This window comes from Nipponia nippon, unplaced genomic scaffold (genome assembly GCF_047370975.1).
Source record: "Nipponia nippon isolate SJK-2023a ecotype South Korea unplaced genomic scaffold, ASM4737097v1 scaffold_21, whole genome shotgun sequence".
NCBI classification, from domain to species: Eukaryota; Metazoa; Chordata; class Aves; order Pelecaniformes; family Threskiornithidae; genus Nipponia; species Nipponia nippon.
Window position 1 is genome coordinate 1,976,426 of NW_028262338.1, and position 281,540 is coordinate 2,257,965.

Consider the following 281,540-nt stretch of genomic DNA (forward strand, 5'->3'; position numbering starts at 1 on the left):
CCTGTGCCATGGATGTGGGGGCATGGTAGATTGGCTGCGAAGCTGTTCTTCAAAGAGACAGCAGCTCTCGCTCTCTCTCTGAGATTTATATAGTTTACCTTTTTCATTTCTTCTCCTGAAGTCTGACATTTAAAAATGTGTAATTGTGTTTATCCCTGGCAAGCTGTGAATGGCTCCCCGGGCTGCCCGTGCCTCCTGCACTGCTGTATAAATTACACTGACAACCCCTTATTACAAAGGGAAAAATAAGTTAATGGAAAAGCAAAGCAGAAATAGATGCATAAAAATCCCAAAGAGCCCAAGTCAGCAGAATTGCTCCCACGTGACAGTCATTGCCAGTATTTAATTAAACAGAGATCGATCGTGTGGGTGAGTGTGAGTTGGTGTGTATGCATGTGCAGGGGAGGAATTGGCACATTTATACTGTATTTATTTTTTTGATAGTAAAGAGTTATTGATATTACACTGAAGGCTACCCTGGCAGGGTGATGAGCAGTGTGGCTCGGGGAGGGAGGGGTACACACAGCCTGCCCCGGGCAGGTTCCCCATCTCTCTGTTCATCTGAGGGAGCCTTTCCTGGCTGGCAGGGAGCTGAAATGCCTGGCTGCCCCTCGGGAAGAGAGCTTGGGTGCTGCAGAAATGCCAGGACCATCAAGGCTGTGTTTCCTCTGCACAGGCAGGGCTCTGTGAACTGCAGCGCAGGCGAAGCTTGAAATCCGCCTGCCCCAAGGCGTGAGCAACAAATCTGCATGGCAGCACTTAGAAATAAAAATCACATTGCCTCCTGGAGCAACCCGTGATGCTTTTGGGAAATGGCACATTTAGATGGAGGCTCAGGGACATGTGTGAAGAGCCATGAGAATAGAGCCACCCAGAGTCACTCAGGCAGGATGGTGAACTGGGTATTTGGAGAGAAACATTGAGCAACACAAGCTGAGATGAGGGACCTGCAAGCCAGGACTCGAGGAGCTTAAGAGAGCTCAGACATCCTGAGGATGCTGCGAACAAATGGGAACTGCAGCAGCAAAGCTGCTCTGGGGCCCCAGGGGTACATGCAGCCCATCACTGCTAATGGCCTCCATGGCATGTTCGAGCTGACCCAGGTGACAAAAGTAGCAGCCACAGAGCTGCATCAGAACTGGGGAGCTCTGAAGGGACCCTGAAACCCTGCAGGACGGCTATAGGGGGAGAGAGGTGGAGGCAGGGGAAAGCTGGCTGGCTTTGCCTAAGCTTCCTAATTCAGATTATAAGGAAACACTGGGATCTCAAAAGCTGCTGGCTATGGGGTTGGAAATTTCCTGTTACTCATGGCTGATTTGGGTCTCTCCTGAAGACCAAGGAGCTATGACAAGGCTCTGCGTCCCTGTGTTTCCCCACTTAGTCATACAAAACATAACCTCTGGGATAAAATGGCAGCCACCAGTCAATATCTGAGCAGGCTGCTGGTGGAAATCAGAAACACATCTTGAAAAAGTGGTATGTTTCAAGCAAAATGACTGGGCAGAGGTGGAAATGCTTGGTTGGAAATGCTCACCTCTGCCAACAGGAGCTGGAAATGTTTCCACCTGGGACACTTGTCCAGGAGCTGCCACTGCTGAGTCCCCACCTACCTCCTCTGACCCTGACAGTCCCCCCATCACTCACATGGGAAGTGGTCCTCAGCCTTTGGGGTTTGGCCAAAATATTGTGTAAAGCATTAAGTGAAGATGTGTAGATTTTAGCATGGGGTCCACAGCCAGATCGATTCAAATTCAACCATCTTGGGAGCAGAGCAAAGTTAACAGCTGCTGGAAATTGCACATGGCTCCTTTCATTTCCACACATTTTTCTTGCCTAATTGGAGCGAGCCGAGCGGTCGGGTAGGAGCTGTGAGAGGCTGGGGAGCTGGACACAAGCTCTCTGTGACTCATTCCTGCGGGAGGGAGGAAGGGAGGGATTGCTTACTCCCTGGGGTACCAGTTGCACTGGTCTGCTCTTACTGGGCCTAGAGTCAGAAGAAGAAACCCCTTATCTCATTGCACCCACACATGTCATTTGGACAACATAGGATAAAAAAAAATACTGATCTTTCTGCTCCCCAGCCCTTTCTCTGGCCATGTGCTCTTGGTGTAGTGCTGCTGCTCTGATTTTTCGTACCTCCCCCTCTGCAGCAGCATCCAGGTTTGACTCCCGTAAATGTTAACCAAGAATTCAATGCAAAGGAAATAAAACCCCCAAACAAAACAAGGGGAATAATTTCTATTTTCGTTCAGTTTTAAGATCAGTCTCATGGCCCTGACATCTTCCAGATAATGACTGAAAATCCCTTCTCCCTGCAGTCTAGACACCAATCAATACTCCACAAGCAATTTCCAGTGCTCAGCTCACTTGTTAAAGACCTAACATTCCCTTTCCTCGAGAAGTGGGTGGCACAGTGAGTCACAGAAAGCTCAGCAGGATGCCGCTTCTACCTGATGCAATGCTGAAGCCAGGCTCAAAATCAGAAATCATCCAGAAAAGCTATTTTCTTAGCCTAGGACTGAATCTCAGTGATAGACTGGAGAGGCCTGAGGAGTCTTGCTGGGCAGCAGGTCTCGGAGGTCCTCATGGTGCCACCCTTCCTGGGCCAACACCAGCAGCATGGACAGGATCACAAGTGTTCGGGAGCCCATCCTGATCTCCAGGGTTTTCAAAATGTGCTTGTGACATGTGTCTATCACAAGTGACCATTCCTGCCCCTTTCAGCAGGGCAATGCTGCTCCATGCAGAGACACATCATGGATATATGCAAGGCTATTAGCAGGGATGGGCTCCAGCAGCATCCATCCATCAACCTGACAGCCCTGCATGAATCCTGGCCCCCTTCCTCACCCCCACACTGCCGCAGTGGATGGAGAACTGTGATAAGGCCCTTTGCAGGAGGAGGCACCAAGCTGCTGCAGGAGCCTAACTCTCCTATCAAGGACAGTGGGTTCATCGGCTGCTTTGGGGGCTTTTCCAGGACCCAGAGCCTGGCCCTGGCAGACGGTGTCACAGCTAGGACGTGGCTGCGGCTGGGAGTTTGTAAAACGCCTGTCTTCCTGCCATAATCAGGCTAACCTTCTTCACAGCAAGGAAGCCCCCAAGGGAGCTCCTCAGACTGACAAAATGCCTTTCTTTTAAAGTTGCTTTGCTTAATTACTCTGGGACATGTTTAAAAATATGATGTGCCATGAGCCTTTGAAGTTCAGAGAGACTTTAGCAGGTGCAGTAATCCCCTTATTCTAATCCTGATGACCAAGATATGTTGGCTGCCCTTTCTCATGGTCTAGCGGGACTCAGGCAGTTTAAAAGCTGGAGTCTTTGTCTGCTTTCCTGAGATGAGACTTTCAGAATTGCACTGGCCTCTCTTCACCTTGGGTGGACCAAACACCTTGCTAATGTGCTTATGCACAGCTGTGACTTATTTATATCTTCCTAAAAACTCGGGTGAGCACCCAGGAGGACAGTGGTTGTGCACTTTGTTCTTCCAGCTGTGCTTGTATCGGGCTGATTTTTCTGAAGGAGGAGAAAGGCTTGATCCATCCCTGCAAGCAGCCGGACCCGCACAGCTGGGAGTGGGTTGGAGGCTGCAGATGAGAGGCAGAGGCACAAGGACCCTCTTGCTCCATAAGTGGTCAGGGAGAGCACTGCAAAAGCTGGGTGTTGCTGCCATCCTTCAGTCAGAGCGAGCAGGGAAAGAATTAATTTCTCTTATGCAACCAACAGGAGCTATTGCCCAAAGCACGGGCCACGTGTAAGACTAATTAATAGCTATGTGCATGAAAGAGCTAAATGGATGTTGCCTTGTTAGAGAGGTCTATGGGCCTGCCTGTCTGAGGGGGGGGAGACAACAGAAATAATCAGAAGCAATCATCAGAAAGCCAAGGGTGGCCAAAGCAACACTTGGCAGCCTTATGTTCAGAGAAGGCAAAGACTGAGATTTTAGGCAGCGTGTTGGCTGGGAAAGAGGCTTGAGAAGTCTGGTGGCATCAGTATCTCCTGCTGCACCAGTACTCATCTCAAGGAAAGTGTCATTTACAACAATGTTTTTGCATATAAAATGAATTCCACCAGAAATACCTGGCTCTCTTGCAAGTTCCCTCCATATTGGAAAGAGCTGCCAAAAGTCAAGTCTGAATATTAGCTAACTACTTCAATCAAATTACATAACTACATGATGTTGAATAAGCTGAGAAATAAAGTCAATTGTAGAGTAACAAATGATGTATTTACTGCAATAGAGGTGCTTGAGCTTTCAAAGCTTACAGAATGTCTTCTCTTTTTTCAAAATTAAATTTCCTTGAAATAAATGTATTCCCATGGAAATTCTTTATTACAACAAAATGCCATTTAAATGCCATTTTCTGGTGGAAATGCTCTGTTGGTATATTATTGACACGGTTCAATTACTGCGCTCACACTTGCAGTAGCAATGTACCAGACAAACAGTACCCAGGGCACATTCCTTTCTTCCTCCAGACAGTCTTTTTTGTCCCCATAGATTCAATGGCTGGACTCCAGGCCAGCCTGAGAGGATTCATGTGGCATGTCTTGACACATCCAGGGTGCAAAAGTCCCTCTCTGGGTAAGCTCTCCAGACTCCTGTACCCTCTTGGGTTCATCCAGAACCATTTGCATGACAAGGTCAGGTCCTCTCCCAGGACTGGCTCTGCCCATGTTGGACCCCATGAAAGATACGAGGGCTCAGCCCAGCCATTACGTGTGCTGAGGCCTGCTTAAGGAGAGGTACCCAGACCTGTTGAGTTTCTTCTCCAGGCATGGGAGTCATTTGTTTGACTCCCATCTCACACTCCTCTGGCAACGGATTTGCATCTTCTGCCTTTGCATTTCAGCCGTGTGATTTCTCATGCTCTGGGGATCCCACATGCCCAGTAAGGTTGTCACCAGACTGGTTTATACCCAGCCTGTCTGGTTTTGTCCCAAAATGCCCTGCACCTGTTGGAATCACAGCCCTTGCACATGCCAGGCTGCCCAATGCTCAGCAGCTTCAAGCTTAAGGCATCTGCTCCTTGTATTGTTTAATCTAGTAAACCTGGATAAACATCATACCTTCTTTGAAAGGGATCACACCAGCTCCCACCCTAACAGGCACCCACCATTTGAAGCCATGCTGTAGCTGTGCAGGCAGAAAACATCTCCAGTATGGTCACTGTCTCCTTAGTATGTGAACTGTTGCATTCGTGGCTAGGAAGAATAGGTGCAGTGGGTGTGAGCAGAAGCTGCCTGTTCCCCATCTCTAGTGTGTGCTCTGTGGAAATGAGGCAGCGTCTTTCCTCTCATTGTCGGGAAGTGGAGTTCAGTAGATGTTCTCAGTGGTACCCAGTGACAGACCAAGAGGCAACAGGAACAAATTGAAACACAGGACATTTTGTCTGAATGTCAGAAGACATTTTTTTACTGTGAGGGTGGTTGAACACTTGGAGTTCACAGGTTGCCCCAAGAGGTTGTGATGTCTTCATCCTTGGACATATTCAAAACCCACCTGGATGTGGTCCTGGGCAACTTGCTCTGGATTACCCTGCTTGTGCAGGGGTTGGACTAGATGATCTGCAGAGGTGCTTTCCAAACTCAGCTATTCTGGCATTTGGGGATTCTGGGCTTCTGAGTCCTCTCTCACAATCCCTTGGGCAAAGTATGGCCCCAGCAAGGTGTCATCTGGGCTGCCCTCACCTGTGGCTGCACTCCTGTCTCCCCAAGCTCCTCTAAGGAGAAAAGATTTTCCCAGCTACCCTGTACTTGAGCAAACACTACCAACCATCTCAGTACCCCATGTACTGAATTGGAGGACATTTGGAGTGAGAACATGGAACTGTTGCCCTGTATCAAATGGGGTAGAATGGGGCTGATCATGCCCTCCCTGCTGAGACCAGGACCCCTGGGTGCAGCAGCGGGATGCTCAGGGGTGTCCCTTCCCCAGTTGTACTCCTCCTAGCTTTGCTGTGGAAGCATCCAGGGAAGTGGAATAACATTATCTTCTTTCCACTCAGATCATTAAAGCAGAGCACCCTGTTTCCTTCCCAAATTAAGCTGATGTACAGTTTGGCAGCTTGGATAATCTCCTAAAATGCTCCTGAGAGGCTGCATGACCCATCCTACCCTTACCTATCAGCAGGGGCTCCCCAGGAATAGAGGCTGTGGTGTTTATCCCCTGCAGCATTTATTCTGGAAATGCAATGCGTGTTCTCCTGCAAACCGCCGCCGCTGCCAAGCTGCCCCAGCCCCTCGAGTGCCATGAGCCCTGCGAGGTGCCAGCCCTTTGCTTCAGCTGCCATTCCTCCCCCCTGCAGAAACCTGCCCAGCCTCCTCTCTGCAAACACATGCTGCAGCCACTGAGACCCGAACCCAGCCCTGCAGCCATCCCTCTGGAGCCAGGGCAGATGCAGAAGGGATTAATTTTACCCACTTCAATAATTTCATTCAAATGGGCAAAACTTTTTTTTAATCTCCATTTGCTGTATTTCACCCTGATTCTCTGCTGCAGTGTCTCTTTTTCTTGGCCACAGCTCGCGTTGGAGAGCAAGGGTCTTGAAGTTTGTTCTCACAAATAAACCAAGTAACCTGTAGACCTACAGCAAATTAAAAGAAGCTATTTAGCTATGCAGATACACTCGGCTCCATTTTTTTGTCAGGTTTGGCAGTTCATTAATAACAGCCCACTGTACAGAGAAAAATATCACACCAAGCAATCAGCAACACATAGCTAGGATCCTCGGGATGTTGGCAGTTTTGCTGAAAGGAAAAGGAAATAAAAAAGGCACACTGGGCCACAGAAATGCAGCCTTCCAGTTACAGGCAGCCAAGCAAGTCACAGCAAACACTATTTGATTCATTTAGCTCTTCCTCTTCTTACGGAATATTTGCAGTCTTCATTTTGATCCACATATATTTGTTGATGAACCAGCTCTGTTAATCATTCATGTCAAACTACTTCAGCCTATGTGTTCTTAGCCCACTGTTTGCTCTGTTGCCTCAAGAACTGGAAATCCAGCTTCGCAGGCTGCGGGTGACTTACAGTTTCCTTTGTATATTCGTGTGCAGAAAAATGGTCTTGAATCATTACTTGAGGGACTGAAATGAAAAGGAGTCAAAGGAAAAGATTATAGCAGAAAGATTACAGTATGAAATGACTGATTTTTATTTAACATATTAACCAATATACTTTTTCAAATATAGGCTCAAGCCTACTTAAGGCAAAGTTCAAGTTAATATTGATATTTGAAGGAAGAAGCACTTTCATATTAATCACCTAACTATTAAATGTCTGTTATGAGACAGAGCTTATGGGCTATGTCTCCAGACACATTTTCAAATGGTTCAGGCTAACTTTGATCCTTCTTAATGACAGAGAGCAATTATATAATGGGTTCAGAAACACTTTTAATGCACAACTTGCATGGGCTTTTTTTTGCAGTGTTGTCAGATAATATCTCAATAACATTTCTGGGAAGCAAAAATGACCATCCTTAGCTCACCCTGCATTTTTGCTTTGCAGTCTCAGATTTGCAGCCTAATTTGCAGCAGGCTAGAGTCTGAACGTGAAATAGCTGAGTGGCAAAAGTGCAAGATGTTGCAATGGTGCAAAACCCTGAGGGCTTCTCCTTCAGCCAGGGATGCACAGAGTTGTCCATCACAGGTGGGGAAGGAGCCGGGGAGCGTTATCCTCCGCAGGGCAGCTGCTGGATGGTCCAGGCCCTCGGCTCACACATTGCCATGGCAACCGCATCTGCTAGGGCAGCAGAGGTGGTAAGAAAAGCCAGCACCAGGCTGGCAGCATGGAAAAGCTTGGCTCACACCAAACCTAGCACAGACTGGGCATGCAGCAGGGCCTGCCACCATGGCCTGCATGGGAAGGGCGACCCAGCAGCCTGGTGTTGGGTGGAGGAAGGTGGATTTCCTCCCAGAGGAGTCTGGGATGGACTGTGCACTTGGGGGTGGCAGTGGCTGTTGGCACATGGAAAGGTTGTCATTGGAGCCAGGGGTAAACAAGAGCAGAACTGCCCATGGGGGAGCCTATGTGTGTGCACACATGCACGTGTGTGTGTGTGTGCATGTACGCATGTGCACGCATGTGCACACATGTGTGTGCATGTATTTGCGTGTGCATGTACGCACGTGCACGCGTATGTGTGTGCATGTGTGCATGTATATGTGTCTGTGTGCATGTGCATGTTTGTATATGTGTGCATTTTCTGTGTGCATATGCATCTGTGTGGGTGCATGTGTGTATATATGCATGCACATACATACATACCTGTGCATGCAGGGGCACAGCTGAGCATGAATCTCTGTTTGTGTGCAGTCCCACACTTCTGTGTGCCCTGCAGGGTGCATGGCTGTACATCTAGATATGTCTGTGGGGAGGTCAGGGGGTGTCGCAGTCATGCCTGTGCTCTGTCTAGCCAGAGGGTGCTCAAGCACATGTGTTTATGTTAAAAAAAAAGGAATAGATATTCTGTTCATTGCCAGTGGGAAAGGCTGCCAATACTGCAAGCATAGCACAGGGCATCATCACAGAGGGACAGGCTCGCACTTGGCTTTTTCACACTTCATTGTTTCTGCATTTTCTAGCTGAACACAGACCTGTGTCTGTGAGTGGGGCAGTTGGTGCCAGTGCCTGCAGGTATATGGAGAAGCCTCACACCCGCAGCCAGGGCATGAAAATGTCCATCCTGGTATGTAAGAGTTGGTGTGCTTTTGAGAAGCCGAAGCACAGAGAGAATGGCAGCATCCCCCACCTGCCCTCCTCAGTTTAGCAGAGCTAAACACATAAAGCTGCTGCTTGCCTGTGGGATATGGCTGGACCAAGCATCATGGGTCTGGGAGACACCTGTGGTCCAAGGTGTGCATCCTGGCTATATCTCATCCCCATACTGGACCAACATGCTGGGATGCATCAGCTCTCCCTGTCCTTGGGTTTCCAAAGGGATGAAACCCAGTGGCAGGGGCTGGGGAAAGCAGTGATGTGAGGGAACCATGGCTGCTGGAGGTACCCCAATGCACATTCAATACCCACCTAACCAAGGCATCTCCCTCCTTCTGCAAGCCCCTTTCTTTCTGTGTCTCTTTGCCCCAACAGCTGCTCTCCAATGACCAGGTCCCCATCATATGAGGCATCCACCCAGGAGGGTCTGTGCTGCGTTTGGCTGCATTCACAAGCTGCAGCTGCCCAGTCACATCCTGCACCCCTGCGCTCCTCGGCATAATTTCAGCTCTGCAGGCAGGATCAGCATAAAGTCTCAGCACCACAAAACAAGTGGGGATGGGTTAAAACAGCATTTTACAGCTCTTGGCCCTGCCTTTCCTCAAGGTGAATGCTGAATGAAGGGAGGTTGTGCAGTGAATAGGTTGGAAACACGGAAAATCACCTCCTGCTGGGTCAGAGAGCACCTAGGAGGTGAAGTACAGCTGCAGGGAGTCCTCCTCTGCTGAGGGTGAGGCTGAACCGCAGTCAGTGGCTAAAGCATCATTAGAGTCGCTGTACATCCAAGCAGCATCCTCTTCCTCTGACAAGGTCTCTCTTCTCCAGCACACAGGGTCACAGAAAGCCTGTGACTATACACGCAGGGATGATGGTTGGGTAGAGGAGTGAGAAAGAGAAAAGCTTCGTGGGCAAAGCTTCTTGTAAGCAGGAAGACAGCAGAGCTTCCCACAGCTGACTGGTGCACTTTATCTGTTTACAGCTACCAGCAAGTGTAGCGGCAAACAGAGTAACATGCAGCTTTCACCTGAAAAATGGTGTAACATATTTGTGCAAATCATCTCTGAGGAAGAGGATATGGGAGCTGGGGATGTGCCTCTGGTCCAGAAGCAGGCACTGAATGCTGGGATGCCCAGCAAAGAGATCTCTCACAGAGGCACACAAATTCTGCATTTACACATGCGCCTGTGTGCATTTCTGCCTTTACAACTGCAGAGGTAAACCTGTCCAGTTAGGGAAACTCATCGTCATGAATTCTGCATGCAGAGCAGGTCCCCGGTGCCAGCTGGGGTTCACGAGAGGGGAAAGAGGAGTGGGGCTGGGTGAGGGGTGTGAAATAGGGGGCTGGAGGCATCAGGAAAGATGCAGAGCAGACCAGAGTGGCAGAAAGGTCCAGCAAAGTCTCTAGCATGGAGTTGTGCCTGTGAGGCAAACCCCAGAGATGTCCCGGGGCTTAATCCTTCTGCAGGTCCCTCAAGCTCTAGTTGGTCCCTAAAAGTACCTCTGTGCAGCAAGCAGCATCTGAGGTGAAACATCTATGGAAAAACACAGGCACGTGGAAAAGCATCTCACCAGGATCATTGTTACTTAGTGGGGACCCCCATGAAGCACCATCTGCCTTGCTCTCCTCCCCAGCAAGAGCACAGGGACAGCCGGTCTCAGAGCACCTCTGTGCACCAGATTTGCGTCCCAGCTAGCTCATGTCTGGCAGTTACATCGTAGAAATGACATAAAACAGGCTGGAAGTACCTTGGGAAGCCACACTATCTAATCTACCCCCTATTCCTGTCCCAGACCTCCAGGTCCACATCTCCTGCTTGGCAAGCAAGGGAGAAGCTGGGCTCGTGGCAGCTCATGGTGAGATGCGATGTACAGTTAGATGCCTGGAAAGCAGGGGAAAGTTTTGTAGAGCTGATCACATGAAGCCCTTCTGTGTCTGTTCTGTTGAGTCCTTCCAAATTTTTCCTCTTTGAAAATAGGAGTGTTTCATTCTGCTCAGTTTTGGTATCTTATTAGTCTCAGGTTTCCTGACCTTGCTGCGTGGCTCATTAGGGAGTGGATAATGAGCTTTCTCTGCCCACTGCTGATAGCAGTTGGTGCAAAATCTTTAACAGATATATTGTTTTTCCAAGTATTTCTCGAGGATTTGGTTTAAATTGGTGTTAACATAACAGAACAGGGAAGATGTTTTAAAGAATTCAAGTACAAATAAAGTCTCTTTGCTAAGCAGGGTTTGTCGACATGGTGTCAGAGACACCCCGCTGCCCCACCAAGGGAGTTTTCAGAGGTGCAAATGGTACATAGGTGGTCAGATCCTGCTGAGAAACATCATGGAAAGCAGTCTCCTGTCCTGAAAATCCACTGGGTGCAGCTAGATCCACTAAAGGTACAAGAATTAAAATCACAGGAGCCCAAACTCCATCCACTCTGAGGCACCTGAACATGCAATCTGGTTTGCAGGAATTTTGAGCAAGGCAGGAGCTCCTAACGTTCCTGTGCAGCCTCTACTCATTTCAAGTGGCCAAATTTTCAGAGTAAAGGGAAAATGATGGCTATTAGACACACTTTTTTTACCTGAAATGCAGCCTTTTATTTAGATAACAAAGAATTTTTTATATTATGGGCACTTTCAAGAGTACCTGCTTGGATTGTGACATCAACACCAGAATCCCAGCATGAAAAATGCAAAATATAAAAGGGAGTATATATGAGTATGAGGTCCTCCGTGTATAATCAGCATGCACCTCAGAGTTCAATTAATTTAAAGCCAGCTCTGACCAATCTGGACCTGACTCAGCTATCCCTCTCAGGACTGTGATAGCACAGCTGGGCTGCCTAGGTCAAGAGCTCTGTGCTCAAATTCCATACGCAGGATAAATAGACATGTAGAAAAAAATACGATGTAGTGTTTGTCAGAGGTGTTCACTTGCTTCACCTGCTGTAATAGCAAACAACGCTTTTGCCAGGTGCAAATTTGCAAGCCCCAGTTTCTGTGATCTCATCTAAAAAAGGGGGGCTTGGGAATGCATTTCAAGCATTTTTGTTTTACAGCTGCTCTGGTTTTGTACCTTGGTCACTTCTCCTTTTGTAAGAAGGATGCGGGAATGCAAAATTAACAAACTCACACACTGCCTTTTGAAAAACAGGAAGATTAGCAGGCCTCTTGAATTTATAAAAATGTTGCACCCTCTGCAGCATTCAGAACAGTGCAAAATGTAGGAAAGCAACATCCATCTTGTGCAACGGCTAACCCACACTCAGAAAGGCACTGGAGAGATGCACGGGCATTTTTGCCAATGCCAATGCCAATGCCAATGTTTCCACTCCGAGGCTGCAGTGTCCCATACCCACAACCCAAATAGCTGGTTGCAGTGTTTGCAGTTCTTCAAGCCCAGCATTACAATGCAGGGAGATCTCTCCACTTGCAAACCCAGATGCTCCCTACAGCAGCTGGCAAGTGGGTACATGAATGTCATTAACTGTCTGAAAGCTTCGGGTGGACATGCCAAGGGTAGACAGAGATACTCTGGGAAGGCCACAAAATGGACAGAGGATGTCTGATGGTATCTCAGCATGTGGTCACTCCTCCAGGCCTCCACTGCGCTGTCAGTGTGGGCAGACATCAGCTTCTGGCACAAGCATCTGTCCACGAAGTCTGAGAGAGTGGAGGAGCAGTAACAGCCCTGTCTGCTGTAACATAAATACAGCTCATGCACGAGTCCTAGGCATGCATCATTCAGACAAGGGGAGCAAGGCATGATTGCTGCAAGGGCCTGGACACAGAGGCATTCAGGAGCACTGGCAGCCATTCATCTGAGCTTGCCAAACTGGCATGGATGTAATCTGAGCAAGACACAAGTGAACTAGGGTAAAGCATGTGACGGCTACAGGCTTAACTTGGTTATACTGAATACAACAGACTTGCCATTTAGTGTGCTTTGCTGAAGGGGTGTGAGGTGGAAACTGTGGAGGCTTTCTGATGGATATCACCAACCTTTGGATCCAAACTCATCAAGCGGTCAATTTGCATCTTAGCCTGAACTTCTCATCTGACTTTTTAAGAGAGGAGGAACCAAACCAGTGAGTAATCCTCACGCCATCAGCCTCTGCCAAGCAGCCTCAGCAGGGCGTGGGGACCAATATATGTTACCTAAACCAAAGGAACTTCTTAGGTCTCACTGCTCCTCATGCTACTTGAAGATGTTCAAGCTTAGAGATCTTAGTGTGTCCAACATTATCAGTTGCATTAATCCATCTTTACAAGATGCTGCATCTTGAAGCGGCCTCCCAGCATTAATGCAGCCCCTTAGGAGGGTCTGGAGAGGGTTGTACATCAATGAAGGAAAAACTGCAGCAGACATTGCCGAGTGCAAGAAGTCCTTGAGCTGCAGGTAGATCATCCAGCCTGGCTGCTGACACCCTCACTCGTGGCCTGTCCCAGGAGGTGTGCTTCCTCCAAAGCTCGCACAGGCGGGGATCAGTTCACTGGCTGCTTTATCGAAGCTGACACCTGTCACCTCTGATGTCCAGCAAGACAGTGCAGAGCCCTGAGCATGACATTGTCATTGGCTCCCAGCTTGGCCTTGGAGCTTGCTCTGCCCATGCACCCCACTGACGGAGCTAGCACCTGCTCCTGTCGTGACCCGAACTGGGACCAGGAGGTGGGTAAAATCTCCCCCAACACTGGGTTTCTAAAGTCATGACTGATTGTTTTCAGAGCGTGGTTTTGTTTTCCAAAGAGAAGGATACGGAGTAATGCTGTTTAGGTACAATCCCAGGAGGGGGCATTCAAGCTTAGCTGGAATCTCCATTTGAAGACCAAGGTGGGACAGAAGGAGGGAAACGCAATTCAGCTGAGTGTCTGCTCCATAGCAAAATACGTGCAGAGGCCTATGCTCATCTACAGAGATCACAGTCATCTGGGCTGTCTCCATAATCGAAGGTGAGATTTAGAGGACTCCAGAGAGCCATTTCACCAGGCTTGCCTTCGACACCTCCAGTGCAGCAGAGGGAAAGTGCTCTGGAAACATCCATCTGTCTCCCTGGGTGGTTATGAGATCCCATACAGCCACAGGGTTAAGTGCTGTATGGTGACAGGCAGGTCACACGAACACCACCTTGAGCAACAGCTTTTCTGCAGCCAGCAGTACCAGCCTCGGGTGGGAGGATGCAAAGTACAACCAGGCGATGGTGCGCTCCTGAGCTCTGGATCCCCTTCCCCATAGGTGGGATGCATCCATCCCACGAGAAGTTGGTTACACTTGGTAAAAACTTTCTGAGCGTTATTTTCCTCCTGTCTGAGCATGGACAGTGCCAAGCACAGCATCGCATAAACCAAACCTGCACCTGCACAGTATACATCTCTGTGAGGAAGCATCCTACCACCTGAAAAGCATTCGAGACATATTATTGTCAGCAACATGGGGGTAGCCCAGCACTAATCATGCCAGGGATGGTGTAGAGGAACCCCTGGGGATGTGCTGGATCCAGAAAACCTCAAGTGATGCTCTCCATCACCAGTGGCAGTGAGGTGTAGGTCCCCCAGGTGAGACCACTGTCCTCATCTCTTAACAGGCACTTCAAGTTCTGAGCTCATGATGTTGCCTTTAGGTAAAAGGCTTTGAGGAGCTGGACGTGCCATTTTGCTCCCATGCTGCTGCTACCTGCAAGGCAAGATTGGAATGGTGTGGACATGGGAGAAAGACCCCAAAGGCTGCACCTGCAGGGACCCTCCTGGGTGGCACTGCTGGAGCAAAGTCCTCTCTGTGCAAGGATGCACTGCCATTCCTCTGACTTGTACCAGGAGTGCTCTGTGTCCCACGTGAAAGGTGAGAGAGCATTTAAGCCACTTTTAAAGCTGTGCAAAACCTTAAACCCTTAGTGTCACATAAGGACTTAAATGCCTTAAGACTGTAGCATGTCATAAGACAGAGTTAAAGCAACATAAGCCTCCTTTAGCCTCTGTGGTCCTTGAAGGGCAGTCTTATGGCATCCCAAGGGCTCCTATTTTAAAGGCCCCACAAAAACAGGCTTTCAGAGAGTTGTCCCTTCTGCTGGGCTACTCTGAAGGCTCCCATTTGACCTTGGCTGTATCAGACTGTGTGCATGCAGGAGGTCTCTTCTTCCTTCACCAAGTTTCGATGCCTCATTAAGACAAAGGGCCAGGACTTCTGGAGCTTGTCAAACTGAGCTGGTTTTCCCCCTTTGCTTGCTTGTGGGTTTGAAGAAGCAAGTCCTGGTGCATCTGGTGTGTCTGGGAGAGGAAGAGGATGCTGCAAGATAAAGCAAGAGCATTCTTCAACTGGCTCAGACACAGCAGTCCAAGTGAAGAGGCAGGAACACGCATCTGAGCAGCAATGTGCAAGGTCAGAAAGAAACGCCTGCGAAGCAGGCAGATGAGCATGCCCTATGCAAACACACATACCCTGATCCATAGGGCTTATCACAGGCTATAAAGACACATTTTGTGGAAAACCATGTTAAGATACTGGCTGTACATCACTGCTTTAAGCCCCTACAGCAACTTAAACTGGCTATAATGTTAAGCCTTTAGAGTATTTTAAACTGCTTAGATTGCTCAAAAGACCAGCTTAATCTTAAACTGCAGTGCAGCTGCTTAAACAGTTTAAGCTGATCTAAAAGCTTGCAGGAACAGAGAGTGCTTGAACTGGGCTTAGCCCTGTTTGTTGACTGAAGCATGGTGCTGGCCCTGTCACGCCCAATGTGACACTGGGGCTGAGATGTAAGCTGTTTTCCTAAATAGACCTTGCAGAGTCTGGGGGAGAAAAAAGACCTTCTGCTATCCCTTCCCAGCACCAGGCACAGCTCCAGGTGTGCTCATCCTTCCCCTTAGCACCACAAGTGGCATCAACTCCGCAGGGAGGGGAAGGTCTCCAGGCACGATGTCCTCAGCTAGGGAGGGCACCGGTGCTGCACAGCACGATGCGAATTGTCACCTTTTTTTTTTTTTTGTCAGACACTGTTACTTTGCAGTCAGAGTTTTGCAGGGAAAGGTACTCACTAGTTGGATTATTAATGGTGCTTTCTTGCACAGCTCAGCAGGAGTGAATGTTGGTTATCATCTTTCTCTAAGTAATTGCTGGAATCTCCAGCTATGGGGACAGAGGACAATGCTCCCTGAGCAGGATGAAGCCACATTTAAATTGACACCTTGTTCACCATTGAGTCAGCCCAGTCCTGTGAATCTCTCCCCCAACAGGGCTATTTTTTCCCGTTCCCACAGAGAAAGACCAGGTTTTTTTTCATTAAACTTTGTTTTTCCAATTTCTTTGTTTTTTTTTTCTTTTTTAACACCCATGAATGCAGCTAAGGACTTGTGAAATATGTGCATTGGCTTGGGAAAAAGGGGTAATTCTCCAACGTGCCTGAAGTCTGGCTGGAAAGCCTGCCCAGGTATAAGAAACAGGTAAATGTGGTGTCCAAAGTACAAATTATGTTGGGCTCAGCAGAAGCATTGCCTAGTGGATGAACTCACTTGATAAGAGACATGTTGGTGATGATTTTGGTCTGCCATGTGAAATTCTCAGTTTTCATATCATCATGATATTCAGAAAAAAAGAAACACAGCATTACCTGCCCAGTTGTACCACGCACCCATGGAAAACTGTGGAAACCTTGTGTTGTAATTTTTGCCCTCTGGAATATTTAACATTCATATTCATGTATGTGAATGTTGATAGTAGAGACTGTACAACTTGCAAAGGAATTTGCACCTTTTTCTCCATGTGCAACTTTTACAACATGCAAGTGCACCATTTATAACCATTTTGGCATATTTATCACTCGGGGAGTATAAACTGAATTTGCCTGTTATTTTGTTTTCCTAATACCAAGACCCGTGCAGTCCTGTTCCTCCTGCTGGTGCTATCTAACCGGCATGAGTGGTCTTCTAGTGTTTTTTGTGGTGAGATATATATATATATAACTAGCTATAATCTGCTCAGCAGCACCATAGTATGGTGCTTGCACATCACGTGTTAACACACACACACGGAGGGGCCATCACAATTCTCTGACAAGGCAAAGGTTGTGAAATGCTGCAGGGCTCTAGGAACGCGTCCCATTGTCTGTGTACTTACCCAGCTCTTGCAATGGGCTGGAAGTCTAGGCCTGTCTGTGGTAACATCTGAAGCTATTTCATAGGGTCTTGTTGAGATATGAATATCTAAAAATAGGACTCACGATCTGTGGAGCGGCCTGAAGGTACTAGAGAAAAGGCCATGAGTGTCCCCAGTCCTGCTGACAAGCTCACCATAGATTAGATATCAACGCGGCATCCTCCTGCCCTCCTGGCAGAATTCAGTGCTCACGTCAAACACCTCTGTTTGCATAGAGGGAGGTCATGCCCTGTAGGAAACGCCTTCCTCCCCTTGCTTTCCTACCTGCCGAGACACCAGCTGCCAGACCCTGAGCCGAGCACCGGAGCCCCAATGCTCAGCATGGCCAGATCCTTCCCCTGCGTGTCCTCTGGGAGCTCTCCCTTGTGTGCTGGGAGCATCTGGGACTCATGAACTTGCTAGTTGGCTTTCTCACTCAGGAATCATTATCATTTATTGGTAGGATGCCTTTTGCAAGCCTCAGGGCACTATTGCAGCCTTTCAGGCTGTGCACATATGAATTCAGTTCACCCGTCACAGAGAAGCAGTTGCTGCATGCAGAGATGTTACAAAACTGTCTTGGCCAGGAAGCAAAAAGCAGTTTCTCAGTGTGTGCGTAGCAACTGCAGCAAAATTACTGGCTTGCCAGCCTGAACAACGTGTGTAGGAACAACACACGTTCCCGGGGCTGGGAGCAGGGCTCTTGGGAAACACACCCAGCTCCTCTCTGCACAGGGTGCACCATGTGGAGCATTATTCCAACAGCATTATTCCAACCTCATTGACCCCATCCCCAACTCCTGGACACTGCCACTCCAGCCCACCCACACTCATCTTGTGCATTTACCCCCAGGACAGCCACACCAGTCCTATCCCACACTCACCACACAACCCAAGTATCCCTAATGGAGCATCTCCACCAGCTTTGTCAGCCTTCTTTCTACCCTCAACTACTGCCATGGGCAGAATGAGAGAAACTCATTTTATAATCCAAATTCCTCAGATCTCTACCTCAAGACAAGGACTGTGGGCTGTGGTGCGTTTTGAGCAGGTTTTCTAGGCAGTTTGTGGCCCCTGTATTAAGGCAGCATGGTCTCCATTTTTGATGGCTGGAGCAGAAATGCAGCAGCCCTCCTTCTCAGCTTGCCTTGAGTTCTCCTACAAGAAGCTATTGCAGTAGTCAGTGACCAGAAATGGAGTGACTCAGAGAAATGCACATTTCCAATAAATGAGCAATGAAACAAGCTTGAGGACAAAGAGAAGCTGCCAACTCTTTCTAATAGGTTGCTCCAAAGTTCAGATTCGTCCTCGGGACTGAAATTTTAAGGTCATTTCTGCCCATTGAAAGCTCCAGGGTGGAGGTGCCAAAGCACCTTGAGGCTTCAGAGATACCTGATGGAGGCATTTGGACAGATTGCAATGCTGTCCTCATGGCACCGAGGTGGGCCATGTGGAGATGGAGATGACACCCCCAGGTCGGCATGGGGCGACAAGGACATGGACATGACCTGGAGGTAAGTCAATACAAAAGGCTGAGGAAAGATGTTCTCCTAAACACCATCAAGTTGGCTTCGTGTAACTGGTTTAGCTAGCACTTTAGGAAGAGTTTCCTTGAAGAGACGGGGACAGTAGCATGTTTATATTTATTGCAGCCAACACACACTTCTCTCACCCCTGAGAAATGTGTGCCTACCCTGCCACCAGCATGTCCTCTCCCAGAGCCCCAGCTCCTGTGTCTGAGCAGCACAGAGACAATGTCCTCCCCTAACTGGGTTATAGGAGATTGGATTAGCAATTTGTGAGTTAGTAAAAGTCTAAGAATGGAAGATAAAACAAAGTGTGACAGGCTAAGCAGCCCTTGTCACCGGGGATTGATCACAGCGCTAATAGCCAGCGACAGCCGCACATTAATAACACAATAACCCAGCTTTGGATATTGGCACTATCACAACCCTTTAACCTGGTAATAACTCATTGGGAAAATGCTAACAGTGTCATAGCTACATGTCTCTGCTGCTTACATCCCCCTCTACCTGCCAGCCCAGCAGAGGCAGCAGGACCACCACAGGGTCATAGGCTCTGCCATGCATGCAGGTGTCAGGTCCTGTCTGCAGCCCCATGGTGCCCCATGCCTGGTCGTGCACACGGCACCAGGGTGCCCTCTGGGGCTGTGGGCATAGTTGTGTTGGGCAGGGAGAGGAGCTGGGCAGGCAGGGACAGGAGATGTGCAGGGGCGAACGCGTAGTGGTGACACACAGCAGGGGACAGGGAAGAGCTGGGCTGTGGGGTGCTGGTGGAGTCAGGGGAGGTGGGACTGAGCTCAAGCTCAGAGTGGTCAGCAGGGGCATCCAAGAGAACTTGACAGCAAGTAATTTGGGGATTTTTTTTTTCAAATATTCTGGATTTTAGTGACATGAACCATTCCCAATTTGCCTAGGAAGCCTTCTGCTGTTACTTCTGGCTGTGGTGGGAGAAGAGACACTGTGGAAGTTACAAAAAAATCAGGGTTGTTTAGAAAACGGGAAATTAAATTAGAGATACAGCTTTTTGAAAAATGTAGATCAAAATTTGGGGGAAAAAAAGTAAACCCTGTCTTAAGGGAGACAGCATCGCCTTGTTTACAAAGGCTTTTCTGAACACTTGCTCAGTGTCACGGAGCATGGAGGGGGAGGAGAGATGGAAAAATATCACTGCTGTTTCTCCACCCCCAAGCACGAGCAGCAAGAGGCATTTCCCTACCTCCACTGGAGCCCAGGCTCCACTTTGGCACCCACCCAGCAGTTGCATCTCTTGGCTGCGCTGGTTGGAGTAACACTGAGAGCAACCTATTTAAGGGATTCAAAGGTCAGCAAATCCTAAGTGCCAGCTGCAGGAGAGTGGGGCTGCGGCACCAGCAAGACATCCGCAGAGGAGCCCTTCCCCTCCCAGCAGGGACCAGCTTATTGTCACTGCATGTGCTCAAAACCCAAGACATCCCCAGCCCAGGTGGGGGATGCATCCAGGGCTGGGTCTACCAACATCTCTGCAGCAGCAAGAGCCCCAGTCCAGCTGGAGTTAGACCTGTGAAGTCCTGTTGCCACCCCAATTCAGCCAGGTCAGCGACCTGGGATTGCTTATGGCTGATTGCACCCATAAGCTGTGTAGCACATCCTCTATGTCATCCTTTCCAGTAGACCCTACTGTCCTCATTTTTGCTTCAGACAATCCCGGGAGTGTCCGTGTGTGCCAGTGCAGCCTAGACGTGGAGGAGGAGATGTGAAGGATGTCGGGTCCTGTACCATAGTGCAAGGACCTGTGTCTCCCCTGTTTCCCGGGGGGCTGCCTGTGCTCCCTGCAGCCCATCATTCCTGCCAGCAGCAAGACAGATTAACCCACTCGTTCTGTGTCAAGCAGTGCAACTTAAGGGCAGAGAACCCCCCAGCTGTTATAAAATGCATTAGTTATCAGCATGGCATGCTCTGCTCCTCCTCCCCATTGATGGCTGAGGTTTCTGCTCAAACCCTCCTTTGGAGTTGTGACCACTTGTCACCCAGAGCATCAAGTCACTACCAACCAGCAAGAAGGCTATGGGAGGCAGAGCAAAACTGGGGGCTACCTGCAGATACAACAGCACGGCTGTGCCCCAGGGGAGTGCAAACCCCTCCTAACCACGGCTTCCTTCAGCAGGCCAGGAGAAAGGTGACTTTCCTTCCTTCCCAGTGGGCTCCTGCCCACATGGTGCCACTTCCCATCTCTTTGGGGCAGAAGGCAGACCTAAAAAGGAAAAAAAAAAAGGTGGAAATGCAATCTAGCTTTGAAGAATCCCCTGACTAATTAGTTTTGGAGGCCAGGCTGGCTGAGATCAGCCAGCCTTGCTGCAATTACTCTGACAAGAAAGGACTCCTTTGAGACTTGCTGCCAAATGGGGGCATTTACCCCTGCTGCCCAGCTAAGGGAGTGAGGACCAGAGAAGCAGTGGGGAGAGAAGACATCACAATGCTCCTGTGCTGTCTAGCTGCTTTTTTTCTCCAAAGGTGCCCAAATGAGGGGGTTTGCTGCAGTGTAGCTCTGATGCATGCAAGGGACGTGCATCAATAGTGAAAAAGGGAGGGTTCAGCTTGTTTGGCTTAATTAGAATAATGAAGCTGTGAGCCTAATAGGAGGAGGTTGGGAGTGCTGAGGCTGTAATTGGCAGAGATTGGGAAGCGTGAGGCTGTCGGCGGGCAGCCATATGGAAGCAGCAAAGTGAGTGTAGTGAGTGACAGCCCGAACCTGTGGCGCTCTCATTAATTCCAACAGCAGAGCTGTGATTGATGTGTCAGCTCCCTGCTGCTCCGCGATTCAGGAGGCTGATTCCACCTCACTTCTGCCACTACTGCTGCAGCCTGGGCTGGGGAAGGGAAACACAGAGAGGGTAAGAAAGGAGGAAAACACACAAAGGAGGAAAAGAGCAAGAGAGGAGAAACAGGAGAAAGGCTGTGGGGCAAGAGAGATGGATGGATGGATGGATGGATGGATGGATGGATGGATGGATGGATGTTATGACCTAGGCATTGGTATCTGCGAAGCCTGGTTAGTCCCAAAGACAGGCTTCAATTCAGGTTTTCAACCCAGATTCAGGTTTGCGACCCAGGAGTCATTCTGTGTTGGAGTCAGGAGTGTTTCATAGCCCCCAGGACCCGTACAGCTCTGTTCCACCTTGTGCTCTTGAAGGTTTTGTCAGGCTGCAGGCAAATTGGCAAGGGCCAGGCTACCAGCCTTGGCCCCTCTGCCTGCACAGCAGGATGAGCTGCTTGGTCCTCACATGCTCGTCTTCCTGCTGAGAGGCAGCCCACTCCCACCAGTGCCTGACACACGGGCACCCTGTGGGCATGGAGCAGCAGCACGCCAGTGCTCTGACATTGCCAGCATACCCAGTCCTAGGCTGAGACTGCAAAGCTGGTGTGTCTGAGGTGTGGGTATCTATAGACCCACAAAGAGTTTGCTGGGTAGAGTCCTAAATTTGAGGCAGGAGAGACTCACCGACTCACCCACCATAAGGAGGACAAGAGCAGCCCTTACAAAATGCATGCTGAGAAGCGATATGCTGCTCAGACCCCCTTTCTTTTATTACCCTAAAGCTTCTGTCATGATCCTGGCAGAGTTACGGTATTGCCAGCCCTCAGTGTGTAACCAGCTAACCAGATTTAGCTACTTAATCTTTCTGCAGTGCTTCCACCTTCGCTTCAGCTCCAATCATATTGGAATGGGGCCAGCCTGTGTAGGACGCAAACCTGAGGCTTTGCACTGGCAGCAGCTCCCTTGTGCCATTACGAAGTGGATAACGGGCAGCGTCTGTCTGTGCATCCCATGTGCCATGCTCCCCGAGACAGCTCGTCCAGATGAATGTTCAGGGAGGAGGGGAGAGCCTGTCCCTGGGGAGGAGCAGGTCTGCTCAGGGAAAGACATTTGCAGGATACAGCCTGTGGCAGGATGCTGTGAGAGAGGGGCGCATGGCTGGAAAGAGTTTAGATCAGACCAGAGTCACGTTTCTGGTCTGCGAACACCAGGCATAGGGAAGGGACTGGGCAGTGTTAGCTGGAGCAATTACCCATCTATGGGCAGGGGGTGGTTATATGCAAACCCTATTTAATTTCTATTCTGTCTGGCCCAGTCATTTTGAATCTCTTTCATTGAAACAGCTAATTATTGTAGTTCTCCAAAAGCCACGTTTAGTAGTTTAAATGTCCTTTTACCTCTCTTTAGGGAAGGGAAAATGTCTGGGCAGATCCACCTCAGTGCTGTGACTAAATGGGTGTCTTGGCATGGCATCTAAGCTGTTTTCCCTCATGGAGCAAGTCATGGCTGTGGGAGATTGTGGGACAGAGGGCCAGGAGAGTCCTGTCTGTGTCACCATGATCTGATGTTTCATCTGGCATTGCCTGCCTGCACAAATCAAGACTTCTCATCCCTGCCTCTGAGGAAAGCAGCTACCCATGAAGGGGAACGGGGGATAAACTGCCAAGATGATAACTCATTTGGGTAAGGCTATCAAGGCTCATTTGCTTTGCCCTGTTGCCTTCGTGAAGGAGCATGCAAAATGAAGTATTAGTGTGTGGAGAACAAAACTTCAGCTTTACCCTCTCCATACATTCCCGTAGTCCTAGCTGAGGAGAAGCTGAGGTGATACCTCACTCCAGGGCTGGCTCCTATGTGCTACAAAGCTAATGGGGAAAAATGGGTTGCCTTTTTCTCTGGGCAACTCCATTGAAAGCACACAGCCACTCCACTAATTTGAAGAAGCAAGAAAAGCAAGATGGAAAAGGAAAATTGCTTTTGATTGCAGAGATCCAGCCGTGGAGTTCCTCTACCACGTAAAGAAGTAACAGTCAGGGTAGCCAGAAGCTTTGTATCCAGTACAGTCATTTTTTTTCTAGTAGGTATTCACTTGTATGATGAAGACCATTAGGTAAAGTGTCTCAGAATAACTTTCATTTGCAGACTACATGGTGAGGAGGTGGTTTCTCAGCAACTGGTACCTCCTACACAGTGACTGCGACTGTTCCTGGAGTAGGATGAGGCTTTTGCTCATGATGATGCTGAGATGTGCTTCATGCAGCTCTGTTCCAGTCTGGATGGCTTCCTCAATGTCTCTGCCATATCTAGACATGCAGAAGTCCAAATGGCAGGGGCCACATTTGAACTGAAGGAAAGGTCTTCCGCCTGCTCCCTCTGCACAGAAAAGATGCCAGGCTGTCCCTGCTTTCCTAATGCAGTGGCTGTGGGGGAGCCACAAAACCTCAGTGAGGCAGTAAGCTGCTCTGTGAGTTTGGGTCAAGCAAGCTGTTCTGCAATCAGTTTGTTCTTCAACGAGTGCATTTCCTAACAGCCAGCTACCACTTCACCTCCAAGCTGGGAAAAACAGACTGTCACAAGCTGTTCTCACACCTGCTCTCACAACCATGCCTGTTCATTTGCTGTCAGGGGCAGAACTGACCCTGTTACTCTTGGACTGATCATCAGTGCAAAAGATGTGCAATGTCTGATCCTACCTCGGATGACTCCTGCAGGGGCTGGCATCTGAGCTAGACCATCAGCCTGCAGCTGGCTCTGCTCTCGCCTGCAAGAGGCCAGTCTGTCCTATAACCTTTGCATGTATATTGCTTGCTCCCAGATCATTTGGCCCAGAAAGCAGCACGCAGGCTTGGCCGATACCAGTGCAGAGCCAGGCAGGCCTTCAGATCCCCGCTGGGAGCTCCAGGTCAGTGACGCAGGCGTCACTGGTGTCCTCAGACCAAGCGGAAGCATGGCGTGCATCCCAGATCTGAGCAGTTTCAGCAGAAAGCAGCACTGATACTGGACAGAAGCTTTGCTTTGGTAGAGCAGTGAAGAAATTAATTAGAAGTATGTGCCAACAACCAAACACAGCAACTCTGTCAGATTTTCCCACACATTTCCCTCCCTACAGGTATTTCCAGGGGGCTGAAATGCAGAATTAAGCTGGCTGAGAGTCTGTGATGCCATTTCCAAGGCTCTGTCCCTACAGCTCTGCTTACAGTCAACCTGTCTTCTAGCTACCATAGTTGAGCAGATGAGATGAGTGCCGATGCTTAGGTCTCTGGAGCTTCACAGGTCCTGCATGGGTGGCAGGCAACAGAAGGCAGCATTTGTTGAGTAGTCAAGAGAAGAGAAATAACTGCATGATGGCCTGTGATTTGTTCTCTGTGTCCATCTCAGCGTTTCCAAAGCTCATGAGCAAGCAGCAGACTGATGAGGAGCAGGCATGTACATGAAGAGGTGGCTGGTTTGTGTTGGCCAAGGCGCAGCCGGCTCATTGACTGCAGCAACCCTTACATGGCTGGGATGCTCTGAGCTCCCTCTGTGGTCAGTCTGGGGCTGAAGAGGACTTAAGGATTCATGCGCAGGGTCTAAAGAGCGCATCATTCATTGTGGCCAACATAAGAATAATGAGATAGAAAACTATGAAGGTGGCCCCAGCATCCCACATGCTGACTCAGTAACAAGCCCCACATTCCTGGTGATGTCTCCCATGTGGTTGCAGGCTCGGTGTGCGCTAAGGGTGGCCAGATAATGTGGCCAAGCTAGGACCCCTCTGCTCGGTGCTAGGGATGTGCAGCTGGGAGGCAGCAGGTCCTCAAAACCATTGCTACAGCTGCTAAGTGCCAGCGCTGAGCCAAGCTGGGGATCTGGCTGTAAGGGAGCTCTTACTTCACCCTTTTCCATCAGTGCCTTGCAGTGAAATGGGGCAGAGAAGCAGCACCTGTACAGCAGCTGTGTCTCAGCTGGGAGCTGTGATCTGCAACAAGCAAAATGGAGCAGCTTCCTAAACTGCTGCTCACTGGTAGGAGTCCAGATTAATTCATTGCTCCTGTCCCCATGCATCCATGCAGGGGGAACAGAGGCTGAATGCCAGCACACTTCCCCTGGCAATCCATCACCCTTGCTCCTGCTCCAAAGCATTCTGTGCCAGAGTTGTCACTGAGCTGCAAGCACTGCACAGTAGCAGACAGTACACACACCCTGCAGACACATAAATGCAGGGGACAGCCAGAGAAAGCAGCACCTGAGACAATTCAGCCCGCACAGGTTTTGGATACCAGGCACTGGAACACGTGTTAGCATTGCTGAAGCATCCAGGGATCCTATCCTGGCTCTGGCCCATGGTGCCAGAAAGCTGCAGATTCATGGGAACTGCCACCCAGTTGTAACCTGTATCCATTGGGGGACGCAGAGCACATGCCAGCCTTGCTGACCAGGGACTTTCCAGGCACCTCCAGTGGCTTTAGCTTACATCAAGGTTTTGCCATGGTTAGTTTCCCCATTTTAAGTTACAGACACAAAGGTACTGGCCTGATCTCCCCGGTCACTATTTTGCCTGGATCGTTTTCAGCAGTATTTGTAAGAACCACCATGTGTCCTCTTGGCAGAACTCCCCAGAAAAAACACAGAGCAAATCCCTGCAGAGGCATCCTGGCAGGTTGCATGGCTGCGTGCACTGCCTGGCGAAGGGCACCAGGCACAGAGGAGTTCCTTATTCCTCTTGGTTGACCCTTCTTCCAGGTACTAACTGGGTATTGTATTCTTTGCAAGGACACCTTTCGCTGCCGAAATGCCTAGATGTTGCCAGCTGATCAAAGAGACCTGGAGAGGGACCACATTTCTTTTCCTACCTGAAGAGTACTGGCACGGTGAGGTCATTTTCCATGTTGGCTCAACTGGCACTGTGCTATTGAACATTGCTTCTCTTTCTCTCCGCCATTTATTCACAACATGGTGTAGTTTTTTCTGCTTTGAGGGCTTCCACACCCAGATGTTCAGAGATAATGGTGCCTTTGCTGTAGCATCGCCGAGACACACTGAGAAAAGCTCTGAGGAGGCTCTCCCTGGGGTCCAGGGCTGGTCACGTAGCTTAGATGAGAGCTGCCATGGTGGGCTATGACAAGAAATCTCCATCCTACTTGTAAACCCAAGCATGATTATGGGCTACCATCACCACCTCACTGGGCCCTTCCCAGCATTTCCTCCAGGCACGGCATCCCACAGTGCTGTGATCATCTCTTCTGCAGACACAGACTTTAAAGTTTTCCTCTCCTCAGTCTGGGGTTTTATCAACCTCACCTCACTGTGCTGAATAACTTTCTGCTCCGTGCGTCGTGCTGCCTGCTCGGCTGGCCCTGTTTGGTGAATAGATTAATGCCAAGGTGAATTTGGGTATAGGGACATGTACCTCTGCCAGGAGTTGCTGGACGACCACACTTGGGCTTAATGATTTTCATAATTCAGAATTGGAACTGTTTTGACTGCAAACAAGCCGTGTGATGTGGATCTGCTTCTTAATCACATCAGACTCCTCAGGTTTCCAGCGTGAATACTCATAAGTTCAAAATTCATGTCTGAAACACATGCTGCTGCATCTTTGTGTAGAAAACATTCCTGTTGGCAAGCTCTGCAGGAGTGCTTATAAAGAACAAATATCAAAGTGTGACAACCGCGGCTGATTACAAATAGCAGGAACATTTGCAGAGCACTGCTCTGCAGAGCTGGCCCTGCACAAGAGGCTTCTCCGTCTGCCATCGAAGCGGAGCCCAGGTGCTCCCCAGGGACAGGCCGACTCTCGGCATTGCTACCCACGAGCTACAGAGCTGCTCTGACTCACTAAAGCCATGAAAAATAACATAAAAGGTGTAAGCAGGGTGGCATAAATGGACCAGGGAGAAATACGCAACAGAAAATTAATTCTGAAAGCAGAAGCATTATTAGTGGGAAAGCAGAAGAATTCAGTTCCTGCTGTAGCCTGCACAAAGGCAGAATGATGGACATGCAGAAGTTATTCTTGTGCTGCCTTTTTAAAGCTGGAACGAGGAACAGGTTAAGCAACCTTTTCATGTCAGTGCCGCAGAACATGCTGTCCCACTCCAGGACTGCAAATCTCACTTCAAAATACCAGAACATGTTCCTACAACAAAACAAAACACCTTATTGTGATTTTTCCAGACACATTTGCATGCTAACTTTTAATATCTTTGCAAAGTATGTTGCCTTGGGTATTCTGTTTGCATCCACATCAGTATATCTGTGATGAACTTGGCCTTCCTTGCATCAGATTACATGATGGTCTGTGGGTTTTATGGGAATCATGAGGCAATCCAGGGAATTTCTTCCTGGATGTTACCAATAAAGTGGTGATCCAGTAATAGCACCACAGCCTGCTAGCAGTTAGTGTTCTCAGATATTAAATAAATGTTCATGGACAATTTTCAGGGTACGTATTGTACCATCTGTCACAGCAGCACTGGTAGGTTTTAATTATGGTTTATACTCTGTCTTCAAGCACCTGGATTCATTTTTTCATACTATCTATTATTCATTATGATCTGCTAAACAGTGCCTTACTTCTGTTTTCTGCTATTCCCTTTTGACAGCTGGGCCAGCAATATAAATTGGAAGGTGTCAAAGGTGTGCAATATGTGAGGACATTTTTTGCTCAGGCACTTTCTATTGTGGGGGCCAATTCCATGACCATTTCCAGATTAATCTTTGGAATAATTTTCCTAGGGACTTACTTGGATAAATGATTTGCAGAGAGAAAATGGATCACAGCAGCTTCCCAAAGAGGAAGGAGAGCTTGATGTAGAAGAAACTTAGCCCAGCTCCAGTAATCCTACACGCAGCTAGTCAGCCCCCGCTAGTAACAAAGCTACTTGCTTTCTGTCTCCCTACAACCTGGATATTTCAGACCGATTTGCTCTTGTCAACTCAGCCATGAGACAGCTAGTGGTGGAGGTTTGCAGCTCTGTTATTAAAGTTACTGCCTGTGGGTTGTGAGCATCGAGGGATGGCTCTGAAATAATCACTAAGTTACAGTGAATAATGTCTTCAAGCCGCACTAAAGCCATTGATGCAGCAAAGCTGTGCTCGGTGGAGTAGCTGTAATGCTGCTACAGAAAATATGGCAGGGGTATGGCAGAGGTCAGAGAGGACCTGTTGTTTTCACACTGGGGCCAGGTGGGACAGCGTTGCCTTCCAGTGCCTTCTCCAGCAACGAAGTGCAGCTCTGAATTTTAGTAGACCGTGTCCACCACCCTCCATGGGTCACAGAACGAAGGTGTGGTCTCACAATGTCCACAGAAAATTCAAATATATATTTAGCATGGGATAAAACAGACACTCAGCCAATTTGACCAATAAGAAAGTGTCCATGAAACAATAAGGGCATAGACCCAAAAGAGGTGGGGAAAACCCAGGCTGCCAGATATACTTGCATCCATGATACGGCACTTTCAATGAGTAATCACTTGCCAATACATATGGTGTTTTTGTAGATGTGAAATGTCATGGAACATAACGTACTGATATGTTTAAAAATAAATTGCTGGGATAGCTTAAAAAAAAAATGACTGAAGTGAAGGGACTTATGGTGCATTTTGCTGTGGATTAATTTTGTCATTTGATTTGGGTAAAGCTTGATTCAGGTGTCAAACTAAGTATTCACTTAAGAAACTGGTTTTTTTTCACTTGCTCTCTGAAGAGTACTGGGGAACGAGGTCAGTTTCTCAATTAATTTATGCAAATTGCTGTTTTCTTCTACTCCATTTAAATGTTAGTGATACCTGTCTTATCTCCTTATAGCTAACTGAACAGCAAAAAACATGTAACCACACACAGGACTTTACGAAAGTCACAAGCAGGTAAGATGAAACTCTTAAAATCGGCCCAGAACAGGTACAAAGTGATCATAATAATTATGTATGTGTGCACGCACACACTTTTTTAAGCACTGATCAAAGCACAAGCTACCAAAGTCCCAAACCCATATTCTGTTGTTCAGCATCAGGAGGTGTTATCTAAAGGCACTGAGACAGCGTACATCTGCAGCCTGGGCTCCCACCGCAGACCTTGCTCTGTGCATGGAGCAGAGATACCCAGAGGCTGTTTGCAGGAGCCTCGAGCATCAGGCATGAGCTCCTGGCTGATTATCACACTGACCCCATGCTTGGCAAATCCACCCCCACATCCCCTTTCTTGGTTTCCCCGATATTTGTCCCACCTCTTCCTCCCACAGCTGTATGATTGCCCGAAATCTAGAGCTTGCCTTCCAAGTGCACCTTTGCAGTGTGATTTCTCTGTCTGTATAGCTGTGCTACAAACTGAAAAATTAATACAGAACAAGGAGCTATAAGATGCCATCCAGCCTCTGGGAACAGCTGTTGAGAGTGGGGTGTAGAGAAGGGCAGGGAGCTGTGGGAATGGGCAGGATGGCACTACTGGGTTTCCAGCCTGCACCTGGCAGTGGTGCTGTGATCACTGAAATAATAGTGCAAATAGTGCAAATTCCTGCCCCACAGGGAGTGGGGTTAGGGCAATGGGCTAGGACAAGACTACAGGGTCCAGTTATTGCAATGGGAATGATGTACCCCACAGCCTGTCTCACCTTCTGGTTATTCCTTCTCCCATCCCCTACCTATGGGTTATTTGTGGAGGAAGGAAGTCTTCAAGATACCCAAAAAATCATGCCTCCATTCATTTTGCTATTAAAACACTCCAGGTAGCATTTGTTGGGTGTTTTTTTCCTGAAAGTAATTTCACGTGCTTTTGATTAAGGCACAAGCAAGACAACGAAGCTAGAACAGCAGGAAAAAATCCCAGTGAAGGGAAGGGAGTTGAGGCGATGTCAGTGCAGCTGCACAGAGCAACCGTCCTGGTCTGAATGCCAATTTTGGAGGCTTCCTAATGATTTCATCACCCACAGACAGGACAACCTGGACCGGCTGCAAGCTACATAGAGCTGGGTCCATGCAGATGTCCTAGGAAAATCTGCCTGTTTACTGGTGGAAGATACCATGGAACTGGTCAGCAAATGGCAAATGATTATTTTCAAGAATTTTAGAGGGTAATTTGTCACAATTTCCTTTGAATCTTTTGTTTCTTTTGTGAGAAAATAAAAAGTTACAGCTTTCATTTTTCAAAAAAAGAATATTGGGAAAAAAATTACAGGGTTCTGGAAGAAACCATGTACAGATTTTAAAACTGAGTTCTAGGCTGCTTATTTGTTTTGTATGGTTTTTTGAAGAAAACTTGTTTTGTGCAAAACTAAAAAGCCTCCAGCATTATTTCTAAGAGGTCTTCATGTTTTGTTCCCTTCTTTTTTATTTTTTTAAGAGAACTATTTGAAAATTTGGCCAAGGTGAAAAAAAAAAATAATCACAGAAGCCCTGTCTGTCATAAAAGTTACTTTTACTGGCAAAATCAAACCCAGATATGATGACAGCAACATACCCTTGGCTGTGCAGAAGGGAAGCAGCCTCAGCCCAGTGGGAGAGCTGAAGGTAGGGACTGGAGGCTGGCCCATTACCACTTCTATGGCACAGCAGGTTTCCTACATCTCTGTTGCTTTTTGATGAGCGGCGTAAATAGCAGAGCCACTTTTTCCTATGAAAATGTTCTGTGTTTTTGCAGGTTGCTCTCCTGCCTCCCCCAGCCTACCCCCCCAGGGCTCTTCTCTTGAATCCATCACATCCTTCCCCTGCTTTCCCCTGAAGTTCAGCCTGGCTGTATTTCTCTCAAACCACCCTGTGCGGAGCTGAATGTGGGTGTATGGGTGAGCTTGCCTGCCTGCCTCCTTCCACATTGCGCCCACAGAGCATAAATAAAAGCGTCCACTCAGTTATGGGTGCTCTGGGCTGCAGAGGGATGTGCATGCTGGTGGCATGAGGATGAGGAGAAGTGGACATGGGCCACGGATGCAGCTAAGGAAAGGTGTCCTTACCACTGTTTGTTCCCAGCCTGTGATGGGTGCTCACAGGCAGATAAATGTCAGTGTCCCCACTGTGAGCTGGTGGTCTGGGCTCTCCTGATGGTTGGCGGTGGTCCAGGGCTGCACACAAGTGCTTTCACAAGTGGATCTGGAGCTGTTGGATACGCCTTAGGGCACCTCCCGATCTCCAGCAACAGCTTCAGGAGGCATGGTCTCTTGTTTGTCTGCCTCCATGCAAACATCACAGGTGGCAGGGTTTTTTTTATCATTTTTACCCACCATTCCGGTAATGCCAGTCTGCAAAGTCAGGTGACAGCCTACCTGAAAGCAGATGTGTGCGGGCCAACCCTGCAGCAGGGCTCAGAGGCTGCCAGCACACCCAGACACCTACAGCTGGGCTGCACAGTGCAGGTGGCATAGTCCTGAACAGTATCCTGGCCCCTGCTGCTGGCTGCCTGAGCATTGCTCATCTGCTCCAGAGCAAAGTCAAACGGGTCTGCTTAAAATAACTCCCAGCACTGTCACTGAGCCACTCGCAGATGCCTCTCCTGTGAGATGCGTCGAAGGGCTAAGCACATGCGGGTACCTCAAGCACGGAGGCAAATTTGGTGTTCGAGCAAAGTGTGAGACTGTGGGAAGCGTCTGGACCCGTTGAGGCTCCACTGTGACTGGCGGCGAACCGCTACGTGCCAGCCTGGCAGCCAGCTGCCACCGTCCTTATGGCTCTGCCTACATGCATCCCCTCTGCAATGATTTCTAAATGTGCAATATCAACATTGCAGTAGCACAGGATTTTTGCATGTAATTATCCTAAGGTTTATTTGAATAAAAAGATGGTGGGGGGGAGGTAGAGCCCATCTAAATCTTGCAGATCATGCAAAGTCTAGCAGCTCTGCTAGCAGAGCTTGGAAATGCCGATAGACAGTTAAGAGCACAGACACACAGCCATATCTGTATTTGCTTTGAAGCGTGCTGCTAAAACATGTTGCCATTGAGATTCGTAAGCCCCACATTTTAAAATATTCATTGCCACAGCCCAGATTCTCTCCCTAGGAGCAGAATCCAGGCAGAGATGAGAATCTATCTGGCATCCCCTTGTGGCTTTGCTTCTCCCTGCCGCAATGGGAGAACAAGTCGTAAAACCAAAAGACACCCCAGATCTTCGTGGATCATAGCCAGACCTCATGGCAGAGAAGAGAGTGTCCTCCAATAGTTATCACTTTGATATAACATCTGGAATAAAGAACAATGAGGAATCCATAATAAGGGATCCTTAAGGAATACCCAGGCTCCTATTAAGAGCAATAGCCAGGCAGTGTGGGTAGACTCCTTTAGTGACACCCTCAGAGTCACCTGGGTACTTTTAGAGACGGCCAAGCCAGATGTGCTGTGTCCAGGGACAGGATGGACGTACAGGCACAACCCTCCAGCACAGACCATCAGACGCTCTCTTCCTGCAGTTGGGTGGCTTGCTCCAATCCACTGTGTGCTCTGCTTGCCTTTCCGGATCTCGCTCACTGTCTCCACTTGCTGCTGCTACCCAGAGAAGTCATGAGTGGCTTTAAGTAAGAAAAATACATGCACTCTCATGACCTACAACAGTACTCACCAAGTTTTATTCTCCCTAAGATTTCCCTAAGGTCTTGGTCACAAAGACCTCATTTTGGAGGTACCCAAGGTGTAGGGTGTGACCCCAAGGTGACCACAGGTGCTTCAAAATTACTTTGTTTGGGGACAGGGGTCCTGTTCCAAAGAGTCCAGGCACTTTGCTCTATGTACAGGGACCAATTCGGCAGCAGCCCCATGAAAAGGCTGAGATTAGGAGGTACCCCAGGGGTTCAAACTGCATTTACAAATTATAAAGTGCAGATGTTCTTCCCACACACAGTTGTCCCAGCAATCTGCAGACCAAACCGTAATTTTTGTGGGTCAAATTTTGTTAAGGAAGGCTGGGTGTTTCTAAGACATTTAACATTTGTCTCTGGTTATTGTCCTGGTGATTTACATAATGGATTAGTACAGATTAGCTCAGTGTTCGGAGAGTCACTGGGTTGCTTTGCATGCACCATAGGCAAAGTATTCAGGCTGTAAATGGGATGATCTAATAACAAGCATAATTGCTGTTTTATAGACTATAAGTACTGCCATGTCAGTAGCTCGTCTTACTCTACAGTGAGGCCATTGTATAAATATAAATCCCCCAGTCACCGAATAGCTCTTCAGAGGCTCCTCCGTGCAGCAGCTACAGCGAGTGTCCTCGCACTGACTTAAATGCACATGGGAAACTGAACACCTGTATTACGAGCCACCAGCAGCAAACTAATTGATCCAATCCTTTTAAAGCTGCTAGGCTGAGCATCAGAACATACACGGTTCCCTCGGTGCAACCATTTCTGCTTCCCCAAGTCCCAGAGTGATGCTGTGGGGGAAACTGAGGCAGAAGCACAGGATGGCCCTTTGGAAGCAGAGCATGGGGTACATGGTGGGTTTTACTTATCATACCCCATTCCTAGTGCTTTTCTCTCCAGTTCACTGGGGGTAAATTCAAGGTCCAACAACTAATTTATCTCAGGTGTTTTGCACCACTCGGGAGAAAGCCAGCCCCATACTGTTAATACTACAAAGCTTTTTAGAAAAGGAGAGGCTGGGAATTGCAACAGCACTTTTGAATCATTCATAATTTTGCACAGGGGCAACTTCTGTAGGTGTCTTGTTTCCTGTGTGTTTGTAATGTTTTAGGACTAAAAATAGCAAGGAATTGCTGTTCAAAATGTAAGTGAGGAATGAGAGTTGCAAAAACTTGAGAGTAAAACCGTAGTGGAGAACATCAGAGCTTTCCCACAGCTGCAACTACAAACCCAATTAATCCTGGGTTAGGCAGAATGAAAACGTGCAGCTGGAGAGATTCGCAGTGAATGCTGTGGAACAGATTTAACTTTCCACCCAAGCAATATGCAGATAGTGATGAGAAATTTTTTGGAAAATTAGTTTGAGCTCATTTGTGACCACAAACACCGAAAAGCTGTGATCCTAACCACATGGCCACCTGAGCACCTGTGTTGCATCCCTGTGGCTTAACCTCTGCATTTCTCGGCAGAAAAGTGATGCTTTAGGGCATTGGAGCTGCACTCCTGCTCCTGCCATGTGCTTCCCATGTGAGGCTGCCCCCATCAATTGGACCAAAATACTGAAGTGGTTTTAAACAGCTACTGTGGTTCTTGGATCCCCTTTTGCAGGTGGGCTTTGGTCTCCTTGCTGGGGCTGCCTGGGCTCATTCAGCAGTGACAGCCATGGGGCTGTGCAGCTGGGCTTGGGGATGGGACCCAAGGCTGCATGGGGAGCACGGCCGTTGCATGCATGGAAGAACCGAAGCTTCAGGAAATCACAAGCAAGGCAGTCTGGAGAGCTGGAAGTGGGGCAGACCCTTGTGGTGGCATGGGAACAGGGCACGGGGCTGACAATTCTGCTCTAAGGATGCTTTCAAATATCTACAAGCAAGGCAGAGGATGGTCGACAGCATTTTGGGGCCACAGACAGGGCATCTGCAGGGGAGCATCAGCATGTCCCCATGTGACCCTGCTCAGGGTCCTGAGACAAACTGAGGTGGTTTGGGGAGGCAAACTTATTGCTGACCCAGTGCCTATCACTGATGTCCCTGTGCCTACCATCCCCACTCACCAGGAAGGGGCACATGGCTTGAAGCCAGCTCCAGCCCATCGCTGTCTTCAAAGTTCATTTTGCTGGTTGCTCTGTGCTGGGCTGAGCCACACAGATGAGCCCCCTGCCTCCACCAGTGCTGGTCTGGCTGGATCAGAATGACCAATTCATCCAACCGACTGGTAGAGCCATTGACCTAAAGCGAAGGGCACCCTCTGGCCCCCTTGGTGCTGGGATAAGCTCAGCTTTCTTTACAACAGGTCACTGCCTATATTCTTCCCTGCGCTTCCCAAGCGCACTGCCGTGCTCATCTCCTCCAAGCCCTCCTCCATTGTAGGGGTCTGCTTAAACTCATTGCTTAATGATTTCCATGCTGAGCTCTCCTCTGAGCCGAGGGGATGAGAAGAATTCACGTCCTGGAAGTTTCAGCCTCTTATTTCGGAATTAATTTTGCAAGCTCCTCCTTGGACCGAGCTCTCTGCGGGCTCAGGCATAACAGGGCCAGTGAGAGGGGAAAGTCATGTTGCTGGTTAAATCTCCAAAGCAAAAATAATCCATTTTAATGAAGGTTCACAATCTGCAATGAATGTGAAACAATGTTGTCAGCTAAGCTGTTGCATTATTCACTTTTATTTGTACGAGGTCCTTCCATTAATATTTGACTACAAGAGAATGCAATTAAAAATTTTCTACTTGAATAAACCTCTCACCACTGTGTTAGTTAAAGGATAAAAACCTTTTATGTTGCTGTAGAAGAGAATTTAGCACACTGGCTCTGTGCACGTGGGTCACACTCTAACTCTTAGCTTCCCACGCCCTGTATTTTGTTCTCTACTCCTGTTTCTTCACAGTGTCTTCCCTTCAGCCCTCACCCCGTATCGGCTCCTCTGTGCTTCCCTTCTCCCCCTCCCTGTCCTTTTGAGTATCCCAAAGCAATCGTTTCCTTCTAAGCACAGCCAAAACAAGCAGGGATGTGGGGGGTTTTGTGCAGGCAGGTGGGAAGCATCTGCATTCCGCAATTCCCAGTAATTTCACAAAAATAACGGTAAGGCTGTCTCAGACTAAGACAGAGCCCCATTTTGCCAGAAGAAAGTGGGACTTTGCATTCGTGTGCATGGGTGTTTGCTGGCAGGGAAAGATGATTTATTATTTAAATTTTTGCATGCATGGATGGGCACTGAATTAGTGGTAATCTCCCAGGGAGGGAGGAAAAAACCTTCTAGGATCCTGGAAGACAGTTCAGAGAAGACATGCAGTCAGCTCGCAGACTAGTCACAAAAGGGAAGATGTTAGGAACAAGGGAAAGAAGGATGATATGCAAAGCATGGGGTTACCTATATAAGCATCACATACTATTCCCCTTTCCAGAGCATCCCAGAATAAAGGGCATTTGGTGAAAATAAACAGAGTTTAGGTGGGCACAGAAGTGAATACAGTTGGTTTGTAGAGCACGATATGACAAGGCACCGATGAAGAAATAGGTCTGTGTGTGTACAGACCGGTTGCAGAGAAGAGGGAAAACCATGTGTTTTGAGAAGAGCTGAAGCAGGAGGACTGAAGTATTGTTCTTCTGAAAATACTTTCCTGCCTCCCAGGCTAATTCAGGGATCTGTGATGTACAATGAGGAGCCAAACATTTTATCCTGTTCTAATTAATCTCCTGGAGTCTCTGACACTACTTGCCTATGACTGTAGCTGTTGGGAGAAGCGGCTGATGGCAAAAGGAAAGCTCACCCATGGTTTAGGAGACTGAAAGCCGGAACTGGATGGGATAGAAAAAGTAAGCATGTGTGCATATGTAGAAGAGGAGCCTTTGGCCTTAGACAACTTAGGCGAGTAGAGGTTTGGAGCCAGCGCTTTTAAAGTAGAAGTTTGGGGGCAAAGAGGACCAACCTCAGGGGCAGGCAGATGGCAAGGTACAGGTGACCATTGCGTGGGGTCAGATGTAGAAGAGGCACTAGGACCAGGTCAATAACAGTACTTTGGTAAATGGCTCTTAGGGGAAAAGGACCCCCAGGAGAGTTTTCACCACCCCAGGGATCTCCACTAAGCAGAGGAGCAAACAGAGCCAATTATGGGAGACAGATGCTCTGGTTCAGCAGGTCCAGGTCCAGCATCCTGTAGATCATCATTGGTTTTTTGGAAGAAGATCTGCCAGGGCACACAGTGGACAGCCAGCTGTTCTCAGAGGTGGTGTGTAACCACATCACATGCCAAAACCTCACTGGTCCCTTCGGGAAATTTGTACACTGACCGTTAAACACGACCCAGGAACATGGTAACATTTGTAGATCTACATCTGCCTCCTTTCAGGACCAAGCAGGCACCTTACTGCTGCACATCAAAATCCATGCCATGGTGTAAGAAGCTACCAGCGCTGTCCTCCTCTTCCTATGATGAACATTTTCCCATTTCTGAGACAAACACAGCTCCACAGCTAGAACTCCTTCACAGAGCAACTGAGATCTGTTGCTGAGGCTGGAGCAGCTCGTGTATGTGGGGCAGAGGGACACAACAAACAACCAGTAGCAATTGCAATTGGTAATTAGGGAGTATTCTGCTCTTCCACTCTCTCCTGATCTCAGAGGTGGGCTCTTTCCTGGCCATTGGTGGACAAGGTGGCAGTGAGGTCCAGAGCTCACAGAGAAGCCGCTGGCAACATCTGCAGACTCTTCCAAGATGCTCCAGCTGTACACCTGGAGATCTCACATCCCGCAGCTGCTACTGCAAGTAGGGGAATTAGCTCATCTAATGCTAAGCAATCTGTCCATCGAATATTAAGCACCACCTAAAGCAGGTCCTCAGAGTCTCAGATTGCACAACCATATAGAGAGGAATCTTTGGACCTTAAATGCTCTATGCTTCAACTCTTCACTGATAAAATGAGGATTAAGAAGCCCATACATCTCAGAGAGTGTTGTGAAAAATCAGTCCATTAGTTTGTGTCCCATTAATGTTATCTAGGCCAAGGAGATGAATAATTCTGTCCCCAGAAGAAGATTTGTATAGCGAGCAGCATATAAGACAAGGGACCATACCAAACAATAAAGCTAAAGCAAGATATTGAGAAATGGTTCGTTAAGTGTATGCCATTCATCCCAGCACAGGGTCAGGCTGTGTCTTACAGAAGCAGTACGTGTTTATAAGCAGAGGCTGCGGTACGGTGCATGCACACAGGGGCTGCGTTAAAGCTTTGCAAAACACCTTAATTGGGATGTGTCCCACCTTGCTGGTGATCGATTTGCAACCTACGTATTGCTGTGGGTTTTTTAAATGCTGTGTTTTTCTGTGTAATAACTTCAAGAGCTCTAATCCTTGTTAAGCGACAGCCGTTCACCAGGGAGCACAGGAACAAGCTCGTGGGGACCAGCCATCCTTGTTGGATATGAGCTGTTTCTGGAATAGCTGAGGCAGTGCAGAGCCACAGTGGGGGCGAGCACAGCTGCATACCAATCCCACCAAAGCAATTTGCTTCCAGTGTTCAGAGATCTCACCATTATCACCCACCTTTGTCCTCTGAAGCAGGGTTAGTGTAACTCCTTCTTAGCAAGGCTGTGTCTAGAGGCCACTTAAATGTCAGAGCTCATGAAGAATGAATGAGCTTGGAGCTGTATCCCTCCTCAAACACACAAATCTCTGCTTGAGTAAGGGTGGATGCTGCCAGATGACTGCAAGGGGTTCTGCCCTTGACCCCTGTGGACCCAAACATGTCCCTCTCAGGCACCCAGGCAGCTCATCACTGTAGTGGTCCTCTAGCCATTGTAAGCAGCTAAGCTCCTAACAAGGCATTGAGGTCCTTGAGAAGGGAACCTTTTGAGAATCCAAGTGGGTGACAGGAGCATCTACTGTATGGCCAGCGCTTGCTTTCCAACACAAATGCAGAGCAGGAGGGGGATTTGAAAGAGGACAAGTTCGTTCAGTGAAGGGGACACATTTTCTGATGCTTCTGGCTCCTAAGGGAGCTTGGTTGCTTTGCATGGCTCTTTGTATGCTCCCATCAGTAAAACCAGATACCAACAAAATCCATGGCATCAAGACTTGTTTATAGAGGTGAAATGCTTAGATTTCTTCTTCTTTGTCCTGAATTAGTCTGTAGTCAAGAAGGATTTTGGTTAAAATATCCCATTTTCTTTCCTTTCCCCCCTCAGGTCTGGAAAAAGCTGGGGTAAATGTAGTCTTCAACAGCTGGGCTTATATACTGAGCCACAGCCAGATTTCAAATCCTCTGCAGAACATGTAAACTCTTTGGGCTTCCAGCCGTAGCTACTGGAGCTTTTCTTCAAGCAGAGGTAGTCGAAGTGCAATCTCTGGGTGTCCAGGAGGTACAAGGCATTGTGGAAAGATATCTCCACCCAAGCTGTTCAAGTGATGTACCCAGATATGCTGAGGGCTCCACAAATGAGCAAACAACATACCACCCACGTTTTAATCTATTAGTTTTAAAAATGCACCAATTGCTGCACCAATCAGCCTTTGAATTTGGAGTGTTGTATACAATAAATGTAACCTGAAATATCTGTTTCTGACAATCTCCAAGATACTGATGGACAAGACTTCTGATGTTATAAAGAAATATTTTCATTTTATTCAGAATACCTCTACTAGTTACTAGCTTGCCCTTTTAGCAGAGACTGATGTGGAAAAATCTGTGCAGAGAGGCAGCCTGAAAAAATTAAAAGGAAATGGAAAAGGCAGTGGCTGAACAGGAGCTGGCAACTAATCTTATCTTCAGTGAGTCCCTCTTCTAACAGGTACAGAGCTGCCTAGGAAGGATTAAGGGTGCTAAAATATGATGTTTATTGACTGATCAAGGAGTACTGCACTGGCTGTTCAGGAAGATTTATTCTCCATCTGTGCTTGTTTTTATTCTACCGGCATGCCTGATAAATATCAACTCTTTTAAACAAAAGCATCTCCATTTGTAAATGTGTTAGCAAACCTTTGGCTTTTCCCAATGATTTTACCTCAAACCTCCCCGCCTGGAGGCCCACGTGTTTATCCCCAGGACTTGCCAGGATTTCTCAGACTGGGGGGGCTAGAGGTCCCTTGGGTTTGCTCCTCTGCTTGCTGCCTGATAAAAAACCTAAAGATCTCTTTTTGTTCAGCGCATGCACTTCCAGATGCACACACAGGTGACTACCAATAATCCAGGGAATTTTAGAAAGTAATTACTAAGTGAAAGGTCCATATTACACAAGCACACCAAAGGCTCAGAAACCTTTGCTATGCAACTAGAAAAGAAAAATAAATAAATAAAAAAAAAATCACCAAATCCCAGGGCCCTGTGAGGCAGTAAGTAAAGTTTGGCGACTTCCAAATGCATAACCCGTTGTTACAAGCTGTTCCATGTGGCTCCCCAGAGGGCTGGTCCATAAAGGATAACAACCTTTGCCTGCTGGGAGCTATTAGCTTAAATGGTAGCGGGCTGCTGCAGCATTTAAGCCTGATTATAATAGTGTCATTGGATTTGTATGCGCTGGGATCCATGCAGATGGATTTCACAAAAATTCGAAGAAATTACATCCAGGAAAGGGAGTTAAAGGGATGTCTCTATGCGTGGCAAGCTCTGGATGACTAAAATTGCAAACAGAGGATCGCCAGGAAAAAAAAAAGAAAAGCCCAAATAAGTTAAATGAGCTTCAGCATTGTGATGGGGAAGTTAGGAGCAGAAACATTTTCCAGGCTCTGGAATCTGCTGGAATGGGCAGATATACTAATGATCAAAATGCCTACATCTCTCTTCTTCATTTTTGCATTAAATTCATATTATTTTATTAAGACAGCCTATGGGTACCTGCACACTCATTAGGTATGCAAGCACATTAAATCATTCGCTGTGTTACACATGGCGTTGCACAAAATTTGGCAGGTATCGTAATGCTCCATGCAGGTGTTATCTGTAGATTAGCATTTCTCCCTTCCCATCATTTCTAGGGATTCAGAGGACGGACTTCAAGCCACGAAATCTCATCATATCAGATGGCAAAACCTGAATTACCACATCCTGGAACCAAGCTGGTAATTTATACCTGGCTAAAGAAAAACATCGACCTTGCACAATTCATTTGTCTGCCTTTGACTTTCAGATGTCAGGGCATTTATACACTGCAATCAACTCACCTCTCAATGTCCCCGTTGAGAACGTAAAGGACTATGCTTTTGCAGCATCTCCTGCTCAAGGCTTTTTTGTTTCTGTTTTCTTTTTGGGTCACACACTGAACTATTTAGTGAATCTTTTTGGCAGTTTTCTCATCTGTGGAGCTGCCCCAGCTTGCCAGCGAGCCATCCTAGAACTGTTGAGGTGTGGCCGATGAAGCTGGGCTTCCCCCAGCCATCATGGATGTGGCAGGTGATGCCACAGACGGTCACCTCAGCAAACCCAAAAGTGCGAGGCATGGTGCAGCTGGGAGGCAATGAGCTTTCCAGCAGCTTCTTTGTTTACAGAGCCATTTATAAGCTTCCACTTAATTAAAATAATCACTAATAAGCCTGGCATCTTAGCAGAAGCAGCCTGCATTCTTCCTGCAGTCACAGAGGATCACCTGCTCCCAGTTTGTAAAGCCATTTCCTTGGCTCAGTCATGATTTACCAGGGATGTTGGAATGAAGGAAACGACAAGCAAGAGGCATGACTTCAGACTGCCTGATACCAGCCTGAAACAACCTGTTCATTTTCAGAGCCAAGCTTCAGCATCCCCATCACATGTCCATCCTTGCAAAGAGCTGACTGAAGCAAGTACAGAGGGGCACGGTACCCACAACCTGTGTGGACCCATGCCCACGCATGAGCGGGTAGCCCTCTAATTTCACCTCCACTAACAGGGCAGCAATCCTTGACTCTACAGCTTTGGCCAGGGTCACCTACCCAGCCTCAATAGGTTTAACCCTTCATTTCTCTCCAAACCTCCACCGCTTGGACATACAGTACCTCATTGCCCAATAATCCTTTTTTAACATTTTGCAAAATCTTTCCCTCCTTCTTGAGGCTTAAGGAGAACAAAAAAATGCACATTCCCTATTTAGAAACATTCTTGTGATGTTTATTGGAACGAGCTGAAAGAGCTGAGGTTTGAAAATTAGTATCTGGCAAGGAAACAGTGTCCTCAGGGGCCAAAGAACAAGCCGCACTGGGAGGAAAGTGATGGGACCAGCCTTTAAAGGCTGGAAAATTGCAAACCGAGTGTGCTCAGCAGTATTTTCCTTTATGCAGTTCTTTTATTCTTAAGATGAAAATTGCTTGGGACAAAAACATCGGCCTGATACCTGGGACAGTCTGCTCCTTACTTTCCTTTATCCTGAGAAAATATGTGGTTCTTTCTTTGAAGAGAAGAAATGTTCAGCAAGAAGCAAATGCCAACGTGACCATTTTTAATGCAAATTCTCCGAGATCTCTCCCCGCTTCTCTAATACTGCATAGGAAATCTGTGACAGTGCCTTGGCAGGGCTGTCAGTCTGCGCCGCCTCTGCACCTCCGGGAGACGAACAGGGGCCTGTGGTGATTTTACATGATGAGAAACTGCCTTGTTCATTTTCCAGCCTCTGATCCCACCTCAATGCGATAGCAAAGGCCTCTTCCACCCCCTCTGGGACTTGCCGTGCAGCCACTCAGAAGTTTTAATGAGTGGACAAAGACAATGCTGGCGGTATCAGTGTGAGGATGCTCCTGTGGGCAGGGGTGACCACAGTGCCTCTTGCACAGGTTGGGGCAGGCACAGAGGCATGTTCTGCACTGCCAATCCCAGCCTCAGGCAGCATACACAGAGTTAAACCTTTGCTGGTATTCCCGGGAGGCTCGTGCTTTAGCTGCTGCTCTGCTCATGGCTCTGGGGGGATGAGGCTGTGACTTTCCCAGCAGTTCTTCCCACACTCGCCCTCCATCGGGACCAAGCGTTGCTCCGCGGAGCATCGCACCAACCCGCGACCCTGTGCACGGGGCCCAGGCTGCCGCTGCTCACCGCCCCCGCAGACGGGGAGGCCGGCAGTTCCCACAGCCCACGCTGGGGAGGAGGAGGCGCAGCCCACCAAACGTAGCCCCTGGGAGCCACAAATCACGACAGCCCCCTGCTGCCACTGTCCGCTGGCTCCAGCACGGGTGTGCGTCCCGATTGCAGATGCTGTGCTAGCAGCCATACCCCTGAGCCAGCCCCGCAGCTCTCTCAGGGTGTCTGCGGGTTTAGACGCATGCAGAGCACATGCTTTCCAGTGAGAGTGTCCACATTCTTATTCAATATACCCTCTAGCACCCATCCTCCCCAAAACAGTCCCATGCTGATGGAACTCTGCCCACCCACTTTATTATCGTCTCGACACCAGCATGCACAGCATTGCACACTGATGCACACAAGTGCGCACACCTATAGGGGGATCAGTGTCTCTGGCTGATTGCTCCTCTGGCAAATGAATCATGCCCTGATTAACATTCCTCTGTCCATAAACACACAACATCAGTCTCAGTTCTGACCTGTGCATCACCCGTACTGCCACACGCACCATAGTGCAGTCCATCTGTGCAGGTGAGGGAGGAGCATGGGAGCTCATGCACCATCATTTGGGGGTCCAGACTAGTTTCTGCAAGCCCTTCTCCACACTTGCGCCCTCATGCTAACTGGGGGTGACTCCTCTACCCGAGAAATGTCCATCCTGACTACAGCTGCAGAGGGATACTGGGTGTAATGATTCAGTAAGTGATGATTCATAGTTACCAAGTGCTTTAGTAGTATTAACTATTTCATATTTATTAATTAGCCCCATCTGGTCAGCATGCGACTGAGCATATAGAATGCATGCAGGAAAGGTCATTTCCACCCATATACCTTGTTCTGCCTGTGCAGACAACGCTCACAAAGCAGGAAAGCACTAGGTTGGAGGGAAAAGAGCCTGTGAATAGTGTCCACTGGTCAACCCAACCAGGAGAGAGCCCTTCCTGCAAGATGAGGTGACTCCATTGCAGACCAGGAACACCCAAGCCAATTTTTCCACCTGAGATGCACAAGAGGTGTGAGATAAGATGGGAGGAGAGCCCCAGCGACCTCTCTCAGTCACCAGGATGCCCAAGCCAATGGGAAGTCAATGGAAACCCGCTGGAAGACAGCAGCAGGCAGGGAGCTGCCAAGCTGTAATCCAGTGTGCTTGGCTATTTAATGCTGCTTATTGCAGCCCTCAATTCTTCCTCTGCTTGCAAGACAAATGTGATCACTGCTCCGTATGCTTCACTAGCCTTCCCCAGCAACATTCAATTCACCACTGAGTTTTGCTGGGGGGCAGGATAAGATTGTGCAGATATAATAACTCCATTCATCACCACCGAGCAGGGGTGGGCAAACAGCGCTTTGTAAATGACTCAGGAAGTTTGGCAGCTCAGATCCCACCAATCTCCCTGACAGGCAATACCAGCACGCCCTCAAGCTCTGAAGCAGCACAGCTGGAGGAGTCAGACCCACTGCTACCATGCCGGCAGGGACCCTGCCACTCCACGGTGCACCAACCTTGATGTGCATGGGAGCTGATGGAGGGGAAGCTCTCACCACCTGGCCTCTCCCAGTGAAAACACTCAGAGCAGTGGGAGCACTAAGTCGGGGGATGCTGGTACCCCAGTAGTGGTATCCTAGCCATGAGTGATGGTCTAAGGCCGGCTGCTGCGGACAGTGTACCTGCAGCTCCCAGGGGGAACCCATCTGCAGCTTCCCATAGGTTTTGGGAGTTTTGTGCTTGGACCCCACCAGGTTCCTGTGTCCCGCTATGGATGTGTTACCCATGAGGAACCTAAGTATCAAAGGCTTTTGGTGCTTTCCCAGCACTCTCACACACATATGCACGCACAAACACACATGCACACAGACGTACACACACAAACTTACCACATATGCGCACACACAGCCTGGTGCTGCTGGCCAATGCATCCCCTCCTGTTCTATCCTGCCTTAAAGAAATAGCTGCCACTAGCCAAAATATAAAAGAAAATAATGGGTATTTTTAAAATAAAATGTGCAGACATACATGGCATCTCCAGCTGCATCCCATACTGCCTCCTCATTGTCTCAACACCTGGGAAATGCAATCCTGCTGCTGACATGCGGCTTTGATTCAGAAGCTGTATTAGCCCTAATTCCCTGTACCGATATCCTCTGCTGATCCAGGATCTGTGGGCAAGGAAGCCTGAGCCAATACTGGTAATTTCCATGGCCATCCTACAACTTCTGTTGCACCCCACACTGGAAATTGCTTTGCAAGCTGGAGTCATGGGAAAGTGCTCCCCATGTGCTGGGCTCACATGGTCTACAGAGAAATCACTGCAGGGACATGGCTCAGTGACCTCCTGGGCAAGCTGGCTGTTAAACACCTATGGGCTGGGGAGATTGTCCATTGTCAACTAAATTTTTGGCCTACATCTGTTTTTAGGGTTTTGGGTTGGGTTTTTTTTCCACATTTTTAATTACTAAGTTTGTACAGAAGGAGCCCTTTGAAAACCAACAGTTCAGTGAGGGCTTGCTACTGTTTGGGCTTTTCATTAGAAGGCTAATATCTGTTAAAGAAAATCCAAGGGGCTGACTTTTTCTTTCTTGACACAAAACAGCCTTTCCAGAGCTTAATAGAAATTTGAGTAAGGCGCTTGCTGCCAAGGATGCAAAAAAATTGATTCAGTGTGTTCAAGTTCATACATTATTTTTTGCAAAATATTTTCGAGGGTGAAATTTCCTGTGTTTGTTTTTAGCAGAGTTTGCAGCAATGTGTTAAGATGCTTCTCAGCAGAAAGGTGATTACCAATGTTCATTTTCAGGATTAGAAAAAGACCAGGTTCTTATGACTATTTTCATTTCACAAATAATTAGAAAACTGTTGCAGCTTCCTACACAAATACCATATTGTGAGTATCTCTCTACAAAATACGTAGCACACCTAGTCTTGTTTAAAGTGAGCAGAAATAAATAAATAAATAAGTGACACAAATAATTATCAAAATGCCTTCGAGCAGTACATATTCTGACAGAGTAATGAAGTCAGGTACGCATTGTACTCTGTCAAACCAAACAACTCACTTTTAGTATTCCTCCAGTGCTTTCTTCCAAGTAAGCACTATATTCACTTATGTATTACTATATAGACATTATATTTACTTATATATTTCCTCTGCTTTTCATATTTCAAGGAAATGGCATTACAGGTACATTACATCAGGGGATGGAGAAGCATTATCCAGAACATGCAAATCAACCTGTGATTGGATCTGCTCTGTGATGCCTGTTCCTGTCATACTGGGAGCACACGGTGAGGCTCTCCTGCCCAAGCATGGTCCTTTTGTCTGAGCAACTCAGGCATGCAGCTGGGCATAGCCATGCTAGGGACAGCCTCGGTGTTTGGGTCAGCTTCCCTATGTTAACATATTAGAAGATTCACACAGTGAGTAGAGAGGAGAGATTTTGAGGCACAGGAAGAGGAACTGGCAAGTTCTTCTTACAGACCACTGAGAAGTCAGTTTATTATTGTTGCTATTCTTCTTCTCTGTACTGGAATGGGAAGGAATTACTCACAAAGAGAGTAAAATAGAATGAGAGGTGCCATGGTCCTTCCGAGTTAGATCTTCCATGCCAGAAAGTGCTGGAAGTCCTCACCCTTCTGCTCGGTGATGGGTTGGGGGTGCAAATGGCTTGGACAAAGGTTCAGGGAAGAGACGTCATGAGCTGGAGCTAGAGAGGGAACAGCACAGTAAAGAGTGGAGCAGCATGGGGACACAACACATGTAGCTGTGGCTAGTCTGGACTGGGAGGAATAGCTCAACAGCAGGCAGGGCAGGAGATGAGCTCTAGGAAATCCACACAGAAAATGGCAGTGGCCACAGGACATGTGCAGAAACACCACGTGACATCATGTCCATAAGCAATGAACAACTGGGAAAGCCACGTAAAAACCCACATCCTGTGAGCACCCATGGAAAATAGCAATACACAACAGGATACAAGGGTCGTTAGACTCAAGGACTTTTGGCAGGGCAGCTTCATTTTTAAGAAAACTTTAAATTTTTGTTGCTACATGGAGTGTACTATGTGCATTTATTGTTTGAAATAGATGAACACTTTCCCAGGGGCTGTGGTCTCTCCTGAGCAGACTGACAGATGTTGGGAATATCATTCTCATCCCTGCACCTTTGAGTCCTGGAGCAACCTGAGAGCAGAGTCCAGATCAGCTAAGGAGAAGTGAGCTGGGACCACCGTGGGGACAAAAGTAAGGACCTGAAGATGGCATGATACCCAGGACCAACCTGGGGTTGACTCCATTCAGTCTTTGCGATTATTTTTCCTCTCTTCTCTTCCAGGTGCAACTTCACTGGAGGTGTGGATGGATCATGAACTATGGGGAAGGAGACAGAGCAGCCTGGTAAATACCTAAATGTGGAGGTCTGGGCCACCAGTGTGGCCCTCTGAGCAACAAGGAGCAAGACCAGGCTTCTAAAAATTACAGAAATGAAAACAGCCGTATACTGGAAAACAATCTTGTCTCTCTGATGGAAAGGATGCAAATCTCAGGCTGCAATGACGTTTTATGCCAATGTCCTAATGAAGCACAAGAAAAGACACATTTCTGACTATGGCTGTAAAAGAGACATTTGCATAATGTTTGTCTGCAGATTGGGGTGTTACGCTATGATGGCTTTAGAGGAAGGACAGGCTGTCCTCTTGAAAGTGTCACTGAAAAATGTGCTTCCCTCAGAGACTAAGGGACAGCATTTGTATTCCTCGTTCAGTGGGAAATAAGCAGACCAGAGGCTGCTTAGTGAGATGTTCACCAGGTCACCATGTGCCTTGGGACAGCAGCGAGGGTGCAGAAAGGTGCCCACCACCTTCCCAAGCACATCCCAGTCTGGAAGGAGCTGGGACCACTGTGCCAGTCAGGTCCCAGGAGAAGTGGGAGCAGTCAGGGGGCACACGGTGACAAGCACAGCTGAAAACAGGAGCCATCAGCCCCAGGAAGGTACACTGGGGACAAGTAGTCCCGATGTCTTCCACAATGAAATGTGTATTTCTTAATGAGCCTGGGTGTAGGGCAGGAAAGTTATTTGTCAGCCAGATATTGGTAGGCAGAGAGGCAGGCATGAGATGTCAGGAAAAGATGAGGGCAGCTGAAAAGGTTGCACAGGTCACCAAGGTGGATGATCACCCTTACAATGACAATGTTGGTTTTGTGGGAAATGCTCTTCTGATCAAATATTACTTAATAAAACTGGATAGAAGCATCCAGCATTTATGTGCTTGATTGAGGAGTGTAACAGAAAGAGAGCTAATTACTTATTGCAACCTGAGGCTTAAAAAAAAGTCAGAAAGTTGATATTTGAATCCTGCTTTCACTGGCCTGGCTGCTCTGACAGAGCATGGAAAAAACCGTGGCGATACTAACAAACCCATCCTTCTCTGTGCTCGGGAAAGGGGACATGTCCATCCCTGAGCTCAGTGAAACTAGACCCATACCCAGCTCCCACTTCTACCTGCTAAACCTGCAGGAGGGCTCATATTTACATAACTTGAGCTTCCTCATAGATTCTAGCAACAGAAATATAGGAGCTGATAGCAGACACCAAAATGGACTTTTTCTTTTAATTTTTTGAAGACTTCTATACTTGGAAGTCTTCTGTGGACCTGTTACTCTCTGCTCTTTAGATGATTTATTAATTACAGGCAGAGTTACGGCAGAACTGCAGTTTCCTCAGTCCTGGTGATTTGTGTGAGACTGGAAAAAACTTCGCCTGTTGCAGGAATAAACCCCATGTGCATAGCCAAAAAAGGAAATGTCCTTAAAAGACTACACACACACAGACACACACACAAACGCACACAAATATCTATTCACATATATATATAGCTTTTGGTGATGTGTCTCATGCTTCAGGACTGAATCTATTTTTATGCTTTCATAAATGACCATGGAAGAGCATTTCAAACAAATCTCGAAGAATAACATCCTTTTGTTCACAGGCAGAGATACACACAGAATGGACTTGGCTGAAAATTAAAATAAGACTTTGAAACAAGGAGAAAGAAGAAAGTTACCTGAATAACTACAGACTTAGAGCTTCTCATCTTGCTGTCACGGCATGAGATATTTCTCTAGTTTGTAGAAAGAGCTCTGGATTCCCATCTTAGGAAGGACGCAAAGAACAATATAAAATCACCTTCAAATTCTGAATGAAAAGAGGCATTTGATACTGTTTTGGAAGTAGCTAAATGCTGTGAACGCTTATAGAGATATGTTAATTACAGCGTACCTGCTTCTGGCTGCATGGAAGCTCAGCCATGGATATTTTAGTGCATTCAGGGAGAGAGAGAGAGCAGACACACCAAAAACCGAATCAGTAGGTGGACTCTCTTGCTCTTTCTTAAACTTAAAGAGTGCCAGACTTGGAGGAAAAAGCTGATATTGTTTCTCACTGACCAAATCAGACAGTAGATACCAGCTTTATTTCCCCAAAAGCAGAGCAGGTACACTGCGATATGAACATAGCGGCAGGCATTGTGTTCAGGACAAATATTTAGGATGCTCATGGTGTGACATGAACATCAAACAGGCTGATGGAAGAAAAAGGTCAGGTTAGATAATTTTTTTGGTGGTTGTCTTGAATAATTAATCACCAGTGCAGTCTGTACCCCATGATACGCCTTGACTGCTATGTGTCGGGTGCAGGCTGGGCGCTGAGCTGCGCAGACTGCAAGTTGGGAAATGCTGGGGCTAATACAGCCTCTGCACATCGCTGTGCTCAGTACCCGCTGCTTCAGCTTCCTCTGAAGAAATCACTCTAGATAATGCATCTTTATTTGTTTTGGAGGAATTAAATTTAAATTCCCAAAGAAATTCAATGAAACTACATAATAGACAGCACAAAGCCCATGAGCCCAAGCTCCGCATGCCTTCAGACCAGAACAAAATACATCCTTTCAAAACTCAGGTATTACAAACTGGGAGAAAGTTTTTGTGAGAAAGACACCTGGACTAGAGCCAGGTCTTGAAACAACCAGGAGGCAGCCTGACCTGTTGTTCCTAAATAAGGATTTAGAAAATATAGTTTCTAACCAAGAAAGCTGCGAGACCCAGAACATTCGTATGTGAGACCCAAAGTTAGGATCTGAAATTCCTTTTCAAGAACATCAGCAGGAGGAGGACCAAATAAAAACTGTCACTGTTATTTTTCTTGTTGTCATTATATGGTTACAAGCGAAAGCAGAATGGGCCTTTCAGCATCAGAGGATATAATACAATCCGTAGGTGTTGTAGGAAGAAAGAGAAAAGAATAAGTAGAAGGGGAGGCAGGGAAGACGAGTGGAGAGTTATGTAAAACTGCAAAGTCGAAGCCATTTTGGGCAATACGGTTATTAGGAAAGTGAAAAATCATGAAGGCTGGGTTTGAATTGTTGTACTTGGTGGCATCCATGTGGTCCACTTGGTAACATGGAGAGAACCTCCCCGTGGGGCTGTCCTGGAGTGGGCATCCTCACAGAGCCTGGCCAGGCACTATGAGTGGGTTGGGTTGAATTTCTGATTTCCAGCAGGGTATGACGAAGAGGATGGGAGCCCCTGTCAGGTGCCTTCAGCCTGTCCGAGCTCCAGGAGCTTCAGAGCAACTGGATCTAGCCTAGGGTTTCCAATGCAGCAACAAAGCCAAGGGGAAAGCTGAGGGCTCCCTTCCCTCCAGGGGAAAATTTCTTGAACGCAGAGGTGCTAACGCAATCCATGCTGCCAGCAAATGCTGCTGCCCCTGCGGTGCTCCTCAGCAGGGATGTCTGCTCCAGTGACACCGGACAAAGGGATGAGCATTGTCAGAGCCCCCACAGCAAATGATGCATCTTGTCAGTCAGGCAGGACAGGGTCGTGGCTGCTCACCTATGCAGCCGGCGTTCCTCATTAGGGCAGCAGCAGAGATAAAAGCCAGAGTAAAGCCACAAAAGTGCAGAGCGTGGCTGAGCCGCGGGGCAGAAGGGAAAAGCACTGCACAAGAAATTGATTCCATTAAAAAGTAATCTCGAATTTAATAAAAGTTATGATTTGATTATAGCTGTAGAACCAGAGGGTAGGGAAGGGAGTGTGGAGAGAGAGATGGGGGGGAGGCACCGGGGAGGGGGAGAGCAGCTCTCAGGTCTGGACGAGCCTCCAGCACGGCTCTCACAGCCCGCCTGGGCACACAGCCTGCCTGACCTTTCCCCAAGCATCTCTGCTCCTGCCCCCGTCCCCCTCCGACCGGCAGCACGGCTCCATGTGCTGAGCTTCTCTGTCCTCACTGCGGGACTCAGGCATGGGAGGGTGAAGCAGCTGGGCAGGATGGAGAGCATCACGGGGGAGCGCATCCAAATTAAGTGAGCATTTATGAAATCAATGCCTCAAATTCTTGGATGAATCCAGAGAAGCCCTTATCCACCCCAGAAGATGCTCTTGCTTTTCTGAAGCCTGCTGGCACAGCTTCTCTGTGCAAACCCACCTGCTCTACTCTGACCTGGCTTCTCCAGCAAGGCAGCAGAAGCCCTTGCCTTCCCCTACAGATGAGTTCTACCTCTTGTCTGTGTGTTGGGACTGCCATAGGGGCAGGCTGACTCGGTGGCTTGGGGCAGGACAGATACCACAGGCATCTGCCCACACCAGGATCAGCAGAAGCTGAGCTGAACCAGGTGGCTGCTGGTAGATCCCAAATGCCGCGGGGAGCTGATGAAGCTGATAGCTTGTGTGCCCTCAGCTCTGACACATCTGCAGCCTTTAAAAGCTGTCCTTGCCAGTAAGAATTGCTTGGTCTAGGAGTATCCCTTTCCTGAGGCTCCAGTGGAGAGACAACCCCTGGTCACAGTGTGTCCTCTCCTGGTAAGCTGAAGCCACCTTTGGGGGCACGGTTGGGAGGGATGTGTCAGGATAACACCAGCAAAAGGCTGATGTGTGGTATGGGGATAGGTGGCTACCAGCCAGATGTTGATGCAGACCCCACATTGCCACGGGGGACACAAGTGGTTCCCCTCATTTTTGCTGGGGGAGGAATGGGCATGGCCTAGGGAGAAGAGGGGGACCAGGGTGGAGAGATGCTGAATTGCTTTTTCATGACAACATTAGTGCTGAGCAGAACTGGTAGTGAAGGAAAACATAGAGGAACTTGCTTGTTCCCAGACAGGTTTTTCTTGCATGTTCAATTAGATACTGAAGACCCATGATTCTGCTGTGCAAAATAAATAAATAAATAGAAATTGTTTTGGGTGTTAGAGTAACGCAAAAGCCCAACCCTTGTCCTGTCAAAAAGGAATAACTTGGTCTGTGAGTCAATGACTACACTGAAATCACTGGCTGCCCCCTCTCCAATTTCTCTGTTTATATTGATAAGGTTGGCAGCTGGATGGCTGCCAGTGTCTTGACAGTAAATGTATATGAATGATATATGTACATACATAATACTGTTACATGTTATACGTAAAGATGTTTCTTTAAGTGTAGGTGACAGGCAGTGACTGTTAGTGCAGGCATATATGCATGCACATATATAAAGAAGGGAAGAGAGAATAATTAATATAACACCAATTATCTGGGTTTTACCTTTTAAACAGAGCTATCACATTATTTGAAAGTCTGTGGTTAGAGAAGTAAAGAACAAAAGAAGAAAATAAAAATGTGTTAGGACTAAAAGAAATCTGATATTAGGAATTAAAAGGAATCTATTGCTGGTGTAAGGCCCACTACTGAGTGGGCATGATAAAATTGATGGTAGTGTTACTGAAAAGTCAAATATGTTCCAAAAATATTTCTGCTTGGTAATTAAAAAAAAAACAGGACAGCATATTGCAAGTTTACAGAGCTAATGAGATATTTTTCATTCTAAACTGTAACTGTGGTGGTTATTAAATTGTATTATTGAGTCAAATGCATTTAAATTAGAGATGCTGTGCAGTGGGTTTCCAAGTGTTTTGGAGAAACTCCTGGGGAACTTGTGGCTTAATAATATGTACTGAATAATGTGAAATACTGAGAGAGCTTCAGAGGATGGGGAGAAGGGAACACTGGGCCAAAACAAAGAACAGAACCAGATTGCTAAAGTTATTTTGCTGAACACTGATCCTACATAAAATAGCAGGATAGCTGGTAAAAGATATAGCTAATAATTAACTGAGAATATAACTTTATTATAATAGCATATTATGGCCACTCAGCAGGCTTTTCTGAGTGTTCCTGGTAAATGATTGTAAATCAGTAAGGATAACCACTGGAGTGATTTTCTTCGGTACCTGTCTCAATCGTGTGCGGTGTTGCATAGCTGGTGAAACAGGAGGATGGAGGACTGCATGGGGCCACTGTGAGCTCAGGCAACTCTGAAATAGAAATTAAATCCAGGGGTTCAGAGGAACGTCCTGGAGCTTCAAAAGCCACAGATAATCCTCCAACATACTTTAATGTGCTTAACTCCAAGTCTAAAATACCAAATACAACAAAAAGCAATGTGTCAGAGGTAGAAAGCAGGAGAGACTGTGAATGTCATCAGTGTTGTGGGCTCCTGCAGCAACAGGGTATTTGCCCAATAAAAATGGCCAGGTGGCCTTTGATAGTGTAATGCCATCTTACAGAAGAAGGTGAAAAATGTAAAGGCAACCCTATGATCCTTGACTTAAGGAAAAACCTCCTTCTTGATTCCAAACCTGGTGATCAGGTTAATCTTGGCCATGGGAGCAAGATGCGTCTTCCCCTGCCAAATCCACCTTTACCTGTGGCTGCTTGCTGATGCTACAGAAGGGAAAACAAACCCCAAACCCAAGTTACACATCAAGTGGCAGAAATTGTAATTCTTCCTGATCCCCCGGACCACAGGATTATATATAGCCTAAGCATGGCATACTAAATAAATCTCTTTGTATCCCCTGTTTAGAGACACCAAGAAACTGTACACCCAACACCTCACAATGCAAGTGGCAATTTCTCACCATCTCCTGTCTGGAGGAGGAGGAGGGCTGGTGTAGGCTGTGCAGAGTTGTCTGGGATGAGGTGGCATAGGTTTGGGTGCTGCCTGTCCTGCAGAAGTGCTGGGCAGATGGGAGCAACCACTGAAGGGGAGCCTGGGGCAGCTCACACTGGTGGGAGCCATGCTGATGTCTGGGAGCCCCCAACTGCAGTCACAGTGTTCTTAGAGGGAGGCAGGATGACTCAGCTGGTGCCATGGCTGGTTTTACCAAGAAACCAGAGAGAGGGACTTGAAAAGCTTATTGCTGTGTTTTGAGAGAGGAGCAGCTGGTTGCTGCCTGTTCATCATCCCATTTTCTTTTCCTTCTTGATCTTCAGCACAGCGCTGCTCTGCAAAGCTGTCTGACTCACTCTGAGTGGGAAAGTGAAGCTCACTGTGAACCCAGGCAGTTTAATTTTCAGATTTTGATCAGGACTCATTTTGTCAGGAAGGCTAGAAGCCGAACCTGGCCCGTGGGGGCAAACTGGGGGTGATAGCTGATGGGCATGTGCCCTTCTCCCAAGACTTCCACACACTGAACCAGCTGTGCTGCAGGCTGCAAGAGTCATCAGGAATGCTGTTAAAGCAACACAGCTCCTTTTTAAATTGTGGGATTGTGGAGTTTTGGCATCATGTCAACTATTCTTTGTGTTTTTTTTTTTTAAATTTGTTGTTTTTCTCAGATAGTTGGTGCGCGAGTGTTCTCAGTTATGTGAAATGGGTTCTTACAAGGCTTTTAAGTAAATACTTGTCTGGATGGATTTGCACTTTATTCTTCTGCTTGTAGCTGAGCCATTGAAGCTGTAAACTATGGTCACAAAAAAAATGTTTGATTCTGTGATTTTGTTTTTATCTGTGAAGAGGATGTCTGGTCTAGAGTTGAACATGGCACTCTTTACATTAAGTGACAGCCCATAAAAACTATGAATCCTGCCATTACTTGAGCCCTGGCAGCATGAGAGTGCTGAGAGATGAGCAGGACAGCAAGGTCTCAGCTCACGTATGTGGCTGATCCAGCAACTGAGCTCCACATTCCTGGTGCTCAAAATGAGGTTTGGTTATGTCTAAGCAAGACCCAAGATTATCCTCAGAAAATCAAAGGACTTTTTCTAGAGAAGAAGCAGTTCATCCCCAGCAGGATAGCTCTGCCTCAACGTCTCCAGAGAGGCACAGGAATCTCAGGTTTCACCCCCAAGCGCTGCACTTGATGATCAACAATCCCAGATTTTGCTAATACTTGGTCAGCTGAGGCTCCTGACAGAGGCACATGTGTTTACTAGGGAGAATTTTCATGAACTTGCATGAAAATGCACATCATCCTTATTTCAGCAGCCTTTGTGCAAAGATGAAGCTACCCTGGTCCTCAGTACAAGCAATATGCTTGCACCCATGTGCTAATGCAATGCTTTTTTCTGTGCAGTGTAGCAACTCTGAGCCCAGGAGAGAGCTTTTTAGTCAAAAACTGATCTGTCTTTGGGCTGTGCTGCAGTGCCCTTGTTGGGGGTGTTGAGTTTTTCTTCCTATTTTGCAGTACCTTTCGAGTCCTAGGGAAATGCAATGTTTTCTCAGGCACTGATTTTGCTACTGAAGCAAAATCCTTGCTGTCACTCACTTATGTGTCATGCTGTCACAACACTTCTTTGGACCCGACTTTTTTATTCATTATTGATCATGGGAAATTGTTTCGAAAAGTGGGATGTAATTTATTTATTAGCAAGTCTTCCAGTGGAATGTGATTTGTGCTGAAGTCCTTTTCCCTGAATTGTGCTTTGGCAAATATGATAAGACTCTGGAAGTAGGACAGCTTTGATGCTGCAGAGTCACTCTTAACATCCCAAATACACTTTTGTAAATGTGGCTCTACCCTCCCTTCTGTGCTTCATTTCTGCTGGTGCCAGAGGCTCCCATCTCTTCCTTTTAAAATCTAAGCTGTCTCCCTCTGCCATTGGTGGCAACAGGTAGGGCCTGAAGCGTATTAGACCCACTCATATCATACCACATCAATATTATTACCCTTGATAAACTCATAGGAAGAATTTTAGGCAGAATAAACTTTTTTTATGGAAGGAAGTGAGCAAATGAAATTATATATGTATAGTAAAGGCTATTTGCTATCCAATAAATAGATTTTTTTTTTTTTTAAGTACCGAGTCTGATATGTTATTCTGTTTGTCAGAACTATCCCTGATTTTAGGATTCAAAATATTTTTGTATTTCAGTATGTCCATCTTCCCCATGAAGTGAGGGTCAGTGGGTTAAGGGGAAAAATGGGATTTGAGTACTCCCAGTCAACTAATATTCTCTGATATCCACTGCTCTAAGAGCATCCACAAGAGCCTGTTCCAGCTGCAGAGACATTATGAGCTCCAAAGATAATCTGTGTGGAAGGGGGAAACCTCCTAAAACTGGTGTTATAATCTGTAACAGTAGAAAAGCTTTCTTAGTCTAGCTTTGATCATGTATTTTTACATAGGGGGATGCCATCTCTTTCATTTCCTCTGCTCTCCCTCTCTTATCATAGAATCATAGAATCATAGAATCGTCAAGGTTGGAAAAGACTCTTAAGATCATTGAGTCCAACCGTTAACCTATCACTGCCAAGTCCATCTATACCATGTCTTCAAGCACCGTATCTATCTGTTCTTTAAATACCTCCAGGGATGGAGACTCAACCCCTGCCCTGGGCGACCTGTTCCAATGCTTGACCACCCTTTCAGTGAAGAAGTTTTTCCTAATATCTAACCTAAACCTCCCCTGGCGCAGCTTGAGGCCATTTCCTCTCGTTCTATCACTCGTTACTTAGGAGAAGAGACCGACCCCCACCTTGCTCCAACCTCCTTTCAGGCAGTTGTAGAGAGCCATAAGGTCTCCCCTCAGCCTCCTCTTCTCCAGGCTAAACAACCCCAGTTCCCTCAGCCGCTCCTCTTAAGACTTGTGCTCTAGACCCTTCACCAACTTCGTTGCCCTCCTCTGGACATGCTCCAGCACCTCTGGACACCTCCAGCACCCTTCTTGTAGTGAGGGGCCCAAAACTGAACACAGGACTCGAGGTGCGGCCTCACCAGTGCCAAGTACAGGGGCACTATCACCTCCCTGGTCCTGCTGGCCACACTATTCTTGATACAGGCCAGGATGCCATTGGCCCTCTTGGCCACCTGAGCACACTGCTGGCTCATGTTCAGGCAGCTGTCAACCAACACCCCCAGGTCTTTTTCCACCAGACAGCTCTCCAGCCACTCCTCCCCCAGCCTGATTTTTTTATGATTTACTTTTTTTACCCATAAAATTCTGAAATGTCCTCTTGCAATTCTGCTACTGTTGTACCCAGGATTTTAGTGGGAACATTTGAAAAATAAATACTAGCCAAGGAGCACATTCATTTTTATTACAGCTATTCTCTCTGCATATGCAATGGTGAATTAACTCTACTTCTGCAAGTCTCTTGATTTTTATGTATCAGTGGAGAGAAGCTAAGGCCATAAAGCTTGCTTGGTCCTGTAGACATATGTGTTCTTAAATATGTAAAGATACCCCAGTGGGTATCTCCCCCAGTAGAGTCTGTACTGTTCCTCTATTTTTTGTGCAATTCTATCTTAGTGCATGTATTGCTAGTGATTTCCATTTTGTTTAATTCTCTTTAAAAGCTGAAAATATCTCCAAATCTGTTTCTCTTCCTATTTCTGAGACTGCCTGTTATTGTTGCAGAGTTATAGCATGACACTGCCTGATTATAGGCAATTTTCTACTGCAAACATGTTATCATTATTCCGTCAATATATTTATTGCTTCAAAACCTCTGGGGCAGTAGTTGCTTTGCTCCAGCGAGCACTAGAGATAGCAGATACTTGCTAGTCTTAAAGCTTTGAAATAGGTGCCTGGTCCATATTACACTGGGGCATTTTGGCAAAACCTGTGTCTGCCTAAGAAACATTTTCCCTTCCTTGGGCTTTTCGACCTGATCCTAATGTATCCCTGGGTTTATAGTGGCGCGATGCTTGTGGATGTACAGGCTTGAGCTCAGTGCCTTGTTTATTGAGTTACTTTTATGGTAGCTTATATCCTTCTGTCTTAATCTCATTTTATGTCTTTTTTCCTCTCCCAGTCTTTATAGTGGTAACTGTCTCTGATATTTAAATGCCCACATATATGATCAGTAGATCTTAAGAGTAATATTTTTATCTCATCCATTTAGTAAATGCTGGGTATGGCTTCCTTTACAAGTAAATCTGGATGATGTGATGCTCACATTGCATGGTCTTTTCTTCAGTGGTCACAATAGTAATAAATAGGTTTATTGCTATTGTCAGAGACATATGTTTTAAGGCCAGCAGGGCCTTTATGATTATTTGGTTGGAGATTATGGATTGCTCAGAGCAGAATTCAAAGCACTGAGTCAAACTTAATAATGTGGAGGGGAGTATGCGTGATCTGAATACATCACTTGGGAAGACACAGCCCTTATGTAGGTGTCACCCGAGTGTGGCGTGCAAGCATGCGCTTGGCATTAGTTTTGTGAGCAGCCATCTCCCATCTCAAAGGCCACAGCGCTTTCCTAAACCAGGTGTCCCAGACTGACGGTGATGATCTTCCATGCACTCAGAGTTTTCTTTGCACCATGAAAAAGCTGCACATTATTTACAGTTTGTACTCTTGCAGCAGCTAGACCTTGGAACGACAGTGTCTGTCAGCAAGCTGGCTAAAGTCTCTTAATAAGTATCACATAAATCACTGCATCCTTATGGTCCTGAAGACTTTCTGTTTTTTTGAAGGAACCACTGGTCCTAGAGAGGCCATCTCAAAATGGCTTGTCTCCCCCAGAAAAGCACATTCCTCAAGGGGTCTTTAGAGCCATTCTGCTGCACTTAGGCCCCACTGAGTTGTGTGGCTGATTATGATGCTCTGCAAAGAGTTGTTTCACAACTATGATTTTCCAATTACTTAAATCACCTGGAACTGAAAACTAAACCAGAGTTCCCTGTTATTTCTTTTTTTCTGTTTGTTTTGAGTGGAGCTTTTAGTCCCATTTTGTTTCCTCCAGAGAGCACTTGTCTAATTTCTAGTCTAGCCATCTGGGTGGAGATGTGAAGTCCCACCCACACTTCCATTGCAGGTGGTCTTCAATTTAAATTTAGGACATCTAACTGCAGGTATCTACATGAAAGCTAGGTGTCTGAACTGTTGTTAAAATGGCCACAGCAAGATTCACAGGGCACACAGACACATTAGGAAGCTAAATTTCAGTGCCTTAATTAACCTCCAGCTCAAACACACCCTTCCTATGTGGGCTGCATTCCTCCTGCTGAAACCAAGCGAAAGAAGGATGCTTTCCTTGGCTCCTGTCAGATCAACTCTTTTGGGAGGTCACAGCTGGAGGATTAGTAGAGTGCCCAAAGGCACTACTATATACACAGCCACAGCAAACAGGAGCACCTCTGCCCACCCCAAGCTGCCTGGCCACAAGCTGATGTTACAGACCCTGAGTTTCCCAGAGCTTTCAGGTGGATCTTCCCAGACCTCCACCTTATTGCTAGGGCCCAAAGAAGACCCAACCTAAACATTAGACAGAAAATACACTGAAAGTGATTCAAAGTAAGCTGATCAGACAGAACATTTAAAAGGCTTATCTATAGCTCTTCCCCTGCTCAGGATGTCTTTGCAGGCAGATCCTTGCTTCCAGACTTGGTTTAGGCAAGTGATTCACTGATTTCAGGGTTGCAGCAAACTCTGCACAGCCACTTCTCATTCCAGGAGATCTTCCCTTTCCACCTTCTCCTAGGCCTGGCTCTTTGATCCTGTCCCTCACCATGGGCTCTCTGACATTGCCTGGGTTGCAGGTTCCCAGCTCTACCAGCCCACCTTGATACCACTCATCCTGTCCTCTCCAGCACCTTCTGCCTGGAGCAGGCTCAGCAGCAATTTGCCATCCCTCCATGGTATTCCACCTGATCCAAACTTCTTTCAGGAAGAGGAGACAGCTGTGAATGTGTCTTCCCCACCAAAGATGCTTCATACAGGTCCTGGTGATTGATAGCAGAGAGTAGGTGGGTGTGCAGTTGGGTAAATTCCCATGACAACTATAAATTGTCTTTAGCAGATAGGGGCACAAGACTGGATACATAGCAGTTCAGATCTTTTTGAGAAAGGGAGCTTAATTATCTGAAGAATTTCATAATTACCAGCCCTTTTATAGTATACACTCATAAAAGGCAGCTGGAACTTGGAATTACATATCCAGAGCAGTTCACCATATTGTTGCTTCTGTGAGAACAATATGTTATAAACCACATACCAGTTAAGTTGTTTTAATTAACCAATTATCTATTCAAAGTTTCTTGTAGCTCTCTTTATCTCTCTTCTTTAGCTACAGTACAATATGTAAATTAGAGTAAATGAAAGCACTTTATTAGACAAAATAGAATTAACAAAGAAAATAAGAAGTTACAGCGAACAAACCACAGGCCACCTGATCACGCTTGCAACATGTAAAATGATAATTTTAACTCTAGCTGTTAAAACAGATGAAGCATAATGAATTAAATCAGTTAATCCAAGTCATCCTACAGCTGCATTACCAAAGTAAGCTGTATCTGCAATCTGCTGGTGGGGCAGATGACTTCTGGAAGAGTGCAGAGCCCTCACCAGCACCATATGGGCTTATTGTTGTCTGCAGGAGATCATCTGTGCCTGCACGCCCTGTCCCCCATCATACTTGCATTGGAAGTGGGACCAGGACTGATGGGACTCTGGGCTGTGCAGCCAGCTTGTATCAAAGTGCTCTGAAAACCATGGTTTCTCCCCAGTGGGACCTAATCTGCAAGTCTTGCAAAACACAGATAAGAGAACACTCCATACAAAACCCAGCAGCTGCTGTGTGCTCTCAAACCACAGCTGGAGAATCCCCCCATCTCTTTCCTCCACACTTTCTGAAATAACCCTGTTATCAGAGCACTCATTTGGGGCACAGGGCAAATCCCATCCTTGCTTGAAGGCACAAACACATCCTCTACCTCCAGGCAGTTTGTTATTCCCTGGATGAGCTATTTAGCAGCAGCCTTGCAAGCAGTGCTTAATAAAGCACCTAAAATCAGGATGGACAGACATAGGGTTGCCTCTCTCCAGGGCTTTCCTCCTCGCTTGGGGTCCTTGTGGGATAACCCTTCAGGGGCCAGGACCTCTTGGCCACGTCATGGTGGTTCAGCTTTTTCACACCATGACTGTTGCGTCGAGACAGGTAGCGGCTTTCTGTGAAAGCAGGGTTTTGCCACCGAGAACATGTGTGCTGAGCAGGCAACAACTGTTAACAGATAAAACCAGGCAAACTGAGGATATGATTGCTGCCAGGCTTCATGTTTGCAGGTTGTTCTTCGCATCAGCATTGCTCCTGCACAGCAGCAGCTCCTCTCCTTGTAAATCAAGGAGAGCATTAAAAACTGAAGTCCCTTGCAAGGCTTTAACTAAGGTACATGCTTTCAGAGAAGTATTTGGACAAAAAGAGTCATTTTGTCACTTGGGTAAACAAGACACAACTATCAGGCTCGGTTTGGGGCTTATCAATTGGAACCAGCATGAAAGTGAGTTCTCCAGCTCCGGCTCGCAGTTGCAATGACTGGTTTCTCAAGATAAACTAAGAGTGCATTCAAGTACTTTTCTCTCAAAGTGATATGAAAGTCACATTGTTGTTACTCCACATCTTATGAGCTGGTTCCCTAAATAGGATTTCAGAGAAACAAAGTTAATGGGATGCTCGTCTTGGATGCGATTTGAGGCATTACCAGATGGATTGATGGCTACTACCCCTCACTGCTCCCCCCTCCCTCAGCTTTCATCAGGATGCTTTGTGCTCCAGGGAGAGGAGCATTGAATAAAACACATGTTCTTTATTCAGTCTCTTATGGACAATACCTGTTGTGTTCCTCGTCTTGGCAAAGCTGGCACTTGCTAATCAGAAAGTGATCAGATCTATGGGTAAAAATTAGGAGATGCCTACCTGGAGCATGTCTTCTCTTGGCATGTCCCAGGAAGGGAACAAAGCATATTCTGTATTTTGGCTGCTCCCTCTTTCTGGGAATATAAAAGGAGATGCATCCTGCCAGTTTGGGTAAGACAGCTCCAGCCATCTCTGACCTCTGATTAATCATACAGCTACAAGTTATACTGGCATGTCTGTTAATTGAGGCACCGACCAATAATGATTTGTGCAAGGTGCAGACTCAATGACCTGCTCACTGGCAGGCCATTCCAAGCCGTCCTCAGACATCGATACTGGCTGGAGATCTCCATTTGAAAGCTGTAACAAGGTCCCCCGACGATTCTTGCCCTGCTCGTGAGGATGTCGCTGACGGCAGGGAGCCAGGAGCTGTGTCTGCCCCGTTGCCCCTTTGGCCTGCCTCACCCACCTGTTAGACCCAAAATGTCATTACGGGTGAAATGGGAACACCTCTTCTGTGGAGCTACGAATTTATTGTTAGTCTAGTTACAGTCTTAACACTCTAAGCAAAATATAACAAACAGTTATTATTCCAGTTACAATAATACTAATGCTCCAAATTAATATGGAAAAGCATCATTAATAACACAGTCATAAAACCCCTGCTGGTATCCATTTCAGGTTATGCTCACCCTTCTGCTGTTCCTAAGCCTGGTGGTACTGGTACTCCTGGAGCAGAAACTGCGTCTGGGTGTCAAATGGATCAATGGCATCTCAAGCCCTTCATCAAGATGAGCTCAGGGTGGCTGCAAGGGCACCTTCCCCGGGATGCTTGGTGTTACCTTTAAACCTTCTCTTAATGCAGCCTGCTTTCCTGTCACTGCTGAAGTTTGCAAGTTGCACAAAAGCTCCCCAGCCTCAGTTAATGTAAAGGGTTGTTTGTTATGCAGTTACCACTGAGGTTTGTTGCATCCTCATGTAGCATTTGCAGAGCTAAGCTGAAACAAGTTAGGCAATAGCCACTGATCAATGGTGATTGCAGCCAAAATGAGCTAAAACCAGCTCATGGGCCAAGGCAAGCCCAGCAAGTCCCATCACCTTGCTCTTCAAGTGCAAAGCCAGCAGACATTCCTAGGCCCTGCATAGTTAAAATCACATTGCAAAAGACTGCATTTGGCCATTTCAGTAGCGACAGTATTAGTGATATTTAATGGAAAACTCAATGCAGTGAACAAGCCCTTTTACTGCTTCATGAATATCCAATGCTACTTTGGATATTGTTCCTTATGTTAATAATATTATATTATAATGTTAATTTTAGTTCAGTTTAATATTATATTGTTTATATTTAATAGGTTATATATATTAGAGAAATTAATATAAACATTTTATCTTCCTGCACTTTTATGAGTTATCAAATATTAGAGCCAGGTAGCTTTTAAAAGATATTTTTTCTATCAAAATGCTGTTTTGTCAAAAACGAAGCTTTAAACTGGAGTAGGGCTCTTTAGATGCTATAAGGAAAGCCATGATGACGGCTTTTCATTTCAAAATAACTTTTTTTACAATGACTTTTTATTTATGGACAACTGTAGCACAAAGATTTTTAATACTGAAATTGTATCAGATTGATTTGTTGCAGACAGTTTAATCCAGTCCCTGTTCTAGCTTTTAAATGTGATAGGTACTGAGATTTTAAAGGTGCAAGAACAGTATGGGAACTGGCTTTTGTCTGAAGTTCTTCTGCCTTTGGGCCTTAAGTTTCCAGCATTAGCAGATGTTCCTTGGGGACCAAGCTCAATTGATATGCAATAATTGTGAAATCTGAAAGGGCTCCCTTATGTCTCTACTCTTCCACTCCTGCTTTAAATGGCTGCAAGAGAGTTTAGCTATGGTTATGCACTGCACAGAAATTTTCATGGACTCCCTGATTTTAGTGCTAGAAAGGCCCATTAAATCACATAGTTTGATGTTCTTCAGACTAAGGGTTGCTATCTGCTTGGGATTACAAAAACTTTCAAAAAGCCTGAGAAGCGTTACAGAAGGCAGTGTTAGCAGCTATTTCAAAGCAGAGGAGCGAGAGCTTGTTTTAATAATATATTGCAAGTGTTCACACTACCCAAGCATCTGCTAACTGCCCTCAATTTTAGGTAAAAAATAATGGACTTCTTCCAGGCAGAAGTGCATGTTTATAACTGCAGGCAATAATTAGAGGTTGGTGATTCGATGTACTGCAAAAGGAATAGGAAAGGGAAAAAAAAAAAAAGAAAAAAACACCACAACAAACTGTGGGGAAAAAGACCTGAAAACTACCCAAGTACTTGTTCTAGGATAAATTTAACCTTCCTGAAATTTATCCAGGCTGAGCTTTTCCAACCTCTAAAGAGACACCATAGGGCTGTCTTAAGCGAGTATCTGTTCTCCATGACTCACCTCACCCTGGTCCCACCACATGCTCCTGCATCCAGGAAGGATCTGCAGGATGAGCAAGCCTGTTGGGCAGCAGCTCACCTTGCGATGACATTGCCCTGGTCTCTTTGCCAGCTGAAAGAGGTGCGTGCACCCAGGGATCTGCACCCAACCCCTCTCTGCCCCCTGCTTTAGAAAGAGCTGGGTCATGTCCCCAGCGCCTTTGGCTTCGTCTCCATCAAGTATGACAGGAGTGCAGGAGACTCCTCTGACGGAGACTCCAACATCTTGTTGGGTGAATCTCTATCTCCATATTTTCTCACATGCAGCACTCAGTCCCCAGGTATACAATTGATACAGACCGCTCTCGGGCTGTTCTTGTGTGCCAGACACTTTAATCCTTCCCTTGTGTACTACAAGAACATGTTCACAAGTTTCATACAAACTTTTAATAGCTGATCCAAACAGGCTGGAAGCAAGGTTTCTGAACAAGCAGCAGGGCTTGACCAGCACTATTAAATAGTGATTTTATCCATGTTCACACAGGTCTTGGATGAGGGACTGGAGAGTACATAGCATAAAACAGATTTTTTTTTTTTCTTTTTACAGGAGCTTTAGATTAAATAAGGTTTTGGTAGCTGGGAGCATAAATTAGCTAGGAGTCAGTGAGAGACAGCAGAGAGGATTAGTGGGCAGTTTTAGCAATAATGTACAGCAGGTTGGAGGTGAGAATTGCTACCCAATTAGTTGGGGGGACCTAGGCTCAAAGGGAGCAGAGCTGATGCTAGGGTTGGGGAAGGACTAATCTAAAGATGATCTCTTTTCTACACGAGCAATGGTGGTCACCATCTGTTTTGCATATCATGGTGTGATGGTAACATCCACCACTCTAGTCTGCAACTGGAAATTCCCTTTTTCTTTACTTTTTTCCAGCTATGTGGAGCAGTCTCGCAAAATATTGCTTGGTAAATTTGCGAAGAAATCCAGGAGAGAACATTAATTCTGTAATTCTCTTCTTCATCAGATCACTGCCCTTTAAGTATGCTCATAAACTCATTTTGCTCTTGCATTTCTTTGCAATATCTACAGAGCAAGGCACTTACGCAAAACTATTTCTTCTTCCTGTGCACTTCTCCATTGCACTGTTATCATTTGCCCATTAAAAAAGTGTTTGTCCCCCATTTCTCTTTGTATTTCACCTGCACACTTTGAAGGGATTTCTTCAGTCCTCCCTTTACTTAAGAATATTCTTGTTTGGGGAGCACAGTTTTCACTAATCCTGCAGATGTGCAGACCCTTTGCAGTACCTATCACTTTTCTGTTGCTGCCCTTCCTTGACCTGGCTAGTCAGACCAGACAAGTCACTCTAGGTTGTCTATTAACTACTCTAACTCATTTTGGGCTGATTAAATGCAACTATAAACAGCTGTCTCCCTGCTGCACAGTTTTTCTCAAGGAAAGTGTGCTTTTCCCAAACAGTGTTTTTGCTTTGACTGTAACATTGTGACAACACAGTGACATTTTCTAAGGAACATGAAGATATGCTACAGACCTCCCTGATGCCTCTAGGTTTGCTTGTGGCCTTGTGCAAAGGGACCTACTTATTTGGTGTTGTAGCTCTTTTTTTTAAGCACTAAAATACACCTGACAAGATGCAGAGTGTGCCTGTATGGACAGCTAATTTGAGCTTTATAGTGCCTAACAATTGCTTACTGAGTGCTAGCAGGGTGATTCAGTGTGTTGAAGCTGGGTGATGATGACTAACCCAGAAAGCCACTGTGTCTACTGCAGCACTGACCCTGCTCACCGTTTTAATCAGAACTGCTGCACACAAGGGTTAGACCATACCTTTTATCTTGCTGAGAAGCTATTCACTCTTTGGCAGGTAGATTTCTTTTAGACATAGTGTGTCCAAACAGCTCAGCACAGGCTCAAACCAATGCTGGAGCTGTAGAGAAGAAGGAGCCAGATCATGCTGGTAGCCAGGTAGGTGACACAATGAACTGTGTCCATCAGTATAAATCAACTGAAGAGAAGGTGATAGTGGCATTGCTTCTCTACACCTAGCAACCTTCACATAAAGTCTTCTTCCAATGGCAAACCTTGGTTGACCTGCCTTATGACCTCAACGGATTTTCAGTCCATAATTCCCATAACTCATAATTCTGCAAGGACGTGTCCCCATGCTTTTGGTTTGGGAGTCCTCTGCACAGCACAGGCACAGCCCAAGAATAAAAGTAGCGCTATGGTTTTACCAGTGCCCATGACTTCTGTGTTCATGCTGGTGGACCCTCTGACTCTCATCCCTCTGGTCTGCCTGGGATGCAGTCACAGTTGTGAGAGGACAGCAAGGTCCCCCTGGCAGGGTCTGAACACAGAGACTCTTGGCTGGGTAAATTTCCAGTGCAGCAGTTTTGCAGTTAACAGCTAGGAAACTTGATTTATCAAGGGTGTTGGGGAGGTGCCAGTTCATTTGGGCATCCAAGACCAGTATGACCAAAGAGTGGTGTGGCCCCTTGCCCTGATCGCCCTTTGCCTTCAGCAGAGGATCTGCCCTTTCTGAAGCAGGGATGGGAGGGCAGAAAGTCCAGGTGATAGTTAGAGAGCAATGAGGTTTGTAGGTAGCATCACAGCTCCACGGCCATGCCTTGATATCAAACCATTAGTTTTTTTACCTCTCTTAGCCCTTCAGCTGGGGCTGCAGGAGGCCCCCTCGAACCTTTCCGTACCTGGGTATTAATGTGGGATTCCCAAAGCTCAAGCAAGTTTCAGCTCCTGGGGCATGATGGGCATGACACCAGCCTCTTTCTTTCCGTGGCACTTATCTCTGCAGGCTGCCCTGATGAGCTAGAGGACGGAAGCTATTTTAGGTGGTGAAAGGCTGGCTTGACACATTCCTGCAGAGAGCCTCCCCCAGCGCCCATTGAACTCGGGCGAGCTGTCGGAGAGAAGCCCACTAATTAGCCAAGATCCTCGTGCTGCAGCTGGGAGCGGAAAGGGTGTCTCTGTGCAGCTCTGTACACAGCAATGACAGCTTCGGCTTTGCTATTCTGTCCTGGCTTGTTTTTATTGAAACTTTGTGTAGATGTGGAAAAAGCACAATTAGAGGCTGTTATGTGATTGATTTCTGGGCGCAGGGGCCTTTCCTCCTTGCCTGGAAGGTCTGGCAGGTATTATTTAAAGAGCTAATGAATGTTAATGGGCACATTATTTGCAAATCTTGAAGTGGAATATTAGATCAGGGCTCCTGTGTGTCATGGTAATCAGCTTTCCCTCGCTCGCTCTGGCTCGGGGGGGGAAACACCCTGCAGTTGCTTTGTTGTACGCTTTTCAGATTAATATCCTTTTTCCAATCCAGCAGCTTTTCTCTGGGTGTTTTAGTCAAAGAAGCAGATGGCTCACATGCTGGTATTTGATGCCTGACCAAAGGGATTGTCCTGCTCAAAACCACCTCGCCGGGAGCATGGAGCAAGTTTCCTGCTTTGTCTTCTCCTGAGGGGGCAAAAAAAAATGCTTGGAAGGAGGCAGGGATGGGCTGGCTTGCCCACACCATGGCAGCACGCCTGTGATGAAGGCCAAGGGCAGGGACAGGCAGGCAGCATCTCTTCTGCTCAGTGCCTGGCACAGCCCATATGAACCCTCCTCTGGACGGGGACTGGCTGGGGGAACCCCGAGGTCCGGCCATGGGAGCAACTCACATGGTGTGCGTCTTGCTGGGCTCCCTGCTGCTGCTCCAAGCTGCCTTTCCTCCAGTGCTTCACAAGTTTATCTCGTGTCTGCCACCACTGCCCACCACCCCAGTGCTTCCCCCACAGCTCCATCCCTTACCCTCAACGCCCTCCACTATGTCCACATCCATCCAGAGCCGTCTGCCAGCCGGTGTGGGGGCCAGTCCAGACCTCTATCCAGCCCACATCCTCCTGGGTAGTGAGCTGCTGCTGAATGCCACAGGTAAGGCTTGAATCTTCCCCACTGTGCTTTCAACGAGAACACAAATAAAGGTTCATCTTCTGATTTTCACACAACTCCTAGAAATGTGTTGATTTGGGTACCTCTGCCCCTTTCAGCTGTGGCTTTGACTGCCCCGTCAGCTCAAAATGCCTGGCAGACCACTGAATAGCACACACATTGTTTCCTTTAGGAAGCCAAACTAAAAGAAAGGAAGAAATCACAGGTGACTTTCCAAATGCCTTTGCTGAAACCTTTCCTAAACATTGGGTGAAGAAATGAAACTGCTGCACAGTGGAAAGTACTCCTTTGCCATGCATCAGGAGGTGCCCAGGGGAGGGTGTTGCTCCGTAGTGTCCAAAGCGAGCCGCAAAAGCAGTGAGTTGTGAGGTTGGACAACCTCTGGGTGACACAAAATTGTGATTTAGGTGTTATACTTGCTGAGTGTTGCTGCACATGTAGAGGACCAAGCGAGATGAGCAGCACCAGGGAGCTGTGCTGTGGGAGATGGTTGCTGCCCCAGGTGCAATGCAAGTGAATGATGGGGGAAGGCAGGCAGTATGCTGCCACAATAAATCACCAGATTAATGATGAAGGAAGATACATAACCTAGCTATATATTTCCAGTATCCTTCTTGGTGAATCAGGAGGGTTTCTGCCTAAGAAGGGGAAGAGTTTTCTACTCTGTAGCGTACTTTCTCTGTTGCCTCCAGACTTCTCAGCATCTACCACCCATTCTCCTTAGCTCATCGGTGCCAACCTACTTTGTATTAACAGCAATTCAAATGTTAACAGCTGCTGTCCATGTTAATCAAAAAGAAGCTTAATACAAATATATGATTACTGTATGAGCATTGTATAAATGATACTTGGTTATGTCTTAAGCTAAAATAACAATATACACTTTTATCCAATCCTGATACGTTTATAAATATATTTAAATGGATATAAATATTTATAAATAGTTTCTGTAATCTTCTGTAATTAGGCTTTAAGCTCTGTGACAGACAGCATCTGTTTGATCTGCGTGCGCTCCCGGCATGTGTGTGTGTCAGGTTTCTCTAATAAAAGTGTTGGAGTCAGGCAGATACCTCTGAAGGAAGCCAGCATACCTTGCTCCTTCCCTTAGGAGAAGGCAGCCCAGACCTGGACCAGCTTCCTGGGTGCAGGAGGAGGAGTCGGTGAGGAAAAGCCAAGCAGGGAGCTGGGAGTCTGCAGCCCGTGCCCAGAGGCTGTGGAGGGGAGCAGGGGGTGCTGGAAGGACAAACAGCCCAGCAGGGCTCAGTGGGGCTGATGCCATGGCTGCTGCAGCTCTGCGAGTTATTTTCAGCTAGAAGCAGGTCTGGGAGGAAGGACCAGCCAGCAAGGATGTGGTGGGTAGGGAAGCTGTTCATAAACCCTTTTTTATTTCTATTCATAACTCTTTTTATTTCTACTCTGACTTGTTCGCTTTGAGCTGTCTTCATTTCAGAAGAAAAGAAAGGAACCTAATATATAGTCAAACAAAACTGCATCTTTTGGGGATGCTCTGTACACAGAGGAAATTGGGTAGATGCTTCTCAGGGCTATAGGCACCTGCTCACTCCTTGGGACCAACTGATGAGCACGGTGGCAGCAGGGCAGGACAATCCATGGCCACACAATGCCACCAGGAGTTCCCACAGGTACCTCCCCTGCACTCAGGTCCCAAAGCATCTCCTGGGACAGAGCTGGATGCCTGTCTGAACAGCTCCGCGCTTGTCCTTTTACAGCTCAGGACAGGCTGATATTGCTCAGATGGCTCCTCGCTATTCAGGCAATACCATATAGTAGCACAAAGCAAGCAGAGGAGAATGCTTAGACATAAGGATCACACAGGGGCTCCGGTACAACAGAGGGCATCTGCTTCTTGGTGCCAAGGTGGCTTGATGGGTGTGTTCAGTGAGAGAAACAGAAGTAGGCACTGCAAAAGTTTTACTGGGCACATCCTTTTTTTGCTGGAGAACCTTCTTTGAGGATGATGAAACAGGCCACACTCAGGAGATGCTACTAAATGCTCCCATGCTCGGTGAGCACAAGCGAGATGGGGAGGAGAGGGAGAGGCAAGGTTTGCCCAGTCCAGTTCAGATGGGTGTCCTGGAGGGTCCTCACATGCAAGGCTTTGATCCCTGGAACTGGGAGGCTGCGCTGGAGAGATGTCCCCAGGTACCACTCTGTGTTCCCCACTACGCACATCGCTTTGGAGACGGTGGATGTGCCTCCTGCCCTTGGCCTGTTTGTCCAACCAGTCCAGCTATGTAACTACTTCTGGTGCATGAGAAGAGCATGTTTTGCCCATAGTCTCAGGGAAAAAATTCTTTCTGGGGAGATGGAGGGACGTTTGCTGTCATCCAGGCTGAGGAAGAGGACATGGAGGAGGATGGGGAGGTCTGTACATGTGGGATGGAGGCAAGTGCTGGGAATAGGAGGAAAAGGTAAAGTGGGGCAGATCAGAACAAAGCCAGACCAAAGCAGGAGCCTGAGGCTGTGTAGGAGTGGGAGACTCATCCAGCAGAGCTGCACTGGCTGTGGCCAAGACACTGGGGTGGGAGGAAAACCCTTAGGAATAGGGACTGACCGAACTCTGGCACTCCATTTTCAGTCCTGCTCTCGAGCAGGGGCACTATGATGCTCTGTGATAGATGATTGTCTTTTCCAATTTGCGTGTTTAAAAATGAAGGAGAACAGACTGAAAAAAAATCAAATTGCAAACCAAAAAGTTGCAGAATGATCTTTGCTTTGCAGCTTTGACTTGGGCCCTGGCTGTGTGTCTTTAATCTTTCAGAAGTCTTTAATCAGAAGAAAATCTGGCTTATCCCTAAAGCCCAGGGTCTGAGCCTGTGCAGTGCAAACAGTATCCTCCGGAGCCTCCGGGAGGAGATTGCACAGAGACAAGCAAACACGCGGCTGTCGCTGTACAACGAGACAAGCACGTCACTGCACAGCAACAACCAGGTACGCCGTCCAACGGGAGCCGCGCTTGGCGGCATTTAAGGCTCTGGATGCAGAAGAAGAGAAGTGATGCTCAAGGCATGAACGGGGAAGAAATGAAACTGCGATAGCTGTGAATGAATAAGCAGGCTGTGTATTTTAAAAGGGAAAATTGAAAAGCCTGGGAAATGTTGTCCACTCTCACCTGGAGGGAAACTTGCTGGTTCTTGTTGAGCCTGGATTTATTTAGGGGTGATGTTGAGGATTTGCACAGGTTTGTTTTTTTTAGAGATGGGGCAGTGTGGCTTGCTACCAGTTTGCTAAGAGATCACACAAAACAAGTATAAAACATAAGAAACCAGCGGAGCCTGTGCAGCCGCTCTGCTCCCTGTGATGCTGGCTGCACTGCTCCTGCGATATAAGCAGAGTCAACCCCGCCAGTGCTGCCTCTCAGTTTAAAGATAAGTGTATCTACTTCAGACCTTGCCGGGACAATTTTTTTTGGCATGAACAAGGCTTTCCCCACTGTCTTAATGGAAAGCAGACTTGCTTTACAAATGTTTTCAGGCAGAGCTAGCCAGGGTAGACAGCGGATCCTGCCGGCTGTCCTCGGCGAAGCGCCTGCTGCCTGCGCCACCCAGTTTCTGTTGCTGGGTTTCCCTTTCCTCCTCTCCTCCCTTGTTGAATGTTCCTGGCAGTTTTTAGCTGTGATAAAAAGCTCAGAGGAAATTACGAGACCTGGAAATAATTCCGCTTTCAGCCTAAAAATGGGAGAGGGAAAGGTACTTAGATTTTCACAACCTTCCCTCCTGTTGTCACATGCTCCTCGCTCCTCTGTGGCAGGTGGGATGTGAGGGGCCATAGCTGCCTTTGCAGACAATATTTCTGGTCACGGAGTATGACGGCAAGTTGCAATACAAGAAGAAACCTGAAAAACACTTACCATCCTTCACAAAGTTGCATTTTGGTTTTTTGTAAATAATCCCTTAAAATGGCAGCCCTGGTTTTAATTTTGTGAACTGAGAAGTGGGAAGGAGGGGTCTCTTTTTTAATTTAGAAAATGTCAAAAACATATCTGGATGATTTTAAATTACTTTTTCTACTCAGGCACAACCTGAGGCTTTTAATTGCTTTTTAACGTTGTCTCACTTATCTGGAACAATACTTAGTTCAACAAAATATCCAAAGGCAGTCTGGTGAGAGGGTCCAGCCCACTAACAGGCTCAGGCTCTGGAGCTGCCCAGCATGGTGCAGTGGGATGAGGCCTTGGAGCCAGCTCCCAGCAAAAGCTATAGGCTGGGATGCATTGCTCCTCTGCGGTGCTTGGCCACAGCCCCAGCTCACACGGGTGATGTGGGAGACCCGGGAGGACACATCACCGCTCAGCCAGTCAGGGGCTGCAGGAGAGGAGCAGCATGCAGGTGTCTGAACAAGTTCAGGTTGCCACAATAGAGGTCCCAGCCCAAGACCCACAGAGAGACCTGGGCCACCATCAGGACAACTTCACAGACATTCTAAAGAGAGGTGAGACCACCTCAAAGCATTTAGGTGTCCCATAGCTGCTGTTTCAGGAGAGGTTGGGGTAGTGCCTGGTCCTCCCAAACTCCCTCTGCTGCCTACTGCTACCCTCTGTGTGATGGGATGCTGTCTACAGGAGAGAGCTCTGCAGGGTTCCTCCATGGGAGCTGCTCTTGGGTCCGTGCCTATGCACCTGGGCTCATTTCCAACAGCTCAGCTCACCATTGGGGTTTTTCTGGCTACCAGGATCACCAGGGCTGGCAGCAGGAACCATGTCTGCCCCCGACACCGCCCTCCTGCACCTGCATCCCCTCCTGTTTTCCCACCTTCCCACCCTGATTCCCCGCTTCTGTTTTCTGTGCAGGAAACACAGTCCAAAGGCAAAGGTGTGCAGGCATCCATCGATTTCCATGCTGCCCTTTGCAGCGCTGCTGTCTGGAAAGCTGGTGTGTAATTGAACAAGAGGCTGGCACTTGTACCGATGGGAAGCTTCATTGCACCGTTAATATCAGCAGGGGGCTTGGTACCAGCCGAAGGTGGAGGGAAAGCACCAGATGGTTTAACTAGCTCCCTGCCACCTTCCCCCAGCTCCCATCCTGCTGGAAACTAGGGGAGGGAGAGATTCCTCTTGGAAATGCCCGGGGGAGAGCCAGGAAAACAGGCAGGTCTGAACACACTTGGGTTTTTTTGCACACTGGATGTGCCAGGAGGAGAGGGACCAATGTGTGTCTGCCCCCAAGAACTCCCAGGCTATGCAAGGATCAGTAAGAAGGGACAGAGGTGATGGTCAGGAGAACCTTCACACCTAGGCGACCAGCATGAGATGGGAGGAGGGATGGTGGGACAGGACCAGGGCGGCTGGGTACTCAACTGTGGGGATGCAGAGACAGGAGGATTTGGAAAGAAAGTGACGGGGTCAGCTTGATGGGCATGGGAGATACTGTCTGAATCTTGCCCAGGTATATGCCTTGGGGAGAAAGCTGTCCAGGACGCAGCCAGGCACATGTCCTACCATTTGGGATCAGACAGAAGGGCCAGATAACTGAGCCATGGTCCAGGACACACTGTGGGAGAGGTCTTCAACACGTGCCAACTGGGGTGTTCCCCAGTTCTGAGGGCTGGGCCATGTCTTCAGGAGTTGAAGTGAAACACTACAAATGTTGAAGTAGCCATCTTCTTTAGGAAGAGCTGTGAGGTTTTGGGGCGGGTTGGCAGCCCTCTTTTAAACTTTGTAATTAGTAATATAATCTTTCCATTGCTAGAGTGAAACATGTTATTTTGTATTGTTTTCTCATATAGATTTATTTGACATCACATGTGAATCCAGGTAAAGCTGTAGGATCATGGACGTGCCCATCTTTAGGAGCAACAGTTCCAACTGAAGTGGGCAACTCTCCCAGACTTTTATTTTGGGAAAGGGATATCCTGGATGTCCCTTTCACCCAGCTTAGAAGGTCAGTGCGGGACACTACTGAGGTTTTATCCCAGCCCATGGGTTTTCATGGATAAACCATGGCTTTATCCCAGGCCATGGGTTTTCATGGGACAGGATGACCTTCATGGTGCCCACAGACCCCGAACCATGAGTGTGTTGGCATAACAGGCACATCAGACTGGGACAGAAAGCGCATGCACCAGTGGGGCAAGTGGAGGAGTGGGCTGGATATTAATTAGTGGAGAATAAGACAATGAACAATAAATGTTAGAAAATAATAGACCCCCTGTGGATTTAAATTCAATGCCAATGCAAAAGGTTGAGGCTACATCATCACCCACCAGACCACATGACTCTTAGCCATAATAGCCATCAGGAAGATGGGGGGGCCAAGGGGATGGAAACCAGCCCAATACTGGGGGGACTTCAAATACTCCCATAGAGAAATGGATAGATGTCTGGAGAAAACATAGAAGATAACTCCTTCTCAGGACAGCTAGGAGAAGCAATGCTAGATTTAATCCTGAGCAGGCCACAGGGCTAATTTAAAATGTTGTTATAAAAGTGTCTGCAAGGTACTTAAACTCAGTAACACTGTAGGAATTTAAAAATAAAACTGAAAAAGTTCATTTTGAATCATTTCAAAATTGCTATCCACATAAAAGTGGAGAGGCTTGTTAAAAAGAAATCAAAAGCAGCCGCCAAAAGGGTAAAATTTTTCCAGGGGACATAGATGTTGTTTACAGATCTTCTATTAGATGATGAGAGCAAATCTATACAATTATCAAAGAGACTTTAAAAGGGAAAAAAATTAGCTGTTCGCATTAAAGAACCGACTAAAGGAGTCTGTCAGAGGTAAAACAGTATCCTTCAAAAAGCAGAAGTCATGTTCAAATGAGGAAAACAAAAAAAAGAGTGGAGACGACAAATTAAGCATAAAACTATGACAAAGAAGATGAACCCTTTTTTTTTATAAGCAGCTTTCTAAGGTGTAAAAATCTAATAATAGATTTTTTTCTCAAACCCCTCAGCAACTCTGGAGCCCACCAGGGCTCTCCCCACCATGGGGGACCTATCCTGAAACCAGCCATCATTGGAAGAGGTTGGGGAGCAAACTGCGGAAATTAAGAGTATCAAAAGGAGCAGATAGCATTCACCCCAGAGCCAGAAGGATGTCTCATATAAAACAGACATTTAGCAGTGGTGCTCAAGGGACTGTTTAAAATAACTGTGGTACCAAAGGCGCTGAAGGTGGTAAATGCAATGACATTTACAAGGATCCCAGCAGCAATCCAGGAGACTGTAGAGCAGCCGATCCCTCTGCTGGGTGAACAGTCAGAAAAATATAACGAAGATATCAGTAGGCACAAGATTAAATGTGAAATAATGAGGAAGAGATGGTGCAGGTTTTGTAGAAGGAAGTTCTGCACCATAAGCCCTTGGAAAGCCAGTGAGCTTGCAGAGCAGGAGGTGCATTCGGCAAAAGCTTTGTAAAATGGTCTTCATTGGAGGCTCTTAAAGAAATTAAACCACTGTAGTGTAAAAGAGAAAGTCCTCCTCTGTCTAATAACTGCATAAGAGTATGAAACACAAATTAGGAATAAATTAGCAGATTTTGCAGTGGAATAAAGCTGCCAAAAGAGGCACCCAGGGGCCTGCGGTGGAGTGTCATCTCCAGATCAGGAAATGACCTGGAGAAGGAAAGGAAAACTGGGGGTGAAGTTGTTGACAATATTTCAATATTCAGAGTTGATGGTGAAAAGCTATGTCACAATCTCTCAATACTGAGCAACTGGACATTAAAACAAGAGTGAAATTCAGCAGCAAGATGTGCAAAATCATATGCACAGGTGAAACAGTCCATTTGTACTTGAACCCATCATGAGCCTTAAATGAGCTATTATTGCTCAGGAAAGATAACTTAGTCCTTGGAAACCCACGTTGCAGGTAGTGTTACAAAAACATCGCTTCAGTGATCTGTGATAGCCTAAAAAGTAAATTGAGTGTGGAAATTTTTAGGGGAAAAGTGTTAAACAAAACAGAAGAGATCAATTTGTCATTGCACAGATCAATAATTCACCTGCTGCTTAAATACTGTTTGCAAATCTGTTCCCTCCACTGGAAAAAAAAAAAAAAAGACAGAAAAAAACCCCTAGAAACTAGAAAAGATGCAGAGAGAAGTAGGAAAGGGTTGGGGAACGGCTCTGCAGGTGGAGAGATTACACAAACTGAGACTCTTCATCCTGGAAGAAGTGTAAGTAAGTGATGGGCTGTGCGGTGAGAAGCAGCACAGGAGAGATTATTCAGGGTTCCCCACAGCACAGAACATAGGGGTATCAAACTATGGATCAGGACATTCGAAACAGGCAAGAAGAAAATGTTTTCTTCATATTCTGCATAACTAAACTTCTTCCCCACAGGGTGCTGTTGTAAGGTTTGCATAGGCTGCAGAATAGCTGAATGACTTAAGGGAGACCATCTGCTGGGAGATGCAGCAAGGTGGTTTGGGCCCCATTGGCCTTACAACACTTTGCCAGGGAGATGGTTTGCTTTTCTTAATTTTATTTCCGGTTTTTAAGTTTCGTGTAGGAATCCATCAGGAAACTCCTGAAATGGGTGACCTGGGCCAAACTCTAATTTGAGGTCAGGGGAGGATGAGCAGGGTGTCCATGCACATGTTTCTGCATATCTAGTCCAGACTGGAAACTGAGAGTCTGCCTTTAATACAGGACATGGGATTTCAGGTTGAAACATAGGGTCTTCCTTATTGTAGGGGACATCCAGCCGCTTTTTTAAGGGGATTCCCCATCGTACATCATGCTTACCTTCCATTATTGTAAGGAGAGAATCAGGATGATGGTTTAATTTCCTGCACAGCCTTTGAGGAAGGTGATTTTCAAAATTCATCTCACGCTCCAGGAAAGCTCCAGTCGTACGAGCAGACGAGCATCGGTGTAACTGCACCCACGAAGGAAGGCAGCATCTCTGGGATGAGGGCCACGCAACGGCTTCCCATCTGATCCTTTGTGGAGCTGTGCTTGGTGCCAGCTGAAGGCTGGCAGGTCATCAAACACAGGCAGGAAAAAGAAAACAACAAGGCACAGCTTCAAAGCACATTTCTAAAATGAAGCAGGACTCAAAGCACATTTCCACTGCAGCACTGGGGAAAAAAAAATATATATTTTGCTTACAGACTGCAGTTCTGCCACGTTCAGGTTTAAACCATCAGCCACAGAGCAACGGTGCATAACAGCAGCAGTGTAATTTTTCATTCTACTGTCCTGAAAATGGTTAAACCATCGTTTGTTCAAGGTTAAACAACCCAACAAAAGTTACTCTTGTGCTGAGTAGAAATAGGCAGATTTTCTGCATGAAAAGTGAAATACATAAAGTTTTGAATATTTCACATTTGAATGGAAATTCTTGCACTGCCCGAGCCCTGCTGATGATGTGCTTGTAATGGGGAATCAACGCCGACAGGGCTGGGGAGCGTGCACCCAGCACAGAGGCTGCCTGCCTGCGCCTGAATGAGAAAATAATTTATTTTCTCAATCGAAATTTATTTCATGAAAAGTCATTATTCTAAAATCAATGTAAACAAATCAAATCGCAAACGAGAGCAGCCCTCCAGCACAGGGAGCGGCCTTGGTGCATGCTGCAGCCGGCAATGGGGAAGATGGGCTGCTGGCATGGCAGAGCAGATGTCGACCGTGGCAGCTGGGCTTACATAGCACCAGGGCAAAGTTTCTGGTGTGTCATTCTCGTCTGTGGGACATTAAGAAATGCACACTCTAATTTTACCCTCCTCTTCTCCTGCACACCCCACAGCATTTCAGCCATGGTCTGCTGCATGGGATGCTCTGGGCAGGGAAATGCGGGGTCAACTTGTTCTGCATCCACCTCTGCAGGATAACATATATACAGATTTATGAATTTAAAACCACTGTAGATCATGCTCTAGGAAACTAAGGTGATTTTTGGTGCTGATACCAGACCAGGGTGCACAGCAGCTCCTGCTGATGGGCTCTGCATCTGCAAGAGAGGCCCCAGGGATTAACCATCCCATTTGGACACAGTAACTAGGCAGAAGCCCTTGGCAAAATCTGTTGGCCAATTCTCACACATGCAGCGCTTTTTTATAGCTCTCTCCACTGATTCATTGGAAAAGAGAAATTTTTCAAATTCTTGGAGAAATAAATGCCTTTTGTTTCGGTTCCTTCTTGACAGGCGTATTTATGATGATCACAAAGAAAAGATCACAACAAATCCTGGCAAAAAAAAGGAAGCAAGAACAGCGAGCCGAGTGAGAGATAATAAGTAACAATTCAGGAAAGGGAGGAAGATAATGGTTGTGATTAAAAATCAGATGCTATGAAATAAAGAACAATGGATATGAGAAGTAAAAGTATCCATTAAAAAAAAATCCATATCCAAATGTGTTATGGACAACAAGAAAGCATTTTAAATTATCTGGAACAAAAGAAATTCTAGCAAAATTACGATGTGATAGATCCATTTTTTGATAGGTGCAGTAATGCTGTCAATAATAATGCAGATGATGTAGAAGGGCCCAAAAACCTGCTCTGTGAAACGATGAAGATGACATGTTTCCAGCTCTCAATTCTATTTCAACAGTGACCGCATAGCAGCTACCAAATTGTTAACGGTTTAAAAAATGTTAAGCTGCAACCTTAATTAACTGAAATAATTATTAATTTTTAAAAGCTGTCAATTAATTTTTAAACTCATTTTCATCTGCAAGACCAGCCAACTTGTTTCTAAATTTGTGGAGAAAATCACTAAATATTTAAAAAGAATGACAGAATAAAGCTGGTCTCATGGTGGTACTAAGAAGAGTGAAAAATGGGGCTATGGTGCATCACCAACGCCGGTGACACCGGCTCAGGTGTGCCACTGTCTCCCTAAGGCTCCATACACCCCTACTCCCCTGTATGCTTAGGCTGGGTCTATGCTACAAATTACCCTCCTTTGTTCCCCCCTCAGCATCAAACATATGATATTTTTTTATAAGCTAGGAAAAAAGTGTGTTTCCAAAAGCAGCTTGCAAGCCTGGGGTTTGCCTTTGATGCAGAAGTTTATTGTCCATATTATTCCAGAAGAAGTTTTGAGACATTTTAGTTTGTTGGGTTGCAGCAGGTAGAAGGTGACGTGGAAAGCATGATTTGTGATTTGTGAGATTAAGGGTTATTTTGGACATTCAGGGGTTTGCTCTCAGTTAAACCACCACAACTCAAGCAGAATACCAGCAAAATAGTTGCAGTGTCACTGTGACCCTAACTTTATCAGAAATTTTGAAGCAATACAAGTGAACTGATGTTTAACCAGGGAAATGATGCATTCCACCTCTACTGCAAAACATGAGCAAACGAAAGTGAAAACCAGGTGGTTTGGGTTCCAAAAGAGCATCTGTAAGAAATAACTCCCTCAAGCCTTCCTTGAGCTTGTCCTTCCTTCTAGCCCACCACTTCACTCGCGTGGCCAGGCTGAGGTGGCTTTGCTATAGGAAAGGGATGATAAATTGCTGGCAGGACTTGACTTCGTTAGAACGGCTATTTGGGTGGAAAGCAGCGTTTTGCTGCTGCTGCTCTGTTTCTGCCCAAGCGAGCCCAGACCTTCCCATGACAACTTCCAATGTGACTAGTTGGAGTCAAACTACCAAAAGTAGCACGTTATTGAAGCTTTGTCTATTCTCAGCCTAGCTGGGCAGTGAACTGGCCTGGAAGGGCCCCTGCACCGCTGCAGAAGGAATTAACACCTGCTGGGGTACGCTGGCATCCATACTCTGGAACTCGCAGTTTTTGGCATTGCCAGCTGTCCTGTATTTCAGCAGGGCTTTGCACAGTGGTGTCCTGGCTCGTAACACCAAGCGATGGTGGGAATAGCTGGAGGGACATCAAACATCCCCCAGGGCAAAGCCACCACTGCACGAAGGCACTACAGGGAGCTTTAAGCCAGGAGCACAGTGTGCTCCTCTCCTGCTGCCCACAGGAATTGTGTGAGATTTGGTAATTCAGGTTATACAGAGCCAGCAGGCTCTTGGATACATCTGCACTGAGGTTATAGGTGAGCCCGAGCCCATGCCCAGCCACAAGTTCATCCTGGGTGAGTGATGGAGAGATCGGAGCAGGTGCAGGTGCTGAAGTCAAAGCTTTGGCACGCGCTGCTGGGCTAGGAGAAGATGGGATGGTAACATCCATGCACTGATCTCAAGCAGCCACCAGCACCATTATCAGGTCCCCAGTGTTATAAGGGCACCTCTAAATCAAAGCAGAGGATGCTTCTCAAAGAAAAATGCATCAACAGAAGCATTAGCTGGAAAGTTTCTCTAGGTTTTAGCATCTTCCTTCTGGTCCCTCTCACTTAATATTGAAGACATTCACCATCTTTTGGCAATTCAGTGCTTTCCAAGGCAGTCTGGACATGTGACATCATTCATTTTGATGCAGTACAAACATTAGAGTCTTTTTTCTTTCTTTGCCATAATGGGTTTCATTTTGAATAGAGTTTGCTGAGTTGAAGTATCTTTCATAGCAGGTGAACGCGTTTTCCTGCGCTGAAGCCAGGAGACGGTCTACTTTATCACCTGCACCCTGGGCTGAAGCCCCGAACTCAGACTGCGGCTGCACCGTCTGCTCGCCCCTGTGCATAGGCAGGGCTGAAAGGTCCCTTGTGGCTGGAGGGGATGGATTAGCAACAAGGGACTGCTGCTCTTTAAGCAAACCCGGCTGGGGAGTCGGTGAGATGGGTGTTTGGTAAGGAACCGCACAGCACAGCGCTGCGCATGCTTCACCTCATCCCCAAGAAGCGTACCAGCTGGGACAGGCGCTGATTAAATTGATCTCCCAGGATGATCTCTGGCACCTGTAAGAACTGTTGTTTGTTTTTGCAGCTTCTCCTTGTGACCTATGGCACACACGAAGCTCTGAAGGCAGAGAGGTACATTTGGTGGTGCAGAGTTGGTTCGCAGACCTTTGTGCGAGGCCCCATTCCTCAGCCACCGGTAGTGCAGGGTGTCACATCCCAGCACTTTCCTAGCAGGCACAGGCAAGGCTGTGTCCAGTATCCCTCCAGGTATCAAGCATCCCACTTCCCTGGTCCCCAAGCCGCCCCTAGAGGGAGATGTGCTTGAAATCTTCCCCAAGCTAAAGCCCTATTTCAAACTCTACTCCACTGGTATTTGAAAATAAGTGGACTGAATTGAGATCTCGTCTCCCCACTTCCAGAAGCCCAGGAGAACGGCTCAGAAAACATCAACTTCTCCATTTCCAGCCTGGCCAAGCTTGTAGACAAAAGCCAGAAAACCATAAAAATAAGAAGTTATCTAGCCCCTGCAGCAATGGTTGTTATTCTCCATCACTGGTGCATATCTCAGCCCAATCACACATCCCAGAGACAGGCAAGGCAACACCACTTGGATAACACTGGATGCCTGCCTACGTGCCTAGCACCCTGCTAGCACACAGGGACAGCAGAGCTAACAGTGTTTTCACACCTTGCATGGCTCCAATCCTGCCAGACCAGGGTCAGCCCTGTGACGCTGTGGTCATACCAGGGACGATGCTTTTCCTTGGCACTTGTTGGGCAGGGTAGATGCTCTCCAGCTGGGAAGGGTGAGCCAGGGGGCAGAGGTGCTTCTGGTCATCAACAGAGCCCTTAAAGTCCCACCAGCGGGGCAACACTTTAAAGTTGCAAAGGGTGTAGAAGGACAGGCTCCCCTTGGACAAGCTGAAATATTTATATTGTACTTGCAAGGACCTGGCCTGGCTTGTACGCCTGTTTGCCTAACTGATGATGGCTTGATAGCTGCAGCGGGGAGCTTGTTAACTGAATTCCTAAAGGACTAATTACAGTAGGAATAAGAGAGCTCTCTGTCATCTCACAGGTTTTTCCATGCCTCTGGATTTGAGAGGGCCGCAGGAGCTGGGAGTCATTGGCAAAAGTCAGCTGGAGGAGCTGTGCTGCCCTAGCCTGTGGTGTTGCTGCCCTCCTGCTGGGCACAGAGAGGGGTGATGCCAGGGTCTGGGGATATGGCATCAGCTGTTTCCCTTCTCTGGGCACTGGAGAGGTGCTGGGGACAGCGGGGTGCTAAGGTAAGTGGGAGGGGGTGGGTGCAGCCACATGCACCCCTCCAGCTCTGGGGAATTTCAAATCCCACTACGTGTCTCCTGCAGTGCTGTTAGGTGGTTCCTGGATGGGTTCCTTCAGCTCCTCAGCTAAAACCAGCACAGAAAAAACAAGGCCCTGTTTAGCCCCCCAAGGGCTCTTGCATGCTCAGAGAAAGGGCATCTCTCTGGACTGGGGGGATTAGAGGCTCCCTTCGTGATGGCAGCCTTTGGCACGCCGGCTGCTGTATTGCCGAGCAGTCACACTGAGGCAGGGCTTGACGTGGCTGCACGGTGCTAGATGCATGCGAGGGCCCCTGGAGTGAGACACCTGGGCTGCGCATCTCAGTGGCCATCATCTCCAGGAGAGCAGGCTGTGAGGGATCAGTTGTGCACAGGGGTTTTATGTGGGGGTGACTCACAGGCTGGACGTGGGCGCAAGGAGCCTGTCCCTGTGAATCACTTGGTGCACAGGGTGCTGCTGCAGAGAGTGTTTCCCTCGGCTGTAAGCCCCAGCACTGCTGCTTTCCCAGCCCCTGTCCTCGCACTGCATCCTGCAACCCCCCCCACCAGGCCACAGCAGCAGCGGGGAGCTGAGCCCCAGGGAGGCGACAAGAATTTCCTAGGTTTAAAAATACACATTATGCGTGTACATATATGTGAACACAGTCCTCCTTCCTGCTTTCAGAAGTCAACATTAACTCCAGCTGTGCCAGTGATGCAGTTCACAGCACAGACCTGCAGACATAGATATGTGCTGCCAGAGAAGCAGTGAAGGGGGTGAAGGACTTCCCCAGCCACCAAGGTGGCTGGGGGAAAAAAAGCTTACTGTGCTCCTACATCCTAAACCAGTCTGCTATAATCTAAACTATCCTGGCCCTGCCTGTTTGACAGCTTTACTGACTGACATGCCACGCAGAAAATTATTCCTGGTCATTAAATATTTTTATTGCAGTCAAGGGGTCAGCACTGCTGCTGCAACAAGAGTGCAGAGTGGTTTTTCATGGAGCAAGGAGAAGGCTGGACTGTTTGGTCCTCCATTACAGCTGGAAATTTAGGGTATCCTATGCGCAAAGGATGGGCTGAGCATGGATTTCACCTCCTTCCACCAAAGGCAGTAAGGGCATTGCTAGCCCTCAGGGACAAGAAGGGCTTTGCTGAGCCGTAGTTTGCAGCGGTGGGAGCAGGACCCACGTCTCTGGCAGCCTCAGCCGTGGCCCCGGCCATGTCTGCCCAGGGTCGGCCCCTCTGCTAATTGCCGTATGCTCCTCTCCTGGGAGAGCATATGGCTCCCCGTATGCTACTGCCACGTCCAATCTCATACAGTAGCCCCGTTGCTCTTAAGCAGCAGGTTACAAGGGTCTAAATGCCTTGAAAAGCGAGTTACTGAAAGCTTTGTAAGGGGTATGGCAGTGGTGATTGGCATAACTGTTGGTTCCCCTGCCTTCAAACTTTTGGGAAATGAAAAGTGCACGATACAGCCTAAATTGCCTCCAAGTGTGGTTCCCATTTGCATGACCGTGCTGTTTTTTTAAGTATCCAAATGAGGGACATCTTAGGACGTGGAAGTGGGAAGGGGAACTGCAGCTTCTGCAGCGGCTTTGGATAGACGTCAAGGCAAGATGAGCCATCCCCAGAGGCTCAGATTTTGGCAGAAGGAGACACTGAAGAGTCCAGTGTAACCTGCAGCACCCCACAGACCATGGCTCTGAGGTGCAGGTGTAGCCAGGGAAATTCTGCCTGTCTGTAACTGCTGGCAGCAGCCTGTTTTGTCCTGGGGTAGAGGCAGAAAGAGGTTTATAGACCCAGGAGCTGCAGCTAGGTCTTCTGCCTTGGTGACTCCAGGACACTGAAGGGCAATAAGAGGGACATATCTTAAAAATGTAGGAAACATCTTACTGGGAAACAAAATAAGGTAAAGGTGAATTTACTCTAGCCAAAGATTAACAGAAAAGGGACTGAAGTTAGAGGCAGCTACAGAGAAATAAAAGAAATCAAATTTTTAATGGATTTGCCTGTTCTTCAGGCTGGTTCCAAAAAGCTTGGAGTGATCCAGGTAACAAGGTAATGAGTTGTTGAGATATTTATACTACTTCTGGACAGGACTATGGTCTGGGGTATTAATTTGATTGGGAGAGGTTATGTGTTGCAGATAAGCGTCCATGTTTTTCTTTGTGGTTGTAATCAAACTCAGATATTTTTTCCCCAAAGGGTTCCCATTATTTCTAATGTAGAGTTTGTTCCCTGGGGGTGTCTGCCCCACTTCAAAGGAAAGAAAAGGGCTTTTTCTGGGGGCCAGCAAGGCTGCGTGGGTGTGTGGTTACCCAGGGAGTGGCTGGGGGGTTGCAGGATTGAAGACAAACCTGGAAAAAAGGACCTACCTGCCAGGGGACAATATTTCTATTCTGTCTCATTCTGTATTTTCTGTAATTGAAGAGGTTCAGGTGCTCTAATAAAACCCAGCTCTCAGGTTTTGTGCTTTTCCTTGGGGAAAAGGTGCAGGCAGGCTCTCCTCAAGCCCAGCTCAGGGACCTCGTGGGGGTTTGCTGGCTTGTTATCAATAATAGAAATGATGGTAATGAAACATCTCCGGGAGCTTCAGGTTTCGTTTCTCCTTCAGCCCTCATGTCTCAAAGGTAAACTATTACATTGCCAATATTGAGTGCAGGGTTGTTTGAAAGTATTAAGGCTCCAGTTCATGAGAGGTCATGTTTTATTTGATTTTGGCCAATTGGCAGTTCCCTGTGTTTGCGTCTGCTCCTGGAAGTAAATGTCTTCTCGGTTTCTGTGCCAATGCCAGCAGCGGCCAAACGCTTCCTGGGTGTAGGGGGGGGCACGCGGATTTTTACCACCACTCTGCCCCAAGGCTGGCAAACAGAAGATCCTGAGCCCCCACCTCTGAGGTCTGGCATCGAGCCTTTTCCAGCATCTCTGGCTTCTAGGCTGGAGAACCTGGATCCAAGCCTCAGATGGAGCAAAGCTATTTGAACCGAGCAAGAAAAAAACATTTTGTGTGCAGACCTCTCAGCTCGCAGCAGCAATCTATCCTACCATCACCTTCCACGGTCCCTGGCTGATCTGTGCATGTACAGGGGTCAAAACTCCCGGGCACCTGAAGGAGGGATCGGGGTTAGGAGTTCCCAGCATCGGTGCATGGATGCCTTCCAGCACCCACGATGGTCTTGCTATGCGCGCGGTGCGTGTTTCCTGCCCCGGGAAATGCCGGACTTGTTACAAACCAACTGTCTGTGGGCAGTAAGTCCAACCTGAGCGTGCTGAACACATCAGTTTTTGGGTCCTGGCAGTGATGTCAGTCCTCTGGAAGACACGAAAACCCTACAAGATCTTCCTTCTGTGTCCTTCAGAGTGATAGCAGAGCTAAAAAAGATTGATCAGAAGCTAAGAACAGAAGCAGTTTTGCATTTTCTTCTGAAGAGTTAGGTTTCCAAGCTTCGGTTTTCAGATTTTAAAAAAAAAATATGTATCTGGGGGGAGACAGGCATATTTCATAAACAGTTCGGTATTGTCCAAAACATGACAGCAAGCCTCTATTTAAAATTACCGACACAGACCGCTCCAGAGCAGCCCTGCTGTGCTCCTTCTTTGCAGCACTGCCAACATATAACTGCAAACCCAAACACCTGGACTGGGAACCACCTCTCCATCTCCATTAAGGCTCCTTTCACAGCACAGGTTATTGTCAGGCACTGTTTGCATCTCTTGCTTTCTGACTGATGATTGTTGCTGTCAGCTTGCTCTTATCCCATTTATTATATAGGTTGTTTTATTTGTTTTTATTGCTTCTTTCACCTTTCATCTAATCAAGGTGCATTTTTTTTTGTTGCTTTTTTAATCAGCATGGCTTTTTTGAACACATTTAGGGCATCTTTTTAAATGGTCTTCAACAACTCTAAATTAATCACTTCAGTTATTCCGATAATTTTCCTCCCAGTTCCTAAATGTTTTCAGCAGGGCCCTTCTCTGGCCGCAGTACATGTCCGTATCAGCGCCCAGGCACAGGTCGTATTTGGGCAGAGCAACAAAATCAGGGCACGGTAGATAACTGTTAATAAGGAGTTTTGTTTGGTGATCAGTTCACCCTAATCCATTAGAAAAGGGGCTAAGACAGCAGTATTCTGAAGGCAATGAATACTTTGAGTTGGAAAGTAATCAGGGTATGTTTCTGAAGCTTCGAGGATGTGTGATTAGGGGCCACCCGAGATCCCCCAGGAGCTGTGCCTGGAGCCACGACAGCACAGGGTGTGCTTATCTCCCTCTGGGTAGAGTGAAACCAGCATCAGTCAATCTCCATCGCTCCTTTTAGGGTACAGTATGGGGACAAGAAGGAAAATTCTCCTTTTGAAGAGGTTGCTCAAAAATCCCCAGTCCACGGGCACAGGCTGAGGCGCAGCAAGTTACCATGTGTCGGGTGTTTCACGGGAGATGCTGGGGACTGGTTCCTGCCTCCTGGCAATTTCTTAGAGAGAAAATAAATCTTGAATTACCTTGTTTTCATTTCCAATAAAACTGCACGCTGGCAGTTGCCTTGGAGCTAATAATCTGACACGGTGCTGTGCATCTGTGAATGTTTGTAGCATGAGTGTGCTGGTTCTGTGTTTGAGACTGACAGTGCAGCACTATATTGTTGTTTTCCTACCACTATATTGTGTTCCCAGCACATCATAATAAAAAGAAACATGAAGGTAGGCGATTTATCATAATACAAAAATAAAAGGCATAATAATGTAAATTATGCACATCATTAACCCCAACTGTTGCTCTAAAATGGACACAAATTCTGTAAGAAAATCATCTTTAGGTTGAGCCATGACAATTTTCTCTGAAGGGCTTCCCTATAGGTGCTGTGTCCTCTTCCCTTGAGGTTCGGAGCACTGGCTTGGAGCCCTGTTAATGCACTACCAGCAGAATAAGGTGCCTGTTCCTCCTCGGGGGCTGCATTGTGTTACCCATGCAGCAACCCCAGGCATTCTCCTGCTCCACCAGTAAATCAACAGCAGGTCAGGCAGTGCAGACGGGATTCATCGGGCTATGGTGGATGTGGACTTGTCACCATCAGCTCCTCGCCTGTTTGAGGCAGACGAAGTCAATGGCACAACTCATCTCATCCTGCAGTAGATGTCAGATAAGGGTAGGTGAACTACACACCATCCCAAAGTGCTATGTGTCCCCTCTGGCTGTATAGGAAGCCAAAAATAGCCAGCTCGGATGTCTCACTTTCATGTCTAATGTTGCCAGAGGTGAATCCCATGGCATGCTGCTGTGTTTTCAAGAAATATAAAGGGGGAGGGGGGAGAAATTGGTGTTGAATGCCTCCTTTCCAATTTCTCCTCTTCCTTTCTGCTCACTCTTCAAAGTGGAAAGGGTCAGTTTAAACTCTTCCATCAGATCACCCTCATCAAAGGCAAGTGGGCTGCAGCCTGAGTGGGATTTCCCACCCCCGCCCCCCATCGCCCAGGTTCCTAAAGCTGGTTTAAAGCAACTTAAAACCTTCCTGCGTAAAATTTTCCCTTGCAAAAAATTAGACCTCATGAAAATAAATAATTCCCAGAGGAAATTTCAATTTGATTACAAATATTGACTTGCTTGGGGGAAGTATTTTTTTAAAGAAAAATCCATTTGGAATCAACATTTTCAAATTAAACATGTATGTTCACTCTGTTATAGTACTTAACTTGGAAAAATACCAATTTTGTTTCCACTGGTTGGGGATTTTAGGAGTTTCTTCCATCCATATTTTTCTGCAAAAGCTGCACAAAAGAGATGTCTTAAAATTGGGCAAAGCAGGGAAAAGATTTGTTTTAATTTTAAAGGATTAAAGAAAATGTAATATGAAATGTTGTAAATCATTTTCATGCTTCTAAGAAACCCATAAAAATGCATGAACATGTGTATTAAAGCTGTAGCCCCAGGAGACGCCTGAGTTGCAGAAGCACCAGGCAGAGCAGACATGGTGGGTGCTGTTCCTCTGGCATCGCTCGCATGGTCTCCATCACCCCACTGCTCCTGTTTCCAGCAGGTTGGGAGCGATTTTGCATGGATGTGGCAGCCAGGAGATGTGGGAGATGAGCAGACAGGTGGGAAAAACTTGGTGGTCCACCAACTTAGTAGTGGCACTAAGCTTTGCGTGGGCTCCCCATTATTTCTCGGTTGAACCCATGAGCACGGGGACCCTCAGCATTCAGTTCCCTAAAGGCATCTAGGCCAGTAGATGTTTGTATGGGTCACTGAACTCAGTTTAGGGCTTCACGCCCCACCAGAGTTGTACTTCAGACACCTCTCTGCCCTTCTGGGGTTTGGCCCTGCTGGACAAAGCAAAAACCAACTGCTTAGCACATGTATTTTTGTCTTTTCCCCCCAGATTCTCTCTTTCTCTGCTGAGAGTAATCCTTCTTATCTCGGAAATGCTGAAGTTGAGCTGAAACACTTCAGAAACCTCACACATTTCAGGACATGGGGTACTAAGGTGTGAATGAGTGCTGCTTTTGCCACTTCATGGATTAAAAAAAAGTAAGAAACCAACTTAGCTGCATCCAGTGTAGGTGCTTTTTCAGGGGAGAGAGGCAAATTTTTCTTCGTAGGAGAAGACCCTGGTGAGCTCTCTGTCCTGCTTGGTTTTGGAGGGGAAGGAGTAGGTAGGAAGAAGGAGCTGGAGGAACAGCAGCCTCCTTCTGATGTAGACAAGGTTTCCACGCACTGATATTTGTCCTGCAAGAGGTATTGACGGGGGCCAGCCTTCAGCCAAACATGCCTCTGCCAAAATAAAACAAAGCCATTTATTTTAAAACTAAAAAATGACCATCATAAGTGACCCTGCCTGGAGCTGGGGGCTCTCCTGAAGCCTGAATCAGGGCAAAGAGGGCTTAAGCTCTCCCCAGAGTAGGGGACCGCCCCAGGTCCCCAGCAGCAGCAGCTGCTCCGCTCACTGCTGAAGATGAGCAAGCTCTAGCAGAGATGCTGCATGCTGGAGGCATGCAGGTATCAGCCAGAAATTACTCCAGACAGTGGAAGTGCTTTTTAGGAGCACTCTATTAATAGACACAGATAACAAATCACTGATAACAAATGCAAAAAGCCCTTGGACTAAAGGCCTGTTTGCCCAGGCAATATCCCCACTGAGCGCAGCAGCCATTAGTCGCAGCAGGAGGCACCAGGAGTGGCTCTCTCTGGCAGGAGAGCCACGCTCTTACATTAAAGCAGGAAAACAAATGCTTGAACTGTTTACTATAGCAAAGATGCAATTTCTGCACCTTCCCAGCCATACCCTAGCATGCACGTGAGCAGGCACCGGGCTCCAGTAAGCAATGCTCGAGCCTGTCTTGCACCACGTGTGGCACAGCAAAGCCTGGAGACCTGGGTACAGTCCGCCAGGCCTGGTGTTTGCCCGTCTCTGCGGTGAGTGGTGCAGATGTCCGGTGCTTGCTCCACGATTCCTCAATATTCTCTCAAATAACTGTGTTTCAAATAGGCTATTCCGTGCAGACATGATTAAGCTGTTTAGGACAATGGATATTGCCAATGAGGATAACCTCTCTTAAGGTTAATTAATCATTTGTAAACCGACCTTTGGATGTATGCATTATTCATCAGTACTGCTGAACTAACAGGCCAGATCATTTTCAGCCACGCTTTTTTTTGTCAAATTCTTTAGCTATTCCATAACCAAGGGCAATTGCTGAAGTACAGGGAGGGCAACACCCCTGGGTGCTGTGTCCGTGCGGGATGCTCATGCTTGCCCGTCATTTAGACCACAGCCTGGGTTTAGGCTGGACCACAGCCTGACAGCGGCTTTTCTTCCCCACCTGCATATTTCTTCCTTGAAGCCTGACTGACCTTAAACTATCTTGAAGACTCCTCTCCAGGAGCTTGACATTTAAAAGTGCAGTGACAGAAAATAACTTCTTCTAAAAATATGTGTAACTTATTTACCAGCACAAGGAGAGGGAGAGAAGAATTCAAATGAAGGCATACATATACATCGCCCTGCTCAATTGTGACTTTTCGCTGATGCCGCGTGGTAGCACCACTTTCTTCCCCAGCAAAGCTGCTCCCTGCATTATGGTGGCATGCAAGGCTTTTCCCTCATGTCCAAACCTGGGACCGGCTGAGGAGGAGCAGGGATAAGCAGAGACGAGATCCCCATGTCCCCTCCCAGCCTGCAGGGAGGGCACAGGGCAAGGATCCAGTCTTGGGGGACCCACGGAGCTGATTTAACATCTCGCAGCCACCAAAAGTGGAAGGCAGGAAAAGACAAGCCAGCATTTATTGAGAAAAAACCCCATGGATCATTCTTTGTCAGATTATATAAATGAAGAAGTTAAAAAAAAAAGAGAAAAAGAAATCAAAGACTAAACACTGCACAAATCGGTGAGCTCACTACTCGGGAAACTGCTTATACCTCTATGGGGAAAAGCCTCCTGCACCCCATGTCCTCCCAAGCGAGAGCAGACCCTGCCCAAATGAGCTCTTCACCCCATTCCCCACCCACTACAGCGTAGCCGGGGGGGAGTCTCCTGAACGTGAGGCGTTCATGTATCTTTAATTATTGTTTCAGCCACATAAATCCATGCTGAATTAAAATTCATGATGGTTCTAGGGTACAAGTGCAAACAATTTGTTCAGTAAACTTTGCTCTAATTGGCATTCTGAAAATTTCCTGTTAATCAAGCCCCTTGGGCTCGGTTTACCAGTGTAGTTCTGCCTGCGAATATCAGTGCTTGGAGGGTGCACGCATGTATGCCGATTTCAAGGGTCTTTATACGATATTAACTCATACACCTTGTCCTCACATTAATTTGCAAGTAATTTTTTAACAACCTTCTGTGGCCCTGTCTTTTATCTCACTGCTTCATTACTTGAGGCAAGCAAGCGAGCGGAAGAGCATTTGTAAAACCCGAAACAAAATTGCACTCAGAAATGTCTAGGATCTGAACCGAGGGCGCCTGAAATTCCTCCCTGCAGGAGCCATGTCTCCAGTGGCACTTGACTCCAAGTGGCCACAGGAGAAACAAGAAGACTTTCAGGCCAATGCGGTAAATGTCAGGCACACAAGCGGTGCTGCTGCACAGAGGCTCCAGCCAAATGCACCCAGAAACAGGGCTACAGAGGTGGGTAACACTTTGGTCCTCTTGAGACGAGGATACAGGCATCACCTGAAGAGTCAAGGCATGAGCGGAGCTTGTTTATCATCCCCTCCCCATACACAGGGAGAACATCAGAAACGACTCCATGAGATGCCAGGGTCTGGGGGGATCCTGCTGCAGAGCCCTGCTTCCCATGTACCGTCCAACATGGACCGAATGGCCAATTCTGGGACCAAATGGTCGATTCTGGATCTTTTTCTCCAAGCAACACCCTCTCTGCAGCGATGCCCAGTTGGACCCACTTGGGACCACTGCCAGGAGGACTTTAGGAGCTTTCAGTGATCCCCCCCTTCAGTTTTGCAGCTTTATCAGGCTAGTCCTTAACTTATATCCCAAGAGACTGGGGAATAAGAGAAGCTATGTATAACCTGAGCGTCTCTTCCCATCGGCACAGTAAGACGGAAGAATAGAAATAACAAAATAATGAGCATCTGACAGAGATCAGGGAAGCAGTGGAGAAGTTCTTTTGGATGGAAATACGTGGTAAGGAAACGTATGAGAACTGGCAGTTCCCAGAAGAGACCAAAGATGGTACACAACAGCAAACTGCTCCCCTGTGAAAGCAGATAAGAAGCATAATTAGATGCCATTACGGCGGCAGCAGAGTCTGGAAACTGGAAAGAAATCATATGGAAAGTCGAAACGGGCACGTGCCTGGGGGAAGAATAGAGGAATAATACAGGTTCACAGCGTGAGAGCAGCTAAGTCTGCGCACACAAGGTTTCGGAGGCAACCAGCAAGGGTCTGCAAATAAATTAGATGTAAAATGAGAACAGCAAGATGTGTAGGGGCATACATGCCTGGGGAAGGAGAATGGACTGAGCGTTCAAAGCAGGAATTTGCCCTGTCTCATTTCAGTCTTTATGAAAAGGTTAATTGTGAATGAAACTTAACAAAACAGGCTTTGAAGGGAACTGTGGAAGGGGCCAGCATAAGGAAAGAAGTTTAAAGCCATTTGGATATGTCAAATGTATGCAAAATGAGAGGATCTGATGAAATGCACCCAAGAACTTTGAACCCTTGGTGGTTATCTTCAAAATTTATGAAGGCGTAGATGTCCCTGGAGATGAGAGAAGCACCCCTCTTTAAAGAGGATACTTTAAAAAAAAATTCTAAAAAATTGAATAATCATCTTAATCTCAATTCCCCGAAAGGGGCTGGAAGAAAATCTTAAATGAGCAACTTGTAAGATGTAAAATGATGAATAAAATCAAAGAACATGGGCTTGTCAAGAACCAATCATGTCAACCCAATTTAATTTCCTTCTTTGATAAGGCAACAGGGGTACTTGAGGATGGGGAAGCAGAAAACATGAGTGAGGTCTTCTGCATTTTCCCACCAGACAGCCTCAAACCAGCAGAGAAAACACCCTCTAAAAACAATCAGAGCTTAACTGGCAGAGTAACCACTCCCAAAGAGGAGGGATCAAGGGAGAAGGAGGTTTCTCCAGCCTCCATGATGGCTCTAGAGGAGGGGCTGTCAACCTTCCTCTCCATACAGCCAACGGGCTGCCTTCCTCTAATTTGGCAGTCCACAGCTTTGCCCAAGGACAGCTCCTTGCCCAAGGAAAATGGAGACTAAACCTTCATTATGCTGATTTCTAACATCTTGTGTTGGTTTATCCTTAATTTCCCCATGACATCAGCATTCCCATGCGTATTTAAGGAGAAACATTTTGATGCAGCATTATCCCGTATTAACCTTGAATACTGGCATTGAGCTGAGAAGATGCTTTTGGTGGAGCTTCAGTTACTCCACCCAGTTTGGAAATGGTGCAAATTTGTACAAGCAGCCTATGAAGCTTGCGTGTGAGCATGGAGGCTTTGCCGCTCCGCTGCTGGCCCTCCAGATGGACAGACGGATGGACTGATGGATGGGGACCCTTGCAAGCCCCACTCAAGGGACTTTGTGAGCTGTAAGAATGGCTGCTGGAGGAATGCAGGAACAGAAGCTTTTGATACAGTTTCAAACAATGTGTAATTATCAGGTAGCTGAAAATTAGCCCATCTGTGCCTCGGGAAAAGACAATGAGAAGTTATGTGTTACTAATGGCTGAAAAGCGCTGGCAACACAAAACAGGAAATTTTCAGTAAACTTTTTTCTTAAGGTAATGTAATTACATGGCGTAATCCCCAAATCTCCTGACTTTTTGGTGGTTTCTGATAAAGCTTATGCGGTCTTCATCCTCCTTTCTTTTTCCTCTCCTATTGCAGCAGCACAGTCTTTGGCATTTTGAGCAGTGCCAGCCGTCTGGCTGGGCCACCTAAAGCAGCAGATGCAGGTAACATAAACCGCCTTTACAACAGAATAGCTAACGACATGTATCAGGTTTTTCTAAAGCAGATTGTAAATACCCACCCTGCCTTTGCCACGGCCTCGCTATCTGAATGCAAAGTACCTGAGCTTGTAGTACCATTTTAGACAAAATTTCTGTGTCGGTGGAGTTGTCCGGCCAATCTGGGTCTCTGATCCAGGTCAATGCACACGCAAGCATCAGCGTGGTTCAGATTTAGGACCCCTTTTGTTTTCTCTGCTTTTGGTCTCTTCTGATCCAGCATGCAAAAAATGCCCCCATGCTTTCTTTAAGTGCCTTGAGGATCCAGCGATAAGGTCTTTGGGGGCTGGTGAAGCAATGGAATAGCATAAAACTCATGCAAACAGTCCAGGCAGGGTAAATAGCTCATGATTTTTTTATTCATACTTTTGTCTGTGGAATAACTGGGAGCAAATTGCTTTTTCCTTTCCTAGTCCAAATTATTCAGAAAATTTTTCTGCTGATTTTTGCTATTCTCCCTTTTGAGAGCGTTTGCTCTTGAAGATGGCCTGCTTAGCTCTGAATGGAAAGCAAATGTTGCCTTCACCTTCAGTGAACTTTGAAGCAATTGATTTTTACCAGCATAAAAGAAGAGCTGAGAAGTGACAGTTCGTGGGCTTTGCAGAGGATGAATTTTGCCATTTCACGACTGTCCATGCAGGAGGATGCAGGCGTCCCAGAAGAAAGATGACAGATGCTCTTTCAACTCATCCCCGTTCAGCCACCAGCCCCGTCCTCTTTCACACGTGGGGTCCCTGGACTGCCAGCTTCTCAGCAGCCGCTGTGCAGATGCTTTAAGCAACTCGTAATAGGGAGGACTCCAAGGAAAATTATTCTCACTAGCTTTTGTCTGGTAATCTGAGGTCAAGAAAACAAACTGCTTCCTCTCCGCTCTCTCCAGCGCTGCGGCGAGAAATGCAGCCAAGCTCCGGCACCGACAATAAAGGCAGAGTTGGCACAAACACAGGAGCTTCTTAAATGAGTTTGCCATTAGCCGGAAGGGCTGCAAATTGAAGCGAAGATAAGCCCCTTAGCATTTCCCTTCTTTAATCCAAGCCTCATAAAAGCGGAGATGTGTTCCTATTCAGTGGGCTTTATACAGAGGCAGGTATTTCATTTACCCCCAAAACCCCTGGATCGGATAAATTATTAATGTTATTTATAAAGGCAATTCTGCCATTCAGCAACTTCTTTTGGATCCCTACGCTTAATCTCACTGCTTAGCATAAGATACACTCCAGTTAAAAGGCAAAATCACATTCCCTTACAAGGCCTGCAAAATAACGGAGTGCTGAGGTGCCTGAGAAAGGGTTGTAGTTTAAATTCCACTTTAAAGACTAATACATTTATCAGTGGTAAACACAAGCCCTGACTTGCACTTGCTTGTACCCTCCCTGTGTGCTGGATGGGGCCTCGCTCACACGCATCAAGAGCCTTCAAAGCTACTCAGCAAGAACGATGGAGATGCACAACACGCTACTGCTTACATAGCCTCTGTAAGTCTGTTTGGTTGCTGGGTGGAGCCATGTGGTGAGACAGTAACTCTGTCCTCTCCTATAACATGTCCTACTATGTGTCCTGCTCTGGGACACCCACAGCCATGACTTAGCCTTCTGCAGGCTCTGCCCTATGCCCGCCCCATGGATCAGGGTGTTATCAAAGGCAGACACCACAAGAAATATCCAAGCATCTCATCGAGCAGAGGCGTGGGCTCATGCAGTTGGGTGATGGAGTTAGGATGCTCGGAGTCCCAAAACAGGTCCTCAGAGACCCTGGGAGAGCCGCCATCATGGTGTCATCACAGAGCTTGGCCCCAGCGAAATTAGTGTGGCACGTAACTACAAGGAGCAAGGGAATAAAGACAAGAAGCTGGCCGTCCTGGTGCACAGCCGGCATCGCTGTTTCAGTTGCAACAGTGGAACGTGATGGACCAGTTCCCACGGTGGAGTGCCAGCGCTGACAGGTAAAGCAGCACCGCTTCCATTAGCAGGGATGCAATGGGTATTGTAGGGTTAAATCCCACACTGAGGAAGAGGAGAGCCAGCATCTCCCAAAAAAGATGTGCTCAATCCTCCAGGAGAGGAACAACAGCTCCTTGCTCCCACATTGGGACTACACATGGAATTAACTAAAATGTGTCCCCCCTGCAGCCCACATCCATCCTGGTAGTTGTCGCAGCCCCACGTCCATCCCGGTAGTTGTCGCAGCACAGTCACACGCAGCCATAAACCATCCTCCAAATTTCAGGGCAACGCACATGTTGCATGCTGGGGAATGGCAGCGCATGGGAATTGCAGGGAGATTTGCAAAATTTCTCATGAAACGTTTTCTCCACCTAATACGTATGTTCCCTGAAATCCTGTTTTCAGCATTTTCCTCTCCAAAGGCTGCACGACAAACGGTTTAATTGAGCAGCCAGTGCTGGCTGACGTTTTCTTTCAGCACGACTTGAACCAAGGCAAAGTATTTTTGTTTGCTAAACTCTCTCAACCTTTTCACAGTAGGGTTACGACAACAACGTGTATTTTTCATAGACAGCATCGCCCCTAGGGAAGAAGCACTCGGGAGGTTCAGGATCCGTTTTTTCTCCTGGGCTGGGTGCCGGGGACGAGCAGCGGCTCGCGGGTGGCAGCATGGTTTGCCTTTGATCAGCCACAAGCAGGGAGGGTTCCTGTAGCTGCGCTTGAAGCCGGAGATGTCTAAGCTACAGGCACCACAGAGAAGTGCGCTTTTATGTCAAAACGACTTATAATAAGATTTTAAGTTTGTTCAGGGAGCTGGAATGAAATATTTAAACACAGCATCATAGTAGCATTTTAGTCTCAGGAAAATGCTGAAATGCTATTTGCAAATCAGAAATGTTCTAAAATTTGCTTTGAAATAGCAGCGTCTTTATGCAACTGTTTTGTATTTTCTTTCCAGGAAGAAACAAATAGGAGGGAAAAAGCTGAGATATTGGCCATCTCCTCACAAACGAGACGTCTGCTTTTCAGTCTGTTCTGGTGAGTCTGTTTGGAGCCACCGTTCCCATTTGGAGCAGGGAGAATCAGCTTCAAGAGCAGCCTACGTTGTTGCATCCAGCATTCAAATTACATTATCTTTGTTTCTTACACTGACGATGAGACATTTAGGTTGGAGAACTCCACTGGGCATTAGAGATGCTCTGAAGGGTTTGCATGATTTGAAATAAATGTCATAAAAGAAATAGCAAGTTCTTGTATAAAAGCACAGCTGTCCTACTTTTTTTTTTTCATTGGGGCAGTTTTCACTTTCTTTAGGTACAGTTTATTCATTTGCAGTTCTTAATTTCCCTATGTATATATTATATCTTGTTAAACACAAGAAGTGAGCTTGCTTCAGTCTCTCCTCAAGACTCAGACAGTTTCTTATCCAGCTCCTTGCTGTTCCCAAGCAGTGCACGGCTCCGGACAGGTAGCGCAGAGCCACCCAACCTCTTTGGCACCTGGGTCTGGGTGGCGTTTGGGCCATACTGAAATTCAGTCACTTTAAGTGACCGAATTTTGAGAAGTGAAGTAAACTAGTTTCAATGGGAAAAGCAGGTCTTTAGGCAGTTCTGGCCAAATTTGGCATTTGAAGTTCAAACCACTATTAAGAAAGGGTTATTCTATAATAGTGACCAAAATATACTTGAATCCAGTATCTTAGGAGGATCAAAAAGCCCCAAATCCCAAGATGATGTCTGACTTTAAAAAAATGACCTTCTGGTTTGTATACAGTTTGTCATAGGGTTTTTTAATACAAAATTCAAAGAACTGCAAGGATAAAATGTTGGCAAGCAGCATAAAAAACTGTTTAAAAATAACATATGAAAGTGTCAGAAGAAATGTATATCATTTATCCAAAACACTAAGGATCCAAAATAGCTGATATGATTGAAAAGAGGAGTAGAGTAAGAAAAATCCTTCAGAACTGAAGGCAGGTCTAAACACAGAGTGTAGACAGAAGCATGTCTTGGCCAGTTAAATGTACAATGATAATGTCAGGCTAGGACAAGATTTTAAGGCACAAAAGGCAGATTTGCCAGCAGCCGGCATGGGTAGGACAGACCTGGGAATTTTCTAGTCCCCAAGCTGTAGGGGAAGCTATGGTGATCCTAGGGGTGTCTCTTTGGCTTAAGGTGTCCCATACGTAACCAACATTTAGGAAGCCAGCAGATCTCCAGCCTGCAAACACTGCTCTTCCAAATCCTCCCTGAAATTTGATCCAAATGAGCCAATGAAGATAAAATCAGCCTGTTTTAGCAATGCAATAATCAGAAGCTCACACTGTCTCCAACTGATCCCAATTTCCCCATTAGTTCACCAGCTCGCTGATGTTTCAGGCCGTGCTTTCTTGCTGATGAAGCTCTCAGCCATTTCCAGAACCCAAGCCTGCACCAGCCTCTCTTGCTTCTCTCAGAGCCCACCTGCCCACCTGTATCTCCAAGACAAGTAAATCTTGCTGCGATTTCTTGTGCCCCAAAAGCAGATCCTAATCAATGATGTTCCCACTGTATGGATGGGACAGCACTTAAAATGCAGCTATGCTTGGAAACCTACACACAACTGGTGGCGTGTTAGCCAATGCTTTTGGCCGCGTGCCTTCCTCACTCACCTGCTTCTTGCTGCTACAAACAGGGAGGCAAAACTCCCGCGATCATTGTGCAGGTGATTAGAGGAAATTGCATTGCTGAAGCACTCCGCGGCTGCAGCCGTGCCTCAGCTCTTGACTTGCCTGCTGGTAAGCTGCCAGAGAGAGGGAAGTGTAGGCATAAAATGAATAGCAGAAGAGATTGCAGGTAATTATGTTTCTTAAGCTGTTAACAGGATTGGCCATTTGATAAATGAGAGGATTTGGGAATGTTTTGTCACTGACAAGCCATTGTAAGATCCGAGTGGAAACAGGAGCATTTCTCTTCCGTAGCGTGAACAAGAAGGAAATTCTCTCAGGATGCTTATGCACCGTGAAATTCATCTGAAACCTGGATGCCAGCGCATGGAGGCTAAAGGACAGATATAGGGCTCCTTCTGCTGAAAACAAGAACCAGGTCTCTTACATATGCTATTAATTTGGTTTTGGTGCCACTCCGATGTCCCCAGAAGCTCCTATTCTTTTATGGTGCACCCACCATCCCTGCATATGGTTTTTGGTGCCACCAAGGCCCCCTCAAATCCCTCCATCTGCTTTTCAGTGCTCTGCTTCCCCTCTGGTTCCCTCAACCTCCTGGTTTGCTTTTGTTGTTCCCTGGCTAGCTGGAGAGGCAAAAGGGAAATCAGCATTGCTCTGTTTGTCTTTCTGCTCCAACAGTGCCCCTCAGGGTGGTTTTGGGCACCCCTGGAGCCCCTCTGTTTCTTTTCCAGTGCCCTCAAGGGCCTTGGTGTGCCTTTCAGGGTGCCCCAGAGCTTTCAATCTGCTTTTTGGTGCCCCCTGCCCCTGGAAATCCGTGTGCTTTGGTGCTCACAGGAGGCCTCCGTGTGTTCTGTGGGCCCTCAGGATTATCAGTCCCATCACACAGCAATGAGACAAGGGCAGGACCCACAGTCTCACAGCCATCTGTACAGGGATGGGATGCAGGGACACATCGTTTTCAGCCATTCGCCAATGAGTTGGTCTGAAGCAGAAGGGCAGGATGAGAGCTGGACCTGCTCCAGGGGAGGGAAGGGGAGGGGAACCAGGACTCACCCCAGGGATGGCGCATGAGGCTGCTCTGGTGTGAAGGGTTTTGCTCTGCAGTGAGGGAAGGTGGTGTTGGCAAAGTGAATCGCACAGTTAAAAGTCGTGTTAAAAACCATCTCAGTTGTCAGCACTGCACGGCCAGTGGCTCCGGGCATCTCCTGTGGATGTGGCCCTCTCCGCTGTGACCCCCTGGAGCCTGCATCCTGCCTGGTACAGACCTCGCTTTCACAGCACTGGAGGTCAGAGAAGGTGGTAAGCAAAGAACAAATAAAACTCCCTAAAACTGATCCCTCGTGCTGCCTTCTGGGGCTGCCTCCCCCAGCCAGGGCAGGTTCCTTGCAGGCTTGGAGCCCAAGGCAGCCCCTGGTTGTGTGCAAGAGCAAAGGAGGAAGGGAAGGCTCCCCCAGATCTCCATCACAGCTTTTCACTTCTTTGCTTTACTTGTTTTTTAGCAGCCAAAGCCAGGTTATTTGTATTGTTTTATTATTAGCAGGGAAGGGTTGCTGGGAAGAAGCTGGTGCCCCTCAAATCTCATTTTTCCAGCAGAGCTTGGGCAATGGGCAGAGGAGACGCACTCCTTGCTTCAGTCCTGAGAGCAGTCTGGAGCATGGGCTGGGTGCAGGGCTGGGTGCCCAAGGAAGAGAGGCAGGATGAGGGCAATAAAGCTGTTTTCTTTGTAGCACATCCTGCACTGGGCAAGCGATAGCAAAAATTCATCCAGACAGCCTAGACATGCGCACAGCCCCACTTTCTTCCCAGAGGCAGGATAAGCAGCCCCTCTCCAGTGCCCCTACCTGGGGAAGAAGCTTCTGTGGTCCTGCCTGGCTGGCATTCCCAGCAGGCACTGGCTGCCGGTCCCTGAGGAGGGAGGTAAAGCAGCAGCTGCCTCTTTGGGAGACTTAGGTAGTAGGAAACACAGGTAAGTTCCTGCAGTTTTATAGTTGAGCTCTTCCCAACAGCAAAGTGGTGATTTGGCCTGAACGGGGTATTGGGTAGGAAGAAGAGACATGTTTTGACCTCAGCTACATTAGTTTGTAGCAGCATCCAGCAGGGACACAGCCTTGGTGGTTCTGCCCCAGTGCCAGCTCCCCGAGCAGAGCAGTGTCCTGCCCATGAGTCGTACTGCAATTAGCCTGTTTCTGTACAAACTACAAACATTCCCAAAAATTGCACAGGGATTCCCTTCTGGGAAATAGGTTTGGTCTGTAAATACACTCTGCTCCAGCACTCAGGGGTCTTAAGAACAGCAATCACTGCAGAGACTGGGTTGGTGGCATTTTTATCCTCACACAACTCACTTGGGCTGCAGAGTGAAGTCTCGCAGCCGCCATCGCCCCCTGCCTCAGCCCCTCTGGATGGGTCTTGCTCCACTCTGGCAAATTCTCTGGTGGGGCCTGCTCCCCCCCCCCCCCCCAGCTCTGCACTTACGCCTCATTACCCTGTGAAGGAAATCTTTTTAGAGACTTCTCTTAAAGGCTTCCTTATAAAGGAAGTCTTTTTAGAGACTTCTTTTAAAAAGTAAAAAGATGAGACTTAAGTGCAGAGGTGGGCGAGGCCCAACTGGAGCAGCTGACACTGCCAGACCTCGCTTCCCAGCCTATGTGGGCAGTGTGGGCACAAAAAAGCCACTTGGGTTTTCTGCCCTCACACAGCCCAGTCTGCAGCGATCACTGTTCAACTTCCAATTAAGCTGGGGCACCCTTGTCTTTCCAGGTGCCCTACTATCCTCCCCCTGAATAAACACTTTCTACCATCCATTTAATGGCAACATTTACGAAGCACATTGGAACAAGGACTTCAGCAGCTGGAGCTGTGTTTGCTGGGCCCTTGCTGAAATGGAGTAAAGAGCAAGCTGGGCTGAAGGGAGCACCTGTGAAGGCAGAGAAACAGCCTCTTCTGGCACTTACCCACTGCAAGGAAATAAGAGCTGCTGCAGCAAGACAGCCATGGCTGTTGGCTGCCCCCTTTTAGCTCCACCAGCACAGCAACAAGCTCTTTCTGATGCAGGAGCTGTGGGACAAGCTGAGGATGTGGAGCAGGGCAAGGTCTGCTCCAGAGATCTGTTACCAGGCATTAAGTACACAACGCATTGAATAAACTGAAAGTCACCTTGTCTCAGTTGTGGTTTGCTCCACTTTTTATTTCCAAGAGGAAAACTAACCCAGCGTGATGCCAGCATGCTCGATTCCTGCTCAGCACTTCCGTGGCGCGGCTCCCCAGCAAGGGCTGCAGGGAACTGGCAAACACAGGCCCTTTCCTCCTGTGGCACCTCCTTAAGGGGTAAATGAAGGCAAAATCCAGATCCTGCTCCTTCAGACAGGGTCTCTGGAAAACAAGGTCACTTACTCTTTGCAGCTCAAGCTGAAGTCTAAAATGGTGGCCCCAAGCAGCTGGTGGAGGGCAGACAAGAGGTGAAATAGCAGTTATTCTTAGCAATGAGCACTTAGGAAAACAGAGAAATGGCAGAAAAAGAAACTCCAAATGCTTTTCCTCTACAAACAATAAGACTCAAACCCCTGCTTTCACCCAAGCAGGGGCAGGAGTGCAGATGTGCACACTGGATTCGTGCCCCAGCAGCTCCAGCAGCCCCCAGCCCCAGCCAAGCCCAGGGCTCCACTTCTCCACACACAGCAGGAGCCAGAGCTTCAGCCACAGCAGGGCAAGGCAAAATCTCTCCCAAAGCTCATGCAAAAGCACAGGGCAGCCACCTCAAGTGGGTTGTAGTTCGAGCACAGAGACACTTGTTCTTGCCAGCACATTTAGGAAAGGAAGATGGTTTGCCAACCTGCTCCTGGGGTAGACGGATGAGAAAGACATCCCAAAGGGCTGACCCACAGTGACAGCCTTTGCCATTTATAAAACCCTTGCCAGCCATGGGAACTAGAATGATCAGAAAAAGCTTTTATCTACAACGAAGAGCATCTGACAAGGGAAGGCCAAGCCAGCTGCTACCTTTAGTCCCAGCCAGCCCTACGAGACATGCCCACAGGCAACCCCAGCACCACGAAGACGATCTCAGTCCAGAAGCCAACTACCACTCACTCCAAACAGCCTCAGCTCAGCAGCCTACCCACCTGGAGGGCAGCCCTCCTGCAGCCCTCGCACCCCTGTGAGGGGGGCACCAGGCCCTCTCAAACAGGGGCTGGGACACAAGCTCTGCAGCTCAGATTTAACTGTGCTCCTGCTTGTTTGATACCCATCAGCCTTTCCCAAGGGAAGAGCACAGTCCAGCTCCTGCCTCTGCAGTGCAGCACCCTGTGCTTTCACTGCAGAGCCCTGAAAACAGCCCCCCACCACCAGCTCAGTCACGCGGGCCTTGCAGAAGCGCCTGGGATCACTGTGCCTCTGGCTAGCAGCAAGGGATCCCCTCCAGGTCCCCTGCCTGGACCTTCTGGGCAAAACCAACCCACCAGGAATGGGGTACACAGGCCCCCAAGTCTCCTCGGGGTTTAGCTTTGGTCACTCACCACTTCGGGGCACTTATCTGACATCCCCTCCCATGCCCACATATCGCCATATCATCAGGGCTGTGTTCCTTGCCACTTCTGACGCTTCATTGAGGCAAAACAGCATCATCTCTGCTGAAAGAAAAGCTCCTCACGAGTAAATGAGGACAGAATCAGACCAACATGGCTCTCTCCAACACTCCAGGTCTCAGGTCAGTCTCCTGCCCTGCAAACTCCAACCTAACAAATGCTGTTTGGGAACTGGCTCGCTGCTGGGGAAGAGCCCAAAATCCCAGCAAGCTTCCCAAAACGCCCTGCCTGACAGGGAATAGCATGCACCATGTCCCATCTGATTGCACATCTCTTGTGCCCTGCACAGAGCAGCATGCCCACCATGCACCCTGCCCCACAGACCCATGGGGGATGTGCACAGGAACCCCAAATCATCCCTGCACCAGGATAGGAACAGACACTCACTTTCTCTCTCCTTTTCCTCCAGAAGCCACGCTCAGGGGCTTTTCATGCAAGGGCCAATGGCGGCACATCTCAGCCCTTGCACAGGGATCCCCCCAGCTATTGGCACCCTTGTGCCCACAGGCTCCTTGCTTCCAGCCACCCTCTGTGGGGTCTCCACACACCAGCACAGGGGACGGGGCCTGGGTGCTGCAAGCTCAGCCCCAGCAACCAGGAGCTCTCCCACCCCAGTGCAATGCTGCCCATGGTGGCTCCATTCCTGTCCCCGCTTTGGGGGGCAGAGGCTCCTGGTGCAAGCACTCCTGGTGACACAGACATCTCCCACGTCTGCTCATCCACCCTCCTCTCTCTGCCACGCATCCTTGTGATCCAAAAATGCCCACAGGCCCTAATGGGGAACCAAGCGATCGCACACAGAGGAATGAAAATCCCCACCTCCTGAGTCAAGTTGGAAGAGTAACACACCAGCAATCACTCTGCAGCCTCCCCAAAACCCCAGCACTACAGCCCCTGCACTCTGCACCAGCATGTTTGAAGCATACTCCAGAGACCAGGCACCTCTGCAGCACCTGGAGACAAACTCTGGAGAAAAAGGTGAAGGGGCCAAAGAGCCTCAGCCAGGGAGAGTGTGCCCCACACCACAGCATAGGACGCAAAAGCCCTTGCGGCTGCCCTCCATCCCGGCAGCCCCTGGGAAGAGCCTGTGCTGAGGCCCTGGGAATAGAGAAGCTGCTCCAGCTCCAAGGGTGGACACTTACAATTATTGCAATTTCCAGAGACAGAAAGAAAAGGACCAGCACGGCCACCTGATGCTGTACCTGCTCCGGTGGGGCAGTGGGAACTCACAGTAGGGCATCGATTGATGTGAGAAAATGAGCCAGCCAGCCAGCAAGACGTTGGAGGTGAGACACTGCAATGTTCTCAGTTCACTTTTTACGGAGGAAAAGGCAATACAATAAAACTTGCTTCTAACAACATACAAAAAGAAATACAAGGACTTGAAAGGGTGCAGGACAGACTCACAGACATCTGTGCTAGCCATTAGTCTTTGTTCTTTCCCTTCAGAAGATCGTTCCCAAAAAAAGAAGGAAAAGCACCCCTCAGCTGTAGCTCTTCCACCAGCTCCAGAGGCACGGCAGCACTCAGCCAGCCCGGCTCTTCCCCCAGCAGCCCTGGCACAATCACAGCAACAAACTCTGCTCGAGGACACGGCTGCAGCTTCCAGCCCTCGGCTGCCATCTTTCACCTCCCCTCAACCACAGCACCACTGGCTCGGTCCTGCTGGATAAATCATGCCCTCACTTTCTGCTCTGTCTTTTTTGGTAAAATGGATGTAGCATAAAAAACAGAGCTGAAATTAAAAAACACTCTTTTTCTCCCCTCCAGACCTACCAGCATCTGAGCCAATCTAGTTTGGGACTGGCAACCTTCTGCCCCTTTTAATTATCCTTGTGGTGCTGTTTAAATATGTGAGTTCCCTTGCTCGGGAAGTGGTTAGTTCAAGACTTGTGGTGCGAATGTCTTTCTGTAGAAAGACCTGTAAGTAACCTAATTTTTTTTTTTAATTATTTTTTTTAAGCTGCTGTCCAGGGTAAGCTCCATGTAGCTATCAGAACCAGGCACTAAGATTAAGGAAGGACTGTTTCCAAATGCTCACAAAGAGAAGAGCGAATAATTTAAAGTATTTCTTAAATTTCAGGTGACTTTGAGTGCACCCTGAAGCCTACGGTGTGGCTTTCAGTACTAACCAGAGCCCTCTGTTTGGCTTTCAGTGCCCCCACAGAGGCTTCTGTGTGCATTACGGTTCTCAAAACTTGTCTCTGAATTTTTTTTTAATTTTTCTGCCCAATGGAAAATGCTGTATTCATGCACAGGGAGGCTCTGTAGGTACCTAGACCAACATCTGGAGTGATTCAGCTCTCCTGACCGTATCACAACAGCATCACAGAGAGATGCTTACGGGCACAGCGCAAATAAGCCTAGTCAAAATGCACAACTCTTCCCTCTGTGCTCCCTACTCTGCGTTTTGCATATTCTCACTCCTCCACCATAATAATGTGTGCCCATCTGCAAAAAGTATCTTAAGGCTCCCTTGCTTGCTAACGACCACAACCTTTGCACGACAGATGAACCAGAAAGCGATAAGGAGGTTTTACATGCACGGAAAGCACTGGAAGCAGCAGCAAAGCCTCCCTGCTGGAGGAAGGCTCAGCAAAGGCAGCGTGCCTAGCACACTGTCTCTCTCCCAAACACTAGCCAAGACTGGAAAGGACAGGATGGTCCATGTCTTTGGTACCCCAGCACTTGACAGAATAACCGAGACTTTCTAGTTAATCTAGTGGAAAGAGTTTTGAAACCACTTGAAGTAAGCAACATGAACATGCAGCAAATATAGTCGAAACCTGCTGTCTGTTGAAATGGCTCATTAATACTGCACAGACAAAGCAAATGACTGATGCTTACTGCAGAGTTACCAGTGAACATATCTGTGCTCAGATTATCGAAGCAGTGCAGAATATTTCACCCCATATGGTTTGCCTGAAGAGGCTGTTTCAGATAATGGTTCTCATGTTGTTTCCATGGAATTTCAATATTCCCCAGAAGACACTCGCTGGAGCACTCCAGAGCAACCTTGTGTCATTTGGTGCTGCGTGAACTAGCAGAACGCTGGGTACTTACAATTAAAAGTGGATTACAGAAAAATAATAATGAAGTTCAAATTTGAAAAAAAGGGAACATGAAATGTTTTCACTCGAATCAGGTTAGTAAACTAACTTTTTAATAGAAAGTGTCACTCACGAAATAATTTTATGTACATGGATAAAATTAATCAAAATGACTGGAAGAAAAGCAGCGCAAGATTAAGTATCCACAAAATATGCACCGGAGATCTCTTGGCAGGAAGGATGGAAGGAAAGAACTGGGACTCACGCTCCATCTGCTAATAATGAAAATGAAGAGATACCGTGGTGAGAGTACAAGAGAAAGGTACACTAAGGAAAAGCCCTTCAGATTGGAAGTGCTGTAACTGTAGTTATGAGAAAAGGAGGCCACTGGGCTTTAAGGTACAAAGAATACAAAAACCATCCTACTCAGACAAATCAAAGGGCCATGGACTCTCTCTGCTCACATCTTGTGACCTGTAGTGGGTGCTATGGAAAAACCTTACAGCATAGGATAAATATATATTCTTTTCCTGGATAATTTTCTGGATTGTCAGTTAATAGCCTGCGGTCACTGAAATTTACAGTCCAAAGCAAACACAGGTGAACAGAGGAAGAGGATACAGCACTATGGCAGGGCTTTGTTAGTGCAGGTAGGAGTAGCTGCATGCATGTATCGCTACATGCATGTATTCTGCATGCTTACCGGCCCATATACTCCATCCAGGGATAGCATAGTGGTGTGGGGAGGCTGGCGTGAACAAGAGATAACAGCTTTGATAAAAGAATGAGGATCTCTGACATACAGTGATGAAGCACAAGGTATACGAGAGTCTGGGGAGCATGAATACCTTTTGAAAGAGAAGGCAGATTTGCCACCTGAACTTCAGTGTTCGTGCCATAATCTGTGAGCCCTCTTTTACTGCTTGCCTTACCTCCAGCCCTGCTGATGTTGTATCAGGATTCCTCTCCAGATGGAGGGAGCACAGGTAGCCCTTCCTTGACAGAGCTCTTCCCCAGATACTGCTGCTGAAGAAGACAGTATTCTGGTATCCTCATCCCCTTCTGTGGCCTGGTATCTACAATGAGGTTACTGATAACAGTATGATGTTGCCATCCTTTATAAAGACCTTAAGTAGACGGAGTCTGAACGCACACGCTGTGCTGGTAGTTTCATGTATCTTCTGCCAGATCTGCACAGGAGGCACTGCGTGGTGCTGGGCTCCATTCCACATTCTTAACAGGCAACACACTTGAATGAGCACCGATCTTTCCACCTCTATCCCGTAGACTTTCCCTGGCCCCACCTGTGCCTGTCCAGCTATTTTTGCTTCTCTTCCTACCTTACATCTGTTTACCTTCTAAGTCCTCCCACCTGCCGTGCTTCTGAGGTCTGCCAGCATGTACCAGCTCCTCTGCTGTGCACTGCAGGTAAAATCTTGCTCATGCCTGAAGCCAGGAGTGGTGCTTGTTGTTGGACAAGGTCTCTGTGGAATACATAGCTGAACGCTGGCAAGTCCCAGCTGAACATACATAGACTGACATGGTGAGAGACTCAGGACATGTCACATTTCAAAGGAAAGAAAACATGCACATCTTTCACCGGGGTTATTCCTTTCCTAAATTTCAAGCCCTTAATTCAAATATTAAGAGTCTAGCTTGTCAAAAGTGGACTATATGGCATTGCTATTGGAGTTTTTTATTTTTTTATATATATTCAATATTAAACATATAATACAAAGATATATATGTACGTATTTAAAAAATTGGAAAAATGGTACCTTTTTCCTAATCCTTTTGCCATTTTACCTGACACTTCAAAAATGTGAAAAATATCAGACACAGGCAGACACTCAACATGAAAACTTAAAACAATTGACTCGCGTGGTTCAAGTTTGGTAGTGGTATCAGCAAAGAAAAACAAAGACAGAAATGTCAAACACTACTACTGCGTTTAACTAGTTGTAGATCAATAGCCAGGAAAACTCCTGACCTACATGAACAGAAGCACAAAACAAAGAAAACTCAGAAAAAAATCCATGGCTGACAGAGCTTAGCACAAGGAAGTTGTGTTTGCAAAAGAAATCCTAGCAACAGTATGGGGTCACCGCTCGGTGCAGACAGGAGAATTGTGAAGGATTATGCAGAAAATGCAGAAGTGTTCAAACAGACTTTTATTCGGTATTTGGAAAGAAGGATGATTTGCTTTCATTGCTAGAAGTTGATGAAATACTTTCCAGCCTATTAGTAACTGAGATGTTAGAATCCATCAGCAATGAACATTTTTAAATCAGCAGGCTCAGAAGCTCCAGCATAGTTGGCAGAGAAGCTCTTGGGTCCACTAACATTGAATGTTAATAGCAGCAGATCTGTAAATGCCCAACTTATAAAAATCTATTAAATGACAAGGGAAGCAAAGGGAATCAATGAACCATCAGAGGAAAGAGCAACTCTGGGTCAAAGCAAGGGAGGGGTTTTTTCCATCCCATCTATCGTTAGGATGGTCAAGGGTAACATGGAGTCCAGTTCTCTCAACGAACTGGAGCCACCATCTTTCCCAGGCTCAGTTAACCTGATAGTTCTGAGGTACAGAGCTGTCACTTGGCAGCCACTCAGGCCAAAGTTTTCTTCTTGGTGAGAAAACTTTGACTTCTGGGTTAGCTTGAAACCTTCTGCTGGAGTTAAGAGTCTAATGAAAAAGGACAGAGAGATATGGGCTCAAGCTCTGCTCCCTGTTACTGCCCACATGCAAGGTCAGACAGTTTTCTAACCAGGACGTAGTTTTGCATGAAGCTTTTCCTTAGGTGTGTACTTCTGCCAGTGACTGTGCCCGAGAAGTGGCTGGCTTGTGGCCATGAAATGTCCCAAATGGTCTCAGGGAGTAGCACGCAGAAGGGCAGCGCTGTGATGTGCCTCTCCGAGCCAGGGGCCCTACCTCTCCCAAACCGCACAGGCATCCACGCCTTTGCTGGCTTCAAGTGCCAGCAAGAGACCTACTTTAAGCAAGCTTGACTCCCTCTTCTTTGTAACAAGTTGCAGTTAGAAGTGAAGTGAATTAAACCAGTGTATACTTTGCACCACTGCGTAAGCTAATTCAAAAAACTGAATGGGGCTAGAAAGCATTATCAGGTCCTAGAAGCCATTACAGCTTCAGGATAGTACAAAAATACATTATACATGCTCAGCTGTGCACAAAACTTTGTCTTTGGATTTTACTGATGTTTTTGACCCCCAAAAAAGTGTTGCACTAAACAAGCTAGTGCATATTGGAAGTTGTAATACACTCTGTTTGATCTCCCATTTAATGTAATGAGGCTTCACTGAAAAAAGAAGAGCAAAAAAAAGATTAATCAAAATCCTATGTGAATTTATTTATGGATCACAAAAAACGTTTCTAGAATATCCAAGACATGGTCGAGGGATAAAGTTAGATGAAGTTAGGATTTATCTCGATTACCCAACCTGGCATTAAAATCCTTTCCACTGATCAGCAAACAGAGGGATAAAAAGATTTCAGAGACATTATGTAGGTCTGGAATAATTCCCAGTACGAGTTCCTATAAGAAGAGGAATTGTGGGAGGAATACAAATATTAATCAGAAGAAAAGGTTCTAAATTGGGAAACTGCTCTGGCAATGAGACAAAAGTCTAAGTCATTAGTGTAACAACCTCTAATCCCTATCAGACCAGCCAGTCTCATGACAGAGATGGACGTGAAATGGCTTTCTCCATAAATATTTCATTTTTGATTAATTCTAACATTCTATGTCTGGACGTAACAAATATGTTGTGAAACGTATCATGAAAAAACAGAGACATTTGGCTGAACAATCCAAAACCGTGTAGAAAACTCATTTTCTAGGAAACGGAGAAACAAATTTTAAAGCTGTTTTCTTCTTAACTCAATGCAGAAAATTCCCCAGTGTCCAACTCTTTAAAATAACTTCTCCAAAAAAAAGCAGCCTGTCTAATTAAGTCCAGAACCATGCTACCGTTTTGACCCCAATTTCCATTGGCAACTCCCTGACAGGCACCAAAATACCTTGTTAAATTTTTCCAGGGATAGCAGTTCTGATTTATAAAAAATAAGTAAATATTTTCTAGGTCAGAAAAGGCAAGAAATGCTAGGAACAGTCCTGCGGTCACAGAATTCAAACAGAGCATCAGGCAGTAAGCTCAAAGTCCTGCTATGGTGACAAGTACTCATGTAAAGCAGATCATCCCTATCCAGAGACTGAAGAACATACATATGCATACCAAAGCTCTGAGATTACTCAGAGCACTCTCTTTTTTGCGTGTAATTACATATCTTTTCCTTTCAGAGGCTGTGCCAGTATAAGAAGCTTCTGTGACAGCCCCACGTTTGTGACAGTACAACTGTGTTGGGGCTACATACAAAAGTGGATCAAGGTGGATCCCAGGTAAGAACAGCCCTGCTTTGGGAAAAGTATTTTTTAGGCAGCCCCATTCTCTGTCCCAGGTTCCTTGACAGCCTCATTGTGATCAACAGGGATTGTGGACAGAAGGGGGTGCGAACTGCTTATGTCTCATACTGGCACTGGAAGAAATGCACTTGTAATCGTCGTCTTTGGCTGAGGTAAATAAAGCAGGAATTTCATGTAGGAGCGGGAGGCGGCAGTGTTTTTCTACCAGGCTCATGGTTGTGAGGCTCAGGCCCTCGGGTTGTTTGGAGAGAGGATGGTACTTTCTCAATCAGCAACAGCAAGTCCCACCAGAACTTGCACATTCATACAGTCAGTTTAATTTTGCGCTAATGAATAGTTCCCAAGTTCAAAAAAAAAAAAAAAAAGGAAAAAGAAAAAAAGATCCCCAAAGTACTAACGGATTTTACCATGTTGCAGCTTGGCATGCTGCATACATCCAATATATGCTGCATATATCCAATAAAGGATATAGAAGTTGCCATCAAATTTACCTTCATTTAAAGCTTTCCACTTCTGATGTTATTATGGGCTTCTTATGTAATACTGAAGTGTATTTCAAAGATAACTGCATTAGTTTCCAATTTTGCTTTTAAGTAGTGCTACCAATCTAATTAAATCATCATTCTCTGAGTTTGCACCCTGCAGATGAGCAATACTGCTTGCCAGAGTACTCCGAGTCCTTCTGAGGTCTGTGGAGCCAAATTCATGGCTGCCTAAGCACACAGAAAATACCTGCAACCATTTAAGAGCCAGCTGGAAATATCCTGGGGACAAGCAGTGGAGTAACTCAAAACCGAAACAAATATTTTTCTAAAGTACAAAATGAATGATGAAAATATATCCAAACAAAATGGAAAATGAAAGCAGGATTGAAAGAGGAAAGTTTGGGACCACTATACACAGCTTTATACTAAACTAAACTTACCTACAGTGGTAGCCACATTCAGAATTCAGTTCTGCCCCATATCGGAGAGCCGGAGATGTTCTCCAGCATTACCGTCCACAGCCCTGCATATCTTGTTAGCTACTCCTCTGAGACAATCCATCCAAACTGACCATGTTTGGGTCATTATTGATTGTATTCAGGATCCCATCTGCAACCTCAGTAACGACTGAAACACCGCTGGTCAGTGAAACCCAGGGAGCCTGGACAGAGCGAGATAAGCTGGGCTGAATGTCGTTGTTAGCAATTTCAAAACCCACTACAGCATTGCTCTAGTAAAGACTACACTTAGCAAGTGAATTGTAGTACCTACATTTCAAGCCCCAGGCAGGAGCGTAACCAGCCGCAAGCCCTGGGAACAGCTGTACCGCTAGTGGCTGCTAGGATTTTCTTCGATCAACTCTGAGGTGCTGAAGATCATGAGCTACGAACACTGCTTGTTGTTTCCATGTTCTGGACATTACCTGTGCTAATGGCTATTGTTTTATGGCTGTCATCAGTCCCCCTCATTTCCTAAAATTTCTGCATAGGATTTATTTCCCTCCCTTTCCTTCTCCTTCCCCCAAAGTCTATGTTGGAATATACCACACTTTCTAATCCTGAGATCCCAGTGGTGGTTCTCTCTTCATGGTGTCCCACTGACCACAAAAACAGCTATTGGTGGGATGCACACCAGGTTCTCACTCAGGATCTCTGTTCTGGCCTAGAAATTGCCTTTATTGTCCTACTTAGCTGCCTCAGAGTCCTTCCCATGTACTTCTACCTGGCTTTTGACAGTTGAATGAGCCTTCATAATACTGTTTGGCAGGAAACTGGCTTCCCATCAGCCTTCCAGAAATTCTTAATTCATTTATACTTTTGACCTACACAACAGCCTCTGGCAATAAGTTCTACAATTTAATAATATGTTATATGAGAATGTATGACTTTCTGGTTTAGACCTGATGCCTAATAATTTCATGGAGTATCCTTAACTTCTCCTCTTCTTAAAAATAATAGCCATCCCCTCTTCATTGTTTCCTAGCTAGCTAAGAGATCTCAAGATCTCTGTCTCATGCCTGACTATTTTCTCTGTCCTGATATGAAAAGCATTCTGTCCTCATCCATTTTTTGTGGGTGGAATTCAGATTAAAAAGCTTTGATTTAGTGTTGGAGTTTAGATATCTGCCTCATAGATTGACACTTACAGGTAGAAACCTAAATTTAGGTGTCTAAATCTCTGAGCTAAATAACTCCCACCCATCCTTTTTAGTTCTATTTTATTCTTTATGAGACAGGATGAACAGAACTGCACATATTAATCAATACGTGGGTTTGCCAAACATTGATACAGTGACATAATCACATAATCATGTTTTTCTTTTCCCTTTTTCCTTTCCTAAAAAGTTCTCTCATTCAGTTTGAATTTTTTATTTCTGTGGTCACTGCATCAATGTTTTCATAGAGTTATCCTACAGCAACTCTGTTTCTGAGTGATAATAACATAATGTTCAATCTGTAGTTGAAAAAGTATAATATATATTTGAATATGTATATTCGCAGAGAAACTACTTTGCATTTATTAGCGTTGACTTTCACATGCCATTTCTGACACAGTCACTCACCGCCATGAGAACCATCTGCCTCTCTTCTCAGGGTCAGATTTTACTATCTCAGCTAATTTTGTGTCATCCACAAACCTTGTCACTGCAATATTCACCCCCCTTTCCAAATCATTTATACGGATATTGAAAAGCACAGGTCCTAAATCAAATAGTTGCATGACTAAGCTATAGAGCTCCTTTCACTGTGAAAACTGATCTTTTCTCCCACTTTTTGTGCCATTTTGTCTCCATCTTATTTACTTACAAGAGGACATCTTATTATCTCAGCTTAACTACTTTAAGAGTCTTTGCAGAAAGACTTATTGACATTTGTTTGGAAGTCCATACACACTTTATCAACTAGATCAACCTTACCTACAAGCTTGTTGACATCTTCAAAGAGTTCAAATAGATTTATGAGACATGGTCTCCTTCTGCAAGAACTGTAATGACTTTTTCCAAATAAATCACATTTATGAAATCGTCTACTGGTTCCCTTCTTTATTATTGTAGTTTTTACCCACTTATTCAGTTTGGAAGTGAGATTTACTGATCTGTGGTTTTCCACATTTGTCCTGGAGTCCTTTTTCTCAAGGCTGAAGATACATTTGCCACTTTCCATCCTTCTTGCAGTGTGGTCAACTTAAATGACACTTTTCATGCTACATTTAGCTTTCTCTTAATCTAGTGTTTGAGGTCTTTCAGAACTCTTGATTGAGTATCATCTTATCTTGGTGCTTTCTTACTGTTCGTTTTATTGATTTGTTCCAAAATGTCCTCTGCTGAAACTTCATTTAGGGACAATTCCTCATACTCTCCACTGCTTCACCACTAATGTACCCCTTTCCAGCCTTCCTCTATAATTTCTCCCTATTATTACAGTTTCCTATCCTTCTGCCAAGTTTCTGAGGCATTTATTATGTCAATAACTTCCTTTAAAATCAGACATTCTAGTTCACCTCTTTTAGGTTTCAGAGTTGCAGCATTTGTATAGATATATTTCTGAATTTTTTATTGATCTAGTTGCCCATTTTTCACGGGGCCTGCTTAGCTGGGACTTTAATTGCTGAGACCGTTCTTTGCTATTTCCTTCCTCAATGTTATTGATTTCAGTTCCTTCCATTTTTCTAAATTACAAGAATTTTCTTATTTCTCTTGAAGAGGAGTTGTGATCCTGAACCATGTGCTGTTGCTTATTTGGTGAGTTTCCACAACTGTCAACTATAAAAATACCTCATTGCTTTTGAATGTTAAAACCTTGCAGTCTAGTTTCACATTGATTTATATAGCTTATCTCTCTTGTAAAAATTACCTCACCAACGGCTGAGAATCTGCTTGTCTGGTACTGTGACAATTTATAACACTGTGATTCCACTTTCAAAATTTCTTTCCTACTCATTCCTCTGTTGTCAGTACCCACATCATTCACAACACCAGTTCCCTCTCGCACTAAGTGTAGACACAAAAGTCCAGCAAAGGCCTCAACAGCACTGCAGGAAATGAGATTTCCTCCCATGTTTTAATAATACATTTCATTAACACCTCCCAGTATGAGACTTTCATGATTGCTCACTCATGTTTAACTTTTTATTTTCTCTAATTCCCATCTATTTTCCCGGCATGTGTCAGGCAGTCAGTTATACCTCTTTTTATATTTTGGTATTTGTTTCCTCTTTCATAAATGTGGCACACAGCACTTGTTTCTTTTTGTTTCATACTGTTGATTTCTGGATCACTTTCTCCAGTTTCTCAAGATCATTAGAAGTCTGATCCTGTCCTTCAAAGTGCTTCTTGGTTTATCCACAAATTTTATGAGGGAGTTCTTTGTTAAATCATACAAGTCATTAATTAAAAAACTGAATAGAACTGGGCCCAGGACATATGCCAGCAGGACTCCAGTCAAAATAATCTCCCAGGCTGACAGTGCACCATTGCCACCCACATTACAGTAATATCATGTACCTTCTAAATGATGAACCTCAAGCTATGAGCAACCCATGGCCTGCCAGGACAATGAATTTGGCTGTGGTCTCCCTCGCTCCTTTCTGGATCCAGACTAGGGTCCACAGGGAGGAGGGCTGCCCGCTGGACGGACTATTTTGAGTACACTGCAGGCCATCTTTTCTGGGAGCCCACTTAGTGCCTCTGATGATGGCAGTATGTGGATCTGTCTGCACATATGCAATAAATCTCGTTGCCCCAGGAAGCACTGGCTTTTCTATCCTTGCACAATACAGTTATGCATTAGAGGAAGGGCTGCAACATATGGTCACTCCCTCATACAGAAACAAGGTAAGTGTCTCACCCAGCCAGAAATACTGGGCACACTGATATAGACCATATTTCTTTAGTCTGCTTCTGAGAGAATCATGTGGAACAGTTTCAAAAGCTTTCCTAAAGCAAAATATGTCCCATCTGCTGCCTCCTCTTCATCTACTAGACATTATTTTCTCAAAGAAGGGAATTAGAATAAGATCGCATGATTTATTGTTGGTAAATCTATGTCTTTTTTTTTTTCTTTTTATCTTCTATTTGCTTTAAATTGATCACGTAATATTTTTTCAGACTTACTTCTGGGAAGAGTAGTCTCAAATTTCCCGATTTCTCTTTTTCAAAAAAGTAAACTGTGTTTGCTTTTCTATAGTGCTCAGTGATCTTACCTGCCTTCCAAGTGCTTCCAGGGTAGTCACTAATACTTCAGTAATTGTTTCAGCTACTGTCTTCATTGCCCACATGGCGCTCTCAGCACATACCCAGAGCGGTTTGAGGCCAGAGCTTCTAATCTGGAGGAACAAAGAGAGAACGAATATAAGGCACAAAACCAGTGTAAAAGGGCATGAGGGACTAGGCCAAGTTCAGACTGCTTGCTCTCCTCTCACCTTCGAGGAGGCTCAGCCTCCTCTCACAATGGATAGTTTAGCATAGCATAGCACAGCGTAGTATTAAGATAGCAGGAAGCTGCCTTCCAGCTGAGGAAAAGCAAGCTGACAGCTCCAGGACGGCTATATCTGAAAATACGTTGTCAGTTGAGAACTTTCAGTCTACTATGCTGATGGGAATTTAAATACCAGGGGCATACCAGCAGCCGCGCATATGATTACAGAGATTTGCTGACTTGTAGGCAGAATACGAAGGGGTCTTTTATGAGGCACCTAGGTGGATGCTAGAAAGTGCTGGGAAGGAGCACGAGGTCCTACTGCATGTCACAAATTTTAAAGGGAAATGCAAGCGAAGGATCCTGGAAGGCGAAGTTATACTGCTGGCTAGAAGACTTAGCCCCAGGGTACTGTTGACAGTTTCTCTGACATCCTTCCAGTTCTACAATACAACTCCAATTAGGCAGAGGGGAAGAAGACGCTACCCAGAGGTGATGGTCTCGATCAAAAGTCAAAAGTGAAATCAGACTTTTCACATGGAAAACATATATGATGTATTTAATTAAGTGGGAGCTGGGGGAAATCTATCATCTGCTAAGGCAAACAGATTGTTAAGGGTTGGTAAAATAAAAATACTTTGTGTATCCAGCTAGTTCAGAGAAAAAGCTTAGTACAGAGAGAGGAACAGTTCATAGGTAAAATTTTGTCATATCAAAATGACATTTGACTAAGAAGCTAAACAAAGGTGCCCCCCAAATTAAGAACTATAAATGCATGTAGGTAAAAATGTTTTTTTTTTTTAAATTTTAAAAAAAAGCTAGATTAAGTAAAAAACAGGTAATAAAATCAGACCTTGACACAGTAGAAAATAGTAAACCCCAGTGACAAAACCAACAGTATACCATAGTATGTGGCCATAAACTACAGAAAAGAGAGTATAAGTCATAAAGGCAAAAGAATTTTTCTTATGTCAAAGAAAATGTTTTAAGGAATCTAGTCAGACTAAAATTCTTACTGGAAAAGACTATACACTGAAACTGCCTGGCAGTAAGAATGTAAATATATGAGTAGAGTTATCACATCAGTCACCAGAGAAAGAAGACTGAGTGTTTAATGTTGAGAGGTGAAATACTAAACATGGGGACCTCTATTATTCATAAATAAATCGATATAATGGCACAAAGGAAAAAAAAGGTTAGAGAACCAATTTATAGAAACACAGTATGACTGCTTTTCAGAACTATTAGATCCTGAACATCCAAGGAGAGAAGCTGCTCTCTACTTAATATTATGCAAGGTACAAGAGGAGTAAGTTCAAGAAGATGCAGTCAATGAGCCAACAGAGAATATGGGCTGCTCTTACAGAACAGAAAACTCTATCTTGGAGTGCAACGGTTATGACTTAGGAGGTCTTAATGGGCAAGGAGCTCACCACAAACACTCAAGGTAAAAGTGTGATAAAATGGGAGAAGTGATTAGAAATAAGGAATCCGTTCAACCTCTGGGTACAGCATCATTGGAACCACTAGTATATCTAATTCTGATGTTCACATTTAAAGCGGTTGAAAGATTAGACTGGGGGCAGAAAAGAGCCATAAAAAGTACATGAGAAGAGAAGAACATCTAACCAGCAAACTTAAACAGCTCAATTGTGGGGTGATTCAATAAATACTTTCACAAGGGGAAAATATCAACCAACACTTTTTAATCTAGCAGAGACAGAAGAAAGACTAAGGGCTGAAAAATGAAAGTGATTCAAACCAGAAATGAAACTCACATTTTTTAACAGCAGTGATGATTAAATTTGGGAACAAACTACCACCTGAAGTGATGGATTTTGCAACTCTTGACATCTGGAACCTATGTTCCTGTGAAAAGTTCAAGTTTTGATAAATAAGAATTTTTTTTCCCTGAAAAACAATTTTGTCAGAAAATTCTTAGCCACTATTTGGATTACTTGTCTATTGTAAAGCACCAGAGAAACAGCTTTGTACATTGGAAGTTGGTCAAAATGATAATTAAAAGCAGAATAATGGAATTCCTAGATAAGGAGCACAATATGGTAGGAGCTGTATCACAGTGTCTGTAATGAAAATTTTGCATCACTAATATTTTAGAATTATTTGGACAGGTCTTTATAATAATGATCAAAAGGGAACTGCTTGACATAATCTACTCAAACATTCAAAAGCCTTCTGATGGTCTTCCTGAGGCAGGACCTGTTCCAGAAGAATCCTGCATGGCCAGATATTGTGGATGCTACAGAAAGCCAAAGCAGAGACCAACATGCAAAGACTGCACTAACAGCCAGAACACTGCCTAATATCACAAACAGGTATTTCACTACAAGCTTTGGCTTTTACGTGGAGGTGCTAAGTGGCATTATTCCAAGTACAATTTTTGTAATTGCAATCAAGGCACCAAGAACTCTTGCATAAGTGCTTTTAATACACTACAGGAATGAAATATGACACATAAGGCACTGACAACTTGTACACCATCATTAAGCATACCACGATCATTAACAAATGTGCCAAGGAAGGCTAGTACATCTGTACGTAACTCAAGCAGAGGAGTTGGGCTCCACATTATTTTTTTTTTTAGTAAAATACTTTAGAAGACTCCAGCTTATCCTGAGTCAATAGAATGTGAAGCATCACTGAAAAAAAACATCCTCTTGGGATTTTTCATTGGACTGAGAATTGTGGCACTTCTCAGTAAATGTCAGGCTTATCAGTGTTGTGAGTAAGCATCAGTTAGCTCTCAAACAAGCTGACTCTGTTAATTTTTCTCAGAACTGTATGTAATATTCTCCTGGCAAGGAACAACTCTTTTAGTAGACTGCAGCACAAATTTGTAAAAGAAGCTTGCCTCAGCTCTGATCCAAAACCCAAAAGAGATCTAGAATAGATTAGATGGCTGTAGAAAGATCTGCTTTTTGACTACAAACCCTGGATCACTTGGAGTTAAAAGGATAAAAGAAATATAACTTTCTCCTTTTCAGATCATAGCAGATGCACTAATTGTAAGAAAACGTTCTTCTTAATACTTGTTTACCTACTTCAAATTACATCAGTAGCTTCAAGTATATTTTTGACCTGTGAGCGGTTAATGACATCAACATTTGCAATACATCTTCATCCCTTTATAAAGATCCTTTCTTTATTTTCACCATGTAGCTTTTCTCTTTATATTGCTAGATTAGACCTAGCAGCATCGTGGTGAGATCTTCATTAGCATTCAAACAAAAATTCATTGTTTGCTTGTATAGTGGGGAGATGAGTTCAGCATTCACTGTTCAGTGTTCACCGTTACCATCAGAAGTGTTTACATCCATATCTATGTTTCATTTTCTTTTGACAGAACATAACAAAGCACAAGAAAGGCTGCACTGGGTCAGATCGAAGGTTCCTCTACTGCAGCATCTGGTTTTCAATACAGATGCCTGGGGAAGGAGTTTAAGAACACACCAGGCATGCAGCGATTCTTTCTTGGACTATTATTCTGTTTTCCAACAATATGAGTCTTGGAACTTTTTGAGCCACAATCCTTGGTTTTACTACTTAACACGTTATGCTTTAACTTCTCTCCATTAACTTTTCCTGTTACCCCCGGAGCACAAGTAAACTTTGAGCATCCATAATATCCTATGGCAAGGGATTTTACAGCTTAATTACAAGTTTTGTAAAGAACCATCAACCAGATGAAATTGCTTTCTAGTTGTTGCTTGGGAAGAGACACTAAAGGGGCTTCTCAGTTTGGAGAGAAGGTGGCAAGAGGGATACGAGTGGGACTTATAAAATCATGGTCACAGCAACAATAGGCAGACAGTGAAGGGAGATGGACCACTGGTCTGACCCACTAGAGCATTTCTTATGTTGTTATGACTAGGTCATCTTCGTTGCATCTTCAGGACCCTTTCAAGAGCTCCAACAAATCTGTGAAATGTGGTTTCTCACTAGAAAAAACTTTCCCTAATATGTTGGGTTTTATCCATTTAATCATTTTATTCTTATAATTTCTACTTACTGCTCAGTACAGACTCCAGAGTGACAGTCCACAGTTCTCCGCTTCGCTCCTGGGGACCTTCTCAGGGATTGTTGTCACATTTACCATCTTCCATCCCTCCTGCAGGGAAACTGATATAAGTGACAGGTTACACACTGTAGTAGCTCCATAATTGCATATTTGTTTTCCTCCATAGCTCTTGAGTGATTACCATATGGTCTTAGCAATTTCTGACTCTCCATCTTATCAATTAGTCCTAAAATGCATTTTAATGTCATTTAATTTGAGACAGTTCCTTACATTTGTCCCCATAAGTTTGGCTCTCATGGGAGAATAACCAACCTCAACCATAGTGAGCACCAACACAAAGCTTCAGTTTACTTTTCAACAGCAGTTTTCCTCTCATACAGTAATCCTTTTAGAGACTGGTCATCTGTTGACCAAACCTCTGGAAAAGTACAGGGTTCTGGCAATTTTGAAAATATTTTTACTAGTATTTTTATTATTCCTTTAGTGAGTTTGCACCTCAAAATTTTCCCATGCCTGCCCTACGGATTTAGCTTCACAGTTAATGCCTTTTTTTTTTTTTTTAAATAGTTTCTTTATTTGCTCAGAAATCCCTGATTTTGAATGCTTTCTTCCACTCCGCTGTTAGAATATTGCCTTTTCGGCCCCTTGTAGAATTATTTCACTTAGAGCTTCAGATAGGGTGTTTTTATCTAGTTTCTCATCTTCTGCATCCTTATAGCAGCTGCTTTCAATTTCCGTTTAAGAAGCTCCCGCACTTTTGAGTAGGTCCCATTTTTAAGTTAGGTATTACTGTGAGGTAGTTGTGGGGGAAAATCAAATACTCCTAAGATACTGTCATGAATCCCTCCAAAAAAAAAGACTGGTATCCACCAAGGTGTTTTCAAGGAAGGGAGGCTTTGGAAGAAAGAGGACATCTAACACCTCCAGCTGGAAGGGGAAGGATGGGGAGGACTCTGCCACAGCACTGCAGGGAGCAGGGACCTGGATGCTGGGTGAGGCGGGCAGAGGAACCTCTCGCACCAAGCTTTCACAAGGGCCTGCGAGGAGGCTCTATCAGGGCCAGGTAAAGGTACGGAATGTGGAGAAGCAACTCCCAAAGGAGGATTCACGTTCAAAAGCAGGAATGCACCTGTGTCAGCAGAATGACGTGAACTCACTCATTCAGAGAGGGAAGCCGGTAAGAACCTCCATTATTACAGGCTCTCTATACTCACATAGGTGGTGTGCATGGAGCAGAGCTGTCATACATGGCCTTTCTTCTGCTAGGTAGGCTTTGGGAAGGTTGTGGGGAAACTGGGGTGAAAACCCACGTGCATTTTCCCTACACCATGGCTCCCACCTCTGCTGCAGTGCTCAGTACCCTTGTGGCTTACAGGAATTAATGATTCATGGGTGATAGAAAAGCTGTGTTGCTTTTCTGGGTGGCTGGCATCTGGCTCACCCGGAAGAAACGATCTCGCACCAAAAAAAGAGGGACCAGCTCCCATGGGATGCAGCGTGCGCCATGCACCTTTCTCTGCAAGGGCAAGCATGCAGGCAGGACAGCTCTCTGGTTGCTATGTCACTGGCTGGTGTCATCCCACACTTGGATGTGACAGCGGTTGGTCAGCCTCAGGGTACTTAGGATACTGGTCTGTCCAGGCAGCTTTCTGCCCACAGATGCAGGTGTCCCAGCACAGCAGCACCCTGTCCGTGGGGACAGGCTTCCTCCTCGCACAGACAAACTTTACAAAATGCAGTGTAAATGGAATAGAAAGCAGGCAGCTGGCAGAACCCAGGCAGGCCTGCAGATCCACGACGACTCACAGAGACAAATCTACCAGATGTTTCAGCCGCACAAGGGAGCCACACGCCTGTCCTACTGCAGAAATTGTGTTTTGCCTCCTGTTGTGTTGGCTTCCCGCAAGAATACTGGAAAATGGTGGTGGTTTGAGAGTTACTTTCCCTTCCTAAAATTGGTGCTACCATAGGTTTGTGTAGTTAGTGAATATCAGTAATAAATAAATCAGAGCTTGGAGAAATGCTGTTCTCCACTCTTCCTCCAGTGTGGCTTGTTTACGCTGCTGCGCTGCAACCTGAAAAATGCCATCTATAATGAATACTAAATAGTGGGAGTCTTTTTCTCAGCAGTGTGTTACTAAACCTGATTGCTGTGCAGTATAATATGCTGGGAGAGAGCGGGGGCTTGGCTGTGTTTCCCTGTTTCATGCAGTCATAGAAACTGTCAAGCTTAGGTGCCTCTGTGATCTCCAAGCAGCATGTCTCCCTACACCCTTTCCTAGCTACCCATTTATTTTTAAAACGTTCCATTGTTACTGTAGCTCAGTTCTTTCAGCCAATTTTAATGTCATTATTATTTCTGTCTCTTTAAAATTTATCTACTTATGCAATTTTAATCTTTTTTTTTTCCAAACCAATTCACAGTAATATGTTAACAGCTGCCTTGTAGTGGAAGTCACCTAGAGTTAATACTCAAAAGTCCTCACTATTAAGAAATGATTCACCTCTGTGTTATAAAATCTGTACTGCATTGCCTTGCACCCCACATTCATGTGTGTCTCTGCTTAGTCACCAAGACCATGTCTGACCTTGCAGTGAGTACCTGCCTGTGGAGGGTACATGCAAAACCAAAGGATGCCAGAAAGCAAGAACACTTTTCCACACACGAATGACTTCTAGAGTACTTCTACAGCTCCTTAAGCTTAAAGGACCAGGAACTAGAAGGGGATCTGTATTGCAGAAGATGGTGAAAAAAGGGACAAAAGAAGAGTCATAACAGGGGCCCCACACACACTTCAAAATTCCTGCAGCCAGCATGGAATACATCTGCCTCTGTTTTGAGAGTTTCATGACACTTTTGATTTCCCTCCTCTGCCAGCAGTTCCATCTTCCAAACAGTTCAAGGCACGACCATGATGACAACTCTACATAACAAAACGCACAGTGGAAATGGTACTGACCCAGAGGCTTGTTAATGCACAGCATAAATAAGAGTTTGTTGGGTGGTATTTTTTTGCCCTTTAGAATTGCCTGAATTCAGGCAAAATCAAAGTTTCTGAAAAACAGCACATGGTTCATACCAGTGCAATGGATATTCTTTCTTCCTTGACTCATATACTGGAGTGTTCATATAAATATACATACACTTCCTATACACACAGTATCAAACACCCCAGCAGAAGTGCTACAAGACGAAGCATAACACCTTGTTTTGGTAAGGTCAAACTTACAGTCACGTGGGCGCACTGAACAGGAGATACTGAAACTTATCACACACACACTTCTCGTTGAGCTGTGCAAAGGTCATTCTGTTCTGTGAATAAGCCCGTGTCAACAGTGAGCATATATTAGAGTTCAGAAAACACTTCACTGAGGAGATCCAGGCTTTCTGGGTTAAAAGGTTATGAAATTTAGTCTAATCTCTATTTCTATTTTCTTAGATGTTCACTACCAATCTATTATAGGCAAAGAAGTCAGTGCAGCCCAAAATTAAGGTTTCCCAACTTCTTCTTTTACATAACCCTGACCATCTTTCTACAAGACTGTTCAGACTTGTAGTTCAAACTGTTAAGAATTCTCTCAAGCTAGCCTGAAATTTCTTTTTTAAATTAAGCTGATTTGCATCATAATTTCTCAGACTGAAATAAAATAATGTCTTTTTGTGAAAACGTTCCTTCCACCACTCTCCTGAGAACCTTTTGTGTCTTTCTGCTTTATCACAGGAATTTCACATTCGGCACAGGGTTTCTCCTGCTGAAAGGTTTGTATCTGTTGCCTTCACCATTGTCCCCAAACTTCTTACACTTCCAAATAACTGGAACCACTAGCAGTCATCTTCTACAAGTCAAATAGAATAACTAAGATACCAAAAGACTTAGCGCCCAGGAAAAGAAAAACACCGGAATAATCTGAATGATTTCTAAGTGTGCAGAAACTGATAAGGAGATGAGTACTTGTCAACATTAATTCCTCATGAACAAAACAAGCTGACTCAGTTTAATTTCCCTCTCCAATGAATGAGAGTTTGTGGATAGGGAAGAAGCAGCAGACACCACATACCTCAATGTCACTGAGTCTCCTGACGTTGTCCCACACGACATTCGTGAGGGCAAGAATGCCCTGGCCAAAGTCATGACACAAATCTGGTTGGAATCTGCACTCAGAGTAGCTTCCAAGGGTTCACTGTGGAATTTAAAGGACAAATTGAATGGTTACTCAGCTGTTCATAAGTTCCATTCAATATTTTATTGATAGCCTGGATGAGGGAATGGACTGTGTGTTTATTACATTTGCCAAGATTACATCTGCGAAGAGTGGCTACAAATACATGGGGGATAGAAGTATTAAAAACTTTTGACAGCTTGGACAAGTTGTCTATAAATATAGGACTAAAAATTGTAAACTGTAAAAAGTGTAGCATTTTAACTTAGGCAGGAGTAAAGTGCACAAATACAGGACGGATATCAGCTTGGCAGAAAGCAGTCTGGAAAAAAAAAAAAAAGATCTGAATGTTCTGATAGATCACAAGCTGAACAGGGGTTATTGTCCTGAGCAAAGAGAAAACACTACACAGATATATTAACAGAAGAGTTACCTGCAAGACATCTTGCAGGTCCTTTCGCTGTATTCAGTATTAGTAACGCTTCAGTGCAGAGGCACGTCCAGTCTTGGGTACTGCTCCTCAAGAAAGGCTGACAGGCTAAGCAGCAAGAATAACAACAATGGCTAGAAGTCTGGAAAACATGACCTGAATCAAGAGACTGAGAACAGGAGGTGCTCAAAAGAAAGATGACCATGGAGAGATGCAGTAACAGTCCTGACAGAGTCAGGATCGGTGCAGTAACAGTCCTGTAGCAGATAAAAGTCTGCTACAAAATGGAAGAGAAACAACGGTTCCACACATGCCAAGAATGTCATAAGCAGATCTGATTCTGTTGTGGAAGAAGGAGATGGATTAAGTGATCAGCTGAGACTTCTTCCAGGTTCAGTTTTCAATGATTCTGTGCTCAGCTGATGCTGATTAGAGTTTGTCTGTACTCAATTCGTCCTGATGTACCCCAGTGACTTCATACAGTCATTGCTCATGCACATTTACATCATTTCTGCATTAACGTCATCATTAAGGTTACAGTGTTATACGTTCATCTCACCATCTGAAGACTATCTGTCTTACAAATACCTTATCAAAATGCTATTTGCCAAACCAGCTTGACTCACAACTCATTAATCAAAAGCCATTTTAATAATTAGTCCTCAAATAGTAAATCAATAAAATCTTTTTATCTTGATTTTCCTTTCTAACCAGCGCAATGGGCAAAAGGGTTTGTAATCATTTGGCACCACTAGTCTCAGTCTCACAGAATCTAGATTAGAGCTGCTGGTGCCAGAGTCTCCCATTCCACTGCCATAATTTTAGAAACTGCTACAACTTTAGAAAAAACTGTATACATCTCGGGCCTCTCAGTTCCGGATTCTTATAGAAGACTCCAGATCAATGCTGCTGCCATTAGCATCCAGTCCAATCCCTGGCACAAAAGCAGGACCAGCACTACCTACGTCCATTCTGACATCGGAAGAGATGCACTTAAAATCTTCCCCAGATTACCCATTTCAGTGATTATACATCCTATATTAACAACATATTCCTAATGACTCTTAGTGCAGTTCAGCCTGTTATCTCCAGCCATCTCCCCAGTGGGCATGAAAAACAGTTTAAGATACAGTGGCCAGGCAGGGCAGCTGACTGACATGACTGCTTCTTAGTCACAATTACTTACTCAGGGTGCCAAAGGAAAGCAGTGCTGCCTTGTCAAATAATTATAATCAATTACCAATATTGATCAGAACCAGCTATAGCTCAGCTTCCCACAGGATCCATCAAATTAAATGGTTGTGCTGCAGTACCGCTGGAAGGAGAACAAAGACCCTTGTGAAGTTGTGCAGGTTCTGAGATTTATGAAAATACAGGTCAACTTCACTGCCATACAATCAGTTAAATCAACATCATATAAAACCAGAAATAATACAAGCCGCAGACCTTGTTAGCTCTGTATAGCCTTACAACATTGTTAAATTGAGTTGATACGTCAGAGAGTGGAAACCCAAAAGATCCCAGATTTATCATCTTAATTCTTTACATTTCTTCTCAAGAATTCACACTGCTGTCATTTTCTCTTCCATTCTGATTACCTTCTTTGTAACATATTGGCTTTCTTACTTTTACTGAATAATTCCTGGTCTATTATATCTATAATTATACTAATAATTAAGCATGCCTTTTCATCAGCTAGCAGCTAATTACTTCTGTTCCTACCCAGCTTGCTCAGAAAACAGTCAATTCATCTGTATCCATATCACTCTCACTGTTGCTAAGCAGTCAGTGCTAGTCAGCAGTTGCACTGTAACCGGCGTTGTTTGGCTCACCCTGGCTTTAAATGTATTTTGCAGTAGCTGAGTGGTGGTGCCTTTCAACCTCAGAGTAAACATTTTTCACTGGTAAGCAAGCTTTAGTCACGCGTTGGAAGTGCAGCACCTGCTTGGCAAAGACTGCTTATCCCCACCAGTTTCAGAGCACCTTTGGAGCTGTTACTAAGCAGCTACTACTTACTGCAAGGAGCAGTCTGGAATTGGAAAGACCTGAAAACAATCAGCTAGCAAACCAGCCTCTACCATCTGCAGTTTTAGTCCTTTTGTGGTCAGACCTTATCCAAGATTTTGTTATATGCAAACTGAAGTCATGAAGTAGCCTAAGCTCTTGTTCTCTAGTACTATCACAGTGAAGAACTACTCGCATTCACACACTGTTCTTCCAGACTTCTTCGTATACCAGATCATTCCTGTGTCCGCTAATGTGAGAACTGGACATTGCCAGCATGACTCTTCTGTCTCACTCTGGTTCCCACCAGCACAGTATAGACAGCTTCTGCCCAAAAACACTCAAGCTAGTTAGTATCACACTTCAGTGATGTGGTGACAAATCAGCCCAGATTGCTTTTTCTCCCAATTACCTGTCATTTTATCTGTTGTAGGTTGGAGAGAGAAGCTGATGTTCCAGGGCAGGAATTCCCACCATCTCCAGCCCTGGCAAACCACTTCGTACCCTGTTTCTCAGTCAATGAAATTAGTGAAATTAGCATCAGTGAAATGTTAATGACTGATATTTCTAGCCTTCCTACAGACTGGACTAGGCCAAAACCCCTAATCCTTTTATCTGATTCATGACTTTGTACTCTGAAATGAAGAAATGTTGGCAAATGCAGTGGTTGTGCTTGATTCCAGAGAAAAGGAATTCAAAAGTGAGGAAATTTGTTAAAAAAAAAATAATAAAAAAAACCACGCTCAGAATGGCAGCCAGAAAGGTAAAATGTTTTCAGACGGCACGTAGACTATTTTAGGATTTTATATTGGAGGCTCAAAGCAAATGCATATAACCTGTCAAAAAAGACTTGAGAGAAAAACAAAAAGCTAGCATCATAAAACAGCAGGATCAGGGAGGCTGTTGGAAGTTAAAAGGTATCCTGCAAAAAGCTGAAGTTGTGTCTGAAAAAGGAAAACTAAAAAGAACATAAATTCTGGCAGACTAAATGTAAAAGCACAATAACATAGACTGAAGAAAGAGTTTAGAAGCAGTTTGCTAAAGAAATAAAAAAAAATGTAATAAATCCTTCTTGAACACATCAAGAGCAAGAAGCTTGCAAGAGCCAGTGAGCTATACAGGTATGAAAGAAGCACTCAGAAAAGATAATGCCATCACAAAAAATCCCCAATTTTTTTATAAAATAATCTCTGTTCACCTGGAGAATCTTAGAGAAACTCTGAAACCAGCATCTTGTTTATAAGGCATTCACAGAAGGCTTGTCTTAATTTACGGCTGTTAAGAGTAGATTACAAACCAGACAAAATGAATAACAACGTATCACTGGGCGCAGATGATACGCATACAAGATTTTTACAGAATGTTAAATATGAATCATCTGAGCTAATACCCTTAGTATGTAACCTTTTACTGAAAATTGGTGCGATTATCAAAGGACTGGAAGGTAACTAATAAGAAATCAGTTTTTAAAAATAAATCCAATGGTGATTCAAGAAACCACAGATCACTAAGTCTAATGTCCATATTAGTCATACTGGCTGAAGCTCTAGTAAAGAACAGAATTAGTGAATACATGAATAAAAGTAACACATTAAGGAAAAGTAAACATGACTTTTGTAAAAAGAATCTGAGCCTCCTAAATCTGCTGGAATTCTTTGAAGGAGTCAAAAGCATGTAAATAACAGAGATCCAGCTGAGAAACTTTCCCTGTATTTCCAACTCACCCCAAGCTTCCACAAACCTCAAACATTGAACGTCTCATCAAAGGCTCTTAAACAAACTAAACAGCCGGGGACTACAGGTAAGGACCTCACAGCGTTAATAGTTTAATATTGGAAAAAGAAGATTAGACTAAAGGATGAGTTTTCACAGTGGAAGATGATCATCAGCGGAGTCCCATGGGGATTAAGGCCCATGGTGTTCAAGGTGTTCAGAAGTGATGTGAAAAGTAGGTGGAAGAGTGAAAAGGATTTCTGATAAAACCTAAATTAATTAGGATAATATTTTTTACAAGAACTTAAAGATCTCATGACACTGAGCAGCCTCATGATAAAGCGGAAGATAAATTTCAGCCCTGACAACTATAATCTGGCTAGCCACAAAAAGCAACACTAACTTTAAACACAGAGTGATGGGCTCTGAACTAGTTTGCACAATTTAGGAAATGCATCTTGACGTTATAATAGCTAGTTCTATGAATATATCACCTCATTGCTCAATAGCAGTCAAAAAAAGAAAATCAAAAGTTTAGAATTCTTAGGAGAGAAAAGTATGTCTTTGCCACTGTATGAATTCATGGTGCATCTGCTTCTTGAATATCAAGTGCGGTTCTGGTACCCTCACACCCGCCCCCCCCCCCAAAAAAAAACCAACTGTAACAGGAAAAAGAAAAGATAGATGGCAGAATGACAAACATGGCAAGTACAAAACTGCTTCCATGTGAAAAACAAAGTTAGCATGCAGAAGTTGAATAGGAAGCAATCACTTGCCATTTGTCTTTCCCAATTGTACTGAGCAGGCCAGGTGCCAGAAAGGGGAGACAGACATCGTACAAGAGCTCTGTCGCATGCCTTTTTGTTCAGCTGCTGAAGGCCTTCATATTCTGTCAGACAAGAATTTCAAGGGATGTGTGAGAATTGCAAGAGCTAGGTTTCATACGCAATCCCAGCATGTTTTCAGGAAAAAATATAATGAGAAAAAGGAGGAACAAAATACTGCTGTACTTGCAGTACTTTTTGTTTCCATTACTTCTAAATCATAATTCATTAGAGGTCTCCACTTTCTTTTCCATCTGCCCTCCCCATGCTACAATTTCAGAATTAAAATAAATAAAAAACCACTTAGGCAGCATTTACTAACATCTGACTATGGCAATCCAGCCATGTTGCTTGCCAGCCTCTGAAGGGATGCATTTTAACACAGCCCCTCTCGCTTTTTTACATTTCTCTCATTTTTCAAACTCCTTTGAGCATTGTGGGTTCAGGTTGTTAACTCAGCTCCTTCAAGGACAGCACTGCTTTTCATTCAGTAGTGCAGTGGCTAGTACCAATTGGTCCCATACCTGATAACAGCCTTAAACTACTGGCGAGCTATTAATAATATGCAAGCAATCATTTTAATTGCAAGCGGGTGTCTAGAATTTAGGAGCTGTACGAAGAGTTCCTTCTATCTAAAATATTATTGTCCCATTGTGCATTTTGGAGTTTAGCTCTCATTAAAAGTAATAGAGGGAAATAGTCTGTAGCAAACTGAATGTGTTTGTTTTCACAGTTCACCTCCTGCTCCTCCACACTAAAACACACTCTCACTCAGTGACAAGACCACAGCTGTTGCCATCTTTTACTTACCTGCTGAGTGCAATATTTGGCTTGAGGGACACTGAAGAAGTTTTCTGTTTGTTAGTTATCAGGTCAATAACTCTCACCTTATCACTTCAGTTTCCATTCTGTTGATAAAACCTGTCAGCCTTCCTTGAGAGGTTGCTGGCCCTCAGAAGAAATCACATTAAATTGGCACAACCAAGTAAATCTGCAAGGGATGTGCTCCTGACTTACCAAAAGGAAGGGGGGAGGGCTTGAATTTCTCTTCCTCTTCCTTCTTGCATGGCTCCAATGTCCAAACGCTTAGAGCTGTGCTGAAATCCTCCCTACGGATTCAGCAGTTCAAGTCAGCTCAGGTCTTTGAATATGGCCCAGAGGAGATGTCTGTGGAGCCGAAATTGATATGTTTAAGTGCAAGAGACAATAATAATTTCTTCAAGTATAAGCTAAAAATACCCAGAAGAAGGTGGAATTCATAATGGAGATTTTAAAGATCTGTGACATACCAGAGTCTGCACAAGGGTTTTAATGAGAGAGAAGCCAATTTAATTGGTCAATGCGAGCAGATGCTTTGCTGGGTGAGTGGGCTATAATGTCTCACATTCCCATTTAATGCCAGGAGCATCACCGCTGTGCTTAACATGGCTGCAACAAGCTCATGTCAGAGGAGCGCATTGTCAGAATCAGGAAGAACCTTGATAACCAACGTCTCCACGTTGTCAGATCACAGAGCTGAGCCACAGGGAGAAAGCCCTAAAAAGAGGAGGCAAAAGCTGACAAAGGAACATTTCTAAAGGTAATTGCATGGCTGACCACCTCCAGTTGTCGTTTCATTTAATTATTATGCTAGGCATGAAGCTAAAACAGCCGGTTAAGTTTTAAAGTGTGTAAATGCTGCGTTAACAGGGAGTTGCTGAGTACCAGGGTTAAAATCTGCAGGCCTTCCCTGTGAAAACATTTCTGGAGTGTATGTCACTGTTCATAGGAAACCCAGAAATAACTTCCGTGGACTATTCAATTATAGGCAATCACCACACAGCGCTCCCTCTACTTGTGGCATGGCTCATCAATCAGGTTTTCTGTCACCACGTCTCTTCTCATAGCAGTCACCAGAAGGCTCCGAGCTCCCTCCGAATTCATGTGACATTTACTGTCAGGGGCTGTCAACACCAAGAGATTCTCCCAGGGCCTCCAAGTTCATCACAAAGCAACAAGATATATCCCCAAAACGCGCTCCCAGTTTCAGCTCTGGATTACAATGACTGACTGAGGGGCTTTGCAGCAGTCAGGGAAGAGCGAAATGGCAGCGCGAGCTACAGCTTATGCCCAAATACCTTCTCTTTCTTATTTTCTTGTTAGAAAAATACACCCGCATTAAGAGAGGTTTTAGGCCCATCATTAATTAAGACTTCCTCAAAAATGCCCCTTATAAACTTATTAAGAGAAAGATGAGACTGTTTACTTTGAAATTTAGCCTTTCCATCTTTAGCATTGATCCTGCATTCGATGTCTGTTTAACAATAGTGACCTAGTGGAAAAAATTTATAAAACTTAATGAATTGCAGTTGGCAGTATTGACAGAGCGTGTATACGCACATTTGTTTTTGCATGAACATATTATAAGAAATCTAATAAAGTAAACCAAACACATTTTCTATGTCTGTGAGCTGTGAAACTAGATCATCTGTAATTACAATGTTTCAAGTATACTTGGTCAAAGCCCCATGGTGGGTTTTTTCAGCCATAAACTTCTGGCTAGAGGAAAAAAAACCTGTTGTGTATCAAAGCTTACATGTTCCACTAAGTTACTTTGCTCAAGATGCAGGAAAAGAAGACCGCAGGTGAAAACGTAACTTACCAGAAGACCACTATGAGATAAGAGGAAACAGCTCCAGCACCCAGGGAATAAAGTTCCAGTGGCAAGTGTGCCTCAAAGAAATAATCAAGAACTTGGAGATATGTTGATTTTGCCTGGACTTTAAGGGGAGACTGGCATTAATGAGTGTTTAAACCAGTCAATAAAAGAGAGTTTTCAACTACAAGGTTTTTAAAAAAAACTCAGAATGTGTATAACCTCCTAGAACTTTGACCTTTTTTTTTAACTTGCTTTCTACAACCAGTCTGGTTTCCTCTTTCCACCAAAATAAATAGGTTTCTTAAGGAACACAGTATTTATTTCCCTAAGGAGCAAAGTATTTATTTTCCTAAAATTATTGTGTGATAACAAGCACAGTTTCCTCAGCCTTTCTTGTACACTCTGTGTGCTGGCCCACTGATCACCATCCCCTGAGCCCAACAGTCCAGGCAATTTTCCGTCCAATTTATAGTCCATTTAACCCAATCCATATCAGTTTGGTAAGATGATACTATGGGAGACCATGTCAAAGGCCTCGCTGAAGTCAAGGTAAACAACACCCACTGCTCTCCCCTTGTTCTCTGAGCCAGTCTCATCACAGAAGGCAATCAGGTTGGTTAGGCGTGATTGCCCTTGTCAAATCCATGCTGGCTGTTCCCAGTCACCTTCTTGTCCTCCACCTGCTTAAAACAAAGTTTCCAGGAGAAGGTGTGCTGTCACCTCCCAGAGACTCAGGCTAAATAGAGTGGTTTAGAGTTGCCCAATCCTTCTTCTTACCCTTCTTGAATGCCTGTGTGATGCTTGCCCTTTTTCAGTCACCAGAATCCTCTCTTGATTACTGTGACCTTTCAAAGTGGCCCTGCAATGACATCAGCCGCTTCCCTCAGCACCCTTGGGTGCGTGGAACAAAATACCACCACCAACAGTCAGAAAAGCTGTAGCAAGACACTCTGCACCTGCAGCAATTCCTCATGGCTTCTTGCCTCTTCCTTCTCAATGTCCTTTCCACTCCCTGAGTGCAAGTTGCAAGGACGCAAACTAGCTGAGCTGGAAAGACACAAGAAGCAGCCCTTGCGCAGCACGCGCTGTCCTGCCTGCATAGGTCGAGTCACTTCTCTCTGCCTACGTCTCTGATCTTCGCTACCTCAACTTTGCTCTTGCTCTGGGCGGTCCCCTTCCTCGTCTCTCAGAACCTCCCTCTCATCGCATCTTCATTCGGCTGTTTTCCTTCTCCAAAGTAAAAGACACAAACGCACAGCAACTGCACAACTGACGTCATTCAACTCCTGTGGCATCCTCAGGATATGAATCAAAACAGATTAGCTCTGCTATTGACTTGCTGGTTGCAGAAAAGACAGAGAGTATCGCACTCCAAACAGCTGGGGACTTGAAACTAGGACTAAGGGCATTAAAATACAGTGATTAGCTGAGAAGATCTTGGATGAACCAATACCAACAAATGCAATGTAAGTTTTTGGAGCATTAATTACTGATATCAACTTGATGAGCAAGTTTAAGGCAAGATTATAGAGTGGAGAGGCTGATATTTCTATTTTGCGTGTAATTTTCATCCCCAAACAAACTGTAGTAGCTTAGGAAATACCAGTCTACTAACATGAGACAATTACAGACACATTTACTAAAACAGACAACTAAATTACTTTGTAATTAAAGTATTAAGCCAAATCTGGGGTGAAAAGGATAAAGGATTTGTATCCCATGTGATGCTACAAAAAAAGTAAAAGCTATGGAAAATCAAAAGAAATACGGTAGTTTAAAGCAAGCGTTTAGGCTGATGAAAGAGAGCGATTACGTATCTCCTGGAAAGCCACACTTAGAGCTAAACTTGCAGCCAGCCAAGCATAAAGCACAGACAATACTGAACAAGAATTATGAGTCCATAACAGGAATTACCAGCAAAGAGAAAACCATATTCTGGAAAGAGAGACAAACTGCCAGAATGACCAAGAATTTCTGTGCCTATGGAACGAAGAAATAAACATGAAAGTACACTGTTCAGCTGGAACGAGCATAGGGGCGGCAATATTCACACTCCTGAAGGAAACCACTAGGGTAAGGAGAATATAAAGCGTATCTTTTTCTCACCCTGGCACGCCACGCTCTCGGTTGGGAAGTCTGCCATCTCCTGTTGCAACACCGTTGAAACAAACAGAGAGGCATACAGTAGATATAAGCCAAGGAAGTCCTCTGCGAGCACGAGCACGAGCACGATCAATCACAAGATCAGGCTGACTGCCGACAAGACGTGGATGCAGCTTCATACACAACCCAAACCGTAACCGCATCTTAATGCATTTTTTACACATTTCCATTCGCAAATGTTTCGCATATATACCCGTTTCCCAAATAGAATTAATCACATCACTGGTTACAGGAAGATTAACCGAGTGAGTTTCTGATCACACCTGAAATTACTTTCTTGCTATAAGAAAAGTACTTTGCAGTATGCTATTTTTTTCTTGTCTAACCCACTGCAGTGCACTCAAATGTCCATCTACCCTGCTGTTGCAGGCCATTCTGGATTAGGAAAAGGCACCATTTATTAGGTTTATTAAGTAATCACAGGCTCGAGTATACTTCAGCACTCCCTACTGCTAATTTGGTCCCTACGTGGTAAGTCCTCACCCCCAGGGCTCATCTCTGGGCTCAGGGACTCCTCACAGAAACCTCAGTCCTGCAGCACAACCGGCTGCCCCCACCTGCTTGTGCTTTCCAAGGGGGATTTACCCCTCAGGCTACAGCGGAACCGCAGGGACCCTCCCCGGGACACCCAGACCCACAAGGGACCCCCCGGCCCTTCAGGGAACCCCCTCGGCACCCGCTGGGCCTACAAGAGACCCCGACCCCCGAGGAGCCCCCCGGGGCCTACACGGGCCCCCCCCCAGCCACGGCCCTTCCCGGGGCGCGGCGGCCGCCGCTCCGTTCCCGCGCTCCGCCGGGGGGCGGGCCGGGTGCCGCTCTGGCTCCTCTCTATGGTATGGCGGCGCTCTATCCCTACCCGTTTGGTGCGCTCAGGCCGCTTGCAACCGTTCCCCGGTGCTTTTCCCCTGCGGCCTCCGCTCTCCACGTAGCCTGGCGTGGGGGCCGCCGCCGCCGTCTCCGTCCCGCGGGAGTCCCGCCGGCACTAGCCGATCCCCTCGGCCGCTCCTTCCTCTCTATGGCCCAGGCAGCCGTCGCTCGGCAACGCGCCCTCTCTATGGTCCCGCGGGCGGGATGTGGCGGCTGCTGCTGGGCCGCGGCCTGGGCCGCTGCTGGCCGCCCCCCGCCCGCCCCGCCTGCGCCGCCGAGCCCCCCGACGGCCGCGGCCCCAGCCCCGAGCGGTGAGTGCGGTCTGGCCCGGGACCCAGCCCGCCGGGCCGCGGCGCTGGCCTGCGGCGAGAGCGGGGCCTCCCCCTGCCCTCAGGGCGCTGCTGGGCGGGGGGGGGCGCTGAGGTCTGATTTGTAGCTTCACGGTGTCGGTGTTTTCTGGTGGTTTTAGAGCGCCCCGTTGTCAGTGTGGACGGCCCCGCGATGGCCGGGAGCGAGGAGGACGGCAGCAGCCCCTGCCTGGCCTGGTGCCCCGGTACTCCGTGCTGGAGGCTGTCACCTGGGTGAGGAGCAGCGGGCAGGGCCGGTGCCCCTGGCTGGGGGGGTGGCGGGGCGTGAGAGGGGACGGGAGCAGCGGGCACTGCGGGAGCCCCCAGGGAGGGGAAGCCGTGGCGGGAGGGCTCCCCGAAACGGAGCCGTGGCCGAACTCCCGAATGGAATCGGGATAGAAAGGGGGAGTGGGGCAGTTTTCCTTGACTTGTGTTTGCTTTTCTTCAGGGAGCACTCGGCGCGCTGCTTCTGCAGCTGGTCAGACAGATCTCATGGCTGAGGTCGCTGCCGGACGCCAGGAGAGAGCACAGGTCTCTCTGGCTTTCTTCGTTGCCCTCTCAGCAAACAGGTTAGCAGCTCTGGCTTGTGAGAAGGGGTTGTGGGAGGGCCCGGCTGTTGGTCAGGATTTCTGCCTCATGATATGTTAATTAAGACTGGAAGAGAGCTGTTGTGAGAAGCTGACAACTATCTTTCAAGCTGTCTGGGGAGAGTGAGGGCTGGTATCTGTCAGGGGAATCTCGCTGTTCCTTAACTATTTGGTGCAATCCCACTTTGCGTCCCGCATGCCCTTACCTTTGTTTTCTGTTCTGGTCTCTGCTTCCTGAACTTTCCTCCTGCTTGGCTTTGTGGTCAGAGCAGAGAAGGACGCTGGGTAGATACACGGTTTGGTGTTGTCTCCTAAAGCAGACACTGCACAGCTAACGGGAACTGGTTTGCGCTCTGTATTTCAGCGGTGACTGAAGCCTCAACCAGCTGTCCCAGTGCGCAGCTGGGGTCCCACTTCCTGCAGAAAGGAAGTCCAGAGGTTGTACCAGAGGATTCATCCTCAGGCATCCCCTCAGGGCAAGGAGAGAGCCAGCCCTGGGCAGAAGTAGGTACGTGCAACGTGCTGCGGGATAGGATACTCGTGGCAGAAGGACTTCTGAGCCTCTGAGTTTCCCCAAGGCAAAGCTCGGAGCCAAGAAGTGTATAGCCATTTATCGACACTTGAGGAGATAGGTTAGAGTGGAAAGACAGAACTTCAGAGAGATGAATCAGCAGTCCAGAGACAGGAGGAAAAAAGCTCCCGAAGGCAGGGAGGAGCCCGCGCTGTAACTGTGCAGGTGACATCAGCTTTACCAATACTGGTCTGCCTTAGCGACCTCATTACAGCATCCAGTTTCCGTTCTTTTACTGTGGGCAGATGTTTGCAGCCAGAAGGATTTAGGTGAATACTGCACCAGTGATCTGGGAGACTTATGTACATGGTGTGAAACTAAAGGAATTCTTTTCTTCCTGGAAGATGAGAGTGTATATCCGAGCACTTACTCTGTAGATAAGACAGCGGAAGGAGGTATCAAAGACATTCTTATTAAAATGAGTTTTATAAAAATAGGAAGATATACCTCAAAAAAATTGAAGTCTTATCCAGGAAAGCATGTCCTACTTGTTAAATTTAAAAGTCATATCAAGGAAGATCAGATGAGGCCTACAACAGGGCTACTTATTAGATGTATAAACACTTCAGGAAAACTGTAAGAAGCAGGAAGCCTGCTGGAGGAGGTAGAAAAGGAGACAACGTATGATTGTGGTGTAGAAGAGGTATGTAAAAATCAGTCCCACAGATGTTGACTAGATGATATAAGGTGTTGCAGAAAAGGCCAGAGAGGTTCCCCATTCTTTGCTTTCTTCCAGATTTTTGGCTTTCTTCTGTGCTGATTTAAGCTACTGCCCGTCACTGCTTGTCAAACCCATCTCCTGCCAGAGGTTACCATTCCCATCAGTTGGCAAATGGAGCATTTTGTTTCCATGTCTCCTAATTAGCTCCAGGAAAACAGCCAGGTTAATTTACCTAAACTGCCAATTAGACTGTTTAACCCATCTGCTTTTGCCTGGAGCATATTAAGAAGCACTCAAACACACTGCCTTGCTGGCAGATTACTGGACATGGACCTCTGGGAGAAGTGGTGGGGAATAAGTGGAGACAGTGATGCCTTCAGTTGGCACAGCTGAACATTCAGGAGTGAATGTGTGTCTGTGTCTGACAAACAGTTTCCTACTGAGAGTCAAAAGGAGGAGCTTTTGGGCAAACTGATAAATTGAACGGTAACAAGTCACTAAGGCCACATGCTCTTTGTTCAGATGTTCTTCAGAAGCTATGAAATTGCTGAGCCTTTAATGATGGTATGTAATCCAGTGCTTAAATCTGCTGTATGACCAGAAGAATGAACACTGACAAATTGGGTGCTGGCTTTTGAAAAAGAGGGGGTTGTTTGATCCGCAAAACTGCAAAAAAGGTAATTCTAAGTTGATAGAAACTGTGTTATAGAATAGAGATGTTAGATACCTGGATGAGCGTGCTATATCAAAGAATCAAAGGTCTTGGAAGGATTTAGGAAGCCATTTCTCAGGCCAGCTTGCTCCGTTGCAGAGACTTAAAAGAGTTGTAAATCTGTTAAGAGTTCTTTGGAGAAGTCAACAGGCATGTGGAGCACGATTATCCAGCTTTTAGCTTTCTGAAAATCTTTCAGCCAGGACCTAAAAAAAAAGCTGTCTGGAGAAATAAAGCCGATGTGAAGGAAGTCAGAGGGGCTACTCTTGGGCTAGTAACTCCTTAAAATACAAGAAATAGTTTTCACAGTGGAGAGCTGTTACTGGTGGATTCCCCTAAGTCCTTTGTTGAAACATGTTCTGTTAGAACAGTCAGCAGTGATTTGGAAAAAAGAGGTGACGAGTGAGATGACAGAAGAAGCAAATGGTACAAAATTATTCAGGACAGTCAACTGTGAAAGTCACAGCAAAAGATTGCACAAGAACTAAAAGAAGGGTAATCCCAAGGTAGGTTAAATCAGTATACGCAGGGGAATGTAACTGTAAATACACATACGGAATGAGGAGTGTCAAATTAATCATTATATTGCACAGGGAACATTTAAAGTCACTGTGGATATGTTTTTGATAAGGTTGAGTCAGTGCTCAGCAGCAGTGAGGCCAATTAAATGTTAATTATTGTAAAGGAAGGAACTGAGGACAAGATGGTATCGTAGGTTTGTGTAAATCTATGATGCAGCCACATCTTGAACACTTAAGGAAAAGACACACTGTCTTAAAAACAGTAACAAAAATGGCATAGAAAAGGATGACAAGGAGACAATTACATACCAATACAGACTGACTCTTCAGCTTAAAAAAGAAGTGGCAGAGGGTGTGCTAGTACTCTGTGAAACTGAAAGTGTTGAGGGAAGATGAATAGGGACAACATTTTTCATAGTACACATGTTAATAGGCAGCACAGAAACGATCGGGGAGCGAGCCTGAAAAAAGACAAAAGACAGTACCTCTTTGGTCAGTGCACAGGTAAATTGTGGAACTCGTTGCTACAGGCCAGAAGTATAAATGGGTTCCAAGAAGTGATTAGGTAAAATTACACATTCCAATTAAACTTAATTGGTCCAGCTGAAACCTCCTGCTCAGAAGATTACAGAACAGCTGATTGCTGGAAAGTTCTGCCAGGAAAAGCATGACTTTATAATCCCTGTTCCTTACACAAGCGTCTACAAATGTCAGTTGTCAGAGATAATATATATCAGAAATAATTTGATTTTGCTCAATACATAAGTCCTCAGGTTACATTCTCACATCATGCTGTGCATCCATTTTGTGAGAATTTATTGAGAAAAGTCACGGTGAAGAGATTCAGTAATTGTCACTGGAGAGTCTGAAAAAATACATAGTTTTGTAATGTGAGAAGTCCCGTGAATCTTTCTGTGGAATGTTTTAAAGTGAAGCTTGGTGATGGCTTGGTGATACCTTTCTCTCAGAGTATGTTTTGCCTTCTACAGAAAAAGCTGCCTAATGTTTAGGATTTTTTTTTTTCTGGTGTTTAACTACTGAAGGAGAATGAGGCTGGCTAAATAGGAATGCAGCAAGAAGCTGGGGAGAGCAGAAGGAAGGGAAGGACAGACGCCTGGCAGATGATGCAGGGGAATCTGATAGTACAGTCTTGCCATTAGAGAACAGACCTCCAGAACTCGGAGCAGAGCAGAATGTACCTTCACTTCTCCAGTTTGCTGTTGCCAGCAATGGCAAAGGACCTTCTAGAGAGAATTCCACATCCTCACCCTTTCTTTCAGTGTTTCAGTTAATTTCCAGACTTGCTTGTGCTGGTCTACATGTACAGTGACAATCTGTTATTGCTGTCAGCTACTTCATTACCTCAAGTGGCAAAGATCTTTGTGATGGATCCAAACACCCCAGCTCTGCAGATGAGCCGTTCCAGTTTTAAAATAACCCAACATGATAGAATCTATTACTTTTACTGTGTTTAAAAAGAAAACTTTAGGAAATTCATTTAAAAGTTGCTTTAAAATAGCATTCTGGATATTACTATCAGGAAGTCCTCAGCTGCGTGATCACATCCTATTTTTTTCATGCAATTCGTGCCTCACGCGAAGCTTTTTTGCTGAAAGTTAAAGGCACATAGTGAACGAGCAGGTGATTACAGCCAGTCTCAGTGTTGTAGCAGCTGAATGCTGCCCTGGGGAGTTGTATTTTACCCCTGGCAGAACTGTAAAATTCATTATTTCAATTCTGAGATTACAGACATTTCAAAACTGTGTTTTCATTTCAAAGCGCAATGAAACCAACTGGAAACACTAAAATTTTCCATGAGGCAGAAATCCTGGATTTTGTCCAGCTTTTGTTGTGAATTTGTTCTTGTGAAGCGTTTGGATGTTTTGGGATGAGCAATCTAGACTGTCTATGAGAAGATTATTAATTCCTCATTTGTAGCTAGCTTTGAGCAACATTTGATTAGTACAGGATGAACAGTGGGGAAATACCAAATATTTATTATCTGCTGAATATGTGAGCATTGGGCATCCAGTACACAGACGGCTGCAAGATCGCATGGAAAAAAGGAGGCATAGTCATGTTACATCATAGCACACATTTGAAGAAGTAGAAATAAAGTTGCACAGAAAATTCCAACTGTGGTATTCCCAGCTTTCGTGTGCTTTGAACATAGAACCTTAAGAATAATTTAACGTGGTTCTGTGCGTGTAATATAGCAATGAATACGTTCAAAACCTAGTTCCTATGAAGTTCTGCTAAAGCTTGAGCATTCTTTGGGAAATACGAAACAAACCGTTGGCGTGAACTTGTATTACCTAATGATAGTCTGAAGGTTAATCTAAGCTGATCTTCTCATTCTGCTGAAGTGGGATGGGATTCTTTGCTGCTGGGGGGGTGCTTTTATTTCTCCGTTTACTGCTGAAGGAAGCTAAGCGTTGCTTTTAGATTGTGTGCCTGGTATTGAGGCAGCTGCTCTGAAACAGGCAAGTCTTAAAGATCATGATATCCCTGAAGAGTTTGGATGTGAGGCTTGCCCAGCCTCGAAGGTGAGTTCCGAGAGAATTCAATAGTCTGGTCCTTCAGGAGATGGCACTGGGTGTCACGATCAGTTGGTCCCTGTGTTTTCTTCCGAATGACCTTACGCTCTCCAGGAGCGGTGACTCTAATCTGGGGAGATTACTGGGATTTGAGTGAGGAGGGATTTCCAGTGGGAGAGGGGCATGAGACAGTTTTGCAGGCTGATAAAATTCAGAATCAGTTTCTGTTTATTTTTCATGGGGTAATGGTTTGTCCAAATTACAGTGTGTTTTCTCAGTAAATGACGAATCTCTGATTTAGGAGTAGATGTCTGTGCCAAATGTAAAGTTTCTTAAAAGCATGAATGTACTAATGTTGTTTAAACAAATAGTTGGGTGAATTTTTAATAGACAATTTTTTTCATGAGACTTGCTGTTTTATGTATGGCAAAACAAATTATATTATGAGGGAGATACCTGAACAAGAGATAGAGTCTTACGGTGAGAAAGATCAGATAATTTTATGCCTGATCTGAAAATAAATGTAAAGCACAACTAATAAATTCACAGATTATATTACTTTTGATGGAATGATGAACAGACATTGTGTTTGCTATAGCGATCTTGCTTGTTGGGTGAGTGGGGCTTGTTCAGATAAAATACATTTTAATACAGCCAAAGGGGAATTATTTATCTGGGAATAATGAGGCTGCAGCTGGTACACAGGCCACGGCTTCATGTGCATTGTAAGACCGTGCAGGCACTGCAAGAAGCAATCCTGCCTGTTGCACACTCGTTCCTGCCATTGTGCCGGCACAAGTGCTTGTGTAGCTGTATAGCACCAGGAATCAAGCCACGCAGCTTGAGAGGGAGACGGGGAGACACGGGGAGGGCACAGGTACTTCTTGTGTCAGCAGCTCTGGCCTGAGGTGATGCAGGCTTCAGCACCTGGTGTTAGGTGTCCAATGAGACCCAGCTGCTTATGGTGATTCAGGTTAAAAATAATTGGCCTCAGTCAGCCCTCACCTGTTTGTCCTCTTTGCTGGAGGTCACCATCCTCTTAGAGTAGCTGGCGTAAATGCCTGTGTAATCACTTCCAGCACAATTCTGTTAAGAGCAAGGTGGCTTAGCTTTTGCTGTAGATGTTTTCGTTAGATAATTCTGATTGAAACCGGTCGGATAGTGGCTGAACACGTGGTTGTCCCAGCATATCTAAGAGGGCAGCGATGAGCGAGTGGGGCACGTTGGGGTGATAACCTAAGCCTGCATACGATGCAGCTGGAATAGCACATCTGATCATCCCCATGCAGAAGCAGAACTGTACCCTAGAAAGAAATTACCTGGAAAAGGAGCTAGGGAGGCAAGCATCTAAGTGGGAGATCTTGGTGTGATGCCCTGGGCCATGGGAATAGAAGCACAGTTCCGATACATGCAAACTAGGCAGTTACGAATTCGAATAAGGAGGCAATTTTACCTTTCCTGTGAACACTGGTGAGAGGGTCCGCACTTCAATAACAATGTTGAAAATTCAGGAATAGTGGCAAAAAGTCATAAAATTAATCAGCTCGGGCAGAAAAGTACTTCATTTGAAAGACATGAACAGCATGGTCTGTTTAGAATCACAGACAGGAATCAAGAGGGGTTGATTAGTCCTATCAGGACTATCAAAAGGAGAATGGGCTTTTTAGTAAAGAGAAAAAAAGCCTAGAAGAGCCAGCACCTGGGAGCAGAAACCAGATGTATTTTAATTTGAAATGAAGCGCAGAGGTTTAAAGCAGCAATTACAAGTTGCTGGAAAAAACTTTCAGAAGAAGCGGGAGATTCTCTGCCTTTTGGTGTCTTCAGATCAAGACTAGGGGCCTTTCTGGAGGAGGTGCATTAGCCAACTGCAGATTACAGGACTCTATTCATGTGGCACTCGGTTGCTTTTGATACAAAGGTCAGATTGGTCAGTGTTCCTTCTGTTCTTAATGTCCCTGACTGGATGGGTGATCAGTCATCTAGGAAAGAGCTGTGGACTAGAGAGGATGGGAAGAGGAGGAAGAGGCGAAGATACGGCATCGCTTAACCCTGCTTTTATTCTTCTTTTGTCTTTTAATGTAGGGGAGTTCCAAATCCCTGAGAGCTCCAGCTTGGAGCCAGTTCTCCGCAGTGCAAAGGTATGCTTTCATTTTTTGCACCCTCCGCCTGCACCCGAGGCCCCTTCCCTACAGGAGGACATCTCAATGCAACCCCAAGCACAGCCTGAGCAACCCGCTCACATGCAAGACACTTTTCTGACCTGCACAGCTGGAGGCCAGGAGAAGGAGAGATGTGATATGCTGCCCTCTGCTTTAGCCAGAGCAAAGTTCCAGGAACTACAAACTGGCATCGCCATCCTTTAAGGTGTCAGTGTAACAGGAGTGCTAGTAGAGAAGTACTGAAAGAAAATGGCAACCCCCACCCACCCAACAAACAAAAAAAATCTCTGCGGTAGCCCTAGTCTGTTCTTGTGTATTTGCATTTTTATGCAATCTTTCAATAGGTGATTACATGCTGTTGCTATTTTGGTTTTTACCAGACAACCCATGACTGGAGAAGGTGGTGTCACTCCTCCTAAAGCTGCAAATCAGGACTGGCTCTTGTCTCTTATAGAGAGGAAGACACTTTGGTCTTGAAGAGGGTGCATCAGCTTGAGAGTCACAAGGCTGTAAATTATGTTATTGTTCTTGTTGTGATTAAACCTGCTAATTCCTCGCAATTCACAGTCTTAGGTGCAGACAATTCCCCATTTTAAAAATCAGTCAGCTGAGCAATTGCTCAAGGACACTGTGAACAGAGTGGAGATAAATTCAGTATTTAACAGAGTGGGATCCTCTCTTTGACATTGAAGTGACCTCTGCTCCCCCACCAGAAAGGCGTTCGCTTGGTCTGCCAAGGGGGTGAGCGTCGAGCTCCCCATCCTAGGAGGTACCACTGCTGCAGGGCCCATAGGGAGAGTCTCTGGCTCATTCGTAGGTCATGGGGCAGGTCTCTGGAGGCTCTCGGGAGAGGAGGGGAGTTGGTCCGTGTCTTGCCCTCTTGTGAGCGGCTCTGAGTGCTGGCTGAGCAGTAAAGCTGTTGGGTGGCAAGGGGCATTTTTGCTCCATGACTTCCCCGAGTGCGGAGGCATCTCAGCTCCTGTGCAGTGAGCACTGCTGCCACTCGATGGCACTAAATTTGTATGCAAGCTTGGAAGCTAAAGCTGCAGGCCAGTCTAATCCTCCTCCCACCTCCCAGAGCTGTGGTAAAGTAAAAAATACTGTTCGTTCCTGAGAAAGAAAAGACATTGTCTCTGCTGTGCAGGATTTTATTAGGAGCGTACAGCGTTCAGCAAGCTGACAGCGTGGGCTCATCTTGAATTGTGTAAAGCATATACAAATATGTCAAGGCATGTTTGACAGAGACTGTGCTGTTGACATGATGCAGGAGGGTGACCAAGGGCTATTGTTACTTCTGAAGTGGGGAGTTAATGAGCGGTATCAGGTATTTGCTAAATTGAAAGGTCTGATGATGTCCAAGAGGCTACACCAAGCTCCCTGGCCAGAGGGGAGGCGAGCAATGTCCATACAGCTTCCCTAACTGGATGGCTGTGAGGGAAAGGGAGATTTTTTTGTGGACACTTGACACCAGATTACATCACCCTCTTGATAACTAGAGTACAGTACAGATGTGTCTCACTGCTCAGTTTCCAAGAAAGAATCTTCTATAGGATTTGTATGTTTTTGCTGTCTTAATAGGTTTCCTCTTTAACTCCTCAGGGTGACCCAGCTCAGCGAGGGCGTTTAGAGGAAGCTGCTTTCCAGTTGCAGCAGATTTTCCGGATTGACATTTCCATTGCATTGAATATCCTCGGTAATGTGGACTTGGATTTGTTTTGTCCTTAAACCACGCGTTTCTCTTTTTGGAGGACCTCCGAATTGTTGCAGGTCTTGTGTGAAGGCAAAGATGGCATATACTCAAGCTGAAGCCTCCTTTCAGCAATTTCAGCTGTGCTTTGAGAGATTTATTGCCCTTTGTCCCATCCTGCCACCTGATTTATATCGGCATATTTAAATCCAGGCTTGGTTGAAGCCTGCAGTGTTGTCCTGACATCTGTAGTTGGAAATTAAGCCATCTCGGTCTTTTTTGCAACACGAACCATCATATCCTTGTATCTTTTTTCATTGTCTGAGATCTCAGTCTTCCTGGCAAGCTGAAAAAGCAATTGCAGAATTGCAACTCTAAGACGAGCTGAAGGAAGATGCAGTGATCTAAGAAAAAAATCCCTGTCCTATATACACCACTAGTTGCAGCACTAAAAAAGTGAGCTGCTTCTGTGCAAACCATACGTTGTGTTAGCCCATGATCCTTCTTTGCAATGAGACTAGAAAAATTCCTAAAATGCAGTGTTGCCATTTTTCCTATGAAAACTTTGGTCCTATGGAATGAGGGTTGGTGAGCCAGCCAGAAGTGGACCGGAGCACTTGGCATGGGTCAAGGAATGCCCAGTAGCTGTGGGGGAGGTTGCTGCATTTGAAGCTGCCTTCTGTCCATTTTCTTTTCCCCTGTTTTTACATTGTGTTCTTCTCAGGGATTGAAAGCATGAGAGCGGGCCATTACAGGATAGCCTATACCTGCTTCAAACTGGCAGCAGATCGAGGCTACAGCAAAGCCCAGTTCAATGTGGGTCTGTGTTACGAGCACGGCAGAGGCACGGAAAAAGACTTGGGAAAGGTATCCACGGCTTGTAGGGTTGTCTATGTGCAGCACAGACCAGGAGGGTGGTCTTTGTTGGGTGCACAGGCGCTTTTCTCCTTTTGCATGGGTGTGACAAGTCTCTGAAGTCTCGTTAGAAAATGCTGGAAATAATATAAACTGCGGGTTTGCAGTGCTGGCTTCAGTGTCATAGATCCACGCAGGGATGTGCTCCTGAAATCCCCTTTCTCATAGCTTCTGAGGTCTTCTCGTAGGTACACAGGCTGTGCCACTAGCACCCAGGAGAGTACCAAGGAGAAACCTGTCATGTTACTGTGTTTAAAACACCACTGCACATCCGAGGGCTTCTTTACATCTCAAGCTGTCCAGTGTGGGTACCTTAACTACAGCCTGCCACCTAGTGCGTGCTGGCCGTAGTCAGGATCTTCTGTAGCTGGAAAGATCTGCAAAGGCAGCTTGTTTTGAGTAATTGTGCAGATCCCCGTTGGCACAGACTAAGCTTTGGTACTGTTGGCCCGGTGCCACCCCCTTCAACACGGGGAGTTTTGACTGGAGAAGGCAGGGTGGTTAGAGGGCTCTTGTATAGTCGCAGTCCACTGTCTCACTTAAACAATCTCACATGTTCTTCAGCGGGGAGGTGTGGGAGAGCTGCTGGGGTAAAGTGTGGGCAGCTTATGATAGATCTAGACACAGAGGTTAAGCTCGTCCTGGCCAGAGGGGAGTCATGTCATGTTTGAGGGCGTGTGTTACCTGAATCACACAAGTGTATTTCTCTTTTTCCAGGCAGCTTTTTATTACTACCACGCGGCCAGCAGCTGTCACCCCATGGCACAGTACCGCTACGCTAGATACCTCTTGTGCCACAGACCTGAAAATGAATGGGACAGGCATCAGAAGGCAGTGACTTTCCTGGAGCAAGCAGCAATGGCCGGGATTACAGAGGTTAGCGTCCACAGCATGGGGGTTCATAGGAGAGAGCCAGCAGAGAACCCTGTCTAAAGGATTTGAACCACAAGCCATCCTAGAAAGCAGCATCTGTGGGACTGGAAGCAAAATTCTTCCAACATATTTATACTCCTGACAGTGTATGGGGGACAGTCCTGCCTGCACATGGGAGGCAGCTAGGTACCCACTGGGTCAGCAGTGTTGGTTGTCTGTTTTGCTGTTGGGCTTTTTAATGTAGCTCTTAGATTAGACACCTAGATTAGATCATTGACTTAGGAAAACTGACCTACAGTTGAAAATGTAGCTCTGTGTTTCATCTCCTCTCAATTCCAAGAGTACAGGTTGCTTTGGTGGAGGAACTTCCATGAGATGCTTGGAATAAGAACAGATCTTCATATGGTATCTGTGACTTTTCAAGATGATTCATCCACATGGATCTGTGTACCCTGCCCTCCTTTCCCACTCTTTAGGAGATGCATTTAGGCATGTGCCATCTTGTGTTGCGAATGCCAGTCGTTCTGGCAGTGACTGTATCTCATGTAGCACGCTGTTCCAGGAAGTGCATCTGCTGTATCTTACGGACAGCTCACGAGTAGGAGCCGTTCCCTGGCTCTGATTTCCACAGTGCCGTTTGAAACGATATTCTCGGTCTTACGGTGTTAGTATGGTGATGTTACTGCACATATAGTGGAGTGCTATAGATCAAATGTGATTTTTTGTGTTTAGCATGTCAGACTGATTTTTTTCTAGGACAGCCCAACCCCCCCTTCTGTCAGCAGGGTACTTTGCACACCCATCTTGCAGCAGTAACCCTGGCATTTGAACACCTTGCAAAATGGGTAAAAGAACTGGAATAATTAATGGGGAAATCTGGCTGATTTGTATTGTGTGGTTTTGTTGCAGGCACAGGCTTATCTTGGAGTGTTCTACATGAGAGGGATGCAACCTAAAGAAAAGAGAGGTCTGAAGTACCTGCTGCTGGCAGCAAAGAATGGCGTAAGTAATCCCTTTGCAAGCTATGATTGTTCTCAGTTTGGGATCATGGCAGATTTCAGGGCTTCTTGGAAATGGGAGCAAGTGTCAGGATTTTACCGCAGAGTCTGAAAGGACAGAGTGGAGCCTTGGTGCATCTTGGAGAGGAAACAGGCCCTGGGGCACAGACCCTACAAAACATGAATGTAGAAACCAGCCATGCTGGGTTGGAGTAGTTCTTACAGCACCGCGCTTGTATTCATCTAGCATAATTTTACAGATTTCCCATTATTTGCATCTACACCCTCTTCAGTCAAACTCTTTCACTACTGTATCATTTTGAGAACTTTGTTGTGTCTATCTCAAATCTGTTCTTCAAAATTGGACCTTATTTCTTGCCTTCTATAGAGAGGATGAAAAGACTATTTCTATTTCTTTGCAGGGACCTTTAATGTATTTAAATACTTGAACCTCCATTCAGCCTTCACCCATTGTTGCAGTTTCTCTTCACACGTCATGTTGTCTAGATCCCCAACAATTTTCTTGCTTTCTGTTGAACTTTCTCCAAGTGACACAGGCTTATTTTTTTTTTAAGGGCCATGCCACAATCTCGGCATAGTACTGGTCCTGAACGCTTACCAGCACTTAGAGGAGTAGAAGTATGACATCCCGTGTCTTGCAGCCAGGTTTCTGCATCCCACAGTTCTGTTTCTTTACAGCACTGTGACATTGTTCACTTGTTTTCAGCTTGCACTGCATTGTAATAGCTAGTTTTTTCTGAAGAACTTGTTCATTTTAACTTCAGTTCCCACAGCTTTTGTGTAGTAGAAAATAATGAATAGCTATTCCCTCTTCTTCTGGCTAATACTTCTGATTCTGTTGCCCTTTAGCATGTCCTCTCTGAGTCATTTCTTTTGCAGGCTTCCGGGTGCTAGTTTAGTTTGTCTCTCCATGTAGTTAAGCTGTTCTATTTTGCTTGTCGGTCTTCCTCTATTTTTCAAATTCTCCTTTGACCATTTTAAGATGCTTGGACTAAAACTGGATTCAGAATGGAGACATGCCAGGGATCTGACATAATGAGATCCTCTGCTTTGTTCTGTATTCCTGTCCAATAATTCCTAATATTGTTTGCTCTTTTGCCTGCCACTCAGCAGTGACTTGATGGTTTCAGGGAACTATCACAGTGACTCACAAATTTCTTTCTATAAGCACTACTTTGCATTTGTCAACACTAAGTTTCCTCTGTGATTGTGTTGCCCACTCTGTCCTGCAAGATCTTCTCTAATTAATTCTTTACAGTAAATTTGATCACTCTAAATGACACTACATCACTTGCAAGCTTTACCACTTCAGTTTTCACGCACTTTTAAGAATGCAGACACTGTCAAATCACTGGTGAGACTAGGCCTGACTAGCCCCAGCAGCTCAGACATCATGTTCATGATGGTTGATACAGTATTTAATTCCAAGTCTGCTAAAGATCTCTCATAAGCTGCATCATTGACTCCCTTCCAGCCTGATCTCAGATGCGTATGCTGCACAATATAACAATGAATTATCTCATTAAATAGATGATTGTCATTTATTGAATGCCTAGTAAGCCCTTAACAACAGAAAATCTAGCAGGTAACTGCAGGTCCCAGGGGTGTCCCCCAGTAGATCAGTGTTTTACATGTTTTGGTCGCAGCCGTGACAGTTGTCAGAACCCAATCATCTTTCCCCATCCCAGCTTCTCACTGGATGCTGGCTGCGGATGTACCACAGCCTCATCCTTGCTGGCAGGCTTGAGCATAGGCTCCCTGGGATGTAACCCCACGCATTCTGCTGGGGAAGGGCTCCGTGAGTGTGTTCTTTTCCCACTAACCTGGAGTATGAATTTATGTTTAGTTGGTTAAAAGACTGCTGGATATGGGTGAAGCAAGGATGGCACCATTTAGCTACAACTCCAAAAAAGGGAGAACAGGCACAAAAAGTCATGGGTTCAGTGTTTCTCTCCCAGGTCGTTGCTCTGTACTAGAGCCAAGGGGAGAACTCTGACAAGTGTTCTTCCAAATACAACAGTGCTTCAGAGAACTGCATTTTACTTTGGTTACCACTTTTTAATCCTCCCTTATTTTATGCGTGCAAGCGTAGAATATAAAAACTGTATTAAAGAGTGTTGGAGAACTGAGTCTGACCTTCAGATTTCAAAGTATATTGCAGTCACTTATGCCATGCTAATTTGGGGATCTCTTCTCCTTGTGGTCTCGTCTTTGAGGTGTTCATCATATAAGAGCCGGCTAGTGGAATACTTCATACTTATTTAACCCTGTCTCTTGTCACATCTGAAGTGCCAATCCTTCAACATGTTTATCTCGTCTCTAGAGAAGTTTATTGCTGTCATAAACTGAGACTTGCAACATTTTGCAAAGCACCCACTCATTGAGTTCTTCGCTTTCCTCTACCAACTACATCCCAGACAGCAACATTTGCAATATGTTCTTTTCTCATGGCTTTATTAAAACTTCCTACTTACCTCCTTTTTTCTTTTTTTTTCTTCTTTTCTTTTTTTTGCAAAGCCTTGTTTAGACCATGTTTCTGGCAGTCATACTCTTCAAATTATGTTGCTGGCTTTTTTGCTGGAAAAGGTCTGTGTGACTGCTAGCCCATGCCATCTTTTCAGTGTCTTCAGGACTGTCATCTTGCTTTCTTGCTATCTGTGACAGCCTTTGCCTCCTACTGGATCTCAAAGATAAAGTGCACAGCTAACATGTAAACATATCACGGGTTTGGAGTTGGCTTCACTGACCCACCTGCAGTGACATCCTCTGCTTTCTAGATCATTCTCAGCAGTTACATGTGTCTGAGTAGTTTAGGTGCTTTTTCTCTAGTGCTTATTTGCTTGACTTCATTTCTGCTGCTTGAGATTTCTTCCGGAATATAATTAGGTGGGGCTGAGCAAGACATTGGTGCACTGTTGTGTTGAAGGCCTGATGGCCTGATGCTGCCAAGGGGCATCTTCCAACCCTTGGCAGCAAGTGCCTTTCTGGCATTTGTTATGTTTAGACAAGACTTCTGTGTGAATTGTCGTAGGGCAGTCCACAGGGCGTGCTCAGAGTTTGGGTGTGATCAGGATGTGGGTTCAGTCAGGGCTGCCCAAGACCTCTTAGCTCTGACCCCTGAGACAACTGGGATGGTCTGTGGAGACAGCTGTTCCTTTGTTCCCATGACGCAGACCTGGATGCTGAAGGGAAATCAGTGAATTTAATTGGAAAGGGATAGGAAGGAGCGAAGTCAGAGATAGCTGGTAAGAAATTCTGCTTCACTATGTGCTCAGAGAAGGGACTAAATTACTGAAGATATGGTCTGAGGGATAGGGGAGTAAACTTTAAAGAAGGTGACCAAAGATAGAGCAGTAAACTTTAAAGAAGGTGTTAAAGACTTTCTGTTCTCCTTTCGTGTGATGTCGTCAATTCTCCATCGTGTGGGGCTGATTGCTGTGCTTTCTCCTGTGGCTAGGATGCCCAAAGCAGGTATCACGTGGGCGTTTGCTATGAGAAGGGCCTTGGAGTGCAGCAGAACCTGGCAGAAGCGATGAGACACTACCGACAGTCAGCTGCTGCGGGGAACAGGAACTCCCAGGAGAGACTGCGAGTGTTAGAAGAGGAGATGGAAGGTACCACAGGCAATGGGGGAAGAGGGTGTGTGGGACTGCACCGTGTAGTGACCCCATAAAAGCAGGGCCATGGCAAAAAGGAGTCCTTTTTACTGAAGGAAAGGGAGCACTTTTCCTTTTCAGTTCTTTCCACTTCTTACCAGCTATTTCCAGTCAAGCTGAAGTGGAGAAGCTGTTCCCATAGTATGATGTGTCATTAATATCTTGTTCTAATGTACTTTCAGATGTGCGAGCAAAGCATCCATTCCCTTCCGGAATAAGAGCCTCTTCCTCTAGCCCCTGTTTCTGGGCTATTGAGCGTGTGCCTGCAGGCCTCCACACCACCCAGCCAAGACAATCTGCCCTCACCCTGCCCCACTCTTGGAGCGCAGACGGACTCCACATGATGTCGCTCAGCAGTGCAGGATGGAGCCATGCCCTCGGAAACAGGCCAACACCACTGGAACTGCAGTGCTTGGAGCCCCACCACTGCTGTTATTAGAGCAGTTGGTAAGTGAAACAAGCAGGCAGAAGGGAAGGCAGCCCTCTTAGTCTGCGTGGGGCTGGAAGCAGGCTAGCAGTGAGTGGAAAGAAAAAGCTTTCTGTTAATAGAACGGGAGCCATTTTTAAATACAGGGGGTTTGAGAACAAACCTTGTGATATCTCCTGTGCCACCATGTGGTCTGGCCCTCTACCTTCCAATACAAGGACCTTTCTTATGCTCCTACATTTCCATATAGAGCTACGTATAGACTCCCACCATGCCACAGGGATGTGATGTGGGGCTAGAATTCCAGTAGCCCTGCACATCTTGCACACGGTCCCCCAGTGAGGTTTACAAGCCACCATATGGTGATGTTGGCATCTAATTCTGTGATGGGCCTGGCCTGCACCCTCTGAGGCAATTTGATCTCACTTCAAGGCTAGCTGTTCCCACAGCAGTTTTGCTACCAGCACAGTCCGGGCTTGTCTCTACATTGCCATTGTGGCAGTTTAATCTGCTTTCAAACCTATGCAAGCAAGAGGGTGAATTCTGATTATTAAGGCACAGGTTTTTCTGGGATATGGCTTATGGATCCACCTGTAGTGGTGAAAGTAACGGCTGTGCTCAGCCATCCTGCACCGTTGTCCATGCCTTTCGGTCCCGTTATTATTCCTTCAGCTCTGGCAGTGAGCTGCTCCCATGGGTACACCCCTTTGAGTCACAATGAGCAAGGTTTTCCTCAAAATTTATATGGTATATGTTTGCTAAGCGCGCCAGCTCATTTTCACTGAAGTGGATAAGGGATGCTCCCAGCGGGCAGTAACCACTGTCAGGCAGGCAGCGGCAAGCAGCTGGTATGATAATTTCTTCCACTGGGGCAGCTGAATCCGGAAAAAGACATTTGTCCACACCAGTTTAAACTGGTTCAAGGGCATCTGTACAAACTGTCCAGCTTCCTGTAGCCATGGTGCTCTGGTGCTTTGTGTAGATCAGGCTCTGAAAAACAAAGGCAATGGCCCCATCCTGAACTTGCTGTGGTCTCCATTCAGCAAGGGAGGGGCACAGCCAGAGCTCAACACGTCTGATTGTTCTTCTAGTCTGGTCTCTCTTTCTGCTCAGACCAAACTTTCTTAGACCATTTCCTTTATCAAGCAGGATACAATTAGCAGGAAATTCCTCGGGTGGATTTCCTATTCTGTGATAATCCACAGCATGCTTACGCATTGGTCAGGACAGGACGGGGGTAAGGGTTGGGGGGGGTTGAAAGCAGTTTGCAGAATCAGGAAATTGAACCGAGAAAGGAATTTGTCTCCTTTTTAATCTTCTTATTATGATGTATTTTTGTGTAAAGTTTGTCCTTTGACAGGCACATCAAAGTAACTTCCCAGAGGAACATGCAAGGTTGTGCCGTGTGTCCTCTGTGTGCGTTCCCAAGATGCAGAGGAATCCCATAAGGCTGCATCTCCTCACAGTCACAGCTATGCCTCCCTCGTGGTTTGCACAGCTGCATCTCAGTTAGAATTTGGCTCACCGTCATTGTTTTGGTGCAAGAGCCTGTTTTGTTTGTGAAACAAAAGAGCAAGACATTTCTATGAGCAGCGTGGCAGTATAAGCAGGCTGGGGCAAACCCATCAGTGTAGTTTATTGCTAGAGATGGGGTCATCTGTAAAGCACTTTGGAGACTCCAAATACAACAGTGCGTATTTTGGATATTAAAGAGTCTGCCTGGGGAAATCTTACTCTGTTGCTTTTGCCATTTGTTCCCAAGAGCAACAGAGAGGGATAACTTTCTCATTTACTCTGCTTTAAATTATCTGTATGATTGTCGGCTGCTGTGGCTTGTGTGTGTACACACTAAAAGCAGGGCACTGTCACCTCTAGATTCATGGAAAAGAAACACAGGTAAGACACCCTTGAGATGCTCCAGGATCATGTCTGCTGGGTCTTGCTGCCTGTTCTTTTTCAACTTAACAGTAAAATGAAAACCAAAAATGTCACCCAAAGACACCTGATGCGACAGCCCCACCATGAGCAAATTAGCTTTGGAGAAACCTGTGTTGTGAACTGTGGTATCTGTGGAGAAGTCAGCGCGGTATTTTTAATGTAAAGATGGTGAAGGGAAGAAAGCAGTGTGCGCAAAGCACTGCTGGCCCTGCACTGTGATGGCGGGGAGGCTGGCAGTCTTCTCAGCCTCGCTTTTGTAGTCACTCAGCAAGCAACGATGTTGCGCATTGCTAGCAGTGGAGGCAATGGCTTACCCTCATTCCCATGGCGTGACTCTCCTCTCACCTATACAGCACTTTGCCAATGTGCCCCAAATTTGTTCTGATGTTTTGTATCATAGTTGGAAGGCACAAACTATGGTACAGAAGAGAGTCCTATGTGTGCACGATCCAGAAGCACTTACTTGCCGTCCATGCACCGCTGCCTAAGCCTACAAATGCACTCCAGATGCTTATGCCACTGTTGCCTTTCCAGTCTCTGCGAGTGCAAATCCCCATGGTGAACAACACCTGTGTGCTTCTTCCTCTGTTACTAATATCTGTATCTTAGTTTTCCTACACGTGCTATTATCCTAAAACTGTCTTATAGCTCACATACATACAGATCAAAGTGAAAACCCGTAATATGGTTGAAGCTTGTGACTGAATATTTCAAAACAGTGTTTTCATGCTTCCCTTTTCCCAGGTTACCTTTGGCAGACTCCAGCCATCTGTTGTCTGATTCTGGGCAAGGACTACGCTCCAAAATCCAATGGCCTCTAAAGAGAGCATGGAGAAGGAAATTGTGGGCACCTAGTGCAGCCATAGCAGAGATGCCAGAGCAGAAATGCTGATTTTGGGGTGCTTTACAAAATGCCAAGTTCACAGTGGTAGAAGCACAAAAGCTGAAGGGATCAATGGGAGACAACAGGCAGATCTCCCTTTCTGAGTTGCCATTTCAGGCTTTCTGCAGATACGTCATTATGTCAGCTGTAGTGCACCTTGTTCCAGAGATGGTAGTGTTAGAAAAAAAACAATTTTATTTAAATAAGAACTGAGATCCTGGAGCCCAACTCTGCAGCACGTTGCAAAGTCCATGACTGCAATATTTTATCGTCTCTGGTGCACAGTCTGTAATCACATGGATGTAGCTGACTGTGTTGTGCTTGTGGTTAATCTAACAACCCCTCCCCTCAATCAGCCTGCCCTGCGAGGAAAGGGCCCTCCTGCTGTTGTGTGACTTGAGCGTGATGGTAAGGTGAAAGATGAGGGTGGAAGAGGAGGAAAGCTAGGAAGGCAAGAACAGGCAGGTGGAAGGGAACAAAACAAGGTGAAATCAGTCATGGAGAAATTTGATGGGGTGAAGCAAAGGAAGAAATATGCCTGTCGTGATCAGTCTAGATGTGGATGATACAATGACGCTGTTAAAGCACACGTGTGCGCCTCAAATGCAGGAAGAACCTCTGTCTGACTCTTATCTCCTTATCACAGCCACCAAGCTGCCTACAGAACAGGAGCACTGTCTTCCAGTCCAAGGCTCTTCCCACGTGCTGACAGCTGCCGCAGAAGTCCCGAGCCCGTTTCATTGTGGACTTGGACCTTCTGGGACAAAATCATTTCAAAGAGGGTGCTCATTTCTGAAAGGAAGGTGCTGGCCAGTCTTGTCCCAGCGGCATTTGAGTCAGCCCCAGCACCTTTGCCGAAGGTCTCAAAGGTCCTTGGTTTCTCCTGCCTTGCAGCTTCCTCATCCTGAGGTGAATGCAGAGAGTCAGGGGAGAAGACGTTGTCCTTGTAACTACTGGTGAGCGGCAAGGAGAGCCGAGCCACCCATGCTGGGTCAGCAGCTGTCAGCCTCTTGAGGGCCAGCTCTGGAGGGAGTGAAAACAAGAACTGTTGGTAAGACATGGAGTGGAGGAGACCACAGGAGAGAACAGGAAAAAAAAATAAAAAGGAAAAAAAAATTGAGAAATGAGGAGACTTCCTGAAATCAACTGTGAGAGGACTGATTGTAAACAGGTTAGAGAGAAGCTACCAGCAGCATCATTCAAACCAGCAGCTTAAAAAAACCAAACAAGCTAGAACTGGTTTAAAACTACTGGGTTTTTTTGTTTTGTTTTGTTTTTTTTTTTTTTAAATATAATAATCATTAGGATCGCTTTGCTTTCTCAAAGCAGCTTCAAGTGGCACTTCACTAGATTGTTAGCAAAGCCAGAGCAAGTGAGGGTTTAGCACTGGCTAGAGGGGAGATGACAACGGAAAGCTTTCAAGGGGGGGAAGTATTGGACAGAAAGAAAGTCACTAGTGGACTTCTCTTAAGGGTCACTTTAGGGTGGGAATTTGCAGCTAAGGAGGCATATTGAGACCAAAAAGAAATGGGTTATTGTGAAACCAATAACAACAGAAGTAGAATGAAATTCTGGATTATAAAATGCACAGCTGGATGGTTGAATACTGGTAACAAAAAATTGAGCTATAAAGTAATTGTTCATCAACTGGAAACAGATGAGGAGCAGTGGGAGCCTGGTGTGGGTGTTGGCTGCGGGCTCGTTAGTGTACCAGTAATGTGATTCTGCCCTGAAACAGGCAAATGAAATCATACAATGTGTGGGTCAAGGTATTCCCTGTTGGCATGAAGGTACATCCATGGTATTGTTGCTAGGTCTGGCGAGACCTGATTAGGAGTATTACATACAAATCTGATTATCCATCTGTAGGAAAGAGGATCTGAAATGACAGAAGTGCAGAAAAAACTATTGAGATGAAAACAGGAGTGAGTCCAGGCGTACGTGATGGAGACCCCAAGAGGCAGGGGTTGCTTAGCCTATGGAAGCAAATGCTCACCAGGGATCTGACTGTAACCTGTCATTATTTTGATGAGATAAGCACCGACAAAGGAAATCTTTATGCTTAAAATAGTGTTGGCAAAAGAATAAGTGATTATAACTGTCCATGAATAAACATATACTGGAAATTAAAGGAAGGACCCCATAGCAGGGTGAGCCTGGAATAGCTTCCTCATCAGACGGCAGGAAAGGAAACGGGGGTTCTTGTTATTTAAGGTAAGCTTTGCAGTTGGTAAACAAGGCTCCGTGATGTGGTGCACAGACGCTGCCTTCCAGCCCCGCATCGCTTCATTTCCAGAGCATAACCTGGAACCGGTGGGAGGTTCGAAACGACTGCCAGGTTTCTGAAACACTTTGAGTCAGAGACCAGAACAGATAACGGGTGTCTGGTAACAAAACACAACAGTCCCAATCAGATGGCAAGAGCTGGTGTCATTATAATAATTATGTGGCTCTGACTTACAAAGTGACCTCTGAAAGGAGGGTCCCCATTCTAATGCACTTACTATGCCGCTTCCAGAAGATAATCAGTGCCCTGCCACAGCCTGGGACATGGGGTCCTCAGTCAGTGGCTAGTCAGTCACTGAGACAAGTCTCCTTCCTCAGCCAACTAAGTAATTAGTCCTTTTTCTCTGAAAAACAACTGTGTCCTGAGGTGGGATGGGGGTGAGGGCTGGGACTCAAGCCGGGTGAGAGAAGGGCAGATACATCACTTAGATTTTGTTTCAGCTGAAGCCCCAAAATTCTTTTCTGTTGCTTAACTTCCAGAATTTCTTTCTGCAATCTCAGTATTTTCTTTCAGTCGCAGTGACTGTTCCTTAAGAGATCTCCCAAATGTGCTGAAGTCCCATGTTTTTTTCTAAAACATCCACAGTTCTCTCCTCCTCAGTCTGCAAGAAGCCACTGCATTCCCTGAATATTTTGTTGCTTCAGCTCTGGAGCAGGGCACAACAGTAGTCTGCTTGCTGCGGGGAGAGCCAAGACTCAGTGGGCTGATGGTCCTGTGACCATGAAACCTTATAATTAGGTATGTTTAATTTGACCGATAACTCTTTACTGCCTTATTTTAATGGTGTTTTGGGAGCAGGGTTGTTTTTATAATCAATAAAGTTGTATCTCTCATCTGCTGCTGCAAGCGCTCTGTTTCGCTGGTGGGGGATAGGTGTTAATAGACGGTGCTGAGAGCTCAGCCCGCAGCTCGATACTTGCAGCACAAACAACCAGATAGCTGGCTGGGACAGATGACTCGCGCAGTTCCCCCCCGCACCGCGAATAGCACAAAGGCCCAGCCAGCCTCGGCCAGCTGTTATGATACTCCTGAGCACAAGCAATGCTTCCTTCCTCCCTCTCTCAGGATGCAAGTCCGCTTCTCTGTTTGTGTTTGGGAGAGGAGGAAGGAGTCCAGCAGCTCCGTCGTCTGCACTCCGTTGCCTTTTCGGGAAGGTCTGGGCTCATGGTTAAGGTTGTTTTTCACCACTGAAACACGGCAGCCTCTTTTGTCCTGTCCAGCACTACTGCATGGGCGGGAAGCCACGCTGGCATAGCCTCAGCATGCACCACCAGTGTCCACTGTGAAATCCCAGTAATTTGACAAAAGGGTTTTTTCTTTCTGTCAATTCCAAGAAGCATGGGAGATGGCACTTCACAGATATGCCTCACCATAGCACAGATTTGCTAGGATGTTACCTGTCTGAGCAGGACTGGATCTGCTGAGCAGGTCCACCAGTCCCTTTACTGGGACCGGTGCATGTCAGTACACCCATGGGATGAACTGGGCAGCCTTTTGTTCCCTGCTCTTGGCTGCAGGACCTTTAAATCTGAGGAAGCTTGCAGCTCTCGTTTCACTCAGCCTTGCCTTTGTTTGCTCCTTGCCAGAATAAAAGGGCAGAAAGGCAGACAGACAGAAGCAGCATGGTTCTCCCTCTAAGCAAGAGCACAGAAAATGCCCAACTCTGGAATTAAAATGACCACAGCAGCAAACCTCAATGAGTTCCTCTTGCTGTGGAGGAGCACAGAGGCTCCACAATGAAACTTCTGCTACAGGACATGAGTCAGCCCAACTTTTTCAAATTGAAATGCCAGCAGAAGAGATTTTTTAGAACAAATCAATAAAAGGAACATGTAGAAAATGGCCCAGATGGTGTTCACCCTGGAGTGCTAGAGGAACTCAGATATGAAATTGCTTGGTTTATTAACTGCTGTTCGTTAACTACTGCTTCAAATGAATACGGTATCAGAGGAAGGGAAGGTAGAAATTGTGACATGAGTTTTTAAGCACGTGAAGGTGAATGTAGCGCAGGCAAATTCCTAGAAATCCTCATGCGAAGCTCAGCAGATAGCCTAGTACCTGCTATTCAGACAAGAACTGACGTGACACTTGCAAGGTGGGGAATTCTGTTTTGCAAATTTGTTGACATCTTTGGAAGAGGTGGATGAAGGTCCCTGGTTGACAGAAGACACCTGAGCTTGCAGAAGAGCACCAGCCAGACTCGCAGGGGACCTGAGCTGTCCCTGAATTAACAGCCAGGTTCTGCCAGGGACTAATGTGTGTTAAAAGCTGGGAAGTGAGGGTAGGAATAAATAATCTTCCCCACAAAGGGAGGTCATTAGTGGAGTCCCAGAGTAACCATTCAACATAGTGATAAATGACGTGGAGAAGTGGATGGCATTGGTGTTGACTCCACTAAAACACCCAATGACATGAAAGCAGGGGGTTGCTGAAGGACCTAATAATACTGAGCGCCGTGAGCTAAAAGCGGCTGGTGGATTTCTGTGTCACCAACTCTTGGATAATTGTCACGGGCAATGACATGTAATGCATGGATGACTGTCCCACCATGCAGAGGAGGGATTTGGGAGTCACCATGAACAGTTTGGTAACAGAGGTCAGCATGGAGCTTGGGCAGGGGAGGAATGAAGAACAAACGAGACGACCTCCTGGTACCACCAGTGTAGATGTGTCCTAAACACTGCACACAACTCTGGTCACCACATCTCAATAAACACACACTAAAATTAGTAACAGGCTGGTCACAGGAGACAAGACTGGACGAGTTCAGCCTGGTAGGAAATAGGTGCCTGATGGGGCTCAAAGGGTCTATAACATCATGAGGGGCTCGACAAGGCCAACGCTTCACCTTTCTCACTCTGCATGGACGAGGAGACCATGAAACAAAGGGGCTCAGGTCAGCATGGGAAGCAGAGTGTTCACAGGGTGCATAGTTAAACTAGACTTCACCCCTGCAGAGGCCAACCTCACAAATCAGCTCAACAACGGCAGATACCTCTATGGGGGGAAAGATCTTCCAAGAGTCATCAAACATGAAAAAAATCCAATGTGAAGCTCAGCAAGTCCCTTTGCTGTAAACTGCCTGGGACCAACAGCATAGGATAGTCCATACATGCTGTCCCAAGCATCTGCCACTTTCAGAGCCACCCTAGGAGATGAGATGTCCCCTGGCTTGCCACAGGCCAGCCAGTTTTATCTTCTGAAGGGGTTAGTGTGTTATTTGAGGAGATCCCACTGCTGGAGCCCCCCACCAGCCCCAGCATGGTCCCAGTAGCGAGGCCACCTCACCTGCCTGCGGCTCCAGGAGGGTCTCCAGCTCCTCTCCCACCAGCTGCTGCACGGAGAGCTCAAACCCGCTTTCCGAATCGCGGTCCTCTGCCTCGCTCTCACCGTGCCCACTGTCCTTTGTGCTCAAGCAGTCAGCATCCAGCCCCGCAGCCCTGCGAGGGGGCCAAAACACTCAAATCACACTTCAACCCTCAGCACAACCCTGCCCCAACAATTACTTTAAAGGTGGTTGTCTTTATCCCCCATAAAATGACCCCAAGATGGGGTGCGGGCATCCTCTCAGTGCATCAGTCACAGTACTGAAGGCATAATCATTTCAGTCCCCACCAATTAATGAGTTTTGGGTTTGTTGTTTGGTTGTTGGTTTTTTTTTTTTTAACCCACCCACACATGAACAAAAGCACTGGGATCAGGACCCTCTGAAAACTGGGCCCCAGCTGGGTGCTGGGCTACACACAGGGCTGCTCCACATTTCTTGCCGAGAGGGTTTTTGTCCTTCTGCAGGGAGATCCTGAGCAAATAGGGAGCTGCTGGCTCTTCCCTGTGCTTTTGGAGGAGCTGCCCATGTGCAGGACCAGGCAAGGAGCAGCGCGGCCCAGCCCTGCCCCAGCAGCCCCAGAGCAGCTCTGCCTCCCTCTCCGTCCTCAGCAGATGGAGACAATGATGAGAAAGGTGGAGAAAGCCGTGTCTGCCCATGGCCTGGGCAGGGCAGGGGGGACATGGCGAGGCAGCAATGAAGCTCTGGCATCCCTGGGAGCATTCACCCAGAGATGTCAACACCATAATTTAATGGTAATGCTATAAAGTTTCTGTCTGGGAGCATCTTCAGCACAGAGCTGGCATATCTCAGTCCTTCGCATCCCTGCTAGCAGGGTCTCTCCCTCGCTAGCCTCCTGGCCCAGGGACAGATGCCCTGAACTCACGTCAACAGGCAACAGCGTCTCTAAGACAGTACTCAGAGCCGTGAGAAATCTTGTCCTTGTGCTGCTGCCTACAAAGCTGGGACCCTCTGTGCTCATCAGTGCACCTTTCCATCGCACTTGAACACATCAGCATTCCCCCAGCGAGGACGGGCAGATGGTTCATGGCTGCAGGGTAGCTCAGGTGGGTGTGGAAGGAGCTGCCAAAGATGCCCCAGGAAGGAGGCAAAGAGCAGCCCTAGGAGGGTGCTGGATACCAACAGGGAGCCAGGACCAGAGGAGCACTGCCATCCCCTGAAGGGAGGACCTACCCCCCCAGCCTCAGGTCAGCAAAACCAGGGATGAGGTTTTGCCTTGTGTGTCTGCTGCCCTTGTGTCTCCTGCCCTTGGGGCCAGCGGGGCTGAAGCAGAGGCAGCGCAGACGCAGGGGAACAGGGCATGGGGAAGGGCTGAGAGCCAGCCTTACCTGCTGCCATTCTTGGCCGTGTACTTGTTTCCCCTGTGGTTTGTTTTGGGCTGGAACTGGCCCTGGTGCAGCAGGGAGAGCAGCTGGGAGATTTGCTGTAAGGCAGGAAAAGCCTGTTGAGCCCCGGCGATCGCCACTCAAGCTGCTTCCTGCCAGGACGTCCCCTCCGAGCCCCCCGGCCTTTTTATAGCGCTTCCTCCTCCTGCAGATGGTTCAGCATCCCCACGCGGGGGGAAAAACAAGCAGCCAGGCAGCCCACCTGGCCCCAGTGCTTCCCCTGCGCCCTCTCTGCCTGCCGTTCCCTGCCCGAACGCCCCCCTGGGGAAGTGAGCATGGGGTTGTCCCCTTCCCTGTGTGACAGCCGTCCTCCACCCCAGCTCCCAGGTCATCCTGGTGGGCACGGGAAGACCCTGCCCGTGGTGGGGTGGCTGTTCATCCTACCCAGCCCCTACTGCTGGGGCACCTCTGCCCAGGGATGGAAGAGAGCGACCAAAGACCATCAGGTTGCACATTCCCACCACCCCAAGGTGTGCAAGACCTGGGCAAGGAAGGATTTGGGGTGGGGGGGGGTGTGGAAATGTCCACGCCTCCAGCAATGGGGTGGGCAGCTCCTACCTGCACCGGGGGCGACTCCATCGCAAACTCCCCAGTGGGGCTCTGCTCTGCCAGTGCCACCAGCGACAGCCGGACCAGGCTCCTGAGGATGTGCTGGTGGGGCTGGGGTTGCCCAGGTCCCCCGGCACCCACAGGCTGGTTGGGTGGCAGCGGGGGCTCTCCCACGGGCCCCTGTGGTGGCTTCACCAAGCTCTTGCAGTGTGGTGGTGCATCCGGGGGGCTCACAGCCTCTTTCGACGAATTTTTCTGTCTGTGGGGCTGGCAGGGCCGGCGCTGCAGGATGGGCAGGCTGAAGGTCCCCTGCTGCTCATCTGAGTCCTTTTGGGTCCTCTGATTTCTCAGGGTCCTGTAGAGAGTGGGGGTGAGGTGGAGGGGAGCCTGCGGGGAGTCCCCCAGCGCAGGGGCAGCTGTGCCAGGCAGATCCTCCTGGCAGGGATGGGGGGGCTCAGCCTCCTGGGGCCGGCCCCGGAGCAGCGGGATGAGGTGGATATCTGTCTTCTGGATCTGTCTGTGTGGCTTCTTGAGCTGCTGCTGCCTGCGAGCATCCTCTGCCTCCCTGCAGTTGTAGGCCATGCCGTCCTTCTTCTCCTTCTTACGCAAAGACAGGGTTAAAACCAAAAGGAGAAGGCACCCACCCAGGACAGTGGCCAGGCAGATAACAGCCACCACGGACGGGCTCAGCCACCCGGGATCCTGGGCTGAGATTTTGGAGAACGCCCCGTGATGCCGGAAAACTAAGCGGAACCGGGCCAGGGTGTGCAGGGGGATGTCCCCCCCATCGCTCACCTGGACCACCAGCTCCCGCTCGCTGCCGGCAAGGCTGCTGGCATTGCTGGTGTTGAGGGAGACCTGCCCCAAGAGAGGGTCCAGGATGAAGAGCCCGGCATCATCCCCACCCACCAGATCATACCGGAGCACCCCGTTGATGCCGGAGTCCACATCCCTGGCCACGATGGTGAAGAGGAAGGGAGCGCCAACACACGACGTGAGTGTTGCATTGGTCACTGCTGCAGTCCCTTGGGTGCTCCCGTTCCCAGGGACCACCCAGAAGCACCCTGTCTCCACATTAACCAGGACGGAGACCGTGGCTGCGCCTCCCACCAGCGCCGGCGCAGTGATGACGGGTGCATTGTCGTTCCGGTCAAGCACCGCCAGCCTGATGGAGACTTTGGACACCAGCTTGGGGTGACCACCATCCTCTGCAGTCACCAGGAACTCCAGGCTCCTCACCTGCTCGTAATCAAAAGCTTGGAGGGCAAAAACATCCCCAGTGGTGGGGTCGATTGAGACCACACCTGAAGCAGAGGTGTCTGGGATGCTGTAGGTGATTTTCCCGTTGAAACCCAGGTCGGGGTCGGTGGCATGGACAGTGAGCAAGAAGGCAGGTGCTTCGCTGTTCTCAGCAACAGCAACCTCGTAGGTGGCCTTCTCGAAGGAGGGGGCGTTGTCGTTGACATCGCTGATGCAGATAGTGAGGTGCTTCAGCACGGCCAAGGAGAGGTCACCCTGGTCCCGCACCACCAACGTCAGGTTGTACTCGGCACGCAGCTCCCTGTCCAGCGTGGCGTTGGTCATCAGCATGTAGCTGTGGCTGTTAGTCCTCTTCAGCCTGAAGTGCTCGTACCCTTGACTGAGGGAGCAATGCACTTCCCCATTGCTTCCCGAATCAGGGTCGCTGGCCGTCACCAGAGCCACAAAGCTGTCTTTGGGGAGGGCTTCAGAGAGCACGGGCGCCCACGCAGCCCAGGTGATGTGGACGTCAGGAGCATTGTCGTTGACATCCAGGACCTTGACCAGGATCTTGCAGTGTGCTGGGATGGGGTTGGCGCCCAGGTCCCGGGCTTGCACATCCAGCTCATAGGCATGGGTTTCCTCGTAGTCCAGTGAGTGCTTCAGGATGATGCTCCCTGTGCGGGCATCGATGCCGAAAGCACTCAGCACCTCCGGGGGTGCATGCTTGCTCAGGCTGTACTCGATCTCCCCATTGGGGCCCTGGTCGGGGTCGGTGGCTGTGACTGTCACAAGGAGGGTCCCAGGCAGAGCATCCTCCCGAACTTCTACCGTCAAAGAGCTCTCTTCAAAGACGGGGCTGTTATCATTGGAGTCAAGGACGATGACTTTAATTAAAGCGGTACCTGATTTTGGTGGCTCCCCGTGATCAGTGGCCATCAGCACAAGGTCAAAATAGGAGTGCAGCTCCCGGTCCACTTCTTTAACCACGACAAGCTCCGCATGCTTTGTCCCATCGGAGCTGGAGATGACCTCCAGTGCAAAGTGCTCGCTGGGGGAGAGGGCGTAGGAGCAGCGGGCGTTGGGGCCGGTATCAGCGTCCAGGGCTCGGTCCAGCGGGATCCGTGTCCGCAGGGATGCGCTCTCCGACATCTCCAGCTCCAGCTCGGGTGTGGGGAACCGTGGCGCGTTGTCGTTGACATCCAGCACTTGAACCTCCACATGAATCAGAGCCAGGTTTCGGGCAGCCAGCACATCAAACGAGACCCAGCAGGGATTGCTGTGCCGGCACAGCTGCTCCCTGTCCACCCGCCCAGCCGTGCTGAGCACCCCGTCCCCGCTCCCCACGTGCAGTGGGAACCTCCTGGGGGTCTCCATCAGCTGGAAGGCATCCGCCGTTTCGCCGCTCTCACCGCCCTCAAAATGCTCGGCCAGCGTCCCTATCACCGTTCCCAGCGGCACTTCTTCAAACACCCGGTACTGCACCGTGAACGTGGCCACCTCCTGGGCATCGGTGGAGAGGAAGAGGTACCACCACAAGGCTGGGAAATGGAGAGCGGAGCGGCTCAGCAGCAGCATGCTGCTGGCGAAGCCCACCGCCCTGCTGCCCCAGCACGCTGCTGCAGGCTTGTCCACCTGCTGCCGCATACCCAAATGGTCCTTACGGCGATCGCAAGTCCTCGGCATCCTCTCCCATCTCCAAGTCCCATAGGCACCAGCCACCAGTTGGACAGGAGGAGAAATGGCGAGCGAGTCCCGCGGTTGTCCCCTGCCCCGCCATAGCCAGAGGACAGCCGGGAGAGCCGGCTGCTCCCCGGGCTGAAACGCTCAGCCCAGAGCAGAGGGGACTGGCACAGCCGCTGCTTCAGCCGGGGAGCAGCGTCCGGCCGGCCGGGCCAGGGCCGGGAGGTGGACCAGCCGTGTTTCCTATGGAAACCCCACCTACAGGAAAAGGGAGGACCGGGCTGGTACAATGCCTCGGTGGGGTGGGGGCTCGTGGGGCAGCACGCTTCCCAGCTGGGAGAGGGGTGTGGAAGTGCCCTCCGTTTCCAGCCTGCAGGGACCATCACCACTGCCTGCTGTCACCTGCAAAATGCATTTTACAGAAGGTGCGATTCCTGCAGACAGTCCCTAACCCATCTGCAAAGCCTCAGCGTGCTTCAGGAAGATGTCTGCAAGGACCAGTGATGATGACAGACTTATGCTCTAACATTACCGCAAAGGCTTGTTCCCCAAACTGTTAGATTTCTGACTTACTCTGATTTATTTTCATTTTGTCTAAATCCAACATGTAACCCCTGCTCCTTGCTCTGCCTTTTACTGCCGGTTTTGAGGGTGATGCACCCATGTCACCTTTTCCAACGTATGGCTTTTGATTATGTCACTGCTTCATTTTCATCTGGACACACCAAAATGACCTAATGAACCACAGGGAGAGTTGCCACGTCAAACGCAGACAGGTGGGCACAAGGGAAGAAAGGAGGCTCTGGCAGATGCGAGCTGTGTCCTGTCAGGCCTCTCCCCATCCCCTACGTCCGTCTGTCCTGGCCAACTCCACCCATCTGGGCACATGCTCTATCCCCAGCTCCGCTCTTGCTTTGATTTCCCCAGCAGCACTCCTCACCCAGCACTGATTTTGCACCATGAAATCCCTTCTCTGCCTTATTTCAGCATTTTACGCTGAGCCCCTGCCTTCAAGCAGCCCTCGTGAGGCTGCACAGCCGAACTGCCCGCTCGCTGGCCAGCTGTGCACACATGCATGCGTGCACCAGTACCACAGCCTGTTGTTTCATGTATTCCTCCTAAGTGGGCAGGGGAGCAGGCAGCTGGCTGCCTGCAGAGCCCAGTTACCCCAAGCTGGGCTATACTTTGGGTCTCAAGGTGATTGAAGACATTCAGGATGGGGAAGGTCACTGCAGAAGTTTCCTTGGCCATTACAGAAAGCAGAGCATCCTCATGGTGTGGTTTGAGTTCCACCAGCCCCATCATCTTCATCTTGGTCCCTACATCTACCTGGCAGCCCCAGCAGCCCTGCGGCTGCCATTGCTGTCCTGTGCCTGCCTTGCCCCTCCTCCTGCCTTTCCAGCCTTGCTGGGCACCCCCATACCACCATCCTATTCCCATCCCTTCCTTCACAGCTCTGATTTTCCCAGTTGAGGATCCCCATTGCCTGCCTCCCGTCCCAGTCCCTGGCTCTCATCACTTGTCTTCTATTATGGTAAATTTTAATGCCACAATGAACAGCAAAAGCAAAACCACCCAGTCCTGACCAGGCATTTTGCCCCGGGGGAGGTTAGTGCCATGGCTCAGCACACTGGGAGGAAGGGCCGGTGCAGCTTGGCCTTGGCGGGGGGTGGCTATTCCTGGGCTCAGCCCCAGCTCCAGGTGACCTTTGCCAAGTCATTTCCCTGCTTTGTGCTCTTGTTTCCTCCTCAGCTGAGCGAAGCCAGGCCACGGGCTCTCCCGGAGGGATGCTCGCCCACTCTCCGGCTGCCCGCGGAGCTGCGAACGCAGAAGCGGATGTCTCCCAGCCCGTGCCCTGCTTTCGGGTGGAGGGGGTGGGAAGGCTACTTCCTTCTGGGGGGAGTCTCATCATTCCACCTCCCTTTTTTTTTATGCCTTTCCTTTTCAGGGATGGAGAAGAACAGAAAAACCGCACTGAAATATCACCAAGGAAAGGAAATAAATATTATGCCTGAGAACCGTGGGGGTTCCCCAAAATGCCCTGCAAGACATATCCTTCTCCCCATTGCCTCCCAAGCCATCTGCAGAACAAGCCAACCTCACCAAGTGCCCCACATTTAACCCACCCCTGATGTGCCAGGAGAAATATTCCCCCCAACACCAGCACCTGCATATGCTGGACCCCGCTTGGTGCGGCCCTCACCCCACCAGCTGGAGGGGGGACACCCCTTTAGGTTGCTGTAGCCCCAAACCGCTCCTTTTTCTCCCCAAAGGCAGGGAGGCAGATGGGATTTTGAGTACCAGTTTGCTCAGCCACCATAGGGAAAGGCTGATGTGAAAGCCCCAGCACTGAGAGAAGTCAGAGGCACTGAGATGAGGTCTGTGACCCACTCCTGAGCACTGTCCCCCCACCAGCTGCACAGATACCAGCACTGGTGACAGATTTGGACTGCCCAGGAGAAAATGAGCTGGAGGAGCTAATGCATTAATTATCACAATGCTTCAGGAATAAATCCCTATAGACTAGACCTGTGACCCCCGGCCATCAGGACATTAGCAGCTTGCAGGGAGGATGGCCGCAGGACACTGCAAAGCATTGCTGAGCTGCAAACCACGCCGGCTGCAGCTTGGTGGAAGATGGGCAAAGTAATGCTAACAAAGAAAATAGAAAAGAAAAATGGGGTTGAGCTGAGACTTGCAAGAAGCACAAACAGTAAAATAAGATCTGGTGCTAAAAACAAAACACGTCTGCTCCTGTTTCCTGTTCACACACAGGCAGGTTTCCAACGTGCAGATGCTTCAAGACCTCCATAGACAATGTTGTGTCTATGAACATAAAATTTCCCCCCTAGGAGGCTGGCTGCACCTAAAACCTTTCATTTAAAGCTCCGAAAGACCATCGGTTATATTCAATTATTGCAGTAGCGTTCTTCAGCTTCTGTGTGATGCTATTAGTGCCCAAAGCAGATGCAAATGCTATTTACTGGTGTGAAAATCTGGGTCCTCTAAAGCTCAGCTGCTCTCCAGGCTCCAGAGGAAGACATGGACACAGGGGACACCCCAACCTCGCAGGCATGCAGAGCTGTACTCCAGGCACCAGACACTCGCCATCCATCACATGGCAGGGAGCAGCCCCACCACGTTATTTGGAGCTCCACTGCACAGCTGGAGGTCTTCAAATTTTGATTGTCATTTTGGGTTGGCTTGGTGTTAGCTGGGAACCACAAGCTGTGCTGCACATTGCCAGCAGGGTGCATGGGGCAACATAAAAATGAGAAGGGATGAGAAATTTTTTTCAAATCTAATAATGAAAAACATCAAAAGGAGAAGAGTTTAAAATGGGCACAACTAAAGACATACCGAGATTTGGCCTCCTTAGGGTGCTCAGGGCTTACCATATCCTGTGGACCATTCAGGGAAGCAAGACTTGGTCTCATCTCTGCTCTACAGCTGCTCCATGGGGTGGGAAATGGTGTTTGAGGGTCAGGACACGGAGGCCATAGACAACAGGACGCACCCCGAGGTGGGACGCTCTCTTCCAGGCTCAGCTCCGTACCTCAGAGCACCATCCTCAGCAGGAGGACGGCTGCAAATCTAGCTGGAGCAAGTAAAAGCACGGCTGCTTCTCACCAGCTGGTGCCCTTACACCAGGGGTCATGCTTTTTTTCCCCCTCAACTGTTCCAATTTTCAGTGCTTCAAAGACAGGCTTTGCTTCTCTAGAAGTGTCACTCCCTTTTCAGCAGAAAAAATATGTTTTCTTAATCCCCCTCTGTGCATTAGATGTTTTAGGGGTGGGTGCAGATGCACAAGGTGGCCCAGGACCTACCCCATCCTGAGCTGCCAGCATGGATCGGGGAAGCTCTTGGGGCAACCTTTTTCAGGAAGAAGGAATTTATTCTCCCGCTCACACTACCCAGCAAGTACACAAATCTGCAGGAGGTGGATGGCCCTTCTCTCAGGGGGCCTGGCTCTCCCTCTGCTCATCTTCTCCATAAAATCAGAAGGTGACACTGGCTGAAAGTGACCACCACATGCCACCTGGTCCAGCCTCCCACCCCAGTCAGGTCCCTTTTGGGCTGGGTTGCTCAGGACCTCATCCTTCATCACAGTGAAGACTTCTCTGCATCTCCTTGCGACCTCCTCCAGCAACGCCTTCCTTGCACCGGGGAGCCCCAAACCAGGCACATCCCTCCAAACGCAACCCTAACCCAGCTGTGCCCTCACCAACGCTGAAGAGAGAGGCAGGAGAAATCACCACCCCAGCTTGCTGCCTGCACCCCTGCCTGCACAGCGTGCAGTTGGCTGCCTCCACCACAAGAGCCCACTGCTGCTCCGCGCTCGGCTCTGCCGCAGTCCCAGGCTCTCCCAGCACCCAGACCGATGGGCAGCGGGGAGCAGAGAGCCACCAAGCAGCAAACCTCCAACGAGAGGGTCTCTGACCACCCCCACCCCAAGGCAGGGGTCCCGGTGGGGCTCAGCTGGCTCCCAGCCCTGCAGGCAGGCACTGGGTGATGCTGCAGCTCCCCTCCAGCCTCAGCCTCCGATGATGCTCTGGATGCCTCCCTCAATTTTGCACAAATTTAGGCAACCGTGCAGCATCATGAGCAAAGTTTCCTACAACCCCAGCTGTAAAACCCCTGCTAAATACTGCTGGGAGGTATGTGCCTGTGCAGGGGTTATACAGGAGCTCCCCTGCAGCAGGTGAACACTCTAATTAGGAGGGAAATAAAAGGAGGTGCGGGCGGTACCTAATCAGGACAGAGTTAGTAGGTGATGCAGCAGCAGCTTTTAAAAGCTTCCTAAGGCAGCAATCTGGCTTTGAGAGAAGCAGCTAACTGCAAAGTCTCTGCCAGCTGCTGCTTGCCGTGCTCTGGGAGCTCCCCTGTGTAGAGGGCATGATAAGGAGAGTTATTGTTGCTCTGTGTTCATAAAAAGATTATTGTTAAGGAGGAGAAGAAAGTTATAAGTGAAATAAATTGGAACAAGCTCAGTGTTTGAATAGAGAGTAATAATGTTATGATAATTTGCATGTGCAGCCTCTGCCACTCGAGAACACTAATGTATTTTATAAAGTCTTGCACTACAAAGAGCAATCCTATAAGCAGATAGCAGTAGAGCCGGCCAAATATAAAAGAGGAGATTCTGTAAAAATGACATTTTATTATGTAGGAGAAAGCAATGAGAAGCAGAGTTGAGATACTACCCTTGGTGTCCTTCTGGAGGAGAAAGCTGGCAAAAGATTGTCGCTTGCTTATATGATCTAGCTTGCTATTATGAGTCTTAGAGTAATTTTTTTCCTGTATTTCAAAAGGTTATATCTAAATATCTGTTTGCAAATTAAATACATGGAAAAAATCCTGAAGGCCAGAATTTCAATACTAGATCTTTCTAGAAAAGGTCATATAGAAGAAGGGGCTGCTGACAGCTCCTGGACCGGGCTGAAAGGATCAGAGCACAGGACCAATATGGGGGAAACTGGAGCCCCATCAGCACCACCATTCACTGCCAGTTTTATTTGCTTTTGGTTTGACAACCTGAAATACCTGAACAATGGCAAAGCATTTTGCAACGGTGGGGTTTCCCCAGCTCCCTCCACTGTGCAAGTGATAGATCTAGGCCACAGCACGCCGTAACATAAATCAGACCTTTATGAGTCCCCAGCGGCTGTAAATCAATGAGTTGTAGTAATAATTACCCATTTTATCTTTCTCTTTATTAATATTTAGACATTTTTAATCTTTTCTTTGCAAACACGATGTTTCCCTGCTGCGGTTGTCCTTCAGTGGGAGCTGCCACAAAAGCTCCTGTTTCTCTGTTTGTCTTGAACCAAACTGCTCCCTGACCTGAAATGACACAACCATGAAAGCCGGGTACTGACTTCGCCGATTCACCCTGGACGGGTGACACCATCTCAGCACACAGCCGGTGTCCTCCAGATGTGGTGTAGCCAGTCTGGGTACCACAGTGCAGATCTTGTGATGGTTGTAAGCAGTATTCTTAAGCTCTTAGACTGAGCCCTCACCATGGGTGACCACCTGGATTATCACAACCTACAGCATCGTTTAAAGAGATGTCCCTGGAAGGTGGTCAGCTCTTCAGGTGGTGCTGCTAGTTAGGGATGTGTCAATTAAAAAATAAGCCCTGTGTTGACATGCAAAGGGAGGCAGGACTCTCAGTGATTTTCAATTGAAATGTTAGACCTTACCTCCTCTAACACAGGCATGGGAAAGCTGATAATGCACTAGCACCCCTGGAAAACAAAAGGGGGAAAATATCAAAAGAGAAAACAACCTCCCCCAAAAAAGTAATATAAATTACATTTATTGTAAACACCAAAATTTTCCAGCAAGTCCAACTACTCCTTAGTTTTCAAGTAAGTGAGAGGAAGGATGCTGGAGCATCTGCCGTGCCAGAAATACCTCCAGCACCCAGAGGAACAGGTAAAAGACCCCGTTTCTTGTCCAACAGTGCACAGAGGGATCTGTGCTGGGGATGAGGCTTAGGATGGACCCGGAACCGGCTGCTCTGTTCTGGGGTGGGGAGAGGAGAGGTGGGAACCGTATTGTGACTTCTGGGACTATTCAGCAGAATAAATCCTTGAGGGTGATCCCAGAGGCTGCGCTCCCTCCCCAAGGACTGTCCTCTGAGCCCACACACTGAAGACAGGCTTTGATGTCCAGCTTCCACCGAGTGAGGAGAAACCGAGACCAGTTTCTTGTCCAATGAGATGTCCGGTGCCTCCAGCAGCAGAAAGACTCCCAGGGCTGAACAGTTCACCACGGTCTCCTACCACCAGGAGCCTTACAGGGCTCAGGACATTTCACCTCTGCATCTGCTCCCTCTGTGCCACCTCAACAAGCTTCTGCCCAGGGTGACCAAGCCACATTAACATCCATCCCACCATGGTTGGCTACGCTGACCCCACCATCGCTCCCTCCTCAGCTGGGACATGCACTGCTGCTTCCAATGTTGAAACTACCCGAGTCCCCAGGTCCCTGAGCAAAGCTTCCCTTGGCACAGGGACAGCAGACAGCGATGGGGACAATGATGATGACCACAACAGAGATGACCTCAGGTCTCCCCATCCCTGCTATTGTACACAGAGATGCTGCAGGCTCTGCCCAGAGATGCACACGTTTCTCCACCGGTGCCAACACCTTGAGATGTTCAGCCAACTGCAAGGGGTGGCTGATGTGCCCTTATCACCTCTCCTGCCTCTGCCTTGTCACCTCTCTTCTCTCACCCACCTCCACTGGGGGACCGGACACGTTGTCTTCTGCTGCTGGCTCCACCACTGAAACACCAACACGGGTTCAGGCCACTGCCGGGGCTGGCAGGAGGGAGGACAGTGTTTCAGACCTCTGATGGAAGAAAAAGAGCTGTGACGTGGAGGAAAAGAGGGGCTGGAGGCTTTTCTGCACCATATAAATGGCATAATGAGGACACTGTGCATGTGGAAACATCTTTAATCTGGAAAGCAAATCCAGATGACGTAACTTCCAGCTCCAGCCAAGGGGCCGAGCACGTGCCCAGAGCTCCCCACCTGATTCAAGGACCAAGACAGCTCTCCTGGACACTCCCAGACAGTGTAGGACAGGTAAAACCAGGGCAAGAAAAACCAGAAGAGTTGTTAACACTGTCCCACGTAGGCTGACCCAGCCCCAGAGCCCAGGCTGAGGACCCAGCTCTTGCCTGGGGACAGTGGCACTCCCCAGGCTGGCCTTTGGGGGGCTGATGATGGGTCGCCACAGTGACTCTCAACCTCCTGGCTGAGCCTACCTGGGGAGAGACACAACCCTGGGGAGCTACAACCTCCGCGTGCGGAAACTGGTGAGTCTTGGGCTAAGCTAACATCCCAGTCACTATTTTCCAGTCGGACATGGTCCCTTGAGTCCTGTCCAGGTGGCCCACAGCCTTGTCACAGGTACGTGATCTCGATGACATTGGGCTCAGCACTCCCACAGGGAAGGTGATGCTTGCAGGAGCACTGGCACCTCACGCTTACCACATCCACGCCAGCCAGCTCCCGCTGGCAGGGGTGGGCAGACAGCTTCTTCTGGGAGCCCAGCTTCTTCCAGTCCGTGAGGTGCACCCCGTTGTCCAGGTCCTGCGGCATGGGCTCATGGTAAAGGGTGATCTGGATGGTGCGGAGGTGAGGGCCGTAGTGCACCACGATGATGATGAAGACAGCCAAGAGGACAAAGATGACGACGATCACCGATATCATGGGCAGGGCATCAGATTTCTTCGTCACGGTCCTGACAATGGAGATGGGAGTGAAGGCAGCCACGTCCTGGGGCTCAGGCTGTCTCAGTTGGCTGCCAGGTGTGGAGATGTTCATGGCTGAGCAGGCTGACCTGGGACAGAGAAACATGGGGTAGAAAGGGGTGACCACAAAACAGAAGCCATCCGATGTCCTTATCTCCTGCCCTCGAGTCGGCAGCTCCTGCCTGCACTTGCAGCTGCCAGGGAATGGGACAGTCCTGTAAGTGCTCCCTCCCTCAGGCTCGTGGGACAGGATAGATTTTGGTGGTTGTATCTGGAGTTGTAGGACGGTGCTCTGGACACGTTCAGCCAGGGAGCCAATGCACTGCGTCCCCTTGTCCTGGACACCTTTGGCACGGGGCTCTTCTCTCCCCATACACCTTGCTCCCTACTGGGGAGCCCTCTACCCTCCCCTCTTCACCCCCAGCCCCAGGGTGCTAATCCAAGACCAAATCTCCCAGGGACCTCCCTGGGAGACCCAACCCTGCCAAAACACACCACGAGGCATCCCTCGCCACAGCCGCAAAATCCCATGGGAGCCAGCATAGCGGGGAGAGGAAGGAGTGAGAGCCCTCCCCAGCCCCGCAGGGGTACCTCGGCGTCCCTGCTGCATGGGGATCATCATCTCCAGTGGCAAGGCTGGGAAGCTGATGGCAGGACCAGCAGAAAAACCTCTGGGATGGTTCTCCAGTGTAGGTGCAGCCAGACTCACCGCAGAGGCTGCCACGTCATGCCTCAGCCCCACACCTCCCCGGGGATTCCCCCGGGCAGAGGAGGAAGCGCCTGCTCATCCCACGGGCAGGAGAGGTGTTCCTTACCTAGCCTGGTGCCACATCAGCACCGCCACCCCCTCCCTCGCTGTCACGCACCCTTGTCGGAAAAAAACCCTCCTCTTGCCTGCTGCAAGACAAGCGCCCTTTTGTTCGGGGAGAAAGCATCTACCGCCCCTTTGGCTGCACACATGCAACCCCCGGCCGCCTAACTGCAGGAAACCTCCCTCCTTCCACTGACTTGGCGTTAAAATTTAATGCAGTTAAGAAATCAGTGTAAAAAAACCACCCTTCTGCATGTGACCTCTTTGCACAGCTCGGCAAAGCATATCCACACATTGCTCCGGGCTGGAAGGACCCTCGCCCTGAGAGATGATGCACCTCAGGGCTGATTTTCTCTGCGGGGGGGTCCCAGTGCTGCAGAAGGACCATTCGTCAGCACGGCTATGGCCGGCAGCAGTGTGAGTCCATGGCAAAGCTCTGGACCCTGGGATCCACTCAGGGTCGCAGGCAGGAGCCAGTGGCAGGTCAGTACTTGCACGTCTCTCCCCTCACGTGGCGGCCATGCGAGCAAGGCTGCAAGGATGCCCTCGGGCCCGGCAGCATTTAGCCCTGCACACAGGTGGGTACTGTTGCCCTGGCCCAGGGATGCTGCGTGGTCAGACCCTCTGCCAGCTGGAGTGACTCAGAGCAGAAAAGATGGATCCTCTGGAGTTTTAGCCATTACAAAACACGTCTCCCCATCTTTCTGTCCCAAAACAACACCGCTCTTACCTGGAGGCTCTCAGCAGACAAGCTGGGGTGAATATCTGGGCTCTGTCTCTCCTGCACATGGGGTGGATGGGGTGGGAAATGCCTCTTCCTCCATTCAGCTGAGCATCCAGAAGAGATCTGGTCGCATGTTAGAGCTTCTGGGAATTTGCACTCATTTCAGGATTCAGTAAAACCTTAATCTACAGCATAATCTCTGAGCAGCACATCTGTGCAAGAGAGAGAAAAAATGATGGGGGAGGCTGCTAACAGAGGTTTTGTAAAAGCAAAGGCTGCTGTGGGATGCTGGCTGTTTATGGCCTGATGGTTTGCTTGGGTTTTTGGTGTTTGAAGAGACCCACTGAAATGCAAGGAGCTGCGCAGTGCACGAGATCTCTCTCCCTCCATCCCTGCCACCATCTCCTGGTCATGGAAAGGAAGGACCTTGCTGGCAGCTTAAGACACCCCACTGATGCGCTCCATGCAGTGAAGGAGCAGCTCCGTTGCCCTCAGCTGAGGCTCTGCAGCTTTCCAGGGTGAGGTTGGAGGGGGCTGGACCAAGCCCTCGAATTCGGAGACACAATCCTGTGGATTTGCATCCTGAACGCCTACATGGACCATCTGCGATGGGTGGACATGGGAACCTTTCCCACGTGGGGACACTCAGACCCTTCTCCTCCCCCCAAACATCCATTCACATCCAACACAGGGCAACTTGTTACCTCTGAAGTTCAAACTATGCCATCAGGAGACAGACAGACAGGACATGCATAGACAAGTGCATCACAAGGTCAGGACCAAGAAACCAAATGCCCCGAACCCCTTGGGCTGGCTGAGGGGCAGAATCGGCCCAGTGTTCCAGTTCCTCCCCTTGTCAAGGAACTGGGGTTAGGGTAAGTCAAAGCCTGCCGTGTGCTGTATGTCCTGCAGGCAAGGATGCTGCTGCTACCTGAAAAAAAGCATCCCAAAGCCATCATCCCAAAACCAGCACGTCCTAGTGCCCAGACTCGCTGGAGCTGCACAGGAGGGCGCAGGGCACGGGGCAGCACCGACTGCTGAGTTACCCTGGCCCCACGAGGAGCAAACATTTCCAAATCCCTCCCAGAGGTGTTAAGAAATCCCCTCTCAGGTGGGAGGGGAGGACCAGCTCCTCCAGCAGCTTCTCACCCAGGAAGGAGCAATGCAGCCTGCAGCCCTCATGGCTGATGTGGAGCAGATTGGACCTGGGGTGCACATCCTCACCACAAACAAAGCATCTCCCAAAAAACCCAAGCACCACAAAGAAGCTACTGAGGCCCAAAGCAGGGCAGGCCCACCATGCCGCCGCTCTCCCCCGCTATGAGAGCCAAATCCCCCAACAAACTGATGGCGAGGTTTCCTTTGCCGTCGGTAAGCGATGTCTCACATCCTCTCCGACCATAATGGGCTAAAAAACACAGTTCCCCTGTGGATTCAGCCCGTTTCCTTCTATTCTTTAACAGGAAGCCCTGCGAGAGTCAGCCCAGGCAGGCAAATCGCTCCTCACCCTCTTGTCCCTCCCGGGATGGACAGAGCCTTAGCGGGGCTGCAGAGCCACAAGCCACCGAGAAGATGCTGGCTCCGTCCGTCCATCCGCTGCTCTGGCTGTTCGGCTGCGTGCTGTTCCGAGGTGAGACGCTCCGCTCGCACCCCAGGGAGGGTGAAGCGGTGCTGGGCGGGTGATTTGGGGAGCCTGGCTTTGTGGGGGCACCAAAGGGAACCAGCCAGACATCCGAACATGTGGCAGCTGCCATCAGAAAGCTCAGCCTTTAAATTCAGGGGTGGCAGGAGTCAGTTTGCTGTGAAAAACGCAGCTGTACCAGGTTTACAGGGTTTATTTGAGGGCGCTGCAATAAAAGAACCTGTTTCCTGGTTAACAAAAGGAGCGTTTCTGCTGAGGGCTGCGGTGCTGAGGCATTTTGTAGTAAGTGACTTTTGTCAAATAAGTGCAAATGTAGCACATTTAAATGTACAGGACATTATTTTCCTCAAAAGTATTTTTCCCTTGGCTGATTTTAATTCTTCCTCTCATCGATACAAAAACAAAGACCATGTGCAAGACGCAAGCAGAACATGCCTCATCCTTATTGTAATAATTCTGCTCCTTTGTGACAATTCTGCTTTAACTTCTCTTTCCCACGTGTGTCGCGGTGTGGGATGAAGGAACCGGTTTCCTGCTCTGAAGGGTGACGGGCTGGTTTTTCCTGCATTGTCAGGCACCTCTTGTGTGGCTGACACCTGTAGTAGCTACGAGGGGAAAAGCATTCAAAGGAACATAGACTGCAACATCATCGCTTGCTTCTAATAGACAACCACCTAAAAGTAATATGTGCCTCCAATCCAAAGTTTTTATCATTAAACCATAGAAGTTGCCTATAGGTTACAGATGCTGTGCTGGTAATAACGGGATTTTTAAAAGGCAGAGAATATAGAAACCAATTCAGTTAGTAGCTGTGTAATTCTGAGAAGTAAGGGCACATGGATTGGGAAATTTCTCTTTTTATTAGAGGGCAATACTGCTGGCTTCAGCAGAGGGGGGAATTGTGCTCAGTATCATACAAAGGGCTTTGAGGCCCCTTGGCCACACCATTATGCTCCTTAATGCCTGGCCAGAATGCTGCTTTTCTCTTAAAACTACTTGGTATGGTTTGCATGGGACAGGAATGCCGTAGAGGTTGTCAGACAACTTCTCTGGCTCAGCTGCATCATGCCAAGATCCAGCCCCCTGCCCGGTGCGGGACCGCCGGCTGCACTGCCCCCAGGGATTCACCTCCCAGCTGGACCCAGCTGCTGCAGCATCAGGTTGAAGGGATGCCACTCTCTGTCCTTCGGTCCTGAGCACATCACTTTGTCCTCTGCAGTCTGCTTAAAATCATGGGACAGGGACCATTCTCGCTAGATGTGTGTCTAGCAGCTAGCGCCGGACCCCAGCAGGGCCCATGCCTATAGATGATGATAATGGCATTGCTGATGCTCAATCCGCATCAGCTGATGCTGCTGTTGCACCTCTCCAGCTTCGATCAAAACAATCAATCAGCCTTCCCCACTGTCATATATCCTGTCTCGCTTTTTTGCATTGATCCAACAGTTCTGAAGTGGCCTTAATTTTATTTTTATTTTTTTAGCAAAGCCACTAAGGTGCTGTAGTACTTGGGGAGGGAAGCTTCTGCGCAAGGCAAAGCAGCAGGCTTAGCGAAAGGAGCAGAGGCAGGGTCAGTGATGCCGCTGGTTCCCCGACAGACAGGCAGCTGGGGAAGGGAATTAGAGGCTCTCAAACAAGACAGAAGAGCTCAGAGATCTCCCTGCACCTGAGGAGGTGGAAGTAACCTTGCAGGAGAGACAGAATTTGCTTTGGCTGGAAACTAATACCTGCCTGTTTCCATACAGGCTTCTTTTTTTTTTTTTTTTTACTTTGAGCAAGTTCATTAATTTATTAATGAATTTATTATTTCTTAATTTAAACTTCTAAGCTCTCACAGTTATTTCTAAAGGAAGGTTCAAATACTGTTATTTTGAAATTGCTGAAGTGGGAAGGTTTGGAACATTTCCAACCTGTTTTTCCTCCCCCAGAAACACTTAACAGAAAATTTGTCCAAACAAACCTTTTCCTATGAACAGTTTCCATTACAATGGGCAGGCATTTTCCAGACAAAAGATTTCCACTAAAAAATTCCTCCTTGAAGCTGATGAGAACCCAGCAGGATTTTCCCACTGTGGCTCCATCCACTGATCTCCTTATCTGCATCACAGCCAGTGGATGGGTAATGCCACGAGAAGCACAGTATATTGAAAACACATAAATATGTCGATATATATTTTTGATGTAATGGAAAACATGGGGTGCAGCTAGAGGACAGAGACTGAGCTACCAGGAGACCTTCCAGAGACGGTGCTTGCAGCCTAAAACCAGGCCATCGGGTGCGTCCTGACTCCTTGGCCAAAAAGGAGCAGCCAGCGCAACCCTGACCTGGTGAAGAAGGAAGAGAAAGCAGGAGGTGGTTAGGAGAAATGTTTGTTCACAAAACAAACTGCTCCCTTCTAGTAACATGAAACCCCGCAGATGACTCTGCAAATCTGACAAAAGTGGCCAGAGACAGTTTCCAGGAATTATGTCCCATTTACAATAGGTGAGTCAACAACAGGTGTCCTTGGAGGGGATGGTGCCGGTAACCCAATGCCGGGAACGTTCCTGCTGGGAAAGCCAAGGTGTGGGCTTAAGCCCGAGGCTGGAAAAGGGAGATCTGCACCTTGCGAGCACCAGCAAAAGGCACCGCTGCCAAGCCTCAGCTAGAAGGTCTTATTACTCCCCTGCCCACAGGAGCCCACTCAGCATGACCTGACCACCATAACATGGAGGAACCTCCCATTCAATCTTTTTTGTAGACTTAGGAGCTGGGGGGGCTGTTTTTACCTTTCAGCTGAATCATCACAGCACAGCAGAAAGGAGCAAAGTCCCCTCCAGTATCCCTGGCTGCAGGGGTGTCTGGAGATATAAAAGTCTGAAGGAGACTTTGCCCCTAATGCCAGTAGCTGGTGAAACTTCCTACAAACCTGTTGAAACACGAGGGATGCAGTTAAATGGCACTGCCTTACTAGCAGCTGGATTTCACAGCTTAGGGAGAATCTTCTCATCACTGGCTGGTGAGAAACCACTGGTTTGGGACCCAGTTCCCTGATCAAAGTTGCTGATCCAGGACACAGTGACGGGACAGCGACATCGTAGTACAGAAGCAAAGCGAGTGGCTTGGGCTTGCCACCCTACATAAAGAGGAGGCAGAGAGCTCACATGCAGCTGTTTGCTGCAGAAATGTGGAAGAAGGAGCCGCGGAGGTGTGGAGCACATCTGTCCACCCTCGGCAGCAAGCCAGGCAAACCCTTCTGGCACTGGGGACAGCCACTGGGGACAGCCACCACTGGTTCAGGGCAAGAGAGGGGACCGAAGGTGGGTGTCCCCCACCTTTCCCACCATCGTCAGGCACAACTGCAGACTCTGCGCACTCCCGAGGGCAGCACAGCTCTGGGCGAGCAGCTCCAGACATACAATTCAATAATCTCCTCTCATACATTAGCTAGAAGTGACTCTGGAGTTGCTAAAAGTCTTAGAATCACACTGAAATTAGTGTGATTAGAAATGAGGGAGAAACCTGTCACAGCTGACAACGCACCGGATGGAGACACAGGACCACTGGGCTTTGTGTCTGCCGCTTAGCACAGCCATGTAACACTCGCGTGCCTTGTTTTTCCCAGATATGAGAGAGGGATAATAAAATGATCTCTTCCATAAAGTGCTTTGAAATCTGGGAATAAAACCTAGGTGATATCACCAGGGTCACTCACCTAAAATCTGGACTCAGATGAAGCTTGTCGGGCTAAGATGCTTTACCTGCTCTTTAGCTGATGCTTCTGCAAGACTCAGCACTTCAGGCAGCAGCTGCACAGTGCCTCCCCAGCACTGATGTGCTGAAATGACTGCATCCCGGCAGGGACGTCCTTCAGCCGCTCCCCTGGGCTTCAAGCCAGGAGACTTAAGAAAAGAAAGTGGAAAGAACAGGAATTATGAGAAATCTCTTTGCCACCAGCCCCTTACACACCTTGTCTCCTGGGTCAGTAGGTGGGAGCTGAACCGATCCCAGCAGATCACGTTTCTGCATGGCGGTTTGCAAACACCACACAGGCTGGCTGCTACCAGCAACGCCCAGATAAACCTGGGGAATCTTGGAATTACTGGAAAGAATAATAAATAATTTTGTGAATAAACTTGGAAATGGTAGCAAAGAGCCTCCATGAACTTGGGGGAAGCAAGATGTGCCTGGTAGGCACCTATGGCTGATCCACCAGGTCGGCTATGCCACTGCAGGGCACGGTAACACGTGTGCTGTCACAGGGCTCTGCCGACGCCTCTCCAGAGGTGTAGCATACAAGCAAATACAGCAGCTGACCTCCTACAGCAGCTGGAGCACACAACATTTGGAACAAAGCCATACCAAGTGATGAGGACCACCTGTGAGGTGGCCCGTACAAGGGCAGGACCTTGGCTGGGAGCCTCATCAAGGTGCGAAAGCAGCGCTGCTGAACTAGCCTGCAACTCGCGACACCTCCTCTGTGCCTCAGTTTCCCCATCTACAGAAAACAAAGCAGTGCTAACACTACCCCTCTCCTCTGTAAAGTGCTTTGACACCTGTTGATGAATAATATTATTTTAAAAAAAATGTAGGTAAGCAAAAAGCACACACTGGGCTCCAGCTCCCATCAAGCCTGAATAGGTGGTCCCCCCATCTTTCATTTGAATTAGGCATAGAGTGATTTCCTCCTCCAAAACCCCAGACCCAGGGTCAATCCCTAGGAGCAGCGTGGCCAAGAGAAGGGCAGAACCCACATCACCAGCACTAGGGAGACCAGGAGCAAACACAGAGCTCTAAAACAAGCAGGTCACGGAGGAAACTGGAACCAGTAAGCAGCTGGGAGGGTGACGGCACAGCAGCCTGATGGAGCAGGTGTTTACTCCCCAAACACCATGGAGCAGTGGTGGTGCAGCCAGGAGAAAAGCCATGCTGCTTTCCTCTTTCAGAAGCAACCACTTTTCATAGAAAAAACAGGCCGCAGCACGCACGGTGATGGGGCAGAGCCTGCTCCATGCATGCGGTTTCCCCACATTGTTTTTCTCCCAGATTGTTTTCTACATTCAAGTGGTTTTTAATTGACTTCCGCTAAGATCTGCTTCCAGAACAGCTCACCAGAGAGGAGCACAGAGCATGATGCTCAGAGAGGACGCCCAGAGCTGGGTGCAGCCCTTCAGGAGAGGCAGAGGAAGGCTAAAATTAATTTTCATTGCTGACAAGATCCGGGCTTAATTCCTGGCTCTCTAAACTTTCCATAACACTTTGGCCAAGTCATTACAATTCAGAACCACTTGGCAGTGAGCTGCCAAACCCCCCATGTCATTTGGGAATTAGACGCTTAAATACCTCTGTGGATCTGGGACCTGATTTAGGCTGTCAGTTATCCAGCCTGCATAACGACACTTTTCCTCTCTCTCCTCCACAATTTCCACCTTATCTGTTCTGCTGTGTGACCCTCAAGGCAGCGGCACATTTTTTAGGTGCTTAATAAAATGGGACCTAGGCTTTTGCAGAGCTCTCTGCTTTCCAGGTTTCCTAATACAGTATTTTTTTTTCCATGTGAAAGCCCTAGGAATTGGGTGTTGTTGCTCTCTGCTGCTTCAGCAGCTGCTGTGCTTCACCCAGGAAAACAGCTGCACTTGCATTAAGCAGTGGGTGTATTTTTGTCATGGGTTATTTGACGGAAGTGCCAATATATGAATTGAAAAGTCTAATTTTAGGTGGCTAGGTCTCTTTTCTGAAAGCATTTATGCAGCCTGCAAGCAGAGGGTGACACCGGGGTCAGCACAGCAAGGCTGCACAAGGCGGGGTTGGCACAGCAAGGCTGCACAAGGCCACACAGGCTCTGCAGCTCCCTGCCACGCAATGTGCTACCTGGGGACAGGTAGGACGTCACTACATCTGCCCCCAAAACTAACAGGGAAGAAGAGTCCAGTGAGTCCAGAGTTACACATCATTGGGGATAGACGGTTCCTCTCCATCACCAGTTCTGAGTGGACAGGACCAGTCCCAGTGCCTTCACACTGGTGCCAGAGATCCTCCCCTGTGACTCCACTGCTCTACGAATACAGACTGGACAGCACGAGCCCTTCTTGAACCTCATCTAAACCCTGCTGAAGTGTTTCCAACAGCTGGCCCAGGTCCCTGCTACAGCTGTGCTGCTATACGGAGGCTCTGATGTAGTCTGGGTTTTTTAAGTGTCAGTGCCTCTCTTTGGTCAGCAGCTGGAGAAACCACTCTTTAAATGTCTACGATTGCCAAAAATAATACCAAAGCAGCGATACCTAAAATTCACCTTTTTTTGTTTTACATCATTCTCTTTTTGTGCTGAGGAGTGCAGGGTGAGCTGCTGGCTCTGGGAACATCTCAGCTGCCATGAGAGAAGGCTCCAGGGAAAAACCCCTCTGCTCTCAGTCTAACACTCACATCTAACCTCACAGAAAAACTACTACAAATAACAGAAATCCGAAATTACCCTGCTTATCCTCTGGAAAAATTAACCGAAAAGTAGCTAGCGCTGAGTCAGAGCTGAAATGCACCTGCAGTTCAGATGCGCTCCTTTGCAGCCCCATGGCTCTGGTGGGTAAGCAGGAGTTTCCCATTACAGCAAGAGCAGAAAGCCGCATTTCCCATCATAAATCCCTCAGCAAGCTCCCCGTCTCCACCTAGAACTGCACAATCTGGCTATAAATCACTTGCACCCAAACACGCAACAAATATCTTGACAGTGCTTATGCTCAATGGCGAGTCATTTGAATGGCTTTGATGTTTATTACAATTACAGCTGCGCTGGCTGCGTCCTCATTATTATTGTTAGCTGTTGATATAGCCAGGGCCCTCCATGGAGGGGAGCAGGGCCGTGCTGGCAGAGGCACCCGGAGGAAACGGTTTCCAGTGCCGTTTGCACGAGAGTCCCCCGGAGACGTCAGCAGGGAGCCGCGACACGTGGCACTTTTTTGTTCGTACCCACCCTGCTGCCCAGCCCCACGACGTGGCTTGGGTCCCTTCCTGCTTTGCGCACGTCCGTCCCTCTCCGCCGTAATTCAACCGGGATGCTAAGCACCTTCACCAAAAGAAAACACCTAATACAACAGGACTTTTGATTATTTAAGTTGGCAGGGAAGGCATAACAAGCAGCAGAGGCCAGAAGTCGGAGCCAGACATGCTCCACTTTGAAATAATGTGCAGTTGTGTTTATATAGCCAGGGCCATTTATTCCTGAGCAAAGTGCCAGAAGTGGATCTCCATCCCTCGGCCTCTTCGCAGCAAGACTGGTCACTTCTCTGCAGCAGAGAAGGGCAAGCAGGCAGAGCAGGGCGAGCAGCTGCTTGGCCAGGTGAACTCCAGGGACTGAGCACTGGAAAAAGAGGAAAAAAAAAAAAAAAACCCAGCTTATTCAACTATTTACAATAACCCCAAGGTTTAGTTCTGCAGAGAGCTCCTTATGACCCAGTGCTCTGGTATGACCTTCACTGAGGGGCTGATCTGTGGTGGAAGAAAGCGTTGAATATCATCCTCGTGCCAGGGATGCTGGAGCTAGCCCGCGGGATGGTCGCATCGGGGGTGGCAGTACAGGGCAGCAATGGCAGCTCCCTTGCTCTCAGCTTTCTCCTGTCCCCGGAGCCTCTGTTCAAGCTCTCAGATTTCTCCTCAGCTGCACTAAAAATGGTTGAATAAACTGCCAGCTCAGCACCTTTATTCCCCTTTTCCTTCAACAAAGACTAAGTGTAGAGAATAGCTCTTTCTTCAGCGATTCTTGATGCTTTCATGTGCCATGTACACTAAAAAGCACCTGTGATAATTTAAAAAAGAAAATGTGTTACAAGCAGCTACTTCTCCCCACGGAGGAACAAGACAATGGCTTCTGCAAGGGAATTCTGGAGAAAGGAGCTGTTTGAGTTTGGCAGCTGCTAGAGGATATTAGCCCCCATGATGATCTCAGCACATTATTTTTTTTGTCCTGAATGTATACAGAGTAGCTGAAGGCATTTGCAAACCAACGTCCAGAAATTGTGTTGTAAAGCTGTTTAAGAGGAAGCCCAGTGACCAAGAGAAAACTTGGCAAACTCTTGGGATCGATGGAAACAGCCCAAGTCACCGCATGTTCTCCATGGAGCCAGCTGGCCCCCGGGGAGCAGGCAGCGCCCCACAGCACCCCAGGTGACAGGGCTGCAAAGGGGTGCATCCCTCTTCCTCAAAAGAAGCATCTCTACCTCTTTAAGGGCAACTGCGTGCTCAAAAGATCTTTTTTCCCATTATATTAGTTGACTTAGTAAGTGATGTTACATCTGTCCATAATCCTGTCTATGTTACTAGACTGATTCTCATTCAACCTGTTCTTCAAAACCTGCAGAGAAGGATATCCCGGAATTCTCCTACACAATCGCTCCTAGCAACTCACTATCCTTATGTTAAAGCAGTTTCCTGTTGCCCAGCCTCCCTTTTCCTTGCTGCAGTTAAAAGTCCTTGTTTTCTGGTCCTGTTCCCAATGATTTAGAAAACCAGTTAGTTGCTTCCTCTCTATGTAATTAAAGATCTGATCATGTCTCCTCTTTCATGGACTAAACACGACCGTTTTGCCAGCCTGCTGCCCAGTAAGCTAGAAGAGAAAAGCGTGGAAAAGATCTGAAAAGTCAGGTCTGATTTTCACAGCCAAATCCTATCTGGAAAGAGACCATGTTTTATTATGTATTCACTGTGGTTTACACACTGTTCTGGTTCCTGTTTGGCTGGGATCACGGTCATAAAGCCTCAGACAAAAAAACAATTACAGCTCCAACGCAGTTACGTGAGAAAAATGAGATTAATCAGGAGCTCGCTACACCCAGTCGGTCCCAAAGGGTGAGCTCTGAGCCAGGCCCTGATAACCCACATACACTGGATGCTAAAGATCTCATTCCAGATACGCACCGCTATCAGGGCATTCATCTCGCCTCTTTCAGACACCTACAGCCTAGGTACCTACCATGAAGTTCATCACCTACATCGCCTCTGCGGCTCCTGGGAAGAACCGGGATGTTGCAGGCTGTGGCTCCTCTACCACAGCTAGAGTAAGGTAGAAATCTGAAATAGCTAAGGTAAGGCAGTAAGGTAGAGATGTGAAATAGGTCAGAGCAATAGGGTTTTAGAAGTGCCTGGTCCTCTCTTTGGCGAGAAAGAGAGCCTGGAGATGAGCTCTCTTGCAGGCTGGCTCATGAGAGATGTAAAGCAGTGGGTGAGATGAAGATGCAAAGCAGCGGGTGAGATGAATCTCGTGTACAGGGAGGACAGATTCTGGCTGCAAATGAGTGCACAAGCACTGCTCTGCTCTGGGTAGCACTGCGTTGCTGCACCTCCCGCCTGCCACCCGAGGCGCAGCATCCTTCAAAGGCACTGCAGACCACCGCAGACCGCTGGTGCAACGCAGCTACGCAGCGTTACAAGGGGACAGCAAGCTGGAAGGATTCAACCTTTACTGCTGTCCCTTCTTGTCCGAAACCTTTAGCTCTCCTGGGACTCTGGTGAGATGGATCATCAGTGGGATCAGATTCAGCTGTTTTCTGTAGCTGTAATGTAGTTTCTTTCATTAATCTTAACTACAGATAGCACCAGGATCACCAGCAACAACCATTTAAAAATACCAATTATGATGTGCATTTCAAAAACAACAGACTCATCGTCACCTTTTCAAAGTTAAACCAGTTGGGTTTGATTTGAGTGTTTAAAGTGCATTTACATTTTCCAGTTCTTGTCCCCAAGTATGGGAACTGAACATTTCTTTTTCCCATTTTAAATGCCATCTCATCTAATCATAGGACTCCAGGAGCTGGGGCTTAAAGAAAAACACCAGTGATCCTGAGAGCAGGCAACATGGCGGATTGGTGCAGGGATGCTTTATCATAAATCCAGAACAAAAACAAAAAACCAAAACAAACAAACAAAACACCTTTCAGTTGAGACACTAGGGACTCAGTGCAACGCCTACGACCCTGGGAGAGCAAAGCCCTCCACGGACCTACAGGACTCCCCACCACTACCAGGGACGGCAGCTCTGAGTCAGTCCCCAAGCTGCAGCCCCCTTGCTGCGTCCAGACTTACGTGGCCACTAGGCTTCAGCCAGCTTCCCAGGATGCGAATACATGGGACAGAAGGGGACAGAAGGATCAGAGGTAGGAGATAGGAAGGCAAGCAGCCTCATCAGCTCCTGGAAGCCTTTACAAACCTCATCCATCCACTCATTATGGTCTCAAGGGAAGAAAGTGTTCAAATTAACTCTTTAAACAGCTCCAGAATAGAGGTCAAACAGCCTTTCTCTGCCCAGACTGAGCTGGAGGCAAAGAGCTCATGGGGAGGGAGCGATCCCACTGATCCATATGGCCTTGCATTTCCCCTGTAACAGAGGAAGACGGCCCCCTGAAGGGTTCGGCTCCATCTGGGGAGGAGGGCATTTATCCTGGCTGAATAAACTCCAGTACTAATTTACTCAGAACCTGATAGTTTTGCGCTCAGTGTTTGCTACTACTTCTTTCCTAATGCTTTTGGGGAAATCATGTATTTCAAAGTCATTCCTACAGAAGATGAGGAAAGCCCAAACCACATAACCAGCAAGAACACCCATGCATTAGTGACAGTCACAGATTAGCACCGCTAATGCTCTTATTCTTTCATTTCAGGTACTACAACCTCCACAGAGTCCTCTGTCCACGCTGTAACAGGTACCTCCTGAGTTGTGATCTGCTTTAAACGTCTATTTGGATGTGGATGCGCTTGCCCATGTGGGGATGCAAATGGAAAGTCCACAAATGGGAACCAGATTCAGAACTCCCATCCATTTCCCATCCTTTTCCCAGGACCCCGTGTTGCCCACCCCTGCCTGCCCCATCTATCACCATTCACCCCCAGATCTCCAGGGACCATGGAGGGCACTGCACCCCAGAGGATGACCTTGCCTGGCTCCCCTTTTTCTGGTCTCTGCCCCCAACCTTGTCTGGAAGAAAGCAATGCTGTGTTTCAGGAAGCCTAGAGAAAGCAGAGGGATCCTCCCTCATCTTTGCTCTCAGTTCCCCCCTAGCAGTTCTCCTTTAGCATGCTCTCCTCCACAGATCCTCACAGCCAAGGTCCCTGCAGCCACACCAGTGACAAAGTCCCTCCTTAGCATCTCTTGCCCCCATCACCCTTTCAGCTTATTGGCCATAATGGCCCCTTTCTGGCCCATCCTTCAACCCTCCCTACAGGGATCCCACCAAGGAGTGCATGTAGGAGATGTCACCTCTATGTCTCTGCTTGTGTTACAGGTCAATCCCAATCAACAACGCACGGCCCTGAAGTAAAGAACCATACCTCAGGTAACACGCATCTGAGACCTAAGAGTGCAGCTCAGGGGCATCCTGGCTTGTAACTGGTCTGACCATCAGTCCAGCTGGGCCATCCAGCAATAAATGGGGCTGTGCAGTGGCAGGTTAGATGAGAACAGTGGTGGGGAAGAAGGAAATTTTGTGGTGTAAGGGCTTCTGATCCAGCCAGCTCACCCCAGAGGGATCCAGGCACAGGTGTGAGCAAGAACAGGGTAAAAATCACTAAATTGAATAGGGAGAAGCAGGGCCGGCAGGTCACAACCCAGGAAAAACCCTGGGCTTTGTATCTTGTGCGCACAAAGGATGCAACTGCCCAGAGCCCAGGCAAGGAGCCAGGCTGGGCAGCGCCCACGCTGCTGCACTCTCCTGCCTGGCATCGCCTGCTTTGCTTAGCAGCTCCTCCGTGCAAGGACCGCCGGGTGTGTGCCATACGTGCAGGCACAGTGCCTCGCACGCCAGGTCTGGCCTTGGCTCCTGGTGTCGTGACAGAAGTAACAGCAGTGAAGTCATTGTTGTAAGAGCTTCCCTGCATCACATTTACTGTCCAATACTGCTCTCTTGACAAGCCTGGCTGCATTTTTTTTTTTTTTTAACTAAAAACTTCCAGTGCTTTGCACACCCTCAGCACCTCCCACACAACAGGTCAACAAGTTCCCCATTTCTCCAAGAGGAAAAGGGGAAGCATGAAGAGGCTTGTCCTAAACTGTACGATGTTTGTGTCAGCACTGGGACTGAACACTGCCTTAGCTCTAATTCAGTTATTCATGTTGGGGGTTTTGCTTTGTTATCTGCCTTCATGGAAACAGCAATCACTCACAAGGACAGAAAATATTTAAAAGTAATATGAACCTCTGAGGAGTTCCCTTACTTCATTCTCTCTTTTCTGTTCTCCCCTTCTGCTGAAAGCAGCTTCAGGACAGTACCCCCCGTACATGGTCACACAAGCCCTGGAAGTGGGCGTAGGGAAGTGTTAGCAGAAAGCTGCATGTTTCAGTCTGAAAATACACAAAACCAAATACACAAGAAGGGATCTCTCCAACTCCAGATCTGCATCTGTTTGCCCACTTGGAGCTTTGGAGAAAAAAAAAAAAATCTAAACATAGCTACCCCTCCAAAGGGACCCCAAAAATATAAAGGAAAAAGATCTCAGATTCGGCTTCCATGCCTTGAGGAAAAAAGAAACTTATTCCTAAATTCAAATATTTTGGTGAAGCATTTGGCTAAGGGGTGGGAAACAACAGCCACCTTAAAACCATTTTTCACTCTTCTCTCATTTTTATTGGAAAGCCAAGAGAAGTCTAGACAAGGAACTTGCCCATAAATTCCAAGCTAGTGATTCACTCTTCCTTCCAGAGGGCTTATGGAAAGGTTTTTCCCCCCACATCTTGCTCTGGATCATGTTCTTGCTGTGCAACTTTGAGTAGCAGGTTAAGGAAGACGACAGAGCCTGCAGGCCACTGCAAGAACTGAACCATTTGTGCTTAGAGACTCTCAGTGAAATGAAACATAAAAGTTAGCATTTCAGATAACAAGCAAACAAACACGTGGGTGCCAGGCAGCTCTAGCCAGTTAAAGTGTCCAGTGATAAAAATACCTCCACTTTCAAAGTGGGAAAAAAGCAGTGGCAAACACCAGACTTTCTCCATGTGTCTCCTGAGCCCTGCCAGCTCAGCACCTCCGTACACTAAAAAAAAGCAAAAGCTAATGCCAAAGTACAAGAGGTCCCTGACACTGAGCAGGACTAAGGCTTGTCCTTGTCTGCTCGTGCCCATGCTTTCCCTAGCAGATGATCCATAACTCCCAAGGGGTTTGAGGACCCTTTGCAATAGCCATGCCCTCCTCCAAGCTGTTTCTGAGCTTAGCTTGTGGTGAGCAGAGCTCTTTGAACTAATGCTATGCTTCCTTCCTCTGCAGAGCCATCAGTAAAATCAACACCACCAACCGACCTGAATCTCACCTCTGTAGGTCAAATTACTACAGTCAAATCCTCTTCCGTCGCTACAACACTGCTAGTGTTGACTGTGCGAGGTAAGTACGGAAAACTCAAATTTTTGCTCAGGCAGGACCTGTTTTTATGCAGTCCTCCCTATCCAAGCAAAACTGGAGGCATCAGAAAGACTGGGCTAGTCCACACCATGCTACTTATTCAGTAGCAGCAACTTTTGAATCTCTCTGAGTCTTTGCTAAAAGAGCAGCTCATTCCAGCTCCCCAAAGGCACAGGGCTGGACACAACCATGACCTCGATGTGGCAGCTGCGCAGCAAGCCCGTATCAGAAAAGCCAGATCACGCTTTACCAGGTAATGTTCTGCGGAGGAGCTACAGGCACCCCAGCCTCCCTCTCCCAAGCTCACCTCTCACGTACGCTCTCTAAATGGACTGCACAGCTTGCTAGTTGGACTTCTTGACATTGTTTGGAGGGGAAGCCTCATGCAAGCAAAGTTTTTTTACCCCATGGAAACCCAACAGCTCTCCATAGCACAATTAGTAGCCGCTTCAAGAGTGAATTCTCCTTTCCTATGTTTTCTTTATCCAGATGAAAAGTCTAGGGGAAGCAGAAGCACGGCACCTTCACCACCACAAGGTACTTTGTCCTTTTATACAGTAACAATAAGTTTAGATAATTTCATGGCAATTGGCTTACTTGGTTCACATGGTGCAGGTTATCCAAGCACTAGTCTTCATCTTGGGGTTGAGCCATCAGTAACACCCAAAATCACGTCTGGTATCCTTACAAACAGTGATAAAACACAAGACCAAATGCATTTAGCATCCTCTGCCTGGGATGAACTTGAACAGTTGAAAGACTGATCTATGTTTAGGAAAAGGGAGCCCTTTTAACATCTTTTAAAAAAAAAAAAAAGAATCGTTTTGCTTTTGACAGTTTGCTTAACCCAGCCTGTAAGCAAAAATTACAGAATTCAGTAAGTGTTTTCTCAGAATAAGGGCAGAATCCAAGTGAGTGGGAAGACTGAAATCTGACAACTAAGCTGATTCCCCATTAAAGATTCAGTCTCAAAAATCTGCAATGGTCAAGACAGAAACTGCTCTGCCTCACCACGTACCTCTCAGATCTTCTCTAACACAAGCAAGGTTAAAAACCCGTGGTCAGCTCTGCCTGCACAGATGTCCAACCAGCATGCCTGTGCCCAGCTAAGCCAAGAGCCCTTTCCATCAGAGCAGATTGCTATTAATTATAACCCTGCTTTATATCGGAAAAGCTCCACACATCTTTGACTATAGAAATGTTGCTGATGCTTCCAGAAGAGAGGTCTCCTGTGTGTGAGACCCAACATTTCCCAGGGACGGGGCATCCATGCCAGGCTTAGCAAACCACAGCTTCTGCCCACCGCCCGTGGCTAGAAGAATAATTTCAGAACAAAACAAAGGGTTTGATGACTGGTGAAAAAATTGTACAGCAGTAGTCCCTGCTTCTCAGGACTGTTTTGCTCCATGTGGTTTCTGAACCAGTTGGATTTGTTATTTCATACCTTTTCCCGGTTTCATACCGTTTCTCCTTTTTCTTCTGACTTTTGGCAAAATTACATTCCAAAACAGTGATGTTTTCTGCAAGAGAGGAACGTCAGTTTCAGCTGCACGCCTTGCGCTCCACTGCAGAGTGCCAGGAGCTGCTTCACACTTCTCCAGGCAGCGCACACTTTTGGCCAACGCTGCTATTGGGAAGGTGGGGATGGGAAAGGAGGAAAGATCCTGCTTGACCTACAGATGATCTTCTGCAGCTCTAAAGTATCGGTTTTAGTCTCCTGACAGGGCCTGTAGCTGTTCATTAAGGTCAATGCAGATAATCTGGCCGTTCAACACACATCCAGGAGGCAGCAAAGGATTTTTTTCGCTGTATAAGTGAAACACACGGGCTACCTTTAAACTTGCTTGCACAGGCATTGGAGGCAGATGTCACAAACCAAACAGCTTCATGTAAGCCAGTTTATCCCACTGAGAACTGGAGGCCTTGCTCGAACAAACCTCTACACTGCCACAGCTAGACTACATATGGTGTACAAGTTAGCCCAACTCAAACTAGCTTAATTACTTCTAGACAACTCAGGACAGCATACCCACTAATTCCAAGGACAAGGACAAGCCAAACAGCCAATCCACACCCACAATCTGCAGAATTTCTTCCCCTAAGCAGATTTTTTTTTTTTTAAGTCTCAACGTTTATGAGCAATAGCAAATCTACAACGTTCTCAGTTCACTCTTCCAGTATTCAGTTGCTGTATCTGCCCCAAAACTGCATCTGGGACTGCAGAGCCTGAACAATTTATACAAGGGTATTTGAATATTTGAATTTTGGTTCCCTGAGTTTCTATTTGGACATGGAAAATAGTACAAAGTATGTTTGGTGGGAAGGTTTTAGCCTGAGTATGAATTCTGTGTTTTCCCAGATATCGCCAGCATTACTGTGAATCTGTTCTCCTCTCCAGCACGTCCATGAATTCTTTTGGTTATTAGATGACACTCAAGGACAATACTCACATTGTGCGTTTCCTCTATGCAGGTCAAGATCTCAAGAGAAGTGAGAGTACCACAACATCAGCAACTCAAGGTGCTTTCTCCTTTCTCTCGCAGAGAGATGATTACCGCTAGATATTTTATAGGCCTTTTCACAGCCAACAGCAAGGCCATCATACTGTTATCTTCAAGGCAGGATGGTGAACGGCCAGCGAGTACCTGAGGGATGCTAGCCATCCCATCTAGCCCTTGAAAAGCCTGTAAAACTCCACAGAAGTAGCATTTTGGGGCAACCTGTTGAGCCTGGAAACAGTGGTTGTGAGTCACAACAGGAAAGGTGCTACTATGGCAAAAGGTTGTAAAAGGCAGGAGACAGGACAAGCCTCTTCCTCAAACACGCTGCCAGATAAGTCCTTCACCAGAAAACCCTGTGGGCGTTCTCAGATTGTCGATAAAAGGGGCCACACGAAGGCAACCTGATTCCCACGTAGGTCCTGGTCACTTTGCTGTTAACATTGACGGGGCTGGCCAGCATCCAATCTTATTCTCTTCAATAAAGTGCAAGTGTGAATTAGGTCCTCTAGCATCGCTAGGAATCCTCTTCCCAGCCTTGGAAGAAAGACTTTTATATAAAGGTACCTTTTTCCCCTCTTGTAGGCATCTCAAAGCCAGTTACCCCAACATCGAAGTCCTTTGGCTACTTGCCTGTGCCCAGTCCAACAGATGATAAATCCCCACTGACGGTGGCAGCTTTTGGTAAGGTCTTGTGCAACCTGGGGAGTGGATGGGGGGTCTGTTTCGCCAGGCCATGCTGTTTTGGACACCCAGCTTCAAAGGTGCTTCCCTGGAGATGGCTCCACAGTTTTCTTCTTCAGCGTGCCTGATCCTGGAGTTTTCAGAGTGCAAGGGAAAACCCTTGAGAAAAAGACTTGTCACCAGCAGGCAATAAAGCACATAATAAATACTCCCAGCCATGCCCAGTATACAAGGGACAGACAATTTGAAAGTCCATCACAGCTATACCTGAGCTTGGGATCTTGCTCCCAGCAGCAGGGTTTGCCCCAGCTCCATGTTAGTACAAGACCTGGGCACAAACGATCCCATGCTGTACCTTGGTTTCCCTGACAGGATCTAGAATAAATACGCTACCCGCCTGGAAGCTTAGACAACTTTTTTTCCCTGCAAGCCTCTTGGGAATGCATTCCCACCCTGCCTTACTGCCTTCCCCTGGCACAGCTGCACCCTGCTTGGTACAAAGCAGCCAAGTCCTCCACACCCTTCAGACTGTGGAAGGATGGAGCAAGAGATGCCATACCTTAACCCGGGCAGAGATTTGAAGATAGGCACAGGGTAGATTTAAAAGACCCACTCTGCCTTGGGCTACACTGTCCCCTTCTTCCATGAAGATGAGCAAAAAAACCAATTTGCTCATTTCTATCGCACTATAGGAAAAAGTGTTATTTCAGAAGCATTTTTAAAAGTCAAGTGTTAACTTCATAAATATCATTTGCTTATATCCTCCAAGGGAAGCCACGAGAAGTCCTGAAGCAGTCTTAACAGGACAATTCCCGTGCAAAGAATAGTTTGATTTATCGAGGCCAGATGTATGAATCAAATCTGCAGTTGGCCACTCTTTTGTGAGACAGACAACATCATTCACAGTCTGTAGCTTGTCTCTCCCCATTACATTACATATTTATCTGACTTTATAGACCTTTAGGATAAGATTTACCTACTGTAGTAGGGACACACCGACTTCAATCAATCCCCAGTGTAATCAGCTGACTTCTGCCCTCCTGGCACTGCCTTACCAATTAAGTATTCATCAGAAGCCCTTTGAGGCTACAACACAAGAGGATAAAGCCATTCGCTCTAGTGACTACTTACTTCTCTGCCTATTACGTACCACGCTCATTTTAATGAACGTATTGATTTCCTATTCAAGTTTTGATGACAGTCAGTCTCTCTGCTACCCCAGAAGCCGAGGACAGGCACGTTGTTCTATCAGTCACAGACAGTTCTTTCCTCCATCCCCAGGTGTCATCAGCTTCATAGTTATCCTGATAGTGGTCGTGATCATTCTGGTCAGCGTGGTCAGCCTGAGGTTCAAGTGTAACCGCTCAAAGGACTCAGAAGGTATTTGCCTGGGGTGATCGGTCTTTCCCTAATCAAAAAGTCATCAGTTTCTACATGGATCTGGTAATTCCTAAAAGCTTACATGCATGGTGGGGAGGTTTTGAAGCCAAACTGGAACACAGATTCAGCAGTTAGGAATGTAGTGTGATCACCTCTTTAGAGCTTCAGCCCAGACCCATCTGCACAAGGAAACAGTCTCAAGTTTGCTGCAGTTAAATGTGGGCAGCTCTTCCAGCGAAAGTCATGGCGTTTGACACTCCTTTTCCCTAGGAATCCCATTTCCCACGAAGCAGTGCCCACTAGAGGGCAAGGCTGCTCTACAGCAAGACGGTAACTGCCAAAAGACCAAAGGATGCTACTGCCTAAACAGGCAGCAAAGCATTCCCTCTTGCCCGTATGTCACGTTAGTTGAAGAATTTTGTCTAATCAACTCTCAAGTATCCCCCATGGTGCCTCTAATCTCATTTGGATTTCATTTATTACCCTGTACAACATACTTCTGAATATAGCTGACTTATTTTATTGCTTCACCGTGATGTTTTCTCACTCATACATCACTAACTGCTTTTCTCCCTCCAGACAAACAGAAACCAGGGACCTCCATGGTGTCAGAGAGGTAAGGCTGCTCACACTATTCACATCCCATTGAAAATGCCTATTTTATTCCAGAACTAATTTTAACAAGGAAAAGAGGCTGCTTCAGTTATTTCAGGTGGAAGGAAGCATTTCAAGACATCTTTGAGACAGGTAAAAAACCAAAATGAGCATTGATAGCACCTCATCCTCAGTCTCACGGAGTCAAAGGTAGAAGTTCAATATTTAGGGGCCTCATTTCAAAGCTGCACTGATACCTGTGAAGACTCATCACCTTCCAAAAGCAGTTTGCTTGTCTTTCTTTGCCTAGATACAGACTTGAGGTCTAAACCTGGGTTTCTGGATCTCAAAGCACCCTCAGTGAGATGCGGCCAGGTCCCCAAAAATATCTTCCAAGACACCTATTGCTGTTATCTAGCAAGAGCAGGATAAGGGGCCCCCAATCCAGAGACCTTTGGAAGAGAAGCACCAAGCAGAGGATGGTCCATCTGAACCCCATGGTCCATCACGGCTACCCAAGAAGAGAGGCTGCACGTGGGAGAGCAGCAGGAAACGAGCTGGAAGGGACCAAAACATGTTGCTCCTGCTTTTCCATCTGACAATTTCCCACCAAAGTAATAAACCCTGCTTTGGAAAGAGGCAAGGGACACAGGGAGCAAAGTGCCTAAGTATTTAGGTGCCAAATTTGCCATCAGCATCAATGGTTCAGAAATACCCTTAATGATCATGATCTAAGTGAACTGCAGCCACTGAGGCAGGACATACCAGGGCAGAGGACTGTGCCCCGAGGCACACTAATCCCCAAAGTCATCCAGTCTCCACTGGCACTGAATGCATATCCCAGCCCCCAGGGCAGGGAGAAAGGGGAATTCCACCTTCCTAACACTTGTAACTCTCACTCTTAAGAGAGATGCTGGCAATACATCAGCAGCAGCATCGGATGTAAAAATATCTGGGGCTCCCTTTGTAGGACAAATAAGGGCATAGGACAGAGGGACACGGTAATGTCTCCTTTTGTTCCAGTTCTGGTAATGGCTGCAGGGCGAGCAGGTACTTCAGTCACTGCGAACCAGATCCAAACTGCTCCTTGACTCTGCCTACAAGTAGTGACACAGGTGACAATGGTGCTTTCTGTCAGGCAAACCAGCACCGCTTCTGAGTTTGAATGCAGTCCTAGTTTGCCCAGAGATCCCCAAGCCTGTGTTCAGACAGGGGACAGGGACTTTGGCACTAAGGATGTGCCCGAGTCAGGACAGCAGCTCAAGGGGCTGCGTAAGTCAGCCCTGGTCCTGTGTGCCAGCCAGCCACAGCCTTGCCAGTTTGCCTCCGGCTGTGTGCAAAGAAACTCCCTTCTCTCATTTTCCAGAGTAGTTAATACTGTCTTCTCTTCTTGACAGCTGCTCGGCAGGCACAAGCCAGAAGGATAACAGCATCACTCTGATCTCCATGAAGAACATCAACATGAACAACAGCATGAGTTACCCACCGTCAGAAAAGGTTTCCCTTTTAAGCCTCGCTTTTTAGAGAGTTAGCTGGGGATTATTTATCTTGCTGGATAACAGCATGCCTTTGAGTTATTTCTTTGCTCTCTTATTCCTTCAGAAAGATAATAAAAAACAGCTGCCATCAAACTCCTAAAGGTCCAAACTGGTTCCAGTGAGCCTCGTGAAAAGTTTGGATGCCCATGTCAGGTTTATCCAAGCTGCCTGAACTCAAGGCATCACATACACCTCACGTATATAGGTGCCATCACCTAGGGCCAGCCATCAGAGCTGGAGTGGTTTGTCATTAAATGAAGAGGTAAATAAGCTAGGCTTTGTGAAGTAAAGGTCTCACCCTCTAGTCCAAGCTTACCGCACTCCTGCTCCACAGGAGATATTGGAGCACATTCCCATCTCTACTCTCAGATCCGTCACACACTAGTAATTCACATAATTTTACGTTGCTTTAAAGCTAAACTAGCACTGGGACTGGGTTTCAGGGAACGCATTGCTTAATTTCTTTTGCCAGCCCAAACAGGCTGCTGATGCACCATGTTTTGTTCCTTTTGCAGGTGCTATGAAGCCAAGGGCCCAGAGCTTGAAGCTGACACGTGACAACCAGTAGTGACTTTCTAGGTTTTTTCTCCTTTGGTGAAATAGCAAGGGTGGACTTTATATATAAATTATTATGTCCTTTCCAGTCAGTACATTTACGGTAGCATCCCACATAGCTTCCCCACCTGGGGTCTAAGGGCCTTCTCCAGTTACAGCCTGCCATGCTCAATGGTTGATAGCTAAACTCTATTTTTTATACGCCTTCAAACCCTCAGATTATTCCAGCAGCAGGAAGCACCAAGGAAACACCTACTTGGCTAATAAACTGCTGCCTTAGATTAATGGCCTTTACAGTCTGTGCAAGCAAGTCACAGGCTCGTTAATCAGTATAGCTCCACACTGATTCAAACCCATGCATTACAAAAGCATGATCTAAAGCTGAAGGCCTAATGGGACTTAAATGGCCACGTGCTAGGTCAAATCCCAGCACGATTGCTCCAAGCCCCTTATCCTTGGTGCCCTCATTGTCCCCACAGCAGTGGGGATGATCATATCCACCTACCTCACAGGGTTGTTGTGAGGCTATGTTAATCGATGTCTGTAAAGCATTTGGAGAGCCATGAATTAAAGGTGCTGCTGAAATGCAAATTGCCATCTTAAATACTTTATTATTAATAACTGAGCTTCAGACAGGCAGATCGCCATCTTCCCACAGGCCCAACACGTTTATCTGAAGTGTAAAGAACAAGGTCTCTGCATAGACAGGGTTTTGTCTAAGTGCAAAAAGGAGTGGCCAGAAGCAAAATGCTGAGCTACTTCAGGTCCTGAAGTTTGGGAGCCCAAGTTTGCTGGGAGAGCTTCCATCTTCTGTACCACCACTTTCCCAGAGCTTCCTGATGGACCAGAAAAGCAGCTGCCTCTTCCAGTTTAGCCAGAGCACCCACCCTATGGCAGCACCAAGAACCACCAGCGCACCCCCGCGTCGCCATGATAACGAGAACAGTCCTCCATTAGGCTCCACAGTGCACCAGTTCACGTTTGGGGCCAGCTGGTTCATAACCCAAGCTGGCTCAGACCCAGCTGCCGGTCACTCTTACCGCCTACAGCAAAAAATACATCCTTATAAGCCGAGCAACCGAGGATGATGGAGACATCAATGTCCAGCCTCCACGCGACCCTAAGAGAAACAATGTGCTGTTGGGTATTTCTGGAGGTCTCAGCTGCCTTATTCAGTAGCATAACGTACTAAAGCACTAACTCCGCAACTACCTTTGCCTCTGCCCATCTTCGCCATGACTCCTGCTTGCAAGCTTCACCAGCTCCACAGTCAGAGACCTTCATAGCACCTCACCTACCCAGCAGCAGTATGCCGAGATACTGCCTTCTCCTAACGTGAGCATCAACATCCAGCAACCCTGAAGGTAAACTGTGAAGTCAAGGGAAAAAAGATTTAGCCAAGCACTCAAAATAGATATCACTGCACACATAACCCCTGCACAGTTTAATGAAACTTAGCTTCATTTAATTTTATAGGATGGATAAGAGATGTTTACTGGAACGTGCAGCACTAGAGGTAGCTGTGCTTTGCAGCTGGCAATGAAGTGTTCAGCAAAATAAATGCAACGTTTGCACAACTCCTGCGAAGATCCAACACACTTTCTATCTTTAACAGACACACCAGGTAGTTTGATAAGCTATTTTTTAAAGAAATGAAGCCATTCTGGTAAAATTCCTGAAAAGTAAGAGGACATCACTCCACTCACCCAGCCTCCACCAGACTGGTGAGTTTGCTTAGCGCAAGATCCCAGGTGATTCCTAGGTAGGTGGATCCAGACAGCTCCAGATCTCAGAGACCTGTTACTGGGTGCATGGAGCCTCACAAGTGGGTTTTTAGTCCCAGGAAGACACCACAAAGGCAGCTGGTAAGCACCTGCGACATCAAAACACTTCAGTAATTGTCAAGCTTTAACTACTCTCCCCTCCACGACCTCTGAAAGATGCTGCCATGCTTACTTTTCCTTCCTTTGTGCTCCGTCTTCCCATAGGCTCTTGAGGGTCTTGACAACCTGAACCTGCTCCGCTCTAAAACCGATCCACATTCAAAAGCAAGACTCCAACATCCACCTTGTTCAAAAGAATGAATAAAAAATAAACAACAGAAGTGATGGAACCCCTAACTTCCAGTCACTGCTGCTCACGTGAAAGGAGAGATCTTCTCCAAGCTGTTTGCTCTAAAAAAAAAAAAGGGATACCAGCTCCCTCACACCACAACTCCACAGCTCATTAGCCCAGCTTTAATTGGCACATGGACTGAGGGGAAACGAGCGGCAGCACTAGCAATGCATGACTGCAGCTGGAAGGAGTTGCAGGACAAGCCCTCGAGGGGTTTCCAACCAGAGCTTGGTCAGAAGGTGTGGAGCAGGCGTTTCTCCAGGCTCCTTCCAGCCTCAACACGACTCAAGACCCTCTCCCATGGCCCCGCCAACGCAGCGGCGCGGCCAGGACGGCGCCCTCAGCGCCAAGGCAGCGATGTCGTTCCCTGAAGCTATCGTCCCAGCCACAGCATCGACCTCACCCCGGTTTGGCCTGGGACAGGCTGCGGGGGGGAGGCTGGCGGCTGAGGCTCGGCCCACGCGAGCCACCACGGCAGCGCTGAGGGCAACCCGCGGTGCTCCTACCCGTCAGGAAGCTGCCTATGACGTCACCGAGCCTCGCTACAGCGTCACAAGCCCCCCGTAAGCCCCGCCCCCGCGCGGTGCCCGCTGGGTACTGTAGTTCCCGCCCGGGACTCCCGCACCCAGAGGCCCCCGCGCGGCCGCCGCCTCCGCGCACAACATGGCGGCGCGGGCGGGCCGGGGCGGCGGGCTGTGAGGGGCGCGGGGGGCGGGCGGGCTGCCCCGGGGCCCGCCATGACCTACACGGCGGAGCAGCTGGACGGCGTGCGGCGGTGAGCGCCGCCGGGCCGGGGCCGGGGCCGGGGCCGGGGCCGGGGCCGGGGCCGGGGCCGAGGCCGAGGAGCGCCTGAGGGAGCAGCGCGGCCGGCTCGGGGGGGGAGCGGCGGCTCGGTGACAGGCGGCGGGGGGTCTCTGGTGGGGGCCTGCGGCGGTGTCCGCGGGATAGGCCGGTAAAGGTAACCTTGTGTGCGCTTCCAGAATAAAGAGGTGTCGGAACTACTATGAAATTCTGGGGGTGGAGAGGGACGCCAGCGAGGAGGACCTGAAGAAAGCCTACCGCAAACTGGCCCTGAAATTTCACCCTGACAAGAACCGCGCCCCCGGAGCAACGGAGGCCTTTAAAGGTGAGGTGGGGGCAGGCCCGGCTTCGAAAGTCATAAAGCAAGATTAAAACGAGGACAGACTGCCTCAGGCTTAACAGTTCTGCACCTTATGTAAAGGCATCATACGGGCCCATATAGCTTGTCATTTTTATAGACAGCTATGTGCATCTCCACGAAATCCCACAGCTGGTCGGCAAGATTTGCCTTTTAATCTTCAGAATACAGATTTCCATTGGAAGCAAAGGGAAATGTATCCCAGATCTCTTTCCTAGATACTGCTAAAGGTTCAGAACGATGCTTGGAAATTATACTGGCCGTGCAGGAGAGTGTGGTGTTGTGTAATCAATAACTGCTCTGTGTCACAAATAAAATTTTTTATATAGATGCAAGCATATGAAATTTGAGTCCAATATTCTGTGTCTGGACTTTTCAGTAATGTTGCAATCTAAACCTGCATCAACAATGTTAACACCTAAACTCTTACATCTTTTGCCTTTTCCGTCCCGTGTTGCAGCTGTCTGCAGCAGCACTGTAAGGCAGCACGAGGAAAGTAAGGTATTCATTCATAGTCTATTAGAAGAAGGAGTTTTTGAAGGGCCTTTCTTTATTTTTTTGTGTTGCGGTTGTGTTTCTCTATGAACTTGTTTCCAGCTATGTTCTGTCAAAGATCAAGGAAGAAGATGAACCAAACAAATACTTCTGGATGGTTTGACACAGTGTGTGAAATAGATATGCTGTACAGCTTCACAAGCATCTCTCCTGACAGAAAAACTTGGAATATGGTTCTGCATTTTAATTAGTCTCTGCAGTTATTAACTTTGTATTAACTGTATATGGTATATGGAGGTGCCTTCTGTATCAGTGCTTAGTTTGATCTGATAAAATGTTATATTCTCACCCAATCTCTTGACTGAAGTGGAGTCTCTCACCTCAGTTTTACAAGTATTTCAACTCTGTCCATATACTTTAACACTTACGTCTTTCTCCTGATATCAGTGATAGCAGGAAATAGGTTCTATCACAGGTAATGCCAGTGTTGTAACACTTTTTTTTACAAAGGGAGTTCTTTCAAAGGTAACTCAGTCTTTGGTCAAGCACAAATTTTCTATGCCTGTTTGGGCTTTTTTGCTACTCTGCTTATAAAAGTCTGAGATCTGGAAATACTGCGTGGTATGCCTGTGTAACACTGCTTTTAATTCACTCTCCAGCAATAGGCAATGCTTTTGCAGTTCTGAGCAACCCTGAAAAACGATTACGATACGATGAATTCGGAAGTGATCAAGAGCATGTCAGCACTGGCCAGACCAGGCACTATAATTACTACACAGAATTTGAAGCAGACATTACACCAGAAGAAATATTTAATGTGTTTTTTGGTGGGCACTTTCCTACAGGTCAGTATCTGTCGGCAGCGTTTTTGAAATGCAATGAACTGACACTAGACCATAAGGGAAGTTCAGCTTCTCTTGGTACTGCTCAGGGAGTTGATTATACATCTGAAAAGAGCAAAAACTTTTTTGGCTTTACTCTTTTCTCCCTGCCTAGCTGTTTATGCCTGGAAAAGCTCCCTTAATGCATGGGATTAATTTCCTTAACTTCAGATTTTAGTAACTCCATTCCCCAAAAAATGTTATCAAAGCCCAGCCTTGCTGTCCAGGAATGCTCCTGGAAGGGAGCGCTGCCAGTGGGGTAACGGCTGTTGCTGCTGGGGCAAGTTCTGAACCTCCCAGCCTCTCTTGAAAATTTCTGACAGTACTAGTTAGGGGTAAGAACATTTTAGTCTGGCAAGGGGTTAGGCTGTTTGGTTCTTGGGTAAGCAGCATTTTAATAGCAGCTGTAGCTGAAGACCCTTCTTTTTGTTGTTGCTTTTATTCCCTCTGTTGTTTGAAGCCAGTGGTGGTATGGAAGGTAAAATGAGGTGTGACTGGGAAGGGATCAGAGATATCTTTGCTGATGGTGATGTCCTTGAGACACCTTACTGCATTCCAGTACAGCATGGCAGCAGCTCCTGGCATTGTTGTCTCAGTGCCCCTATAACTAGGAAGACATAGGAGTTCATTTGGCTCGCAGCAGTTTGCATACTATAAAGAAATGAAAACTTAGCTTAGAAAGTGGTGCCTGCCAGGAAAGGCTGGCTGTTACCCGATATACAGTATCCAGTAACAGAACAGTAGATCCGTACCTGTAGCAGCTCCATGCGTGTCTCGGTCCAGCCTTGGCTTTTGTATTTGTAGTAAAAATAAAAAGATACTGCAAGATCAGTGGAATACAGGTTTGGGTTAAAAGTAAATTTGAAAGGTATGGTGAGCTCAAGGGTCTTCCTGGCAGTAGCTAACGAATTGCTTTAGCACTCTTGTAAACTTTCTGACCTCCAAGGCGTGGTATAAAGCAACATACATGCCAATTACTACAGCCTAAAGCCACAGAGACAGGTAATTGCTGACAAGCTCCTTGTAACCTTAGGCTGTGTGGTAGCATGTTGCAGCTCAGGGGACCTCAAATTGTTTTCAAAATTTGATGGGTAGATGTGCAAAGTGAGACAAACTCAGCGTGGCATAATTCTACACTGAGCTTGCAAGTTTTCTGTTTCTGACTTTGCAACAAATTGCACCTGTGTGTGCCTTTTGCCTCGGCTACCAGTGAAACATGGCCCTCGTGTTACGTGACTTCAATGTAGCTGCGGGCGACAGGGATGCTTCGACTCGAGGACAAGAAATGGAGGAGCTGCAGGAGGAATTTGGGTAGTGGGCATGGCAAGTTTAACAGGTAGAGTGGCGTGAAGAAGTAAATGGGAATTTTTATCAGAGTGGCAAAGAATAAGAAAATAAAAAGATAATTCCATAGTAATAGGTGTTGGTAGTAAACAGTAGTTTCCTCACCAAAAACATGTTTGGGTCTAGATTTATTTACATTTTTGTAATTTAAGAGTGAGTTTTAAATTATGGAAAATCGTCAGTTCAGCAGTTTTCCAAATAAGCAAAGTCCACACAGTTTCTACGTAGCAAGAGAATTAACTAGTAAGAGGGTGTCCAGATAGTTGATATAAAGAGACCATTTTTTTAACTGTCATAATGTTAAGTGGGACTTGCGTGCGTGAGCTGAAGTTTGTGCTAAGCTGCAATGTTGTGCTGGTTTTTGTTTTGTGACGCCTTGCTATCACCAGGCTTTCTGGAAATCTGAATAAGAAATGTTGGTGTTAGGGTAAACTCATTTGTATAGCTTTTGTGGGCAGGTTTATGGCTTTGTTTTTTGCCATGCATTTTTCCTCTGTGGATATTAAGTGGAAAAATATTAAAAGTTAAAATGTTGAATGTCCTCAGTCTAAAAGGAGACTCTCCATGTGGCAGAGTGTTGCAGTTATAATGGGTAGAGGCTACAAATTGAACTTCCTTCTCATAAAAAATAAATGCACATGGAAGGAAAGAAACTGCTGACAGCAATTCTTTGAGAAACTTAGGATTTGGGACAACTTTTTTCTAGGCACCCTGCAAAAGCCATTCTTCTCTTCCCACACTTGCTTCTGTTTTTTCACAGCTTGATAAAATATTGTCTGAGCAGTGTTGAATGATAGAAACAAACTTGCTTTTTCAAGAAAGAAACTTTTGTTCTTCAAGCCAGCCTTGTTTGACTCTCTGGTGGAGCCCTGACTGCAAACGTGCCTAGACCCTTGGAAAAATCTTTGAACAAGCAAGGAAACAGATGTTTTGACACAATAGCAAAGGTCTTTTCCACCCAGGTTTCTTGCAGAATTCTTTGGGAAATTTAGAGAAAGGACAGTGTAAAATAATGTGACATCTTTCCCAGGGCTTAAAAATAGATCTGCATTTCTGTTGTCATGATAAGGCCATAAATTTAAATTCTCTAATACAAAGAAATTCTGAATTTCAAAAGAGGAGAACACAGCTATTATTAAGATATTCATATGGTCATAAAATCGGAGTTGAAGCTTCAAATCGAAACAGCATATGCAATTCTTTCCTCATTTTAGAATTTTTAAAAATAAATGAACTATATTCAGTGTGCAAGAAAGGAAATCCTGAATTGTACTTTTTTTTTTTTACTCATTTTTTAAATCTCTTTCCTTATTACAAAATCATTAAGTGAAACTATTAATAGCTTGAAGGAAGAGGAAGTAGAAATGAGTGCAGAAGACCATATTCAGTAATTAGGGGAAGCCATAATTCATGGCCTGAGTCTGGTGAAGCAAATTAATTTTCTTGCTTAGAGCCTGGGGACACAACGCAAGCTATGGCTTTGCAAGTGAATGTGACAAAAACAATATTAAAATATGAGATACAATAATAAAAATTATAGCATGTTTCTGCAGTTTGATTTAAATTAAGATGGACTTGGGGCAAACTTTACAGTTTCTCTGGTACGCTTTTTGGAATGACATATTATTATGACATTTAAATCTGAGGTGTGTTGGCGCTTTTTAATCTGAGGTCTCACAACTGTATTTCAGGCTGTGTAGTATAAGCCTGGATGATCAACTAGAAACTCTGAGAAATACAGGTAAGCACCAGCAACTGGATGAAAATCATGATGCTCTCTTGGTTTCTTTTAACAGGAAATATCCATATGTTCTCAAATGTAGCCAGAGATGCGCACTATTATCCACGGAGGCACCGAAATGAAAGAGCATGGACGCAGGAGCAAGAGGAGGAAGAAAACAGGCCACAGGTAGCCAGGAGGAGGCATCCCTTGGGCTTAAATATTTCACCGGGGCGAGGGGTCCACTGACACATCTGAAGCCAGGACAGACTTTCCCATCCTTAAATGCTCAGTGTTTATCCTCAAGTGCTGCAGCCAAAATGGATGTTTTCAAAAGAAACTAGGTTGTCTGTTATTAATCACTACTTTAAAAATACATTGTATTGATAGGATTACAGGCCCTGGAGTTCCTGTCACCAAGTGTTTTGCTGGTGCTTGATTTTTGCAAGCTCTAATGGTTTGGTAATCCAACAGCAATTAGTCCAAACGTAGATTGATAACGGATACGGCAGTACTGGCTTGCCTCATGGCGTGTTTAATCCTCCCGTAAATTAGCACAAAACTTCTGCCCAGGTGCTGCACAGGCTTCTTCCAGCCCCGGGACAGGATGGGTCTGGGATGCTTTTCTACGAACGGAAACCTCCAGATGAGACACAAGCACACATACACACATGCCACCTGCCTTGGAAGAAAATTCCTCCGAAAGCAGTCTGTTAACCTAACGAGATCGTTCTCCAAGGAAGATGAATTTTTCCCTCTGACTCTCTTCTAGTCGGGCTGTGAAAAAAACCTGATACAGCCTATAGACAGCTGTGCTAGGGGAAATGAATCCCACCTACTACTGTGTCAGGTATTCTTGCTGCTATCCCAGGGCAGAGAGCAAAATCTAAATAGCTGCATATTATATTTTGCTCCTGATTAGAAAAGGCGTTTTAGAGGGGCAGTTTAAAAATGAGATGAAGAGCAGAAGTAAAGATCTGTCTTTTCTCTATGGCTATCAGAACTCTTTGGTCTTTTGATGTTTTTTTCCCCACTCCTTTGTTCTACTAAATTCATTCAAACAAAAAAAACAAGTGCTTGCATCCTGTCCCAAGTTACGCTATATAAGGTCTCTTAACCCTTTACTTTTCAGCCATTTTATCCAGTGTTTGAACAGAGAATGAGATTTTTAGAATGCATGTAGCAAACATCAGAAGATGCACGGAAAGCCATAGGCACAAATGGGAATTGCAATGTGTTCCTTCAGTTTGGATTGTCAGCTGGTCACTGACAGGTACAGTGCTGTGGGCATCTATCGCCTTGTGAAGAAAGCTGTAGATGAAAGAAATAAAATACAATTGAAAAAAAATGGCTTTAAAGAGTTCTCTGAGATTATTAATAAAGGTTATTTTGAAGTTAAAATGTCATCCCTCTCAAAATTCAGAAGTACTTCCTTTTTTTTCTTTTCAGTGTACATTTAATACATTGTTGATCTATGATAGATGGTTTCTGTGAACAGATGCATCCTTTTCTGTCTGTATCTTTTCTTGACTACTAATTATTGTTGTTCTTTTCAGAATTCATATTCTGCATTTATTCAGTTGATGCCAGTTTTCATAATAATAATAGTGTCAGTTATAACTCAACTGATGGCCACAAACCCACCCTACAGCCTATTCTACAAATCGTAAGTCATTTAAAAGCACATTTTTCGGGTCTTTGGTGTTTGCAATAAGGTGGTAGACGGAAGTTGGACTTGATAGCAAAATGCATGTTAGTGCTCTGTTCTGCTCTTTCTAGAAAGTGTTATCAATTTGTAAATAAGGAAATACCAACAGTCTCTATTGATGAGTTCTCCTAAGCATTATCGCTATGAAGTTAACTATGGTGGGCTTTATTGTACTGTGTGCTGAACAAATAGAGGCACTGAGCCAGAAACCTTTCTCAACTGGTGTGAAATGTTTTTGCACAGTGATACAGTGGCAGGAATGTGGGTGTAGCCCAGCTACAGTGCTGATCAGCCTCTGGCCTGCCCAGCCCGCAAGGGATCTGTGGACCACCACCGAGGTTCCTATGTAAAGCAATTGCAAAATGAAGCCTGCGGTTTGCAGCATAAATCCAAATCTGCTCTGGAGCCTGAATTCTACTGGAAGAATTGTCAGGCTTCACAATCATTAAAGCCTTGAAATGCCCTGGTTTAACATCTGTAAAGAAGCAGGACCCCTGGGTTGCAGAGGGCAAACTGAACTGGTCAGCTCTGGAAGCAGAAGGAGCACCACCAGGCCTGCCGTAGTCTGAGTTTGTGGGGCAGAGGAAAACCCGCTTGCTCCTCTCGGCATCCAGTGTTGGGAGGAGAGAAGCTCTCTAGTGGGAAAGCCGACCAGTTCAGCCACCTTCGCTGGCTCTCACAGAGACAGGAGTGGGAGTCAGGAGGTTTTGGAGAACCTGCTGCACACAGCAGTAGCAGAGTGCTCCAAACACTCCCCTTCCTCCCTTCTAGGAGCAAAACTACTTAAGTTTAGGTACATATCCCCTCTGCTGTCAGAGCAGCCCGACAGCCTTTATCGTTTTTTACCACAAGATGTCAGTGTGTAGACCTAGCGTAAAAGCAAGAGGGTGGTTGTTTTTTGGGTGGTTTTTTTCCAGAGTGTTTTTGCTATCTGCCAGTCCCATGTGAAACCTCCCACGCTGCCTGCAGAGCAGCTAATCTCTCCTGCTTTTCTTCACTACCTCCCCTTCTGTTGATTTGAGATAGTCAGGCCTGAGGCTGGTACACAGTTATGCTGTTTCTCTAAATCATGTCCTTAAAAAAGTAACAGCCTAAAAGCTAAAAGAAATTGTTTATATAAAGAGAGCACACACCTCTGAGACACAGCGAGAGAGAAGGAAAAGAGGAGTCCAGGAAACAGAAGGGGCAAACTGGATTCCATTGAGTAGAGTGTAACCTTTGTGTTTTGGCGGCCTGCCTCTTTGGGCAGTGATTTGAAAATATGCCTGGGTATCTTTGCTCAAATAAGGAAATTCAGTATAAGAGTATAGTTTAATCCAGTGGTTGTGTCAGAGTGGCTAATCCTACCTACAGGATCTTCTTCGGGATATTCCATGCCCCACTTTGCTTACCCATGATTATAAAACCCTGAAGGAAAGTGTAACTAGAATCTCCCCTGCAAATTCTTATTTCTACTAAAGGATGCGGAAATCAGGAAAATCCAGTTCCAATTGCATTGTGCCCTAAGCAGTACTAGGGCCGTATGCCTTTCCTATAATCTCTACCTTTTTTATCAATTCCCATGCTTTCTGGACCCAGCTTGCCAGAAATTACCAGCAAACAGAAGAAAGTGTGTGGAGCTTCTGTTCACAGATAAAATTTGCTCTGATGTTTTGGAAGTGTCTTGACTGAACTGTTGAAAACAAATGCAGTATTTGGAAAGAACAGTGTCAGCTCGGAGTCAGTTCTTTGTCGATATCTCCAAATATTAGATATTTGCCTGTGGTTTCTAGCAGGGGGGATGAATTCTGTTTGTAGTGCACAGCTTGCTGTGCCTGAGACTTGTAATTTCCTTATTGGATGGTTGAGGGAGCTATAGTCCTGCAGAAAGTAATTCTAAAGAAGTTGTAAATACTGTCCTCTGGAAAGGCTAATATGGAGAAATGTCTTTTGATTGCTTGATATCTGAACTGCTAAAAAAATCTGTTTTCTCCATGGTGTTTCACAGGTCCATAGGCCACGTTATTAGCAGAGAAACAGAGAACTTGCAGGTGCCTTACTATGTCGATAAAAACTTTGAAAAGAATTATCAAGGAGCAGAACTTCAAGAGCTAGAGAAAACGGTTGAAAAAGATTACATAGACTATATTCAGACCAGCTGCTGGAAGGAGAAACAGCAAAGTAAGTTATTTTTGTTACAAGTGTGTGCCTACAACCCATCAGTAATTGTACGATGGCTATGCATCACAAAGCACTGCCATTTTTAGCCTCATTTTCCGATGCATTTAACATCTCAAACCTTGCCCTGGTATTTCTCACATCTGCTCTTAACACTGAATTTGCTATTCTTGAGACTCTTGTCGAAATTCATTTTAGGCAATTCTGAGAGACAAGTGGAAAGTAGATGTCACCATGTGAGACATTTTTTCCATGCAGTTTTTATGCTTGAATAACTCTCAGCGATGATGTTTTAAACGTGTAATCCACCATATTTATGTAGGTCTGACAAATTGCTAGGGCTAGAGAAGATCTTGAGATGTCACCCATTTCACCTTTCCTTTGCTGGAGTAGAATCATTTTTGCTTCAGCTGGCTCCACGAGAAGGTTACCTAACTTTTTCTTCAAAACTTCATCAGAAGGAGAGCCCATAGCCTATTCAGGTGCTTTTCGTAATCTTGCAGTGGACTGTGTTACTGGTATCAGTTTTCAAAGAGCGTGCTTCTGTACTTGTTTTGTGCGCTTATTTGCATTTTCTATCTTTAGATGAGTTTGAGATCGTGTTTTTCACCATAGTCAAGATTGTCTTTTAAAAACAAGAATTGAATGCAGAAAGGGAGGACACAAAATTGCGAGCATTCAAAGTCATGTTTCTCGCATCAGTCCTAATTCGATCATTGGCACATATAAAAGCATGTATTTTAACCCCGTATTGTATTATTTGTTAATTACTACTCTTCTGGTTAATTTAAAATAGAGCAAATCCCTGCTGCTTTTGTAACTGTACAAAATAACAGAAATCAAGTTACAAGGACTAGCTGAAGTTGGGATGTTGTGACTGATTTTTTTCAGCTGAAGAACTCATCGCCTTAAAATGAGTAAACACAAACTACTGCTGTGCATAAAGGAAACTGGAAGAAGTTGTTTCTGTGTAAATGTTTAATAGCAGCAGGCAAGCTGCCTTCGCACGCTAGTAGGGCTTTCTAAATTGCTCCGTGTAAAATAGTCCTCAGCACACTACTAAAAAGTGACTTTGCACTTGTTTACAGTTTCTTTACCAATTGCATCATTATGGTAGCATACACTTTGTCTAAAGGAGACTTGTTTAATCCTGTGCTAGAGGTAACAATAGCATTGCTGACTCCAAACTATTTACAGGTTTTTGATGGGAAGGGTTGTTTTGTTTTCATCCAGAGGCTGTTTTGGTTTATTTTATATAAAAGTTACCAATCTTGCTTTTAAAGAGAAATACACAGATGTAGGTTCTGAAGTTAAAAAAGAAAAGAACCCATAATATAAGACCATAAAAATCCCAAACAATCCCTTAGTTTTTGGTGTGCTTGACTTGTGATCTCTGAGGCTGGGAGTAGCAGCCTCTAGGTATAATGTGGCTGTTAATAACCATAAAAGTAGGCTTCATGTGTAGGCTTGCTATAGGGATAGAATTTATTTCTTACTGAAAAATCCTTTTAATTGACCTTGTGCAACTGAAAGTCGCCATATTGTCTCTTTCATGTAGACCTTGAGCTAAGGAGTGCCATGCCCCAAAATGGGCAACAGGGTTTGCAAGTCTGAGAGACTGATAGTCAGAGACGGAGGGATGATCCAGCATTGAATGTCAAGCAATGCCTGCAAAACAGTGCTCCTCTGGAGCTTTTTGCACTTAAGAGACTTTATTAGTCACACATCTGCAAATGTATTTACAAGGTCCACAATTAGTAGCCTGAAGAGACCACTGTAATTAAAAAAAAAACATTTTCGGAATGATTACCATCTAGGCCAGCGAGCAGGTAATGAGCACAGCTGAGACTGTGCTAACTTTAGTACAGCCAAGTTTGTAAAAATAAACTGAATACAAGATGGAGTGCTGGGGAAAAGTTCTCTGGAGATGCTGAGACAGGTCTTAGTCAGCTGTTGCTTCATAACTTTGGTCCATTAATTCTTGTTTAAGTGTTTAACTTCATTTGGTGAACTTTTCTTTTGTCAGTTGAATGTCTATTAATAGTACGTTTGGTTTATAATTGAAGGTGCATTTCTCTTTAGCATCAGCAAAATGTCCATAGTTATAGAGGAAGAGGTTGATTTTTAAAGTCCTTGATTTTATGACTTAAAAATTGTTACCTGGTGTCCAACTATCTTAATGAAAACGTCAAAAGTAACTGCTACATCGGTATCTTGTTCAGCCGGTCACTTTTATATTGCTGCAGTAGACTGTGTTCCTCCGTTCACAGCAGAATACTGTGTAAAAGTTGCGTATGCTGTGGTTCTTGGTCTTCTGAAATCTTTAATACAGTACAAGAGGCACGTCCCAGGTTTTTACAGGAGACTCTTCAGCTGTGATAGCACGACGGTAACGTAAGACTGCAAAGAGCTCCAAGTCAGAGAAAATTACAGAGAGGCAACTGAAAACAGGGAGAAGAAGGATATGTAGTCGGAATTAGGTATTTTAGGAGTTCCTTGAAGAGAAAAAGTACAAAGGAACAACTCTAAAAGATTGAAAAACATAAATAAACCAACCTGACAGAATGAATGCTGTCAAAAGTGCAAGAATTTGCAGTGAATATTCTTGCCCAGTTGGATAAGTGTAAACTAAGATTCTTCACTGCAGAACTCCAGGGACTCTGGACTCGGAGACAATTACCCAAGTCTAGTTTTGCTGAAGGCTTGTCAAGGCTATGTGCCCGGCACTGCTTGAGTGGCATTTTAGTTATAAAACCTGAAAATTGATTTTTGATCTAAAATAAAATGTTTATGCCTGTCAATTTGTAAAGCTTTTCAATAATAGGTGGAGGGTTAAATGGCTTTCAATTTCAGTGGGACAGGGACAGAGGACGTAAGGCATGAAAGGACCTGTTGAAGTTCTTTCCACTCTGAATGGTTTTCTAAAATGAGAGACTTGTCAGATATATAAAAGCTCTTTGAAAAATTGAGTATCATCAGGTAGCCTGTGCTTAGGGAAATTTTGACCTTTTCAGAAACAAATTACTGCTATTCTCTGAGGTGCATGTAATCCTGAAGTTATTCTTCAGGGAGAAAGCTATATTAAAACTTCATTAGCTAATCAGCAAAAGAAACTTCTTTGACTTACCAGGGGGGAAATAATTTAAACAACGGGATTATTTCTGTTTTGAGAAGAAGGGGAAAAAATATGCAAAGTACATTCAAGATTGTATTGTTAATGAACGGGCACAGAGGCCTTTCAGACAAGTCCCTCACCTTCCTGTAATCAATACCAAAAAAAAAAAAAAAATTATAATGCCTTCTGGGCAAACCTCTTGCCAGACAGAGTTTGAATTCTGAGAAGCGCAACATCAAAACCCAATTATCTGTACCTTCAAGTATGTATTTGGATGGGTGCTCTGGGCCCTCGCGGAGTGGATCTGCCAAAAGAATTGCCTTCCTCCGTGACGTGGGCAGGGGTGGACGTCTTGTAGTTCCTGCTTCGCTTAGGAGGCTGCAGACACCTGGCACAGCCCCAAGGCAGCGACAGGAAAAGTAGTCAGGAGGGAGGCTCTCTTTCCCTCTGGCGTGTCACTTCAGTACCGCTGACAGGTGAGGAGTAAACCCCTCCGCCTGTGCCTGGTGACAGTCAGTGAGGATCAGTGCACGGTGAGATGACATCTAATTCAAATGTAAATAGCGCTATCTCCGAAGGCAGGTGCTGTGGAGCAGGTCAAATGGTATCCTACTAGCCCCTTTTTATGCGCAGTTAGTTTAAATATATACGTATATTTTAAAGCAATCACCTGTTCTTTAGATCATTAACATAATTTTAAATCTTACATGACTTCTCAGCTATATTTTTATAGTTTGTGTTTTCTTTGTAGACAGTAATAATCAGTCTTTTGTTTTGGTTATTGTCCTACTGGTGCACTGGTAGAGAGGGTTATTATAACTGTTTGAGTTTTCAAGCAATTATGAAAATACTGTTTTCTTAAGTAGCTAGCCCGGTGAAACCTGATGGCCTCTCTTTAAAGAAAGTCGTTAACATGCCCAGTTTCACTGAAACAAGGTGAATTTAAAAAAACCATGCCACAAGGATAACAAAGCACTGACAAACAGTTATGTAAAGTAGGCTCACGACTTCATCCTAATATATATTTTTTTCATCTTTCAGAGTCTGATTTGTCAAATTTGGCCAAGCTATACAGAGATGAGCGGTTAAAACAGAAAGCAGAATCACTGAAACTTGAGCACTGTGAGAAGCTCTCCAGTCTGATTGGAATGCACAAAGGGGGCTGACCAGGACACACACGTTCTGTAGTTTTATTTATTGCTGTTTTAACTTATGTTTTTATTTTCCTTTGTATAAAAAGGGAAGTAGTTTATTGTAAAGAGTCTGAACGTTTGATTCCTTCTGCATAGAGTGCAGAGATGGGCCGACACAAGCTGTAGAGCTGGTGTTTGCTGTAATATACTGTACACTGTATTTGGTTCCAAGGACCAGTGGCACTTTGTAAATTAATTCCCTGGGAGACGCTATTAGTTTGGAACTTGTCTTCATTGGTAGTTTGTCTGCCGTCCAAACACTATATTCTTCCCAGGAGAGCAGACAGATGTCTTAGCTTTCTGTATTTTATATGGACCTGCAATTCACTCGGCCATACGAGCAGCGTAGTTCTCGGTATTAAGTGTGCTAGCCTTCTCATACTGATACCAAGCAGATGTCCCTGCTCCTACAGTGGTTTGGAATGGGAATGTGGATGGAAGGCGGCGTGTTTCCTGTTCAAGTGTAATAAGCAATGCTTAATTCAGATGAGTCAAGGACCTGCTTCAGCTGAGCACTTGAGCACACTCCCAGCTCTCCCTGCCGTCAAAGGGACGTACCCCTGTGCTTGTCTGGCTGCGGGCCGTGCCTGTTCTGCTCCTTGGTGAGACAACACGCTCAGATGCCAACAGCAACGTCAAACAAGAAGATGAGAGTCTGTGAATTGCACCGATTTCAATGTCTGCCAAACTGTAAAGAAAGGATAACCGTGTTTATTTTCTCCTATGTTTTCAGTGGCATATTTTTAAGCTGGCTGTTTAATTCTGATTTTTATCTGCAAACTCTTCTCCAGCTGTTACAGGGGTCCTGCTTTTTCTGGTACAGTTTTGATGTAGCATATTTTTACTCCGTCGAACAGTTATGAATGTTTCACTGTAGAGATTAGTATCGCAAAGAAAAAGATCTGTGTAGCAGTGTCCTGTTTTTTCTTGATCCTCTTTACGAAACCAGGCGTTTAAAGGCAGGTTGAGGATGGGATATACTCGTCAGCAGCAGAGAACAGAGCGTTAGTCCAGTTGAGCACCATTAACCTCCGGAGCCAGTTTCTGTGGCGGGGTGCCGCGGGTGTGTACCACATGTGGAACGAACTCTCCTTACAAAGGACGTCTCCAAGCAGTGCAGGCACGGGAGGTGCAGGCTTCTGCCCTCCCTCCCCGGTGTGGGGACTTAGCGCAGCAGAAGCAGCGCTCACCTCTCTGACGTGGAGGTACGCGTCTGTTAAAAATGAACAAGTCTCTGGTTTTGCCCCCGTTCCTAAAATTCGCTACAAGTAGCGCAGGATGCCACAGCTGGCCTTGGCTTAAACCTAGGAAGCAAAGTGCTCAAAAGCTGAGAAATGACAGAATTAAAATTGCCTTTGAAGCTTAGACTTCAAGTCTCCACGTGCCTGGGCATCCCGGTGCAGTGGCGTACTGGTGCTCTGCCCGTGCGCTGAGGGTGTCCCGTCGGCAGCTGGTACCGAGGGCGGGGAACGGGGACCGTAGGTACCAGCGTATGTCACCATGGTGCCCCTGTCCCATCCCTCACGGCGGCGGGAGCTCCGGCAGCAAACGAAGCTGGGAGCTGCAGGAAGAGCAGCTTTTCGGGTGATCCACACTGGACGGGGGGGTTGTCTTAGGTTTTGGGACTTGGTGCTTCTGCAGATGAGACGTACGCGTCCCCTATGTGATCAGACCATCGCAACTACGGCAATATTGCTGCTATGAAATGGTGGTGTGTTAAAAAATAAAAATTAAAAATACCAACATAGTGACTCCTTAAAACAGCATTTTCATGTTAACATTTGTTCCCCGTTGGGCAACTTTGTAGGAGCGCCTGGGGAAGTGGAGCAGAGTTTGTCAGCCGCTCGGGGCGGGATGAGCGCCAGTAAAAAAGGCATTGAGAGGGGGTTGTTGTGAAACACGTTCAGTGCGAGAGTCTGCGAGGGCAAAAAAGTTGGGTTTGGTTATTCTGGATTGGTAACGCGGCTGGCAGTAGGACAGGCGGTCTTAATTCTGGTATTTCCCAGTTTTGAGGACATAATACAAGGGTGTATAAAAAGCAAAATTCCTTTAATGTTGCTTTTTATATATTAAATAGTCTGTAGAATATATTTGAAATATATTAAAGTGGTTGGACTTTGTTCCAGGTCTGGTATCTTCCCTGTCATTCCTGGTTGATTCCCACAGCTGTAAAGTGATAGAGGTGGGGAGACGAAACACGATGGCTTTGTTGGATCCGTGATGTGCTGTACGGAGCTTGAATTCATACGTAGTATTTTGCACTTAAAATACACGGCACCTTTCATCCAAAGATCTCGAAGTGGAGGTGGGAGACCTCCTGTCAGAAGCACAATGATTTTAAGAGCCTTCTCTGCGACAAGAGGCCAGGGCGAAGCAGAAGATGGGGCTGAAAGGTAAAAATATTTCAGAAAGCGGTAAGGTGTTCTTTGTCCGTAGTCACAGTCGGGGTGTTACGGGTGGCTGTTTGCGCGGCGGTGTCGCGCGCTGTGAGTAAGGGCACGTGGCTGTGAAATGTCTCCGGGGATGAACGCGAGCGTTTCTTTTTGTAAGGCACCGGCGTCCCGCTCAGTGAGGGCAAAAAAAAAAGGAAAATCCTATCTCGTGCCCGCAGCTGTTGACATGCCTTGGTGTCATTAACCAAAGGTTAATTGCCAAAGCGCGATTGACTTCTAATTATTTCTTGGGTCTCTGAAGGGAGAAGGCGGCGCTCCCTGGGCAGGGCTGGCTGGCCTGCAGCGGGCACCCAGCGCGGCCGCGGCCCGCGCGGCTCCTCGGCCTCGGGGGACACCAGGGACTTGCAAATGGGTTTTTATATATATATATTTTTTTTTTTTTCTTTAATGAGCGACGTGACCGTTCCGTGCCTGTCTGTACCGTGGTAAAAAGCCTGACGTTGAAACAAGAGGCGACGGTGCCGTCCGGGAGTTTGTTCTGTGCGAAATGGAGGTGCAGCTGGGCAGCGAACTAAGGGCCTCCCCCGCCGGCGGCTCGCCCGGCGGAGCCGCGGCCGTTCCCCGCGGCCGTTCCCCGCGGCCGTTCCCCGGGGCCTCGGCGGAGGCTGAGCCGTTCCCCCGGGCGCCGGGACGCGGGGATTCCCGGCCGCGGCCCCTTTAAGAGCGGGGGGAGGCGGCGTTGCTAGGAGACGGGAAGGCCCGGCCACGGCGGCCGCCATCTTAGCGCGGCGGGGAGGGCGGCGGGGCCCCGCACCGGCCCGGAGGCGGGTCGCTTTGCAGGCTTGGGCCAGCCGAGCTGCGTGTACCCACCCCAGGTTCACGCATCCCACCCTCGGGAACCGAAGCGGCTTGAGAGCTGTCAGAGCCGGCCTGCTCCGCATGCCCAGTTCCCATCCGAGCCCCTGAGGCTGCTCTGAAGGCCTCGGCCAAGCCGGGCCTGGTCTCCGGCTCCTCCGGCGCTGCGAGAAACAGCTCCAGCGTGGGAGAGGCCCGTCCCGTGCCGCAGCTGCGAGCAGCCCTCATCTCCCTCCTCGCTGCCCCCCTTGCAGGCTTGCCAGCGCTAAGGGGCGAGCTGGCACAAAAAACAAGTTAATAAGCAAGCACAATAGTAAGTCTACAGGCAGTACCACGCTGGCTTGAATGTAAAAGTATTCAGTGTTTAATGAGCAAGTCTCAGCCTGGGTTCGCCCGTTGTTCTGTAACGCGCTTGTGCCCGCCAGGTCGCTCCCCTGCGCACTCAACTGCTTCGGGTGCTGGAGGACAGGTTTATGGCCTCGTAACCTAAAATCATAGAATCACAGAATCGTTAAGGTTGGAAAAGACCCTTAAGATCATCGAGTCCAACTGTTAACCTATCACTGCCAAGCCCACCACTAAACCATGTCCTCAAGCACCACATCTCCCCGTCTTTTAAATACCTCCAGGGATGGGGACTCAACCCCTGCCCTGGGCAGCCTGTGCCAGGGCCTGACAGCCCTTTTGGTGAAGAAGTTTTTCCTACCTAAACCTCCCCTGGTGCAGCTTGAGGCCGTTTCCTCTCGTCCTGTCACTTGTTACTGGGGAGAAGAGACCGATCCCCACCTCGCTACAGCCTCCTTTCAGGTAGTTGTAGAGAGTAATAAGGTCTCCCCTCAGCCTCCTTTTCTCCAGAGAAATGGTTGTTTTGGTTGGCAGGTGGATCCCAGGGCTCCCTGCCATGCCCTCCTCTCTCTTTATTGTGTAGCAATCCTGAGCCACGTTGAGGAGGGGGATGCGCCCCAGGACCAGGAGGAGGAGATGCCGGCACTGGAGCATGGCTCCTGCCTGGCAGCCCCAGGCTGCAGCCGGGGTGGTGGGACAGGACTGCCCGGCCCGGTCCCTCTGTGCTTCCACAGCACACCCCGACAGGCTGTTCCCAGCAGCCTTCGGGATGTTGGAAGAAACCAGCCAAGCCGGCAGCCCTTGCTGCAACCCGGCCACGCTTTTCCCTACAGCTGGCCCTATGGAGCAAGGCGTGTACGGGGCCATCCCGTCTCCCGCAGCGCTGAGAGCAGGTGCCAGGGAAGCGGATGAACGGCTGGGCACAGAGCGGTACTTTCCAGCCACCCTCACAGCCTCCGGTATCGCCGTACTGCTTGTCGCAGCTGTTGACACTCTGACCGTTTTGGTTTTAGCAGGACCCGGGTGTCGGAGTGAAAGATGCAGCAGCAGCAAGAAGTGTGTCTAGCACAAGCGCTGGAGAAGAGGCAGAGGAAAGGTTTAAAGCGGTTATACGAGTCGTTGCCCTAAATCTGCCTTGCACCTGCTGCCAGGACAGCAGGACTTGTAGGCAGTAGTGCAAGGACCTTTCCCTTGTGCCGAGGGAGAGCTGCAGCGATCCTCCCACTGGGCTGATGGTTTTACCTTATCCAGAGCTTCGCCACCTCCCACAGCCCCTGTTCCCCTTGTGCCTTCTCTGCCCTTCCTCCTCGCCCCCAGTAGTGGTACCCCGGATGCACCGAAGGCATCGGCACAGCACCCCGGGGAGGCTCAACGGGACACCGCTGACCTTGGCCTGGACCAACCTCCCTTTCCCACCAGCGACCAGCGGCCCTGGGACACTGGGCACGACCCTCAGGAGAGGAGAGGGAACGAAACAGCATCTCTCTGGGATCTGGACTGGCCGGGGACCGAGGAGCCAGCTTGGCCCAAGGGGAGGTGCACCCCCTGCCTGCTGTGGGTCTGCGCGTCCCCCCTGGCACTGCAAATCCAGCCTCAGGCAGGGGCTGCGTGCACGTCCCCGCGGTGCTCCCAGCTGCGCTGTGCTGGGGATGGAGCCAGCCGTGACTCAGCAGGCGCCCTCTGGGCTGCCATGCTGCGAGCCCGTGCTGCGGGGAGCCGGGCCTGGTGGGCTCGGGGATGCTCCCAGCCAGCCCCAGGCTGAGCGCCAGCCACCCTTCGTGTGGGGACCATAGGGTGGTTGTAGCACCCAAGCACCAGCCCAAGGTTTTGGGGTGCTGCAAGCTATCCAGGCAGCACGGGAAGCTCCTCTGCTGACAGCCACATCCCACTGGCTCCCTGCAAAGCCAGGCTGTAGGGATTTGAAATCCCCCCCTTGCTCTCTTGCACAAGGCCACTGCGCCAGCAAGTGTGCTGCCCATGGCAGGTCTGCTCCGCTCTCCGTGGCCACAAATGCCACCTGCAAGCACAGCCCTGCTCAGCAGCGAAGGGTTAAGCGCCAGGCGAGCCATCAGGGAAGCTTTCCTCTCCTCCTTTTCCTTGCCAAGGTTTAAATTTAGTCCCTGCATGAACCCAGACGACTTGGGAATCGGGTTGCTCCAGGGCTGGCAGAGCCAGAGAGCACCTGCTACCGGTGCTTCACTGCAAAAATCCCCCTGAAAGCTGGGGCTGAGCTCTGCCGGCAGCAGTCAGGGCCGGCAAGCTGCAGAGACCCTCCTGCAGGGCCGGGCGCCCTGGCCGCTTGCTTTGGGTCCCCCTGAAAAAGGAAAATAGTAGCTGTCACTCGTTTGGCTCTTGTGAGTCCCAGAGGTGCTCGGTGCCTGGTTTGATTTCAAGCCTTGAGTTTGCTCCTGGCCACTTGCGATTCATTTTGGGGGAGCCCCCAGGATGGGGACACGACATCCGTGCAGCAAGGTGGGCAGAAGCGCCGGGAAAGGAGCCATGGCGGGGATGGAGCAGCAGCCCGGGGGCTGGTCATGCCCTCTGTGCCGGGGATGGGACATCCCCGGAGGGATCCGCGGGTCCCCCAGCCCCAGGGCAGCCTAGCCCGCTGCGCTGGGGGTCACAGCCTGGGTACCCCCCTGGGGCATGGGGACACCCTGGCACCTCTCCTGTGGGTTTGGGGAGCAGCAGCATGGGGTGAGGGGCCAGGGATGGTGCTGGCAGCCCCCCGGCAGACCCCTAAAGCCAGGGGCGGCGGTGGCATCCCTGCAATGCGCTTGGCATTGCCTCCCCCGGGCTGGCGCTCGCTGACGTCCATGTGATCGAGGGGCTGCTCCGTCCTGCCGCTGGGTCCAGCCGCTGTGACAGTGAGGGAGCCAGAAGGTCGAGCCAGCGTCCCCGGCGGAGCGTCCCCGGCACCAAGGAGGGTCCCCTGGCACCGGCTGGCACTCCCCGGGGTCATTCCTGCCATAATGCCACGCGGGAAGAGAGACCCCATCCTGCTCTCCCACACCGAGCTGTCCGGCACCAGCGGTGAGGGTCCCCGCAGCAGTGGGGACGGCCGGCGGTCCGCATCGGAGGAGGAGGGCCAACTCCCCGGCCTCCCCCGCGACGACCTCGCCAAGAGCATGTCGGGCTCCTCCGTCTCCTCCTACCACTCCGCCCTGTGCTCAGAGGGGACGGAGACCTTCAAGGACTGCCTGGAGTTTCTGGACGAGGAGGGGACACCGTCCCGGGACGCGGGGCGGCGGGGCGGCTGTGCCGAGGCGGCTGCCCCGGGGCGCTGGGCTCCAACGGGGGCCCCCACCATCCCCCCGCCGCCCGGCCCCCTCGCCCGCCCGCGGCAGGCTCAGCTGTCCATCGTGGCTAAGAATAGCCCGGTGCTGGGGCAGGGGGGCAGGATGGGTCCCCTCGGGAGGAACCGGCAGCCTGCCACCACCACCGGCGGCGGCGGCGGCAGCGGCAGCGGCGGGGAGCTGGCTCTGCCCCGGCAGCCCGGGGGGATGCTCGGCGGGGTGCCCAGCGATTCGGACGAGGTGGACGGTGAGGTGCGGGCGCTGACGGCCAGGGCTTTCCGCAGCCTCTCGGGTCTCCCTGGCGCCCGCCTTGACATGTGCAGCTCCCACACCTCCTCCAGCCTCTCCAACTCACTGTCGGAGGACGGCGGGCGGCCACGGTGGTGGCCGGCGGCTGGTGGCGAGTCCCGGAGCACAGTGGCAGCCCTCCATGGCAGGGTGGACTGGTCCTTCCCCACTGGTGTGGACGGGGAGCTGCTGAGCTTGCTGGGGAAGGAGCAGTTTGAGTGCGTGGACGTGGAGCTGGAGAGCGGGGAGGCCAGGAAGGGCCACTGCAAGAAGAGAACCGTCCCCAAGCGCCAGATCCTGCTGAAGAGGAAGGAGAGGAAGGAGACAGGTTTCGGCCCCTGGGGTGATGGCCCAGCCCCCCAACCCCTGCCCCCCGCCAGGAAGGAGCCCCCTAGCAAGGGCAGGGCTGTTGGAGAGGACTTCAGGTTCAACTACAAGCAGTTCATGAAGACGGCCTCCCTGGATGCCGACACTGGCAAGACCAGGGCAGCCTCTTCCCTGGTGAAAAATGTCCTCGCCAAGAAAATGCAGTACGAGCAGATGATCAAGATGGAGCAGAAGGGGCTGCGGGGCAGCTCAACCTCCTCGGGGCTGTCCTCCATCGGCACCGACCTGCTGGGGGATGGCTTGGAGGGCAAGTCCAGCTCACTCTCCCGCTCGGACTGCAGCTTCTCAGCCGAGGACCTGCGGGGTGGCGGGATGCCGGTGGCCGTGGGGGATGTCACCACCACCCGTCCCACCAAGGGGGTGGTGCTGAGCGAGGAGATGAGGGAGAGTGTCTGCAAGCTGAAGAAGACCTTCAATGAACTCAATGAGAGGATGAAGTACCAGGAGGTGCTGGAGGGCCAACGGCTGCCTGTTGCCACCGAGGAGCCGGCGACGGAGAGGATCCGCTACCGGCGAGCACGTGCCTTGTTCGAAGCCCACCCTGGGGCGGGGAAGGCGCTGGATGTCGCCCCCAGATTTGACAGAGTGCCGAAGCCATGGCCCAGCTTGAAGCAGCGAGCCATCCGCCGCAGCCACCCCCAAAGCCTCCCCTTGGAGGCCAACAGCCGAGCGTTCCCCACCACGCCGCCCCGGCACCTCTTCACCTCCCAGGCACAGGAGGTGAGGCTGGTGCCGCAGAGCCGGCAGGAGGAGAAGCCTCCAGCGGTGCCCCACAGGCCGCCCAGCCCCGGCACCCCAGCCCGGGAGTCCCTGCCAGCTGCCCCCCCCAAGGCAGAAGATAAGGGGAAGGGGCGCATCCCGCAGCCCCGGGACGTGCGCAAGCTGGTGAAGAGCAGCTACAGCCTCTGCTTTGGGACTGCCGGCGCATCCCGTGGCACCACGGCACCAGCGAGCGGCAGGGGGCCGCCACCAGCCACCCCCCTTGTCATCCACTGCACCTCGGTCTGCCGCCGGGAGCCAGCGATGGAGCCGGGGGACGGGGAGGTGCTGGCAGCTGCCAGTCAGGAGCCAGCCCCGGCACATGCCGAGGGCCCTGCAAAGCTCGCTGGCGGCCAGCCCTCGCCCACCCAGGGCTCCCCCGTCCACATCACGAGGGTCCAGGCCACGCGGAGGGGGGCGGCCACTGCAGAGGGGCCGCCGGCATCCCCCCCACGCCGGGAGCGGAGTGAGCTCAGGGTGCCGCCACGGGCACCAGTGGCCGAGGGGGTGCCGCACATGGAGACCCATCTCCACGTCCTGGTGGGCCGGCGGTCCCCGGCAGCAGCTGGGGAGGGCTCCCCAGCTCAGAGCAGTGCCATGCTGCGGACGGAGAAGACCGTTCTCCTCCCACCACCGCCGCCGAGTCCCACGGAGGGAAAGGATGGACGTGGCCATGGTGGCACTGGGGGCGTCCGCACCACTGAGGGGCCTGAGTCAATGGTGCAGCGGCATGGCGGCAGGGACGGCGGGGACCCCCAAGCCGGACCCCCGGCCAGCAGCGGTGTGCACCCACAGCCTGGGAAACCAGCAGAGAGAAGCACACCGAAGCCACCCACGAGCGAGCAGGTGTCGGCAGGGAGCAGCAGCTCTGCGGACAGCACCAGCCCCACCACCCCATTTCAAGCCGGGGAAGCCAGCAAAGTTCCCTCTGGCCAGTTGCCAGAGTGGAGGGAGGCCTGGGAACATTTACCGAAGTGGCCAGCAGCCACCGAGCCGTACCTTCCTGCTTCCCCAGCAGAGAATTCCAACTACTTAGCAATTCCTGTGAAAGCCCCCAAATCCTCTCTGATGCCAAAGCTGCCCTCGGTCCCCAAGCCAGACAGCGCATCCTTTGGGACCCCTGTGGTCCCCAAGCCAGACAGCGCATCCTTTGGGACCCCCGTGGTCCCCAAGCCAGTCAGCACATCCTTTGGGACCCCCTTAGTCCCCAATCTGGCCAGCACATCCTTTGGGACTCCTTTAGTCCCCAACCCAGCCAGCACATCCTTTGGGACCCCCTTGGTCTCTAATCCAGCCACCACATCCTTTGGAACCCCCATGGTCCCCAGCCTGGCCAGCACATCCTTTGGGACCCCCTCAGTCCCCAAGCCAGCCAGTGCCTCCTTTGGGACCCCCACGATCCCCAACATGGCCAACTCATCTTTTGGCTACCCATCAGCCTCCAGCCTGGCCAGCACATCATTTGGGGCTCCCTTGGTCTCCAACCAACTCCAACCTCCAACCAACAAGTCTTTTGGAACCCCTTTGATCCCCTACGCAGCTAGTGCATCCTTCGGGACCCCCTTGGTCCCCAATCTGTGTGGTGCACCCTTTGGGACCCCTTTGGTCCCTAACTCAGCCAATGCATCCTTCGGAACCCCCTTGGTCCCCAATCCATCCAGCGCATCGTTTGGGACCCCCTCAGTCCCTAATCCGGCCAACTCATCACTTGGGATCCCCCTAGTCCCCAACCCAGCCAGCTCATCTTTTGGGTCCCCATTGGTCACCAACCCTGTCCCTGCTTCCCTTGGGCGCCCATCAGTCTCCAACATGGCCAGCTCATCCTTTGGCTCCCCTTTGGCCCCCAACCCAGCCAGCGCTCCACTGGGGACCGGTATGTCCCCCCTGGCCAGTGGGGAAGCACCCTGGAGCAAACCCAGCCCTGAGTGCCCCCTGCCGCAGCCTACTGAGGGCCTGGCCGCTGGGGAGCGCCTGGTGCCACTGCCCCCAGCCCAGCCCCAGCCTCGCCCCGAGGACGCTCCCCACTTCCTAAGGAGGACTGATGGCGCCTCACCGAGCAGTAAGAGCACACCGAGTCCCACCAAGCCCTCTGCTCCCCACCTGCCCGTGCACCGGAGGTTGCTCGTCGATCCCGACAGTGGGAAATGCTACTACATGGAGCCACCGCGGCAGCCACAGCTGAAAACACTCTACGACCCCGAGACAGGGCAGTACCTGGAGGTGCTCATCCCGCCGGTGGCATCACACGCTGGGCTCTACCAGGCTCCTTTCAACCCCCTGGTCATGGCCCCAGGGGTCTATGCTCCCCCCTATGTGCCCTACGGCACCTTCCCAGGGCTCCCGGCACCACCGCCGCCTGCCGCCCCCTCCCCGGCACACCCTGACCTGCCAGCTGCTGAAAACCCAGGCTTCCCTGGGACCTTCAGCCCTGCTCCCAAGGGCGAGGGGCCACCCGCTGCCGGGGGTCCTGACTGCGGATACCTGGAGAGCCTGTACTACATCCCCACGGGGATGCGGGCCAGCCCCGGCCCCAGCCCCGGCCAGCCCCCTGCCCGCACCAGCCCTGCCGGGCCCGAGAAGGGACCGCTGCTCCAGATGTGACGGTCCTCAGACGGGGACGGACCCGCGTGGCGTGTCCCTTCCCAAGCGGCCAGGCTTTAACCCCAAAGTCAGCATCTCCACCGGCATGGGAGAGACCCCCCCCTGCCCGCAGCTGAGCTGGTGAAGCACCGAGGGGTAACGGGCACCAGCTGGACCTCACCGGCTCCACATGGGAATGGGGAGAAAAAGAGTATTTTTCCAATGTAAGCACCTGGCAGCCCCGGGGTGGGGGCTTGAAGTTACGGGCCCCGGCTGGCAAAGGGACCAGATGCACAGCCCCTGCTTCCCCTGTACTGCTGGTCCTGCCCCGAGGGTGACCCGGGCTGGTCGGCACAGGGAGATGATGGCCCGGCCACCGCCAGCCCCCCACAGCCACGGCTACGGCACAGACTCCCTAAAATAGTAATAAAAATGCTGAAACAGCATTAAATCCTGCATATTCATCCCGTGTTTGTGTAGTCTGTAAAGGTCCCATCGCAGCCCCATTGCAGGAGCGGAGGCACTCAGACCCTGCAGTCCATCTGTCTGTCCTGGAGCACCCACTGGGTGAATCCCTGGTCCCCCGGGGGCAGGAGGCGACTTTGCGGTCAACGGTGATCCCTGAACCCCAGCCCTTGAACCCACAGCCCTGAACCCTGAGCCCCAGCCCTCGAACTCCCAGCTCTGAGCCCCAAACCCCCGCCCTGAACACCGGTCCTGAACCCTAAAACCCAGCCCTGAACCCCAGCCCTGAGCCCCCAGCCCTTGAACCCCAAACCCCAGCCCCAGCCCCAGCCCAGGAGGGTCCACGCCATCCCAGGGGGGATTTGGGTCGAGGAGGAGGGGTCAGGCGTTACAGGCCTGAATTTCACCAAAAAAACCTCCCGGAGAGGGGACAGGCGGCTGGGGACACCCCATGCACAGACACACCTCCCGCCCCGACACCCCGGGGATGGATGGGACCACATCAGCCGGATGCAGGTGCATCCGCCACACATCAGTGCCCTCTTGCCAGCCCCGGGGGGTTTATAGCCACCCCGCGCCTTCACCCGGGCACTTTTGGCATCGTGGCAGGATGCGGCCGGCGCTGGCGGTGTGGCTGGCCCTGAGTCTGCTGGCAGGGACAGGGGCCGAGGAGATGTGTGGGGGCCACCCCGCCGCCTCATCCCGCTCCATCCCTGCGCCCCAGCTCAGCCCCGAGGAGCGGCTCTCACCCCACATGCCCGAATCCCTGCGCTGCGACGCCTGCCACGCCATCGCTTTCCAGGTGGGACTTGGGGAGACGGCACCCTGAAACCGGGGGTGAGAGCCCTTGCGGGGATGCTCCAGCCTGGGGAGATGCTGCTGGCTTCCCTGGGGCACCCCGCTGATGGCTGCCCCTCACGGCACCCCAAAAAAGGCCTTTGGGGCCAGCGAGCCCCCCTTGCAGCTACTCATGGACTCACCACCCCGTGCAAAAGTGCTTCAGGTGCCAGGGCTGAAAGAAAGGGGGTGCAGACCCCGTCGCTGCTTGGGAGCAGGGTCGTGGGGAGGCTGCCACCCTCACTGGCCCGGTTCTGCCCTCTTTCACCCCAGATTGAGGAGCAGCTGCGCAGGGCAGAGGGGAAGGTGGGCAGGAAGGCACTGAGTGAGCCCGACTACGTGGAGGTGCTGGAGAGGAGCTGCTCGCAGGGCTGGGAGAGGTGAGTGGGGCATCCCCAGGGACCAGGGCATCCCCAGGGACCAGGGTGTCACCAACCCCTGCCTCTCCCCACAGCTACGGGGTGCAGGAGCTGGACGGGGAGAAGCGGCTGGCGGGGCCGGGTCTGCCGAGACAGGAGTCCATGACCGTGATGGTGATGGGGGGACCCTGGCCGAGCAGGTAAGTCGGGGGGTCGGCAATGGAGGTGGGTGCCAGGCACCGTCCCCTTGCCACCATGGCAGGGGGACAGACGCGGCGTGACCCTCTCCGGCTCCTCGCAGGCTGTCCAAGATGTGCCACGGCTACGTGGGTGAGCGGGGAGAGGCGCAGATCTACGGGGCACACCGGCGGGGGCCAGCCGCCTTGCGGGAGCTGCTCTGCCACGGGGAGAAGGGGGCCTGCGCCGGCGGCAAGGCCAGGGGGCCAGCCGCACCCAAGGCGATGCAGAACGAGCTGTAGTCCCAGCGCGGTTAATGCTTAATGCTCCAGCGACCTTCGGAGCCGACTTCGTCCCCAGTGAGAGCCAACACACGCCGGGAGGTGGGCACCTTCCCAGCATCGCCCATCACCAGCGTTGCGACCATCCCTTGACACCCAGCCCGGCCGTGCCGGGACAATGCCAGCGGCAGCTGGTACCCCACACCGCCGGACCCCCTGCGAGCCGGGAATTACTCTATAACCCGCCGGCTCTAATGTTTTACCAACGTGGTGCTCGCGGTGGGAGCGCCCCGGCCCCGCTGGCGGTGCCAGCCCTAATTAAAGGAGTTAATAGCTGATCCGTCCCCAAGGCAGCACTTCCCGGTTTCACAACCGGCAGCCAATGGCCGCCTTCCAGCCTGCTGCCCCGCGCCACAGCCCGAGTGGTGACTAAAGTCCTTCCCATGGCCATAAAACCCCCTGTGCGGTGACATTGCCGCTGGGATCGCATCGCCGGAGGATGGGGACCCGCTCAGGAGACCTGGCTCAGCCCCAGGTGAACACAGCTTCCGTCCCCATCCCACCCCTGTCCCCTCCTCAGCTGTTTCCCAGGGCAGCGGGGAGGGCAGTGGGTGGCCAGGGGTACCCACCCCAAATGATGGCCAGCTCGGGGCTGTGATGCCCAGCCGGGGCTGGCAAGGGATGGGAGGAGCGCGAGGGCCGTGGTGAAGCCTGGGACCAAGGGGACATGCTGGGATGCTGCGGCTGGGACTGGCTGTGCCATCCTTACTGGCACCTGTGGGCTGGTCCGGGCACCCCAGGGCCAGTGGGACCCCCCCCTCCACTCTCCCCTCGGGACAAACCATCACGCAGGGACAGCAGCTTTCAGAGCCCAGACCCCTCTCAGGGGCAGAGCCGGTGCCGGGTGGGGCTGACCGGCTGCGTGTGCCAAGCTGTGGCCCGGTGGCCCTCGCGTCCCCGGGGCAGAGCCCATCCCTGTTCCCATGGGACACCCAGGACAACACTGACCCAGCTCCCGCCTCGCCCTCACTGCCAGAACGGGAACTCAGCTCTCACCCCCGCCGGCCCCCCGCATCCCCCTGGGAAGAAGCTGCCTGCAGTGGGCAGGGTGAGTACCAGGGCACCCCCGCACAGCACTCACCCCAAATCCTTCTGTAATGCACTGTTGGATGGAGACCAGCCAGCCGGGACCCCTCCCCATCCCTGAGGGCGCAGGGGGTCCCATGGGGCAGTCTGTGCCACCCGTGGGGACAGTGCGGGGTGTCCCCCCGGCCCCAGCCCCCTGGGGCGAGCCGGGGCTGAGCTGTGACCCCTGCACGCCAGGACCCCGGGGCGGGCGCCGGGCCCCCCCGGACGGAGATGGACATGCTCTACAGGATCGAGGACGTGCCCCCCTGGTACCTCTGCATCCTGCTGGGCTTCCAGGTACAGCCTGGAACAGGGGTAACCCCCCACCGGCAGACCCTGAGCCCCTGTTCCCCGCGGTGTGGGGCACCCCACGGCACCTCAGCCCACTGAGCCCCTCTCACCCCCCAGCATTACCTGACCTGCTTCAGCGGCACCATCGCCGTCCCCTTCCTGCTGGCCGAGAGCCTGTGCGTGAGCAAGGACCAGCTCACTGTCAGCTACCTCATCGGCACCATCTTCACCTGCGTCGGCATCACCACCCTCATCCAGACCACTGTGGGCATCAGGTAGAGCCACGGCCCCAGCAGAGACCCCCCTGCCTGTCCCCAGGCCGTGGGCGCAGGCGTCCCCTCTCATTCCCCCCCCAGGCTGCCCCTCTTCCAGGCGAGTGCGTTGGCCTTCCTCGTCCCCGCCAAGTCCATCCTGGCCCTGGAGAAGTGGCAATGCCCCCCTGAAGGTGAGGGCAGAGGGGATGCAGGGGGGGTGTCCGGCAGCTCCCCACCCACCCCAGGGACCACCTCACCCCCCTCCATCCCCAGAGCAGATCTACGGCAACTGGGCGCTGCCGCTCAACACCTCCCACATCTGGCAGCCCCGCATGCGAGAGGTACGCCCCGCCGCCATCCCCGGGGGGCCCCAAAATCCCCCGCAGGGTGCTGACCCCCTTTCTCCCCCCCTCCATGCTCTGCAGATCCAGGGCGCCATCGTGGTGTCCAGCCTGGTGGAGGTGGCCATTGGGCTGCTGGGGCTCCCCGGGGCGCTGCTCAGCTACATCGGGCCGCTGACCGTCACGCCCACCATCTCCCTCATCGGGCTCTCCGTCTTCCAGGCAGCTGGCGAGCGGGCCGGCTCCCACTGGGGCATCGCTGCACTGTACGGCACAGGGACGGGGATGGGGAGTGTCCCTCATGGAGCCAGAAGCATGCTGGGGGCATGAGGGACCTCATCTCTCTCTCCCCGCAGGACCATCGTCCTGATCATCCTGTTTGCCCAGTACCTGCGGCATGTCACCATCTGCCTGCCCGGTTACCGGCAGGGCAGCGGCTTTGTCCTGCTCCGCATCCAGATCTTCAAGATGTTCCCGGTAGGGACTGGCCGAGAACCAATGGGTCCTGGGGGGGGGGGGTTCCCAAAAATCCCCCTTTTTTCCATGCATGGGTTTGCAAGCAATGCAAGGTGCGTCCCTGGTCTCTGCCCCTGCAGATCATCCTGGCCATCATGGTGGTGTGGCTGCTCTGCTACGTGCTGACGCTCACCGGCGTCTTCCCCAGCCAGCCTGAGGCGTACGGCTACAAGGCCAGGACAGACGCCCGGGGGGAGATCCTGTCCGTGGCACCTTGGTTTCGGGTCCCCTATCCCTGTAAGTGAGCCCTGCAGCATGCGGGACCCCCCGACACCCTTTTGCCCCAGGGGATGCGGGGACCCAGCACAGCATCAGTGGGGCTGGGGACCCCAAAGGCACTGGTGAGCACCAGGGGGGCCGGGTCCAGGGTGCCCCCTACCCTGACGCCCCGCTCTGCACCCCGGGCAGGCCAGTGGGGTCTGCCCACAGTGACCTCGGCAGCCGTGCTGGGCATGTTCAGCGCCACGCTGGCAGGCATTGTCGAGTCTATCGGGGACTACTACTCTTGTGCCCGACTGGCGGGAGCCCCTGCTCCCCCCGTGCACGCCATTAACAGGTACGGCCACTGGCCCTGCCGGTACCCTGCCCATGCCATGGCACCCCTGGGCCCCGGGCAGGGACACCGCAGGAGAGCAGCGGTGGGGACCAGCCCATCCGTGTTGTTCCCCAGGGGCATTTTCACCGAGGGCATCTCCTGCATCATCGCAGGGCTGCTGGGAACCGGCAATGGCTCCACCTCCTCCAGTCCCAACATCGGCGTCCTGGGCATCACAAAGGTACCAGCAACGGGGACGGGTCCCAGCTCAGTCAGGGGGACGGGTGCCATCACGCGCTGCCGGTCTCTCCGTGCAGGTGGGGAGCAGGAGGGTGATACAGTATGGGGCCGGCATCATGCTCGTGTTGGGGACCATCGGCAAGTTCACAGCGCTGTTTGCCTCCCTGCCCGACCCCATCCTCGGCGGGATGTTCTGCACCTTATTCGGTAACCTCGGCACATCAAACGCGGGGTGCCATTATCACCAGCCCCGGGCCACTTCCCCAGGGATTTGGGGGCTGGTGAGCCCGAGGGATGCTGGGCAGACTTTGAGGCTTTGGGTCAAGCCACAGCTGGGTTTGAACGCCCTTCGCTGCCTTTGCGGGCAGCCCACCCCAATGCCCAGCTCCCCGCCGGCAGCGGGGGCATCCCTCTCCGCCCGCAACCCCTCCACCGTCTCTGCTGGCAGGCATGATCACGGCCGTCGGCCTCTCCAACCTGCAGTTCGTCGACATGAACTCCTCCCGCAACCTCTTTGTGCTGGGCTTCGCCATGTTTTTCGGGCTGACGCTGCCAAACTACCTGGATTCCCACCCCAAGGCCATTAACACAGGTACCTGCCTGCCACAAAAAGCCCCAGTTTTGGGTGTTTAAGAGAGGAGGGCAGTTCTAGCAGGCATTTGCCCACTTGGGGAAGCAACGATTAATTAGGCAAATCCGGCTTATCGCAGCACGTCCCAGCTCAGTCCCTGCGCTCCCGCAGGTGTCCCCGAGCTGGACCAGATACTGACGGTGCTGCTAACGACGGAGATGTTCGTCGGGGGGACCATCGCCTTCATCCTGGACAACACCATCCCGGGTAATTAAAGCACATGGAGCAGCGGGAGGAAGCAGGGGGGTTGGAGGCAGATTCATTTTGGTTCAGAGCTGCAAGAGGGGATCGGAGGGCGAGGGGGGCAGATGCTGGGCTGCGGGCAGGCAGGGGCCGGGGGCCGGGCCAACACGGTGCTGCCGCAGGGACGCAGGAGGAGCGAGGGCTGGTGCAGTGGAAGGCGGGAGCGCACTCGGACAGCGCGGCGAGAGCCAGCCTGAGGAGCTACGACTTCCCCTTCGGGATGAGCGTGGTGAGGAGGAGCCGCTGGCTGAAGCACGTGCCCATCTGCCCGGTGTTCACGGGGTTCAGGGCCCGGGCAAGGGACAGCGACGCAACGGCGGCAGCTGCAGATGTGCAAGACAACACAGACGGGCTCTCTGTGTGCACAAAGGTCTGAGCATGGGGAGGGCTCACACCCTGGTGCCAGGGAAGCCGAGCCGAGCTCCCACGGGTGCTGTCGGGGTTCGCTAGCACCCGCCACGTCCAAAGGCAAGGCTTCTGGTGCTCATCTCGAACACAGGGCTAGAGAAACTCAAAGGTGCCTTTGGGGACATCTTGAGCTCCCGGGGTGCCTGCCTGGGCACTGCCACCCCCCGTGCCATTGCTCCACCTCGAGCTTTGGCTTGTTGAGACTCGTTCAGCGCTTGCTGAGGCTTGTTAGCCACCACGGGAGCCAGCCAGAGCTCCCGGAGCCACGAGCTCCCACCTGGGGCCACGAATTTTCACACTGTGCCCGCGGCTTCGGCAGGGCTACCCGGCGGCTGAAGCGGGCTCTGTGCAGGGTACAGTACCCAGACCAGCGTTCGGATGCCTATTTTAAGATCATACATTAAAAACGAAAATAATAAAACTCAAGCCCACTTGCCCTACCAGTGTCTTTGCTGTGTCCTGCACCGCTCCCTCGTCCTCTCTGCATTTCGAAGGCTCCAGCAGCTTTCCAGGCTCCCTCCCAGGCTGCCCAACACGGAGACACACTAGATTTCATCCAGCCCTAGCAACCGCGTGTCCGGTGGGCTTCTGCCCAGCCCCGGCGCAGCGGGAGGTGGTTCAGCACAAGCCCTTGGCAAACCCGTCTTGCTGCGGAGGGCACTGGACGGCCAGTTCCCTCCTGGCCACGCCGGTGAAGCGCTGCCTCCTGCAGCCGGTTGGTTTGCGGCCGATGGCCTCGCTGCAGCGGCCGACAGCATCAAGCCCGTTTCTGGGCTTGGGTTTAGCACCAAAATCCAAAGCTGAAGACAGCATCGCATAACCCTGTCACGGGCTGCCCGCACCAGCGTGGTGGCACGGGCCACACATGCGCTCCCCAGCCCAAGCAGGAAGAGAAGTGGTGAAAAAAACCCGTGGGCTGAGACAACAGTTTAATAAGTAAAGAGAAGGGAAGAAAAAAAAAAAAAACCACCAAAAAAAAATCCCCAAGTGATGCAAATGCAATCGCTCACCACCTCCCACAAGCACAGGGATGCCCAGCCAGGCTCTGAGCAGCAGCAGAACCCCCTCTCTTCTGCTGTCCCCATTTGTTGTCCAGCATGATGTGACACAGCCTCCAACACCCTTCTGGTCAGCCGTGCCCCCTCCCAGCTTCTTGCCCGCCCCGAGCCTCCTCGCTGGGGCCGGAGCAAGAGAAAGAGAAAGCCCCGACGCCGTGCAAGCGCTGTTCAGCAACAGCCAAAACACCGGCGCGCCATCAACTCTTGTGACAGACCCCAAAGGCAGCAGGGCAGGGCCTGTGATGGAGAACGGCAGCTCCGTCCCAGCAGAGACGACGGGGAAGCTCACCTCTTCAGCAAACCTCCCCGTTATAGAGTTGGCTGGGATACAGCAAGGGTCAAAACAAAGCAAGCAACCAGGCCGTGGCAAGGCCGGCTGTTTGACAACAAGCCGGCTCCTAGCAGCAGCACTCAGTTGCCGATCACCCCGAGCTGATCGCGCTGGGGCTGAAACCCCGGGAGGAAGCTCCCCGACAAGCAACTGCTGCCAGCCGCGCAGGGGTTCTCTGGTGAAACTCCTGCTCCAGCTAAAAATAAGCCAGGGCACGGCAGCATGTTATTTCCTGACCTTCTGTCTTTAGGTGCTCGAGTCTAAACTATTTCCAAGTCAGTGGAAAAAACAGAGGAGTTTTGCTGCTTCTCGGAAGGCCAGCAGATCTCCGAAGGTTAGGAAGGGGGAAGGTAACGCTCAGTAAGGAGCCTGGGATAATTGCGATTAGCATTTTGCAGACCAACAGCAAAAAGAGCTGGTCTGACTGAATTCCTCTGAGAGGGGTTCCTCCACCCAAAGGAAGACCGACACAGCGATGTCATTACGCTGTAGGGTAACACCTGCATAAAGGCTTCGTCTCGCTCTTCCCCTTCTGCAGTACTGCATAATTTCTGAAGTGTTGGTTTAACTGGAGCTTAAAAAAAAAAAAAAAAAGAAGATATCAAGAGCGAGGTTGGACAAAGTTATGAAGCAAGAGCGGATCAGAGTCGCGCCCGCGGGCGGCTGGAGGCCGCTGCTGCAGCCACCACGCAACTCCCCCACGCCCTCCTGCAGCACCCGCGGGTTTACGGGGCGGCGAGCAGCCCAGCGCCACCGGCCGCCGCGCCAAAGCCTCCAGCAGCACGCGCCCGGCAGCGGCTTTATATAGTGCCATCAGCTGCGAACCAGGACGGCCCGTGCTGCCAGCAGCCGCGGAGCCGAGCTGGGATTAGCAGTGGTGAGAACGAAGGAAAATATGCCCAGGCAAGCGCAGAAAGCGGGAGGAAAGAAATAAAAGAGCGGTCAGAGTCCAACCTCAGATGAGTATTTTGGGCTATCGTGTTACGAACAGCCTTACAATGTCATCCCTTTCCTCTGCGCGTTGCCAAACGAGTTTCCATGCGAGATGCATATTCATGAGACAGCCACCACATCAGTTCTACTATTATTTATTTTTTTAAATATTTTTGAAAAAATATAATTTTTTTACAATATTTTCAACTTAAACACTATTCACACTGAACACGTATGGCAGCTTAACCTACCCAAATATGAAGTTTAAGAAGCCAAAACTGTTCTAGCTTTATTAAAAGAAAACAAAAAAAAGTTGTTGTGCTGTAGACTATTGTGTAGTGATGATTAAACAAAGCAAGGGAAAAGCACCACTCAAATCACTAATGCTAGGGTTTTCTTGGTTAAATCCAGCTATAATAAAGTTGTATGCTAAAAGTTACATAGGCAGTGCTATGTACGTATCTGGGTTCTTGGAAAAAATTGTGATGAAACTCACATCTCCTTTAACATAATCAAAGCGAAACGTTTCGAACATGATAACATACTGCAAAGTACAGGGAATTTCTTCCTTCCAATCGCTTGGATGTTAGTTCAGTAGCTGAGATCTACGACTCTGCACAGGTCTGTAAAATTTCTGTTAAAGCTCATGCTGCTTATAAGGAGCATGAAGTTTTTGAAGGGGAAAAATTAACATTAGTAACAATACTGATATTTCAAAGGAAAGTTAGCTAATTTGCATAACAATCAGATCTCCTTGCTTTCATTTTTAAGTTAAGGCATTATCAGGTGCAAACTAGCACCAGTTAACACATCTTTAGTTAAAAACAGACCATCGGTAGCAAATTCCAAGTCCTATTTAAAAAGACAGAGTCTGCAGAAGGTTTATGAACGTGGTACTTTGTCTCAACTTGACTGGTGCTTCTTACCTCACTGTCTCCTTTGCAGAGAGCCAGGGCCCAATTAGTTTCCATTAAACTTTTGACAGATTTACTTAATAACAGTCTCAGCACTTTTATTGAGCATGCAAGACTAACAAAACTTTGGCAATGCATAAGTGTAACACAGTGACAAGAAGAGAGAGCTTTTACAATTAAATCTTCTAATACTGGCTTCACAGTGTGGAAATTGTGCTACATCCACCAAGAGAGGGCCCAGTCTACTCAAATATTTAAGTACTTCACCCCAGGAACAAACTCCTTTGCGTTTGGATTCAGATTACTCTTGACCTGAGGAAGGGAAAAACGGAATTGTTATTTTCATCTTACATCTGCAAGCGGAATACAATTCTAGGCAGAGAGCATTAGGAACAGTTTATGGATTTAGAGTAACAGCCAGGCATATAATAGGGTTTTAGCACATCCCCAGAGTCTCTATAATCAGTAGAAAAGCCCACTCCTCTGTGCTTCGTACCTGAATTATCCAGCCTTCCTTAGCATCACCTGGACATTTCAGTCAGACAAGGGCTCAGGGAACACGAAACAAGAAAACCACAGGTGTGCATCAAATACAGCAACTTTGCTTAATGCCGAAATACCTTTTTCTGAAGTTGAACTGTTAAAATGTGCCATGAGGTTTTTAGATGTTGCTTATTTAAGCAAGAGGAGACTTGTTCCAGGAACTTAAGCCACTTCTGGGAATTTAAATGTATATGAGCGTTGTATTGATTTTTTAAATATCTATGTCTGTGACTACCTGTCCTCCCACTTGGCAAGCCGCTGTCTACAACGTGCTGCAGTTACAGGTGGGCAGCCAGCATCTCCAAAATGAGCTCTTGATCATAAAGAAATGGAGGATTAGGCTTTTGTGTTGTTAATTGAGTCTAAAACTGCTTCCTGCAGCTGCTTAAGCTTGGAAAAGTAGGGGTTTGCATCTGAGTTTCACAGCAGTTATGTGACATGACAATGTGGTTTTTTGTACTCTGTATCAGTAACTTTGTATTTTGTTAGGGAAAATATGTGCATGCTGACCTTTTCTTTTAGTTAAGCTCTGGACAGAAGTCATACAGCAAGAAACAGGGAAATAATCATAGTCTAGCTGCTTTCCTCTTCCTTAGGATTTCTGCAAAGAGATCTGCTACGGTTCACACCATCCACACCAGAACCGAGAACACGGCTCATACCTACCCAACACCTAAGTGTTGGCAGACGCCAAATTAAACTTTTGCAGTCCTGCCACCGAATGGCACTTCACAGGGTCAGCGTGCTTTGCTCACTGCTTTTCTTTCGTAACGTTACGCATACCCAAAGCCACTTGCATTTACGCCATGGGCCAGGAAAGGCACCACATAGTTATGAAGAAAACCACTGAATAAGTCACATCACTTGAGGAAACATCCCTTACCCAACTGTTCCAACATTTCCCCATCCACCATAGCTAGGCACGGTTTAAGAGTCTCTGGCCTATGTGTAAAGGATTTTCTCGTGCCATTATCAGCAACAAAACCCAGCCTTGGACAAAGAGAGAGGTCAAACTTTAGAAATACGATGAGAAACTGAATTTACCACCAGATCCTCCAGTGATGAGCTGTCACTGATAACAAGGTCATTGAACTGGTCCTGGATTTGATCCATTGTTTGTGGGAGATCACGGGCTGGAATAAACCATTCGTGCTCCTCCTCTTCTTCCAGCATCTCCTGGAAACAGCGCTCAATAAATTCTTCTTCCCACAACTCCTCTTCGATCTATACAACGAGAAGAAACTGCTTCATCAACAAACTTACTGAGAGCTTGTGTCTTCATTCCAAGGTTTGTGCACCTAGCTGACCTTCTTTCTAGCTATGCAGTAGGACTTCTAGCAGAACACCACGCTTGTGCTGCAGGGAGGCAATCAGCTTTGATTTTTTAATGTAGAATAAGCACTTTGTCCCAGCAACTTGGGCTGCATTTAAAAGCGAATGGCAGGAGAACCCCCCCAGCCCTAGCTGTTTCGTTTGCAGCTTATTACGAGCTCAAGGAGAAGAAAAATGTTGGTTCCAAGTGAAAATTTCAGTTGTACTGACTAGTCTGGACTGAACTCACTGCGAGTATGAGGAAGGGAACCAGGGCCAACACATGCAGCCAGGCACGCTCCCTAGGAAAGTGTCCTGCAAGACTCTTGGGGAAAAAAAATAACCACTGCTTGTCACTTGGAACAAGCAGCATCTCCTCAGCTGTAGGTTATCCGTTCACCCAGTGTAGTTCTCCTAAGGAACTCCACATGATCTTAGCAGTTAAGAATGCTGACCTGCTGTACCAGAAGCACAAGAAATCAACTGATGCAGAACTGACACGCACTGCAAAGATTAAAGGAAAGTTTTGCTTGGTTGTTCAGTAAACAAGCTTTGGAGGGAGTTCATCCTGACAAATTTCCCATGTCCTGCATCACAGTACTTGAGAGTGGAAAGCAGGGAAATAGAAGCTGGTGTGAATGACTTGCCAGACATAAGGGAGAGGAAAAATAATTCAGGACAGATTTAAAAGTTCACTCAATGGAAGCTCAAACAAGCTTTCCTATCTATCCTTCACTCTGAAATCAAACGTGTACTCAATCCTAAAGTGGAAATTCAGTTACGTACCAGGAATACCAAATCAAAAAGGTTTACACCAGAGTTCAGGATTCCTGTAAAATCCAGGTCTCCTGTGCTTGGGGCAAACACGCTCACCAGCTCACTCACATGGTGCTCAAGATGCACAGCTCTGGGGAACAAAGACTCATCACCATGTGCCCTAGGCCGCTATCCAGACAATTCAAACCCCGCACGCAACACCGACTTAGTGACTTCCCCAGTAAGGCACTCCAGCAAGGATGGCGATCTCCAATCCATCCTTCTTGTGCGGCACTGTCTCCGTCCTGCGTGCGGGTAAAAGGCAGCCGTGGGCATGCAGCCACAAGCTAGTATTACAGCAGGAGTTGCCTGGCTCCAGGTTTTTTGTTATGTGGTTGCACACCTACAGGTGCCTCCAATGGCAGCTCCAGAAGTACTAAATAACGTTTAATTCCCCAAACGTCTTGAAATTAATATTGCCCATTTGTATTTTCCAGCCCAAGTTTAACTTGTTCAGGTTCCCACAGACAGATGTGCCTGCAGCAGCAGGCGACCAGGCTGCCATGTGGCGTTTGCCTGCCTGAACAAGATCATTCTCCCCTCATGCTCCCATCTTTCCTCTTCTCCAAAAATGGAGCATGTACCTGAAAAACATTCGCGGCACAACATTCAGCTCCCTCCCCGAGAACTACACATCCCGTATGCTAACTACAGTACAGGACCCAGGAGGAAAAACCCACCAAACAGGAAACAACACTGACACCATCCTGGCGTGTGCACAAGAGAATTTAGATTTTGCGAGCAACCTGAATTTCAGATTAGCTTTGTGCCCTGCTGGCACCCTAAAGAGAGAGCAGCAGGCGTATCCTATTTCAGAAGCTCAGACTTCAGCACAGCCACACTGTGCCAGAGTGCAGAGAAAGCAGGTACTGGAGTACAAAGATCACGTTTTGATTAAGAAAGGGATGGTGGAAAGAGGTAGGCTGTTCCCAGCCTCCAGAGGAGAGAAAACTGTGTCCAGATGCAAGGTGAAAGACGAAGTTAAGGCTTCCTTCCAACCTGATTGCAAAGTCCAGCTGTAAGGCACTTAAGTATTAAGCAACGAACGGGACCGTCACCCAACAGCTATGTCCACCAACTCCCTTAAGAAGAGCCGCCCAGTTGATGAGGCAGGTATGCACCTGGACCTATCCAGTTCAGAACTACAACAGCCAGCATGTTCGCACATATAAAACCTCCACAGCTCAGCAGCCTAGCCAGATCTGTCCCTTCCAAAGTGCCACAAAGTCTGTCAACATTTTTTTCCCCTCCCTCTCACAGAAGCAGGGAATTAATGGACACATCAGAACATGCCACACTTCCCATATTTTCCACCAAGATTACAGAAAATAGGCATTTATTGCCAGAGAAACTGAGATCTGTCTGTTCCCCCCACTATTCCAGCAAACCTATCTAAAAACCCCATCTCTAAAGGTCTTGTACCCCGGTTGCTAAGCCACAGCCCCCCTCCCTTCAGCTAGGAAATGGTAAAGCACATCACAAGACACTGATAGAGGGAAATGACTTGCCTGCCTGTTAAATTCCTCTTCGTTCTCCATCCACATGTACTCCGCAAAGGGATTGTCATCTTCGTGAGAATGACCATTTATAATCACATCTTCACTGATGATGCTTGGGCTAGTACTGCTGCGACTTGGATCTTTCATGGCTGCGTCTTTGATTCAAAATCTGCAATTAAGAAATGCAGTAATTAAAGATGTGCAGATTCGCTCATCACCCTGCTTCTGCGTAAGCCCGGCCCAAGGGAAGGCTGCACCTGCATTTGAAGGCTCCAGGCAGCCTTACCCTGGCTGCAGCAGAGGAGCTCTGCTAATCGCAACAAGTATCAGAAACACTGTTTCCATTGTATGCAGATTGGAGTGACAAATTAATTTCCCAAATTAAACCCCACCAAATCAGCAAATGCCAAACACCAAGGCCAATGAAAAGTGACAGAAAAAAACCAGAAAGCATGCGTACTTGCCAGTAGGAAAGTATTTAAGGCAACATTCAAGAAACAAAAGGAAAATTCCACAATCCTTTTACAGCTCCCACCGAGTTTCACAAACTCCCCTGGAAATGAACTGCCCGGTGTCGGTACTGTTTCAGCGGCAGTGGGCAACACTTCAGGGGAATTTCCAAGGATACCCATGGTAAGGGAAACTTCGGTGTGACTTTTAGCCTACCCAAATTCAGTCACAGGATGTTCCATGTGATTGCATGAACCAACTTTCAAGTTGCAAGCCTTGCAAGTGAGGCAGAAACCATTACGCACCGACTCCTCACAGAGCCAAGCTGGCACAACAGTTCTTACAGCTACTTCATTAGCGAAAGCCCACTGATTGGGAAGCTTCAGGTAAAGACAATATCATAAGGCAGTGGAAGGCAGTACGTGCTTGCCTCTCATCCCGCTTCATTCATATGGATTGAGTCACGCCTGGAGAGCACTGAACGTTTCTGCATGTCCACGATTTGTGATATCGCAACATCCTGAACCCAAGGAACGAAGGCACAGCTGGCAAGCATGCTTTGTTCCGCCTGACCACCATCACAAGCAGGACAAAACCTAAATTTGGTCTGAATCCTTGTCCTAAGAACGGTATCGCAGCCTTTCCGTCAGGCTCATAAGCCCGTGTGAGTTCAGACAGCCAAGTCTGCTCAGAGCCTAGGTTCTAACTGAAAATCTTATTTGTGTTGTAAAGTAAACGAGACAATGCTGCTGTTTTTCCTATACCCCGCTTAAGTACAGACATCAATACTGGAAGAGCCAAGTATTTTTAGATACTAATACTGGCAGTGTTAATTTTTTTTAAAACAGTACATAAAGCATGTGAGGCAATGAGCTCAAAAAAAAAAAAAAAAAAAATCAAACTTGAATGTTTTTCTAGTGCCAAAAATTTATAATCAAACAATGCAGCAGTCAGTGAAAATATTTTTATTTTATTCTCAAATCAACACTTTAGCTCATTGTCTGCATATCAAAAAATGACTTATTTGAAGAAGAGGGTATCAAAATATACCCTCAGTTGTTATTAAGAGTACAAGGGCTTATCACATAGCAGCTCATATTTTCTCTTTATATTTCAGTTGGTCCTATTATCTACAGAATTAATGCAAGTTTTGGTTCAAAATGTATTCTTGATAATACCAGGTCAAAGGCTTGTCACATCCAAATGACCAATCAAGAAAAGCACAAAGAAAAAGGAACTTGCCTGGTTTGCTCTATTCAAGGTTTTTAAAACCTTGGGCAAACCCAAGTACGGAAGTGACTTTAGCTCCCTAGGAAGTACAACAAATGAGACCAGAACACGGGTATGCTAGCAAGAGAAAACAGGTTCTTTTTGATGTTCTTTTAAAACAAACTTGCAAAGGATCACTGGCAGCATTTAACATAAAACAGGAAAAGACCTTGCATTTAACACCCCAATTCAAGCTTGAAATTGCTTTAAGCAACTTCAGCTGTTCACAAGCTAACAAACAGCATGGACTAAATGAAATAAAAGACCCCAGAGTCTAAAAAGCCTAATTTCTTTTTTTTTTTTTCCCTGGCAAGTGTTTTCACCTTTTCTTTTGTGGAGTGAATCTTGATATTAATATTTCACCGGGTTTTCTGCACACCACCAATTCACACTACAGGTGAATGACTGCATTAGCAGTGTAAGGTACTCAGGCCAAATTCCAGGCAACTTCTGTACAAAGACGACTGTACCCAGACAAGTCCATAAAGGTAAAAAGTAATTAAAAAAAAAACCAAACCCACCCTACTTGTTTGTGTAAAAGCCTGAAAGGTTAATTTGTTGAATCATGGGCTAGTTATCCAATTTCTTAAGTGTTCCTGTAGAACACAAGCTATTTGTTTTAGGAGGGAGGGAAGAGAAGTTCAGTGTTTCACATTTGGACTGAAACAACTTTTTCCATTACTGCCCAAGGACGATGTGGATGATTATCTTCGAGAAAGATCCGAGGCTCAACCTGAATATCTGAAGTTTATCTGATGAAGCCCTAAGTCCGCTAATGTTTTCCCACAGGAAAACATGTCAACACACACTTATCCTGCATGAACAGTTACGAAGCCCCAGGCCAGTCCCTTAATCACAGCACTCTGTGTAATTTCATTTTCTGCAACTTGTAATAAAATATACTGTATAAGGAGTATACATTTCACCGTTTCAAGATACAAACCAGTTGGCTCATTTGCAAGGACAAGATTAGTCTCGTTTCACCAGTATTTGATACAGGCTTTTTAGTCATGAGCTACAGGCAGTTCTGAGGGGGAGAGCCAAATGCCACTTCAGTCTTGCAAAAAGTCACAATCTAAGAAGGCTGCTGCAGAAAACAAGCCAGTGACAGGCTACACTACCGGCGTGAATAAAAATAATACGTTTTCCATCCAGGAGTAGGTGGAAAGCAGAGGACCTCCAAGCTCCTTACATTAGAACAGGAAACCAAACATTAGTAGTGCTAAGGAACAGAAAATATGGAGACTTCTGCCATAGCGATATGATCAGAGATCCAGCCCCGAATTATTCTGGGATTTTGGCAGGGCGTGGGGGCGATACAGGAAGAACAGTGTAAGTGCATATGGAAAGACAAAAAAAAAAAAAAAAAAAAAAAAGATTTTTATCTTAGGAATTAAGTCAGAAATTAAAAATCCTGTAGCAGCAGGACTTTCAGTTGACTCAAAGTGCTTTCTGTATGAAGCGTGGAACTTGTTACTCCAGAACATCATTAAGGTCCATTAATTTACCTGCTTCTCTGAATTTTGCTGTGTTTATAGCAATGAAGAGCCCTAGACCAACCAACCGTTGTTAAAATTCAGAGCTTTGTGATTTAAGATTTCGCAATCACAAAAGATTATCTACTGCCTACTTTGGAAGATAAGGTGGAGGGGCCTAACTCCATATAGCAAAACGCAGGTCCTTACCCCCGATAATGAAAAATAGAGGGGAGGAAAAATTTAAGATATTTGCTTCAAGCACGCAAAAGCAACACAGAACAGCAAGGAGCGCGTTAGGATTTTAGCATAAGCCGAAGTTTAAGCAAAGCTGTTTTAGTGCAGCAGGGAGCGCTTTGAATTTCTGCAGAAGATGGTGTTATTTGCTTATTAACCAGTGATTACTCTTGTGAGTCAGGAGCGCCGGCCCAGTTTCTCGTTATCGAATTAGATTAGTAAGTGGCGGTTATCAAGTAAACCGATTATACTCCGTATAATAAATACATTTGTCAATCCAATTCACGTGGGATGCCAATGCTATCTGACAGAAACAGTTCAAAGCATCGCCCTGGAGTTTACTTGAGAACAGCCGACTCCCTTAGGCAGCACGCCAGCACCGAGGCTTAAAAAAACAACCCCAAAGCAGCCGTCGGTTGCGAGGAGCAGGGCGGCGGAGCTCGGCCGGGAGAACGGCTCCGGAGCCCCTCGGCGGGGCCGGGTTTGCTCCCCGGGCCCCCTGCTGCTGCTTTCAGCCACGGCGAGCGCCGACGCCCGCGGAGCCGCTTCGCTTCGGCGGGAACGGGGCGAGCTCGGCCCCGCCACCGATCCCATCGCGGGGCGGGGGCGGGGCGGGCTCTACCCCGCCCGGCGGCGGCCGCGTCCCCGCCGCGGCGATGGCCGCCCCGGCACGGCGGCCCCCCCGCCCCCCGCTTTGTTCGCCCACAAGGGCCGCCCCCGCGGCGGGGGCTCCGTCCCGTCAGGCCCCGCGCCGCCGAGCGCCCCCCCCCCCCCCCCGCCAGGACCCGGATGGAGCCGGAGACAATAAAGACGGCGCCACGGGGCGGCCCCGCCGCGCAGGCCGCGCCGCCGCGGGGAGGGGGGCAGCGCCCGGCGCCGCCTCAGGAGAGGGGGCGGCTCCCCCAGCCCCCCCCCCCCACTCCCCCCGCGGCAGCGGCGCTGGCCCGGGGCTGCGCGCCCCGACCCGCGCCGCCTCACCTGCGCGCAGAGGGAAGGGCCGCGGGTGCGCACGCCGAGCTCCCAGCTGCTGCTGCTGGTCCGCCGCCGCCTCGTCCCCCGCTCGCCGCCGGCTCCGCTCCGCGCCCGCCGCCCCGCTCCCCTCCCAGCGCCGCAGGCCGCCGGACGTGAAATCACTTCCGCTACCTGCGTGACCTCATAGACGCCGCCCCCTTCTCCCCCGGAAGCGGCGGGCCAGCCGGTGGCGCTGGCGGGGGGGGGGGGGGGCGGCGCGGTGCACGCCGGGAGGCGCGGTCCCGCCGCCACCTCGGCCCCGGGGCATGCCGGGAGCTGTAGTTCCGCCCGGCCGCCATTTCGCGGCGCGGCGCGGGACACGCCGGGAAGCGTAGTCCCGCCGGGGCAGGGCAAGCCTCCATCTTGTGGCGCCGGCTGCGATGGCCCGGCTGATAACGAGGGGGTCCCCCGACGCCCTCCCGCTTCAGGGCCGGCCTGCCCCGCAGCCGGTGCGCAGCCCCGGGCGGCTGCGGCCTCGCCCCGCCAGCGCGGGGAGGGAGAAGGCCGCGGGCAGCCTGAGCGCAGGGGGGGGGCCCGCCCGGCCGCCCGCCAGTCCCGCGCCTCGCCCGGGCTCCCTCCGGGGAGGGCAGCCCACCGCGGGAAGGCCCCGGGCTCCGGAGCGGGGACAGGAGTCCAATACTCTGAAAAACGCGTGTGAAAAACAGCACAAGTGTTTCCGCACTAGACTCGGGCGCTTTGAAGGCTCTGTGTTAGGAACCAGGAGTAATGAATGTCCGTTTCTGGGACCTATGTTAAGTGCCCAGAATTCAACCCCAAAATGGGGCGAAAAAGCAATTTTTATTCTCCCCTTGGATTTTCCCCCCCTCTTTTTCTTGAAGGTAAGGTGGAAATTGCTCTCTCCTTCGGACACTACCTGCTAAAACCAGCGCACAGAGGTGTCAGCAATGATGGGAGCCGTGCTGTGCTCACCCATCCTCTCAAACACCCTGCCTCCGTAGAGGCTTTTCCAGTCCTCTGATCTTCACCACCTCTTAAAACAGCAAAGCAGCTCGACACCGACAGAGTTAAAGACCCTTTGCTCCATCCCAGCCGCCGATGAACGCAGTCCGACTTGACCTGGAGTCGAAGCGTGGTGTCGCAAAACCACCTCCGCTCAACGCCCGCCTCGGGACGACGGGCTTGTAGGCGAACCACCCCAAAAGCTGGAAATCTGCCCCAGCAGCAAGCTGGGAAACGTATGGCCGAAAAACATTTCTGCGTGCAACTGTGAAGCCCAACGGCGTGTGTTACTGAGGACTAAGTTGCACAGAAATAAGTAACCTTCGATAACCCTGAAATCCATTTGTGGTTAAAGAGTTACCATACGCAAACAGGTTTTTTTCAGGCTCAGGAACAGTTTGCGAGCTAGCAACATACAGACCAACTCGCTCAGCTTAGCTCTTCGCCTTACACCACCTGTTAGGCTGGAAAGTCTCTTGTGCTATCAAAACACTCGCGGAGGCTGCTTGTAAGCAGGAGAGGGGCTATCCGAGGATAACAATTTAATTAACATTTCTCTGCTCAGCCCTTTATTTCCTTCCTTCCATCCTAAATTTTAGTAAGGGATAACCAGCTCTACAGCAGTCTGGGTTTTCTCAGATTTTCCAGGGACTGATTCTCCCTTGATCAAGCTGTTTATAGTGATTTTATTGGTCACCATTACTGACTTGTTTCCAGGGCCTAAAAGCTTTCACTATGGCCCATCATACACTCACTAAATGCTTACCTTCTAGCCAAGTATAACCTTGAAGTACCCCTGGAAGGATCATCCTTAAAAAAAAAAAAAACAAAAAAAACCTACTCTGCTCTTCCTAGTCCGATTTCCACAACTATTTCCAACTCTATTTTAATAAATCCAGGATGACGTGGCTTTCTCATGTATAATGGAGGCTTCTTTTTCTACTTAGTTCCCACTGTGCTCAGCAAGCCCAGGGCCTTGTTGCACCTCTGCTGAACTACACACGCAGCAAAGAGGCAGCAGCCTCTAGGGTTACTCTTCCGAGTTGAAATTCACAGATGAAAGCCGGCATCTAAATCACAGAGCAGTTGCAGACACAATTATTTCCAAAGAGTAAGCAGCCCATGGCGAGACCACACATCACTCTGCCACCACAGTGTGTTCCTGGCATATGCCCTCAAGATCAAGTTATTCTGATACCTTCTTTTCATCAGAGATTAGTGTAAGGCGTGTATTCTCTCCCTGTCCTTTGCAGGTAAACAGAAGACATTTTGCAGAAGCAAAATCAGGTTTGACTTATTTTCTGATGTATAAAAGCATCGTGTTGCACATGTAGAGGAGTGAAGACTTGCATACAGCTTATCAGGGTTGTGAAAGTACATGCCTTAGGCATCAAACATCCACCGATACCACAGAGTTGATGGGAACAAGGGATTTTTGACTCTGAAGTTGGACTATGCCACAATTACTTTATGCCTGGGAATTCTTTAGTGTCTAAACACAAACATGATGTAACATCCTCCTACAGTTTAATCCCCAGCAGTTACACAGGTTAGCATTTACAACAGGCTGAGGACACGAGGTACAAGATCACTGAACGGCACAGTTATTTAAGATGCAGGTAATAGCTAAGGAAAGGCTACTTTAAAAAACACGCAGAGCTGTAGTATTTCAATACATTAATCTTAACTGCATCTTGTAAAGAAACTTAAAAGTCCTTGGGGGAGGTGGAGACCTTCAAAATAAATTCTTATTTACTGTTTTTAAGAAGGGGGATGACTGCCCAACACTGAGTGACTGCTTTGAAGTCAGGTCCTCTTCTTGTCTGATGAACTCAGCAGCCTCTTGGAGACAGATGCCTGACAAATGTCACCATAAGCAAGCAGGGGTCCAAGTACATCCTTGTGACTTAGTCAAAACAGAACTGACTGCAGGGCTGCTGTTGCTTGTACTTTTTTTTCAGGGGCCTAGGAAAGCTGTAGAGTAGTTCTCGGACTGTATCACTGCATTACACTTAATTTCATACAAACACAAACAAAACTTTGCATATTAATGAGTGCCACGTACAAAGCACTTTGTAAAAGTGCAAGGATGAGTCACTGCATGATAAGATTTTATAATTTGGATAGGCTATTTAAATAAAATCTGCGCCATTAGCTGCTTATTAGCATTTCACCACTCTATACAGAGACTGCTACCATCACAGCAGGAGATGTCTCAAGTTAGACTTAATTCTTGCACAAAAGGGATTGCACACCTCCCCTTTTTGTGAGGATGCAACAGCAGAAAGTTACAACTGGAAAGACAAGTCATCAAGACTTTAATTCCACAAAACACACCGTCTTGTCTCTGCTAGATGCATTTGCTTAAGTAAATTAACTGCATCAAGATTCAGCCTCCTACATTCGAAAACCCTTCTTAGCGCTGAAGCCTCCCTGTTGGCCAAGAGGCTCAGGATGAAAGAACAGTCCCTGGTCATTTCTGTCCACGTGAACGTGATGTGGCTTGAACTTCAGCTTTGACAAAAATACCATAAAACTCAAGAAATAAAACTGTCAGCAGAATATACCTACCAGCGTTTTAACAAGTGATGTTTTAATTTGCTCGGAAACGAAAGAGGTTTAGGAAAGAGAAAGAAAAGTTATGCAGTAAGCTGCTAAATCACAGGTGTTAAAACATGCAAATTTTAAAAAGAGAGCTAGAGTTTCAGTGTGGTATCATGAACACAGGAGTAAAGAGTTCAGTAGACACATTGGTTAACATGCCAAACATCTATAACAAATTACTGTTGCCTAGCTTTGTTTATTGGTAAATCACTTTAGTAACCTGAATTCACAAATAAGCAGTAAATAACAAAAACTACAGATAAACACAGGTTACACATGCAAATTCCTGTTCACATATCACATGTGCAGGTACATTAAGAGCACAGTTCTAAAGATTCTTGACGAAACCAGATTTTAACAAAAATGGTTTTAAAATGCATGTATGAAAAAATTACATGTGAAGAATATAAAGATACCTTTTTACATTTCAGGACTCAAATGCTGCTTTTGAATATACTAGAGATGTACGACAGCTACAAGATTCAAGTAAAAGCAGGAGAGCTCAAGGAAATAATACTGGTCAGAGGAGAATGGGCATTTACTTTTCACTAAAAATACACGGAATAGCTGAACAGGAAAGTTTATCAAGAGCTTAGGAAAAAAAAATCACGAAGTTGTAAAGCTGACTAATCACTAATTTTCCTATTTGCTATATAACAGCAATGACATTAAAAGAAACTGCAATTCAACATTTAAAAATGCAACTTACATTTAAAGACTTTTCCAAAGTGAAATGCAATGACAGCCTTACACTCCAAATTAAATATCTGCTAGGCTCAGACTGAAATATGGAATGTTCTAGATAAAATAAAAATACAGTGTTACTTTTTATTTTTTATTGAGAATGGAATCGAAAGACAATTTCTGAAGCTTGAAAGTAGTAAATTTCACTTAAATGAAGTTTTCTTCCCATAGATGAGCTTTCCTTCCGCAAGGGTGCAAGATTTTTCTTTAATAGCTTGAAGTGTCAAAACGAAAACTTGTTGCCATTCTCACATTAAGAACAAATCTTTGTCATTAACTTAACTGCATATGTTTTTTGCTACAACATTTAACACATGAACAGACCTATAATGCCTACTGTATTTCACTAAAACAAAAAAGAATACAGTATTTTCCATCTACTACTTGTACTGCTTTTAAAAAAGATTAACATTAAAAACAAAGCCACTGTTTTCCTTACATCCTTCCTTGCTTTTAAGCTTCTTTCTTTTGCCTGTGGTCTTCTGCCATTTTATCCAGAATTTTCTGTTAAAAGAAAGCAACCATATTTTGGATATATTTAAAGAGTTTCTCACAGTCACAACATTAATAATAGAAACATAAATCCAATTTTCAAGCTGTAAAATCTGTAAATATTACCTGCAAAGGTCCTAACTAACAAGACTGGCACTTCTCCATACACGGAAGCGGAGCTCCTCTGAAGCACCACATTGTCATTATGTCAGTGAACATACAGCTTGCCACCAGTAACACCAAGCGGCAGCCTCTGCAAGCATCGACCTGGCCTGCCGTCAACGCCTTCCCAACGGGCTGGCAAGCCCAGAGAACAACTTTCCGTTTTGTCATGGGCTTGTGACAGCGGTTGTGCCACTTACCTGATCAGAATTTGCCATCTATAAAGCCAGGGACAAAATATCACCCCTCCCTGGAGAAGGGTTATTTTGGAAGTTTCGGGAATTCGTTATTGCTTCGATTACATTTGGTAGCAAGATCAATTAATCTATTTATTTGCTTTTACTGCTCTCAAAGTCAACGAGACTCCCAGCTAGAGAAGTGCCTTGCCATTGTGAAACACAAGCTGCGTTTCCCCCCCTTCCTTCCCTGATCCTAAAGCCACACCAACATTACAGAGTCATTCAAGAGCAACTCGCTAGCCATTTGTGCCATAGAAAAAGCAAGTCGAATCATGTTTCATTTAAGTAAGTGATAACGTTAATAAATTGGGATTATTTCCCCCACTTCCCCTTTTACATCAAGTCTTTAAAGTCCCATAATCAGGTACCTCAATGGAAAAAAAAGAAAAAAAAAAAGCTATGGGTGATGGATGAGGTGGGTTTTTCTTACTACAAGATTCTGCACGGTAATTGATTTTCTGATCTACTCCTTGATAATGTTGTTTGCTTTGTGATGTTTATTTGTGCCATCTGCCTTCCAGGGCCCTGTATTTGTTTAGGGTTCCCTATTATTGCAAGGGAGAAAGCAAACGCTTTGAGTCTGAGATGCCACCTTCTTTTCTATGGAACCCCTGGCTTTGTTTTCAGCTCAATAATCGACTTGTATGATCAATGTATGTGAACACTGCATTATTATTAGAATTTCGTTTAGGATTTCCCTTTTTCGGAGGTGATTTTTAAAAGCAGCTCACAGTACACAAAGATACAGCAGCAGCATTATCATTCATGCCATGCAATCATGTGATACCTAATCCAATTAGAAATTGTAAAACATGCTCACAAAATCAGAAGTTGCAAATACGGATTTTTTTTTTTTTTCTAAATATATAAAAACTTAAGCTTAAGCTCTGTTGACTGGTTAAAAACACTCTCAAAGGGACAACTGGAAGGGATTTGAGTCATCTATCTTTACTCTGCACCACTACTTCTAAGCCTGGCCTTTACTCCAATTGGAATGTCCTCTTTAATCCAAATTTACAAAAAAAAAAAAAAGCTGGAGCCCATCTTTAAACTAGGTATCTTGTGTATTATTTTCAAAAGATGAAGTTTTGGAGAGGTCTAGCTTGAGTTAAAAGTTATAGAATAAGCCAATTTCCACTGCCTGAAAGCTTTTTTTTTTTTTTTTTTTTCTTCACTCAGTCCAGTCTCATTCAGATCTATTCCCCAGGAAAGAATCACGCCATTTAAAATGAACAAGTTTTTGCCTTACCTTCAACTTTTGATAATGAGGAAGGCTGCTGCAATGGGTCTTTTTTGCAACATCTTCATTTGTGTAGAACAGGGAACACAATTTGCAATAAAACCCTGTTTTGGGTACCACATAATTCACACCTAGAGAAGTAAACACCACAGAATAAACTAAGAGATCTACTCTACATCATTTCTTTTAATGTCATATGTCATTTCAGCTAAATCTTAAAACCATAATTCACTTTACATTAAAAGCTGCTTTATCTTTAAAAGTCCTTGTTTTAGTTTAGTCAAGCCGGGGCCTAGTAATAACTAAATATGTGCAGGCTTTTCTTTTTTTTTTTTTTTGTTTTAAATTTAAAATCAACCTTTCAGATTAAGGGTCCATTTTATTGGTTCCTTCAAAAGAACTAAAAACATTCTGTGATCAGTTTCTGAGTTCTGATTATTTAGTATGAATCTAAACTATTACCACTATTATGATTTGTGCTGTTAATTGAATTTGTGTTGCTAAAATATACCTCTTCCAATTTAATTTCTGCCTAAGGAAAGTGTTATGAAGAACTGTATGACAATAAGGGAAAAAAAGAAAATACTAGGGTTAGGGGAGGAGTGAAGAAAGGGAGAAGAGTGGGGAGCCCTAAAATGAAAGGCTCAGAGGCAATGTGTTGCCAGAAATAAAAGGCAAATGAAATGAGAAATGCTACTGCAATGCAGAGAGACATATTTGAAAAGAAACAGAAACAGCCTTACCAACAGGAACGTTTGGCTGGTATGGCCCAATCCGAAATTCATCTGGAACAAGAGATTTCTCTTGGACATTCTTTGTTTCCTGTTCATCCTGGGTGTCTGTATTTTCATGGGCATTTTTCTCAGTGTCCTGTGCTGCTGTGGTATCAGAAGCTTCAACAGTTTCAGCCTTCGAATTATCTTCGGGTTTGGTTCCATTTTCTAACGTTTCATTTTCCTGCTCTGGCTCCTCAATCTTGTCTACCTTGATTTCTGCCAAACTATCATCGTTTTTGCCAGCAGATTTTACTGCCAAACCCGACTTGCGGAGTTTTTGATGATCCGAGTCTTCTTCATCACCAACCTCATCTAGAGTGACAAAACCTTCCATGCTCCGTGGAAAGCCACCCACGTATCGCTGTTGAGAAAATGTTTTCCTTATGTCAGCTTATTCTTAAATGTTTCCCTCAAACTGTCTTAAGTTTCAGAAGAGAAATATCTTCTCCAAATTCCCTGGAAAAATGCTCAAATTCTTCCTTCAAGACCTACCTTGCTCATTCAAAGTGTTACTCAAGCATGCAGAAGTGTAACAAGCTCTTTTAAATGTACTCCACTGTCCCAGAATCAAGTGTTCAGTTTCAAAATATTTTTTTTTTCGTACCACGAGGGTCCACTGTTTTATCATATCAACACGTGAACTTCAACTTGAGAATTTCAGTATCTTTTTGCTTTATTCTTACTTTGAAAGTCCTTCTAACATCAGTATTTTAATTTTAAGTGGAAGTCATTTTGGAATGCAGAAATTTTTTTTTCTGTTTGAGACAGTCCCACAAGATCCTGCCCATTCATGCCTACACAAAAGGTAAAACCTTACCAGAACACTTCTGTGCCCACTAATAGCATGAAAGTTCATTTAAAAAAAAAAATTAAGAGCTCTTTTTCAACCAGTGGAAAGCTTGCAGCTTCCACATTAAAACAAAACAAAAAACCAAAAACACCAGCCACCAAAACTGTGTCAGTCTCTTAAAATCCAGCTCCATTAAAAGACAGTGAATCTGTCTGAATTCTGATTTATTTTTTTTTTAAGAACATTCCCAGTGATATGGAGACATCAGTATTCCACATGCTTAACAGCAATCGTGAGTAGTACTGAAACAGCACTAGCTTTACATCTGTGCTCTAAGAATGTAGGTCTTCAAGGAAGAAAGTTTGGGATTTGAGGCAGTTTATCATAACAGATACCCGCATAATAAGCAATAATCACTGCTATTCGCATCGGCAGTATTAAACCCAACACCACATAACTAGCTTCCTGATAGAAGGATCCCCCAAAACTGAAAACCATGCACACTTCATTCATTAAGAATAAGGAACATGCCTTACTTTTTTGCAAAACAACATTCCAGGTCAATAATGTTACTGAAACTTTGCATGCTACTCCACATAACCGAGTATGATTTAAACAGGAAAAAAGCAGCTGGTAAGGGCATAAAAAACCACGATAGTGTGGGATCATCCGGTGAGAAAAAGGAAATTCACAGCAAGTAGCTTATGACTGAAGACACCTTGAAACTACTTTTATTTTTCCCCTCCAGTTGGAAATGGGCCTTGGCTAACCACAAATGGACTTGCCTACCTTTCTGGCTAAGCATAAAGAGTAGATGTGCATACAATTTTGTCCAAGTTTAGATCAGCCTCAAGTCCCAAATAAATAATTTTTTGAATGTCATTGTTCTGCTCTGTGCTCAAAAGAGTAACTAACTACAGTCAGTCTCATGAGAAACTGCTCAGGAGACAGTTGCTGGTTGCTTAGTATTAGTCAAAAAAAGGGGTGAAGAGAAAGGCAAGAAAAACCCCAGGAAGCGACACGGGTAGAAGCCCGTTTCTGTCAAAACAGAAACAGTGATTTATAACTGATTCCATTTGCAAGTTGCATCCAATGGGATCTTCCATTTTCTTCACAGGAGCTTTAACACCCGTTTCTCTTCAGACAGGTGTGCCATGCATGTATTTTAAAGACCCACAGAAAAAGATCTGAAGTGGAATGTACTGTTGTGTGCTATTTAAATTAGACAGGGATTTCCACACTCAGGTACCTTGCTATATGATTACCTTTTTAAGCTTTTTCTTTGTTGCTGGATTGGCCACAACATTCCCCTCAGTTTTTACGGTCACATCATCAGCTGTGTCCTTTTTTTCTTCAGTAGTCACATCAGCTAAATTGGCAACATCTGCATCATCTCCTGCTGAGCTGCCACTTTCTAACAGTGCTGCTGCTTCCTCCTCATCCACCAGCAGCTCATCTTCAGATTCAAGGAGTAAACTAGGCTCATCTTGATCTGCCTGTTCACTACTCTTAGCGCCCGATGGCTCAGCAGCATCATCTTGTTTCTCCTCTTTCACTTTATCTTCTACACTGCCACTTTCAGGCTTCTGAGGAGCATCTGTTTTAGACTTTTTATCACTTGGAGACTCTTTGCTGTCTGGAGAATATGTTCTCTTTCTGTAAAGAACAAAGAATACTTGCTTGTAAACCTGAAGAGAGCCCAGAAATGACTAAAAAAGGTAGGTTACATTTTTCTAGACAAGCCTGAAAAAGATTGTGTTTTAGTTCAGAAAATGGGAAACCTTGAAGGATACCATTCTTCAAAAATGCAAAAGGCTGCTGCAAGGAAGAACTGTCTTTACAAGACAGGACAATTGCTCTTAGGTTTAAACTGCAGGAAGGCAAGGCTAATTAAGGACTGGAAAAGATTTCCTGAGGAGCCTGAAGAGGCAGTGAAGTCTCCATCATTAGAGGAGGAGGGTAGGCAGCATATTAGAAACAGCTAATCTCAGGGCACAACAAACAACAATTTGATCTCAGAGCTTGCCCAACTTCTTTTGTATCATTTCTATACTCTGGACAAGGTATTTTCATATTTCTTTTAAAGAAACTTATGCTTTAGCAATAGGAAATTACCTAGTTTTATCCTTTTTCAGCAGTTCAACTCCTTTGTTTGGAATCTAAAATAAAATGTAAAAAATTTGTAAGTCACAGTAGAGTATTATTTATACAACTGTTACAGCATTAATTCAGACCAGACAGCACAATCTAGCCAAGTGTTTCCAATTATGTTAATCCACAGGTACTCTTTTACTATGCCCACCTACCAACCAATTAATAAACTGCTATTATGTTAGACAGGACCTTACCAACCTAGAAATCCCATGTCTTTATTCATGATAATTATCAAGTTATTAAATACAAAACAAACAAGGGATATCCTGCTCCAGAAAAATCATATACAATTCCTCTTTTGTTCAAGAACCGATACAGTGTGGTGCAGGCAATGGCACAAATCAGTCTTAATCTATACTCTTCTCCCTGTCATGGGCTACATGGAAAGCTTTTGAAGACTCAAAACACTTATTTAGGAGTTACTGAATGGTAAATTCCACTTGCATTGAATAGTTTTCCATGTTCCTACCATACATTGGTAAGTATTTGAATTTTCCACAAAGTGTTCATTTTTGGTGCACGATCATGTGCAATAGTAAGATTTCTTCATACTCCACAATAGAAAGCTTATGTATTTCATGAGACAGCTTGACAGCTCAGATTTCTCCTGCTTTTCTACCTCGTATCCTGCTCTGATGGAAGAAGTCTTATAATTGCAAGAGTATTAGCCTGGTGTTATGTCAAAACAAAACAAAACAAAAAGGCTATCAGCCAACCCTTCCCTCCTTGATCTGAGGGAATACATGCAAAGGTGCAGTTACGTCACAAGTTTTGACAAAGCTTATTCTTAAAAATGAGGTCATAAGACTAAATCTATCTAGGTAGTTGGGGTTAGTGTCTGCAACAGGGATCAAAAAGCTTTCTGGAGCTAAAGAAAAAAGTCTTGGATGGCATCCAACACAGGAAACACATTCTGTTGCAATACTTCATAGTTTAAAAAGGAGTCCCTAACAACATTTTGTCTTTGTTCTGTACGCAGGAGTACATGTAGAACAAAATGGACAAAACTGCCCAGCAGCTGTGAAGAGAAAAGCCAAGAATTAAGCACACAACGTATGAGTACATAGTTCTGCCAGCCAGTTTGATTTTACTCACTGATCATTTTCAGAGAGGGGTGAGAAAAAAAAAGAACCCACATTAGAGAACACTAAATGGAGACATTTTCATTAAAATCTACACCAATTACTCTAAAATCTGAATTCTAGTCTTTGTTTTGGTTTTGTTTAATCTGAAAGGAAAATCCTTTTACTTTGTTCTAGGCCTCATAACACCACACTCATGCTAACTAACTGCACTTAAGTAGCCAGAAAATACTAAAGCGAATCCATTTTACAAGCAGCACTGAATTCTCAATAAGCAATAGCTGTCGTCTTCTTCACTTTACACCTTTAACTACAATTAAAAACCCAAAAATGCTACTTACCCTTAACACCAATTTCTTGTATTTTTCAGATAAATCCACTTTCACACATCTGCCTTGGAACCAAAGCGCTTTGTTGGCACAATGCTCAACCATAGCTAAAGCATCTTCTCTGGTCTCCATCTCAATGAAAGCCTGAAAAGATTGAAAGACACATTAAAACCAACTATGAAATACACAAGACTTTTGCAGGCAAAGCTATTTAACTTAAAACACACTGTTTCCAAATGCTGAACCAAAATTATGAGATTCAGCTATATCCATCCTCTCCAAACTAGCCATCCATTTTAAAATTTACCAAAGTGCTCTATATACCCCAGCTTTTCAATTCAGTAACATCTGTCCCACAGAAAGTTCTGAAATGAAACAACAGGCATTTAAATAATCTGCCAAAAAAAGGTCACCATAAAGCAAAATATGTTTCCAAATAAAAAACTTCTGGACAATGGAATTCATTTATTTGGTGCTTAAGTATCTGGTAATTCCAGGGCAGCTGAGAAACTACCCCAGTATTTTATTTTTATTTTTTGAAAGAAGCCTGAAACAGAAAGGCAGAAGCTTCTGCCTATAAACCCTGCTTTGTGAGGTGCTCCTCCAAGAAACAAGCCTATGACACACTAAGTTTGCTGAACGAGCTTTTAAAAACACATCTGGGCTAGAGTATCATTGGCAGATAGAAGGAAGCTGTTTCTGCATCCAATTTAGACAGCAAGGGATTTTATTTTTCCAGTGAAATATGGTCAGGCAGGACTTCCTAGGGATCATACATAGATTCTAGTAATTCTTCATTCCACAAGTGTGGCATTAGGGGATTCAGGTACTCTTTGAAAAAGCACTGGAATTTCCTATTTAACTCAAGGGAGCAACAAACTGGGACAGCAAAGCTGAAAAAAAGTTTAGAACTAAATACTTTAAACTCCCGCATATTTATAGAAATCATGTACATGCACATCCAAAGCATTTTACTATATACATGCAATGCACTAACTTTTTTTTTTTTTTTTTTTAAAGTTAGAGAGCCACAGCAGGAGTGCTTTTGTTTAGTTTTAAAGAATGAAAAATAAAGGGTAAATGAAAGAAATGTGTAATAGTGGAATATATTTGTTAATGTTTCACAGGTAACGTTTTTTCAGCCTTAAAAAAAAAAGGTCGAAGACTCCTAGAAATCTGCATAACAAAAAAATTAAGCCTCAATGCTAAAAATACCTTCTTCACAGCTGAGGCCTGTTCTTTTTTTTTTTAAAGCAGCTCACATTACAGTAACATTTTGCAGTAAGCTAGATAGCAAAACACCACCTACATAGTCCTCTAATAATTTCCATATCTATGCTACAGCAGAAAGACTACACATGCACCAATTAAAGGCACGTCATTTCTTCACAGTTAAAAACCTGAGTTTCCAGTCTCCACACATGTATGTTCCTATGGTCAGTTACCTGGCTTTTCATTCTCATGAGTATGTAGTTCTTAATTTTTCCATACGGTTCAGCCAGTTTGAGTACTGCGTTGTCAGAGTATCCTGAATGAGGTAAATTGCTGAGGTGAATCACACGGCCAAGTTCTGGTTTTGGCGGCTCAGTTTTTTGGTCAGGTTTACCCTCAGGTTTCTAAAATTAAGAGGGAATGAAATTTTTAAAGTACATACTACATAAAATACACATGGGTGACTGTACCTTGATTAATTTGATACAGCTGAGAAGTACATAAATTAAGAACAACTTAAATGCAACGGCCTCATAATGCTGACTGCCCCAGATTAAAATAAGGCAATGTTAAAAAAGCAGAAGCGTTTTACCTTTATTCTTTTGTATTTCTGTGACAAGTGGACTCTGACTGGTTTACCAAATACCAGCGCAGGTGTTGTTGAATAGTATTCTACTGCAGCCTGGGCATCCTCAGTGGTCGACATTTCAATAAATGCCTGAAATCATATAAAACCAAATTAAATGCTACTTCTTCAAGAATTCATATTTTTGTTTAAAGTCTCAAGCTCTTCCTTGCATTCCTGTAAAAATAGCTGCATCAAAAATGAAAATTGCCTTTTGGTTACAACATTAACTGACCTGCAGAACTTGGCATGAATTTTACATACTTTATTTAGGTGCACAAACAGAACTGTTTTTTAGGTGTTTACATTCCACCTAGATTTGGATTCAGAACATGCAATTGCTTCCTGCTTTTTCTCTTCTATGATATTGGCTTTTTCCACACTTCAAAATATGTCACACGGCATAATGCAAACTAAGACCAAGTAAGTTTTTAGAGAATATTAGAACAAGAACAAAATTTGCAAGCATAAGGTATTTTTGAGAAAGCTATGAACAACCAACAAGAAGGATTTTTTTAAACAATATTTAAGTTAAAATGCAGTACTACAGCATTTCTGAAAAGAAACATACTAGCCACTCTTCCTTTCACACATGTGAGCTTGGTGACACGTGTGCAATCTTGCTTGGTAGCTGAACAAGTCCTTCTACAAAAATTAAGCTCAGACAGTAAGCATACTGAAGTCACCAAGCAGTGCCAGCAGCAGTACTAAAGGGCCTAATCTTACCTCATTGATTTTGTTTAGGATCAGGTGATTTGTAATTATTCCAAATGGTTCAACAAGCTGAAGCAGCTGATATCTCAAGTTCTTTCCCCTCTGGAAATCCATGATGTGAACAACTCTGCTTGTTTCCTATGGAAGACAAAGTGTGCATACACAACATGAAAAGAAAACACGTATCAGCTAACCTAAAAAGAAAGTCTGTCAAGGCTCTGCTCTAATTTTTTTTTTTTTTTTTAAATCTTCAGTAGTAACTAAAACAAAATGCATATAGAAAAGGCACAGAACCTCCAGGGATTTGCACAAAGATGCCTGCTGTGCCAAAGTTGCCTTTCTGTACATCCATGTCCCACAGCTTCATCATAACAGAATGTTTAAATAGGGTCTGTACAGTTTTGGAACAAGTATTTTGTAGAGTACTTGGCACAACGTAACCCCAATCTTATTCCAAAGCTTCAGTATTTCCACACAAATAAATCCTGAAGTCTCACTTTTAAAGACAATCCATTCATTCAAAAAGATCTTATGAAAGCAAACAAAAAGCATAATTGTGGTTAAAAAAAAAAAAAACAAACCACAAAACAACAAAATTTTAATACTAACCACTCTGCCCTTTTGCATGTGTCTCGGTCCTTGCATATTTCCATTTCCAGCTCCTTTAAGAAATTAAAAGAATGAGCAAGCTTAGTTCAACCTGTAAGACGGCTATTAACATGTCTCTTTACAAGTTTTTAAGAGATACAAGTCACTTCTAATACTAAACCAGAATGACATCACATTTTAAAAACTAATTATTTCATTACAGCCCGAGAAGGCTGTTAATTTGCTTATTTCAGAGCTCTTGTAACTTGAGGTCCTCCTTCCTGATCGTTCTGTTCAGTTCAACATTAGAGAAAGAGCTGCACTTCCTGATGTGCAGAAATAGCAGAGAATAAGTAAAGCCCATTGAAAAAAATCTCTCCTGTTCTAGAGTAAGATTTGCCAGAACAAAATGTCCCCACACACGAAAGATGTGAGATCCCTTTAACTAAGATACACTTCTTACAATTGATGTTTTAGGTGTAGAAAAAGACTCCTAGTTTTGGTCCTAGAACAACACAGATTCTATCATAATGCCCATTTTACCAGGAAACACCTGAAAAAAGCCTTTCAGATAGTTTGGCTCAAAGTCAAGTTTGAGATGTTAATTTTTCAAAACAGTATTATTTTAATGAAATTAAGTGTGAATGCATCTATCATCTAAAAATTCCTCTGAAGTGTCTGAAACACTTGTACTCTCTCAGGATAGCTAGGTAAATCAACTAGTTTTGCTTTTTAGTCACTCAAACTATTTAAAAGGTAGTAACAACTTCAAAGGAAGTAACAACTTCAGGCAAGAATCTGATTCTTAGCCTGCCTTTCTGTGAAGAAGAGGCTTGTATGATCTATCTTCCTCTTCCCATTTCTCAGTTGCTATTCAAATCTATTTGTCAAATTCATTTGAAATTAATTTAAGGGGAAAAACACTTAGGACATTGAATTCTTGCAAGTTTCACAGAAAAACCCACAACATGTAGCTAAATGAAAGACAATGCAAAAAACTTCTAGACAGGAAAAAGAGAAATCAAACACAGTTAAAAGGCCAGCCATAATAACATGGCTGGTAGTTAGCAGATGGTGGAAAGGTGAAAAGTGTGGGACTGAGTACCAGTCTTTGGCTAGGGAGGGGCTAATGTATTTCAGTTCCACTGCTCAGAAAACTGAGTGTTTTGTTGTTCTAAAACACCAGTAACAAATTAAAACAAAACAAAACAAAACAAAGCAAGATCTTAAGTCTTGTAAAAGCAGGTGCCTATTAATGTTACCTCTTGGCCCAACAGGAGGTCCTCCAAGGTGAAATGGAGGTGGTGGTGGTCCCAGAATTCCTGGTGCAGGGTTTGTGGATTGCTGCAACATAAAGGGATCACCCCTAGAAAGAGGGGAAAAAACACCTTATTTTAAACCAAAAAACTGTGAAGCTTTCATTCTCAAAAAAACCCCTAATTTCTGCAGAGCATTCAAGGAGAAGTCAACTTGAGCTACTTTTCCTGCTGCTCTTCAGCTAGTAGAAAACAAAGGGAAGTATCCATTTGAAGAAAAGGAGGTGTGTTGTGTCACATAAAATGTTAAGAACATCCTCTGCTTCAAATAAAAAATTACAAATACTTTAAAAGTCATTACTACTTACATTCCATGTCCTGAATCACTGTCAGGATTCCATTCTGGGTATCTTAAAAGAAACAAATAAAGAAAAGGTAAGAAAAATACAATCTCCTCTACCTATGTAATAGTTTTCATACAAGCAGCAATACCTTTCCATGTTAACACAGATATAACTCATGGTAACACTGCCCACTACAGGACCGCTACAAGAGACATGAGCAGTATCTATTGACAGAATAAAAGTGTTATTCTTAATAAGAAACTTCCTACACGATATGTAACATGTCTGACAATTTATAATACAAATTGCACACAGTTTGTTTTACAACACAAATTTAGAAGTGGGTATATGTGACTAGTGAAAAAATTACTATAGATTCTAAACTCCTAAGATCCAATTCTTTAAAACGTTACATATAGATCAGTGGGATTCAAGTCATGAACTGAGATCCCTTTTTTGTCCTGACAATGCTCTAAGTTGCATGTTTTTATTCCCTACAAGGCACAGCATGTTTTCTAAACCTGCTTTGTGCAACATAATCGACCGCTGTTTAGTTGTACACGCCCTCATGCCACAAGAATGTTTACTGTACTTCAAATTCATACATTTCAAGCAGCAGCTGACAACGTCGGCTGTGAGTCGCTCCATTGATATGATGGTTCCACTCCTGCAGCAAAGTAAATAATTAAAAATTAACAGCCACATATGGCAAGCCATTTTTAACAAAATATTGTCGTATAGTGCAGTATCTTCTCTTCTAAGCTGAAGTATCAAAGATACATACATAGGTAACAATCTCTTTTTGTAGTGCTTTAAAAAGACACTGAAATTGGACCTACCTCTTAACTCCTAACCTGGGTGAAAAGGTGTCTGATGAAAAATGTCTTGCAATCTATGGGCTTGATCCTGCCCCAGAGGTGCAAAGCCTACTAGGGGGTAACTGCTGCAGCATACATGCATATCATTGCGATTTCAACTTTTATAACTGGATGCTGAGATATTTTTTTTCTTCTGTAATTTTAGAATTTCCTCCGCTCTCTCTGCTTCATTCCTCAGACTTTTAAAGATTAATGTGAACTAAACACTCAAGTTTTTAGAACCATAAAGAAGCCAAGAAATTGCAAGGAATTCAGAAAGGAAAGACTAGAAGAAATGAAAGTGCATAGCTAGGACAAACTACAAGTATACAAGTGACATATAAAAATATATGACCATTTGCAGGGAATAATCAAGAAAAAAAGGAGTTCTAAATCAAGATGGTACAAGGGAGGAATAATAGAATTAAACCAAATCAGCCAGGTAAAATTCCTTCTGGTTCTGGCTTTAGCACTAGAAAGGAATGAGGGCTTTCTACTTTTTCTCTGCAGATTATTTTGATTATGAAGGGAATTATTTATTTCAAGAGGAGAGAAGGCATGGGGACTCCTCCTTTATCGAAGTATAGAGTGCCTGATCTCCATATCCTTACAAGTAACAGCACTTGTTTGTGCTGTGTTTGCATTTGTAAAGTGACAGAACTTCTGAAGTTTCACTGCTGCACATCTGTGTGTCACAGTCTCATCTCCACTCTGCTGCTCTTCAGTAAGCAAAGGGATCAGCAGAGACACATGGGGCAAATTAGCTTTAGGTTCACAGAGAAATGAAGGGGAGAGTAATTATAGATCTTTGGGGGGCAGTTTAACAACTGAAGGTTTTCTCTTATCGGCTACATTTTCAGCTATGAACACATGTACTGCATTGGCTGACTGTTTTATGTGTCATGTATATTTCTGCTCAGCACCCACAAATGATTTTTTCCTAATCCCTCATCTTTCCTGGTTTTTTTAGTTTCCACCACACTATAGCCATCCTTCTGGATACAATGAGATGCTCCTGAGGCTTACTGTCGTGTTTCCATATGCTAAATGCCTACCTTGCACTTTCCACAAAGAAGAAAAACCTGGATTTAAAGTCTCCCATAAAGTACTGTCGTTAAGCTACATTACAATGTTACTCCATGATACACGGAATGTAACGTGGAGCAAGATGAACTTCCATTCATTTTATCAAGAAGATGTAAATTGAGAGCACCACTTTTTCTTGTTAACCGCAAAAGAAGTAGGCTCTGCAACTATAAATTAATAAATACGCTGGCAATTAGGATGAAAAAAACCACCAAAAACTCCAAGCAAACCTATCTACCTATGAAACATTCAATACCTAAAAACAAAGCTTCTTCAGTTTAAAACTTGCTAACAAGTTTTAGTACTTTACTACGGAGAACAGTCCTTTAAACACTAAAAACCCCCTCTAAATTTGGGTGCACAGTCTGTAAAGCCTCGGTGGCTGATTCTGCTAGATATACCATGCTTTGAAGCTGTCTTAACATGCAATTTAAAATTATTATAAACTGAAATAGAAGTTACCTGCAAACTAGAGCCAAAGTTTGGGAGATCTAATTCTCATTATACTTCAAATGCTTTTAAATTGGCAAAAAAAAGAGCGATGTGACATATAACTTAGGAATTTTTTCCCCAGGGAAAGTTTTCAGAACAACAATGGCTCATCTACATTATTAACTTTTTATTAAATACAGTTCTTAATCTGGACTTCCCTTTACTCCCTGCCTCTACCCAGTCTGAAGCGTCACTCCTCTGAGGTTTCAGGACACTAAATATTTACAGGCACTAATTAACGTGAACGCCCAAAGTTAAGGTAGAGAAAATCTGAACTGAGTTTCTTAAAACTCAGGCTGCCTTTTGCCTCAACTGATACAAGCAAGAGGACGCACTGTTCTTCAGAAAATTAGGCCAAATTTAAGCACCTAATTTTGGATAGCCCTCTATTAGGCCATGTTTTTCCTTTGAGATATATCACCGTTTCAAGTGTTTAACCTCCAAATTCATCTGCTCATGTTGTATCAGCCTTTTTCTTTGGCAGGGAAAACCACCCCTCCAAATCTAACACCTCATTCCTTGATAAAGGGATCAGGATTGACAAAATGCCTAAAAAAACCTGGGGCACGATTTACTTCACAATTAGACAGAAAACAAACTGGGTCTTAAAATATATACACATCAAATTAAAGAAGCAATTAAGAACATTGTTAAAAAAGGAAAAACAGAGGACTAGTCTGCCAGCTTAAGTTACACTAAGGGTGTTTAACCCCTTGCTTGGGCTTAAAATACACATTGCTTTATCATACACTTTAAAAACATCTTCTATGATATTTTTATTTGGAGGTGGGGAAAATGAGATTTTCATACTGCAGGAATAAGTTTACATTGTCCCAGCTGAGAAAAGCATTCCCTTTCTGCTTTCCGTAAATTTTGGTTCAGATCAGATTACTTTAAAAGTTAAGTTCTACTTGATTCAATTTTGTGGGAGACACAAAGTAAGAAAATCTGTAACTGTTAGGTATGCAAAGCAGAGGAAAAAAGGAGAGAAAGAGAAAAATTCTTGCAGTGACATGATATCTGAAATTAGAAACAAAACCCAAACTTGGGTCATAAGAAACAGATGATCCAATCTCAAATATTTTATGGTGTACTAGCAGTTTAAGTCCAAGCATATTCCTACAAAAATGATGGTTTTACATGTTACAGAAGTCAGCCACTTAAGTTATGCTGTCAAAAGAATTCGGTATTTCTCATACCTGGAAAGATATTTCATGTTGGATATCCTTTCAACAGATCTTCATAACAAAGCAAACTAAGAACCACGAGGCTTTAAAATAAAGTGCTAAAAAGAACCCTACTTACAGGATTACTGGTTGCCATCTTCAAGGGCCTCGGAAGTTTATGTTTTCAATCTAACCAAATGAAGTGCTTTTACAGAACTGAGCATGGCATCTAAACTGTTAACACTTCAAATCTTTTATGAAAATAAACATCAAATGTAGGAGACAAGAAACCTGGATTACCGTGCTTATTTTTTATAAAAAGTAATTAAAGCAACACAAGTTCATAAACTGTCAGATCAGCTGGAGTCATACAGCGTCTGCTCTAAAACTGGTTTGATCATTTCCTTGCAGGGACAGAATAATTCTCGTGTTTCAAAAAGATTAGATGTACAGAAGCAGCACTTTTTGAGAGGTAACTGTAAAGAAATGGTTAGTAACAGCAATTCCACATTGCATCAATTTTACAGTAATAGCATGTATTATCTTTTCAATTGAAGGCCTTCAAGTTAATTAGCCACTAATTGTGACGAGAGGGGCACTGTATTAGCCAATTAGCCAATTCAATTGCCTAGTATACTGAAAATCAGCAAGATGAGTAAAATTGGAAAAGCTGAAAGTGAGAAGGCTCTGAAAATAACGTGTGAATAAACAGGCCATTTTGAGTAACCTGCTACCTTTGCAGACAGTCGAGCTACTCGTGACTAAACTAAAAGGGAAGTCTCAGCATAACCGAATATACCCGAAGATCCACTCTACTGGCGAGCCAAGTAAAGAACGCTACTAGGAACACAGAGCAGGATACTGCAACAGCAGACTGATTGCTCGGAGAGTCTACAGGGATAGATGCAACATGTGACAATAAAAAGTGAGTCTGAAGTGTCTAAGAAAGTTGTGAAAAAGGAGAAAAATGACGACAAATTTCAGCCATAGTATGAGATAGAGTGTTAAAGTGAAATTAAAAAGGCAAGAATGAGCTAATCTAAAACGTGGTTTTTACTTTTGCAAATAAGTTCCAGGGCTCTACATTAACTCTTTCCCTTTGGACAGGGAAAAAGCAGAACTGTGCAAGAACGCATCTTAACTACATATAAATCAGCAATCAAGACAGATGTGGAGGAGAGCTGAAACTAGCTTCCTGAATAGCACAGTAGATACACTGCAAAAAACCCCCAAACCAACAAAAATAAAAAACCCACCCAAAAACTGCTTGAATGCCAGATGTTTGCGGTTAAGAGAACATGTAGATGTAAAATATAAATAAGATATCCCAGCAGATGATAGCTGTTTGACTTGAAGTTAAGCAATCTGGGCAAACAAAATACATTAATGTAAAGCCCTGGTTTACAGTGTTTGTTAACAATTACCTTGTAAATAAACCAAGTGCCTTTTTCACTCTCAAACCAACTTTCAGATCATTTCAAAAGCAACCAGGCTATAGAAATAATTAAAGAAATAGGTAAAAACAGAACAGATACTACAACGTAAAGGAAAATAGAAGTATCTGGTGCATAACTCACCTTATTAGAATGAACTGGCATATCACATATAGAGCACAGATGGGGATAACCCTTCGGTAAGAATCCATGGAAGTCTTCAATATTGCTATTTGGAGGAGCACCTCTCTTTTTCTCAAAGAGAGATCTCTCAGGACCAGGACCACGACCCATTCTGTCATACTCACTGTCAAATTTATGATAGTTATGCGAAGTCTCACCATAAAAAGATTCATCCCTACACCTTTCTCCATCTCTTAATCTGTCATCTTCATAATCCATTCTGTCATAATAACCAGATTCTTGAGAACGACTTCCATGGTCATAGTCAACCACTGGGTTGAGACTAGGACCACGATCATCAAAGCTATCTCTTCTAAAATGCCTTTTTTCTTCCCAATCATCCCTAGGTACTCTGTACGGTGGTTCCCGTGTGGATGATCTGCCATCTCTACCATAACCTTCTTCAGCTCTCCTCCTTTTAAGTTGTAGAAGGATCTGAGGCAAGTTTTCAGGAGTAATCTTGTCCTCGGGATAGCGACTCAGTTCATCTAAGTCTCTAGCAGACAGACCAAAGCTGGCCAAAATGTTAGTGGCCTGGTCTGCATCTCCACGGTGCTGAGAAGACAAAGGGAGCGGACCTCTACTTCCAATGTTAAATATAGACTGCAAATTATGGGAAGAGGTACTACCAGAAGACAGTGCACTATGAGATCCTTGTTGGTTCAATGAAGAACTCATTCCAAGATTCATTAAGCTAGCAAGGCGTGCAGTACCCTGGTTCATCCTTCCAAGAGATGCTGGCATATTTAAAGACTGGGTAGCAGCAGCAAGAAGGCCTATTCCTGCAGAGAGGTCACGCCCATGACCTTGCGAATCCCTACTCAGAGATGACTGCTGGAATGACTTGGACATTGTAGAACTATAGCTTGTCTACTTTATGGATCAAAAAAAACTTGTTCTTTTTTTATAAGATGGCTGAAAAGAGAGCTCACACTAGAAAGCTAGGCAAACTTCACTTCAAAAATGGTAACGCCAAGAAAGAGGATCAATAATGACTGCAGATCTTCTTCAAGCTGAGAAACACCAGACAATTCTGTAGAAAAACAAGCAGTTTTAGTCATAAATCCCTTTAAACAGATGCAGTTTTAAACTTATGCATCATGTTGATCTAAAAACATCAAAGATCTCAATCTTACAAGGCTTTTATTACATAAGTTAACAGATTCAAGAGGTACCCAGAACCTACATATATTATTTCAGATAAAAATACAGTTGTGTTTCCTATACATACTACTCTTCTTCTACAAAAAGCTACTTTCATACCGAAGACAAGTGAATTTCAGAAGTTTGGGATGTCTGAAAGCATCTAAAGTTTACTAGCATATAAGCCTTGATCTCTGGTTAATGGTTTTGTTTATACCCTACGTTACTGTACTGTGTCTATGAGAAGACCACAAAAAATCCAAGATGACTTCGGCACGTTATACATATTTGAAAATGAAACCTATACCACCACAGAACAGGACGAAAGGAAGTTAAAAGTAACTGAAGTTTGGGCAAAAAGTTTCTACTGTAAGATCTGGTAAATAAATAAGACCAAACATAATATTCAATCTTTATGCAGTAAAATTCAAATTACCGATGTGAAGACAGATGTGAACAAGAAAAATAAGTTTTAAATTTTGCAGGAAGTAAACAAGACCTCTTGCTCAAATTGCAGTTATACGGATAACAGCACTTAGGAAGTGATTCTTTACTCTGTTATATTGCAGCCGTGACATCAGCCTGTACTCTCAGACCTCAAGCTAAACAAGGTCAGGCTTAGTACTGGGATGGGAGACCCAAGGAAAACCCTGCTCCTGCAGAAAGAGACAGCAGGTGAGTCAGGAGATGGCACTACGCCCCCAGCTAGCCCGTAGGACAGCGGTGTCCGTGTCTCTTACCAGCATACTGTTTCCTCCTTGGTTCAGGTCTGACACTTTGATACCATGACCACATGTGGTAGTTAAAGATCCTAAAACGAAACTCATAAGAGATATCTATCTGCCTTGTGTCCCACTAAAACACTAACCTCATATTTAAATACTTGGTTCAACTGCATTTACTTGAAGTTTTAACTAAACAGTATATCAATATCCACAGTATATTTTATGGTGCAATAGATATTTCATAAAATGTTCTTTTTTTTTTTTTAGTGCAGAGCAGAAATAAAACTGTAAAACTTCTCCCCATACTCTTTCAGCCTTGGGATAGATATACAACATTTAAAGCAATTCAACACACATGAAAACATTCTGCCAGGAATGTGCTGTTCTTGGGTTCCCAATGCGGTGAAGCCCTTTCAAATCTCTGCAGAGCAGTTTTGCTTCTCCAGCACTGCCACTCAGATGCACATAAAACACGTAATCACTTGAAAAAGAAACAGGCACAAATTGCATAGCTCCAGATGAAATCGGCTTCTAAGAGGACAGGTACGTTTGGGGAGGAATGGAAAGGACAAAATGAAAGCAAGGATTTTTCCTTGAAGAGAGCAGTTCTGCAGAAGGCAATTTCTCTTGTACTGGAAACAGAAGAAAAAAGGTCAAGGTTATGAGCGTGTCTCTATCCCGACTGCCTACTCAATCCAGAGCCCTCTTTCAAGAACGCATGAAGTTTTTTCTACTTTAAGTTGAAAAGCACTTGTTTTTCCTTTCTCAGTAGCAACATGTTACAAAATTATGCATTTATGTAGAAAAATAATGGATTCTATGAGAGATACGTAAAGGACGCAAACCCCACACAGAACTCCATCTCTGAAAAGTAACTGCTTTATACAGTTTGCTATGTATTCTGTTACCAGTACATCTGATCTCATATTTCGGCTATGCTTTTAAGATCCACGTACGCTGGAGTCACTTAAAGTAAGCTTAATTGTCTAACATTTGGTTAAGAATAAGAGATTGAGAAATATGGGGATGAAAAGAAGTTTAGAAGTATCTGAGGCAGAAGACAGAAAAGCACTGCAGAAAGCTTCAGGGGAAAACAGTAAAACAAGAATATAGGGAGAGCAGATGAGGCAAATTCTAAGCGAGATGTCCAGGACCGAGTGACCACACTAAAGAACACCTGAATAGAAAGCATTTAAGAACTATATTGTAAAAAAAACAAGACTCTTGAGTTCAAACATGACAGAAATACTAATATTGACCTGGGTACCATGTTTTATCTTATATACATTCAGTAATCTTGATATACTTCACGACAATTTTACAAGTTAATCCTTGCTCCTTCCATTTTTACATATAAATTTCCTTCTAGTTCATTCACACGCTTACAGAATGGTTTGAAACTGAACTTACTAGGTTCTTCATAAAATCAGATATTCCAGAGGGCTTCACAAACCACACCCTGACAGTCATTCAGCAGACAACCACATGGTCAGGAAAGGCACGGTGCGTCCTGCTGTTAATGCAAGGACCTGCACTATTCAGGTTTTCACTAGATCAGGAAAGTTCTCTGCTCTTCAAAAACACCCTTTCTCTTTGAACAGACGCTCACTAATCCTCCTGTCACAATTTTCAATTGGCAGTTCATTGTCCGCTGCTCTGGAGAGATTAGCGGAGAACAAAACCCGTCACATCCCAGTCTGGCAGGGACCTGGGCTGCAGGGGACCTGATTACGTGCCATGCTCTGACCCCACATACGCACGGAGGTTTTACATAACCGTGCTGCGCTGCTGCTGTGAACGCCCGTGGCAGAAAGAAGCAAAGGGAAAAATAAAAACAGAAGATGGGGGGGAGGGGTGAACGAGACAAAGAAACAAAGAAGGACAATTTAATGAAAAAGCATGAAGTGGGACAGTAAGACAATTGTATGACGAAGACAGAATATAACGTTGGCAGTTGGAGCGCTAGCCGGTAAACTGACTTACACCGAGTTAGGTATTCAAGTGGAATACTTACAAAAACTAAGTTTCTGAGTTATCCTCAAAAATCACTATTTATCCCATCACGGTCTTCCTGCAATCGCTGTGGTACTCTACTCCTAGCCAGCCCCATTCTCAAGGTCAGATGAAGGCAACAACAAAACACAGTGGGGGAAGAGCTCTAAAAATCATACCAAAGAGTGTTTAACTTCCACATGGTCAGGTTTAACAAGTGATTCTAAGACAGCATTTCTTGCGTTGATCACTTCTGAAAGATTCCATGTCAGTATCTGATAGAGACAGGTTCCCACGGACCAATGCCAGCTTTTAAGCGAGCGTGCCATCAACTGAGTCACAGCAACAAGAGGAGTACGACTGAACAAAGCTGTCTAAAGATCCAGACATGATTTAGCCGAGTTGAAAGTGTTATGCTAATTGTTCTTCATGTAATTTCAGCTATACTGGGAACAGACAGGCTTTCAGATATATGTTTTTAAGATCTCTGGACAGAAATTTGGCCACATTAAGATTTGAAAATATATAATATAAAGCAATCTTGAAATAAGTTGAAAGTCAAAATGTTACTAGATTTCCAGACAATGCGGACAATGAAAAAAACATTTTATACCTACAAGTTGCAAAAGAGTTTTCTGTAAAGGCAGACAACAAAAATGAGAAATTTGAATCCTACAGAATACACTGCTATCAAATAAAGGCCAAAATGAGGCTGATTTTCAAACACTACAGAAGGTTTTTCTTTTCGTATAAAACTGATTATAAACTCTTTTCAATAAAACTTACAGAACTCTTGCTCCACATAAATATTAATTTTGTTCCTGAAAACAGTTTAATTCAGTGAATTCTTGGGATACACTGATCGTGCTGAACACGGTAACCTTAGATTACCACTTTTTATGGAACACCGGTAGGCTGAAATTAATTCCCTGGCTCCCTGTTCCTTCTGCCACTCTCAGGTTTTTTTAACTTGTGCATACATATTATACCTTTAATATTAACCTTGTTCTTAGAACAACTCATCTTTTACCCATTCTTCTTCCACTATTTATAGAAAAGTCTCAAAAATGAAAAATAACTGTTTTCACTTTCTAGTCAGTTTCACTTTCACTTCAAAACCAAAATTACTCAGAACATTGAATTTAATCAAATAAATTCAGTTATGATAAAAACATTAAATAATCTGCAAGCTGAAAAACACACTCTTGGTTTGTAACAGCACAAGACCTTTGAAGATGGTACACCCTTGGGAAAAAAGTCTCAAAGAAGTTTCACATCCACAATCCTTGCCCTTTGGATAAAAATCTACAGATTTTTCTTCTCCTTCCTTATGCATTACACTCAGTGCAGCAATCTAGTCTGCTACGGAAGAATTCATACGCTTCTTGGCAAAACTGTCTCCAACACATCATGGCAAAAAAAGTCATCGACAGAAGAGATCTGGAAGTTCAAGTGAAAAATTTAGACAGACAGCTCCCCATGCTGCTCTGAAAAATAACAGTAGTAAAAACAAGAACTTGCAAGGAAATTAGAAGCAGATGTTATCTAGCTGCTGAATGACTGCGTGTAACGGATTTGAAGTCTACAGGATTACTTTAACTTGGACAATACAGAAAAGGCCACTGTTTTTCCAAAGGCAAAGGAGGAATTGTCTAGCAGTCTTAGAGAAAAATGCAGATTATCACCCATTTCAGGTACCAGTATTCAGAGTGGTTATTTAATATTGCCATTTCAAATGCAAGAAAACAACTCATCTTGTTCAACTCATCTTCAAAGGTCATGACCTCAAAAATTGAAGCAGCACCTGGCACACCGGACACGTGCACAGATTAGGCAATCTCTTTCAGGCCTTGCAGAACAACTGGAAGAGTTTCATTTCTTAGGATTGTGTTCAGCTCCATCTCAGTGACTTGCCTGATCAGAGGGGCACATAATAATCTGAGATCTGAAGTTACTGTAACAGAGGATTGCTTCAGAACAGAGAAGTATTACATATGAAAAAGAGTTACTTAAAAATGGAGAATTAAAATGACTAGTTTAGCAATTAAGAATCTTAAAAGAACTTACACGGTTTTCAACATTTGAATGAGAAAAGAGCACTGTAAAAGTAAGATGCTGATTTCCTATTTCTGCTTATTATATAATTTAATAAATTCAAGCATCCTTCTTTTTGTAAGCAGGATTCAAGCATCCTTCTTTTTGTTCACTTCACAACAGAAGTGAAAAAAGGGTCCAAGGAACAGTACAGAAAGAGTAGAGGAGGCAAAAACCGTGTATTTTTAGAAAGGGAAAACAGAAACAGCCAGGAACACGTCAAATAACTGCCGTCACGCATACTGACTGCTCCATAAACACACGATTACCTCCATGGCTTCCATGCACTCCTTCCTACTACTTGTAAGCCCACTCTTTGTCACTACCTTCAGAGCTCCAACTCTACAGTAAGATGGATGCACACAGGTTCCGGCACCTACAGAAAGCTCCATGAAGGCATTAAGACTTGGTTCAACAGAAGGGGTCTGCCAAAAACAGAGTCACTGCAGAATGATGTAGGATCTTAGACTGGAAGCTCTGGTAATAACGACCATATGTTCATGCACTTGGCAAACCGAGGAGACAATCACTATTCATTCACATCAGTTTTTGGAGACAAATAGCCTCCCAGGAACCAAAACATTGACAAAAATCACAGAACATACCATAATTATTTTTTAAAAATAAATACGTTATACATGAAGTGATCCAAAGGCAGACCATATATCAGAGGGTTAATCAGTGGAACAGAGAACCAATTTCTTTTTTTTTTTTTTTTTTTAAAACCAAAACAGAACACTTCTGTATTCTGATCCGGTAAGTGATTAAAAAGCCTTCTGACTAATCAGTGATTGTAAGTCTGCCTCCAGGCATTTCCAGAGCTGGGACAAAATTGCATTCTTTCCCGGCTGAAATCTTGCATGAGGTTGTAGAGATGTATTCTAGCTGCAGAGAAGAATCAAGGGACTGTTTGACCATTTTAGTGCTCAAAATAAAAACTCTCTTGTTTAAGTTATGACTACACAATATGGTACTTAAACACTTGCAAACTAAATTAGTCCAAAAATATTGTGAGGTATTTGCTTTTGTTTTCAAGACTTGTTGACTTAGAGCACTGAGGAAGAATGCAAGCAGCACAGAGGCTACAAAAATACACTCATAAATTAACAAATAAACTGAATGGAAATAATTTCTTTGCAGCTCTGCTTACAACAGCCTCTCCCCCAGATTTGCTGAGCTACCCAGAACACTGTCAAGTATTAGATTACAAAATATCTTCACATTCACCAGAACGCTCAGCAGAGATGTGCGCAAGTCACAGAGAAGGGAAGCAGGCAATATTTACTTCTTTATCTCCCACCAAATTAATGAGCGTTTTTATTTAAGCGTAGTCCTGAATAAACCAGGCGGCAATTGTACTTCAGTTGTATGGATCATAATACCAGGGATCCTTAATTTAGTTTGGAGCCTCAAAGACTGACTCTTCTTCCCTCCTCCTTAACTGCTTTTTAGTTTTTACCTTTAGAAACACGGATATTCACATTTTAAGGATACATTTTGGAATTTCTCTTGGTTGTTCTTCCCATCATTTAGTGCTGGGACGTATGTAACGCCTAGATACATGCAAAACACCGGAAACTGAAGTTTTCAATACAAAGTAACTTCAGATACCTTCTCTAAAACAAACACACAAAAAAGGCTCCTGACATTGCAAGCCTCACCAGAACCATTAGGAAGCAATAGAAATTCTTGACTTTGTCATTCAGATTTCATCTCCTTACCTAGTGCACAACGTAAGAGTATGGATATTGGGCTACCATCGAACACATGGACAAGGCTCAAGTGCCAGTATCCTCACTCAAATTCAATTATTCCATGTAATTCAGTAATGCATCATTTTATGTGTTTTTTGATAAAATTCAAGACAGAAGTTCACTAATTTCTCAGTAATACAATGAAAATGTTAACATATGTTTCACTATATTTTGAAAAAATAATATATGATTTTTAATATATTAAAGTTTTCAATGTATTAACATGTTTCAAAATTCAGGAAGATTAAACCACTGGATCAACCAATTCTTTATAAAGAAGTATCAGAAAATGCTCCCTTTTCCTCTTCTGTGGCACGAAAACTACACAGACTGCTTTAAGAGACTTACATTTTCAAGAAGGGTTGCTCCCTACTTATCTTACTCTAGGAAGTCAGGACCACCTACTACACTCATAGTTCAAAAAAACCTGAAGAATTTATGAGTAAAAAGAATACAGACTATTCAATTGTTTAAAACAGTATCAGATACTTTTTTCCCAAAGGTATGCTTCGTGGAAAGGAAAAGATCCGCGCATTTAAAAGAGGGGTTTTTCAGCTTTCTTTCTGTAGCATAAATGCTTCATTTATTAGAATAAAGCAGTTCTTCAGGTTCCCAGAAAGTTCTTTTTAACTTTTGCTTATTTGCAGCATAGGCGAACTTTATACCTCATTACTTTGACTCTGGAAACAAAACATGCACATAAAAGACACAGAACGTTATTAATCCGCCACAGGAAAAAAAAAAAAAAAAGTCCCTGCAGCATGATTTGTAACCATAGCCCAAATTATATGAAAGTGAAACTGAGTAGAGGAGTCAAAGGGATGCTTCCACTGTCAGTATTCTTAACGCTCAGTTCATTAATTCTTAATGCCAGATAAACATCAAAATCGGCAGTTTTTGAGACTAACGGCCTTCAGAGAAGTTAGGAAGGCACGCACGTTAGTGACATGCTGTTTAGCTTCCGAGTGGACGTTTGTGGGGGCTGGGGAGGAAAGATGCCGACTCTGAGGCCTCAGCTGGAAGCAGAGGCGCGAGCAGGGCGCTCCGGTAAAGTTTCAGTCGGCGGGCGAAGCGCGGCTTTAGCTGGGGTCACCCCTGAAAACACGTTTTACGTGCCGAAACACCGAGCAGCCGAGAAGAAACCTCCCTCCCTGCCCTCAGCAAGCGCCAGGCAGCGTCCGCGGGGCGGCCAGGGGAGGGGGCACCCGGCCCGCCCCCGCCCCGCAGCGCAGGCCGGGCAGGCCCCGCACTGCGCCGCCAACGGAGCCGGCCCTTCCTGGCGAGCGGCCGGCCGCGGCGCGGCAAGGGGAGCCGCGGGGCTTTGTTCGGGCCCGCCTGAGGCCGCCCGGCCCGGCCCGGCCGCAGTACCGCCAGGCGGCGGGCGGGGGCGCCGGGCGGCCCGTGGGGCAGGCGGCGGGGCTGCGGCACCGGCCGGGCCGGGCCCGCCGCTCCCGCATGCGCGCTGCCAACGCCTCCCGCCGGCCCCGCCCCCCCCCCCCCCCCCCGGGCCGTTCCTAACGGAAGCCCTCCCCCTCCCTCTCCCCCCCCGCGGAGCGGCGGCCGCCGACGCCGGTTCCTAAGATGGCGGCGGGCCGGGGGCGGCCGCAGCGCCGCTCCTACCTGCGGGCCGGGGGCGGCGGGAAGGGAGCGCGGCGGCGCCTCCCGTTCGCTATCGCACCAGCGGCGGGGGAGGAGAGGGAGGGACGAAGGGAGGCGGCTCCGCTCCGTTCCGCTCCGCTCCGCTCGCTGGCGACGGCCGCCCGCCCCGCCCTCCGTGTGTGGATGTGGCCGGGGGCAGAGGAGAGGGAGGCGCCGCCGCGCCAGTTCTCGCGAGAGGTGGGAGCCGCTCACCCTGCTCTCGCGAGAGTCCCGCCGCGCCGCGCGGCGCCGGTCCGCCGCCCACCCCCCGCTCATTGTCCGCGCGCTCCCGCGGGGGCGGATGGGAAGGCGCGCGGGGGCGGGGCTCGGCGCGGCCCGTCTGGCCCCGCCCCCCGGACCGCCCTGAGGGAAACGGCGGGGGGGCGGCCGGGGGCCGCGGGTTCGCGGCCGCCCTCCGCGTCCTCGGAGCCCGCCGCCTGCCCGCGGGGCGACAGCCGCGAGGCCAGTCCCGGGGTCGGTGCCCGTCCCGGGGTCGGTGCCCTCTGAGCCCCAGGCTCCCCCAGGAAGAAGCGCGTCCCCAGCCGCGGCGGAGGCAAACCCTCCTCAGACAGAGCCAGGGCTTCCCTCAGGGCCCGCGCCGGCCGCTGCCTCTCCCGCTTTCCGTGACTGGAACCAGAGGAACGCCAGCCCAGCGGTTCGGCCTGTATTTGCCCAAGATAATAATGATTCCTCGCTGCCACTTGGCTCTTCTGCTCCCCAAAGCGTCGTTACCTTCGTAGCGGGGCAGACGCTCATAGTCCCCGCAGCTCCCTAGGCCGGGCTCCTGGCGACCGGCGCGGCCATGCTCTGCCAGCTCAGGCCTGAGGGCCGCTCTGCTCAGCGCATCAAGGCGCTGCCATCTCTCAAATACTTAAGACAATGGGCTCTCGGTGCCCGTTAGGTTCATTAGAAGATTCTGGCAAAAAAAGCCCCACAGCTTATGTGCAAGGCTTTCCTTTTCATCTAAGCCAATATTGCCACCTTGCGCTGATACGAGGAAAGTTCACTTTGCCTGTGCTCTCCTTAAATCTGTTGGTTTTACGACCAAAGTATTACTCATCCAATCGGGCAAATGCTATTTATGACTTGAAATTTTTCATAGTCGATATCTTTCTTTCCCATATCATTTTGTGGCTGCAGGCTTGGTCTCTCCATCATCTCGGGAGCTGCTGCCTTCGGCAGCGTTACAAAGGTGAGGGAGCGTGGCTGAACTCAGTCTCCGGGGGAAAAGAAAAACCCGCCTTTTGGGTTCATCACAGGCTGATTTTTCTTCCCTGTATGTGGCTGGAGAGAACAGTGAAACAATAACACAGAAGGCATTTGAAAAAAACAGGGGATTGGTACAAAACACATGTTGAAATAATATGAAAGTGCTCAGAGAACAATCAGAAGAAATGCAGCTTAACAAGCTCAGGACAAAAAACAATTAAGTGCTCAAAAACAAACACATAAATCTAAGTTAACAATACTTCTGTGCTCCAGCGCTGCAGAGCAGTAAAAGCAGAGCAAAGCACCTTGGTGAAATGTAAAGCAATCCAGCCACTTTTGCCCAGTAAAACTCATATAGATTGCAAAACGTATGGTGCAAATAAACAGAATCATAAATCACGTTAGCTTTTCCTGAGTCTTGCTCCATTTCCCTGGCTTTATTTCAGCGCCAGTATTTTGTTCCTCTTGGACCGCACGGGCTCCCTCTCCATTTCCTTTGTTGTCCTTCGGTCAAGGCACCAAACTGGCGGCGAGGCGAAGCACTTTGACCTTTATCGATTGCATCTGCGCTGCAGAAGGAGCCGTACAGTGCTGGCCATCGCTACCCCGCTAACCAGCTGCTGCGGTAAGACACGGAGCTCCCGCTCCCTGAGCCTGTACTCTTGCTGATCACTGGTGAACGTTTACGACATTCCTATGTTTCTCTTTTCCAGTATGCGCACAAAGCCCGGTGGATTTGGGGAAAAAGCGCTGCCCTCCCAGCCATCTGGGAGTTGCGGGGCCTCGGACGAGCTCTCGCGGCGCGCGAGGCGTGCCCTGAGCAGAGCTCTGCAGCTGCTCCCCGGCGCTCCGATGGGATCATCGCCGCTGCTGGCAGCGGGCGTGCTGCGAGGTGACCGCAACAGACCTCCTCCCTCCTTTTCTACTGCCTGTTTTGTTACAGCACAACCAGGCCTCAAGCCTTGGGTTCAGCAGAGATGAATGTAGTAGAGCTTTATTGCGGAAACAGTTTTTCAAGGAAATAAGCCAGACAGCATGCATTTATTGTCCATATAGCAATGCTTTATGTGGCTGACAGCGTATATGCGTCATTTTTTGTCCGTTTCAGAAACACCCGGCACAGAAGCAGCGTCCCCTGCCACAGCGAGCTTGTTTCTTGGCAGCCAGCAGGCAGAAAGCCTTTGCAGTGAGAACTGGAACCCGCGCCCAGCCTGAGGGACGCCCGCCGCCCCCCTCCCAGGCGAGTACTGGGAAAGAGGAAGATCGCTGGGCACAGCGTCAGTCCATAGGAAACCTGGTCATTCCTTTTGCAGGTAGAACTTGTTCCTATAGAACTAGGAAAATTACATTTGTCTATGTCAGAGACTTCAACTAAGAAAAAACTTTTTCCCAATAGTGTTGAATACTTTGACAAATATTTCCATATGAAGTGTAACAAACGCATATTCAACGATCAGCGATACTCAGGTGGCAGAAGGGCTGACAGGTAAGTGAGCAGGGCCAGGGACATTTAACAATTAGAAGAACCCTGAAAAAATTCAGCGCTGTAATTCATTTATAACTACACGACAAAAGCACCTATTTGACAAAAAACATCAATAACCCGGGAACTAACCTGGTGCCTGCTAGTGTTTCATCAAAAGCCTCGCCTTTCTAAACTCCAGCCACTAACCACCTCCACACGCCGACGCTGTTACGCTCCTGCAGAGAGCATGGTGTACAACAGCAGTCCGCGCTTCCGAGTTTAACTGGTTCATAGATGGCACTGTAGCTCCAGCAGCATCTACGACAGGATATTTGTAATGTCACGTGACTGAAGACCATTGTACCATTTTTTAAAAACTGAAAACAGGTTTAGCCAAAAAAACTCCTAAGTTTGGATTATTTTACAAACAAAGTTCTCCAGAAGACTGCACTGAATCCAAATGGGTCAGGCATCTTGGTGAGAGCAATATACTCCTTTACTGACAACTACAGTCACTTCTGAGTTTAAACAGCATTTTTGCCTGAATCCGTAACAGTCATCTTTCCCCTCCCCACTAGTTTCAGCGTATTTTACATATTTGGCAGCCTTTCCCAACTCCCCCGTCTTTTGTGGGCTTCACCTCCCCCCAGGCCCAGGAAGGGAGACAACGAGAAAGCTCTTTCAAGTCAGGAACTGCAGCACAGGAACGGTATCTTGTCAACTTGTACTGGCTGCGTACGCAGCAGAAACAGGGATTCCAGACCTTATTTCCTTTACGGAAAACTTTAAACATCTGATCTCCTTCAAAGTACCGGAGGAAAGGGAGCCTCGGTAAAAATCAGTCCTTGCAGCAGGGGCTGCGGAGGAGAGCGTGCGCATGGCAGGAAGGGGCACCGGGCACCCAGCGCCGCGTTCCTGCCTCTCCCAAGTCTCCCACAGACAAGAATTCAACGTGACTTTTGCATCCTGCTGTACCCAACAGCCTTATGACACAATGAAAACCCAAACGAGCAAGTTTAAATATAAATAAGTTTAATAAATAGAGGTCACATAAAAAATATAATTTTAGACAAGTAGTGAGAAGGGATTAACAATTAACAAACTGCAGATGTAATTCTTGTTATACCTTGCCCCCAACCACCTCTGATGTTTCAAGTTACTGCATCCAGATCCTGAAAACAGGTACTTCTCCAGCAGTCCCATTTCAATTCTGGAAGTTTCCATCTTCTCAATCTTTTTCAAATGGGGATCTTCAAAGCGGCACCAACAGCTTCCTTCTTTTCTTCTGACAACTACCGCTGCTCCAGCAAGCCCCCACCTGCAGCGCAACATGCAAACCATTTGCCTGTAATTAAATAACACGCAGTTACCAGGAGTATCTCTGAAGACCCCAGGTTCAACACTTAACACCGACCAATTAATTAGCTGACCTTCATTTTCACACAAAAGATGCAATATTAAACAAAATGTCTGCAACACATTATTTTTTTAATTTTCTGACTGCGCGTTGTCTGCATCCAATCTAGGATTAACTCCACCAAGGAGGAGTTACTCCACTCTCAAGCATGCAGAGTGCTGCCAAAACCTGGCACCATCCAGCACCAGAACAGCACCGGCGGTGCCAGGAGCGACTCGGCGGCACGTTTCTCTCCCAGCAGCATAACACTATCGCAGGCACTGAGCAGCAACGGGTAGCTGACTACCGCTGGATGAAACTCAGAACTGAGTTTTGAAAGGACAGAAGGAAGTAGAGGCCCAAAAGTACATCCCTCTGGTGACACCGGCCTCGCTTCTAACACCTCCTCTCATCAGGGCGTCCTCCAGCAACGGGAGGCACTGCCTGCTTTGCTAGATAAGCCAGGTCAGTATTTCCACCCCAGAGCACCAGCGGCTGGCACAACAGCCCGTTCGCAAGCCAGCAGAGGCCATTTAGTTTACTCGGTAGGGCAGAACGAGCAGCCTTTTTGCCCATCTCCCCTTGCTGGCTGGTGGAGGGGCCTCGCCCCCGCCACGAGCTCTCCCCGTGCCCCGTGTGCGGGTCACCCCCTCGCATCTGCTCCCCACAGGCACCGGTCACGCTGCCGCAGCGGCGGTCTCCTCCCGAAGATGCCACCTCCTGCAAAACTCGGGGGTCTCCATGAGCCAAGGCCACCGGCAAGGGCCCGTTACCTGAGGGCTGCCTCTGCCAGACAGCTCTTTGCCACCCGAGACCCCCGATTTACGGCGATCCCTTCGCACTCACTTAAGCCACGTATCAGCTGGAAGCCCTAAAGAGAACACAAGAGAAACATCACTTCAAATATTCAATTAATTAAATCTGTATTAATAGAGCTAAACAACTGGGATCTGGCTTGCGGAAGGGGAAAAAAAAAAGAAATCAAACCGAATAATAGGCTGAGAAATTACTTCTGAACGGCTCAGCCTGAACACATTACCCTCCGGTCCCAGGGCCTCAGAGGTTATCAGCCAGCGCTGGCCGCCGGGCACGACCGCCCTTCGGCCATTAATAGCAATTAAAAAAAAGGGGGGAATATTTCACGTGGCGTTTTCCGTTCCCAGAGCCCCGGGAAGGGGTGAGGCACCCCAGGTCTCCAGCCCCGGTGCCCCTCGCCTCACGGCGGCCGGGGCGCGGCGAGTCCCGCCGCCTTCACCCCGCACCTCATGGCGGCAGGGGAGGGCGCGGGGAGTCCCGCCGCCTTCACCCCGCACCTCATGGCGGCAGGGGAGGGCGGGAGGCGGACCGCCGCCTTCACCCCGCACCTCATGGCGGCCGGGGAGGGCAGGAGGCGGACTGCCGCCTTCACCTCACCTCATGGCGGCCGTCCCGGCCCAGCGCCGCTCCGCTGCCTCATGGCGGCCGGCGCCGAGAGAGGCCGGTCCCCGCCGCGCCGCCGAGGTGGCTCCGCAGGCGCCGCCCCGCTCCCCTCGGCCGCTCCCCTCGGGGCGGGCCCGGCCCGGCGCGGCTGGGGGGCGGTGGCGGGGCCCGGGAGGCCGGGGACGGCCGCCGTCGGGGCGGGCTGGGTGAAAATAAACTCGATAATCTCGTGAAAGAGAAGAAAAGGCAGGGGAACGGCGTGGCTCTCCCCTCATCTCCGCTGTTCGGGGGCCGAAAAAACGCTGGTGTCAGTATTAGCTTGTACCTCCTCCTGCAGTGCTTGCAGGAACGCAGCGTGTTACCGCCTCCAGCCCCCGGCGGCGGCAGACCGCCAAGGTGATCCAAGTGCCCTTGGGACTGCCCGGCACAGCACGTTGGCACAACTTTCTTGCAGCGGTCCGCTGAATTTTCTCCCCCCTCCCACAGTATTGCTCTTTCTTTGGCTCCGGGGACTGACTGCGTGGCACAAATGCTGTCGATCCAAGGCCCGATGTGTAGGGAAGGACCACGGCACCGATCCTGCCGTGCCGGAGCTGGAGAAGAGCCGGGGACGCGGGGCAGGCAGCGAGTCCGCGGGCACCGGCGGTTTCGGAGCCCAGGATAACAGTAAAGCATCGCTCTTGCTGTTGCAGGAGCTCCAGCTGTCGGTTACACCGGCGTGTGTCCCATCCTAGGCTTGTAGCACGCATATTTTTGAAGCATTACGGCTCCATGCTACTGCAAGTCACTTGAGCAGATGAGCTATGCCAGCAGAGTGTGGTTCATGTCCTGATTTAACCCATCCTGCTAATTTATGGGAGCAAAATCTCTCGGGTGTGATCCCTCCTTTATTCTGTAACCGAGCATTTACTCAGCAGGGGTTAAACAGGCTTCTGGAGCCTGTTGAGTTGCTTTGAACACAAGCTGCAGGGCTGCATTGGGATGCAGGGAGTTCAAGGGAGGCTGGGTCCAGATCAGAGAAGCCCTTCTGAAGGCTGGCTGTGCTTTTGTTTTGGGGCAACTTATATCTTTAACCTGGCTTGAAACAAAGCGCCTCAGTCCCTTCAGTCCCCAACATGGCACTTGCAGGAGAAAAGGAGGATGTATTTAGCTTCCGCCAAGCTAAGATGAACAACAGGCCAAGCGGGGATCTCGATATCAAAGAACAACGTGATGTTTGCTGACATCAGCTATGGCCTGGGAGAGAGGGAAGTTGTCCTGGTTTCAGCTGGGATAGAGTTAATTTTCTTCTTAGTAGCTGGTATAGTGCTGTGTTTTGGATTTAGGATGAGAATAATGTTGATAACACACTGATGTTTTGGTTTTTGCTGAGTAGAGTTTACACCAGTCAAGGACTTTTCAGCTTCCCGTGCTCTGCCAGGTGCACAAGAAGCTGGGAGGGAGCACAGCCAGGACAGCTGACCCAGACTGGCCACAGGGCTATGCCATACCGTATGGCGTCATGCTCAGTCTATAAGCTGGGGGAAGAAGAAGGAAGGGGGGGACGTTCGGAGCGATGGCGTTGGTCTTGCCAAGTAACCGTTAGGCGTGATGGAGCCCTGCTTTCCTGGGGATGGCTGAGCGCCTGCCTGCCCATGGGAAGGAGGGAACGAATTCCTTGCTTGGCTTTGCTTTCGTGCGCGGCTTTTGCTTTACCTATTAAACTGTCTTTATCTCAACCCACGCATTTTCTCACTCTTACTCTTCTGATTCTCTCCCCCATCCCACCGGGGGGGAGTGAGCGAGCAGCTGTGTGGGGCTTAGTTGCCAGCTGGGGTTAAACCACGACAGAAGGCCAACACAGCTAAGCAGATGAAGCCACCATGCAGCCCGCTCTCAGATAGTGAAGCCAGTGCTGTGGACACTTCTGGGGTACTGCTGCAGGCAGCTGCCCGTACCTCCCATCCCCAGGCCTGGAAGCAGGCAGCAGGACCGGTTGCCCAGCCAGGTGCTGTTTCCCATCACTGTGTGGTTGCGCTCAGCTCTGCAGACCGGTGCCTGGCCAGGCTGCTGCAGCACGCGCTCCAAGCACGGCATTGCTGGGCTCAGCCCCTTTCAGAAGCCTTTTCTCATCCCCTCGGAGGGATGCAGCCGATGTAGGGAGCACGCTCACCAGGAAGCTGTGGCAGAAGAGGGCTTTACTTGACACCCGTGGCAGAGCCATTGTGTTTCACCTGCTGTGACACCTTTTATCCAAAGTTCACAAATAACACGCAAGCATTTGTTTGAGCCCCCCTCGCCGCATGAGATAAACCAGTGCTCCAAGCCCAATGACAAGAGGGGAAACCTGTGCAGGAACACAGGGAAATCTATGCTGTGAAGCGAGAGGCTGGTCCTGGCATCAGGAGTTGCTGAGTTCTGGTATCTGGCATTCAGAAAGCTTTTGAAGTATCTCCCTGGTCCTGCTGAAAATGTCTTATTATAAGAGGCAAGGCATATTAATTTGGGCCGCATGCTGTGCTAATGAGTTATACAGCTTCCAAACTGGAACCATCGCTTAGGCAGCCTGCTCCGGGTCTCAGCAGAGCTCATCATCCGTCCCCGTCTGTGAGCACGTGCCCTCAGCCAGAGGCAGTAAGGCCTCCAATAACAAAATCATGAAGAGCCCTCTGCGTTTGCTATTACCTGTCCCTCCACCATAGCAGCTTTTCATCAGCCTTGGATCTTCTGCGCTGGAGCATAGCCAGGAAACCGCTGCCCTTCCCTAGCTTCATCACGAGCTGAGAAAGCACCCAACACTTTCCATGGCTCAGCACCAGCCTCTGTCCCCGCAGGCAGCCGTGGCTGTCCCGGGCAGAGCAAGCCCGGCACTTCCTGGGATGAGGCAGGGGCAGGCTGCATCGGGGAGAAGCACCCCACACATCACGGTCTGCATGATCATCCCTGCATCCAGGAAGAATACCTGCCCACCTTGGGGCAAAAAAAAGACTAAGAAGCATTTGAAGAAGACAGGGATGGGAGCAGATGATTGCCTGAGGCAAGAGACAGCTCCAGCTGAGCATCGGTGGCATCCCCAAGCTCTGAGAGCCTGAGCTAGAGGAGGAGCATGGGGAAGGGATCCCAGCCTTTCCCCAGAGGTGTTTGAATCAAGTGGGAGAGGTTATACCTACACCACCATGCCTGGCCACGGACGCACGGAGCACTGCGCCGGTGTTAAGGCATCTGATGGAGGCTGGGGAAGGCGTACCTGCGTCTCTCTCCCAGCGAGGGATTTTTGCTGTTGGCAGCCCACAGCCGTTCCTGAGCTGGCTCTTCCTACCTGGTGTGCCTGAAGTGCAGTATCAGGGGTAAGCAGAGGGCCAGCTCACCTGCGCTCCGGTTCCCGTTAGCTGGTGCTTGATTTAATTTTTTCGAGCTTCACAGATCCTG

At 47.3% G+C, this 281,540-nt stretch overlaps 10 protein-coding genes, 3 long non-coding RNA genes and 1 other non-coding gene across 33 annotated transcripts; 7 read left to right on the forward strand and 7 right to left on the reverse strand.

Annotated features, from left to right (window-relative positions):
• Window positions 1–111,000: 111,000 nt before the first annotated feature.
• Window positions 111,001–134,522, reverse strand: LOC148055523 (uncharacterized). Of its 3 annotated transcripts, XR_015705299.1 has the most exons (8): window positions 134,383–134,514; window positions 130,015–130,261; window positions 129,743–129,892; window positions 124,188–124,292; window positions 123,653–123,775; window positions 119,585–119,694; window positions 115,340–115,462; window positions 111,001–111,299 (listed from the first exon to the last, which is right to left on the reverse strand). It is a non-coding gene; the product is annotated as an uncharacterized LOC148055523 (long non-coding RNA). The 3 variants fall into 3 exon arrangements; XR_015705297.1 differs by lacking the exon at window positions 124,188–124,292; XR_015705298.1 differs by lacking the exons at window positions 124,188–124,292; window positions 130,015–130,261 and having other exon boundaries at window positions 134,383–134,522.
• On the forward strand, window positions 134,460–157,006 carry DELE1 (DAP3 binding cell death enhancer 1). 3 transcript variants are annotated; one of them, XR_015705296.1, is made up of 13 exons: window positions 134,460–134,704; window positions 134,863–134,974; window positions 135,189–135,309; window positions 135,692–135,835; window positions 142,412–142,467; window positions 144,088–144,181; window positions 144,900–145,042; window positions 145,808–145,966; window positions 146,873–146,965; window positions 150,440–150,596; window positions 150,821–151,085; window positions 154,533–154,689; window positions 154,781–157,006. XR_015705296.1 is itself a non-coding variant. In XM_087760082.1 (12 exons), the coding sequence occupies exons 1-11, from the start codon at window positions 134,598–134,600 to the stop codon at window positions 151,075–151,077; spliced, it is 1,443 nt and encodes a 480-aa protein (XP_087616208.1). In that variant the 5' UTR covers window positions 134,471–134,597; the 3' UTR covers window positions 151,078–151,085; window positions 153,748–153,923. The 3 variants fall into 3 exon arrangements, 1 of the variants encoding a protein (XP_087616208.1); XR_015705295.1 differs by lacking the exon at window positions 135,692–135,835 and having other exon boundaries at window positions 134,471–134,704; XM_087760082.1 differs by lacking the exons at window positions 154,533–154,689; window positions 154,781–157,006 and adding an exon at window positions 153,748–153,923 and having other exon boundaries at window positions 134,471–134,704.
• On the reverse strand, window positions 154,062–164,597 carry PCDH12 (protocadherin 12). 3 transcript variants are annotated; one of them, XM_087760080.1, is made up of 5 exons: window positions 164,342–164,597; window positions 161,463–164,233; window positions 160,848–160,942; window positions 159,462–159,613; window positions 154,062–154,909 (listed from the first exon to the last, which is right to left on the reverse strand). In XM_087760080.1, exons 1-5 carry the CDS (start codon window positions 164,376–164,378, stop codon window positions 154,545–154,547), a joined length of 3,420 nt encoding a protein of 1,139 aa, XP_087616206.1. In that variant the 5' UTR covers window positions 164,379–164,597; the 3' UTR covers window positions 154,062–154,544. The 3 variants fall into 3 exon arrangements, with proteins under 3 accessions (XP_087616206.1, XP_087616207.1, XP_087616205.1); XM_087760081.1 differs by having other exon boundaries at window positions 161,463–161,808; window positions 162,373–164,597; XM_087760079.1 differs by having other exon boundaries at window positions 161,463–164,597.
• A 7,046-nt stretch (window positions 164,598–171,643) lies between these two features.
• Window positions 171,644–199,040, reverse strand: SMIM33 (small integral membrane protein 33). Of its 4 annotated transcripts, XM_087760200.1 has the most exons (7): window positions 198,622–199,040; window positions 198,383–198,493; window positions 198,133–198,299; window positions 197,639–197,795; window positions 196,932–197,546; window positions 174,186–174,391; window positions 171,644–172,733 (listed from the first exon to the last, which is right to left on the reverse strand). In XM_087760200.1, the coding sequence occupies exons 6-7, from the start codon at window positions 174,242–174,244 to the stop codon at window positions 172,295–172,297; spliced, it is 498 nt and encodes a 165-aa protein (XP_087616326.1). In that variant the 5' UTR covers window positions 174,245–174,391; window positions 196,932–197,546; window positions 197,639–197,795; window positions 198,133–198,299; window positions 198,383–198,493; window positions 198,622–199,040; the 3' UTR covers window positions 171,644–172,294. The 4 variants fall into 4 exon arrangements, 2 of the variants coding, with proteins under 2 accessions (XP_087616326.1, XP_087616327.1); XR_015705321.1 differs by lacking the exons at window positions 171,644–172,733; window positions 174,186–174,391; window positions 196,932–197,546; window positions 197,639–197,795; window positions 198,622–199,040 and adding an exon at window positions 182,002–183,155 and having other exon boundaries at window positions 198,383–198,608; XR_015705320.1 differs by lacking the exons at window positions 171,644–172,733; window positions 174,186–174,391; window positions 198,622–199,040 and having other exon boundaries at window positions 197,057–197,795; window positions 198,133–198,315; window positions 198,383–198,608.
• Window positions 175,663–197,017, forward strand: ECSCR (endothelial cell surface expressed chemotaxis and apoptosis regulator). 3 transcript variants are annotated; one of them, XM_009469500.2, is made up of 11 exons: window positions 175,663–175,809; window positions 186,451–186,492; window positions 187,072–187,122; window positions 189,046–189,159; window positions 189,667–189,714; window positions 191,650–191,697; window positions 192,261–192,359; window positions 193,641–193,739; window positions 194,319–194,355; window positions 195,731–195,830; window positions 196,387–197,017. In XM_009469500.2, the coding sequence occupies exons 1-11, from the start codon at window positions 175,752–175,754 to the stop codon at window positions 196,393–196,395; spliced, it is 705 nt and encodes a 234-aa protein (XP_009467775.1). In that variant the 5' UTR covers window positions 175,663–175,751; the 3' UTR covers window positions 196,396–197,017. The 3 variants fall into 3 exon arrangements, with proteins under 3 accessions (XP_009467775.1, XP_087616325.1, XP_087616324.1); XM_087760199.1 differs by lacking the exon at window positions 192,261–192,359; XM_087760198.1 differs by lacking the exon at window positions 189,667–189,714.
• A 119-nt stretch (window positions 199,041–199,159) lies between the features above and the next one.
• On the forward strand, window positions 199,160–214,687 carry DNAJC18 (DnaJ heat shock protein family (Hsp40) member C18). Of its 2 annotated transcripts, none has more exons than XM_087760012.1 (7): window positions 199,160–199,316; window positions 199,522–199,667; window positions 200,855–201,040; window positions 204,217–204,329; window positions 205,697–205,806; window positions 207,836–208,008; window positions 214,440–214,687. In XM_087760012.1, exons 1-7 carry the CDS (start codon window positions 199,279–199,281, stop codon window positions 214,532–214,534), a joined length of 861 nt encoding a protein of 286 aa, XP_087616138.1. In that variant the 5' UTR covers window positions 199,160–199,278; the 3' UTR covers window positions 214,535–214,687. The 2 variants fall into 2 exon arrangements, with proteins under 2 accessions (XP_087616138.1, XP_087616136.1); XM_087760010.1 differs by lacking the exon at window positions 214,440–214,687 and adding an exon at window positions 212,162–214,058.
• PROB1 (proline rich basic protein 1) lies at window positions 214,621–223,680 on the forward strand. 2 transcript variants are annotated; one of them, XM_087760008.1, is made up of 2 exons: window positions 214,621–214,706; window positions 216,920–223,680. In XM_087760008.1, exon 2 carries the CDS (start codon window positions 218,879–218,881, stop codon window positions 223,235–223,237), a length of 4,359 nt encoding a protein of 1,452 aa, XP_087616134.1. In that variant the 5' UTR covers window positions 214,621–214,706; window positions 216,920–218,878; the 3' UTR covers window positions 223,238–223,680. The 2 variants fall into 2 exon arrangements, with proteins under 2 accessions (XP_087616134.1, XP_087616135.1); XM_087760009.1 differs by having other exon boundaries at window positions 214,648–214,706; window positions 216,923–223,680.
• A 558-nt stretch (window positions 223,681–224,238) lies between these two features.
• MZB1 (marginal zone B and B1 cell specific protein) lies at window positions 224,239–225,662 on the forward strand. Its single transcript, XM_009469476.2, has 4 exons — window positions 224,239–224,483; window positions 224,792–224,898; window positions 224,973–225,077; window positions 225,179–225,662. The coding sequence occupies exons 1-4, from the start codon at window positions 224,292–224,294 to the stop codon at window positions 225,354–225,356; spliced, it is 582 nt and encodes a 193-aa protein (XP_009467751.1). The 5' UTR covers window positions 224,239–224,291; the 3' UTR covers window positions 225,357–225,662.
• Window positions 225,663–225,705: 43 nt separating this feature from the next.
• Window positions 225,706–230,362, forward strand: SLC23A1 (solute carrier family 23 member 1). Of its 5 annotated transcripts, XM_087760053.1 has the most exons (15): window positions 225,706–225,870; window positions 226,372–226,443; window positions 226,659–226,760; window positions 226,872–227,029; window positions 227,111–227,199; window positions 227,282–227,349; window positions 227,434–227,615; window positions 227,706–227,826; window positions 227,946–228,102; window positions 228,274–228,421; window positions 228,536–228,641; window positions 228,718–228,847; window positions 229,089–229,232; window positions 229,383–229,478; window positions 229,637–230,362. In XM_087760053.1, the coding sequence occupies exons 1-15, from the start codon at window positions 225,835–225,837 to the stop codon at window positions 229,888–229,890; spliced, it is 1,863 nt and encodes a 620-aa protein (XP_087616179.1). In that variant the 5' UTR covers window positions 225,706–225,834; the 3' UTR covers window positions 229,891–230,362. The 5 variants fall into 5 exon arrangements, 3 of the variants coding, with proteins under 3 accessions (XP_087616179.1, XP_009467773.2, XP_087616180.1); XR_015705290.1 differs by lacking the exon at window positions 225,706–225,870 and having other exon boundaries at window positions 225,887–226,443; window positions 229,351–229,478; window positions 229,637–229,775; XR_015705291.1 differs by lacking the exon at window positions 225,706–225,870 and having other exon boundaries at window positions 225,887–226,443; window positions 228,574–228,641; window positions 229,637–229,677.
• Window positions 230,363–232,383: 2,021 nt separating this feature from the next.
• Window positions 232,384–241,901, reverse strand: PAIP2 (poly(A) binding protein interacting protein 2). Its single transcript, XM_087760153.1, has 4 exons — window positions 241,737–241,901; window positions 237,337–237,496; window positions 234,746–234,925; window positions 232,384–233,470 (listed from the first exon to the last, which is right to left on the reverse strand). Exons 2-4 carry the CDS (start codon window positions 237,472–237,474, stop codon window positions 233,405–233,407), a joined length of 384 nt encoding a protein of 127 aa, XP_087616279.1. The 5' UTR covers window positions 237,475–237,496; window positions 241,737–241,901; the 3' UTR covers window positions 232,384–233,404.
• A 3,608-nt stretch (window positions 241,902–245,509) lies between these two features.
• On the reverse strand, window positions 245,510–272,767 carry MATR3 (matrin 3). 2 transcript variants are annotated; one of them, XM_087759948.1, is made up of 15 exons: window positions 272,626–272,767; window positions 263,259–264,330; window positions 258,686–258,747; window positions 258,105–258,146; window positions 257,743–257,846; window positions 256,502–256,554; window positions 255,905–256,030; window positions 255,146–255,271; window positions 254,787–254,957; window positions 253,354–253,485; window positions 251,892–251,935; window positions 251,042–251,432; window positions 248,954–249,347; window positions 248,220–248,341; window positions 245,510–246,581 (listed from the first exon to the last, which is right to left on the reverse strand). In XM_087759948.1, exons 2-15 carry the CDS (start codon window positions 264,147–264,149, stop codon window positions 246,531–246,533), a joined length of 2,709 nt encoding a protein of 902 aa, XP_087616074.1. In that variant the 5' UTR covers window positions 264,150–264,330; window positions 272,626–272,767; the 3' UTR covers window positions 245,510–246,530. The 2 variants fall into 2 exon arrangements, with proteins under 2 accessions (XP_087616074.1, XP_087616075.1); XM_087759949.1 differs by lacking the exons at window positions 248,220–248,341; window positions 272,626–272,767.
• Window positions 272,768–273,419: 652 nt separating this feature from the next.
• On the forward strand, window positions 273,420–275,082 carry LOC148055526 (uncharacterized). Its single transcript, XR_015705257.1, has 3 exons — window positions 273,420–273,835; window positions 274,299–274,744; window positions 274,961–275,082. It is a non-coding gene; the product is annotated as an uncharacterized LOC148055526 (long non-coding RNA).
• LOC148055527 (uncharacterized) lies at window positions 274,770–278,257 on the reverse strand. Of its 2 annotated transcripts, XR_015705255.1 has the most exons (5): window positions 278,127–278,257; window positions 277,560–277,584; window positions 276,444–276,662; window positions 275,468–275,635; window positions 274,770–275,186 (listed from the first exon to the last, which is right to left on the reverse strand). It is a non-coding gene; the product is annotated as an uncharacterized LOC148055527 (long non-coding RNA). The 2 variants fall into 2 exon arrangements; XR_015705256.1 differs by lacking the exons at window positions 274,770–275,186; window positions 275,468–275,635 and having other exon boundaries at window positions 276,329–276,662.
• LOC148055528 (small nucleolar RNA SNORA74) lies at window positions 276,824–277,027 on the reverse strand. Its single transcript, XR_015705332.1, has one exon. It is a non-coding gene; the product is annotated as a small nucleolar RNA SNORA74 (small nucleolar RNA).
• Window positions 278,258–281,540: the final 3,283 nt, after the last annotated feature.

Bases quoted from the DNA above. Each gene is read 5' to 3' on its own strand.
- DELE1 (XM_087760082.1), top strand. From the start codon at position 134,598: ATGTGGCGGCTGCTGCTGGGCCGCGGCCTGGGCCGCTGCTGGCCGCCC. The intron at 146,966-150,439 runs GTAAGTAATCCC...TCCTGTGGCTAG, and splicing joins TGCTGGCAGCAAAGAATGGC to GATGCCCAAAGCAGGTATCA. The intron at 150,597-150,820 runs GTACCACAGGCA...ATGTACTTTCAG, and splicing joins GTTAGAAGAGGAGATGGAAG to ATGTGCGAGCAAAGCATCCA.
- PCDH12 (XM_087760079.1), bottom strand. From the start codon at position 164,378: ATGCCGAGGACTTGCGATCGCCGTAAGGACCATTTGGGTATGCGGCAG. The intron at 160,943-161,462 runs GTAGGAGCTGCC...CCTGCCTTACAG, and splicing joins TGGAGTCGCCCCCGGTGCAG to CAAATCTCCCAGCTGCTCTC. The intron at 154,910-159,461 runs GTGAGGTGGCCT...CACTCCCTCCAG, and splicing joins CCTCCTGGAGCCGCAGGCAG to AGCTGGCCCTCAAGAGGCTG.
- SMIM33 (XM_087760200.1), bottom strand. From the start codon at position 174,244: ATGTGCAGGAGAGACAGAGCCCAGATATTCACCCCAGCTTGTCTGCTG. The intron at 172,734-174,185 runs GTAAGAGCGGTG...TCTCTGTCCCAG, and splicing joins TGTCTGCTGAGAGCCTCCAG to GTCAGCCTGCTCAGCCATGA.
- ECSCR (XM_009469500.2), top strand. From the start codon at position 175,752: ATGCTGGCTCCGTCCGTCCATCCGCTGCTCTGGCTGTTCGGCTGCGTG. The intron at 189,715-191,649 runs GTACTTTGTCCT...TCCTCTATGCAG, and splicing joins GGCACCTTCACCACCACAAG to GTCAAGATCTCAAGAGAAGT. The intron at 191,698-192,260 runs GTGCTTTCTCCT...CCCCTCTTGTAG, and splicing joins CACAACATCAGCAACTCAAG to GCATCTCAAAGCCAGTTACC.
- DNAJC18 (XM_087760010.1), top strand. From the start codon at position 199,279: ATGACCTACACGGCGGAGCAGCTGGACGGCGTGCGGCG. The intron at 199,317-199,521 runs GTGAGCGCCGCC...GTGCGCTTCCAG, and splicing joins CAGCTGGACGGCGTGCGGCG to AATAAAGAGGTGTCGGAACT. The intron at 205,807-207,835 runs GTAAGTCATTTA...GGTGTTTCACAG, and splicing joins TACAGCCTATTCTACAAATC to GTCCATAGGCCACGTTATTA.
- PROB1 (XM_087760008.1), top strand. From the start codon at position 218,879: ATGCCACGCGGGAAGAGAGACCCCATCCTGCTCTCCCACACCGAGCTG.
- MZB1 (XM_009469476.2), top strand. From the start codon at position 224,292: ATGCGGCCGGCGCTGGCGGTGTGGCTGGCCCTGAGTCTGCTGGCAGGG. The intron at 224,484-224,791 runs GTGGGACTTGGG...CTTTCACCCCAG, and splicing joins GCCACGCCATCGCTTTCCAG to ATTGAGGAGCAGCTGCGCAG. The intron at 225,078-225,178 runs GTAAGTCGGGGG...GGCTCCTCGCAG, and splicing joins GGGGGACCCTGGCCGAGCAG to GCTGTCCAAGATGTGCCACG.
- SLC23A1 (XM_009469498.2), top strand. From the start codon at position 226,063: ATGCTGGGATGCTGCGGCTGGGACTGGCTGTGCCATCCTTACTGGCAC. The intron at 226,444-226,658 runs GTGAGTACCAGG...CCTGCACGCCAG, and splicing joins AGCTGCCTGCAGTGGGCAGG to GACCCCGGGGCGGGCGCCGG. The intron at 228,848-229,088 runs GTAACCTCGGCA...CTCTGCTGGCAG, and splicing joins GATGTTCTGCACCTTATTCG to GCATGATCACGGCCGTCGGC.
- PAIP2 (XM_087760153.1), bottom strand. From the start codon at position 237,474: ATGAAAGATCCAAGTCGCAGCAGTACTAGCCCAAGCATCATCAGTGAA. The intron at 234,926-237,336 runs GCAAGTCATTTC...CTCGTTGTATAG, and splicing joins AAGAGGAATTTAACAGGCAG to ATCGAAGAGGAGTTGTGGGA. The intron at 233,471-234,745 runs GTAAATTCAGTT...TCCCTTCCTCAG, and splicing joins CATCACTGGAGGATCTGGTG to GTCAAGAGTAATCTGAATCC.
- MATR3 (XM_087759948.1), bottom strand. From the start codon at position 264,149: ATGTCCAAGTCATTCCAGCAGTCATCTCTGAGTAGGGATTCGCAAGGT. The intron at 254,958-255,145 runs GTAAAACGCTTC...TCTTAATTTTAG, and splicing joins AGAAATACAAAAGAATAAAG to AAACCTGAGGGTAAACCTGA. The intron at 249,348-251,041 runs GTAATCATATAG...TTTTCTCAACAG, and splicing joins CAAAGAAAAAGCTTAAAAAG to CGATACGTGGGTGGCTTTCC.